This window comes from Hippocampus guttulatus, chromosome 8 (genome assembly GCF_054856545.1).
Source record: "Hippocampus guttulatus isolate MCC_2025c chromosome 8, RoL_Hgut_1.0, whole genome shotgun sequence".
NCBI lineage: Eukaryota > Metazoa > Chordata > Actinopteri > Syngnathiformes > Syngnathidae > Hippocampus > Hippocampus guttulatus.
This window is the reverse complement of record NC_141268.1, coordinates 21394850-21677670: the sequence shown is the minus strand read 5'-3', so window position 1 is coordinate 21677670 and position 282821 is coordinate 21394850. Positions and strand designations below refer to the sequence as shown.

The window sequence follows — 282821 nt, the reverse complement described above, 5'->3', positions numbered from 1 at the left end:
GGGCCAAAACGGCCCCCATTTTAAACATGCTGCGAGTAAAAGTGAACTGTTAAACCCTCCCATTAAATTGCGGGTCAAACTGACCCATTTTTACCACCCCAGTATGTTGTAGGTAAAGGTGACCTGTTTTAATGCTCCCATTATGTTGGGGACAAATCGACCCATTTTAAAGCAATTTTGACCTTTGTTTCAAACCATTTTGTTGTGGGTCAATGTGACCTGCATCATGTTTCACCATCACAGCAAACAAATACCAAAAATTTCAAGCGCATCTGAAAAAAAAAAAAAAAAAAAAAAAAGAATTCATCCATCCATCCATTTTCCAAACTGCTTATGCTCACAAAGGTCGCAGGCGTGCTTTGGCCTTTGCCAGCTGTCTTCGGGATACAGCCTCAACTGGTTGCCAGCCAATCGCAGAGCAAAAATAGATGAACAACCATTCGCGCTCACAATCACACCTATGGACAATCTGAGAGTGTTCCATTAACCTGTCATTCGTGTTTCTGCGATGTGGGAGGAAACCGGAGTACCCGGAGAAAACCCACGCAATCACGGTGAGAACATACAAACTCCACACAGAAAGGCCGGAGCCGGAATCAAACCCTGCACCTCCGCATTGTGAGGCCGACATGCTAACTAGTCCACCACCATGCCGCCAGAATTTATGCAAACGGGAAAAAATGTCAGGATAAAACTCATTTTTATGATGGTTTGGAATCTTTAAGCTGGTTGAAAACGGTGCAGGTCACATTGACCCTTGACCTTTTTCGATGCACTAAGAAACCGCTCATTCACATGTCTGTCAGTTGCACTCAACAGTCTCTCCATTTGAAAGTAGCAATTTGGTTCCAAAAAAAAAAAAGCCAAAGGCGTGTTAGCCAGCCATTAGCGTTGGCAGTATGAGCCTCTCCCCTCAGAACCTGTCCAACCCGAAGTGTCGGCATTGCTGTCTCAGCAGTTTGACTGCTTGTCTCGTGTTTGAGATCAGATAATGGGAGGAGGAAGTGGTGGTCGGGAAGACAACGACGTACGGTAGGTATCGGTGGAAGTGGTGGTCGGGGAGGCCTCTCTTTGATGACCGGTTGAGCTCAGCAAGTGAGCAAAGCCTCTTTGGATGCTCTCTTGATAAGTTCTCTGGGTGACTGAGTGAGTGGACCTATCGGCACTTGGCTGAGTGATCGCACACCAGCTGCACTCAACAAGTCAGCTATGCGAACCACGACAAGACCAATGGCCAATCAACTTGTACTAAGTAAAGATTTGATAGTGATAACATGCAAGTTGGGTGGATGTGGAGCCCATTTCTGCTTGCCTGAGAAGCGTTTCATAGAAATACGAATAGAGAGAGATGCGGTCGATATAGATCGAGCACTCGAGATAGAGAAAGAAGTGTAGATAGACATCGAGAGACTGACAGATTGAGATGTAAATAAAATTCACTGTAAACACAACATGCCACAGTAGTTCTTGGTCTCCCTTGACCTGCTGAAATTCGATTAAATTTATTGTTGTTTTGGAATAGAAATAGTCTTGGTTTTTCATCCATTCAAGTACATTAAAATAATATACCAAACATTTTGGACTCCAAATATTCTTCACTCTTTATCCTTTTTGAGAAATTATGTCCACAAAACTCCGGCACAGATCGAAGCTGCAAGAACCAAACCGCAAAGTAGCGATGGAGCACTCTCTTTCCGTTTTTTTATTTTTTTTTATTCCTCATGTATCCACTGAAAATAAAAATGAAATTAACCATTGTGCAACGTGCACCTGTTTACACCCCTCCCCCCCCCCCCCCCCCCGTCACACACCCACACCCCGTTCCTCGTCATTCATTTTTCCAAATTCCTGCAAGAAGGTGTGCGCTGTGGGAATGATTGGACTGTGACTCACCCAATAAAACGGAGAGTTGGAAAAAAAACAAAAAAAAAGCAGCGCGAGCAAGCGCAGACTTGTGGAGTTTTGCTGTGACCGCCGTCACATTTGCTCGTCATACAAAAGAATCTCGTCCTGCGTCTCTCTCTTATTGTGAAACCGAGTGATCCTCCTCGTTAGGGAGGCCGTAGCACGTGACACCGTTGGGTTGTTTGATTTTTTTTTTTTTCTCAATTTGCCATGAAGGCACTGCTGACAAGCCTGACTAAATGTCATATTGTTTGCTTGGAAGCAACACACGTCATGCATTCAGTTCTCTTTCAAAATGGAACTTTTCCACTCTGAGATATTCCTCCGATTCACTCGTTGGCCACACATGCGCTTATTAGCAGCACGACTGATAACTCGCTTGCATTTTTCGACCAGCGAAACCACTTTGTCACCGTTAACATGACTCGGACCGGGCGCCGGCTGCAGCGGCGCAGTGGCGTCTCCAAACAGAAATTCTGGAGTTATATTTGTGCTTCCTGTGCTTGCCGTTGTTCCAGCTGTGACTTTCTCCTCGGAGTCGTCCTGTCTGCCCCGCAACATGACTCACAGGTGAAACACCTGGCGTCTGCAATCGCTCGGCTCTTCCTTACCTATGGTAAGACTTTCAGCATCTGTTATGTCTGCTTGATATCTATCTTAATGTTCATGTGCGAGTAGGCGTTTTGTCCTCACTGGTTAAAAAAAAAAAAAATTATTTAGTTGTATTAAAATAAGTAAGGGCGGCCCGGTAGTCCAGTGGTTAGCACGTCGACTTCACAGTGCAGAGGTACCAGGTTCAATTCCAGCTCCGGCCTCCCTGTGTGGAGTTTGCATGTTCTACCCGGGCCTGCGTGGGTTTTCTCCGGGTACTCCGGTTTCCTCCCACATTCCAAAAACATGCATGGCAGGCTGATTGATCACTCTAAATTGTCCCGAGGTGTGAGTGAGGGTGTGCATGGTTGTTCGTCTCTGTGTGCCCTGCGATTGGCTGGCTACCGATTCGGGGTGTCCCCCGCCTACTGCCCGAAGACGGCTGGGATAGGCTCCAGCACCCCCGCGACCCTAGTGGGGATGATGCGGTTCGGAAGATGAATGAATGAATAAAATCAGTAAATACAGTGATATTCAAATTTCGAAATGATTTCATCTAGGCTTGATTCTTTTTAGTCCACAAAAATCTGGCATTTCAACTAGAGTGAGCTATCCCACGCCTGCATCCAGATACATCCCTCACCCGCCATCTGGCGTCAGCTTGAAAATGAAGGATCTTCACCCGACCTAACCTCTGAGTCATGGGTGGAGAGATTTGCTGCGGGCGTCGTTTTCATGTCAATTTGATATTCTGAAGCACTGGCCCGCTGACACATTTTGAAGAATGGGAAGACAGACAAATATTTACTTGGTGGCATTTTTTTTTTCATACTCGACTGGGTTGAAGGCACCCAAAATTTGTATACAATTAAAAAGTCACTTTTCCATAACGGGCGGCCCGGTAGTCCAGTGGTTAGCACGTCGGCTTCACGGTGCAGAGGTACCGGGTTCGATTCCAGCTCCGGCCTCCCTGTGTGGGGTTTGCATGTTCTCCCCGGGCCTGCGTGGGTTTTCTCCGGGTGCTCCGGTTTCCTCCCACATTCCAAAAACATGCATGGTAGGCTGATTGGACGCTCTAAATTGTCACTAGGTGTGTGTGTGGGCGTGGATGGTTGTTTGTCTCTGTGTGCCCTGCGATTGGCTGGCAACTGATTCAGGGTGTCCCCCGCCTACTGCCCGAAGACGGCTGGGATAGGCTCCAGCACCCCCCGCGACCCGAGTGAGGATCATGCGGTTCGGAAAATGGATGGATGGACTTTTCCATAACACGTCACCACGTTCATGTTCATCGTTTTAGTATTTTAAAAAAAGTAACAAAAAAAAAATCAACCTATTGATGAGTTTAATTCGTGTGTGCTTGTATGTTAGTCTGTTGTGAGCAAGTGCATTTACCGTGAATATTCAATTTCAAAACAGAATTTTAGCCATGCTAGCTTGCCCCGGATGTAAATATTTCCTAATTTATGTTGTAATTTAATGGGCTGGTTTTGTTTTTGTTTTTGTAAATCATTTCACCAGGGTGTGTAAACTTTAAGCAGTATTCCATGCCAGTAATGTAAAGTGATGGGCATTATGATTAAGATTCTCCTCCATTGTCTATATTTCATGACTTTTGCTGTTCATTCTATTTTCAAAAATGATTGAAAAAAAATCATCCAAACATTACATGTCACGCCACGGCGAAGCTCTACGGATAATGACGCTCTCCAATCCGAATGCCATCACTGACAACGTCACTGACGAGTCACATGAATGCCAGGGGGTATCAGTGTGGGCTGGGGTGGGGGGGGGAAAGGAGCTGTTGTGATTGTGGTGAGGAAGGTGCGAGGGGACGGGCTGCACTGTTGGGGGTTGGAGGGGGGGGGGGTTCTAAATGGGTTCGCAGCCTAATCCCAGAGGAAACTGTGGAAGAAATTAATCTAAATTACAAGAATGAGTCTGGAGTCTGGAGGGGCTCCAAAAGGAGGGGAAGCGGGGCATTTGTTTGAAGGGAGCTGAGGGGGCGGAGGGGGGGGGGGGGGTGGTGCTGGGGGTCATTTCTTTTCTCCAACAAATTAGTGGCCAAGTGAAGCACCGGACCCCCTCGGCTCTCGCTCTCCTCCTCTGCGCACAGACAACAGATGTTGTGGGTTCTCAGGGAATGCGCGTCTCTTTGCAGGCCTCCTCGCTGTGTGCGTCATCTTCCTGCCAGGATGCTGTCAAACGTGACATCATCGTCTGCCAGGCGGGCCCACCTCATCTCAGCATCCACAAGTACCTTATTTAAACTGGACAAAAAGGAAGACCTCCACCAGGCTGTTTTACATCCGAGGGCGTGGGGAGTGACTCCATCGGGACGCAAGCAGCCGAAATGATAGCAATCAAAACGGAAAGAATAATAACAGCAATTATAATAAAAACAACACGTCTATGTATCAAAAAAGTCAGTCGAATAAAGTAAAATAAGATATCCTGTCATGTAAATATGTCATCAACAAGTACCCAAGTTGGCCGCATCAAATAAAATTAGTCGACAATTATTTTTGATAATTGATCAATCTTTTAGACACCTTTTTATTAATGTAAAAATTTCAGCATTTCACATGCTCATGATTAAATAATTTTCAATCTATTTAATCGTCCATGAAAATTGACAGATTATTTTTGTGTTGACAACAAAATAAAACAATTCCCTTTATTTATTCTGACATGCTATATATATATATACTGTATATATATATATATATATATCAATGTCAACTGCGTTAGGAATAGAGATTATCGGGGAGGGGTGAGGGGGTTATTGATCTGTCTGCGTCTGACTCTTTCCTCATGGGGACCTCACACATGGTCCGTTCCCGACGACCACGGGAGCAAAACACCTGCCGCCAGGTTTGCTGCTTGCACCACATCCATGAATCCGCACACTGTCTGGAGTGCTGGCTCCACAAGCGAAAAATGCTTTTGTTGTTCTTTTCTTCCACACTCGGGGCTTTGCTTTCTCAAACAGAATTTGCTTGCCTTGTCGCAACAGCCTAATCCCATTCCTCTTGGTCATGGCACGCCACATCCATTTAGATATCTGGTCACTGCTTTAAATTGTAAACAATGTGCTCTGTCTCCTTTTAGGAAAGCCAGTGCTTCAGTTCTGTGATTAATTAGGCCATGATTATATAGGCATAAAAGCAATAAAATAAATCAAATCAAGCTTTCATGATGACAATTGGGTTATATAAGAAAAAGAATTATAATATAACAACAGCGAGCACAAGACTCCAAGCGCTCCAAGAGCTGCGGATCTTGGGTCACGCTCACCACCGTCTTCTGCAATCCCACACCACCGTTCACTTGTGTCGTATGTCACCACGCTGCAGACCTCGAAATCGGTCGTGTTGACTTGTGTCGGTAACAAAGGATTTACGGACACACTGCTGGTCATAAGATAGCAACTGCGCAAATGTGGGGTTCCAGTTGAACGAACTTTGTCGTCCACTTCTGCGGCTCTGACGATGCTGTTGTTGTTTGCGACACACTGGATGGTACGCAGCAACTTTTTTTTTTTTTAATTTAAGTATTTCCTTCTTTCGGCACAATCGGCTCACCGGGCCGAAATTAGATATCCAACCAAAATGTGTTTTATCAAGCACCAAGTGAGGCTCTTGAGAGTGCAGACTGAAACGTGGACATTGTTTTGACGGCGCTGGTCTTGTGTGTAGGCTGTGTAAGGCAGGGGTGCGGACCAAGTTTTTCGCAGGGGGAGGGGGGAGGAGGAATTTAAGAAAAAAAGATATTTGCGTGTCTGTGTGCGTGTTATTAATTTTATATATTTTGGTGTTCGTGCACCCTACGCCTCCTAATAGTTTTACGTTAGCAAAAAAGTACCTACAAAATAAAATAAAATAAAATAAAAAAGCAGGTCACCGGACCTCCGTCACCGGAAGTTGTTGACTGTCAACAGTCCGTAATTGCACCTTGCGCTCAGAGCTGGTTCGATATATCTATTTTTTCCCCCTTCTCATTCAGTTTTTTTCATCTGCAATTCACCGATGGCACTGGCAAAAAAAAAAAGAAGAAAAGAAGCGAATATGGAGTGCCAGGGGAAGCATTTTAAAAGGGTTCACGTGTGCTGCGAAAGTTTTATTCATTCATTTAACACGCTGCAAAAGAGCGTCCCGACCAGTGCCTCCCCGCGTCAAGTCTCCCACTAAGGTAGGCAGTGATTTACTTGTCACAAACTTGAATGTGATGACATCAATGTTGTGCCTCTTCTGAGAACCACACGCGGTTGTTTCCTCCATTGTTTCTGTTGCCTTTCATAAACATTGCTCACTTGGAAAACGTTGATTCTGTGTGTGGCTGCAAAGGCTTGGGTGCGGCTACTTGACTGACTGTGTCATAATTGAGGCGTTGGCGTGTAGGCAAAAAAATGTGGGCCCAAAACCAATGATTAGGAATAATCTAGAAAAGAGATTTATTGACAAGGACGCTCGTATAACAAAAAAATACGATGTTAACAAACATTTTAAAACGACAACAAAAAAAGCGGAAAGAAACACAATACTACAATACTGCAAAAGGAAACAAAAGGGTGAATGTGCTTGACAACAGCAACAGTGATTGAAGAGTGAAATAAGCCGGGGGACTTTGTTGACACGAGTAACTATTTGAGAGACATATGATGCAGGGAAAACTTGACAAAAACGACATATCATCAAAACAAAGTCAATAAACGATGACCAACCGGCTCCATTTCCTTAATGAAATGGAGTCAAACCTTGCTTCGAACCCGAAAACCGCGGTGGGTTGCAGTTTACTGTACGGAAAGACTTGATGAGAACGTACACAAATCAAGGGAGCAAGTGGAATAAAACTCAATGTAACCGAGTAAAAGTCGTGCTACGTCTAGAACAAAGTCACTGACGTAAAAGTAACGTGTACAAGTAAGTAAAAGTAAGTACAATTGATCCCAAAGGCCTGAATCGTGGAATGGGGTAAATGTAGTCTGCGCCCACCCACGTCTGGTTAGCTTTAGCGTCGGGGTTAGCATTAGACCTCGCTTGTGGATGGCTTCCAATCCTCCTGCTTTCGAGAGAGTTTTGACCTCCTACCTCCGGACACTAATATACGACACTTCCGAGTCACCGGGCTCGGGAGCATGCACCGTACATGTGTGTGTGTGTGTGTGTGTGTACCAGCGGCCATGGGTCTGCACGGTTCAACTAAAGGTAAAGCTCATTATCGTGGCTGTCAGTCGCTAAACAGCTGCACGCCGCCATTTCAGCTTTGGCCTCAGGTGCTTTGACTCCGGCTGCACAAATACCAGAGAGACGCAAGCATGTTGCTTTATTGCTGCGGTAGGCAAAAGCGGACCGTCTTGCTCGCTTTAAAGTTTTTCCCCGCGCGACACACCTCATTCAAATGATCAGGATGGTTATCGGGCTTTACACGGAGCCCGCTGATGATCTGAGCTTCGAAAACAAGCGGGAGTGTGAAGGATTGTGATATGATTTGGTCAAACCACCCCAAGGACTGAGAGCTACAGGAAACTTTTCATCCCAAGAATTCAGCTGAAATTAGCTTGTTTTGAGAGAGGGCAAGGGCTGGGGGTGGGGGGGGGCAGTCCTGTCTAATGTAAATGAGTGTACGATGTCGTCGTGGTAGCGACTCGGGACGGATTAAAGTTTCACTCCTCGCCGTCTGTCGATGGCTTGTAAGGGGCAGTTTTTCAGGCAGCCGAGCCGCTTTTGTCGTGGGAGGAGAAAATCAGTGTGTGTGGGTGCATCGGGGGCGCCATCACGTGCTTGAAATGAACATAGCTGTTGATTACGATCTAACGAGATTCAGAATGAACTTGCTGACAAATTAATGAGAGACAGGCCGCTGATGAATGATGAACGACTTTTTCAGTTGCTTGCTGTTATTGACTGTTCAAAGTGAAACATCTCAGTCGGCCAATGTGCATTTCAGAGGTCCGAAAGCAGCCAAATAAAAAGAGTGCGCCGGTGCCACAGCAAAAGAGAAAAATCTCAAGCGAAACACGCAAAGCCAAAGCCGCTTTGAATGGAGCTCTTTGACAGCAAATGCTTCCAGTATGGAGTGAATCATTGTGAAACCACATTCATTTCCTGCATGTGTTTATCCAGAGAGGAGGATGAGATACAAAGCTGGTCCAGACTTGTTTGCAGCGTGCAGCGCAGCTTTTGTGTGTGAGTGTGTGTGTGTGTGTGTGTGTGTGTGTGTGTGTGTGTGTGTGTGCGCGCAAGCGTTTATGCGTGTGCGTGCCTGAGTGGGGAAAGGGAGATGCACTCATCCCACTGTGGGAAAGGACACACTTAAGCAACTGGAAGTAACACTTTGCACCTCGGTGCTTTTATGATGGACACGGATAAAGGGCATCTGTGTTTATTTTCAGGAATTGTAATGCAATGCTGTGCAAAAAAAAACAAAACAAAAAAGTCCCAGGTTGTCAGTACAGTTGTTGTGTCATGGTGGTGTCTTCCCAGAAGAGTTGAGGGGTCAAAGACGGGATTCGACGGTTTTGGGTGAGGGTTAGCTTTACGGTGGAGGTCGGAGACTGGAGGGAAACGAGCAGGACTGCGACTGACTTGCCTACCCCGAGTTTAGGGTTACTTTAGGGCTCGGCTTCGGGTGATTGTTTGCCCATCGGGAATGAATGGGAATCGGAAGTAGACCCTATTGGCAGACTAATGTCCGACAGGTATGCTATTTTGTTGGAAAGTGCCACCAGAAGTTGGAAGTCTCAGTTTCAGTGACAGTTCATGGCGTTTTGGATGGGGCGTGTCTGGGGGTTGCCTTTTGAGATTCGACGCATTTTTTCCTGGGTGTGTTTCCCGTGGCCCCGATTCACGAACGATCACAAATGGAGGGCACCAAGTTGCGTAACGGATTGTGCACACTGCGCGCTTTGGCATGACTCCTTCTTGAGACTGGCTCCATCTGCTCCTTTAGTCGTTCAGAAGACCCAAAATGTCATTGCTGACTGGAGAGTATGTTGCAATCATTTTTGTTTCCGCAACGTCTGATGCCACTCCGCTTGCTTGTCTGCACCCGCCTTTCGGATGCGCTACTTAACTCATTCAGTACCAGCCAATTCTAGACCAAGTCTGAAAAGACGTTTAAAAACGTCTTTGGGAGCGAATGAGTTAAAGACGCAAAATCATCCATTGGAATTTTGTCTCACCCGTTTGCGTGAGCATTGATTGTGTTCCCATTTTCTGCATGCACAATGCATCTGTTCATCAGGCCCTCAATTTCGTGTCGTTAAAAATGACATTGGACACCAGGAGTGCCCAACGGCCAGCATAACGGCCCCTAGTAGGAACGAAAGAGAAAAATATAGTAGATACGAGAGTTTGTGAAAAGGAAATTAATGCCTACCTTTGGTGGGAGACCTGACGCAGAGGCATGGGACGCACTTTTGCAGGAACATCCCTGTCGTAGCTCACGTGTAACATTTTAAAATGCGTCTCCCGGCGCTCCAGATTCCCGTTCATTGTCGGCGAATTGCAGATGAAGCAAACTTTGAATGAAAATAATTTAAAAAATAAATAAATAAATAAATAAATATGATGCAGATCATGCGCCACCCGAGGTTAAAGGAGACCCGCTCTTTTACTTATGCGTCAATTGTTTAGTCTTTGTTTCTGGTACAATTATTTCGACTAATTGATTACAAACCCGGAGAGAAACTCAATTGATTCAAACTGCAGACAGAAATGTTGAATGAAGGAAGAACAAGGTGAAGAATTAATGTCCTCAGGCTGCGTTTGTGTACATTGGGCGCGTTGTTCCTCGAACCAGTCGGGCACATTTGAATAAAGCGCTCTGTGTTTGAACTCGTGATGCGTTTGCGGCTACGGCAAATCCAACCACGGCAAATATGAAGCTTCATGAAGCGTGAAGGTCCAAAACAAGCATCTTCTCTCTTTTTTTTTTTTTTTTTTTTTGTGACGGTGCCAGCGAAAACGCACCTGCCTTTCCGGCATTGAGTAAAAAAACCAAAAAAAAAACAAAAGTGGATGAGCGAGTTTAAATGAGCGTGACTTCCATGACGCAGGCAACCGTTGTGCTGATGCAACCACCACTGCGCAAAACTGGCACGTGAAGGCGAGAACAATACACACAAAAGGAGACACGCAAGGGAGAAGGAGCGTGAGCCGTGGCAGATGCGGGAGATGGGCCGGCGATAAAGCTCTTATCTCAGCATGTTTACAGTGCGCAACTGCTGCTCTTCGCGGCGTCCCGCGATGCGTCCGTTATGCTGGTCGTTGGGCACTCCTGGTGTCCAATGTCATTTTTAATGACACGAAATTGAGGGCCTGATGAACAGATGCATTGTGCATGCAAAAAATGGGAACATAATCAATGCTCACGCAAACGGGTGAGACAAAATTCCAATGGATGATTTTGCGTCTTTAACTCATTCGCTCCCAAAGACGTTTTTAAACGTCTTTTCAGACTTGGTCTAGAATTGTAATATGAATCGTAGATTTGAAAGCGTGTCCCTCCGCTCCATAAACAGGCGAGAAGTTTTCAGCCGGGTGTTTGACTTTCGTGGCAGTTTTGGACCACGTGCGCTCATCAAACACGATATCGGTTGCGAGACCGTGACAAAATAATCGGATGCGCGCAACTGTGAAGAAAATCACCTGGTTCGGGTCGACGAGATTCCAGACCTGAGCTCCGTTTCTTTTCTTTCCGGAGCTTGAATTTGATTCGTCTTGAGATTGAACTCGCTTCTTCCCAGGACCTCTCGGGCTAAATCTTTGTGACGATACGTCATTGAAACACTTGACGTGGTTTACAATTCTCACTTGGGGCAGCGAAATAGCTTCGACAAAGAAGAAAGGTCCGCTTGCCTCAGTTCGGACAACGGCTTGCCGCTTGCCTTCGGTTCTTTTTTATGGCTAATTTTGAACAGCCGTCACGTAAAAATGGTGTCAAGCGTCAACGGGCCAGATAAATTGTAAAAAAAAAAAAATGACGTCAGGGTCGTCTTTGGCTCATGGGCCTCAAATTTGACGCCCTGCGTGCTACGTGGTGCACGATGCCGACTTGGCACCTGTTTTGGGGTGTGGGAGTAACTGTGTGCGCTGTTGCTGGGATGAGACACTCGAGGTCAAGTAACTCGAGTGTCTTCGTATCGCACGTCTTGATCAGGTCTCAAAGCACCTTGCCACCTGGAATCATTCCTTTTGATTTCTGTCAAGGGTTTTGTAAACAAAATAGGTGCTGGGTACGGATGAACGTGTGTGTGTGTGTGTGTGTGTGTGTGGCGGTGGGGGGGGGTGAGGTTTTTTTTTTGCTCTTTTGCATGCATGAGCAAACATGAATACAAGACTGAATGTGTGATTACACCAGCGTGTGTAAGTGTACGCTTGAACATATGCTCGCATACTCGTGTGTGTGTGTGTGTGTGTGTGTGTGTGTGTGTGTGTGTGTTTGGTCCAAACAGTCAGCCAGCCGTTCGTCTCCAGCAGAGGAGGAAAAAAAATGCGCTGCTCGAAAATATCCGTCTTGTTCCGACACGTTTCATCATTTAGCGCTCTTGCGCCAACCGCCTCGCTTGGGTTTTCACGCCACTGGGGTGGGGGGGGGGGGAAACACTTGAAGAATCCCAAGAGTTTGGAATTAGGGGCCATTCATCTTTATTTACTCCTGTCAGGATCACTCTGAAAGCATTCCATGATATGGAATGTAAGGAGAGACGAGGTAAAGCGTTTTGGAGGCACAGTGGACCCTTGACTCTATTTACAGGTGAATTGAATGAAGTGAAATGTCAATTCATCTTTACAAACGACAATATGTTTTCGATCAAGACATTGAGCACGGTCATGTCCAAAGGCCAATGCGAAGATGAGTTCTTTGTAGAAGGCGTTTTCGCCGCATTGGCGGATTTCCCCATGTCTGCAGGTCACCGGCACCCGCGAGGTGCACCGCAGGCCTTCCGAAGGCCCTCGCGACGTTCTAATCGCCATCTGATTCCCATTTCCTGCGAGTCCCCTTGGAAGTTGTCGCCGAGGAAGGAAGTCGCGTCGGTTGGGCCTCTCTATTTGACGATACAAATCTGAAGGGAATTGAAATAATTGGTGCGACCGCCTTGGCCAATCAGGTGTAATCTCGGGATGAGCTTCGGGGCAGCACCGTCTCGTTTTTTTTTTTGGGTTGGTCTCATCACCGAGATCTCGGCTCACCTCCGTTTGATGCCGTGCGTTTGCTGCATGCAGGTCGGCCACTGCAGCTGATGGATCAAGATGCAAACTGCAAACAACAACAACAACAACAAATAATATAGATTTTTGTTGTTGTTGTGGTACGCAAGCCAGACCAGTATTTTGCAATTTAAAAAAAAAAGAACTTTTGACTCCAAAAAGTAAAGAAAAATAGTGGATTTAATATGTATGTTGTGCCCGGTTGTTCCTTGATGTGTCAATCGCTCTGCAGTTGCGACGGTCCTTTATTATTTTCTCTTTAATTCTGTCTTCCAGTATTTAAACTTGGATTACTCAGTGACACGTTGTCAGTGCGACGGGCTTTCGAGCCGAGTGTCTGCTCTCTTCCGTGTCTTCTGCATCCAGCCCTGCTCTCTGTAGTTACTTTGTATTTTCATCGCCAAAGACTTTTACTCGCGTGTCATGTCTGCTCCTGGGTCCTGATTCTGCTCCTCACGTGACAGTGTAGTTTTGTTCATTCCAAACACATTTGTTCTTTTTTTTTGTTGTCGTTTTGTTTCAAAATAAAATTAAAGCTAGGCTGTTACGCAGGCCAGGCAAGTCGTTGTTTGCTCCAGTTGCAACAGACATGACACATTAATGTATTCTGCGAGTCAACTTTATTGTGGCAAGTTTGATACGACTCAAGAAATGTTTTGTTAAGAAAAATAAATCGTCAAATTGCAGCACAATCAAAAATCGGCCTCCAATTTTGGACACTCCAACTTTTGTATTGTGTATCTCTTTTTTTGGTTTGCTTTAGCATGTCAACCAACCTGAACCCTGACCTGTTTTCTGACATATCTGACTGACAGCAAAGGCAAATTGTTTGTGGCGTGCTTGGGTTTGTGGGCTTGCGCGCGCATTCATCAGCACTTAGGAGTCTGCTTTATGACCATTCTTGGGATGCCGCACGTGGTGTCGTCATGTTGCGCTCGCGAGTCATCGAGTCAACGTATACGGCGAGGCAGCGTGAGAACCGCGCGAGGGTGAGCTGCTCCCGTCTTCTCATGCAGTATGAAGGTGAATTTTTATAGTCGCCTCCTGAAAGGCCGCAGAATGGACGAAGGATCCAAACTCTCTTTTCACAGGCAGGTCGTCTGCGCTGTGGCGCACGTACCAGCGGATCCTCATTTTCGTACTTCAAGGGACCGTTTCAACATTTCCAACCTATTCCCGGTAACGAAGACAACTTGATTGGGAAACAAAGAAAGGAGAGGATGAGTTTAAACGGGGGAAGCAAAACTCAACCACTGGGATCCTGTGGTTGCAAAAGTGCACACCCCCCACAACTGGCGTCATGCGTCTGTTCACTCGGCACACACCTGCCATCATTTAACGTCAACGCGATTTTCAATTTTAGGGTCATGATTGAATTGGTTTCTTGAGTTTTGTATTTAATTTTCTACAGCAGGGAGGCCTACCGGTCGGCCATTTTTGTTCGTTGAATGTTGTACAGTAAGTCTTATTTCAAAAGATGGGCGACATAAAAGCGCATCAGCAAGCTCCACGGAAGTTTGTTGCAAGAGGGCGACATCTCAAACAGGCAGGACAGCGGCCCTCGAGGACCCGAGTTGCCCACACCTGTCTTACGGTGTGAGCCTTTGCCCGCGGACAGCTTCCACAGCATCGCTGACTCTTTGGAGACTTTTTTTTTTTCTGTCCATCGTATGTTGAGGCTTTCATGTAGACAACGTGTGAGTGGGTGTGGGTCTCTCTCTTTCTCTCGCTCTCTTTTTGGGAGGAAGAGCAGAGGAGGAGGGCTTAGGGTTAGCATGTACACACATAAACATCCTCCGGGTAATGGGAGTCATCCTGGGAATATTTATCTTTGCTGGTAATGCAAAGAGGCAGCCAACCTCCAATCTGGCTCTTGGCTATTTTCCCTGAAATTTCCCAAATGGGAGGAGGGAGAGAGGTGGGGAAAGTGGAAGGAAGGAAGGAAGGAAGGATGGGAGAAAGGAAGGAGGAAGTGGCAAAGTCAAAAGATGATTCAGGACTCGTCTGGTCCATGACATCCTTAAGTGTGAGCGTATGTCTTGGTATAGGAAACTTCGGGATGTCTGTGTGTGCGTGCGTGCGCGTGTGTGTGTGTGTGTGTGTGTGTGTGTGGGCGTGCGTGCGCGTGTGTGTGTGTGCATCCAGGCAGGTCAGGAGCGGGCCTGAGGCGGGGCGATGAGTCGTGTTGGGGACCTTGTGTTTGGTGTGTCTGCGAGGCAAAGTGAGGTGGGGTGATGGAGATGTGTGTGTGTGTGTGTGTGTGTGTGTGTGTGGTTACGCCACCACACACACACAACACATGCACACACACTCCAGGCCACACAGCATCTCTTAGGGTGCGCTTGATTCGAAGTGAATGGCAGCGTGCCGCCTGGCTCCGTCGTGGCCAAATGACTTGTGACACTCCTCGCCTTGTACCTCTGACGTCTGAGGACACACACACACACACACACACACACATGCGCGCACACAAGCGAAGAAAGACGTGGCAAAGACAACCGATTTCACACATATTGAAAACCGTTGTCTCCATTTGGTGATTGAATGTTCCACTTAAGGTCCATGTACTCGGAAGCTCTTTGCCCTCTCGCGTAAGATTCCGTGCAATAGTAGAATGACTTTACTCTTAAGCTTTTTTTTTTTCCTCAATGAATGCTCAAAAAAGGCTTTATGGAAAGCCTTTTAATGTTTTCTAATGTTCCGCCGATATTCAGTGTAAGACGCAATGCACTTCTGCACTCGTAGAATGACTGGGGCGCACTAGTGGAACGACGTCTTAGCCGTCAAATTTGATTTCAATAAAGAAAAAACCGTCACGGACGAATTCGTCTGTAGTCCTCATGAGTAAGAACACTCTCATTGCCCGACCAGAAAAGATTTCTTACTACGGGTATCGTTCATGTTTTTAACCCTGACTAGCAAAGTTCCGTGCTGCAGTAGTAACATCCGCATCAAAACTACGCGTGGGTCACGCACCCCACTTGTGAGCACCAAAACGACGAATGGTTTTGCTTGATGACGAACGTCGTTGTCGTACGAGTATGCGTAAATTGCGCTACAAGTGAGGACAAGGAGCATTCTCGTACATGGACCGTAAAAATCGAAATCAAGGGTATTGGAAAAAAAAAATGCTTTTGTGTCTCCGTTTGCGCTTCCTGGCTGTTTTGCCTCCGCATCTCTGACCCGCACCAGCGAGGGCCCGAGGCGCGCGCGCACACGCAGCTCCATTCCCGTGTGCACGTTGCAACATATGCGCACGCCAGGACTATTTGCGACGACAGTCGGCGTGTCCATTTGGGCGGCTTCGGAACTCTGTCGCGTCGCATGAAGTCTTTGCCGTCCTTGCCGCAGGCTGGCGGCCGGCAAGATCTGCACTTGATTTGACCGGGGCCATGTTTTCGGAGACTCCTCGAGTGTTTGCGTCTCGGCTCTGGTGAAACGTTGAGAGAAAAGATGTGTCATCGAGGCGAAAATTCCAATACGAGTTTCTTATTTCATATGGAAGAAAATTTGACACTGAAAATGTATGTTCAATATGTCAGGAAAATTTGACTGTGGATGAGAATGGGAACATTTATAGAGGAATATTAGTGACACGCCGAAAAATGGGGGAAAAAATTGCAAAATAACCCCAATAAAGGTTTGTTGTTAGTTTGTTGGTGCTTTTGTCAACTTTGCTTTGATTCGATTGCATTTTGTTTCATTTGGTAACGAGTGTCACTTTTGTCCATACTGGTAAGATTTTTCAGTTTTAGCTGTCCTCGTGAGTCGTCCTTATTTTGACCAATCGGCTCCATCCAGCCACTCCTTTCTTGTCCAGTTGTGCCTCGTTGTCTCATCAGTGGGCTCGTATTTAGTTCTCTGTTTTGTCTCAGGTCCTTCTTGCTGTTGCTGTTGTTGTTAGTCACGTTAACCAAGTCATGTTATGCAGCCTGTCATTTTAAGTTCACTTACTGTTGTTTTTTTAAATTTTTTTATTAGACTTTCTTTCTTTGGTGATTCCATCGGCCTTGGTTGTTTTTCTTCAATGTTTTTTATTTGTATTTTTTTAAAACACTCCTGCTTCACTGCTTTTCGGTCCACCTTTTGCCCTCGTGACAAAACCACAACCAAAAGTCCCAAGTTTATGAAAAATGTTTTTCTATTACTCGTTTAATTTATGGGGGGAAAAGGTTTCATATCATGACAAAAAATGTAATTTCATGAAAGTATTTTTGTTTCAGAAAACAAAAGTTGCGAGAAAAAGATGAGGCACTTGTAACTTATAGCGGAGCATCCTCACTTCGCCCCGCACGTAGCCCGGCCGATTACACGAGAGGCCGTTATGTGTTGCATCTGAGGGCAAATTACATACTTGTCTCTTTCTGTGAGTATCACGGAGACAAGTGCTATACATGGCTGCTGCCCTTCCCTCTGGCCCGCTGCAACCCTCGTCTGCAAAACAACGCGCTGAGGCTGTCTTTGGAGAGGACCCAAAGACCAAAATCACATGTGGCAAAAACATCACGACTCTAAAATTCGGCAATGAAACCGGGATCGAGAGGATGGTCTCACACTCCGACGCATGAGGAAAAAAAAAGTCCTGGAAAAAAGCATTTCAGTAGTCTCTGAGACAGGAGGTGAACGTTTCTATTGTGTGTATCCGTGTATTTGAGGTGGGTGTGTGTGCGAGGAACAGAACAACAAACAAATAAATAAATTTAAAAAAAATCTACACGTACGCTCCAGTAGTTCCTGAGAACATTTCGGCAATGAGTGTGAAAGTGGTGTGTATGAAAGCGCCTCTTCGATACGGGGTATGAGATTTTCAGTTTGTGTGTGAGTGTGTATGAGTGACTTAGTCGTGGCTATGCGAGTGTTTCAAGTATGTGTGTGTGTGTGTGTGCGTGCGTGCTGTATGAGAGGCAGTCGTAAATCCCATTCCTGCCGGCCTCTCATACCAACACGTGGCCCTCGGAGCCACAAGGACATCATCAAAGTCCTCGTTATCCCTCCCGCCTCGAATTAACCAATTATAAGCGGAGTCCCCCTGGGGCGTGTTGGAGGCACCCCCAACCTTGATTTTGTTCGGGCTGGCGCACGTACCCAGGGCTTCAATTAGCTGCCTGGAAGAGCCTGATTGGCGAGCGGTGTTCATCTCTAGCCTCCGAGTAGGTGAGGACGATTTTAATTCAATTAGGATGGTTATCCAAATGTCCACTGGGGCCGCAAGCCACTTCGTCTCGCTGGCTCCTTCATGCAAGTTGGGAAGTTCCATACTCCAGGCAACAGGCACACAACATACTTGATGTCTACCAATATACCTAAAAGGAAAGTCAGTTGTCTTACTTTTCTTATTTTGGTCCAAGAAAGTTGATTTCAGGGTTTTAAATGAGCCCATTCCCCACATTTTGGGGGAAAATTGGCCTTCAAAGTCAGAAACGAACATCGCAATCATCTTTTTGTTGTCATGTTTCCCTCCTATACCCTCTTGTTGCAGGTCAGTGAGAATGAATTTTGTAAAGAATTAAAACTTTGTAAATGTTTGAACAAAAACACGCAAGCAAAAAATAAATGTGTAGGAAATTTACAAAATGAAACATTCGTTTTAGAGCGTAAAGATGAGAAATGCCCTAATCATATTGAAACTCATTCCAGTTTTTGAACACATTGTAAATATACAGTATTTAGCTTTTTAAACTGTTTAATCGAAAATTCTGTGAATTAGCTGCACGCTGTGAGACAAAACGATATTTTGGCATTACTGTATTAGGAGACCATCAGAATAATCCGATGAAATCACAAACGGGCCCTCGGAGCCGCAGTGTAGTTACTGGAAAGAACAAAGCCCCGTTGTCTAGCCGAGACCTCCTGCTTGCGTGCTCGTGTGCGATGCTGCAGAATGGAAGGAAAACGATCTTTTGTTGAGAAAGTGCCCTGGGTTGTGATGGATTAAAGATGAAAGATGTTTGTGTTTCTTGTTTACAGCCGTCGCCACACACACTCACACAAAAGCAGCAGCTTTGTGTTTTTGTTTTTCTTGGGTCCTGTTGCTAAGTGGATCAAACGTATAAACGAGTGGGATCCTTGTCATGATTCCTGGACATTTGGCCTGCCAGTGTAAAAGAGCCTCACGTAGCGACTATATTGCTTGACGTCAAACCGATCCATTGCGCAAGAAATATTGGGGACTGCTGCTGTACAAATAACCACCAATATTCATTTTCTCCAAAAAAATCACATTGTTTTAATTGTTCCAAAATGCACATAAAAAAATAATCTGTCCTACCCAAGTGAACCAAACAGTTCTGTTGGATGATTCATTCCGAATGACCCCCCCTCCCCCCATCTGTTAGTGATCTACTGGACCTCTATGAAGAGAAGGAAGGAGAGGGGTGTGATTCTTGAGGAGAGCCAAGGAAAGTTTTTTTTAAACTGCATCCTGGTACATCCTTACATCCTGCCTTAATGAGCCCCCCCCCCCCCCCACACACACACCCTCTATGTCTACCCATCTGTCCCCAGCGGGATTGGTCGCACGGGGCCCCCATGTTAGTGGAGAGGTATATGTACAATGTGCAACAATGTGCGTTCGTCAGTGCGACGATGGCTTCGTGAAACCGTCCCGCGTACTGGCAGACAAGCGTCCTTGTTGGGATTTTCCGTTGTCGTTTCTCACAGATTACTTCCCAGGAGGGCAGAGATGAAGGATGCATGGCTTAATCCAGCGCCACCTCCGATGACCCCTCTCTGGGGTGTCGTCTCATTAGCCTGAGCTGCAGTGGCTTGTTAACCCCACTAATCGAAATGGGAACGAGCATAAAAGAGCCCAAGAATTTATTGCCGGGTCTACACTTCAAAGAGGACAGTGTGTGTGTGTGTGTGTGTGTTTGTATGGTAGGAGGTGTGTTTGTGTTCATTTTCCTACAGGCAACATTCATTATAAGTAAGCGTATCGCGTTTCTCTCTGACTTGTCATACTATGTGGCAAGATGAACAAATTTTTGAACATGCCAGTCTTTCGTCGTCGTGGCGGTGACGCGCACTCGATGCCAGATTACCAATTGTCGAGTATGTCACATTACATGGGCTGCGACCCGTCGAGGGAACTCAAAATCAGCTACAAGATACGTTTTTCTGCGGCACCTCTGTCGGCTCAAAATCGGTTTCCATTTGCGTCTGCCCGGAATATTTTCCAAGCAGATTAGGGAGGAAAACGCACCTCTAACACACCACACACCACATGATAATCGCTCAGAATAATATGTAGAGTCTCAGGCCAAACTTGTACTGGAGTGAACCCACTGTCAGATTCCCACTAAAGTGGAGCTAATGTATATTTTACTGTGACGTGCTGTAACCTGCCTCACGCTGTGATCGTCCGCCAACACTGACACACTCCCATACAAAAAATGAGCTGTACCGTATTCACTCGTTCAATCAAGGAGTCAGTCACATGCCCGCTTTGACAGTTAATCCAGAGGTGCCACGCAGCTCTCTGCGCTTTGGATGGCTTACGCTAGCGAGACGGTTAGGATTAAACACTATTGAGTCTCACGGCAGCCCCATAGAATGAATGTACTCATTTTCGTTGGCTGGCTAACACTACCGCGACAGTTTGGATCAAACACAATTGAGTCTCATGGCAGCCCCATAGGATGAATGTACCACTCATTTTGGTCGGATGGCTAACGCTAGCGAGCCTGTTAGGATAAAACCAAATTGAGTCTCATCACAGCCACACTTCCTTCTTCTGGCCATTTATTTCCTTGCCGTCATTTTTTTCTTCCCATTTCAAAGGTCATCGTTTTTGGAAGAAAAATGCACGGAATGCAACTTTTTATTGTATTTTATTTTTTGGGGGGGGGATGGAGGAGATTCTGTCGACTTATCCTCGGCTGCATTTGTGCTGCGTTACCACGGTGCACTGTACTTTGTGCATTAATAACTAGATTGGTGCTTTCAAAAGCAGGAAACAAGTGGTGAAAAGCATATTCAAGCACATCCAGCGCCATGGTGTGAGAGCGTCTCCTTGATAAAACAAATGTAGTGACCGCTGACAATAGCAGCGCATTAAGGAAACTTACAGCAGTCATTCAGCACGGGCCCGTCTCCTCGGAATCTATTCAGCGGGGCCGGGAGTGGCAGTCAACACTTAGCAAACGGCGAAATCCCTGAGGTGTAGAAAGGTACTTTGTCAAGGCGAGCGTCTAATCCATTTATTCAATGCTACATGTTTATCTTTTGGATCCTTTGTGTCACTTACGCTGCGCTTGTTTGCTCGCCATCGTCGTCAGTGTCAGCACAAGCCTCATTTTAGATGGAAGTCAAACAAAGCGAGACGCTGTGGTTTGGTTAGCTCGGCCCGGGCAGGGATTTGGTTCATCCTGATTCACGGGCGCACACCACAACAGCTGCTCTGAAATCTGTTAATACCGAGCCCGTTCTCTATTGTCCCGCGCCTCGCCTTTAAGGTGCGAGGCAATTCACGTAGGATGATTATTATTTGTAGAGACGGCCCAACTTAGACACACAAACAGGCTGACTGACAGCAAATCGAGAATGAGAGCATTTGAAAGTGCACATGAACCTTGGAAAAAATGCATCGGTGGGCTGTTTTTGTGCATCATCGGAATTTCCTAAATACACAAAGCCGAACCTCGAGTCCAGTCATTCCTTGCTTCTTGTTATTGTCTGTCCTAAATGGAAACGACTCCTGACGTTGAGCATTTCATTTTAGGGTGTGATGAACTCAGATTACGGTCTGTAAAAGTGACTTTATCATTATTTTCATACAATGAGTTGAGTCTCTGCCGTCCTTGCCCACCGATCAAGTGTGGAACTAAACAACCGAGTATATCTTTTGTTATCTGCATCTGTCGAAAAATGTATCGGTGCGCAAGCCATTCTGACTTGGGTTAATTGACAAAACACCGCCAATAACGACGCAGAGCTGCCGTCTTAGCACACAATTAGCATTAGCACCGTTAGCTTGCGGCTTCCGGACTATGTTTGGGGATCATTTGCATTTTGCGTCAGGTCAGCTGCTCACACCATATGCACAGTTCACAGCGACACAAAGTTTGATTCAGCGGCTTGGTGATGAAGTGCTGCCCCTATGAGTGAAAATACTTATGAGGGACATGATTGTATTGTTTTTGTCAGCGCACACCTTTGTCTTCCCGCTCACCTGGTCGGAACACCTTAGGTCAGACCCTAGTCGTCGAAACGTCCTGACTCAGCATGGACCCCACAGTAGACGTGTGAGGTGATTCGTCTCCCCCCTCCCCCACCCCCGAAAACAGACTTAAATGCAGAGTGAAACGAATACTTCCAGTCTGCCTTACACACAATCGCCGTCTGTTCTGACTCAAGCTGAACTTTGAGTTAGTTTCGCTTCATCGCGAGCAAACGCCAGCACGTGGCCCCGCCCCTCTGGTTGGCCTCGTTTGCATAACGAGAACAGACAGGAAGCAATAACTGTCAAGTGGAGCAGCGGCAATGCGACTTGACAGCTGCAGAAAATGCAGCGCAAAAGGGACTATTTTCACACACTCCCAAGTTTGACATTTTATGTCATTAATTCAGAGTTCTCGACGCTGTGATTGTAATTGGATGATATTTAACCATCGGGTTAAACTGCAGGTCAAATCTATTTGTTTTATCCATCCATCCATCCATCCATTGTCTGAACTGCTTTATTTTGGCGTGGGTCGTGGGCGTCCCGGAGCCTATCCTGTCCGTCTCAGGGCAGCATGCGGGATACCCCGCCACACCGAACTGCTTGCCAGCCATTTGTGTTACAGTATATTTGTTTTACAGTTGCAAAAAGATGTACTTTCTCACGATGAAACTAAAGTTGTGGGTCAAATTAACCCTTTAAAAAAAAATTAAAGTAAATGTCGTAGTCGTATAATGAATGACTCAATTTGTTTATTCGCCTGTAAATTCCAATTGAAAAAATGCGATATAAACAACATATATACGGTATATGCTGTATTTATATATACTGTATATATATATATATATATATATATACTGTATATATATATATATATATATATATATATATATGCTGTGTTTATGTTGATAGGCGCCATCAAACAAACACACTAAATTAATGAGAGGAACAAATGGCCAAGTATACCGACCCAATAAATACCCTTTAATGCCTTTCCAGATCTTTCGCTCGTCTTTTATTTATTCATTTATTTTTGCCCAGATGAAATAAAATGAAAAAAATAAAAATACAATCTGTCATTGCACTTGTCACTTTGTGGCACGTCAAACAGCAGAGAATGTATTCAAGCCTCTGGGCAAGTGTGACCTTTTTAGGGGGAGCCCGGGCGCAGTTTCCCTCTAATTAAGCTGTCCTTTTTCATGCATACGCAAATTCATATACATACACGCCTGCACACACACACACACACACACACACCACGAGATGCCTTGCTCATTAGACAGATAGGGGGATCAACAGATTAATTTAATCTGCATAAATGCAAATGTCCCGTTTGGGCAACCCGAGCGCAATGTGACAGTGGTTTGCATTGAGGCTAACCCACAGGTTGTTTAAAAACACTCAATTAAAAAAAAATCAGAGGAATATAATATGGAGTATCACGCATGAGCACATTACAATTGGCCGTGTTCGTCGGAATCATGACTTTTTTCCCCCCTTTTTTCTTTTTTGTCTCCATTCAGCCGTACGCATGCTACGTATCAGGCAGGCGGCGCGCCTAATTGCTTTGAGACAATGACCACTTGATGACCTCATTAAGATGAACCATTTGGTCATTAGTAACCCAATTCTTGAGGATCCTACAAGGAATCCCGAGCGCGGATGGCGCCGACAAGTCTGTGACGGAGCGCGCGCGCGTGACAAAAGGCGTCTTCCTGCCCGCGGACCTCACGCAAATTCAAGCGTGAACAAGCTTTGCCTTATGAGATGCAAAACAACGAAACACATGCTTACTCTCAGTGGCCGCCCTCCACGTGGACGCTTCGATCCACCAAGGAACGCACTGATGGCTCACTTATCCTAGAATCTGTCAAACTGATGTGACCGGACGTCGTTTCGCTGTGGATGCGTTCGTCAACATATCATTCGAAATGTTAGGTGCAATAAAAGAAGAACAGGGGGCTCAATCATGCTGAAGAGCTTTTTTGTGAACCCAGGAGTGCACTTCATTATTTGGGGGTCCGAAGCAAATCCAGTCTTTGGGCTCTTCACTGCACTGGCAAGTTTTATTTTAATCTCAAGACGAGTGGCTCTATTTTCATAGACAGGGTACCTATGCCGTGGTGCAAAAGCCAGCAGATCCTGATTTTTGCATCGGTGACAAGAATGATTGAGGATGGGTGGGCGGAGCTCCAAGTGCCCACTTCCTGGCGCAGATGTGTTTGTGCTATGTCGAGACTTTAGTGCAGGGGTGCCCATGACCGGCCTTCCAGAGCCCCTATCTAGCCTGTTTTGTCTCCCTCCTCCAACACACCTGATTCAAATGATGGGCTGGGCATAAACAAGCTTTACACAAGCCTGATAATTATCCTGATCATCTGTGATTACTCCCACAGTGGCGCAGCCCCCCCCCCCCCCCCCCCCCCCCCCCTTCTCACAAATCGGCTGGCCTGCGCTCGGGTGGGATTTGTGCCGGTCACGCAAATAGAGCCCAAGGTCTTGAAAGGTGAAGCGCAACATTTTTACTTTGATATTAACATGAAGCAGCATAGTTGACCATTTTGACTGCTCCGAAAGTCACCGAGTACTCATCAAGTGTGACTCGATCGTTTGGCTCTCCACTTCATCTGGACTTCGTAGTCCTCGGCTCAAACTGATAACGGCGCCACCGCTCCTGGCAAAGTGCCGTGGCTGAACATGATTCAAATCTTTCCTAGTTACTACTAAAGCGGTTTTCCACCTGCACACATTGATTTTATATTCCCTCTTCCTAAATTATGTCTGCCCAATTAATCATTACAATTTTAAAATGGAAAAAAAGTACTTCCACAAAAAAAAAATTGGAAATCAATTAAAAAAATATATATACAGTATATTCAAACATTTTCGTGATGCAATTCTTCCTTTAAAACAGACATGGCTGCACACAGGAACGCAAAAGTGAATCGTTTCAGTCAACTGGACAGACTGTGGCCTTAAAAATACACAAATAGAATGCGTTTCCATGGAAACATTCACACAAGCGAACACAGTGTGCCTCGTAGCTGTGCACGCGCACGCACGAACACACACGACGTCAGAGAACTTCTGTGGCATTTCAAGAGTTCTGAATTATGAGTGTGATGGTGATACCTAAAAGGCCCTCAGTCACACATCAGCACCGGTGGGCACTGCAGCTTCCACGCCCTGCACGCCGTGTCCTGTTGTGCTGAGCCGGGCCATACGGACGGCCGTTTAACAAGTTCCCCTCCCGCTTTTTAGAGGCGCGCATAAACAAACACGACTCCCCCCCCCCTTCGCATCCGCCGCCAGCCTCCCTTTGAGCCAGCCGCAGTGTGAAAAGGTGGGCCGGGGCTTTGACAGTGGAGAGCGAGGGTGTGCGAGAGAGACAGCGAGAGAGAGAGAGAGAGAGAGAGATATTACAGTGCGGGGAGGAGTGAAGTATGTGTGCATATTTGTGTGAGAGTGTTGACACACTACAGGCTTGGCCTCTAGTAAATAGTCAGGATTTCTCACTGGATGAATGCAAGGGCCTCCCAGGAGAGTAGACGCACCGCACCGGGCCTGCAATCATTCGCCTCCTCGAGTCAAGGCGGGAGAATAAAAGGAGGCCGGCCGGGCTTTCCCCCTGTGTCGCCGCCACAAAAGAGGGCGTTCATGGGTGTGTGCTTCTCTGCTGGGGGGTCACAGTCGAATGAAAACGTTGTCATGGCCAGGATCTGATCAACAGTCAGCCCCCCCCCCCCCCCCCCCCCCCCCCCCCCACAGACTACACGAGCTTAAAAGCAAAACATTTTTTTGCCCAAACGTATTGGAACAGTAAGGCCAATTTCATTTTCATCGCTAGATATTTTAATTCGACATCAAAATAATGAATATGAGACATGATAACAACAAATCCGGCTATTTCTTTTCACATATTTATCAGGTCAGATGCGCAACAGCATGCACATTACGTGTAACCAGAGGTGATATTTTTAGGTGGACAAATATATTTGAAAAGAAAGTCTCTGTGAATAAAAATATGGCACCTTCTATGAAGTAATGACATGGAGCTATTCAGGAGATCGTGTTTTTTTTAGGAAAGCGGTGTCGGCTGAGCAAGCTAGCTAATCAGGCCCGTAAATCCATTTCAGGTATGTGTACTTTCCTTGAGTACAGGGGTTACAGATTCTTTTGTTTGTTTTTTTTTTTTTTGTCTCGGAGCACAGTGGCCCCTAATCTGAAATTTCAAGAACACGTGGTTCATCGACTTGCAAAAACACTGTAAATTTCCCCAGTGTGGGACAAATAAAGGATATCTTATCTTATCTTAAAGTTGATATTCACTCCACTCCTTTTCAGTACATCTCTGATAAATGGGCTAGAGTGTGGGACAGAAGTTTTCTTAGGAACAAAAATATTCAAATGCGGCAATTAAAAAAAAAAAATCTCAATTTACTGTTCGCGCAAACGCCGACTATCAATACAACAAATGATTTGCGCTGTCTCCATTTCGAGGCAACCTTGAGCACTAGAGTGGTTACTTTTTTGATGACTTGACTTCTCCCTTCATTTCAAACCAGATATCTATCAGCACGCCCCGTTTTGTTTTTCAGCCTGAGCAGATAATGACACAATGTTGAAAAGATGAAAATGGCAAGTGGTAAAGGCAACGATTGAGAGACCTTGATTGATTGAGATATTGAGGCCTAAACATCCCTTTTACCAACAAACTTAAAACACCCTGTCTCAAAGAGTGTGAACAACCTGTGTGCCCCGACCGGGTTTTATTTATTTATTTTTTAAGTTCCTTTCTTTTTCTACTTCACGTTAACCAAGACGGACGTGCCTGTGAGTTTCTTCCAGCTCGTCCAACTGTGAGCCACTGCATTTGGGAGCTACGGGCCTCTTTTAGCTCGCAGACAGTGCGGCTCGCTGGCACTCGGCTAAACTGGCTTGGCAGCCGGCGTGTGTGTAATGCCAAGCTGGAGGCCGTGTGCTGTGCCTGCACGCTTGAGACTTTTCTTCCCATGGGATCTCAGACTCTGATGAGTCCTGCTTATCGCCTGTTCGTTTGTAAAAAAAAAAAAATATATATATATATATAATTTTTTTTGGCACTCATCAGTGTGTGACTTGTGAAAAGTGCCCCAGTGAGGATTGTAAGTGAGCAGGACACCCGTCAAAGGTCCACCCGTGAGACCCAGTGACACCTGTCATCGCGGCTTATATTGAAGACCTGCTACATACCACCTCCAGCCTCGCCTCTGCCGCCATCATACCAGGGAGGAAGGGGGGAGGCAGATTAATAGATCCGCTCTCCTCTCTCCTCCCCACTGATAGCAAGGTTAGCGGGCACATTGTTGTGCAGAGAGGAGGGAGCGAGGGATGAGGGAACTTGGCCTGGTTTGTCCTTCAGATGATGCGTTTAAGGCCCCTTGGCTATGGTTTCCCACATGACTGTGTGCTTGGGACAAAGAAGCCGTGTGTGTCTGTGTGTGCGTGCGCACTGCGAGGATGCTCCACAACCCCTTCACTGTTTCGTCTTCACGTCCAGATCTCTTCTTAGGATGGTAGTCAACCAAATTCCTCTCTTTGTGTGGATTAATATAGGATCAAGAAATTGTGCAGGTCACATTTTATGTCACCGGACCCCCCCCCCCCCCCCCCCCCAAAAAAATACATCACAGGATAGATTTGGATAAAATACTAACATGCCGAGACACAGCAAGATTGCAACATGATAGTGCTAAGTCCGATCAAAAATAACACTGATCAACAGCTAATTTTAACCACATATAGCTTGATGTCTCCCTTAAATTATTTTTGACGCTGATTTTGTCTTTCCTTTTTTTTCTAGCACATCAGGTTTTTGAGCTTGTCGTTTTTTGTTTTTCAGTTTAACCAATACATTTTTTTTTGTAGTCCTGATTTTTATCATGCATTCTGTTTTCTAGCTAAAAAAACATCCACCTGTTGCTGAACCTAACCTTTGGTTCATAAATATTACTGAATACATGACTATATTACATACCATTTGCTTGCTGGGCAGTCAAGTATTAATTCTGCCATAATGCTACCATGCTAGCAGTTGTTATGCTAACAAATAGCTAGATCACCACCTGATTGGCAAAAGTGCAAAAGCAGATTGATCAAAATCTTCCAACTCGTCCGATATTCAAATAGTATTTAAGGAAAACAGTTCAAATACTAGCTTGCTTGGTATACTGTACATATCGCACAAAAAGCAACTTGGCTGGTTTAGACTGAAATTTAGACCATATGTATTTATACACAGTGTATGTATTCATTGATATAAGTAACGATACATTTATTTGTACCTGTCATATCATTTGTATTATTATGATATAGCAATACCAGTGAAAGTGGTAGGTGACATTCTAAAGCGCTTTGAGTGGCTAAACGTGTCCAAGAAGGCCCTACAACAGTACATACGTGAAGCCAGTTTAGCACTCCAACGTCAAAGATTGTTGCAGCAAATATTGAAACAAAATGCTCCGCCTTTTTAGTCTACGCCGCCAAAACGGTGCGGTCGAATGCTCTCGTCGGACCGCGGCAATTCTTCATATCTCAGCAACGCAGAGCGGATATTTGGTCTGTCGTGAGTCGCCGTGCATCAAGTAGCCGAGACAGAAAGAAGGGCGGGCGCAACGAGGCCTGTTTGCTTCAGAACGCATTTAACAACTTCCCCTGGAAATTGAAAGAGGAAATAGTTTGGGGCTGGATTGCAGTAAGGGGCGAATGAAGCCCATATGAGGACCAGATGAAGAGTGAGCGTAGCCAAGCCGGGCTGACGGTGGGAGAACGGGGGGGTGTGGGCGGGAAACTGTGGAGGGGGCCCAAGACATGCTTTGATGTCCGTCATTTACATGTCCCGGCAAGAACAACAGAACATGAAAACGCAGAGTGCGATCATTGTGTTTTGGTGTACAAGAGTGTGTTTATGAGGGCATTTAGCAAACTTTTTAACATGCACCCCCCCCCCACCCAACTTTAACTCTCAGCTCTGTTCCACACTAATGACTTCCATCCACTGTGTTTTCATTAAACTCTTTGCGTGTGTGTGTGTGTGTGTGTGTGTGTGTGTGTGTGTGCGCGCGTGCGTGTGCGTGTGCGTGTGTGTGTGTGTCTGCGTGCGCTTGTGCAAGGCCTGTACATACTGTAACAAAACAGTCACAATTTTCTGGGCAGATGTTGAAATTTGGGGTTTTGTTGGAATTTGTGTTATCATTTAATGATCATGAAATGTGACTGTCGGCTCATGTAGAACAAGTAGTGGGCAAAGGATGCAGCGTGCTTGTATGAAGATAAAACGGTATTGGACCAAGGTTGTACAAAATAACTTGATTTTTTTTTTTCAAAATGCCACAACTACAGAAACCTTCCCCCCAGTTATCCCAATTGATGGCTTTTATGAGGTCAAATAAAACACTTTTCACTTGTTAAGGCAGCACTTCATCCACTCGCCGTGTGTATGTGTTCCATGCACACATGACCAAAGACAACCCCACCATCCTCATTATTGTCATCCAACAAGCAATTAAGCGCATGCCGTTTAGCAGAAGCAAACTTCTTAAATCTGTGCAGCTCTGCTTACCTTTTTGACATTTGAATGGGGGTGTTGGCACCAATGAGGATCGTGCATGCTTCTGCATAATCGAGTTTCAAGGAGTTTAGCCGCTGCTTGAAAGTGACTCTGGATCTTCACTCAGCCCAGCCCGCAAGTCACGGGCAAAGAAACTTAAAATAGCCCCACTGTTAAATGAAAGTGAGACAGGAGTGCCAATCGACTCGGCTCGCTCACAGGCACATTTTCAGAAATATTTATCTGGTAATTTGTTGTAATTTTAATTAGTAGGTTTAGCAAAAAAAGAATTATATATATACAGTAGGGCGGCCCGGTAGTCCAGTGGTTAGCACGTCGACTTCACAGTGCAGAGGTACCGGGTTCAATTCCAGCTCCGGCCTCCCTGTGTGGAGTTTGCATGTTCTCCCCGGGCCTGCGTGGGTTTTCTCCGGGTACTCCGGTTTCCTCCCACATTCCAAAAACATGCGTGGCAGGCGGATTGAACGCTCTAAAATTGTCCCTAGGTGTGATTGTGAGCGTGGATGGTTGTTTGTCTCTGTGTGCCCTGCGATTGGCTGGCGACCGATTCAGGGTGTCCCCCGCCTACTGCCCGAAGACAGCTGGGATAGGCTCCGGCACCCCCCGCGACCCTAGTGAGGATCAAGCGGTTCAGGAAATGGATGGATGGATGGATATATACAGTAAAAACAAATATTGCATTTCCATCCAAGAAATCAAGTCCATAGCATTTCCCCTTTTCACTGTTGTGTGATGTTTAGCTTTTGTTCTAAAGTTCAACGGAGGTCCTGAAACATTTCCACCTTTGCAACCGTTACGGTCTTCAAACAGACTTCCTGCGGGTGTGTTCCTCGACGTGCGTACAGGTCTTCGTTTTACAATCAGTTATGCTGTCATGCATCTGCACCCACCCCCTCCCCTGACCCCCCCTCCCCCCCCACAACACCCTTCTGCTTTAGTAAGCGGCGGTAAAACAGGAAGACTGCTGGAAAACACGCCAGAAGGCTTTTACGATGAGCACGTGACTCCCGATGCATGCATCCCGATAAATGTTTGGGCTGTTCTCGGATCTGTGCGCTTTTGGCTCCTGGACCGGCATCTCGCGCTAGCTGGCGGTAGGGCTTGGATTCTTCGGGCGTCTCGTGCGCGGCCCGGCCTGGTGCCCTCGGATCATAGCATGACTAAGGCACGTGTTGTGACATTTGGTGGTATTTGCATATTCATTTTTGACATTAAGAATTCCTCTCCAGCGCCTCAGGTGTTCTCTGCGCTAAGGATCCAGTTCCTCACGTCCCCGCAAAGTGAACTTGACCCGACAGTGGAGCTGATAGTAGCTCTGAATGGCCCGTTTTTTTTTTTTCTCTGAGGAAAAAAAACAACAAAAAAAAAGAGAGTGGGAGGGAGCATTCAGGGCCGTCTAGCTCTGACTCACTCTGCCTTTAATCAGATCGGAAAAGCTGTGTTGTCATGCGATGCGGAGTCAAACACTTGCCCTCGGGTTGGCGCGCGGGTCAACTGCGGTGGACCCGGACAGAGTAAATCCTGCTACAGAGGCGCTTACTGATTTTGAACATCTTTAACCGAGTTTCGTAAAGCCTTTTGTAAATAATTTTTTTGAGTGATCCCTCACCTCACCAGGATGAAATTGTATATATCTGCGCGTTTATTGCGGAGGGATGTTTTTCAGAACCACCTGCAGTTGGTGAAAATCGTGACGTTGAAAGACACATACCCCCCCGCCCCCCCAAAAAAAAAGACAATCAATTTAAAATAATTTCACCCCTCCCACACATTTTAAACACATTTATGTATGTTTAAAGACATTTTTTTAAAACACACTGTAAATATGCAGATTTTGAACACAAACAAATTGCAAGCGAGTGTCCGGGTGGGAGTTGTGAGCTGTGGCCAACAGCAGCTCACTGGGGACTTTGCTGATTGTGATTGTGTTTAACTGTTGCTGAAAGTGCATTGTGTGTCTCTCCTTTAGTAAATAATTCTTCTGTGAAAACCCCAAACAAAGATTCTTTACAAAAAAAAATGCAATATAGCAGTGGCCTGAATGATGGACAGCAATAGAAGCAGGGAACGCTTTACAGTGAACCCCGCATATTTGTGGTTTCACATTTTCCGCCCATTTGCAGATTTTTGGGGGGGTTATTCACTACAGAACGCGCCTATTGTCTTTCAGTGCTAAAAAAAAATGTTGAGGATTTTTGCCAATTGAGGCAGGGCTTGGTCCGCTGTTTTCCTCGAAGCGTCACGCGAGTTACGTCAACAAAACAAAGCGGCAGGAAACCAACCGACCAGTGGCAGGTAAAATCAAATACGAGGGGAGCGGGTGAGCCAGACGGGAGGGGAGGGCGACAACGAGCGCGTCGGTGTCCGTGGGGCCTGTTTGCGAAGGCCTGGCCCGCAGCGTTGGCGCTGTCACTGGGAATTACAGCGAGCATGAGAGTGTAACCTGCCCTAACGCTGCTCCGCGCGGCCTCTGCGGCAGTGTGCATGAAGGAAGAATCGAAGCCTGCCTCTAGTCGCTGCTTGACACTTGACGTCCGACGTCTTGCTGACCACTTGACAGTTTTGGGATTGAAAATATTGAAGCGGTCTAACGTATACACTAAAGTCACTCTCTATCCTAGGACTCAGGGTAGTCACTCGGGGTAAATCTTTTAGAGACATCAGATGGTCTGGATTTTTTTTAATTTTTTTGAGTGTTTACACAGGCAAGCTAATTCAAGACTTTTTAAGACATTTTAAAATTCCATTTGAAATGAAATTCAAGAGCAACTTCGTAATGTTCCCATTGTCCCCTGTTATCCAAACGTGCTACCAAAAAACAAAACAAAACAAAAAAAACACATCATTGTTTTTTGGTTCACTGCCCCACCCCCCCAAAAAATAAAATAAATAAAAAGCGTAAGATTTTCCAATGTGTCTCTAAGGCAAAGCCTACAGAGGAAACCGATTAACCGGCATTTTGTTCTTTCGACTCATATCCCCCCCAACACAATATTGTGACCCAGTCTGGTGGTGCATTCTGTGCTACCTGCCGCTGTGAGAGTCAACCGCGGAAACATTACATTAAAAAACAAAAAACGTTTGACCACTAGAGGGCCCTTCAACAGAGGAGGGCCAAGCGCCAGTAACAAATTTTGTTTTGAATTGTCGAAATTCGACAACCACTAAATGTTGCGACTATGAAGAACACACAAATTTAAAGATGAAGAAAATGCAATCTTTCTTTCTTTTTTTTTTTTCTAAACCTGCGACTGCAACTTGACAAGCGAAAGTGCAAGAACACTGAGGACTGGCGCTGCCTGCCAGCGCCAATGTTTGCTTGTGCGCGCGTCAACTCAATCAGAGATGGCATACATCAAACATGACTTTTCTTGTCAGCAGCCTCGCTTTGATAATAACCACAACCGCGAATGCGAGCGCTTCGGCTTGTGGCTGCACGAATTGTTATCACGCAGAGCCCATGTCCAAAAGCGGCTGGCCCGCGATGCCAATTTGCCACGGGCTTCTTTGCGGGGGAAATGTCTCGAGAATTCCCAAAGGCGAGAGTGAGATTCGCATTTTCTCCCTCTTTCCTTCCTCCTTTACACTCGACAAAAATCCTTTTCAGGCCTCTCATGAAGACACCTTACACATAATGCAAACATCCCCCCCCCCCCCCCCCAATAATTGTTTATGGACACTTTGTTGGTACCCACTGAGAAGTGTATGTTAAAAACAACGGGTTCAAGTGAAAAACAAGATCAAAACAAAACAAAACAGTCCATTGCTGAAAATTCTCTTGACAGTAGAAAGAATTTGAGAGAAAGAGAGCCCCCAAGTGTTGATGAGTGGCAGCACATTCATCTTCAATGCACTTCTAAATACAATAATAATATCCATCCATCCATTTTCCGAACCGCTTGATCCTCACTAGGGTCGCGGGGGGTGCTGGAGCCTATCCCAGCCGTCTTCGGGCAGTAGGCGGGGACACCCTGAATCAGTTGCCAGCCAATCGCAGGGCACACAGAGACAAACAACCATTCACGCCCACACTCACACCTAGGGACAATTTAGAGCGTCCAATCAGCCTGCCATGCATGTCTCTGGAATGTGGGAGGAAACCGGAGCACCCGGGGAAAACCCACGCAGGCCCGGGGAGAACACGCAAACCCCACACAGGGAGGCCGGAGCTGGAATTGAACCCGGTACCTCTGCACTGTGAAGCCGACGTGCTAACCACTGGACTACCGGCCCGCCCACAATAATAATAAATCATAGAAATTAACACATTCAATTCAGTCATTAAAAATTCACAGTAAAGAACCTTGCTTGTAAACTAGACATGAATGAATATATTTGGGATGGACTTTTTTTTTTAATGTACATGACTGCACAATGTTTTGGTGGCCACCTCGACACACTCTTGAATGTTGACAGCATGTCTAAAAAAATGCTCATCATAAATATTAAGACCTCAATGTGTATTTTTTAAATGTAAATGTTACATGTAGATGCAAGTGGCATATAAAATGGATGGATCTAAAGATAAAAAAAAAACATTTTATATACTCTAGCAAAGTGAATTGTGGCCAAAATAATTTACTTTATAATGAAATATATTTGTTGATTTTTCTTGCGTAACTCTGACCAATAAGCAGCCTGTCTAATGACCAAACTACAAATTTCATACAGAATTTTTTTTGTACAGTACATATTTTATTTTCATGCATTTTAATTAAACACAAATATGTATACTGGAGATCTGTCTGTTTCATGCATACATGAATATGCATTTATGTAATTTATATACAACATTAGCCTCTGTTTTTCTCTGCGATGGCACCTTAAGAACTGTCCATCCATCCATGAAAAAAAAAATACAGCTTGTCCCGCTGCCCATAAACACGTTCATCCGTCTCGACCTTTTGATAAGTCTTGTCACTTGCCTGAATGGATTGAAATCAGGATAATCACAAAAACCACAATCATTGTCTCTTTACTCGGAATAACTGAAAGCAAGAACACAAAGCGCCGAGGCGACATAAATTTAACTTTGCAAATCCCTTCGCATCATATTGCGTAACCATTCACGTCATGGCAACGCTATAAAGGGCAGACATGAGAATGCGACCACAACTCCAAGCATGCAGGTGTGGAATTCCAGGCCCTACTTAGGGTTAAAAGGGTTCAGGAGAAGAGGTCGAAAGGTTCTGCAGGTACCCCCACAACCTTTCTGTCCTCTCTGTCTTCACTGTCACACACACAAACACGCACACAAGCATTGTTAACTTCTCTTTTGTCATGCACCCACGGCTGGGCAGGGCTCCAAAATGCAGACGACATGCCAGGTTAAGTGGCGGGTGTGGCGAGGTCACACAGATGAGCATCTCTTTTAATTACCCAGGACGTGCACCTATATTTCAGTTTACGTGCGAGCGTGTGTGAGGAAGGCGAAACGAGGGGGTAGGGGATCGCTTGAGACACAACGGCATTCCAAAAACAACCTGAGACTGGGACACTCAATGAATTGCGAATGTAACCCGCAAAGGACAATTTGTGCATTGAAATGTACCTATTTGGCGATTTTGTGCCTTTGACCCAGTGGGCCCCATGACAACTATGGAAAAAGGGCAAAGCGTGAACGCCTAAAGGGAGGTGCTCTCCGCTCCAACAAGCAGTAACTTAATGACTCTTCTGCTCACCTACTTTCTCTTTACTGGTGCTCGGAGGCAATCACGCGCCGTTTTGGAGCGGGACCGCATCAGCCTCCAGCTCTTCCCGTTTTGTCGTGTGCTTCAAATGCACCATTGGAAAGCTCCAGCGCAATTTTTGTGTTTTACAAATTGGAACAACGACATATGAGCTAGCTAGCCCGCTAGCTAAAGTGCCTGCTTGCTAGATAGGTAGCTAGAATGGTAGCTAGCTTGCTAGCTAGCTAGATATCATGAAGTATAAATACAATCCAGTTCGCCAGAGCAGTAGACATGTAACTAGTGCAAGAGGGTGGAATTGTGGTATCAGCAAATATACTGCATAACATCATGTTGGTGAATTAAATACGCTTAGCATGTATTAAGTCGCCAAAGAAACTCTTAACGAGCCTCGTGCGTGTGCACAATATGGACTAATACTGATTGTAAATGTGAAAACAGTCTGGAGGTGCAGCTAAAATAAAATATAAATCAATAATAATAGTCATTTCAAAAATGAATGTGTTCTGTCAGAGAGAGAAAAATAAATCTGATGGAGTTAGACAAAAAAAGGTTTCACAAAATTTGAATGTGCGTGATAAATACAATTTGGAAGTGCAATTTAAAAAATTGAATTCAATTTTAAAAAACAATTTTAATTTAGTTAAAAATATCACGGTGGTATGCCAAAAAAAGTGAAATTGCATTAGAATGTACAGTATACTATACATCAAAATAAAAGATTTTGAACCTATTGTATGAAAATGAAGAGAAATTTTAAATTGAAATAGAATTCAAAAAAGATTTAGTTCAGCGTGCAGTTGCTTTGTCATTTGTCATGCAATTGGAAGATTCAAAGTACAAACTAGACCGAAGGAAACACTCCTGCATCATATTAATCATTTCTGATGTTATCGTTTTAAACGAAAAGTCAGTTTGTGGGGGACTTTTGGCTTGGTTTATACCTCCTCCCCTACCCTTGTGATCGGCTAACGAATGCACTGTGGCCAGATGAAACCCCCTTTTCAGCCGTTGTTTACCATAAACACGGTGATAGGCATCACACAAGAGAGGGCCCTCGGGCAGGAGAGCCAAGGATGAACAAAGAACGAGGGAGGAAAAAACAACTTCATGCATCACTTCAATCAAAACGAAATGCTGTGTTGCGTGCAAAGGACACGTGTAACGCTACGTCTGAAAATCGAAATGCGGACGAAGCGTTATTCATGAACGCAAAAGGTCACATACACGACGACAATTTCAAACGCAAAAGCGAGCAGCTCAATTTTTGGTGAACAGCGTGGCTTAAATGATTTCTGGTTCAAGGTTAAAGCTGCTGATGTTTATTTGGGGTCTTGCAAGATAAGAAGCAATTGGAAAAAAAAATCATATGGGTTTGGGATTGACGATAGCTGCAGTAAAATCCACACATGTCCGCTTCTGAAATAAAAGCGTATTTTTTTTAAAACGCTATATCTTTTATTTTGGAGTTTTACTTTTTAGGGGGGTAGGCGGTGTGTAGCGCGAAAACAATTCAGTTTGACCTTTTTTTTTTCTTTTTTTTTTTGCTGGTTTGAACTCTTCGCATTTACACCGAGGATTATTGCATGACTACCACAGGGAAACATTTTGACAAGCTGACAGTTTAAAACGGCACAATTACTATCGGGCGGACTTGTATGTGGATCCCATCATTTGGACTCTTCTTATCTTCCCGAGTGAGTGGCAGCGGGCCCCGAGGCCAAGCAGCAGCGGCGCCAACGGCCGCAGGGGGAACGCCGAAGATGAAATCCACGCAGCTCCGTGAGCGCCTGTCAATGATTTGTCTGTAAATCTAATTTAAATTGGTGAAAAGGCAGCAAGATTCACATTGCGTATTTATATATGAAGTTCATGGGTTCACGCGACGTCTGACTTGGAAGCTTCAGGAGAGCGAGCCAAAAACCTTTGCACTGGAACCTATGCTTAAAAACGTCTTTATTAGTTTGTTGTATCACACCGTTGACAAACATTCAATCTGAAAAGTATTTTTGCCACAATTGAAGACTAATCGTGCCTATGATGTGGAAAATATTTGGAAAATGGACTTCTGAGTCAAGATTCAATGGTATGAATTTGCCCTAACTTGAAAAGTGACTCCAAAAATTCCCACCAGTTTCTAAAAAGTTCATTTGTGTGTGTCAGAGGGGTAGTGCCACCAATCAAAAGGGGACTTTGGTTTTGAGTCCTAGTCAGGTGCCTGTTGTGATCCCCGAGGTGTTACGACGGCCGCGATCGTCGCACCACATCCACTTTAATGTTACAAGAGAGAGAGAGAGAAAGAGAGAGTGTTGCAGCTGCCGACAGGACTGTCGGAAGCTCAGCCAGAGAATTTCCAGTGAAAACGAGGCACTGGTGGGGCTGGTGAAAAAGCCAGAGGGCGCGGGGGGTGGGGGGGGGGGGGGGTTGAGGGGGCAGAACAGGGCGGTTGGGATGATGAAAATGATCCCGGCCCTCAGGGGGCCCTGCTGTTGTTGCCGCGTCCTTCTACTGTGACTTCCCTTGCAGCAATTAAGCAGTCTGGCGTTCAGCGGCGAGGGGTTGCATTCTTCTTTCTTAAGGACAGAGACTCAGAGATTGCAACACGTCTCGACTCGACTTCTTCCCAATGCAAGAGGAAGCTTTTTCCAATCAGGCACAATTGCAAATCTTCCTAAGGCCATGATGATTGCATTAACATATGAGGATAATTTGTCTGCGTTTTTGTTGTTATGGGCTTCAGAAATGCAGGGAGGGAAATTCGTAGTTATAACTTTGCCTTTTTCCATGTATCGGAAATTACATTTTTAAAAATCTGTTCTATCTTGAAAATCTCCTTTTTTAAGTACATGTCCTACTCGCAGGGGGCACGATGGAGAACTGGTAAGCACGTCCAGGTGTCGGGCTCAATTGTGGCTCCGGGTACTCCGGTTTCCTCCCACATTCCAAGAACATGCATGGCAGGTGAATGGAACAGTCCAAATTGTCCCTCGGTGTGAGTGTGAGCGCGAATGGTCGTTCGTCTATGTGTGCCCTGCGATTGGCTGGCAACCAGTTGAGGGCATACCGCAAAGACGGCTGGGATAGGCTCCGGCATGCCCGCGACCCCTTGTCAAGATAAGCGGCTTAGAAAACGGATGGATGGATGTCCTACTCGCAAAATGATGGGATGTTCAGCTTTCAGGTGGCATTTTTGGGTGGACTACGTGCCTCCAAAGGTTTATATGAGTTAACATCCAAGTTTTTCATTTCAAGACTGACATCATCTTAAAACCTTGATGAACTCTACTGGTCACGTTTTAAGTAACACCGAATCACCCTCGCTTAGATATAAAAAGAAGTTACCCGCGGAAGTAATGTTTGTACAAAATAAACAATCAATAAAACTGATTTACTTCCTATTGCTTCAAATGAACAGCACAACAACACGTCGATAGTACAAACATGGCAATGTTTTTAATGAGTATAACGGATCCCTTTTCTTACTTAATGATACGCAAAAGGTTTCTTTCAACAAGTACTGCCGACAAAATGCCATTTCTGGTGGATTTGAGTTGTGAAACCGTCGTCGTGAACGAAGCCCCCCCCCCCCCCCCCCCCGTCCCCCCGCCACAAATCACGCCAGTAACACCTTTCTGTTGCCTTGACAAGGTCATTGCTTTGCCTGCGAGGCAGTAACGAGTAAGCAAGCCGCTGTCATCGGACAGAATGACGGCGCAGGTGAGAATGTGGTGGTTAGTTCATTGTTCATTTGTTTATGAGCAAAATATTGTAAATCTCGCAGAGCCTTGACAGAAGCTGTGCGAATAACAGTCGTCAACGTCCTTGCCGCGCATGCAAATGACACATCTGCTCGGAACAGGTGAAACGTGTGAACCGCTTCTGATAATTAGTGTGAATCTGTCACGGGGTGTCATGTTGTCGTTTGAAGTCTTAAGAAACTGAAAAGTATGAAACTATACTAAAGTAAACTCAAGTATCTTCGAGCTGTGAATAGATACCAGAGGACCGCTCTCCATCTTTAAAGGGGGCGAATTCTGCATCGTTCGGTTTGTAGACATTGTTTTTGTTGCTTTCACAAAGTATACGGTATGTATGAGCAAGCCATTCAAAACGGTCCGGATTTTGTCGTCACTGTGAGCCAGCATTGGCTTTGAGCAAGCACCATTCGTCTGCAGTCTGGACGCACGGGAGTGAGCCTCTCCTTTCTTCTTTGGTGGGACTTTCAGAGTGTTCAGAAGGTAAGGTTTGTCTACAGGTGGTAGGGTACAAAAAAAAAAAGCCAGCGATGGCTTTCCACAAGCGACATTTATTTGGCTGCACGTGCAGGGGGGGTCAACATCTCCTGCTGGGCGGGGAGGCTGAGTCTCCAGAGATCTCCAATAACACCAAAAAATAGCACTCGATATTTTTTGCTTGTCATTGTCCCTACATGGCCAGATTACGGATTATGGTAGCTGGCGGATTAGCGTTGGCTAAATTAACCAGCTGTGTCTTCCTTTTAGTGCCTTTCATGTGCAGTTTGGATGCAGAGGGGTAAACTTCTCCCGATTTGGTGGAGTGTGATTTGCCAGAGTTCTCCGATAACATCATACAAAGCAAATGTGGACCGGCATTGCACAGTGGAATAGTTTAAGGTTGATGATCATGCACACTGAGCGGTTCATTAATATGAATGTTTGTCACCAAGTGTATAGTCATAGATATGGGTGGGTCTCTCTGTAATTATTAAGGTCTGCTGGATGATGTTTAATTTAAAACAAAAAAAAAAAAAGAAGGCTTCTATTTTAAAATGACATATCAGTGCGGTGACACGATTAGCGAGGAGCTCTGTTGACGAGCGCTTTCCTGGGCGTCGATGTCCGTGAATCTGCCGGCGGATCACTGCGGGCCAGCTTTGAAATGTCACTCCGAGTTGAATCTGCCGCGTGATTCATTTCTACTCGTCGCTCCGCACTGCATGATATGGAGCGGGGAGAAATGTCAGAGGATGGATTTTTTTTTTTTTTCTTAGGACATGCCAGATTTTTGTCATCCGTCGTGTAGATATGATGCACATCAACAGACTTCCAGTAGAGGGGAATTTAAATGGAAATGTGAATGAGCAAAGAGATACTGAATGTGCACTTATGTTCCTGTGAGTCACAAAGGCTGCAAGATTAATTTTTTTTCCCCTGGCCATTATGTAAGCTCCCGATGTTGAATTTGTGAGTACATCACTCTCTCATGTAATATTGCTTGCTCATTTTGAAAGCCGTTCATGCCATTTAAGACGGACACGCTGACCATCGCCTCACGTCTCATTTTGCAAAGCTGCAATTGCTATGTGAATGCACACTTCAAACATCTTCCGCTTGGATGAGTTTTATCTAAAAGCGACTGGTGAATAAATGATGTATCAGCAGTATGAAAGGGGCTATTGGGAACAAGCTTAAAATTTGAGAAACTTTGGTTCAGATGTGAGCAAGCATCATGGAAGTTGACATGCTAAATTTGCTTTTACGGGCCACATAAAATTATGCGGCGAGCCAGATCTGCCCCCCGGGCCTTGACTTTGAAACCTGTGATATAGGTTCTGGAATGGATGGTGAACAGTTGGAAAACAACATTTAGTTAGGTGTGCCTCAGGGCTCCATCTTTGGTCCTCTGTCATTTAATAGGGACATATTGTAATTGTGTTGAGCGAAATGCATGGAGTTGATTTCACCATGTTAATTTTTACACACCCGAGTCAAATGGGAACACCGATGAAGCAACACTATGTTGACATCCGTTAAGGTCAATCAGAGTCCCAAGTATGTTAAAGTGCAATGACAACCATATGAATAAATGAGCCCTCGCTCAATTCGTTCGATCACTACGTCATGATGTCCTCATCTAGTTTTCCAGTTCTCTGGCCAACTGGTCTTCGCAAGTGCAACTTGATGGCTCTGGCTCTCAAGGGCACAACACGTGGCTAATTCAAATTAGCCACCCACTGGATAATTAGAGGGCAACGTTTCCAGACAGGCCTGTCTTTGGCTATCATTATTACATGTCAGTCTGCTATGTACATTGTCCGAAGGCCTTTTGGGTGCAGTGTGTGACTGCGCAGACGGTATCAGTGTCATTCTTCAAGTAAATTCAAATGACAAAATGAACATTTATTCTCATTAACACACATTGGTAATGCGACAGGGTCCAAGTCATACCACACCTTCCTGTCCGAACGTCACAATCACCAAATGATGCATGTTGTAGCTCCATACAATAGCAGAACACAGGCCAAACGAGTGGCTTTTAAAGGTTGAACACCATCTGTTGCAGGATGCACATGATGCTCCAACCTGACTCTGATATTATTGATTATCAATAGTCAGTATATTTGGATATGTTGAACTGAGCAGTGTGGGCAGAGTTTCATTTGTGGTTCTCAGGCTCCCATGGCAACACTTGATGTTTCACAGAGATGATCACAGTGGTTTCATGAAACACTCAATGCATTGGCTCGACAGTTACGTTCAGACTTTAAAACGCGTGGGAGTCAACGGAAGTTCATTCTTACTGCACATAATTAACTGTCCGAAACCTCTGAAAGTACAAAACAGTGAATAATTAAAACGGACTCAGTTATATATGGCACTTGTATATAAGAGTGAGTGTGTGTGTGTGTGTGTGTGTGTGTGTGTGTGTGTGTGTGTGTGTGTGTGTGTGTGTGCACTTGTTGGTTGACCCAGAGAAGTTGTTAGCGTTAATTAATACTAACAGGTTCCGATTTTTGGAACAGGAATGAGTTAATTAGAGGCGTGAAAAATTTGAGTGCAGCTGTCAGGTGGATGATGGCAATCTGTGACACACGTAATGCAGCTAATTCTTGGACATTTGAACGGTAAAAAGCAAATGTTGCTCATTAACGCAAAGTAGCCTCGGAGGTGCTCAGACTGGTTCCTGAAGTCGAGAGGTTACTTGTGTGTTTAAAATGTTGTGTTTCGTAATTACCTCAGTCAGGACCAGTGCCATGGCAACAATATTAAACCAGACGGAATGCACTTTAAAGGTTGGAAGATGAAAGTCAATTGACATGGTTAGGATAAGCATTATGAGTTACAGGTTAAGGGTGGGGTCAGTTTTGGTCAATTAGGATTAGGCTCACCGTCACAAATTTGGGTTAGGTTTGGAGATTAGGGTGGCGGGTCAAAGATGGGGTTTAGGGTTGCAGATTAGGTTCAGGTTCATGGATTTGGATAATGGGTTGGATTTGAGGCGTTAGGATTGGGAGATTTGGGGCTCCGGATCACCGCGTACTGGTTACGGGTTTCAAATCAGGTCGGAAGTAAGAATACAAATACAAGCAGCACCGTTACTTATTGTAATGATGAAAGAGAGCTCCTTTTTGCGAGTTGACAGCGTATCAAGTCTCAATCAGAAAAGAGGGTCACAAGTCACAACACTTGACTGGAGCCACCACATTTAGGATTTAACACTTGCTTGTCGTCTTCATTTTATGACAGAGTTCCCCCGGCTTTGCCTTGAGCTGCATGACAGGTCGTACCGTTTCCACTTGCAAATTGGATTTTCCACTGCTGTAAATCTGCAACCCCAGCCACCGGTATGCAGTGGCGGTTCTGGGGGGGGGGGGGCCAACGGGGGCCAGTGCCCCTGTAGCACCGATTCTGGCCCCCCCTGTGGCCCCCCCTCCGAGCGCAGATTACGCAGTCGTGCCGAGTCGCCGACGCGAAAGGTGGAACCAAAGTGCGTGATTTAACATTCTAGACGGACCCTTTAGTGCGCTGCGCCATTTAAAAATGAGCGGGAAAATGAGAAGCAGTCCGCAGAGAAGGAAATTACCACGACACGAGTGCTATTTGCGTGCGTGTGTGCGTGTGTTTGCGCGTGTTTGTGTGCGTGTGTGTGTGCGTGTGTGTGTGTGTGTGTGCGCGTGTTTGTGTGTGCGTGTGTGTGTGTGTGAGTGTGCGTGTGTGTGTGAGTGTGCGTGTGTGTGTGTGTGTGCGCGTGTGTGTGTGTGTGTGCGTGTGCGCGCGCGTGTGTGTAACTTTTTAGTCTCCCTTTTTATTTTAATTTTTATTTAACAGGATCAATATATAAGACATTGCCTTTTAAAATTTGGATAATTATATGCATGTAAAACATCTAGCTTCAGTGTATTTGCAATTTTTGTCCCCGGCAGGCCGGTACCATATCATCCCCTGGCTTGAATATTCTCAACAGACGTATTGTTACGCTTGCAGACATTTTAGCCCTCCTAATACTGTTTTTTTCTCATCACTGTAATGTTATGACAACAATTTCAAAGTCTGAAGAAATAAAAAGTCAAATAAGATTTCGAATCTGTCTTTTTAGCCCTGGGTTGAATGTGCCCCCCCCATCAAAATCCCTGGCCCCAGCCCGGCCCCCTCAGTGAAATTGATCCAGAACCGCCCCTGCCGGTATGAGATGAGTGCTAAGGCCACCTCATCGAATAACATTATCGCACAGGGAGCTCCAAAGATTCCGTTTGGATTCAAATATAATCAATTGGCATCTGTCAAGGTTTGCCCACTGTCATGCAAAACAATGAAGACGTTCCTATGTGCCAAAACAAGACCCCTGTGGTGACCGACATCAGATAATGTGGCTGCTGCGGCCTAAAGTGAGAACATGTGCGACACATCAATCGAGACTCGCGTTGGTCCAAGAGAATGAGATCTTGAAATCTTGTCACATATGTCACCAAAATCTAGCGATTGCTTGAGGACAAGATGGGAGAACTCCAGCATCTACATTTGTTTAATTGCCTGATTTGGCTCCTCTTCCGGTCTCCTGACATGATCACTACCACTTAGATCTATAACTTTTCACGCTATCTTTTCAGGCCCCGGGGCTCTCCTCCAGTTGCCGCTTTAGTATGAAAATGTGGCCTATGTGTCTCCAATAAATCTTCCTGAGTAACGACGCCCCAGCCAGGTGATTCATGAGCCGGCTGACGGCTCAAATTGCCGGTGTGAATCTCTGGCACAGCATGAGTCGTTCCCCCACCCGCCCTCTCTCTCTCTCTCTCTCCCTCTGCTCTGGCCTCGGGCGTGCAGGGCGGGGCTGGTGGGGAGGGTGGGCGGGGGGGTCAGAGCCAGTGTCGGAGTCAAAGGTTTAACCCTGTCACCTGCAGTCTGACCTGCTGCGCGATGACGAAACAAATTGCGTGTGCAGAGACCAGCTCTGGTCCTCACGTCTACAGTGAACGCCCGCCGATTCGCAGTCAACAAATTATTGGGCGGGAATGTACGGTATTTACATATGACATCATTGATACGAATTATTCAATCTAAGAAAAAGAAATGTCGAATTAAATAAATTTACCAATAAGGTCCTTTAGACTATTTATTGCTTTGGCCTGCCTAAGACCAGAATCTGAATAAAAAATGAAATTCAGATATAATAAAGCATTCATTATATTCATCCTGTAAGACACGCTTTAACAAACTTTTGTACGCATCAGCATGGCCACCGACCAAAGCCACTGTTTGGTGATGCGGGTTCTCCAAAACGGTCATAAAACGTTCCTCCCATAAACCTGCTTTTGGTTGGTCCGTGAAGGGCCTGAAATGCCAAACTGCAACTGTAACAGCTCTCACAAGGGGGGAGTTGTAAAATGATCCGAACAACGTCAAGTTAATTATAAGGTTTATGGTCTCCGGTAGAGGACGAGTAAACCAGAGGGAACCTAATAACAAAATTAGTTGATAACATTTGTGCCGAGCGTACCTGACAAAAATGTCACGTAAAAGCTTCAGTAAGTGGCTGTGACAAACAACAGCAATGGACAAAAATGCTGCGTAGCTTCCTGAAATTAATCAAAGCTTTGGTGGACACAAACGAAGGCTTGTTTTGTTAAATCTCCCATTTCCCCATCACGTTGTTCCAATTTGCGTTTGTCCCGAAGGACCCTGCGGTGCATACTACAAACACATTTCCACTCCATCCATTCAGCTTTTCTCCTCCAGTTTTCATTTGTATGCGTCTCTGTGCTCCCCTTTGACTGCGCGTCGACATCAAATGTAGTCCTAATGTTTGGGACCTCAACCACCCCCTTGAGGGGGTTCTTGTGGTCGGTATTCCCAGAGACTTGCTGGAACAAATGACAGACCGGAGCAGATGGGCACAGATCAGGCAATCAAGACAAAGATTTTATGGGGCTCAGCGTTGCCACCACAGTTGTGCAGCAGCCTGGACCGCAAGAGCGTCACACGAGAACTTGGGACGAAATTCAAACGGGACTCTAGATGACATTCAAACGAGGACGATTTTCCTGTCATTGTCATTATGAGATCATCCCTGTGTGCCAATGTCCGCATAACAACAAAAACAACAACAAACAACTGCCCTTAACAATAACAACTACGCTAGATGTGGTGTGAATACATTCAACTAAAATAATGCTTTTTGACTCATTACAGTGCATGACAAAGGGTTCTCGGTTTACGATACGATAGAGATCTATTCACTAACCTACGCTGATCAATAGTCATCATTACGGGAAACATTTGAATGAAAAAAGACTTCTAGGAAGTGTCGCTGGAGTGATGCATCTTTGTATGTATGGGTGGAGCTAACTTTAGCCTGGGTTGTTAGCGGAAGTCGAGGGCAGGTTTCGCCTCATGTACGTGTGCATTTGTTTGGGTAGTTTTGCATTTATTTTCCCAAAATGAAATCATCGCTCCATGTTCAACACATTTCAAACTCACATTTTTCCTCACAATTCCGTCTTTATCCTGCACATCACGTCACGATGAATGTGATTTTATCACTCATATATTGTATTTTACTGACAGTGTATGGATAGAAAAACATTTCCTCACAGAAAGAGGCTCAAGCTGGAGAGCACCGAGAGAAACGCTTGGAAGACAGTTGTCAGTTCATTTTAGCCACGCTAATGAAACGCAGTTGCTCTGCCTGACTTGACATCTGTTGCCGTCTGATGAGCCAACAGAAGATTGGAGTCGACCGACATGGGCATCATGGTGTGTCGTAAACAGGCCCAACCATCAAAGCATCACCACATCACGCAACCTCATAGTTCCGTTTGGTTGGGTTGACGCTGTGACTGACTGCAATGGCCTCCTGTGGACTCGGTACTTTGGGATCCGTCCGTGTCAGCCAAGCAAACACTGACGTGGGATACATTTTTCTTTCGTTGACATTTTTGCTACTGCTGTACATCTGATTTACATTCACAAAAAAGAACACACAAAAAAAGAGGATAAAAGCCTAGTTGAGCAATTGAATTGTATTTGGTGGGTACGCGCTCAATGCTGGGACTCCCGTGTGATGTTTATATGCGACTTGGAAATGACATGGATTTTTAATTCCCCTCTTTAAATAATTACTTTTTTCAGTGGTGTATAGTTTTCTACGGAGCCCCTAAGGTGAAAGAAAAGCAGCCCCCCCCCTCCTCCGCCCCAGCAGTTATGTATGTTTTTATATTTTTATTTTTGCCTTATTATATTTCAATGCACGTTTATGAACTTCCCAAATGACCAGGAACTACATAAACGCGCATTATGAAAAAGTGTTCCAGTGTAAAAATAAATTAAAAAATTTATAAAAATGTTGTTTTTTTTAATCCTTCCATGTCACTTTAAGCTCTCCATAGTTTATAGGTCTTATCAATGGTGGAATTGTCTCTGAAATTATTTAGCGTCACTTAATTATTTTTTAATCACAAATATTAGCATTGCAGCAGGGGTGTGTAGAATTTCTATATCTAATGTACAGTATGTACGTTTGCCAGACTGTTGCGGCAAAAGCTGGCGCATATTGTGAAAATAAAAGTAATTCTGAAAAAACGAGGACAAAAAGAGGACACCAAATTCCAATATAAATTCACTGGACCACCTGTTTAGTTTTTTACTTCCTCCTGACCACTTTTTGCGTTGATAAATTATACCATGAGCTACCAATGTTTTGTTTTGGCCCGTGCAGTACCGAAAATGCAGAAAGGCAGGAAGCTGGACGTAGTATAACACTAAGGATAGGCTATGCAGAGTGAACTTTCGACTGAGCTGCGCACACACACACACGCACACACACACACACACACACACACACACACACACACACACACACACACACACACACACACACACACACACACACACACACACACACACATATAGAACGTGATGGCTTCTCAGCCTCTTGACTGCGCTACACTTATTCTCAACAGCCTGCGGCCACGTTACATTCTCCAGGTGAGAAGCCCTTTTTTTGTGGGGGGGGGGGGGGGGGGCGGCAACTTTAATTACTGTCAAGCCCGAGAGTGGAGATGAAAGAAAGCAGGGAGTATGACTACATTCTGCAGTGGAACAAATGTAAAATGAATGTGAGTTTGATGGTGTCTCCCGTGTATGACTTTCTGGCCCGTAGGTGTTGTCATATAAACAATCATAACAGTGACTGTCAGGAGCTGTGATCCTGTGACCCAACATACTTAATACCTGTGCTATTAATGGCAGATGTGGATCAGGCAAGCCCGCGAATCGCAAAAAAACGTGAAACAATAAACGAAACTATGAATGATGCTTCGCTAAAATTTGACATTAGCGGTAGATGTAATAATCACTTAATTCTTTTAAAACGAATGTAGCTTTTTGAAAACTATAAAAAGGATTTATAATTTATCAAATAAAATGTAGTTAATTGCATTATTTGGTGACTTGGAGGAAGCACAAATGAATTTTAAAAAATCATAACAGCCATAAATCAGGTGCATTGTTCTTCCGTTTGCATTGCTTGAATTCATGGTCAATATTGACCTCTAGTGGCCATTTTATGTTCTCAAAAAGAATCTTCCAGCATGCAGTCATCGTAAAGAATACCGGTGAAACTTAGACGCACCGAATAGAAATAACTGTGACATCTTTTGGATTTACGTCATTTGTACATCCACTGCACTGTATTAGAATGTGTTCAACTAACATGGTTTGAATATGTTTGAGGAAGAGTAGAATATTGCGTCAGCTTACTAGCATCCGAAAGCTAAGTACCTTTTTTCAGCGTGGAAAATAAACATCGTAAAGTACTTTCATTCTCATATTTGACCGACCAAGGCACTGACTTAAAAAAAAACAATGTTGAGGGACTATGACTGAATCGACCACATGATGGCAGTATTGTTGCAGTTTATTTTGCTCCTCGTTGGCCTTGAGAGGAGGCGGTAGACGCACCAGCTCCGCACTAAGTCAACCCAAGCATGTTGTCAAGGTCCCAGCCAGGTCAGAGCTCCCCTCGAATTCTTTTTTTTTTTTTTTTTTTTTGTACTGACGAGCCACATGGTCATTTTCGACCAGCCGAATTGTTCCTTCAAACCAAGCAAGCGTCTTGCTTGCTGAAGAATTGAAGTAAGCTCTGTCGGCTTCTTGTGGTGTTGACATGGTAACATTTACTCCGGGCAGTCTTTCAAAAGATTTCTTTGGTCGGAGCTTCCGAGTATTTGTGTATACTGTTACCTTTTTTGGCCAATCAGATTTCAGCCTCTATATGCGACCGTGTGAGTCGAATATGCCCAGTGCCTTCATAATCAGTCGTGATGGCCGATAAAACTGTTTGCCAACTTTGTTACTCCTCGTACCACCTTAAAAAAAATGATAACTTTCCCAAAGAAACACAATCCTATATCCACTTATTCAATGCCAAGGACGTTTTGTTGGCTGACACTGAATTAAGAGTCATAAAAATGTCTCAAGGGTTCATGTCTAAATTGGACAGTAAGTCATCCATCAATGATTCAATGCTTTGAAGAAAAGATTATTTTGTCCTCCTCACATGAACCATAACAGTAGAAACACAAAGAAAAAAACCCAAGGCCTCAGTCGGCTGCTTGTTCTTTGTATTTGACAGCGGTGTGCAGTATATCATCCCTCCGAGGGGAAACTGTCAACTCCACGTTGCGACACGAAGCTGGCAAGAGAACAGGTGGTGCCGTCACACAGGTGGCACGTTTTGCCAGGGATTCCGCTAAATGTTCGATTTGACGTCCTCGTCTCAGGTTGACGGTGAGTGATGGTCCAAGCAAATTAAGTGGAAAGTGCTCAATGACTAATGCCAGATGGAGAAACTGAGGAGTGTGTAAGTCGTCGTCGTCTGGGCGTGCAGCTTCTTGATTTTCTAGTTTTGCAGAGCAAAACAGGTTGTGGGTTGAGTCAAATTGCATCTTGACACTCCCTTGGGAAGGAACTCAGGGGACGGATGGAAAGAGATTATTGTTGATTATATTTTTGAGTTGTACTGGCACCATTCCAATTCAAATTTAAGAATTACATCAAACCACCCGCATATTTTTGGGGGAACCCATCCTTTATTAATTGCTTGAAAAAAGGAGGCACTAAAATGCTCTGTTTGTTCTCAGGCCACAGCTATTTCTAATGGAGAATGTTTGCTTTGGCACCATCTGGTGGCATTTTGGTGCCAAGCAACTATGTAGAGCAGAGGAGGAGATCCATTCATTCATCTTGTCTAATAGAGAAGGAGTGCTTTACTGACATCTTGTGGTATTTTTAGGGGTCGGTGGAGGGGGGGTGATAATTACTTGCATATTTTTTTAATGCATTTCCTCATTCCCTGTCTCTTTTGAAAGGCCGCAGAACTGTTCTTTGTCAAGAAAAAGCCCTCTTGATTGCTGTGCCACACACATTAACATTTTTCTTTTTTGTTGGCCGCCAGTTAAACATTTGCATCCATTTCATTCAGTGGTGATTAATAAAATCTTTTGACATATCGGTCATCTAGCTCCTTTCTAAGAGCTGTCGAAGCTTGCTAATTCATATTTACACATATTTGCGGTGTCATGAGCAAAGTTTAACCTTCATGAATGGAAAATAATCATCTGTCATTCCGTCAAGCCTCGCTGGCATTTCTAATTCTATCATTCGATGGGGAATGAACTCCATTTAGTGATAGATTTAACAATCTCTGACAGCGCCGTTTCAAAAGCCTGCTGAGTGGAGAATATATTGGGAGCTTTTTACAACGCCTCCAACCATGTTTTGTGCTATTTTATGACCTTTTTTTTTTGTGGAGACATTTATTTCCGATACAACACTGCTAAATAGCTTCTTTTTCCCCCAGTTGTAACAGAAAGCTCTGCAGACCTCCGACTGGTGTGTCCGGCGAGAGCGATGTTCCCATATCCCGCAAACAAATCATCTGAGTGAAAAATAGCGTCCGTCAGTTCTCCGGTCTAGTGGCAAGCAAAGAACTGTTGTAGGCCATCGCTTATTCATGCGATCTCAACACCCGAGAGAGAGCTGCGCACGAATAGCACGTAAGCTGCTCCTTGAGTTGGCCTGTAAAGTAGGGCCCGGCAGACTAGGTCTTCCCTGCCTTTGCCCTGTGGCTATCAGCAGCCATACGGTAACGTGAAGCGCACGGGGATTAACTGTGGGATGCGGAATATTTTAAGAGCGGCCCATGGTGACAACAAATATTCCAAATAATCCAAAAAAGACAAGCTAGCAGACCTTTTCAAGGAGTTCAAATAGATTTGTCATGTGAGCCCATGGCACAAAATATAATTGAGGTTCATTTTGGTCTTTCAATCTCTAGTCCAGTCATTTTTAATCACCCCTAGCTCAACTTTATTTTGCAGATTTTTGTCACGCTTGAGCTAAAATTGAATCTACATGTGTAGTTTTGGAATCTGTTTGCTTTATTTTCCATTCAGCTCATATGTATTCCAAAACAAAACGGCTGATTTGCGTTTCGATGTCCTGCCACAGCGTTGCTTTCACCAATCTGTCGATGTAGCGTTTCTCTGTAATGGCGCACAGGGGTGGCCTTTGATGAATTGGTCGTCACTTTCTTCCATCTCGGTGGCCATGTTGCCAATATGCCTGCTATGAACTGTCAATCATGTGCATGATAAGCAAAACCGTTTGTGTGCTTTTGTCTTCCTTCGATACCTCGTCGTGATGGGAAAATGAAGGTTCATGAAGCACTTGTGGAATTTATTTACGGTACACCTCTAGATGGTGGTCTTGGTTTAACGATAAAGGCTAGCGCAACAGGAATGTATCTACTAGTTGTGCGATATGTTACCGTAGCTCGGCTAGCTTTAGCTCAAAAATGCTAATACTGAATTACAATAATTGAAGCTGAACAACCTAAGTGTGTGCTTATATGCTAGCCGCATCTTATTACTTGTATTTTATGGACCATGTTTTAAATTCAGAAAATCTTTGTTGTTGTTGTTGTGCAACACAAGTTTGTCCTGGCTGCTCAGTCCAATGTGGCTCAGTCAAACATCATGAAAAAATAACTGATTGTGGATGTATATAAATGGGCAGATATTAATTGTTGTTTATCCTCTATCCATCCATTTTGTGCTTTGTCCTCACAGACAACCATTCGCACTCACATTCACACCTAACATTCACGTTTGTGGAATGTGGGAGGAAGCCAGAGAAAACTCAACTCTACTTTATTTCTAGAGCGCTAAACACATGTTATCACAACGTGCTCTAGCCTGCATGAAGTCAAAATCAGACATGGCAACAAACACAGTTAGAAGAGTACATTAATAACCTCGGTAAAACACAAAAAAAATGCCGAGTGTCATGCTGAGTCGATTTTAACCCGGAACCTTTGATCACGAGTCAGACCAGATAACCACTCGTCAGCATGCTGCCCGTATGTTGTCATTGATTATATTATTTTTTTTCATTGATTTTGTCGGAGGAGTTCTCCCCCTGTGAAATCACTGAGAGGTTTCATGGTTCACCGTAGAGCTTCGGTGCACTTACTGGCAGGAGCACATTAAAATCCTTTTTTTTCCACGAAAACCACAGTCGGAAGAACAGAACTTACGAGAAACGATAAACTCCATTCACTGTGAAGCCTCTAAGTTGGTCAGCAGAGCGTAACACGAGGACAGTTGAGGAAGTAAACAAGCCAGCTATTGCTGTTGTGCTTTCTGCATTTGCACAGAGTGTGCCTATAGGAGCAGGTAATAGATGGGAGTGTTGCTCCATGGGGAGATACACATGCCTTGACTTGAATTTGCATATGCAGAGGAGGGGGGGGTAGTTGGTGGGGTGGGGGGGGGGGTGCAATAGCACCAAGCACAATGCAAACATCCACACATGACTTCAATTGTCTTGAGCCATAATTGCTGAAGCTTCAGTCAAGAATGTGAAAAAGATGCGCCGCGCTGTCAACCTCCTGCGGTGAAATATTGCATCTTTTTTTTTTTTTTTTGTACAGGATAGAAAGGCCTCTGGCTGGATGGAGGTGGAGGAGGAGGTGGACAAGTACCTCACTCAGGAGATTTGGGAGGTAAGGGCGAGCCACTCTTTCTGACAACACACCAGCGTGTAGGAGTTTTCCATCGACACCAGGAAAAATAATGAGCAGCAAAGAACCGGCGGAACAACGGCTAACAAGGGAAGGGGCCAACACGGGAGGTCGGTCAGACAATTTGAGCAGCCAGGAAGTTTCTTCTTTTTTTTCCCCCCCTACTACTGATAAACCTCCACTTATCTACGCCTGGCTCATGGGAAAGGCCCTTTAATTGTGGCGCTAAATGGAGCACTTCTGTAATTAGGACCATTTGTGATCGTGAAAGGTTGACCTTACTCTGACAAATACCTTCTTTAAATTAGTCTCTAGTCGTCTTCAAGAAATCTACAATGATTTTATTTCGTATGACCACTAGATGAAGTAAAATTCAGCACATTTTTTTTTCGGTGTGGAATACTGTATACATCTTTAAAAAAATGTAATTCATTCCATCCATGTTCTAATGTGCTTTTCCTCACGAGGGTCACGGGCATGCTGGCGCATATCCCAGTTGTCTTCGGCCAGTAGACGGGGGGGGACACCCTGAAACGGTTGCCAGCACATCGCAGGGCACACACAAACGAACAACTTTTCGCGCTCACAGTCACAATTTAAAATGTTCCATTAACCTGTCATGCATGGGAATGTGGGAGGAGACCAGAGTACCCGGAGAAAAGCCACGCAGCAAGGGGGGCAACATGCAAACTCCACACATCGAACCCTGCACCTCTACACTATGATGCCAAAGTGCTTACCAGCCGACTCCCGTGCCGCCTATAATTGTATCCACATCACTTTATTTTGTGCGACCACTCGACAAAATAAAAATGTAGCAAATGCAACATACCATTTTTTTCAGTGTAATTAACATTTAAAATTGTCAGCCAATGTCAGCCTTGACAATTTTCCAAGCACATCAGGGAGAAGAAAAAAAAGCACACCACAGGTTAACTCATCATTGGCCCTTTCTTGACTGTGCTTCTGGCATCTGGAATTTGGCAGCATTCAGTTGAATCTGACTCATAATCGGTCCATTTACTGATATTTGTGTTCATCATGTCCATGAGTGAGTGGTGCAATGTGACATATCATACTCATCCATCACCACCAATAATTTATCTACGGATGAGTTACAACGAGCCCCTCTTGTTACACATAAACAGCCAAGCTATTTTCAGGGGCTGTTGGATTTGTCATGTTTAGCACACGACTGCACTGTTTGTGATACACCTGTAAATCTAAAAAATAAAATAAAATATGTGGGCCAGGCAATGCCTTTCAGGAACTGCCTTCCCACTTGATGGATGGCCTTATACCCCAAATCGTACATACAGTAAATGTGCCCCCCCCCACCCCCTCCATGAATACTATTCAGCCTGCGCTCACTATGGAAACGGAACACAATCATCCACGTCAATATTCAGTAGCTCTCCACATCTCACTGCTGAGGTGCCGCTCCTCAAGTGGTGTTTAATTCCAAAGTCATCTCATGAGTCTTTGACATGATTGCCGGAGAAATTACCGCGGTGAAATATAATATGGCGCTCGGAGAGGACAAGGCGAATCGCATTTTAGCCCGTGTAGCTCACTGATTATAATTTTTATCTTTCCATAATTGACAAGCGGCAGTTAATTTAGCAGTAGCGAACAATTCTCATTCCGTTGCCGCGTGTTGATACAGTTGCGTGTGCAGTAATGAGACCGATGAAACACGCTTATGAAAAAAAAAAATTTGAGCAGAACCAAATCATGTAAATACCCACAAAGTGGCACCTTTAATTAAATAGAAGCTTTAAAGGGGACGTATTGTAGGAGGGGGTGGAGGGGGTACTTTTAATTGCTTGTATGTAAATAACTGGGTCTCTGGAGTGCCCGCCGACCATTCACGTGTGAAATTGCAGAACCAAGTAATCTTTTCTTTCTGAAAACGGCTTTCCGCGCCCTGCGACCGGCTGGTGACCAGTCAAGAGAGCAGCGCGCCTCAGTCTCTCGCTTCCTCCCTCATTGCAAAAACATCTGAGTTTCACTGAACACTCATTTGTACACGGGTGTGATTGTGAATGATTGTTTGTATTTGTGCTTTGAGGTGAGAATGACTTTTTTTTTTTTTTTTTGCTTTGACTTGCAAGCAAACATTTTCGACACAAGCATTGTATGCGGTTCGCGATTTCGACTTGTGAAAGCAGAAGCAGTTAGGCACACGGTGAACGATTCCCAGTTCGACTTTACCGACAAGCTAATCACAAAGCAATTCAAATGTGTTTCTATGAAAACAGCCAAATAACTTTGCCATAAAATCCATTAAGCTTAATGCTGTCAAACAATAGGAAACGCCATAGGCAGGCTAGCAAATGGCGTGGTGTCAAGTGCTGCCCCCATGAGTGGCAATCTGATCAATGCTATAAACGAATATCGATTGTCCTGTTGGCGGCACAGGGCGGGGTGAGCGGTGGCTCATTGACACGAGACAGGACCGCCTCCTCAAAACAGGCTGAGGTAAAGGCCAAAATGGGTGGCCCTTCATTCTTGAACGTTGGAGCATTTTGTTTGAAGCATGTCCTCGTCGTGTTCTGAAGACACGTGGGGAAGAGTTGTGAACTGTGAAGAAAAGGCATGCAGTTTGTCTCCTTTGAAACAATGAAAAGTAGCACAGCAAATAGTGATGACTTTGACATTGTGTTCTTGCATGTAGGGCACCGCCGCGCCTATCCTTCTCGCCGCGCACTAATTGATAACCTTGGCGTGTCCCGTCTTCTCAGCCGCTGACTGATGGGCGTAATCGTCGGGATCATTATTAGCGAGATCCCTAGCTCCCCCATACCAAACGCTATTCATCACATCAAGACTTAATTGGATTGCTAATTGAGGTGTAGAAACCCATGTAATTGCACTAAAAGGCACTTTCTGGTGAGTGGCAAAAGCGGCGGAGGATAACACTCAAGCTGTCAGGCGCCCCTGTGTGTCCGTGGCGTGGTCACACGCTGGAAACATGTCTGACCATGTGAAACGCAACCCTAGTATTGTGTTGGGCCGTGAGCTGTCTCTGATTGGTTGTAAATCCAATTAGAGGTACAGAATGCCCCCCCCCCCAAAAAAAAGTTAAGCCACTGAAACATTATATACACTTTGAATGAAAGGGTTATTTCACATACCACTAGGGGGAGCCTGAGTTCTCTGTACCACACTAGTTGTCCACCTGCATGATCATTTATAATGTAAAAAAGTCCCCAGGTCTTGCAATAACACACACACACACACACACACACACACACACACACACACACACACACACACACACACACAGACGTATTCAGTGAAGTCAGTGCATCGTCAACAAAACAGCTCATCTGTCTTGATTGACGGTGATTACTCAGCGGCTTGTGCACTGCGGTCCATGAGCGTGAAAGGCGGAAGCATGCAGCTCAAATAAATACGCCCGGCGACCCACGTAATGAGGCACAATGAGGCGCCATTTCGGGCCGATTCTGAAGGAACCTCAGCATAACGGGAAGGCGCGTAAATAGCTCGTCTCGTTTTGGACGAAGGGAAGCTCTTCGCCGCGTGCCCGTTTGCCTTTCATTTGCATTCAAGCGCTCTCTCTGTATGTTTCGGACACACTTTGGTGGGGTGCTTCTTGCATCTAGATTAGTCATACGAGATCAAATATGATCCGGCAAATAAAAACTAATTTGCGTTTGATGGAGCGGGACCAATATAACAATTATCATTCACAATCAGTCGAGTTCTGGCAATGAAAATGACCCGCATGAAAGGCTATGCGGACTGGAGACAATCGTGACAAAGAGAGTGATTTCAATTCTTCGCATTTGCATTGCATAATCTTGAAAAAGCTTCCGGGAAATCCGCATGACGGGCACAGCGGAAGAAATCATTTCCCTATGCCAGCAAAATACGATTGGGCCATTCTTTGGAGAAAATACCGAACCAGTCCAGTTGCACAAATGTCAACATCAGCTTCCATCTCCCATCCGGACAAAAATCTCATCATCAAATATTTGCCGGGACCGAGGGCTTTGTGTGTGAGTGTGTGTGTGTGTGTGTGTGTGTGTGTGTGTGTGTGTGCGTGCGTGCCACCTGTCACCCCATCACACATTGTCAGCATCACACTCGAGCGCGCAGAGCCAGCGACCTGTCAGGTGCGGGACATCAACACCTCATGGGGCAAAAATGTCAATGTGGGCCGACAAGTGCTCATCACCGCGCTGCGGATTGCGGGCAACATCCCCTGGGGGGCATCTGAGTTGTGTCAATGTGTCTACGTGTGTGTGGCTATTGTCAGCCACACACAAAGGACAATGCAGACTCAGATGCAGATTCCACCGGCCGTTTTTTATTTGATGAGTGATGAAGCAGAAGTGAGCTGGAGACGCACTGACCTTCTGAACTGAAGCCCCTGCTAAATCTCTTTCACTGATTTTCTGACGATGGTAAACCAATCCTGTAAGAACGGAGGCCCGCGCTTAATATCGGAGAGAGAAACTAACTCAAGTTGACCCCCCTGCCCCCCCAAGCGTGAATGCTGAAAGCACCTGATTGTACCTCACTCTATTTTCGCCTTTCAATTACTTCGACTGATTCAAACTATTCCAACTTTGTCATTTCCAAAGAAATTCACCCCTTGTGGGCTGTTATTGGTCCCATTCCAAATTAAAAGTTTTCCCTCAATTCGATATTTTTTCACCCCAAAATTGCCCTTTATTTCCAACGGGGACATCTGAGCCCACAATAAATTTGCATATTTCACATTTAAAAACCAAAACATTCAGCTCATTGGATTCATTTTGCCATTCAATCTGATATATTTCACCCACACAAAAACGTCCTCAACTTTTTACCCAAATATTCCCCACCCCATTTCTAATGACACGTCCAACCACAATACACACACAATGGGGGTGCTTGTCCTTTTCTTTCCTTGTTACCCCCCCCTCATGCACCTTCGCTACCAGTAATGCAACAGCACGCACACAATACCTCGTGGTGCCTTTACAAGGCTCCCAACTGATAATTAACGAGAGCTCCCTGAGCTTTTGATCCCATGTCCCCGCGTTCCGGATGTCTTCCTGGTCTTTGAAGGTGATTCTGACAGAAAAGCTGCTTTCAACTACCCAGAATCCTTTGCCCGGGCGCCTCGGCTTTGCTCGTGGCTTTTTTAGGGAAAAGAGCTGCCCTGGCAATGGTAGGAAATGGCGGGCAAGAGAGACTTCAAAGCGGGGGATCCTGCAGAGCATTAGCAGAATTTAAGCCACATTTCAAGTCACATGTACAGTATGTCGGTGCACATCATGTCCACATCGATCGGGAAAGAATCCGTAAGGCGACATCCAGTTGGGTCACGATCATTTAGCCTCCTCTCCAGATCGGGGAGGAGGGACAAGGACGAAAAGAGGAAACGGCAGTACAAAAACACAACGTATAGTTCGACAAAAGGAGTCTAAAGTTGAGTTTCAAACATTTCAACTGAGGTAGTCGTTCTAATTTGCAGGGGGGTAGGGCATTCCACAGCACTGGAGCCCAGACAGAAAACGCTCTGCGCACCAGCGTGTTGTGAAAGAAGAGTTCGGGGCGGAGCGTGCGGTGTCATGAAGTGAACGAAATAGGAAGGTGCTAAGCCGTCTAGTATTTTATAAGTAAGGAGCAAAACCTTGAAATCGCATCTCAAATGTTTTGGTATTGGCCTAATGTAAGGAGGGAATGACGACATCTGCCCATGCCGGGAGGCTGTTTCAAGTCAAGCTTCTAAATTTTGCGTTGAGCGTGTCGCCAGGACGTCCTCCGTGGCGATTTTGGATTCGGGTAAGTGCAAGTGCAAAGCTTGTCAAATTTCACATGTAAAATTAGTTATTGATGTGCAAAATCAATCTTGATGCACACCACTGTTTGCTGTGAGCTTTTTCAAAGTCATTTCCTCAGCATCCTACTTTGACACAGTTCCTGCCGTCTCTCCCTGACTTTGCTCTGCAAAGTTTTGTAGGAAACAGCAGTGTGGGCGTGACATTTGGATGATTAAAAAAAAACAAAAAACCCAAAACTGATGTTGTGATTAGAAATTCCGTATTGTACGTAGTGTTCATTAAACCACCAGCAAGTAGGCCTCCTCCCTGCTAGTTATAGACCCGCGATGGTTTGCCTTCCACCATCTTACCGCAGCGTCACAACACTGAGCTGTTCTGCAAATGGTGCAAATTCAGCTCGTCAGCTCGTAGCTCGTCAGCTAATGCGAACCAAAGCGCCCAAGTCCGAAAGGAGTGGGCGAGAGGCGACTCATGCCAAGTTGGCCAAATGCGTCACTCGGAGTCTTTAGCGTGAGCTCCATCTCCGCACAAGACAACCGAAAGCAGAGTTCGGCGAGTGACGCTTGTCTTTAATATGTTCAGGCATTCTTGGGAGTGAATTTGTACCGGCGTAATCACTTCATTAGTTCAATATAACAGCCGGATGAATAATTAACGGCGGATGTTTATTCATTCAGTCCTGCGATGCGCTTTGCCGCTTACAGCGGGCTGTCGTCCGCGATGCATAACAATGTCTTCTCGTGCGAGTGCGGCGGGGGGACGGCAGGCGAAACACGTCGGCATTGTGAAGATAGAGAATATTCCGTTTTTCAATCCATCCGGCTTGGCTTTCAATAGTTCTCTTTATCGTGCAAGTGCGACGCTTCCCCAGGTGCGCCGAGTGGCGCCGCGCAGGATAAAAGGCAATGGATGGGTCTTATTCATTTTTTTTTTCAAAGGCACTTTGCGAACAGAACAAAAAGTGCGGCATTTACAAATCATTATACCCGCAGGGAAATCGATGACATTGAAGCCGAAAGCGCACACCGCGTTGCGCGTCGGCGCCGTTCCAAAGAGCATGCTCGGCGTCTTCACATTTGGACTCAGCGGTTCAATGCAAAGCGGCGGCGGTGTGCTTTGTGTTTCCAGGCGTGAAGCGGGTTTAATCGCCACGCCAGCGGAACATTGTGTTTTTCTGCTGAGTTGAAATGTTCACGCCTCCATGACTTCTGTCACTTCACTCGTTTCAGACAATTTTTGTGACACGGTGTCACGTCCTTTTTGTGGACACGTGTGTCACTGTCCTTGATTTACAACGGCGTTCCACCGTTTTTTTTTTTTTGGTCTCTCGTCAATGAAGACCAAACATATGTGTCTCTCTTTTGGCAGTTTATCCACTCGAATAATTCATGGGATGATATGCTACCCCGACTTGCATAATGCATCCTTCCCGTCCCGCAATAAGTCATTTGTGGCAGTCACCATGGCAATAATGATGGCACATAATTAGGGTTTCATATCCCTCAGTTTCTTCCGTAATTGCACTCTCCCGAACAGAAATCTTCATTTGCATGTTTCTCAATAGAAGGGTAAATCATTAATCGCAGACAATGAGGATTAGGAATGTACTCAGCCCGAGTGTAATGTGGGAGCTAAAACTCAATAGGGGCCTCTCGGTTTGCCACAGTTGAGATATGTAGCGCACATGAGCTTGAAAAGATCGTGCAACCAAACAGACAGATTTCGCCAACCAAAGTCCCAGAGGGGAATACATTTATTTTCTGCATTTTTTTTTTTTTCTAGATCATTTTTCAAATTAAGTAAGCAGGGCTCTGTTGCTGTGATCGTGGCTGCGGTGTAAAGCGGGTGAAAGATTAATCAGGGAAAACTCTATTACCGAGTCTGGAATTAATGTGAGAGCAAGTCGCGGCATGATAAATGGATGTTTTAAACATGGAGTGGGGGGGACGAGGAGTAAAAAAAAATGCCAACAAGGCTTACGTGCTGTGACAAAACCAGTCTGCAAATCCCTCGGGAGTTGGTCCTTCTTCATTTATCTGCAGGCCCGCAGCAGAAAACTGCTGTGAAAGGCCGACGCCACTGCCTGGCCCCCGCCGAAAAATATTAAAAGGCATGATTCGATTGCTCAATTCCTTTCCCATCACATGCGAGCGCATCACAACCTACGTACGTGGGTCTTGCTGACAAGTTTGTCCCCGCGTAATGCTTTTGCTTTTCGTGAGTGGCCTTGGATGACCAAATGCGGAGTTCTGTGCAATGTCGTTTTATGTTCTCTTACTGGGCCTTTGACAGTTTGAGCAAGTTGTTACTTTGGTTGAGGTTTGTTTTGTCACAAGGATAAACCCGACGCAGACCGCGGATGCCAAGGTACCCGCACCCGCACTCGTGATCACATCACCCCCGTCCTGAAAAACCTCCACTGGCTCCCCGTTCCCCAGCGTATCCAATTTAAACTCCTCCTACTCACCTGAAAAGCCCTTCACAATCAGGCCCCCTCCGGAGAAAACCCACGCAGGCCCGGGGAGAACATGCAAACTCCACACAGGAAGGCCGGAGCTGGAATTGAACCTCTGCACTGTACAATCGACATGCTAACCACTCGACTACCGAGCCGCCAAATGTATTATTATTATGATGATAATTTTTGTTATTATTAATATTATTATCATCATTGAAGCTTCCGACGCCTGTGCCAGAATCTTCAAACATATGCCTTTGGGCTTCTTCAACAAATGGCTCTCCTACTTCCACTTCTGATATGAAATGGCCATTGCAGATGTAAGCTGTTCCCCCCCCCATAACATGCCCAGGATGAAATTTCAAGAATGCAGTCCTGCTTCCGAATGCATTGAGTGCGACTCTGGAGATTGTTCAAACAGATGAAATGGATGAAGGGAATACTAGGCGATTCACTTCTTCAGAATCTGAAAAAAATACAAAAAAAACAATCTAATAGAAATGATGAAACATTTGCTCTTTGTGAGTCTGGGGATGAAATGTGTGCAGGAGCAACTCTTGCGTGGCGAGTCGGGTGGAAAAAAAAAAAAAGAAAGAAAAAGTGAGTCGTGATTTACGCAGCGTTTTGCCCTGTTTGACGACGGGAAGCAAACAAGTTGAAGGGAAATTACATTTGTCCTTGAGACGTGTTTCTAACCATATTCACGCTCCGAGGAGTTGTTACGAAAGATATTGAATGGATGAAGGGAATTTCTTTTCACTTCAGTGGGCTGAGGTGAGTTTAAGATGCACGCTATCAGTTGCCAGCGGCGTCACTGACCAAATTCAACTCAAAGCTCAAGGCCCCAGCGTGCGATAGGCAAGTTGCTCCATGAAACGCAAATGAGTTGAAGTCTGAATTCTACCGAATTACCTGGTGAGTACCCTTGTCTGGAGATCTCTCGTAAGGCCAAACTTCAATCCAGGTCGGTTCAACTCAAGTTGACGTTGAACTGCACAGGTTGAGCCTCTGCAGGTTTCCTACTTGTCTGTATGTGCGACGAAAAACAAACAAAAAAAACCAAAGCAGATCGAGCGTGCTGTGCGGCTTTTCGAAAGGGTAACCATATCGCTCTGTCAAAAACAATCAAAGCCTCCGTCCGGGAAACCGGCATGACAATACCGCCGAAGTTTCTCCCTTTTTGCAGATGCAAATGGCATTTTGTCGCAGAAGAATGTTTGCAAAGGAATAAAGAAGTCGACGGCGTAGACATTGGTGAGAGAACCGATCCAAAGAGCTGAATCCCGCTTGTATTCCTGCGAGACCAAACGAAATAGCTTTCAAATGGAGAAAAGTGGGGGACTCGCAGTGCGAAGAACCCCAAAGTGTAAAGAAAGAATATTGCGACAAAATCCTCCCGTTAAACTCACCTTTGCCGATCCAAGTTTGTTTTCTTCACCGTTTGTGCACGTCAAAGTCTTCCAGAACGCTGGCTGTGACAGACAGTTGTGAAGCCGAGCGGCAAAAGAGGACCTTATTGATCATTCCTGTCGACGCCAGGTGAGCTGAAGAAATCCGATGAGCACTGGATGAGCGAGTCTTGACGGAGTGCCGCAGGTCAAGGTGAGGCAAGTTCAATTTTCGGTGTCAGAAGATACTTCCTCATGTGGCCTCGCATTAAAAAAAAGAAGAAAAAAAACATCCGCTGTTTTCCTAACAGTGGAATGAGTCACTTTCTACCCTAACCTGACAAAATCAAATGGAATCTATTTTTTTTTTCTTTCCAGTTTCTTTTGGGTTACATTTCTGCATTAGGGAGCGTGAGCTGTCCATTTCCTTCTGGCCCTCCTTGGACACAGGTTCTTTTATTTCTCTCTAAGGTGGAAGAAGACCCAACACCACGTCGTCTTTTCTGCAGTTATCGCAACGCAACACGAATCGATTCGGGCTCCTGAGAGTCTCAGATTTCGTCAGCAGGCGTAGAAGAAATGCCGTCATGAGTGTCTATATAGAGACAATATGACAATGAAAGGCGGGGAGTTACGCCTCCGTGCAAATCCCGGAAAACAAAGAAATGAACATGTCATCTGGCCCGGTGTAGTTGGAAAAAGTTGGGAGTGGTGAGGTGAGACCAGATCAGATGAGACGACCCCCTATTGTCTTCGGTCTGAGCTTTGATGTGATGGCAGGAACGCAGATGCTTGAGATAACAGTTCCTCTTTTGATGTCAAACATGTCCTCTGGAGGGGGCCCTAAAAGTGGTGGGGGTCGAGGGGCACTCAAGGCGATTGTAATCACAGTGAGCAGTAAATACCTCCAACAGCATTCTACATTCTTTTTTTTTCGTGTTTGAACAGAACCAACAACAGAGCGGGGCTAAATAAAATCACAGTAAGGAATAAATTCCTTAACAAAGTGTAGCCGTGATTTATTTTGGGACGTGTGAATCTGTCATCAGAGGTTTGTCGAGCTTGGAACGTACTGTTGCCTATAGCAACAATCTGACCAAGGAACATTTCTGATATGCGACCGAGTAAATACTGACGGACAGGCTGCCGTTTATCGGAATGCCCTTGTTACACTGCTGGGACTCAATGTGCTATTTAATTTTGTGCTTTTTTTATTTTTTCATTGCAGAGGTTGTCAAAGTCTGACAGGGAAGACATTTTTTCGCACCTCATCATAATCGACACTGAAAAAAAGTTTTGGTTGAGTTTACTCCATTTTATGTCATCAAATGGCTGCACAAAATGAAATTCATCTGGGTCCAGATGCATTTTTTAAGTAGTGGAGCGAAAAGGAATTGGCTATTCTTGAAGGTTTTAGCAAATTTTTGTTTTTCCGTTCACCTTTGGAGCTTAGCAACAGAGCCGCCTGCTGTCAGATTCGTCTATGTCCATTAACCCGAGTACAATCCGAAATTACCAGACCGTGGATTTATTTTTAAAGTCGGATACAAATTGGTGCAGTAGCACCAGCATGCTACTCTGCTTGCGTGTTTTCTCACCTGAAAGACTGCATGTCGATGTTCGATCCCAGTTCCGGCCTTCCTGTGTGGAGTTTGCATGTTTTCCCCGTGCCTGCGTGGGTTTTCTTCGGGTGCTTCGGTTTGCTCCCACATTCCAAAAACATGCATGTCAGGCTGATTGAACACTCTAAATTGCCCCGAGGTGTGAGTGTGAGCACGGATGGTTTGTCCGTCTGTGGGCGGGTGCGATTGGCTGGCAACCGGTTCAGGGTGTCCCTCGCCTACTGCCCCGCGAGCGCATGCCCCGCGGCCCTTGTGAGGATAAAGCGGTTCAGAAAATGGGTGGATGGACGGATGTGGATCCAGATGATTTTATTTCAAAATATCATCAATTACAGTGTTTTAATATTGCTGTGTGGTGACGGTGGTGAGGAATCATCCAGTGCCTTCTCTTTCTCTCTGAGAGGCCATCCATACGGCGTCAAAAGAGAAGTTTTCTATTCAAAAGGGTCTTTGTGTCCTCATTGGCGGAGAAATGCGTCTGGTGGTACAGAAGAGTAATTTCCTCTGAAGCGTCGATGGCGGGGAGAACAGAATAGCACTCGTTTTCCGTCTGCTCCCTCCCCCTTCCCTGATTATGTCAATTTGCTTCTCGCCACATGAATCTGCAGAGTGCCCTCCTCAGATTTAAGGACCCAATGGCCGGTGTGGGATAAATGTCGAGCTTTTACCCGATTGGGAAGGTTTTTTTTTTTTTTTTCTTCTTCTTGCAAATACCGTTGCAGCTGATCTTAACTGCTCGAGCCAAGTTTTAATGGCCCATAAAATGTAGTCACTAATTGATGCAGTGTAAAGGGCAGGAAGCACTGGCCGCGAAGGGGAACTTCTCCTTTATGCCATCATGTCTCCCGAGGAGGCTATTTTACAATATTAAATGTTGTGTCACACGGCCAGAGTAATGAATTACTGGTGCGATAAAAGGCGCCAGCTCACTGTATTTACCAAGTCATTATAATGACTCAATTTACTGGCAATTATGACACAAATCCTTCCGAAAGAGCCACGACTGCACTTTTTCTTTTCTTTTTTTTTCCAGTCCTTCTGGGGAAGAGCGAACGAATGGGATTCCAACATTCTTCAATAATCATTCGGTCATTTGTTTTTCTTTCTTCAGTGGCAGAGCGTTTACTGAGCGTCAATATGTGACAAAAGACAGCGGCAAAGTGTCATGGTGGATCTGTCTGTGACCAACAGGTGGCATCATACGGCTCCTCCCTCAGCGGCACACCCGGCACACCTGTTTGCCGTTATGTCATTGGTAAGTTTTCTGTTAAAAGTTGTGTTTGCGCTTACTGTCGTGGGTTTCTGTTTGACTACTTTGGTTTCTTATTGGTTTCTCAGTGTTTTATTCATGCGTTTTGTTCAGTCCACCCTGCCCCTGCCTCCTGCCTGCTTTTTGGGGTCCTTCACCACCTCGCTTCGTGACACAAGGTAACCAAGTTCAAAGGTTAACGCAGTACATGTCAATTTCATTTTTATTCAAGTTTGTTTTTTTTCTTTTATCTTGGCACTTCAAGTGCATTCCTTTTCAAGACAAGAGGCCTGAAGGAGTTGTGACCAAAGCAAAAATGACATATTTGACAGTTTCAGTAAGCCTCTATCAAATCTTTCAACACCGTCATTCTTTATCAGTGCAATGATCTAATTTAGGTTTGAATATCGACAAACTAGCTTCGGAAGGGGTAAAATGTGAAGTTGACCCCCCCCTCTGCCAGCCCCACTGTTTAGGTCAATTTTTCACATGCTAAAGCACAGTGCAAGGATCCTTTTCATTTTGACTATTGCCCGCAGGACACACGATGGCGGAAGGACCTTGACTATAAAGCTTCATGTTCATTTTCAGTGACTGTTCAGCCGTCCTTTTTAGTTCCGTATTTTCTTCAATAGCCCCATGAAAATTGGGCAAGATTAGTAGGTACAGTGAGTCCAGTGAACATTAGCGTAAATCCCCTCAATTTTTGTTGTTGTTTTTTTTTTTCCCCCCCAGAATGATAGCCTGGCACCAAGGCTCTCTACTCTGACATCCAGACGAGACTTCATACTGCATCAAACTCTAACCTTTGCCAAAATTGACTCCAACTGCATACTTTGTACTTTAGGACTTCACTGAAATATTGCAAGCGATCCAATAATGACAAGGTGTTTTTGTGCGCGTTTGTCCGAGCGACAACGTTGGCGGCCTTTGTAACCCTGAAAATCGAATCAAGGAAACTTTCAAGGCATCTCATCCACACTTTTGGAGGAGTCAGACATCTCAGTGTTACTGTGACATTGGATGGTGCATCATTTGAATTGATTCCTCAAATCGTTGTTTAATTTATATTTTTGCCTGTAAAACTTCTTGGCAAAACTGCCTTTCATGCATCAACTGGCAGGAGCGCTTCAGGTGAAAGGATGCTGGTTAATAAAAAGATAACGGAAATATTTTGTTCTGAGAAGACTTTGTCAAGCGGGTGCCACAGTCGAGCCAATATACATGGAAAAAAAAAAAAAGAAGTCTGGCGGGCTTTGGCAAACAGTAGATCACACCAGGCTGTCTTGAAGCCACGACACTGCGTTCGGGCGATGGCAGGTTAGTCCGATAACAAACGAGGTCTTGTGTAAATTCGTGTCAGCCGGAGAGAGATTTGACATTGGCGCTCGCTGTAGCTTCTAATAAATATTCTGATGTGAACAACGGCACAAGATTGAATGCCCATAAATCAATGGCATTGCTGTTTGTCCACAAGCCAGACGTGCCATAACGTCAATTGGTGATCTACCCAAAGGTGACTATAAGAAGAATAGGTTTTCTGTGTACAAACAAAGCACTAACACAACTCGGTTTATTCACCTCCTATCTTTCAAATCTCTTGTCCAATAACCACAGACATTCTATCAGGTTCTGCCCCCCCCCCCCCCCCCGCTCCCCATTTTACTGTTTCTACTTCTTGAGCATTTTAAAATTATTTTTAGACTGATAACACCCGGGTCTACTACTTCCTCTGTTGCTTCTTTTCAGTGACAGTTGATAGGTGTAAAAGGGCATGATTTCTGTTTTTGAACCATTCCCCCCCCTATTCCTCACCACAGTAACGTTCATAACTTCACGTCTCATAGCATTCAACTGCGGTCGGTGAGAGATTGCTAGTTCTGTTGTTAGCGACGCACGAATACAACATACGTGTCAGAACACGAGTGTTGCATATATGCCATGTACACGTTTCTTTGCCGTGTCAACAACGCATTCTTTAGGATACGAGCAGAAAGTATGCGGTGCAAAGACAACATTGCTGTTAGATTGTCATAACTGTTGAGCCAGTCTTCCTCAACAAAGAGAAAAATGTTTGATTGATTGCCTCTAAATTGATGTTGTGTCTGCGGTGCAAGTATTTTCAGCAATAGCTCCGCTAACCTTCTCTAAGCTCGGAGCAACAATAAAACACTTGTCGTGCAAGACACAAATAATGAGGTGGCCTCTGAAGCAGATATCTCAGACTTTGTGATTTGTTCAACGTTTTATTTCCAACGCTCACAATGTCTGGATCGTTTCTGCTGAGATAACACTTTTCTTAAGTCCTCTCAACTTGTAATGTTCAACGTGATCCCGTCATGATGTGTCATTAAGAAGGCAGCTGTGTCATTTGCTAAAACCCAAACTAGGGTGACCAGAATTCACAACTTAATATTCGGCCCCAATGATCTGCGCAAAAACACGGCTTCCTTTCCAAGTTTCTATATTGTGTGAAATACCGAGCCGTTAGCTGTACAAAACGATGCTTTACATCATGGCCTTGTCTGTGATTTTCTGCTGGGTGACATCGCTAGTTATCTGAGACAACCCTGTGTCATCATAGCAGCATGTTCAGAATAGAATAGCCTTCAGGCAATTTTTATAAAATGTCCTTGCTGGTGATCTGATCCCAATTGACCTTGTGCGATTGACTGAAAGGAGGGGAGTTCGGGTTAGGTTCGGGGTTAGTGTTGGGGTTTGGTTAGAGTTTGGGTTTGGATAGTGCTAGGGGTTTGGGTTAGGGGTTAGAAATTAGGGTTGGGGTTAGGGTTCGTGGTTAGGGTCTGTGGCTTGGTTAGGGGATAAGGATTAGGGGATAAAACTGGGGGTTTAGGGTTAGGGTAAGAGTTAGGGTTAGTGGTTAGTGGTTAGGGTTAGGCTCAGGTTAGGGGTTGTGGTTTGGGTTAGGTTATGGTCAGGGGTTAGTGATTGTGTTAGGTTAGGGTTGGAGGTTACTGTTATTGTTACTGTTAGGGTTAGGGGTTAGACAGCTGTCAGGGGTCAGGGTCAGGGTTTAGGGTTAGGGTTGGGTTAGGGGGTAGGTTTAGGGTTTGGTGTTGGGGTTCGATGTTATGCCAGTATGACGACAGTGCTCTCTTTGGTGGTCTGTTTGTGTTTGTTTCTCACGACTACGTCCTGTGATGAAAACGCAAATAAATTATGCACACATCGGTAATGGGAAGGCTCACCGATCAGTCTCAAAGCTCAGCCCAGTGACGGGTTGAGCACCAAAACAGAGGTGCAATAACTCTTTTCCTCATGAGACTTTATTGCTCGATTTTTATTGCATGTTTAAAGGGGGTGGGGGAGGGGGGGTTAAATTATTTTTTATAGTCAACGCAGGGCCTCTAATATGCGGTGCTGCTGAACTGGAGAGGTTTGGACTCTATTTTATTTCATCGTAATTCATATAAATGGGGCACACAAAATGGCAAGAACATTATGTTTGGCTAACTTTAAAGAAAAGCCGCAGGTTTTCGAGAGGAGAGGACAACTCTTATTTGTTGCGCCTTGCTTTTTTGATGGAACCTCTTTCCTCGGTGCTCGAAATGATGAGACGGCAAAGACGACTGAAAGGGAGCATCATCTTTTTTTTTTTCTTTCTTTCTTGGGCCACCGAGCCGCTGCATAAAATTGCTACTTTTTTGTGCACATTTTCCTCATGCAGCGTATTCCCAATATGGAGAGCAAAGTCAACGAGCAACAAATGGAGAGGAAGAGGAGAAAAGATCGGGTGCTGCAAAATGGCAGGTTGTGTTTCCATGCGGCTCAATCAAGATTTGCGGGTGTTTTTCTGTTGCCATACAAACCCAAAGATTACATCGCCTTTTTTGCTCCTCATTGCTGCACGCTGCTCATGAATAAAATGTCTCTTTACCATGAAAGAACATACCTCCTCCCCAGCCCAACCCCCAACCCACTAAAAAGAAACAAGCCAAATCCACACAGTCATGTGTCGTTAGGGCATTCCATTTTAGCTCTGACAAAACTTGGCATCTATTCCGTTGGACCACAGTGTGCATTCTAATGTTTGACCAGTCGGTGTACCAAAGTCCTTTCATCTTTTCCATGAACACACGGGGGATATTTTACATGCACCATCGTTCAAATATTTTAAGAAATCTCCTTGATTTTTAATAATCACATTAACAATGTCCAGACTCTATTTTTGGATCAATTAAATGAAATCATCTTTGAAAGAAACAGCGTGAATGTTTGAGTGGTCACACAGTATGCTCTCGTGCTTTAGCTACAACTTTTGTACATGGCCCTCAAGTTTTCAACGTTAGTCAGTGTCGCTGTTAGAGATACACCGCATAGTGGGCTCAGTTTCTAATCGGGATTCTTCGGGGATTCGAACCAAACTCCTTCCTCTCTCTGCTAAAATGGTTTACCGCATTATGAGTCAGAGGCTTCGGATATCTATCCCACATGGAGAGAAAAATGAACTTCCACTCTTATTCTGCTGTGTACAAAGACGAGCTGTCTGAGCTCTTTGATAAGTGCTGGATATTGTTCTCCCTTAGTAAAAGCCGAATTTACCACCAGGGACCTAAAGTACCTCGGCGTATGTGCACAGCGCTTTCCTTTTAGAGGGAAGACGGCGGAAGGTCAGCACATCTCCAGTCGAGGGGTTTGCTGCTGAAGATGTAAAACAAAGTGGAGCGAGGACGAAGAGTGGGAGAGTGTACATCTTCCGCCAGATGCATCCAAGAAAGACAACTCTGCATCCTTGTTTGTTCTCTGGGTCATGTTGGACCCTCATTTTTTTTTTCTGTCAATCCACCAAAACTTTCAGTTGACCCCGGTCTCATTTCCTCTCATCTTAATTGCCAGCTGGCTAGCTATGAGAAACATTGAAGGTTAGCGTTGTGTCACCCAAGTGGGAGGCCCCGTAGTCATCTCAAACTGCAAACTTTGCTACTCTGCTCTCATACACGTTTAAGGCCTACCCTTGATCTATAACGAGACGTAACAACCCACGTGGAACCGTAAGGTTTTATTCGTGCCAGATTTTATGGATGATTCAGCTGTCACTGTTTGCATGGATTAGCGCAAATAGTTTGTGAAAATACAGCTGGCAACATATTAGGAGCGGAATACACACGAAGGAATGGCCCAAAGTTATAATAATCAATGGAGGGTGAAAGGGCCATCATTAACGATACTGAATTGCAGATGAGAGTAGTAGGGGTTAGGGAAACAATATCGGCAAACAGAGCTATGACGTTGGTCTTGTCTACTATTGGTTAAAATGGTCATTTTTTGTGTGTGAAGGCAAAACAACTCTCAACTGACAGCTTCGGCTGTGGCTTCAGCCTTCATCTGGTGACGTGTCTTAAAAACTAATGCCAGCTGAGTACTGCTCGCGCGCTTCTATTTTGCCGAAGGTGGACGTATGTTCCTTGTGACGATTTATCACCGTTGATCATGATTGACCATGTTTCAAGATCACAGTCCGGTCGGTGGTCGAGTGGTTGTTTCCGAGCTCGGAGGTTGCGGATTCAATCCTGAGCATTTATGGCTATGTTGAAGCGTGTTTGGGTAAGTTAGCGAATCCCCCTCAACTCAGCTGTGCCTGGTCATTCGTAGATGAATGAGGAAACAACATTGAAACACTTTGAGTAAAAGTGGAAAGTGCAATGAAAATTTAAAAAATGCCCAATATGAGTAGAATGTAGATGGCAAAAAAAAAATGCTTCTAAATACACGAGTGTCAACAATGAGCAGCGACAAGGTGGAAGTAAACAAGTAATGCTGTAGTTTGTGTTTCGAGTTGTTTAATTTCCTTTGTCAACCAAAGGCAGTACATTTTCTGGACCGGTTTCATGGCGCAGGTGTTTTCTGAGCGAGTGTGACCAATTTTTCACACGTCCTCGGACGGAGTGACTAACGGGCGAGAGCAGGCGTACGGCGACAAGCCAAGCCCGGCAAGTGCAATTAGCGGAATCGAGAAGACAAGGCTGAGAGAGAGCAACACTCGTCGGGGGCTTGCCAGGGTCAGTGGTTCAATGACACGTTGGCTGTCAGAGGCCACGCAAGACTGCCACTTAAACGGCGCGCTCACATGACTATTCGGACAATTGCACACGATGGAGATTAGCATTGTGTGCCGTTTGGTCAGCGTGTGAGCGACAAAATGCCTTCCTTATTCCTTTCCAAAAAATGTAGCAATAATTATAGACTGCCACGCCGAGCCACAGGATTCAAAGCCACCAAATTGTTTTTGCATAGAACACAAGTCACTGTTCTATTCATGTTTGATTGACATACACGAGCGGAACGGCTGCAAGCGCGCAGAAGACCTGACAGATTGTTTTGCTGTTTTTGTGCTTTCACCGTGGTTAGTTTTTGTTTTCTTCAAAATTACCTGCTGGCGAGCTAGATTTTTTTTTGGGGGGGGGGGGGGGATAAAACTTAGGCTGTAAATAGCTTTCTAGCTTGTGGTTTGTGCAAAACAGCAGGAACTCTACAGCCGATCAACACTGCCGTGAGAGGCGGACTGCTTTGGTTGTTTGTCCACTGGACAGCGGTGAGCTTTTTCAAGAAATGAACCTGAAGTCTTGACTTTGGGGAATGTGTATTGTGCACCATGTTAAAATGTTGTTTGTTTATAACAATACCTGTGAATTCAACACAAGGGTCAAAGAGGATGTCTCCCACTTGCCTCAGCTTCACCCAAAGGCATCTTTTCCCCACCTCAAGGATTCAACACCTTTCAGAAGCCGGTCCGGTCCTTATGTTTCAGCTGACCTGAAATAATTGCGAGTTGTGTTCTTAAAATGAATATTATATCTGATGGTCCTCATAAGCATCTTGGCCACTAGGCCTGTCCCAGCTGACTTTTTGGTATTCCCTCATCTATACCCAGAGCTCTCCGGTGGACTGCGTCGGCTGGCAGGTTGCAGAGATCGATGGATTTTGCAGGTGCGAGACTCTTGGTCTGTCCTCACCTTGTCTGTTATTTCTCTCTCTCTCTCTCTCTCTCTCAGTGATGAAGTTGTGTTATAAAGCTTTGTGTCCTTCCTCACTCTGGCTGGGGCTCGGCATCCGGTGGTCGATATTTTCAGTGAGTGAAAATAATTTTGTTCAATAAATTTGACTAGGCCTGTTTTTGTGTCAGTGCCATAGGTAAGTGAGTGCAGGTTCATTTCCAGCCATTAAACTGCTTATTTATTGCATCCTGCGTGCCGCTAAAAACCTTTGAAAAGTAGCAGATGTGATGTTTTAAAAGGATTCATTTTATTTTTAGAATAAATACTCGTGCATGTCAGTTTTGGCATTGTGGGTTTCGTTCCACTTTAAAAAATATTGTAGAAAATAGAACTGCACTGAAAATGTACTGCACATGACAGATGAAAAAAAAATTCCACATCACTAAATGCATAAAAATGCAGAATTCTTAAAGATCAACTTGAAAGTCAAACACGACGCAACTGTACTCATTCACCTACCACGAGAGAGAGATCGCACCCCAATATAGTTGTCCGCATGTCCAGACTGAGAACGACAACATGCATGGCGGTCTTTCATTCTGCGTGGTATGCGCACACACAAAATACACGCACAAAACAGGACAAGGAAAAGGTCCCTATGAGTCAACAGTCCGGAGTCATGCAGGAGTTTAAACCCGAGGCAGCGTTCTCGATCTGAGGGATGTGATGCCCCCCTCCCCCCCCCCCCCCCCCCTGCCCCCTCCCTCTCATAACCTTAGTCCTCTTGCTCCCAGCCAAGTGTTGCTCAGCTGCTCCACCGCCCGCCCTCACCCTCTTCAGCAAAGCGATATTCTTTCAAGGCGGCCGCCGGCAAGGCCACTTAGCGTCTATTCAAGTCGACAGGAGAGCCGCCGGCCCCCAAGGCCGACGATCCGCGCGGACATCCGTTCGCGTGCAAAGACGCGAGACAACGAGAAACCGGGGAGTCTTGTTGTCACCCGCACCTTTTTTTTTTTTTGGGCATTTCTGTTCTCTTGGGGTTTCCTTTTTCAACGTTTTAAGGGGCGGCGATGTGTGAAGTGTTACGCTTGACAATCAAATCCGTTTTCTCGATCGCGGCCGACGAATTTGAATGCATGTTCAATCCGTTGAGCTTCCGCTATATTTGTGGATGTTGTATAAAAGAAACCTTTTAGTCGCATCTGACCGAACGCAAAGCAATTGATATTTCTTTAAAAATACAACCCAAAGGTTGACGTCATCAGCGATGGACGTGTGGACAAATAAAGGCTGGTTGGTGAACATTGGTCGACTCGATAGAAAGAAAACCTTTCCAACGCATTTCGCCAATCACGGATTCTTTTTCAAACGTAACTCCCGTGGTAAACGAGGGTTCACTGTATTATTTATTCTTCATGTTTATTCATCACAATTTCGATAACATATTTAAATTCATAAGTTGGTGTATTTGTATTGAATTTCCGAAAAAAATACAAGTAATAAAAATACAATTTGGACACTCATCATTTGAGAATATTTGAATAAACTGCCTTTCTGGCCAAAATTTGGAGTTGGAACATTTTTGTCAGCTACATTCGCCACATGCACAGATCTTTACACGAATGGACAAGTGTCATTAGGCAGCTTGACGACGAAGTGCTGCCTCCGCTGGTGAAAATATAATCATTGCTGTTTTGATTCCACGAGTAGGATCCGATCACCATTTGGTAAAATCTGTTCAGCAGACCTTTCAATGACCTTTCATTTGTGATTTGCTATTCCTGGGTTTGCCTGTTGACTTTATACATTTTTGTATTCGCTATTCACTGTGTTGTGCTCAACATGATTTGTCTTATTGCCGTCTTGTTCCATATTGGGGACAAGCAACTATGTTGGAGATAGGGGAGGAGCTTCATTTAGTCGGGGCATAGCCTTATTGGAGATGGGAGGGTTGGGGGGGGGGGGAGAATTAGTGGCATCTTGTAGCATCTATAGACAATTGGAAACCTATTAGGGTCGGTGTCACTTCGTCATGGATTTTCTCTTTGTGCAGCACAACCGCGTTAACAGCTGGCGTTCACTGAATACACATACTGACAACGAGGCCAAATTCACCGTTGCAACTCGATAAAAGGTCCGATGAACAGATTTCACCAAAGAGTGATCCCGAGCGATGTTTCCCCCTTTCCTCTTGTGCAATAGGAAAAGACGGATTGCCCTTGTAAGAACATGAACAACACCCGTGCTGATGTTTGGGGGGGTTTTTCTCCCTGTTTTGTGTGCATCTCGAACAGTTAAAAAAAAACAAAAAACAGTCGACATGTTAAAAATCTGTTTCTTAAGGAAAACGACAGTACACTGCGCACACACACACACACACACACACACACACACACACACACACACACACACAAACCAGAACACATTTGGTCCAGCAAATCAAGGTGGACACCTTTTATTCACGTTTCGTTTGCTTTAATTTCCAAGCCTCAGTGTCGGCCTGACCCAATGGCGGCATGTTAATTTTGAAAACGTGCACTTTGCAATTCTTTCAAGATAGCTTCATTAGCCAGGTTCAACGCAAAATATGCGTGGCACTGCCAACTCCATTTAGTAGTCAGTTCATCTTTTACTTTAATTAGAAATATATTCCGTGGGAGGTTAATTATAGGCTCATTCATTAAGATTGCTAATATTTTTTGTAATTCATCTTCACTGTTATTAAATGAGCGTATGAAAAGCCAGTAATTGGATTTCACCTTTTGGCTTTTTGACCCACCGACCGACAGTGGTTTGGTTTAGCGACAACAGACGCTTGCGAACAAAGTCCCATGAACGAGCAGTGGCGCTAATTGACAACACCGCCAGCTCCCGAAAATCTCATTATAGTATGAGAGACATCTTCGGGTTTTTGCAGAGGAATTTCACGGAAAAACAGCAATTGTAATCCTCCGCTTCTTTAACCCTTCTGAAAAGAATGAAAGTATTCTAATATCCTATCTTATAGGCGATTGCCTCCGTGTGACATTTCTTCTCATCAAGATGAGCCATGGGACTCATTAAAATGCATTAGCAGTCTTAATTGTCTGTAATTGAGCTGTGCCTGCAGGCGCCAATCCAGATTTTGGACCTAAAACTCATTTTACCATTTTGTTATGATCTCATGCTCAATTTCAATATGCTCATTAAAACCGATGTTGGGTTCTTAATTATGATGTCATGTTTATGTTTTTTTTTTTTTTTTCCATATTGGAGTCCAAGAACAGGTCTGGTGCAGCAATAAAAGGCAAAGAAAACTTGTGTTCAATGTCATGAGGGTATGAATTACAAATATTATAGGGTGGTATTTTTCTTATTGTTTTTTGAGGTGACACTGGAACAGATTCATGTCATTTCAATTCATTTCAATGGGGTAAGGTAATTTGAGATGCAAATTTTTTCCGTCCCAATTTCTGCCATATAAAAGCTTTGAGTAAGGAACTTAAAGAGATGAAATTGACCATTCCAAACTGGTACTTCAGCTGCGGGATAATCCGCATTTCGTGACTCGCACGCCGAGTCAGATTTACGGTGTCATTTTGCAGCCTTATAAAGCATCATTGTGGCGTTTCAATTCCCTGGGAGGTGTTAAGTAAGAGTGTTTTCATTATGGTTAAGTGTTTGGGGTTTACATGTCGCCTTGGGCTTCAATTATAACTGGCTTATACGCTGAGGACCAAAACTTGATGCATCTGAAATAAAAGTCAAGCATGCCTTCAACGACAGAAGTGCTTTCGGTTTGTTTTTAATGTCCTCAGTCGTATTTTTGTTTGTTTGTTTGTTTGTTTTATTTGAGCAATATGCTGTACCAGCTTCAGTCTACTCTGCACAGTCAGCCACTCCAGGCTCCTTTTTAGTGGATGCGCATGTGTCATGGTTCTTTCGAACGCAAATGATTGAAGACGGATAAGGAGGTATGAAGTGCCAACCAAAGTGGAGCTTTCTTGTATTTCTTGCCTTGAGAATAAAAGCTTAGAATGCACAGAAGGCATTTTATATGTCAGATGGCCTAACACGAGGCTAGTATAACCTAGTATAACAACTCAAAACCTGCCACAGTTTAATTTGAATTCATTCGAACAGCCTATTCACATAAACACGCCGATGTATTCAGGGCGTATGAAAGAAATTTGATTCAGCTCAGCTTCATCTGGTTCAAGCGAACTGCCGCCGCGCGCTTGCTTATGAACAAAATGCCCAGTGCGGGATGTCACCACTGTTGCTAGCAACGCTACAGATTGAATCTGTGCATTTTTGTACGTCTGGAGGCGCGGCGGAGTCTTGAGCACATGGTCTGAAAACATGTCTGGGTAACGGAGGCAAATCTCACTGTCTGCGAAGGCTGAAATGGTCGAATTGGCAAAGTCAACGATTTTGACAATCATCCATAATGGCAACAAACTCACGGCAGAGTTGGAGGGCAACTGATTGAAAGATGATCGTTAACGGCTTTGTGATGCGGCACATCCTGAACCGGAGAAGGGCCACGTTTCGTTTACTGACGGAATGCTTTCAGAGATGAGTTTGGAAGGCGACCGTTGTTGTTGTTTGTTTGTTTTTTTTTCTCGTGTCTTATAAAATCTTTTTTTTTCTTTATACACCCGTATATTTGTCATTGACACGTTTATACTGGTTCACGTGTTCACGTTTTTAAATCTATTCATATTCATACTGTATTCGACATCGTAGTTTAGCAGCCATTTTATTGGAAACGGTTCCAATGAACTCCCGTTATAACCTTTCCGGGAAACTGAGTGTATCTAAAACAGTGTTCTCACAGCTGAAAGACCAAAACAATCTCATCTGAAGGTAACGCTGATAACCGTCGCTTCCCCGCTTCTGCCTGGTTCATTGAAATTAGATGACTATCAGGATGGCAAATGAGAATGAATTGAGATATAGTCCCCAAACACGGAAACAGACTTCATCAGCCAGTGATGTATCTCCTTTTAAGAGGTGCTTCATGTAGCTGGGTGGACGCTTTTCGATGACCACGCCTATTATCTGTCGCTCCTCAAGGTTAAAGCCGCCACGGGAATTCGAATTATTAAAAAGGCCATTTCTGCATCAGGTTGTTTTTTCCTTTTTTTTTTGATCATATCCCAAGTGCTTATGGATGATCTGTGCCAACATGAGTGATGAGGGCTCTCCTCTTCTCTCGTGATTCAAAGCCGTGGCCCCGAGGTGACTTTCAATTCCTTCGCCAGATACGATCTTTGTCCGGCCTGCACATGGAGACGAGGCGGACAATGAAAATATGTGACCTCCAGTCAAGATCTGCTTGAATTGCTTGGACAGCTCATAAAGGCAAAGCCCTTTACCTCAAGTTATTCTGCTGATGTTGAGAAAAAAAAGGTAGCCCTGACAACACATGTATTCATCAAACATGTCGATTATTTCAAGGTATCTTGGGATTACACTCGCATACTTCAAAATGACCTTTCAGGAACATGACATCTCGAAACCTGCCGATTTGGAAGAAACTGGGATTTTGTCTGTCGAAATCCATCAATATCGACATTATATATTCTTTAATGGATATCTGATAACTCGAATGCGGTCAATGTTCCGATGTTCCTCGTTAGCAACCGGTTATCGATTCCAACTCATTTTCCTCCCTCTCATCTGGATTTTACAAAAATTTTTTTCCACCTGTGGCTCCAAACAGGATTTGCAACCGTTCAAAGGCGAATGGATGATGTAAACAGTTTCGCTCTGAACAATTTTTTGATAAGGACAAATTATATTATCGTTTAGACACGCAAAACAATCTGAGAATTGTGACGCCGGGAGTTCAATTCTGTTGTAAGCTGATGTCAAAGGTCGTTGAATGGAAAGCGTGCTACAACAAAGGCTGCAGAGTATGCAACTTTGAAGTTGGGCTCACCTAACACAAAAGCTTCAGGAACTCCACCGGGATGAATGTCATTGGCTTGACGAGGGTGTTCGTTATCAATTAGCTTTTGTTTTTCGGTCCACCTGCTTCCAGATCGCACAAGTCGGCTCCGGGGGTTGGAAGCCAGAGGTAATAGCCGCAACACCTAATTGGATTCCCTTTGCAAGTGGGCACGGGAGAAAATTAAATCAAGACTAATGAGCGCTGAACAACACAAAAGAGGAAGATAAATGGTTCAATGGCTGAGAGACAAGAGAAGATGGCGAACTTTCTGTCTTCCTAATTTTCTCTGCTCAACCAAGCGGGTACGCCGGAGAAAACGCGCTAATCAAACACATCGCTCTTCCGCGTGAAAGGTGCGTTCGTTACAGCATAAAACAAACACGATTCGGGGCACGTCCAGACTCGGTCATGACCAATAGCGTCTCGACACGGTGTTGGCACACCATTAGTAACCTTGCTGGTTTCGGTCGTCCCAATTTGGAAAAGGCGATGACTCTTTTCTGCTCGTTTCACATTTAAGACATCTATTGTTAAATGTCGATGTACGATCCCATCTAATTTGAACGTCTGTTACAGTTAAAGGACAGGGACCGAGCCCTGCCGCAAGCAGCGGCTGGCTACCAAAAAGCTCAAGCCAACAAACAGTGGCGTTCTTTGTTGCTTGATTGTGTTTGTTTTGTTATTGTGTGGTTGGCGTCTTATATGAAACTGCGACATTGCGCAATTTATTGGACAGACTTGTTTATGATCACACAGTGTAATTTGAGTGGCATTTTATTGAGTATTTTTTAAATCTTTTTATTTTTGACAATATCTGTAAATTTAGTTTCCTGCTCTTAATTGTGAATGCATACTTGATGGTTTTAAATGCTCCTGAAATTAAGTGCTGCCTGACGAGCCTATATTGTGTTAATGTACAGTATGTGACGTCACTGAAGGCCTAAGGTTGAAATGCACGGCCCGCCGCGGAGGTGGCTGACTAGCTTGGTCGATTAGCAACATTGCAAAACAAGCAGATTGCCCTTCCATACAGTGTTTATATATAAATTTGGCTTGGTTGAGATTGAATGACTGTCTGCGTATTGTGTTGTGTTGTATTATTTTGTTATTTTGACTTCAAGATGGCGCCGCGAGAGTGGCTGCCTTTGCAGCAGCTCTTATATTTTGTTCTTCTACTTCTTCCTTTCATAACTTTGCTGCTGTGAATTGGGAATTTCTCCATCGTGAGACGAATAAAGGTTTTGTTATCTGATCTTAATGATCCATCCATCCATCCATTTCCCGAACCGCTTGATCCTCACTAGGGTCGCGGGGGGTGCTGGAGCCTATCCCAGCCATTCCCGGGCAGTAGGCGGGGGACACCCCGAATCAGTTGCCAGCCAATCGCAGGGCACACAGAGACGAACAACCATCCACGCCCACAATTTTAGAGCGTCCAATCAGCCTGCCATGCATGTTTTTGGAATGTGGGAGGAAACCGGAGCACCCGGAGAAAACCCACGCAGGCCCGGGGAGAACATGCAAACTCCACACAGGGAGGCCGGAGCTGGAATCCAACCCGGTGCCTCTGCACTGTGAAGCCGACGTGCTAACCACTGGACTACCGGGCCGCCCTGATCTTAATGATGACAATCAAAAATGGGAATTGACCAACAGAGGCAAGTGGATATTTTGCAGTTACAGTACCGCTAATGGAAGCAAAGGGCCCGTCTTTCACCTCCTTTTTGAAGTGGACTTCATCCAGCAGCTTCAATCCTCCATTTGAATGGGAGGACACTTGATAATTTGCCATTTACCATGTCGAGGGGTGACGAAGAAAAATCCTGATTGCTTTGCGAGATTACTACGGACGCTCGATTGCCGGCCTGATTGGGACCTGAAGTGTCATGACGGGTGCTGTTGACTGAGCAAGTCCGCCTTTCCGCTGACATGATCAAGGCCATCAAGAGAGGGACGCAATTTCCCAGTCTTTCATTTCATGAGCTATGCATATCAATTTACCATTAATCAAATGATAAAGTTCCACCAAAGCTTCCCTGAAAACTATCCCTCTTTCCTTTTTCAACACCGGATGCCATCCCAGTGTTTAGCCCGGAATTGGAGCGATAATGAATTCTGTGTGCACCTTCAGGTGTTAACGCGTTGTAATTGATAGGACACAATCAAGCCCCCCCCCCCCCCCGCCCCGTTTCTGGAGTGCCGCTTATAGATGTGATCTCGTTCCCATATTTAAAACCTTTCCTTTCACTCTGACTGATCAATTACGCGAGAATGAATGAAGAAATAGCCCAAGTTCGCTTTGATAGAGATTGACAGACTCTGAAATCGTCCACGTTCCCCCACCTCCGCTCACGGTGGAGACTGTCTGCAATTGGCGAATTAGGGGGGGAAAAATGCTTTGGTTGCAAGCAAAGATGGAATGGTGTCCTTCATCCATTTCACGGCTGCAGAGCGCGACAGGTGGCGAGCGTATGGCATGATTAATTGCCGCTTTGTTCAACAAAGCAATTAAGTTGGAGGGGGAGTTCAGAACCACCAGCAAGGTCTGAAACTCTAATTAAAATGGCTGATTGAATGTCCGTGGAGGTTCCTGGCAGATTGTGATAAATGCACGCCGTGTGTTTCGATACTTTTAAGAGAGATTCCAAAAAGAGTCTGTCGGCACGGCGATGTCCCCCATCCGCTGCGTTCCGGGAAAGATTTTTCAATGGTCCGGAAATTATTTCTGATAATCTGCGTGTGTGTGTGTGTGTGTGTGTGTGTCCTTTTAATTTCTGAGAATATATCTGCATCTGCTTTCTGAGAACAAGATTTTCCACTGAATGAATCAATTTGTGATTAAATGACCAGTATTTCAGTTGCTTGTGTCACATTTTTTGTTTCGTGGTACACCAGGTATTTTTTTTTCTTCTCTTGGTTCAATAAAGGTTGGGGAAACATTGTCAGCCTCCCCCACCACCCTCCCTTTGAGGAGTTAGTCAAATTGCTGAGATTGTTTGAGTTTTCAGGATGGTGTAAATTCTGCAATGCCGTTTCTCTTATTTCCTCTTCTGATTTAACGGTGACTGCGGTGACTTAATGGATGGTCGAATTTTTAAAAGTTGCGCAAAGTGGTTCCTATGAATAAGAACAAGAGCACGTTGTGTTGAGCGGTCGTATCCGAAAATGCCGCCAGTGGAGCAGTAAGCTTCTACCGGTTTGAAATTTCTCAACTGATTATCAACAAACTTTCGCAGATCCTCCAGGACCAAAGCGAGAACTCTGTTCCTTTTATTTGACATGAACACACGATATTTTGGAGTTATGCTGCAAATTTCGACCAATTTTGCTCACTGCGCGTCAGTGATGACTGACGGATGAAGGCAAGTCCATTGCATACACGGTTTGACCTTCAGTTTGTTCAGATAGATCGAATAGAAAAGAACCCATGTGAGCATCAGAATAGGAATGTTAATGTCTGTGACAGGACACTGGGGGGGATTTGTCGAGTAAAGCAAAAACACAATACTTAAGACGAGGGGCGTTCATCCATAAACCTTCTCTCGTGTCCTATCCCAGATGACCTTTGGCAAGAGAAGTAGGGGGCAGCCTGGAGTGGTGTCCGAGCAACATCCATTCTTCTTTACCAATCACACCGTTGGGAAAAATGAAGCCAGCTGGGATGGAAACCGCAGCACCTGCAGAAAACAGGCAAGAATGAAAACATGCAAACGGCGCAGAGGACCAGAGGTGAGGTTCAAATCTCCGACCGTTTGGCTGTGAGTGCCAGCCACTACTTCAGGCGTGCTCCCTGTCCCGTGGCATCCGAGTTGGCAATCTTAATCTCATTAAACCCGCCAATTCGTATTTCATGCGCATGCTGCACCGATGTCATGGCTCCAAATGAGTATTTTGTGAGCACATTTTCTTCTTATTTTTCTAGCCACAGTTAATTATTTTCCCACGTCGCCCGTGGCCATGCGTCAAGATCCAACATACTCGGTCTTCAAAACTGAATCATAAATCATAAATGTATCATTGATTTTTAGCAGCAACAGCAAGGAATAGCCGAACCCCGACAGCGCTGTGATTGGTCGAGCTGCTTGTTGGGGCGTGGCTGACCAAAGAAGGGAAATGAGATCACAATAACAAGTAACCATTTATGTTTGCAAGTGGATAAAGTCATGTCTGATTCACCTAATCATCCTACTGGTCTCTATTTTACAAAAATAAAATAAAACAAAGCATGTCATCCTTAACCGATGGCGGCGCGTGACCTGCGTCGCCGGAAGTTGTTAGCGCTCAGCAGTCTGCAATTGCAGCTTGTGAGAAGAGCTGTTGTGCTCTATCTTTTATCGTTGTCATTATTCTCATTCAGAGTTTGTTTCGTGTCCAATTCAACCGAGGGCACGGGCAAAGAATGGGAATCTGGAGGGCCGAGAGAAGCATTTCAAAACGGTATACGCGAGCTATGGTAGTTAAAAGGCTGCGAAAGTGCATCGCATGCATCCGCGTCAGGCTGTCACTCATCATGGCATGCGTGTGCGTGCGTGCGTGCGTGCGTGCGTGGTAAAGGATCGATCGCGGGAGGTTGGTTGATCGAAAAGTACCGTATTGATCCGAATATAAGACGGAGTTTTTTTGCATTGAAATAAGACTTATATTCGGGGTCCAGACATTATACCCATTCACGACGCTAGATGGCACCAGATATCATTGAAGCGAATGCTGAACTTGACTCCCCTGGCCAAAGTGAACCCCTGTCACGAAGAATAAAAATAAAAATAGCGGAAGCACGAAGAAGTAAAATAAAAAATAGCGGTAAGAAAGAAAAGAAAATAATAGAAGAGATAACAGAAAATGGAGAAACGTAGCGACAATCTGGAGAAAAGTGGGTCGAAGAACGGCCAGGTTAACCGGCAGCTGAGGAGAAGTTATCATGTCATTTACATTTCAAAAACCAGAAGCCATTCATTTTCGAATGTGATTGCACTTTAGTTTACATATTTAGATATTCAGATATTAAGATTTGAATGAGGCAAAATAACATGCTTTTTATCTCAAATGTATTGTTAGAATCATTTGTTTTAGATGTACTGCAATTATTTTCCGTATAAAACTTAATTTGGTGTTCAAAAAGTATTTTCTTCAAACTTGAGTCTTGAAAAAGAGGGGTCGTCTTATAATCAGGGCCGTCTTATATTCGGGCCAATACGGTAGATCTTCGCTCAAAAAAGTCTGGCTCCACTTTTGTTCCTGGACATTATTGCAGAGCACAACAGCAGACAGACCTTGTTAGCTCCCCTTGCCAGAGGGTATTGATTCAATACTAACGTGTGAACCTACACCCCCTCCCCCAACCCCCTCCCTCCATCATTCTCTTCCATCTCATAGTGTGCAGAGCTACTTTGCCAGCACTTGAAACGCTCTTGAAAGTGATGAAGAACTTATGTAATGGAAAGCTTTTCATGACGGCTCCCAGGCTGCACATGCTAAAACGGACAAGGTCGTCTCATCTACGTGAATGTGGCAGATGAAAATGATGGAAGGAGATGGTCACCTATGATTTAGTCAGCTCTTTCAGGGTGGAGGAGAATAAAACGAGCAATTATTGGACTTATTATTAGCTTCTGCGATGATTCGCCCCTTAACACACTCTCTGGTAACTTCATTTAATTTTTCCCAAAGGGTAAAGACGGAGTTGCCTTATTTATGCTCGTAATTGCTCTTTCATGTTGACTGTTGAGTAGCTGTTGGAGGCGGAGATGAGAGGCTTAGCGAGGTTCCAAAACCTTTTGATTTTTCAAGTAAAGAAAATCAAAAACGAAGAACCCACAAAAGAAAATCTCCAGTGTAGCCTGCTGGGTGAACATTTACTCTCGCAAACTTTCATCGAGTCGATATGTTTCAGCGGAGGTCAACGCTCGTGGCCTCACGGCCATGACAACGTCAGCCCAAACTCGCCGATCGGTGAAAAGTCACCTTCGTTTCTGTTATTTCCGTGTTCGCCAACATTGCTCAAAATAAAAACGGGACCGTGCTCTCAACTTGTTGAGGAATGATTGTTTTTTTGTTTTTTTTTAATTGAACCCAACAACTACCATGCATTTGTAAAATGACCTCAGGAATTGTTAAGAAAAGCCTCAAAACATTCAACTCACACATGCCACTCAACAGAGCACGAAGCTCTTTAAACAGTCAAAATAAGTCACTTCAGTGCACTTCCTTTACACCAATTACGACATTTTTATCAGAGAGGGCTTGAACGGCATCAAGTGTCATCTTAAGGCATTGCAGAGAGAGCACAAAAAAATCCAAATGTTTGTTTGGTTTTTTTGGGAGGGGGCGGGGGTGAAATCTGAGGATAGGTACCGCAGGAATAAAATTAAAAGGGTTTTACCGTTCGCGTCAACGGTGTGAGATTACGTTTACGACTGACATCATTTCCGACACGGCACAAATTAATCATGGAGTTGCTTGCGAGATTCCAATCCACAACCGACAATGCCCCGACACGATTTGAAGCTCAGTTGCAATTCAGCCTGCGCGTTGTGCGTCCGCCTTGCCTGAGACGGATGCTTTTAACGCTCAACATGTACAACGAGATAATAAGAGTGCAGCGCGGCCGTCTTTCCATCCGAATGCCTCGCACTTGGTAACCTTCCACCGCTCTCCGCCCACACATCCTGCGGCCCGGAGCCACTGATTCAGACTTTGCCGTTTCATCAGTCACCATGTCCAACAGCAACATCAATGGCGGGGGAGGCAGAACTCGCACTGTCACAGGGAATATTGTGTAAAATAAGAGCAAGGGGAGAGGGCAGACATTCTGCCCTTAGTTCGTATCTGACGGGGAGATGCTTAAAATACAAAACGACTGCGGGCCAGAAGTAGAAAATGAGGGTTGGCGGAAAAGAAAAATGCTTGACAGAAGACAGAGGTTTGTTGTCAAAGGCATGAATTGCCTTCGCGGACGACAGCTGCCTCCTTTTCCTCCACTCCGCTTCGTCTTCGCCCCTCCCTCTTCTCCCGGCCTGCCGAGGGTTTAGCCCGAATCTGGCGTTAGTTCTGTGAGCGGCCGCACTTCAGACAAATGACTAAAGGGGAAGGTTGCGAGCTCAGCGGACGATGTGGGCCAGAGGAAGAGAATGAATGTGAGAGCCCAGTGTGAAAGTAACCCACGCAGGCCCGGGGAGAACATGCAAACTCCACACAGGAAGGCCGGAGCTGGAATTGAACCCGCTACCTCTGCACTGGGAGGTCCATGCACTAAGGATTTAAAAACATTAACACTTGGGGCTGAGCGAAATTCTGCTTCTTTCATTGGCGTGCAGCATAACAGCTGAATGCCGATTCACCGTGTTTGCATTCAACTCTGGGCACCACTAATTGACAGAGTGAAAAGTTTCGCGTTCAGTCTGGAGCTTTCGCGCCCACGTCGACGTGTCTTTGAGCAAGATACTTGAACACCCAAGTTGTTCCTGATGCCGCGTCCTCCTCGGGAGTTGAACGAGGACAAAGTGAAAGCCCATTTACAAAACGCACAGCGGCTATGAAACAAAGGCGCCTGTGAATTGAAACGTGTAGATACAGGCGCTCTCTGGCCCTATTGAGTCATATTATATGCGACGTACATTGTGAACAAGGAGTTCAGCCTCCAACTGCACTGCACTGTTGATAACAAGCAAGAACTGAAGGACACCGCCGCGGGTTGAGCCTCAATCAGCCTCACATCGGCATTATTTGTGTAATCAACAAGAGCCCCTACTTCACATCGACATATTACTTGGACGCTCTCTCGCCACCAGTTCCAACTATTCCGAATTTCATCTCACACACTCACACACACACACACACACACACACACACACACGTGTGCACAGTCACACCATACATGCGAGTGTGAGGATTGGTCTCAATCCCCTGTGGAAAATTGCAGCCTTCTCGACATCGGAGAAAAGTGCATTTCATGGTTAACTGTCTGCCAATCTCACACCTCTTTCCCCTTCACGCTGCGTTCAGGAGTGATTGATGGAAGTTATCTGTCCTGAGAGTTAGTCGCTCTTAACGCGGAGCGCCTGCGAGCCAAGGTCATTGATGATTCCCAGTTGTTTATATGTGCCCTGTGATTGGCTGACGACATCCCTCAGTTGGCTGAAATCGGCCGCACAATTTAGAATTAATACGGCCGCAAATTTGAGACCGGATGCTATTCATAAATAAGAAGCCTCTCTTTGTGTCTGTCTGGAGCTGCAGACGGCGTACAGAAACTGCTGCGCTGAAAACAAGCCATCAAAAGTTTTGTGAATGTAATTCTAATTAGCATATATCGCTCAAGGCGTGCTAATGACTTCTGACAAGCCCTGCCTGAATCTTTTGGCCTCGCTCCACACTGGAGCGGGAGGTAGACAAACATATGGTTTGCTTTTGTGTGGTAATTTGCATCTTGACTGTGAGGGCTGATCCACCGATCATCATCTCGCTCCATGGATCAGAGCACAGGTAAACAGGAAGCATACTGACACAAACCACCGTGATGCTCCCCGCTTACGATAGAAAGCCAGTGAGGGAGACGGGCTTTGACTACGCCCTCCCCCAATTCTGCATCCCTAACCCCTCCCCGAATTGCTCCGAGCGTGAATTAACATTTTCCATTCGGAGCAGAGAGTGACTCTGCTGAGGGCTCGGTGAACTCTCCTCAACTTGGCAAGCTCTGCAGGCTTCAACGCTGCCAATTTATATTTAGACGTACATACACAGCCCGAGGGAGACGGACAATGTGTTGCCCTTATTACCATCCGAACGGGCGAATTTTAGCACCTTGGCAGCTCATACGCATCAGTGTTCGAGAATAGGGAGAGGGGGGGAAATGCCATTGACTGTACATCAATGATGGCCCGACCTTTATTGAGCCCAGACCCATATTTTAAATTGGAAAACAGCAAAGAAAAATATCACAAATGGTACAGTATAAATGGAGGAAATTAGACCTGATCAGGTGGATTTGTATCAGCGGGTGTTTTTCATTTTTTTGATCTGTCGAATAATCGATCAATTGGATAAACCATTTGAAATTCCATGCCTATATTCAAAACCATGACTTGATTTCAAACCGACTTAAATTATGATTCATTCGGCTGGTTTAGTCTGTAACATGTCAAAAAATAGGCAAAAATGTTGGTCATTGTTTTCCAAAATAAAAGCAAATATTTTACTTTGATTCAGCAAAAAGATATTCAGTCCAGCAACAACCGGTCAAGAGCAAATTTTGATCAGAGATGACTTCATGTATCCTAAAATGTATTTTCGATGATGCTTTCAAAAATTGTTGTGGAGATACTTTCATTTTTTTGTTTTGAATTTTGACCTTTAAAAGGTAGTATGGATTTTCATCCTGACTTATAGCTTTCGTGTTTCAGAAAAAAACAAAAATCACCTATTGCTGAACCTAACACTTAATTCATAATTCTTAATATATTACTATTTCACATCTTGAATTATTTATATTATATTTGTATGATTACGAAAACCTAATTTGCGAGAGAAAAGTATCGGACAAATGAAGCTTCATGAAGCACTTTCGTTTTTGGCTCCCCTAGCTGGCACTCTCGGTTTAAAGATGCAATGAGAACCATAATCAATTTCCGCTGCACCAGCCTTTATCTTTCAACCTAGAGCACCATCTAGAGCAGGGAAAAAGATCATAGGTGCTTCATGAAGTTTCATTTTCCCATTTCTACTTGCATGTATTAAAAAAATTGAGGAAAAAAAAAGTGTTATCAAAAAGAATTATCGATTAATCAACACATCTCTATTTTTAAGTGACTAATATTTAAGGGCAGTGTTATGCGCAGAGTTTGAAACATTAGGTAATTATAAACATTTTCAGGGGAGTGTCAATTATTAGCGTTTTTTTTTGGCCACTATTTTCTGGGGATTACTGTATTAGAAAATACAAATGTCATCAAATGAAGCGACTGACAAGAGACTGTTTATCGCCTCAGTCTGGTTTCTTTCAAGAGAGAATGAATCACGCGATATGCGCATATATTGCGTTATTGATGAGGCTGAGGTCAAGTTGGCGTTGACCTTTATCTGCCGAGCACCTTGCATCCGTGCGTGGTTGCGTTCAACCCCTGCAGCCTCCTTGCACTAAACGCTTTAATGACACGCTCAATATCACAAACAATGTCATCAGGAGCAAAACAATGGCTGCCTCCCCCGTCATTGAAGCGCGAGATAATTGTTGCCTAATTTGCATGAGAAATGTCGAACTCTCCAGCAAAAGCGCTCTTGCTTTGTTTTTGTTTTTTTTTTGGTTTTCCCCTGTGAAACGTCGCTGACGGACAATTCAGCGCCATGAGTTGTACGACCTTCAAAAATATCAATCGGGATGTTATCTTGCGATCAGAGGCCAAAGGCAACGCAGGCGAGAAAGGACAGCATCTCTCCAGATGTCATCATTCACATCATCATTACCGAAGCGAGCGAATGCGGCCGAGTCTTTTCAAGGTTGACTGACTTTCAATAATGAGTCCAACAATCATCACAAGTTGCAATATTAACCTTTGGGATGCGTATTTTTCTTTGCCGCTGCGAAGCAATGCAACTGCAATCCATTATCGCTCATTAGGTCTGGGCTTTCTCGGGCCAACGTAGGTTTGATCAAATTACCCGTGAAAGAAAAGACAACGCGGCCACCAACCCCGCCCCGCCTTGAACTCTTTTCAATTTCATGAACTCAATGTAATTGATTCCGGACTGCCGCCCACCGGCTGGCGTCAATCCATCAACGCTGCGGCCTTTGCGGCATGTAATGCAGCGCCCCTATTTCCCCCCCCCCCCCCCCCTCTAAGCGAGGCGCAACCTGGCCCTGCGCCTCGTGTCCGATCCCCTTTCAAAGACAGATTATATTGACCTCCGCTGAACACACAAAAGGCAACAGCCGTCGGCTCTCGAGCAAACAAGGTGAAAAATCTACTGGGAGGCTTCTACTGCCAACTTGTAACATGTATGTGTGACTCCCCGCACCCCTTTGTCTTCACATTTGAGGTACTTTGGTATATTTAAATTGATTAGAGGAAATCGAAAGGTGCTGATGGTGTCGTTGGTCCACTCGCCTGACTTGTGTGCAGACAGTGTGGGATCCGTTTCCACTCAGTGATGGTGTGAATGTGGGTGTCTATGGTTGTTTGTCTCTATATGTGCCCTGTGACTGACTGGCGACCAGTTCAGGGCGTCGTCTGCTTTGCGCCCGAAGTCAGCTGGGACAGGCTCCAGCAATTATTTTCCAGGTTGATTTAATTTCGATGTCGAATTAATTTGGGATGAGCCCGATTCACTTTTTCAATGCGCTTGTTCAACTTTAGCGAATCAAATTCAACTAAAAAGTATTCAGAGCACGCTTCTGGTGGCACATATTACAGACCATAATGATGGGCCAACGGCTCAGACAGAGAGCTGAAGGAGCACTTTTGGTCACCCCTTGAAGCCACCTCAGCATTCTTGGCTTCCTTCTGCAGCTTTTTCTTTTTTTTTTTCTTTTTGCTAACTCACACGCTCCTTCGCCACGCCAGGCGTGTCAATCAGAGCTCAGAGAAAGAACACTCATCTCACTCATCCAGGGAGATTAGATTGTCATCAGAGGATGGAGGGACTTGCAAATTTCCTTTTCGGTGGCTGAGGGCCGGCGGTGTAGCCCGTCTCCTCCTCGGTGATTAAAGGAGGAGATCGAAGTGCGTTTGCGTCGCACGCCGAGAGGCTCATTACGATGCACTCGCATGTGGTTGCAAACAGCTTCGGCCAGGAGCTGTAATCCCCGATGTGCTTAACGAGGGGCCGACCGGATCCTTCTTGGGCGCAAGAGGGTCAGTCCAACTGGATGGCAGGCGGGCTGGAGGGCGGTGGGGGATTAGTGAAATACTTTTCTCCACTCGTGACGTCCCTCCTTCACCATGAGCAAAAAATTCTACAGCGGCGACGCTGTGGCCTCTGCACTAATGCCAGGGATGAACTTCCATCCATTTTCAACACCGCTTGCCCTTAACGGGGTTGCGAAGGGGGTGGGGGGGGGGGAGCCAGCTGACGACACCCTGAACGGCTCACCAGTCAGTCGCAGGTGACATGTAGAGATGAACAACCATTCACTCCCACACTCACACCGTCACCGAGTGGGAAGCCATCCCACGACGCCCGTGCACAAGTCAGGCGAACGGACCGCTGCACCATCAGCGACCGCAAGCGATTTTGAGTTTCGTGAAAGATGGTTGGATCGATTGTTTCTTAATGTGTGAAATTAACCATGTAGCAGCGCAAAGGAAGTTGATAACGATCCTTTGGATCGTTGGATCGCAAAATTGAATTTAAAAAAAATACGATGTCACTTGACGGCACACCCAAAAAAAAAACGACGTGTTGTACTGACGCGATTTTATATTGCCAAGCGGCTGTGCAAAACGAAATCATCTGGATCCACGGACAAAGTAGATGGATCGTCTACTTTGAAAAAGGTATCTGGATCAAGATGATTCAATTTTGTGCAACCACTCGATTAACTAAAATTGAGTAAATTCAACAATGTTTCTCGAGTGCCACACAGCACTGTGACTTAAATGATGATTCCTTTCAAACAAAACGACAGTCGATAGTGTTGAATGACGGCCGCGGCTTTTTTCGACAAGTTATCTAACTTGACATTTCCGAAGACCGAGCGAGCAGCAGCAAGCCTTAGAATTGGTTCGACCTGTTTCACCTTGAATGCCGAATGAGGTTTTCAAGGACGTAGGGCAACATTTGGCTGTGAATGAGGACGCGGCAACATCGCGACGACAACAACAATCAAAGCTGTCATGCCATTTACATCGTGGATGGCGAATTTCACCGACCCATTCATTTATTTATCGTTTTGAATTGGTTTGATTCTTTCTGTTACTCTGACTGATCTGAACTCTGGTGCCAATGACATCGTTGAGCAGAACCATGCGGGTCAACTGCAGTGGGCAGATGTGCCCTCAAGGTCCAGCTGTTATTTTTGTGGCAAACGTTCCATGACACTGAATTTGATGCAGCGTTCTGCACAGCTTTGTTTGTTTATGATTGCCTCCAAGGAGGTCAAGTATTTGTTCAAGGGTATCCTTTTGAGTCATCTGGTGAGAAGCCTTGAATCACAGACAAACAAAACCTTGCATGAACCTTGTGTTTATTATTATTATGATTTTGCTTCGGGTTTTTTGGGGCCTTGGCAAAAGTATTGAACTCAAGCATCCGAAACTTGTAAATGCTTGGAAATGGTTTCGGCCTTAATAGAGTTGGATGGTCTGCGAGTGTGCCCTGGTCACCTTCAGTGAAAGTTCCTTGGAATGCATTCCACTCGTCTGGTGTATTTGTCCAACTATCCATAGAACAATAGTCCCATCGCTGCAATTGAGAGAAACTCGATAAACCTTCTCTCAGGAGGACACCGCTGTTCCCTGAAATCCATTGGCCTGAACACTTTTTTTTCCCTCATTTTGTGGCTTTTTCAATTCATTTGCTTCATGCATTTTCATCCTCCAGCTTCTGGCCACTCCAAAGGAGCTGCCTCCTGGTTGCCGGGAGACCACGGCCATTATCACAATCATTCATCCTCCATCCTGGGCTCTCTGGGGACGCCGCTTGTTGTACACTGACATACTGCTTGTCCTCTCCCAGTCAAACAATTACTCAGCCCACAAATAGGGCCCGCGTCTTGCAACGAACCTTGGGAGGAAACTATTACTACTTGGTAGGCAATGGTGGCGTCCAAGTCTCAAACAAGAACAGTCAGTGGTCGTTAGGGTTCGGGGTGTTTCGGCTGTTTTGGTCGGCTTAGGGTTTCAAAGTAGGGTTTAGTTTCAAAGTGGGGTTTCAATGTAGGATTAGGATGTCAAAGTATGTGTAATGGGTTATCATATAATGTCACCTTTTACTTTCGTATTTTTTTGGGTGCAGTTCCCCCGAAGCATTCGCAATCTTGTGTCTGTGTGTGTGTGCGCGTGAGTGTGTGTGTGTGTGTGAGAGTGTGTGTCCTGGTGTTGTGGCTGTCATCTCGTGTTGCGCAGTCATATGGCGTGATGAGTGAAGAGCTTAGAAGAAAACCATTGTGAACACATTTTGTCTCTTGCGCCTTAAACAAGGACGGCAAGCATTACATCTTGATTTGGACTTGGCGAATGACAGCAGCCGTTGAACATTCAAGTGCTTTTCTTTTCATTTGTTTTTTTTTTCTTTTTCTTTCTCTGCATTAGCACTTCTGAGGTTTCCTCTTGATCGTACGGCCCCGTCGTGACGGCCTTCACATTTTCGCACTGAATAGATTCACAGACACAAATGGACAGGGTTTTTTTTTCAATTCGGGCTCTCGACATGCTGCACTTCTCTCAAGTGCCTTGAGATAAGTGTTATTGGAATTGAGCGCTATACCTAAAGCAATGAAACCAAAAATGAACTGACTTGAAATTGATTTGTATTCCTGAAAGAAATTAAGGTGTGTGATACTGAGCCAGTGACGCATGAATGTGTTTCTTTCCTCCAGCCGTGCATTTGTTGCATTTGTCAATCCCGAATGGAGACTTTAAGCAGTCTGGCGTGCTGTGACCAGAAAAACTTGCATCATCCGAAGATGACACCGCGACCAAATGGACCAAGCACATTGGCACAAGTAGATGACAGGTGAGTTGTGGGGGACGTCCTCACCTGTAAGCAGGCTAATCAGATGACGCTGGCCCACCTGGCGTCTCGCAGGCCACACGTGATCCCTAGACAAGAATGAAATGGCTCAGCATGATTTTTCCTCGCGCGCCGTGCGGGTTGCTTGACAGTTCGGTCGTCGAGATTGCTCCAGCGATGCGAAGCAATGTTTTGCGCGTGTGTGCGTGCGCGCGCGCGCATCAGATTACTCTTGATGTTTTGAAGGTTTTGCAGTAAGTCATCAAATTGCCGACACGCCGAAACACAGCAATAACATGCTGTCGAGCAGAAACTTCCTACCCGCTGACCTCTTCTGGGACTCATTTTGACAGTCGAACAGATTACTTTTCAAAAAGTGACCAGACTCGGCTCTGACCCGGCGCGCGCGCTGCCGGGGATGAGATGGACTCATCGGTGGCTGCGGCTGGTTCCACCTGGCGCGCGGCCACCGAGAGAGGAGAGAGACTGAGCCAAAGAGCCGTGTTCCAATAAATCACAATCCCATGCTGACTTTTATTCATCTATAAATGTCTTTCAGGGCAGAGAAGAATGGTGGCAGGACCACCGGAGGTTTCTTGTCGGGAAGGAAAAGAGCAAGCCACTTCAGCGTGCTGCAATGTTTTCCAACATGCTCAAAGCATTATTATTTATGCTGACTTGTGAGTCCAAATTCTAATGTGGAGCTGCTGCTTCGCCTAAAATGAGCCTAGCATCGGAAGATGAATGGAGATGAGGAAAGTGAGATGAGTCATTTAGCATGCGCTGCTGCACTTCATCCAATTCCAGGGCAAATCTAAGCAACTACTAAGCAGTACATAACGTATTGCTAGCTAAACTGTGATGTTAGCTTACCTGTCTTTGTGGGTTTTGCGGTGACGAATGAAGTTACACGTCATCGTTGTCTTCATTCTGTGAGGTAAAAAACATTTGTTTTGTCAAACAGTTTTGGCCAACGTCATCGACAAAATGATTTATTCATTCAAATTTATGATCTTTATAGCTGCTTGCCGGCGGCCCGGTAGTCCAGTGGTTAGCGCGTCGGCTTCACAGTGCAGAGGTACCGGGTTCGATTCCAGCTCCGGCCTCCCTGTGTGGAGTTTGCATGTTCTCCCCGGGCCTGCGTGGGTTTTCTCCGGGTGCTCCGGTTTCCTCCCACATTCCAAAAACATGCATGTCAGGCTGATTGGACGCTCTAAAATTGTCCCTAGGTGTGAGTGTGGGCGTGGATGGTTGTTCGTCTCTGTGTGCCCTGCGATTGGCTGGCAACTGATTCGGGGTGTCCCCCGCCTACTGCCCGGAGATGGCTGGGATAGGCTCCAGCACCCCCCGCGACCCTAGTGAGGATCAAGCGGTTCGGAAAATGGATGGATGAATAGCTGCTTGCACTTGTTGGCGTTTACGTAGTCTACACTACGAAGTGACCCTGACGGGTTGCCAGCTAGGTTGGTGCAAATTAAAGAAACATTTCTTTCTTTCTTAAAAAGGCAACTATGTACCGGATAACTTATCAAGCCATACAGTTCAAGTGAAAGTTACATAAGTCAAGTGTTTCCCAAGTTTTGGCAAGCAACTTGCGAGTCCCAAAAATGGCCACTCGAGTCTGACTCGTGTGAAGTCATACGACGCAAGTCCCCCCCATTTCCTACTAATGGCTGTTAGAAAGCCGCAGTTACTTGTTTACATTCAAACTTCCACTGGCAGCCAACCCAAGGTACGTCATGCCCACCGTGAGCAGAAGAAAACTAGTACAGTATCGCGGCGCGTCCATAATTTTTGTCATTAGGAAATGCTTGGTCCTGTGTGGCCGCCTCGTAGCTCAGATGACAAGTTCTGGTCCAACTTCCTCCACCACATTTACTGTAAGTTGCCCATGGCGTAACATAACAGTGGGTTGCCACCTTGGCTAGCGCTCCCCAAAAAAAACAAAAAATCTTTCAAAAGCACACATGTACTAAATGCAGATTTTCTACATATAAACAAAACTCCTTAAATCGGTGACTTAAATCTGACTCGAGTGAAGTCACGTGACTTGAGTCTGCCCCACCCCATCCCGCCATCTTTAATGGGCGAATTTCATCTGGGCTTTATCTTGCGTGACATCCGGCTGCCACTGCCAGTGCAACGCATCCATCTATCGCCGTGTGCCGTCAGGAAATCACTCTGCATTGAAACGCAACAGCTCATATGCACTTTACGAGTGTAGTAAACACGGTGAAGTATGTCTGGCGCGTAAGTGGTCAGTCGCCGAGCGTGCACCAAATACATCATTAAAACAGCTGTGGCATTTGAAATCAATGAAATGATGTGGAGGATATCCGCTAATAAACTGCTTTATGGTAATTAGTGGAACATTTCCAAAAAGCCTTCCCGACTCTTGAGTAGTTCACCGTGTCATTTAAAGTTTGTTCAAAATTTTACACTCAAAATTGGCATTTTTTATTTTATTTTATTATATTTCTTTTTTTACACACTCCACTCTTGACATAAAGACTAATGACCTGTTTGTCTTTGCCTCATAAGTGCACGGACAGAATTATTTCACACGCGCTCATAGGCCAACTCTAATAAAAATTAATGATGTACAAACACTGGTAATTAATCGGCAGCCGTATCGGCTCCTGCGCCGCCATCTTAGTCAGTGGTGGGGAAAAAAATCCCCCCGCCCCCTATTCACTCAGACTTCTCTTGGATGATGAGACTGCAATGACACAGCCATTATCTGAGAGGTAAAAAAAAAGCTGAAACGTAACCACGTGAGATGCTGGGACAGCCTTGCCAATGGCTATGTGTGCGTGAAACGATATCAACATTTATTTACCATGTGAAAACATATTACGGCACCGTTGATCTATTTCGTCATGGTTACTACCCAGTCAGCAAAAGCATCTGGCCCGGATTCGGCATGAAGCTGGCACAGCTGGCCTTGAGTCGGCACTGCCATAATGCATGTGGGCCGAACACGGCCCAGGAGTGGCAAAGGAGGCACTGGCTTGACTCTAGCAAACCAGATGAGGGCCAGTTGTGGAGTGAAGTATTTGGGCCAGAAATTAATTTACAATGGTCATTTTACGTTTTTTCGCCGGAAAAAAACGACCATGTCGAGTAATCCGTTTTTAGACAAAAAAAAAAGGCCATGCGTAAGGCGTTTTTAGCCGAAAAAAACGACCATGTATATAGTAAGGCGTTTTTAGCCGAAAAAACGACCATGTAGAGTAAGGTGTTTTTAGCCGAAAAAACAACCATGTATAGTCAGGCGTTTTTAGCCCAAAAAAACGACCATGTATAGTAAGGCGTTTTTGGACGAAATTTTTAGCCGAAAAAAACAACCATGTATAGTAAGGCGTTTTTAGCCGGAAAAACCGACCATGTATTGTAAAGCGTTTTTAGCCGAAAAAAACGACCATGTATAGGAAGGCGTTTTTGACCGAAGAAAACAACCATGTATATATAGTAAGGCATTTTTGGATGAAATTTTTAGCCGAAAAAAACCGACCATGTATAGTAAGGCGTTTTTGGCCGAAAAAAAACGACCATGTATAGTAAGGCGTTTGTAGCCGGAAAAAAAATGACCATATCTAGTAAGGCGTTTTTGGACGAAATTTTTAGCCGAAAAAACGACCATGTATAGTAAGGCGTTTTTAGCCGAAAAAAAACGACCATGTATATAGTAAGGCGTTTTTAGCCGAAAAAACGACCATGTATAGTAAGGCCTTTTTAACCCCCCAAAAAAACCCAGTGTTTGCAACAAGGTCACATCTTTCTCTAACCACCATTTGCAGCTTTATTGAAGAAACCTCAAAACAAACAAGCAGTTATGTGGTGGTGTTGCTCAGGGGTAGAGAAACCATGTCCCAAACTACCATATGGGTGTTCAATCCCCAGAGGTTGCAACCATATCCCTTCTTTCTTTGACCAACATGACAAGTAAGGCTAATTGAAGTCGTTTTTTGTATCGGAAGGCATTTTTAGCCAAAAAAAACGACCATGTATAGTAAGGCCTTTTTAACCCCCCAAAAAAACCGACCATGTATAGGAAGGCGTTTTGGGACGAAAAAAACAACCATGTGTAGTAAGGAGTTTTTGGACGAAATTTTTAGCCGAAAAAAACAACCATGTATAGTAAGGCGTTTTTAGCCGGGGAAAAAAAAACGACCATGTATAGTAAGGCATTTTTTGGACGAAAATTTTAGCCGAAAAAAACGACCATGTATAGTAAGGTGTTTTTAGCCGGAAAAAAACGACCATGTATAGTAAGGCATTTTTGGACGAAAAAAACGACCATGTATAGTAAGGCATTTTTGGACGAAAAAAGCGACCATGTATCGTAAGGCGTTTTTGACCGAAAAAAATGACCATGTATAGTAAGGCGTTTTTAACCAAAAAAAATAAATAACCATGTATAGGAAGGCGTTTTGGGACAAAAAGAACGACCATGTATAGAAAGGCATTTTTGGACGAAAAAAATGACCATGTAGAGTAAGGCATTTTTGGACGAAATTTTTAGCCGAAAAAAACGACCATGTATAGTAAGGCGTTTTTAGCAGAAAAAAACTACCATGTATAGTAAGGCCTTTTTGGATGAAAAAAATGACCATGTATAGTAAGGCATTTTTTGGATGAAAATTTTAGCCGAAAAAAACGACCATGTATAGTAAGGCGTTTTTAGCCGGAAAAAGACGACCATCCAAAAAGGCCTTACTTTACATGGTCATTTTTTTTCGGCTAAAACTGCCTTACTATACATGGTCGTTTTTTTCGGCTAAAGATTTTGTCCAAAAATGCCTTACTATACATGCAAGTCCTCTGTCTGATACGTGGCTGTTGCCGTTGTTATTTATCCTTTGTGAAATATTGAGAAAATGCCTGAAAAGCACAACATGCTGCATGTTTCTTTTCATACTGTTTAGCATGAGAGGGAACCTTGTCACACGCCTGTCATCAGCATATCAAGGCTAAACGTGGAATATTAAAGTCACGTGTGGCATATTAAGGTGACGGGAATCATATTAAAGTAATGTCAGGCACATTCTAACGACGTGTGGCATAACAATCCTAGACTGGTACCACAAAAACAATCACTCCCACACAATTCATGTTCAATCGAGTGTATTAAAGTTACGTGTGGCATGTCAGGCTCTGATGTTAAGGTTATGGTAGCTAAATGGCATAACTATCACAAACTTGTGTTGTCAAAACAATCACTCACGGGTGCTGTACATGTGGAGGATTAAATCTCGGTATGGCATATTAAAGTTACGCGTGCCATATTGCGGCCGTGTGAGTCACATTCAAGTTTATCAACAGGTGTCAGGATGTCATCATCGTTTTGTTGCATTGCTTTTAATTTTGGCTGGTTTTGTTAAGGTCGGTCCCGAAAGGAAAAAAAAAAACTAAAACGCTGCAGGTGGATGTTTTGACAAGTGATGTCAGTTCAGGTTGAAACTCGTCAAGTGTTAAACGGAGCCTCAAGGGTTGCTTGACCAGCTTTCCACGTCTTCTGCAGTTAAAAAAAAAACGTAGTCACTATCAACGGCGCGCACCATTGGTCAAAGCTCGTCATTCAACAGAATTTATTCCGGCAAAATTATTCCAGCCTGAGTTTGGGACTGAATGTATGCGTGACCTTCTCAATGCGCAAAAAACCCCCCAAACAAACAACATTTTACATTTAGATTACAAATGGATCCCAAAGGCATTTTGAGATATGTTTACCTTCTGCTACAGTCCATCACTGTGCATGCTGAACGAATGAGCAAGGGGCAAAATTATGCCGTACATTGCCATTTTTTTGAGGAATGCAACAAATAATGCCCAGCTGTATTTATGGACGTTGTTGAAATAATGCAAAGCCCTCATGAGTGCAGGTGCGTAACGATGTAACAAAATACATTTTTTTCCCCCCATTCCCGTGAGGAAATAATGTTCATGTTATGAGAATTTCATTAGCTGTATTGTGAAAGAAAATTCATCATATTTTAAGAACCCCTTCCCCACAGAATTATGGAAATGAAGTTGTAATTGATGGGAAAAGTCCAATTTTTATGAAAAAAAATTAAAGCTGTAACTTGACAGGACTAGAGTGATGACTACGTTTTCTTTTGAAATATCAACTATGAATGAGTGCAACCTGCTGTAAATATGAGCAAAAGTTGTTTTGTTAGCGTTCCGTGTCTGCCAGTGAGCCCAAAACAGAGTAAGAGGAGAAGTCATTATCAACACGGTTCAGGCTGAGTGACATGCTCCCTAATTAGAGCCGCAGCGGCGTTACCGGGCGGAGGGCAAAAACTGTCTCATTTTGACAATGATGGAAGATGAATGAGAAGCTTGTTTGCAGACAAAAATGTGAGCGAGCGAGGACGCAAGCGCTTCCTTTGCTTGCCTCCGGCACAAGCTGACTCAGTTTCTCCGCTCGGCGTTTGTGACGTCACCCCGACCGGAGGTCATGTGATGACATTGGCGCACACGCGCTCCGGATGGCCTACGCGAGCGGGCGTGTTTCCAATGCCGCCGGTGACATTTACTGAGTTAAAGGTTAATGTTAATCGCCGCTGTGTGGTAGAGATGCATCAAAGAACACGTGCGACCGAGCGGCACGCGTTCGGAAAACGGCGCACTCCGGACAGCAGTGGAATCGAAATAACATAAAATATTGAGCTTCTGCAAGATTTTTTAAGACCTGCCTTGTTTAAACAGTTTTTTTTTAAAGTATAAGTTGATTTTTCTTGGAAAAAATAGAGCATTGTAATTTTTCTTTCCAAAGTAAAGTATTGCTCTCACCCAGCCCCCCCAAAAATGCAACTTTCATTAAAAAATATGAAACATTACTCTTTTAAGATGAGCACAATTCATCCGACACGAACATTTGCTCAAAAACAAAAAATGGCTTTGCTCCTATAAGATTGACTTCCCCAACTCTCCCTCCCATATTGTCATTGACTTATTCTTGAAAAAAAAAATATATATATTTGTTTTAATTTTGGCGCAATAGTTTTATTCTTTAAAAGTGAAAATGATGAGAAAAAAAATGTTCTTGTTGCAAAATACATCTCATCTGATGATTTCTTTGGGGTCAACATTTTCTGGGCTTTACGTGAAGCAAAATGCGTCTTGTTGTCCTTTTACGTACATGAATGAACTTTTCAAGTAGGCGGCAACTGGGGCATTTCCTTCCAAGATGGGACAACATCCGCGCCCACCGATCACTTGATCTCTGCTCGATGACTCGGCACATCGTCGCACAACTGTCGTCGGGTGCTACTACTGCACAATCGTCCCCTTTCATTTCGGAAAAGTCTTTCCATACCGACATGCCGTCTCTTTGTTTCTCGTCATTGCTTGTTATTGCGATACTCGTGTAGCCTGTACTACCGGAGACAAATTCCTTGTGTGGTCTCCACACTTGGCCAATCAAGATGATTCTGATTCTGATCCTGCTCTCCAATAAAAGAAGATTGGATACATTTGGCCGTATGCTTGAAAGTGAAAGTACAGTGTATTTGCTATCGTTTCAGTTGGATGCACTCGCATCTTTTTAAAGCAAAGCTAATTTGGCGATTCAAATGGCTCTCTTGTTCTACTCCTACATTGAGCGTTGCGAGGACCACTTCTTTTGCTTTCTTTTTGTTTCGCTTTGAGTATAAACACGGGTTTCGGCGGCAGATGAGGAAGATGAAAGCGAGCTCACGCGCCTCGCCGTCCTCCGATGGCTGCGACAACTGCGCTAGCTTGACAGAAGGTGGCCTTTTGGGAAGGAGGGGGCGGGGGGTGGGGGTGGGGGGAGGGGTGATATGACAGAAGGCTCTTTGTTTGGCCGGGTATGTCAAATGGCTGCGATTGTTTCCATCCGGGGTTCATCTGTGAATCCCTCGCCGCTGACAACACACAAAAGTCGAGCAGCACAATCACTCGCAACTCAGGAGACATCATCGGCAAACAATCGCAAGAGAATGCAAAGAAGCATAATCATATGCATATGAATCCACATATGGGGGAATCAACTCAGAATTCGACAAGATTAAAGTCTTTTTTTTTTTTTTGGAATCAAAGAAAAGTCCGAGTGCACACAAACAGATGGAGTTTATCAACAAAAATTAAATATTTATTTAGATTTTTCTCTCTTTTTTTTCAGTTTTCCATACATTGAGGTTGACGTGAATTTTAGGTTGTCGGTATAAGGAGGGATGCGGCCAGTTCATTCGTTATACCTGTAAACCTCCTTCCCGGTAAAGTAAAAAATAACAATACAAACCAAGAGGAAACATGACGCAAAGTTAACTTCGGTTTTGTACACACACAAAACAAAAATGAGGAGATAAAATTGGCAATTCCATGAGACACGTTTTGTATCATTTGTGCCTTCAAGACTGTGGAAAAAAACCCGCACAATTTGCAGTGTCCTTCCTCAAAAAAAAAAGAAAAAAGAAAAGAAAAAATCACAACTGCAAGAAGCCACAGAATTGTTTTTCTTTTTGCTTTTTTACACACCACCCATCTCACATTTTGAATTGAGCAAAAGTGTTTATAGAAAAAAAAAATTGAAATATACTGCAGGGTCAAACTCACACAGCTGGTCCCTTTCTTTCTTATTTGTCCTTTTATTTCTGCCTTCCAGTGTCAGATTCCAGTGAAAATCTGTACGAATAAATAAATACAAAAGCAAATAAATACATAAATATCAACACCCCATTTAAAAAAACAACACACCATTTTTTGAAGGGTTGCCTTGGCCATCTGCAGCATCCAGTGTGGGAAAAAAAACCCCAACCAAACAAAGCTCCTGGAATCAAATGATGTCACCAATCTGAGGGTGAGCACTGAGTGAACAAAAATATAGGGACACCTGTTTATTTTATTTTTTTTTAAGTCAGTCAGCTGGTCAAAGTAAAGTTGAAGTACTCGATTGTGGCGCTCTAGCGTTGGACTGTTTTTCACCATGACAGTCTTGCTGTTTTCTGGCTCACCCCCCGTCCTACTTTTTCCAGGAAGCGCCTTTGTTGGAACCAGTCGTTATCCGACGCAACCGGACATGCAGTTAGCTAGCTATCTTTGCCCAATTCCCAAAAATGCATCTTCCCTTCACATGCTCCATTGGCGTGATTGCTTTAGAGCGCCTCGTTGTTGGCCATGAGTGCGCACATAACAGATGGATGAGAAAGAGAGCGGAGAAAAAAGGCCAACATGGCTGCCAGCCTGCGGAGCACTGGCCTGGCCGCTTTAGAGCGCTTTGTTGTGGCGACGTGGAAAAATACAATCTGGTGGGATATTCCAGTCACACAAGGCTTTGGGCGGATGTATTTTCATGGCTCACCAACGTAATTATGTGTAGGTATCCGAAAGTTGCAAGAAGAATAGCATCGGGAGTAGTCGGGGTAGTGGTGTATGGCCATTTGGTAGTTGTCGTTGGTCATCGTCTTCGTCACACCTTCATCTCCGCCACAGGCCTCAACGGTCTTATTGCACCGAGCTTCCATTCATCTTCTCGTCTCTCTGTCCTTATCATCTGATCGTCATCATTTTGGACTCCCCAACCTTGATTCCTCGCCGTCTCGTCACCTCACTTTGGGATTGGCCGCACGTCTCTGTCAACAGGTCGCGTTGCTCCTTTTTCCTCGGGGAACACCGCACACGGCGAAAAGTGGGGCCAAAGCAACCCAACGTGTCGAATGTCCCCAATCTGAATACAGAGCGGCTCAAACGCCCTTCCGAGCAGTCGAAATCAGTCCGAACGCACCACGCACGGCGGCAGGAATATTTCATTTGATTATCTTTGGAGCCATCACGCCAATCAGAGCGAAATGGGGTCCAAAATCCTGCTTTGCGAAGCAGGCTTAAGACTCCATATTTTCCAGAGATGCGAGTCTGAGTTTGAATTGTTTATTTGTGCATGACGATTGAGTTGCGATGGGAACCGCTTCTCTTGTCCAAAGTCGGCTCACCTGTGACGCTGCTGATGAGAAACCGATATGAAAAAACGGATTTTGGGCTCCAGTCCCACCCCGAATTGATGAAACGGTTGATGAAAATGTACGTCCCGATACTTTTGCCCACACGCACAGACGTTCCTGCGCTCTCATTCAACGATTTACATTTGCTGCTGCTTTCGCCTTCACTTTGACAATTCCGTGACGTTGCCGTCCCCTTTCTCTCACGGCTGTCACACTCAATTTCCAAGTAAAGTCTCTCAAAAAAGCCAAAACCGGGTCGGGGAAACCAAGAGAGACGAGGAGGTCTTTTTGCCGTCTGTGCGTTAGGAGAACACAGGACAAAGAAAGAGGAGATATATAGAAGCAGTCTCTCTGCGGGACGGGACGCGCTGCTAGGACCCGTCCTCGTCGGGCTTTCCCGGCGCGTAGTAGCCCGCCAGCTGGCGGAATCGCGGCCCCCAGTCACTGAGGTACGAGAAATCCTGCTCGGACGTGGTGGACAGTGTGTGGATGGAGCTGAGCGACAGCGCGGGCGAGCTCGTGCCCTCGAAGGCGTACGTCTGGAACGAGTCATACGGCGGCACCGACAGATCGGCGTCGGCCTGCTCCACCTTTTTGCGGATGTAACCTTTGAAGAGTGAGAAGTCGGCGGCCGAGGCGTGCTCGGCCGCCCCGCCCGCTAAGCGGCTCGCCTGCAACCACTGCGGCAGCGTGCGGACATCCGGGACCGATTCGGCGGCGGCGGCGGCGGCGGCGCTCTTGGCCTCGGGGAAGTCGTAGAGGTTCCTGAGGGCGCTCATGTCGTACGCCTGCGTGTCCTGCTCGCCGCCGCCCTCGTCGTTGTACTTGATGACGTTGTCCCGCATGTCCTCCTCGTCCTCGGCCATCCGCTGGCCTTTCCGGTGGCGTTTGAGGGTCAGGATGAGCAAGACGAGGACTGGAGGGGCAAGGGGGGGGGGGGGGGGGGGTAGAAAGAGTTACGTGACACTTAGTGGAAGGACGGTCAAAAATACATCGTTAGCCTCAAGTACGGAGGTTTGAATCATCAAACATGAAACCTTGAAGGGGACTCGTTATGGAAAAGCGACGCTTCGCATAGCAGGGGCGGGCAAGCTTTTCTGTTCAGGGGCCACATTTGATGGTTAAAAAGACAAGACGGGCTGTGTCATTCGTAGAGGATGCCTACACAAAAGATGCGTCATGATCCCGTTGTCCGTTTGCTGTTTCCTCTGCCGGCTGGGTCGAGTGGATGCGCGTATTCCATTTATCTCGCTCCGTTGTTCTTTAGAAACTTTGGATTTGTTTTTCAAATGCCTTTGATCCGTCTGACTTGCGCAGTTCAGGTTCGGCTCCTTTTGAGGCGCTCGCCAGATTTAGTCGTTTGACTTGCACACTCAAGATTTGATCCTTATTTTTACTTTAGCATCCATAAATGATGATGTTTACCCTTCCTAACTATAAACTCCTCTCCTCTCTCTTGCCTCTTGGCTTGAACAAAGGTAAAAGTGACGGTTAACATTCACTTATCCTGCTCCTGCCGGACATAATATGAAACCAATAATCCATCCATCCGTTTTTAAATCCGCTTCTCCTCATGAGGGTCGCGGGTGTGCTGAAGCCCATCCCAGCCGTCTCCAGGCAGTTGGCGGGGGGGCGCCCCAAACTGGTTGCCGGCCAGTCACAGGACACTCGAAGGAACATCTGCACCGCAAAGTGCACTCGGCGTTGTCCTTATAGACTTTGCTACATCAAAAAAAAAACCTGCCCGGTGCATGATGGATTTTCCACTGAGCGCCGCCATTGAAACTTTGATTTGCGAAGGCACAGCAGGAGGCTAAGGGGGAGGGTGAGGGGCATTTTTGTGTATTGTCAGGTTTTCCCATTTGAAATGCATGAGGATTGATTGTGCAGCCTCGCCCCCCCTGCTTTAAATGACTCAAAAGGAGGGAGGCATGAGCTTGATATCAATACTCATTCAAGCCTGAAGAACGTCAAATTGTGAGGATGCATCGGCGCTTTAAATGAGAGGCAAGAGCACAAAGATTACTCGTAATTACAATGAAAATAAAATGAAAAACCATGACAAGTCCAATGTGCACTTTAGAAAATAGAAATTAATGGGGGGGGGCCAAAAAAAAGCGAAATAGTTGATAGCCGTCAAGCTCCACGTTAGAGAACAGCAAATTGTGCAAAAAAGGACTGAAACATTTCACAGTTGGACGCGTGTTGGGATGCGTTTTAGGCTCGTACTGAAATTTCACCTGAAAGCCAAACATCCCGAACTCTTGGTGCGTACTGTACACTGGATATGTGTTGACACTTCAAATGTTAGAGCACAGCAAAGGCTGGCTTCCCTGCCATTTTTTCTCGTTCCTTCAATGTGACATTCAAAAGACCATGACTCTATAAATATCCGTTTTGTTTGGTAAGACATGTTGTTTATCTTTCGCTTGCTGTTTTAAGACGCTACAATTCATCTGTTGGAGTCGAATGGCGTCCGGCTGCGTCCCGTCTCTAGAAGAGAACAATTATAGGACGGCAGCAGAAAAGAGATCATTACCCGGCAGTGTTCGGGAATCAATTCCTGAAATGCAGGCGGATATGAAACGGCCACAAATGACATGGTGGGTTCAGCCCCCCCCCCCCTCCCCCCGACGGAGGAACGCGCGGCGTTTGATACGGCGACCCCGCCAACAACGAGCATTAACACAAAGACAAACGGCACCCATGCGCACGGCGCGGCCCTCGCATCGGCTGTGTCCGGGGAATTTGCATGCCGGCGTTGTTAGATGGTAGCCTTGGAAGTTCAAATCCTTCCATCATTTGCCTTCTGTCCCCAGAGGGTGGCTGCCAATCAGCTTACAAAATACTGCACGACACTACAACCGAAAAAGAAGCACGATAATAACTTATTTTATACTATACTATATATATAGCCTATCCCATCCCAGCCATCTTCGGGCAGGAGGCGGGGGACACCCTGAACCGGTTGCCAGCCAATCGCAGGGCACACAGACAAAAAAAAACATCCGCGCTCACACTCATACCTAGGGACAATTTAGAGTGTTCAATCAGCCTGCCGTGCATGTTTTTAATACGTGGGAGGAAACCGGAGTACCCACGCAGGCCCGGCGAGAACATGCAAACTCCACACAGGGAGGCCGGAGCTGGAATTGAACCCGTGACCTCTGTGAGGTGACCTCTGTGAGGTCGATCCATCCATCCATTCTTCCATCCATTTTCCGATCCGCTTATCCTAACAAGGGTCGCTGGGGGTGCTGAACCAATCTCCCCCCTGCACCCCCCCCCCCCCCCCCAAGAGATCATTTTGGTGATTTCTTGGGGTCCCTCAAAGATGAACTTGTCCTCAGGATTTTGGGGGCCCTCCGGAGCTTGTTTGACTGAACCACACGACATCATGATGCGGCCACGACAGAGAAATAGCCAATGCTTCGAAAAATCTGCTCTTTTGATTCTTTTGCTTTTTTATGTGTCCATTCAGGGATGATTTTGAGCATTATCTGGGCTCCTAAAAAAGAACAAATTGTCCCAGAAATTTTGTGCGATTTCCACGATATTTCCTACTCTTTGGAATACAATCATCTCGGCCATTTTTGTGCGATTTCCACGATATTTCCTACTCTTTGGAATACAATCATCTCAGCCATTTCTGATAATGGTCACCATTAGTATAAAAGGTGTAAAAAGTCACTTTCATGCTCCCTTAAAGAGCCTTATGAGACGAAAGGGAGCCTGACTGAACTCGGAACGTGGACGCCGCGCACCATTTCTCGCTGATAACATCCAATCACTCGCCTCTCACATTGTATGCTGGGCTCCACTGGGAAGGCCGCGTCTAGGACAATTGTGTTTATTGTTCTCCGACGTGAATGGGCCGAATTAATTGCCACGGGGTTCGGGGAGGAGGCGGCGGGGATGGACGGTCGCGTGGTAAATTGAGCCGCGCACCTCCGCGCATACTAACACGGGCGCAATGCGTTCAATCCTAATGAGGCGAGTGTCAGCAGGGGGGGAGCTCTCTCAACTCCATCGTACGTGCAGATGCTTGTTGTGCAAATAGACCGGGCGCGGAAGATTTAACCTTGTGACAAACCCGCGCCCAGAGCACGCCGGCCCCGCTGCCTATTAGCCGCACAGACACTACTGAATATATATATTGGCTATTGAAAAGGCAGTTATCTTGGGGAATACCAAAGTAACCCATTACAGTCATGTATTACATTAATGCAGTAACAAAGTCATATCACGAGTTCTTTCTGATACTTTGGGAATATTATTGGAGCGATTGGCTCCAGTAATGCATCACATTATCAGGCCCACGAGACAAAATTAGATTGTGGAGTGAACCATTCGGCAGCAGGGGAATTTCTTTCTTGTGTTCGGTGGTCAGATCAGAGTTTAATCTGTATTCCAAAGGATTTATTTATTACTTTCTCACCACCACACTTTTGCAATACATTCCCTACTTTTTCTCTTTCTATGTATCCTTAGCTCAATTATTAATTGTACTTCAATCTATTAAAAAATAATAATAATGGCATACTGATAATTGGAACATATATTTGCAATATAAACGTGTCTTTCCTACGTGTGTAAATTAATTTTTGTATGTTGATCATTTTATACCTGGTGTACAGTCTGGGATTATTTATTTATTGGACATAAATCAGATCAAATATTTAGATTTAAAAAAAAAAACTACATCTTGCTCTCAATGAAAATGTGAATCGGGGGGGGGGGGGGGGGGGGTCGTGATGTCCCACCATAAAGTCGAATCATTAAACATTGTACTCCAAAGGGCAGAGCTAACTTTCCAAGCTATGGTTGCAAATTTCGCATTTCCCTTTGGAAATGTTGAAAGCATTAATAATCAATCATCCATAAAAAAATGAATTTAAAAAGTAATAAGTAACGTATTATCCTACAGAATGCATTCCGTTCAAATGCCAGAAAGTAGTAACATTACATTTTAAAAGTAAGTTGGGTGATTGTGTGACTCCAGTATCCTTTAACTGAAAACATTCCAGTTTTGCATCGTTCAGTCAAAGCCCTGAAACCTGATCAAACAATTGAAAACCGAAATGAATCTGTATTGTATCGTCTTATTTTGCAAACTGAATTTCTTTCCCAAATCCCCCCCGTCTTAACTTCGCCAGGAAATTTTCCACCCGGTTGCAAAGCGAGTCGGAACGGCACGGGCCTCGCGCACTCCTGCGCGCAGCGCCACGCATCCCTCCCAAGCCGATGTCTCGATAAGCACTCCTGACAAGAATGATAATTTGCCCCGGGGCTGCGCTGTGCTCGTCCGAGCCGGAAGTTCATCGCCAGCAGATGGGGAGTTAATTGCACTGGAGGCACACAGATGCCGCGGCGTCGGCGGCGTGGATTCATCACGCCGGGCCTTTCAATGAACGGATGGAGGAAGGGATTGTTTGTCAAGTAATTAGGAGGGAATTTGCTTTCATTTTGGGCCAACAATTGATGTAACAGAGAGGCGGTCCCACCTGAGGAGAGCGGTGATGCCCGCTTTAACTGCTGCTGTTTGCGTGTGTCGACGAGGTACATGCTGCAATCGTGCGCGCGAACTCGCAGAGTAATTCATCCGTCCATTTTCCATTGAGCGTGTCCTCATTAGGTTCTTTGGTAACAGGGAGCCGATCGCAGTTGATTTTGGGCGAGAGACTGGTCAGATAGCAGTCACGTAGATAATATAAAATCTATTTCCCCCATTGAAACCATTTCAAATGTCATTCATCTGTTCCAGCCCTTCCCAAAACACCACAATGTGATGAACCCCCCCCCCCCCCCGCCCCCTCCCCCGGATATTGCCCTGACGTATTGTAAATTACTAATCGTTGCTGTCGATGTCCAAATATTGTCAAATTCATTTATATACTGTAGACAAAAGTGATATAAATGGTTGTTCCCCGCTTCATCTGTTAATTTTTACGCATCATTTAAAGTGGTAAAAATAGCTTCACAACAAATACATTGGCACTCTTAAAAGCAACTTATGTCAGAGAAGAGTTGCAAAAACGCTGTCTACTTCCCGGTTCTGCAGACACCATGTCGTTTGATCTTCACCTCTACTTTACTTTTCGACAATAACGAGTGAAAATAGCACTGGGGTCAAAAGTCAAGCACACACACACATACGCACACACTGCGGTACATTCATTTGCATGTACCTTTAAGGGGCGTGGCCTCACAAGTGATGTTTACAATATGGAGTTTTGAATGTTTGCGTCTTGCTCCATGCTTCCAGCTTGCCCAGTGTTTTCATTTTGTATTTGTGTCGCTGAATGTTTGCTCGCTCATCACTTGAATTTTGGCTTGCAATAAAATGCCCCCCCCCCCACCCCCCCGACTGAGGCTGCTCGAAAGTGCTTTGCTGAGACACTTCACTCCATTTCCTACCAATCAGTCAGCCTGCATGGCATTAGAACGGCGACAAAGAACCACTCCCTCCTTGAAACGGATAAGAGTCTCCTTACGGAAGATGCATAGCAAAGCAAAAGGGCAACAACAAAAAAATTGCTCATATGTTTACATCCATTACGGTAATGTGAATATCCAACACGCTGATTGAGTGAGTGTGCTTCTTCTATTTACGCAGTTATGTTTAGTTCCAGATTACCCCAATAGATATGAAATTTTACTCCCCCAGTTCATTGTGGATTGTTCATGTTTTTGACCACACACTTGCACACTAAAGCTGAATTCCCTCTTTCGGGATTTTAATCAGTATATAAAAAATAAAAAATAAATAAAAAATTATTGCATCATTTAATTTCTAAAAAAGACAAACTTTTTTGATGTTGAGCTTTTGTGCGTGATACCATTTTGATTGTGGTTTCACTGCATACAATAAACTGCTTCATTTTCCCTCGTTAACCTTTGATTGTGAACAAAATACATCTTTTTAAAAATTGCATAATGTTAGTTCAGGAGTGCCTAATAAAGTATCCGGTGAATGTAATCCCCTGTATATGTTATCCGCTGTTGCTAAAATGGTAAGGTGCCAGGAAAGAGTCCAAAAGCGTTTTGAAAATAGCAGAAACTCCTCGAGGGGGCTCGTCTCAAAGTGCTCCATTTGTGCATCTGCTTTTTGTATCAAGCCTCCCAAGGCTTGCCATGCTTTTCATTTTTGTGTCTTTGAGCTCATGTGACTGACGGCAAACAACACAAACAGAGTTGCCTTTAATAGCCAGCAGAGGATGCATCTGCCCCGCGTTTGTGGATGCTTTTAAGAAGGGGATGAATAAGTGATGCTCTGCTCCCGAGAAGATGTTCCGCTTAATGGAGGCAAATTCAGAACAAGTCTCATTAGGACGAGCTCTTTTACAAGACACGGATAGCGGTGTGAGTCACGCTCGCAAAGCAGCGGTGTGTCGCGTCATCCATCATTTAGGTGGCGTCTTGCGCTCGCTACTGGTATGAAGACTGTTTATGAAAAGTTCACACAAGACAACGCCGAATCTCACCGATCTCCGCACCTAACACGAGCTTGGACGAGCATATATGTAAAGTCTTGTCAAGTGGGTTTATCCTTACACTCAATCTCAATAAGAAGCAAAGCGGGAAGTCCCAAATGCCATTGACATTGTACTGTTCCTTCTAATTCGTCCGTCTTGGCCACCAGGAGGCAGTACAATAGCTACGCCATACTTGTAAATACACAAAGAAGACAATCTCTTCAAAGCAAAGATACAGTTGTATGAGTTGATTTTTGGATCAAGAGTATACGCCGGTGCTTGAAGGGTTATACCCGGGGGTGCGCGTAAGTAGCGCTTTTCGTGCTTTTATTTTGAAAGTGTAAAGAGTTGACACTTCACTAAACACATCCCGCTTGTGTTATGAAAGAAAAAAGTAGCACTTTCAAAGCATATTTATTATTTATTGGTATCTAAGCATTTCGAAGCTTTTGCAGCAGCGAGAAATATCACAACGCTTGAATTTCTGTCCTTGTGGGAGAGTCTGCTGCTGCATATTGCAACGCAGCAAAGAGTCAATGGGGGAAATTAGGGGGGAAAAAAACAACAACAAACCAAAAACACTCGCTCGGCCTTGAAAAACCGAGAAGACGCAAACAGCGCTTCGTCATAAATTCACGCGAAGACATTTTCCAAGCTGCGTCTCGTGAGCTGAGGACACACGTGCCGATAAACGGAACAAATTTGGGCGGGTACCCAATCAAAGGCGGCAGAGGCTCAATTAGTGGATATCTCAGCGAGATTATCCGATGTTTGTTTAAAGCTTGGCGCGCACATATCAATAATCGGGACGAATTGGAGAATGTTTGCCCCCGTTTGATCAAACTCAGTAAAAGCACGATTATTGGATGGATAATCTTTGAGATGACGTTGAAAGATTATCATGTGGCGTGGTGCGTTCAGGGGCATGCATGCATGTAGACAATCATGTCAAATTCAAACACCCCCCCCCCCCTCCCCTACCCCATTCTGATTAAAATCAGCAAAATCCCGATTATCGGTTGTCTCGAAGAGATTATCCCGTCCGATTGTCCCATCGTGTGGAATGCGTGAAAAGTGCTCGGCTCGGTATCAGGAAAAACCGTCGAAACGACCGTACATGGTTGAACATTTACGACCGCAAATCCTCCGCGGTTGTGTTTTCTTTCATCAAACGTTTGTGATGATCGTGACTGCAATAAAAATCAGTTGACACCAACTATGTTTTTTTTTTTTTTCCCCCCACATCGTGTGTGGGGACTCAGTTAAGAAATGTGAGTAGACGGCATTAGTGCAGCCCCCCTGATCGAGTCATCGAGTCCACTGCCCCTGGTGGCTTGTTGACCTGACGGGCGCTCCCGGGCCCATCCTCATGAAATGTGCTTACGCATCCATCAGCCACCCATTTATCCTCCGATACAAGCCATATATTCACGAGTTACCTCTGCCCGCTTACCTATGAGGATGAGCATGCACACCAGCAGTGCTATAAGTGCCCCCGGGCTGAGCGCCGCGCTCATGACGTAGGCTGTGGCGTTGCAGGACTGGATGGTTCCCGCTGTGAAAGAAAGAAGGAGAACCCCCCCAAAATATTACATCGAGGCAAAGGCATGAGTCACTTCAGTGGACACTGATAAAAGTCATCCAGAGCGGAAGAGTCAAGTTTGCAGTAGATGACGGCTTTGACCCTCCTGTGTGGCCCCTCGCCTTGCGTTTTGGGGCTTCGAGCAGCTAAGCAAAGAGCAAAACAACACGGGCGACCTTTCAGCGCGGCTAACGCTGATGGTGATGCTGATTGCCGCTAATGGTGCTCACCTGTATCACAGCCGCAGATGTGAATGGTCAGGGTGCCCGTGGAGCTGAGCGAAGGGGGGCCGCTGTCACCCACCAGGATGGGCAGGAAGTAGACGTTCTGCTCGTGGCGGTTGAAGCCCGAGCGCTGCGTGCGGACGCCGGCGGTGGTGTCTGGGTTGGGTGAGAGGGAAACTGTGTCAACGTAACGTGCCTGCCGCGAGTTTCCGAAGACACTTGAGAGTACAGCAGCCAAAGCAAATAAGAGACCCTTTTCGGAGTTGGGCAAGAGTTGCTATGACAACCACAGTGACGCTCTTTGAATCTCCTGTTGAATGGAAATTCAAGATTTGCAACATTTATCCTGTGTGGTCCCCCCCTCCCCCCACACCCGCCCCCTCATAAACGAACATGAACGCACGGGGAGAAAATGAGCAGAACCAACAGAAATGAAAGATCAGGGCTTCGTGTAAGAAGCCCGTCCTGCAGACGGAGATGGATGGACGAGAAATCATGCGGAGGCTTTGACAAATCGAGTCGGAGCAGCTTGGTGGGCACACTTGCATAGGAGATATCGAGCAATCCGTCTTCCAGAACGTACATCAGCATTATCCATGCCGCACCGGTGTTCCTCTGGCATGCGACTAAGACAATCACTCTTTTAGCGCTTGTGTGCAGGAACGTGACACCCCTGAACTTGTGCTTTGGACTTTGGCACAGCGACATTTGTAAAGGCTCTTCCCAAAAAGACCTGAACATAGAGGATTTCGCACACCGTTAGGACAATTATTGATGCTATTTTTTTCATCCATCCATCCATTTTCTAATCCGTTTATGGTCACTAAGGTGGCGGGCTTGCCAGAGCCTACTCCAGCTGACTTTGGCCACTAGGCGGGGGACACCCTGAACCCGTTGCCCGCCAATTGCAGGGCACACGTTGATGAACAACCATTCACGCTCACACTCACACGCACGGAAATTTTTGAGTGTTCCATGAACCTGACATGCATGTTTTGGAATGTGGGAGGGTACCGGAATACCCGGAGAAAGCCCACACAGGCACGGGAAGAACATGCAAACTCTTCACAGGAAGGGTGGAATCCAGGAAATCAAACCCTGGACCTTTGCAATGAGGCGGACGTGCTAACCACCGTGCTGCCCTATTGAAACGATATCTTGAGTCAGTTTATGTTCTATTACGAATCAAAGTCAAATTCAATCCAGTCTGTTTTGAAGTGTGGAACGAGAGAAATAAGGCAAGAGAACTGATGACAAAAAAGTGCTCACGCAGAACAGGTTCACAATTTGGAACACTAAAACTTTTAAATGATTTAATTTCATCAAACCGAGTGCTGAAAATCACTCGCGTTGCCGTAAGCGTCGTGGCGAGAATCAGCGGAAATTGGTGGAGCTGATGCTCGCTTTTCCTGACGACCACTGACAGCATTAAGAGTGTTCATCAGCGCGACGGTGTTGGTGATCGGTGGGTTGGGGGCGGGGGGGAGGGTCCACTCTCTTTTCTTCTCTTCTATTCTGTTCATCATGGCGTGTGCGGAGGCTCGCAGACGGCATGACGAAGAGAAGATACGACAGATTGAAAGTGACAGGTTGACAAATGTGTCTACCGGAGGAGGCACGGGAGAAGCCAATAACAAGAACGGGTGGGAGGATTACAAAGTCTGCGTGTGTGTGTGTGTGTGGTTCCCCCCTCCACCCCACCCAACCACACACACACACACTTATACAAGGTTCACTGTAGCATGGGTGTTTTTGATTACCTTCCGTGGCCTACCGCATATAGAATGCAAACAAAGACGTGCGCTGGGTCGGCGCAGCCGGCGACCTTTGCATATACTTAATCAGACACATACACACCGCGTCACGCTAGCGCAGCGGAAATCACACATGCTGATGGATGTGTGCATGAACGTATGCGTGCGTGCGTGCATACACAGCTGGAGGAAGCTTGAGGGATGCATCTTCCTGCCCATTTGTGCGTGCGCGCAGGTTCACGCTCAGGCTGCAGCGGGCCTCGCTCGCTACCTCAGCCAGCGCGGTGACATTTCTCCATAGCTCAGGCTGCTCCCGTGACATTTTCCCGGTGTCACATCAATCTTGATTTAGCCGCGTGTCACGTTGGCTTAAGTCCGCGCCTTTAATCGAGAATCTGCCCACGTGGTTTTTTTTTTTTTCTTTCTTGTTTTCCGAGAGGGGACAAGGCGAACCAGGCAAAAGGATGTGCGGCACAGCGATAAACGTCGCCTCGTCTGAAGTTGGCGAAAAGTCAATCACCGGATATTATGCTCCGGGTGTTTATTGAGTCGAGCTGTCAGTCATCCTTGTTACGGGAATAGTTGTTGTCATCTGGGCCGCGCTTTGCTAACTTTTACACGCAACAACATGGAGAACTGGGACATTATGACTCCAAGAAGAACAACAAATGGACACGTGTTATGTAAAATGGCGTGTAGACAAATAGTTGGGCCTATAGTGTAAAACTGAAGAATAGAGCCGCGCCTAGTAGCAGGCAAACTGCCTATTGTGTTCGTGTTGGTTGATGCATTTCCTAACGCCGCCAATCAAAATAACGAGAATGTACAACTCATCAAAAATAAAAATGGTGGCAGACGCATTTTAGAGTCATCTCGATTGAAGCCAATCACAAGCCCATCCATATTTATATCATCACAGGCTTTTTGCACCCCCCCCCCCCGTTCACTTGCTGCTTTGATTGGGCTTGGAAAAGAGCGTGAAATATGCAAATGATAGAAAACAGTCCAAGAGAGATTATGTCACAAAAGTCAAGCATATTGTGATGTACCGGTCGCAAATGACCCCGTCGCAACTGAGCGGCGAAAGTTTGCGAAGATCTGTGCACCTCGCAATTTTTTTTTTTTTTTCCAGCAGAGTTCGTTCAAGGTCGCAAAGACGGCGTCAGAAACTGTTTGCAAGCATTAAAAACTTTGGGAAGGTCTGGCGAACGTCTTTGCAGATTTATGCGACATTTCAACGGACCCTGACCAAAAAAAACAAAACAAAACATGTAAACGCACTTGCAAGTGAGATACGTGCTTCAGTAATTAGCCGTTTTGCGGCTTTTGCTTCACGCACTCACCTTTGATGTCCCACAGGTCAAAGTGTCGATTGCCGGAGGCTTCCGGGGCTAACGTGAAGTAGAAGTGATGCCCAGTCTGAGGCTCGTCTTTGTCCACCACACTGATGGTGTGAATTATCTACGGAGAGGACATGCGGAAGATGAAACGGTGTGTGAGAAAGGTCAGAGCCACACAATGGTTGGATCCGCATGGAGTGAACAGAGCCAGCACATTTTCCGAAACAACTTGAATGAAGCTTGAATGGATTTTGGAGTCCAAAGGTTTTCGGTCAAAGTGCCACCGAGGAGGTCTGAAGTCAGTCACGTATTTCTGAGGGAATCCGTCTAATAAAACTTGATACGGCCTAAACTCTTATAACGCCTCACTAAATAGGTTCCCGGAACATAAAGCGACGGCCATTTAAACTCGGGCTGCCGTATTCACTTGAGAGAGAAGCAAAATGCAACTGGGAGAGAGAAAATGAAAGGCACAAAACCCGGTTGGGGTGTCGTCCGGCAATCTTCTATAAGAAAAGTGATCCCCGTTCAAAGATAAAACTCTACTGCGATCCAATTTGGAGAGCTCTGCGTGGACCGAATGAGGTGAGATACAATTTGCGGGGAGCTGAACAGACATCAAAACATCCCCGGACAGGCTGGCCGACAATTCATCCTTCTTCTCTGCGGACGTCATCCGATCCTCTGCAGGGCTCGCATTCAATAGTCGGCCACAAAGTCCTCGCTGCAATGTCTTCCATGTGCCAAAATGAAGAAACAACGCGACGCAAGTGTATACACACGCACACACACACACACACAAAAATAACAACCTCAAAACAAGCCTGTATATCATTTTCAAACTATTTCCTAACTACAAAATTGATTAAAATGAGAACAATCATTTACAAGAACGGACACACACACACACACACACACACACACACTGACAGACATGCAAAGCCACAGGTGTGAAACTCCGGTCGTGGAGTGTCCTCATGCTGCATGTTTTCGATATCTCCCCCCTCCAACACACCTGATGCAAATGATCGTCTGTCGGCAAGCTCTGAGAAGCCTGATATTGATCTTGATCACTTGAATCAGGCGTGTTGGGAGCGGGAAACGTCAAAAACATGCACAACAGTGGCCCTCAAGGACTGGACTTTGTTAAGCACGCGTTGCTTACAATCCGGGCGCCATTTGGAAATCTCGCCACGTTTGCAAGCCAACACCTCGTTCGTCACCATTCACATTTCTCACCAGGGTTGAAGAAGCATTTGATGATTATACTCTGTTTATGGTATCGCGGAGAACTTATTTTCACATTTGCGCAGCCCATGGTCAAACATTCGGGCGAGCGTGTCGGCTGTGACCGGACGCACAAAAAAAAAAAAAAAGTCTGAGATTGAAAATAGGGTTGGTTCGGGGAAAGTCAAGGAAAATAGGATTGCAATTCAACCAAAGTGAAGGACGATCGCTGTCGAGCCATCCCCGGATGCTCTGCGCTCGGCCATCGGCATCATGTTTGATGTTCGATTTATTGATTGATTTTTTTTTTCCCCCTCCACCCATCTGAATGTGCCAAGTTGGTTGATTTCTGAAATACACTGTCTGAGGTTTCATTAAGCCGCAGCCTTTCCCAGTAGACCGAACGGATTGGCATTTAACCAGAGGGCGAGTGCGATTGATGATTTAATGGCAACTGATCCGGCGCCAGCTGCGTTAAAACCAGCTTTGCGGACCGCTGCACGGCCTGGCACACTTCTCTTGTGAAGACGTTTGGAAAACAGTTTAATAAACGTGAAAGTCCCACACTGCAAGCCAATTTTTTTTTTGTTTGTTTTTTGTGTGATCTCTCACGCACAAACAAACAAACTCCAGCACTCCTCTGTGATCCATACAAGCTCAAAAGTCTCTGCCAAAACAGATCTCATCTTCTCATCATTCTCCAAAGCCCTTTTAGGTCGGTGCCGATGCTCAAGTCAAAAAGTGGGCGGGGGGGGGGGGCAGCGGGGGTAGGCATCATAAGCAGAGGACTAATGTCTGAAGCAATGTATGACGTGAGCCTTGATCGTCAGAGTCCTCAGCAGGGGCGCTCCTCTTAAGGCGCCGTCTGCGGGTGAAGCCCAACTTGCTGCGAGGAAAACCACCACTGTTCTGAGCACGGTTGCATCGAAAGTTTTAATGAGCTGCATACATTTCCCTGCAGTGTTTCAATAAAACATGATGAGAAAACTCTACACTGAAACAACTTTTTTTTTTTTAATTGACTCAATTTTATTTCATCAAGTGAGTAAAATCATTTGGACCCTGTGACATTTTTTTTTTTTTGCAGCTTATGCATCTACTTAAAAGACGTACCTGCATCCAAATGAATTGATTTTGCGCAACCGCTTGACGAAAGAAAATTCCTATCTATAGATGACACGGTTGGTTCGATGAGTCTTTGCGGCCGGTGCGCCGCAAGCTACGGGAAGGGGAGCCCAAACGCGGGTTGTGCGTGGGAGTTTATCGAGCAGCTCGCTTAGCTCCCTCAAGCACAATCGCCTAATTAGATTTCCATCCGCCGCTCCCCTTTCATGACCCTCTTAAATCTCCTCATTTGGTTGGAGAGCAAGAGGGGGAGACTTTCCCAAAAGTCCAGCCCGCCTGCTCGGGACCCGTCTGACCTTTCAAGGTTACGAGAAGAAGGGAAGGCGTGTCCATATCTTGAGAGCCACGGAAGGTAGCTAATAAATAAAAAGCAAGCCATCAAATGATTAAGGGGACATTCATTTCTGAAGGCTTTTGTCAATATGATCTCGAGTGGCGGGATTAAAAAAAATGAACCGTTCCAAAGTCAAGTCAAAATTTATACAAAATTTAATCGCAAAAAGTCTCAAAGGCAACATGATAAGCTACGCTAAGAAGAGCGGCTGAAGTTGTTTGTTGTTGTTTTTATGTTTCCTTAATGGAGCTAAATCTGTACTTTTGCTTTTTTTCCTTTTTTTTTTAAGAGAATCTGCATACGTTTGCCATCTCCGTGTTCTCTCATTTAAATGGATGTGTTGTCCTGAAACATCTTTAAAAAAGTAATATTCCTCCTATTCTTGTATTGGATTTCTGTACCTCATCCACCATCTGGCTAGTGTGCATACAATATACAGTATGCTTTCGTAATATCATTAGAATGCACTTTGCACTTTGGATTCATATTGGTTTTACCAAGAGGAGCTTAGCTAATAAGACCAGCATTGATTTTAAAGTGTTTTGGACACCCAGAGCGCCAAAGGAGCTGCGGTCAAAATGAACATTTAATAAGGAGCAAGAATTTCAAGGTCGGCACTCTGTCAGGTTGTCATTTTCAGTGGATTGATTGGAATGATTCTCTTCAAATCGAAAACATTTTATCACTTGTTCTTCTATCATGATCGAATTCCAATTCATATTTAAAGGAGACAAATACATTTTCAAATTTCTCCTGAATTTCACAGACCAACTTGCATGCCTGCGTGACAAATACTGTATATGTGTCGGTTGTTTGGGCCATGGCAGATATTGCCTTAATTCACTTCTTTAAATAGATATGAGGTGAAAAAACAGGACACAAAGTGTCTCCAGGTTCTGGATTTTTGAGCGCGTTTGTTTCACTCTATCCATGCGATGTCCGATGCGCTCAATTTGCCGATTGAGTTTCTCATGTCTGCACCGACGCGATGAGCGCATTTCAGATAATTCTAACATTTAGCTGATTTTTTTTGTTTGTTTGTTTTTTTTTTTGACACAGAGCAGACTGTTGGATGCTGGAGACACTGCGGTCAAACCGCGGCGATCTGTCGGCTGTGAGACGGCACAACTGAGCTGACGCATTTGACGTGACCTCGGGTCACCCTTAGTGTTCGGCTTGCCACGCGGGCCACTTTTCTGCACACGTTGCCCGCTGTATGATAGATGTCCCTCCGCATCCTTTCAGGGAAATACCGAGAGGTGGGCGAGGGATGGCGAGGATCGTGCACCTCCTTGAGATTTGAACCTCCAACCTCTGATGTGAGGCAAACGTGCTAGCCACAGAAATGAGGGTTCAAAACGTTTCATGCATGTTAAACAGATACATAAAAATTCTGCTAAGGCTAATTTATTTTGTTTGCTTGGGTTAGAGTTTGGGGTTAGGGCAAAGTGGGGGCAGCGCCCCCCACTGGATCTGGCAGATAGAGCTAGTTGAATAAAGCTTGTCGCGGGTGACAGCTGTCAGCCCGTTTGTAAGGCGCATTCAAAGCGAAATTACTTTTTGGCATAAAGCTCAAAGTGCACTGGGCAGAAAAGCAGAAAAAAGTTGGGAGAGAGACAGAGAGAGAGGGAGAGAGAAACTTTTGCAGTACTGTAGTTCAAGGGCTTGCCATGCCTTTAGCTTGAAAAATGTTACTGCTCAGATGCAGAGAATGTGAAAAATGATGTTGTAGCATTGGGAGAAAAAATGTATCCTTGACATTCATCAAATGAATAGGAAAACAACATACTAGCAACAGACAATAAACGCCCATGAGTCTGAAATTTGGTTCTTGAAGAGCAATTTGAAGAAAAAAAAAAAGAGTCAAGGCACTTGGACTTTTCGTGTTAGTCGAAGATATTCATCTTTAATCCCCAAAGCTTTTTCAGTTCTAAATTTTCTGATGTGGGGTCACCCTATTTATGACTCTGGTGGGTGGGCCCCCTGGGGGACCGTCCTGCAGAGCAGCTGGTCAGTCAAAACAAGTCTTCCCTTGGAATGAGAACATCTTTGCGAGAAAGAGATGTCAGGCACGTCGAACAATTTGCTGATATCCCGCCACCCAGGACCGTCTTTTACACTGACATATTTTCAACTTTTGGAATCCAGCGCCCTTCAATGTAACCTTTGCCAATGAACCTGACCCGGATGACTGAGAACCTACTCCGCCGATACTCACTCGACCGGCTCTGACTCCCAAAGTCTTGCGAGAACATTGACAAAAAGCCCGCCGAATATCAGCGTCAAAGACCGCACACAATGCAGACGCAGACTAGCGATGGAGTCGCGCTATGTGCCGCACTCCAGGAGACGGTCTCGGCCCATTTGCAGTGACAACATGGATGCCAGGAGCAGCCTTCTGTGGAAAAGTTTGGAAACTCGTCGCGGGCAATTTGACAGTTGATTTGGTTTGCGTTGATGTGAAATACAGCAGGTGTTGTGTGGGCTCTAATACATTCTGCCAGCGTCTCGGGCCTCAGACGCTCGGCACTCAGCAAAAGCTGCGTGGACGCTTTCAAACGTGGATGTATTCAGTTATTTTTGCTTTTCGCAGTAGCCAGATGGAATGGAGAGGAGCGAACATTCTCGGGGTGCCGTCAGGCGAGGAGGAGATGCTCACCACATTGATTTGACTTTTACTGGAAGCGAAGGAACTATTTTCTTCATTTATGAAGACATTCAATCAGGTGTTGGCCTTCGAGATTCCAAAAGAATGATGGCAGATTGTTATACTTGTTACACACACAAACACACACACTCTTGGTGATCACAACACCGGGATGCGAAAAATGCTCACGCCCTGCTTTCTCATCTTCCCATCGGGAGCATCTGAAGTTTGAAATTGCTCCAGAATTCCCCCCCCAAAAAAAAGATTAGAAGGCCAAAGGACACGAAATCAATTTTAAAAACCACTCTGACTTTTCTTTTACTTCTCATGTGTGTGTCAGCAATGATTTTCAGGTTAATCAGCTCCGAACATATTCATTCATCACTTTTGAGTTCAGTTATACAGTTCAAGGCTGCTCCTTCGGTTGATGAATCGGTTCCAATTGATCTTATCTTGGTTTGTGTCATGTTACGAGGCGGTGGTGGACCCCAAAAAGCAGGCAGGAGGGAGGAGCAGGTTGTACTTGACGAATTGTATTGATAAAAACACAGAAAACTAAATCCAAAACAAAGTCCAAAATATCAAACAAAAATCATGACTGAAGCTGAAACCTAACAGTGACCGAAACGTGACTGAAACAAACATGACAGGAACAAACACACAAACAATGACCCGACCCTGAGTGGCTAACGACATAATGACAAATAGGTGTACAGCTGCAGGAGGAGCCCTACAGTGCCACCTGTTGGTCACAAACCAAAACATGACAGTTTGTCGTGTTCGGAAAAAACTGACGCTCCTACACTGGGCCTGTGTGGTCTTGGTACAGACGGCTGCATGACAATGTCTCGAAATAAGTTTCAGACAGATTTCCGCTAGTCTATCGCTAACCTATGCTAACGCAGTGCTACATGGGGAAAAAACCCAAACACTTTTAATCCATGTATATAAAACAATCCGATGAAAATCAGCAAGAAGGGTGTCAAAGGGGAAATCAAGTCCAACTTGATCTTTCCAAAAGTATGTTTTGCGGCTCCACTCGTCGAAACACGCTATTCTGATCAATATTGTTTTTTGTGAAATATGTATTCAGCGGAAAAATCCGCCCGCTCTCAGGGGGCTGCCATTTTGCCTTGTACTGACGCTCGCAATCGACTGAAAATGACATCACCATTCCAACTACCATACGTGAGTCTGGAATTTGAAATCAGCAATTAATTTGAACGGAATTGCAGCATTTTGCCGTCCCCGCATACCCTTTTGTCAACTTCCTCTGCTCTGAACGCCTGCGAGCTCAGCCGACGCAACCTATCCCTCGCCCTTGAATCATACGGCATTTCAGTCGGACCACCGTAACTTTTGAAAATAACTGGGAGGGGGGGGGAAAGGATTGTTGTCCCTCAGGCTGCCTCCCGTGAATTCCTCAGAGACTGAAAATGAGTGCTGGAAAGCCTTTGGCCAAAGGCAAATACATTTTCATTCAATCCCAGCAGCAGCAGCAGTCACACCCATCTCCACAACACCATAAAAAGGAAGAACAGACAGGTAAAAATTGATGCGAATAACCTTTCATATGCACCCCCCACCACCTTTCCATCTCCCCTCACGGGTGCCTCCGGTTGCCACGTAGGCATTTCCGTGTATTCACACGGAGAGCTTGCAAAATACGATTTTGGTGCAGGACGTCTAATCAACTCGGTGTGATTAGGAGCTGAAGGTTAATGCGGGCTTCCTCCAGGGGGGGGAGGGAAGGAGGTGGAAGGGGACAAAAAAGTGGCGGGTGGCGGCGGGAGTTGGGAAATGTAAGCGTTTAAAGCCCCACGGATCAAGAGGAGGACAGACCCGAGCCTCATTACACATGTAAATACGCCATCCAGCATGGAGGCGGCGCTGATTTTTTTCAGCCGTGTTTTTTAATTACCCCTTTGTTTGAAACATGTCATTGGGTCCAAGTTAGCCCAGGGCATTTCAACTGCGTGTGCGTGCATGTGTGTGTGGAGCATAAAACACCCGAATAACCCCTTGAATTTTTAATGTTTTATCAGCAAAAAGAGCAAGAAGCCATCAACGTGGAAATGGTCTCACCTGGGCCTGTGACTTTTCACATTGTTTCATGCCCCAAAATAAATTCCTTTTTCTTTCTTTTCTTTTTTTTTTTTTTTGTAGCTCACTCTTCTTGCTCTGCTTGGTGCATTCAACTACTAAAACTCCATGACTTACAACTACCATCATAGCCTGTCTTATGCCTAGTCTTGGGATTTTCTGGGCTAACCTGTGACCTCGGGGATCATATTTTCCAAAGCCTGTGTTGATGTAACTCATTTCTTTACAGATTGGGAAATATATGTGCCTTTGACCAAAGTTGTGGTTACCTGTATGTTGGGAAATTGATGCTAGTTTGCCGTGAGCGTGTCGATGGGATTTTCCAGTGACATTAGCATTAGCAACCGGTGATATTTTGAAAACGAAACATGCAGAATCACAAACTGTCACACGCTTGCTGCACAAGCGACACCTTCGCAATGACGGGCACAAAGAAAGACTCGAAGAGTCACAGAAAAGCATAGAAGGAGACATTTTTGAAAATGAATTGCTGTGGCAGAAATGAATCAAAAACCTGCTTTGATTTTTAACGCCGTGCTGCCGGGAGCGTAGATCTAAAATGAATGGAAAATGTACCTGTCCCGCCTTGGCATCTTCGCATATGGAGGCTTCGTACGGTGTGGCCAGCTCAGGGGGATTGTCGTTCACATCCAAAATCCGAATGCTCACAGACGAATGCGACGCCATGGTGTGGTTATCTACACGGAAAAAGAGAAAGAGCAGCGGTCCGTTGAGGCCTGTGAGCCTTGCATGGCTAACATCTCTGTTGACCTTTCACTTGGATCAACGCGGCTATCTGCAGAGGGTTGTTTGATTTCGCGAGTTAGTCAGCGACTGTGTGGAGCCGCGGCACTTTGGCCGGTACACGCTGTCAAAACGCTGACATTGACAAAGGAGTGAAGAGATGCCAGCGTGGTAATTTAGAGCACGGGGCCCGCAGCAGACAAAAATGCAGTTCATATCAAACACAGTGAAAGTAGGGAAGCCCCTTTTGCACTTCAGGTGGCGTCAATCACTACCATCCATCCATCCATAATGCCGCTTATCCTGATCAGGGCCGCGAGGCGGGGGGAGGGGGGGGGGGAGGGGTACCGGAGCCTATCCCAGCTGACTTTGGGGCGAAAGGCGGACCACACCCTGAACTGGGTTGCCAGTTAGTCACAGGCCACAACCATTCACAAACAAACATTCATCCACACTGTCACCAACTGGCGACCGATCTCACGCTGGCCACGCACAAGTCAGGCAAGTGTACCACCACACCACCAGTGAGTACAGGCACTGGTAAGAAAATAAGTCAAAGCATTCCAGATTTAGTGCTAAAAGCTGCTTTGCTTTGTAAAGAAAGCAGAAGGAAGAACACACATACGGAATCCGACAAGACTCGGCTTTGTGGCTCGCTTCTGAAGGATTTTTAATGTAACAACTGGAACCCGGATGCAGTGTTGGGAGGAATGCAGTTTGACTCACTGTGTTGTTTTCAAGTTAAAACAAGATTGAGAGTGCAGGCTTCATTTTGCCTTTGAGATTTTATTCCAATCTGTTTTACTCTGTTTATCATCATGTGAATTTTCTTTTCTTGTTAATTATCATAAAATGGACACCAATTCTTCCAATGTTCGCATCCAGGGCTCCACTAATATGCCGGGTTTATGTGGAACACGTAGTGACTGAGGCGTTTGTTTTATTCATTAGGACATTTAAGCTCGATCACACAGGAGCAAGAACGCATGCACTCGGGCGGCACTCTTAATGGGCTAAAATGTCAACGTGGGAGGTGTGAGCATGACATAATTAGCACAATCAAAAGCTACTTCAAATTACTTTGACATCTCCTTGTGTCTTCATTTGTCCAATGTCCTCACAAAACATGTACAGGAGGGGCCTGAGTGAGGACGCCAAGTCTCTCTCTCTCTCTCTGTCGCTCTTTCTAAAGAAAACACACACACACAGACACACACTAGATGTGTGTGTCTGTGTGTTTGTGTGCGTGTGTTTGTGTTAGAGACAATTTAAGGTTGAAGATGGAAAGAAAATGAGAGAACATTAAGCTAAATGAGAGGCACCTTCAAGTGTTGGCTTGATATCCTGCTTGGTTAGAGAACATTTTTAGTGAATAAATCAGAAGTCACCACTCAGTGCACGTAACTGTGATGAGTACCAAATCAGCCCTTGCAGGAAAAAGTCACTCACTGCATTGACGCAAGCGTTTTAATTTTTTGCATTCTTGTTGCATTTTGCAACAAATTCAATGCAAAAATTTGCATTGAATTTGTTGCAAAATTCAATGCATTCAAAAATTGCATTCACTCATGACAAAAGCCTCTTTCTTGAGGTGAATTTGAGACATTGTAAAAAGAAGCAAACAAAAAACAAGCAAACAAAATGAGTCACTAAACAGACTGACAACTTAATTAATTAGCACTCAATCCCCTACCTACCTACCACCCTAAGCTAATGAGCTAACTACAAAACTAGCAAGCTATATCTCTGGCTACCAGAAGAACTAATTTGCTAATGGGCGAGCAAGCCGGCTAACAAGCTAACTAAATAACTAACTGGCTATCCCGCAAAGCGACTACAAAGCAAACTGGCTAAGGTGCTATCTAACCTACCTAGCTAACCAATGCATTTCCAATCTCACCAACTAATTCATAACCCATCCACCGGCGAGCCTGCTAACTACCTCCCTCTCTGCTTAACTAACAAAACAACCTCTCGCCTTGTCATTTCCACACTTGATGTTGCAAATAATGGTCAGCTTTCAAGATGATGCAGTCCGGTTCTACACGATAGTTCCGAACTACAATAATAACAACAAAATTAATAGCGCAGTGATATAAATGGAGCAATCATATTTTGGCGGGAAATGCAAAAATATGCGAGCCAGCGGCTAAGCGAAAAAATATAACAGACAAGGTATAGACATGGTACGGCGCTCTGGTGCAGTCTCCGCACATGCGGTATCCGGTCCAGTAGTGTCACAGCAGCTGATGAGAACGCTGGCTGCCGCTAATAGTATAATCCTCACATCAATATAGCTTTTTTTGTTTTTTTAATGGGCCCGTATTGTGGCAGAGCGGGAACGAGAACAGAAAGGCGGGAAGAGCTCCGCCAGGCAAAAGATATCGTTTCTGTTCTGCTAATTTTGTCTCCTCATTCTGTCCCTGTCCCCGCTGAGGCCCAAAGAAAAGCAGCAATCATCCCATGTTACACATTAAACATTTCAATTTCCAGAATTGAAAACGGATGAAACAATGTAAGCATTTCCCACACTCCTGCAGCCCAAGCTGCCTGCCTGTCTGTGACGGTGGGAGGAGGGGGGACAACGATCGAGTGAGACGGATTTATTCATGTGGACCAAGTGGTGCTGTTCTAAATGTGTCTGTTGATGGACAAGAAGAAGAAAAGGATTGTGTTGGGTAGATTGTTGCATCTTTTGTGGCACTCGCCAGCTGTTGTGCACGCGTTCCTGGGATTCAGTGTGCTGCACAGTGGCACTAAATTATTCCGACACAACTTTGGAAAAAGGCAAATACATTTTTGAGAGTACATGCGCGTCTCGGAAGGCTGCTCTAGCGTCTGGTCTCTCATGTCTTCAAGGTATCTCCAAGTTTTTTTTTTTTTTAATCAACTTGGATATATGATAGGATGATATATTACATGACAGAAATATCAAATATATCACAAAAGATATATACTGTCTACTGACATATTGATGATCATATCTCAGATGCGGATTGAATATAAACACAATAAGGAGCCCGGAGTTCCAAGTAAGCATGGTGAAGCTGCATTCAGCTGTTATGCCGCACTCAAATGCAATACCCTGCTAACAGAAGTGAAGTCAGCCCTTGAGTGTAAATGTTTTTGAATCCAATTTAAAACCTTTGCCATCATGCGATGGCAATACAAGGCACATTTTTAGGTAGGCATTAAGTACGCCTGTTTTTTCACGAGTCGCAGCTCGGCTGTGTCCAAATACGTTTACCCATATACAGTACAGGGGATCCGCCATTATTATTAATGAAATTACGCTCCTACGGGGCCAAAGTCGAAACATGCCATTCTCTACCATAATAAAACAACATTTAAAGCCACAAATGTCTGAGAGTTTGACAGTTTAGGTTAAAATGAGCCGTTACGGTTTTAAAGGAGTGCAAAAAATAATTCTGTCCATGGCAGATAAATAACGCACACAAATCGAATAATGAAACAACATGAGATGCAATTTTGTTCTCTAAATGTCTAAACAAAAAGCAAGCGGAAAGCAAAACCACTCTTTTCCGTGGCAATATTCAGACAAGAACCAGGAGGGGAAATCGTTTTGCCGCTATCAAGATTGAGCAGCAGGGAATAAGAACGTATCTCCTGACATCATCTTGCTGCCCCTCATGTTTGTGGGCCCTGAGGTGTTTTCAAGGTGTGTTTTGCCAAACTAAATCAGGAAGATGCCTGATGCAGAATCTTGCTCTCGACTGATAGGCAAGACCTCGGGGGATTTAATTCCATTGTCACTAAACGCCGTGACGGGTACGATGCCATGAGGACATTGTGGTTTATCATTACCTACATTTCTTCTAGATTCGACAATGGAAAGAATAAAAATGTCAGTCACTACATTCTGTAAAATACTATCAATGTAGAGCCTCCATTTGTCACATGGAAGCCAGAAGTGTCATCATTCTGTTTTTGTTTAGATTCGATTTGGTTTTGTTTCATAGTTGAATGTCATGGTTCTGTTCCATTTGTGACCAACAGGTGGCATTGGAGGGCTTCTCCTCCGCACCTGTTGGTCATCGTGTCATTGGCTTTCTCTGATGCACGCACTCCCACGCCGACCACTCAGCGTCAGAACGTCGTGTTGCTGTCACGTTGTTTTGCTGTTACTTTGACTTTTGAACATTTCAGGACTTAGATGTGCTTTCGATTTTGTTTTTTCCGCCGTACCTCTGCAAGTGTTTTTGTTAATACATGATGTTCAGTACATCGTGCACCTCTTGCCTCCCTGCTTTTGGCTTCTTCTCATCATGCCCCACATTATAAAAAGTAGCTTTTTTTTTTTTTTACCTCTAGAAGGGGATTCTTTTGACCAAAACTGCCGATTTTCACCAAAGAACTCCCACTGTATGCGCATCCAACACAGTCTTTAAGGCATGACATTGCATGATGGCAATCTACCATTGTGCAGAAACACACACTTGTCACATTCTGTAACTGATCCATACACGCCTCAGTTGGATTGGTCACGTCTCAGTTTTGACGTCTGTGTCGAGAGTACTTTTCTTTTCCCCTTTCCAGACATCTCGATTAGGTACTAACGTGTTGTCTGAGTGGAAGAGTACAACAAGATTGAGTCCTTGCTGGCATTTCGAGGAGCGTCGCAGCAGAGAATTGTCCATTTCATCCCGCGACTGTGACCCCTTGATTGAATGAGTCACGGAGACAAGTCACGACGCTTTACGGCACGCAGGCAACCTTTGTAGCAGAAGCACTCTTGCTGATTTCTTTCCTTGCACTTAATTCCGGGATATCCAGTATTTCATGAAAAAAAGGGAGGTTTTCTTTATTTGGCATTTTTTCAAGAAGTATTCCAACTGAGGCGTCAATAAAGAGGAGAGGGTTTTTTTTTTTTGAGGGGGTGGGGGCAGCATGGCCATTGAAGGCAGTGTCTTGTTGGTTTTACGGAGATTCACAACTTTTCGCAATGTTAAGAAATGAGCTTCAAAACATCTTCATTTGGCCTAAAAGAGACGTACGATTCATTTTCTTGAAACACCTGGGTCCATCTACTAAGTGCGGTGGCAAAGGGAGACATCAGCGTGTTAAAAAATCTTTAAAAAAAAAAGAGCCAACAAGTTTTTTCACGTGACAGTTCGACAGTTTGCATTTAAAACAGCCACATAACTTTGCCCTTAAGTCCGCTATAGCTTAATGCTAACACATAACGGGAATAATAATAATAATAATGCAATAGACAGTCTAATAAATAGCATTAATATGGTGGCATCGCAAGGTACAGATATTTTGAACACAAACGGTTGGGCATTAAATGTAGACAGAGACTAGAACAAGACTCTTTTGCATGTATTCTTTATCCTCTGTGAATATTGACGAATAATTCTGTAGCTTACAGAGTCACTGAAAGCAGAAATAAAAATCTTTCTTTGCACTCGTGTTTTATGTGCCCCCACTAGTCCAAACACATTCTGCTTCATTTTGTGTTTGTGGACTAAGAATGCGGAAGATGAATCCACCCGTTTTAAGACATCCAAGGAGGCTGACATTTCGGCAGCACCGCCACCTGCTGTCCACGACAACTGACGTCAAGGTGCCCGCAGGCTCTCCTTGCAAACGTCACGTGATGAAATCCAAAAAAGCAGGTGAGCCATTTCAAGGCTACATTTTGTTTGTTATTTATTCGATTCTACTGCGTTTTGATCAAACACACATGTGCGCGTGCGCGCGCGCGCACACACACACACACACACACACACACACACACACACACACACTCACACACGCACTTTTGGTGCCTGGGTGACAGCTATTTCATGTTGAGCAGTATCATGTTTGATGTTATAAAAATCAAACCGTGCATATTTATTTGCTAGACAATTTATGCGGCAGTGAATCTGCTTTTCCCTTCAACAGTGCAAGAGATAAAGACTTTCCAACCGCACCTGTATCTCTCCTTCTATCCCCAGGGGGAGCCAACCTGTCTGGGTAAGAAGAAAAGAAAAGGAAAAAAAAAAGCATTTCGAGCTATGTGATATCATGCTTGCTATCAGAAAATTATATGTCAGTCTAACTTGGCTGGATGTGTTAGTGAAAGTGCAAAATAAGGGTTAGGCGAGGAGAACTTTTAATTGGATGAATGTGAAAATGGGCAGCGTGCGAACAATTTGCACGAGGCTGGAGGGGGAACGAGCACTGCGCCGAAGCGGTTGTGTGCCCGTTGACATTTAGTGTGCATCTTGCACTTTTGTCGTCCGGGGTTAATCCTGGGGCGCAGACGGCCGAGCGCTGGTCGCAAAGCTCTTGTCACTTGTCCAATCGAGGCGATACAATAGTTCAAAGGTTGCGAGAGGACGTGCTGTGTAATTAAAGGTCTTGCCGCGTGACTCCGGCTTTAACAATCTCCTCAGACGAGTTGACCTCGTGGCATCCGCAGTCTTGAAAGAAACACATTATTCTCCATGCCTTGGATGCAAATAGTTGCAAAATGTGTCATCTCACTTGGGCTAATTTACAGAAACCGTCCCAACGCAAAGTTTCTCGAACTGGAATTTGGCAGCGAGTCCGACCAAAGATTCAGATCTGCTTTCGGGCTATGGCCAGACAACACGGTCCGAAACGCGACGTCAAAGCCAACAAGTAAACAGAACCGCAGTTTGGACGGACACAGAGATGAGCTTTTGATTAGCGGCACGCACTTGATTGCTCAGTGGAATTGTCGTCACGGTGGGGATGTATTTGCTATTGCCGATGAAGTACTGCCATCGCAAAGGAAAATACAATCCATGCAGTTTTGTGGAGCTTCTGCGTGCTTCGCATTTGGCAGCCGAATCAGTCAACTTCAGGGCTCGAAGTGCACTCCCGCTAGCTCCGCCCATATTCGTCATGGATTTTAAAAAAAAGCATAATCCATCTGCGCCATTTTCCCACCTGAATGTGGAGCTAACTTTCATGAGACAGGGTTGCCCTCTCAAGCCAGACAAAAGCTACAATGTGTCAAGCGAACTATGATTTTCCATCCATCCATTTTCTGATGCGCTTTATCCTCACAAGGGTCGCGGTCTACGTTCCAACCCTCATCTATGGTCACGAGCTATGGGTCGTGACCGAAAGAACGAGATCCCGGATACAAGCGGCCGAAATGAGTTTTCTCCGCAGGGTGTCCGGGCTCTCCCTTAGAGATAAGGTGAGAAGCTCGGTCATCCGGGAGGGGCTCAGAGTCGAGCCGCTTCTCCTCCACATCGAGAGGAGCCAGATGAGGTGGCTTGGGCATCTGATTCGGATGCCTCCTGAACGCCTCCCTGGTGAGGTGTTCCGGGCATGTCCCACCGGGAGGAGACCCCGAGGAAGACCCAGGACACGCTGGAGTGACTATGTCACCCAGCTGGCCTGGGAACGCCTCGGGATCCCCCGGGGAGAGCTGGAAGAAGTAGCTAGGGAGAGGGAAGTCTGGGCTTCCCTGCTAAAGCTGTTGCCCCCGCGACCCGGCCCCGGATAAGCGGTAGAGGATGGATGGATGGATGGATGGGTCGCGGGGTATGCTGGAGCCGATCCCAGCTGTCTTCGGGCAGCAGGCGGGGGACACCCTCAACCAGTTGCCAGCCAATCGCCACGAACTATATAATTGGTGAACCCTATTTTGAATGCATTCTACTGTATCTTTCCTGAAATAGGGAAAAACAAATCAAGACAGACGAAATGTTGCATCGCTGATAATTGTGTAAGCTCGCAGAACAAGGCGAAGAAATTCTGAAATGGTTTACCGTCGACCTCAATACCCTCCTCCAACATTGATACGCGATACACAGGAGCCTCATGCGTCTCTCATCAGCCACCCGGCAGTTTACCCCGTTAGAAAATGAGATCTAAAAATGTCCGTGGCAATCACAGCATGAATACAAATGTAAAAAGTTGCATCCAGCAGTAATAACGACGTTGACACGGGAAGATGACATTCAAGACACTTTCGGAAAGGTTGCCAAACATAAATGCAATCACACTCCTAGTACGGTCGCAATTTATGCATAATAGGATGCAATTGTATTTATTTATTTTTTTAACGTGCCAAAGGAAGCATACCTGCTTCCACGGCCTTGACGGTGATATTGTGCCAGCCGGCTGTCTCGCGGTCCAAAACCTTGTCCAGCATGATGGCGCCCGAGTCAGGATCAATGTGGAAGATCATGTCTTGGTCCGTACTGTGCTCGATGGAGAACCTGCAGCAGAGAAATACAACGTCCAGTCGATGAGTGTGGGAAAAAAAAGCCCCAACAGACCTGGATCAGTTTTATTTTTCACCTTTTTTTTTTTTTCTTCATTGTCATTGTCTAATCCCATTTTGAATAAATCGACCGACGATGTGGGCGCGGCTAAAATAAGTAGAAAAACAAGTACCGGTAAGCAGTTTGGTTGGAGAGGTTTGGCGGGAAAAAAGGCTCCACGGCCGCGAGTGCAATTTTCTTGGCATCGGTTGAAATCGTTCGACTGAGAATAGGCAGTCTTCTGCTGGTTACTCTCAGCAAAGCGAGCATGAAAAGTAAACGCTGAGGCAAAAATTGAATGATGCCGACGTGAGCCACGACACCGCTGGTAACTTTTCTTGCTGTTGACATTTTCTTGTCTTGCCCCAAGAGTGAAAATAGAGGTTTTGTGGATTGCCGTGTAGAAGCAAATATCTTTCCTTTCCACAAATCTTTTGTTCCTTTGGATGACAGTGTCTTTCTTTTAATCCACTGAGCTGCAAGAGAAAAAAACCTGACCGGCAAGCGCCCACCCCACCCCACTTCCCCACAATCCATAAACAAGGACTTATGTTCTTAAAATTTGACAGCAATCTCTTTTTCCATACTTGTTGTCAATTCGAGATCTTCTGACAGGCGCAGCTGTCTGCCAGCTGTTTGATTTACCTGCTGGAATCTTTGCGATGATTTGAGCTGCAGCCATTTGAAGCTTGTGGCAAAGCACCCAGGAAGCACTGCTATAAATTCTGCCACTGTGTGTTTCTCTAACCCCCCCCCCCCAACCCCACCCGACCCCCCTTAACTCAAACCCCTTACTCAGGCTGTGTTAATATGCAGGCTTAAAGTGTGTATGTGTGTGTGTGTGTGCTAACGAAAGCGCCAGAGGCCGCGAGCTTGCCAACTTAGCCCCGTTGGTGGCTTTTGGCCAGTTTCCCCGTCCTCCCATCCACTTAATCACCCATTCCTTTTCTATCGCCCGCACATGTACACACAGACATGCAAGGCACACACGCCTGCGGGCCTCCTGTGAACGACAACCCTGCCAGTGTGTTGTACTTTATTACACGTGGAACCTGGGCGCCTCATGCATTTTTAATGGAGGTAATTTGCACAGGCCCCGTGAGTGTCAGTGTTACACTCTGTCAGCGACACTGTCTTAGCCCTTATCTACTCCCCCCCCCAGCCCCCCGCTCCCCCTCCCTCCCGCGCCTGCAATTGCTCTTCCGAGGATGCCTAAACCCAAGGCCTTGGTACAGGAGATTACGCAGCGATACTGTCTCTTATCACGCACCGCGATCACAGTGGAAGAAAAAAAAGAGAGACAGACGATGAAGCGCCACCCATTGTGCGGTTTGAGATGGAATCGTCCGCCTGTGTATACTGCCCTGCCGGTGAATGATGAGCTTTTTTAAGATCATTTTTCATGATGTAAATTTGGTACCGGTAAAAAAATGTACTGACAATGGTGAGGACAGAAAACGCTGTTGCTTTTTGCCCTCCTGTCGTCATATTCAGCAGTGGGGAGCCACTTTGCATTGCATCCTGACGCCGGCGCTGACCTCTTGCGTTTTATTTCCTGCATACACTGATGCACCGAAAGTACATTTATTCAAGCTTACCTAGCCCAAATAAATCACACTCCGTTACGGGCTTTAAAAGACCCCAAATTGCTTTACATCCTGACAAGACAACCCAAGTTCACCAATATTTCCCAAACTTGAGCAACCATGTGTCTCGTCGCCGGGAACCAATTATCAAATGCATTCTGTAGGAATCTTTGACTGGCTGGCGACCAGTTCACGGTGTACGCCGCCTACATGGTCGAAGATGGCTGGCATCGGCTCCAGCGAGCCCGCGACCCTTGTGAGGATAAAGTGGTTCAGAGAATAGATGATGAAATCGAAATGAAGTGACGTTTCATTGAAAACGGCATGGGGAGGAGTGGTCTAAAGTTTGAAGGACAGTTCAGGCAGCCAATGGCAATCCATCCATCCATCCAAATCACGAATTTCCATACCTGACCGGTTTATTCTTCGCATCCGGGTCTCGGGCAGTGACGACGCCAACGAGCGCTCCCACTCTGGTGTCCTCCTGCACCTCCATGACGGTGCCATCGGCAGGTTGAAAGAGCGGGGGCTCGTCCACGTCCGACACGCTGACACGGACAATGGTCTGGTCCCGGAAGGAGCCCAGGTCCACGAAGCGAGGGTCGGCGTGCTTATTCACGGCCTCCACCACGACATTGTGTGTGCGCTTACTCTCAAAGTCCAATGGCTGGGGAAGGAAAAGAGGGGGAACAAAAACAAAACAAGTGTGGTTTGTCTCACTTCTGGCTGTCAGACACCCTCATTAAGAAGTTATTGAGCCAAAACACTGGCAACCTAATTCACCCTGCTGTCACTTTTATTAAACAAAAACAGCAACAAAGAAGTCAGATAATTGTGCACATTCCCCACAAAGGATATTGGATCACGCCTCGACAGAGCGAAAACAACATCATCAACATTTTCTGCGGAAAAAAACCAAATGCATGTTGTGTGACAATGGAACTTTCTAAACTCAAACAACTTCAACCCCCCCCGCCCCCCTCACCAGCATTTACATACACCTCAAATTCGACAAGCAAAAATTATCCAAGGGTTGAGCACATGCAAAATGGCCAGTCTGAAAAATTCACCTCCAGTATTTTCTGCGTTCTGAGTTGGGGAGCATCGTTTAAACTTCCAAACCATTTTGTGGTTTCCAATTGGCACGCACCTTCTTGATGGAGACGACAGCCTCTTGGGTCATGGCGTCGGTGGTCACCTTGAAGAGCTCGCCTCCTTCCTGGATCAGGTAGCTCATGTCCGTGTTCTCCCCCATGTCCGCGTCCGTGGCGATGACCCGTCCCACCGGCGTGCCGATGGCGGCGCCTTCTGACACCATGAACTGGTACATCTCTAGCGGATGGGACAAAAAGAGGAACGTATTACGACCAGACAGAATAAACGTCATGTTACAAATTTCATAAAAGCAAACAAAACAAAAGGGCTCATAAGAGGGCGAATCATGAGAAACACTGAATTCCTTTCGCGGCATTCGACTTCCATTTCCCCCACCCCTTTTTTTTTTTAGCGCAATGGACTAAATTCCGAGTCTATGAGAGCAGGGAAATCATTACTCTTGCGAGGTTGATCCCTCCGACTGCGCAAACACAATTTAGCAAGATGTAGAGGTTATGAATACAGAAATAAGAAAAGATGTATGAGGCATATCAAGTTCAATTTGGGCCAGAATGATTCTGCTCCTCGAGCTGTAAAAGAAGTAGAAAATCAAAAAAAAAAAAATACATAAAAAGAATCAGTTGCGTGTTAGCAGTCGCAGTTTCCTGTTATATTTCATGGTGGACTTCTGGCGTACAAAAAACGGGTCCCTTTTTTGTTCAGGGACTACATCGTGACCCACATTGGAGCTGCCATCCGCTATCGGGTTGATGAGCTACTTCGAGGAGCATTTGTTTCGGGCTGAAGGGACATTTCATTTGACTGCAGAAGCTAAATTAAAATAAAGCAGCCTAGAGCGGCCACCTCGTTGAGAAAACTCGTCAAGAGAACACTCTGCTATTTCATTTCTTTGGCCACTACTCAACCTTTGCGATTACAAATCAACGGCATTAGAGCATAAAATGTCCACTTTTGGAGACCTGAAAATGCAGTCGGACTGGGATCCGAAAGTCATGATACTCATTTTCAATCAGAGATGCAAGCAAACCTTTCGAGAGGATTTTGTTGCACTGATTATGAATCTGAGCTCAATTTTTTTTTTCTCGCACTTCAGGTTTCCATCATAGTATTGAAATATATTTATGAATTAAGGGTTAGGTTGAGCAGCAGTTTTTTTTTCGATGAAATGTCTTAACTAGAAAAGCTTTGAGGTCAAACATAAAAACTAACAAAAAAAAGAAAGGAAAATATCTCAAAAACCTGATGTACAAGGGAAAAAAAGTAAAGACATTTTTTGAATCTGCATCAAAAATATGTTTCGGGATGCCGAAAGCTATCTCTGATGATTTGCTGTAGACCGATGTGAGTGATTTCCATTTTTGAGACAACTTCAGTTCAGTTGGAACATAATGATCTTCTTTCATAACCGCTTGTCCAAGCCAGAAAACTTGCAATCGCAAAGCAGATTGGTTGCTTCATAATATGACCCTTATTCATTAAAAGGAAAAAAACAACAAAAAAATGTTTTTTCTGGTAACAGCGCTCAAAAACATTGTGCAGATGAACCTTGTCATTTATTCCAATACTTCAAATTTTCACAGTGAGATTATTTTGGACTTCACTGTCTTTTTTTTTTTTTCTTCTTCAAACTCAGTCAGCAGGAGAATGTATCGGACACTCACTCTGCGGGAAGCGTGGCGGGTTGTCATTAACGTCGGTGATCACTATGGTCACTGTGGTGGAGCCGGAGAGACCGCCCATTTGCCCTGCCATGTCGGTCGCCTTGACGACCAGCTCGTAACGATCCTGGGTCTCGCGGTCCAGATCTGCCACGGCTGTCATTATGATCCCTAATGATCGGCGGATGGGCGGCGTGAAGAAAAAAAAAAACAGAAGGGAAAGAAAAAGAAATTGGGGGAAAGTTAGAGACAATGGAAAGCGACAATTTATCAGGCAAGCAAGCACATTGCCCTTCTTTGGAAGAAAGGAGAGCTTCTCTTCTCTGGCCCTGCAGCATGAGAGTCCAGCTGCTTTACTTTGCACTAGTAATCTAATTCCTGTCCTCGACAGGGGATGATCCACATCAGAATCTATTGATGCATTTGCCCGCTTCGGTGTGCTGGCTCGCTCCCCGAGGACCACTGCGCTGTGTTGGGAATATGACTCAATGATTCAAGTCACAGTTAGCCCTTGACCGCGTCCTATGAGCAGCCAACATGCAGTAAATGCAGCCATGCAGTTAAGGAGATGACATGCGCCCACAACCGCCCCCCCCCCCATCCCACCAATTCATCAAATGCCAGAGGGGATGCCTCGAAATCCAGACGGAATCGAAGTTGAAGCCCTGATCAACATAATGTTGGAGAGGCTTCATGTAGATCAGGCTTTTATTCATGGAAGCAGTCAGTTTAGCGTGTGTGATCCACATCCCAATGCGTGCTGTGCCGCTGAAATATTCTCCCAATTTTACCGGTTGTGACCGCGCACACCAACTGTGAAATAAAGCCCCAGTATGCATAATATTAATTTGATATAGAAGACACAGAAGACATTGTAATCTCCCCCCCCCCCGCTCAGTAGACAAAGGAAATGTGAGTCTGATTGCGGCTTTGAAAACCACCAACCCGACATTTTCGGCTTGAATACTGTTGAAAGTACTACGGAAGCAAGAGGTGTCCAACATGCGGCTCGCGAGACATTTGAGGTTCTTCGGCTGCCTCGGTGTGGCTCGCGGATCATCGAGTCAATCAACTACGGCGGCATAAGAGTATGTCCTCGTAAGAAGGCACACACTCTTTTCAACTCATGGCGGAGAAGTGGTTTTTTTTTAAATAAAAATACTGACTACTAGCTTAGGGGACATTCAGATTTCTACTTAGGTCAATGCCGTTGGAATGCAACTCTGTCTTAAAACAAGAACATGCGGATGTCTGTCCTGGCAAATGTCCATACAGTCAGTATAGGACATTTATTTCCAATCTGTGCTTCTCATTTTTTTTCTAAATGCAATACCGATGGGGGGTGCGGTGGAGGCGGGCGTCTAAGATGGGACCGTCTCCACAGTAACCGTTGCTACTTCACAGCGCGTCTGTAAGGCGTGAGCTGCCAAGCTCCCGTGATGCTTTGAAATGGCTTGTTCAAGGCTCCGGGGCAAGAAATCAATGATATTCAACTTGTTTGCTCAAATGAATGAAAGTCATTGAGTGAAACTTTATAGGGTGGCTTGTTTGGCTCAATTGCTTTTAGGTTTTTAAGCCACAAAAAGTGATTGGCTGAGGGAATTGTGGCCTCTCATTGTGAGATGGTTTCAGGTAAAGTAAGAAAAAAAAATACACGGGGTCGTTACTTACCTGTGTGCCTGCCCACGGTGAAGAACTTTTCTCCATCAGGCACGCTGTAGACCACTCTGGCACTGCTGCCGTAAGACGGGTCGTCGGCGTCTGACGCTGTGATCTTGAGAACAGAGGTGCCTGTTGAGACAAATCAACCATTTCAAGTTTCGTCTTGGACAGAATGTTTGCTCAAAGTTTATGAATAGACTCTGCGTGTTAATGTGATTTTTAAAGGCGATAAGGCTCAGAAGAAGCCTGTTTCGTCATCACTACGCAGAAACATTTGCTGATGATTAAAATAATCGTTTGCCGCGATGATGCGCCCAATTGTCTTGGCTCTCTCATTAGCACACGCGCAGCTCTTCGGAATGAAAGAGAACATAAAGTCAATATTATCATCAGCATAAAGTCAAGATGCACCAGAAGGTCTCAGCATAACCATTAAAGACGATTACTGGCACTTAGACGACGACTGACGACATCCAAACAGCCACGCGGCTCTGGAAGCGTTTTGCAAGTCCAGCTTGTCCCATCAGGAGGCGCCGCGCAAATCACTGGTCATTTGGGGAACTTGCAGCAGCCTGTTACCGTTATACTACCGGTGCTTTAAAAAAATAAAAATAAATAAAATGAACAGTGAGATCATTTCAAGTTATTGACATGCCGTCACGTAAAATCATTTAGTCACGTTTCACGAAAGCTCAGCCTGAGGGCCCACAACATTGCAAGGCTCTTCAACAGAGATTGAGTAACAACAGCGCTTCATAATGCACATTTTCATTTTGTGAATAAATCCCTCAAAACACGACGATAAGGCTCCTCAAGGACAAACGAGTCGGCCATTGTCTTTGTCACTGCGGGTAATTACTGACAGCTGGTGGTGTCCACCAAAGGTCACCGCTGTAGCCTTTCTCGGAGCACTGTCACGCCACAGTTCAGCCGCTGAATGACTTTATGCTAATGGTGCTAATTAGCACCGAGTGTCAGAGCGCTGTTCACTTCCTGTCATCGTCTCGAGCTCCGAGGGGGGAACTAGATAGTCATGGTGGTAGTGGTTGGAAGGATGCAGAGCAGCTGTGATCAATTGCATCTCTTTTACAATGGGTAATTAACTTACGAGTCCAATTATTTGCAAACAAGCTCGTAACGCAAGTCAATCGTGCATCCAAGTCATTTTGCCCCATTGAAATGAATTATAATATCATTAATCCGTTCCGTTATTGTTTATAATAAGGGGGAAAAAATCACAGAATTGTAAAATATAAATATAAAAACATAATAAAAACAAAAAATTAATTCTCTCTCTCTCTCTTACTCTCTCTCTCTCTCTACTTGCGAGTGCTTTCATGATTGAAGGTTATGATCAACAGCTGAAAGTACACCGTCGACTGTCGATATGCACTCAAAAGTTTTGCAATTTAGCTTTGCATGTCTCTCTTGTATACCAGCTCCTCAATGAGGCTGATCTGGGTGAAAGTGGGAGTTTTTCAAAGTAGAATCTCTGTAATTTGTTGAAAATGCTTGCTTCTCAGCAAATTGGATGACTTCATGTTCAACTTCATAGATCCTTGAGATTTTTTTCACGCTTCTTGCTATGAAAGACCCAATGAGTCATGGGCTAATTGTTCTGAACTTTTCCTATTATGATATATTTTTGAGGAGGGCCGGAGGTCGTATTTGAAATCTTTTTTTTTTTTAGCTTGATGCTCATTCTTGCAAAAAAAACAGTCACTTCAGTTCACTCGCGTTGAGGCCCACACTTCAAAAGCTCCATAAAACATGATAGGCAGATACCAATAAGAATAGCTTTGCAGGGCTTTCCATCAGATCGACTGCAAGTTTTTCCCGATGCATTTCCGTGACAAATAAGCCAGAAGGTAAATTGTGCTTTGTTTCCGTTATCGCCTGACATTTTCCCAGTTCGCTCAAATCCCCGCATGTTAACCACAATGGAAGGAGATAAAGATTGACTGAAGCCCAGTCAAGGCAAGTAAGTGAGATACCTGTCTTATCGTAGGGAATACATTAGACTGAAGAGAGCCTTATTTATTTATTTATTTGGAGGGGGGGGGGGGGGGTTACAGACAAGGGGTTTGTTAATTCTGCCCACCTGCTTGGCCCAACTGCAGTGAGTCCAATAAAAGTATTTCCATCCCCTGGATTCGTCTCTTATCTTAATTTTCCCCAGGTAACAATGATGGTCCGGCCTACTGGCCGCGTACACTGTCAGATGGCTTGGAAGAACTATATAAATGCAAATGATTCTTTATTGCGTTTATATTAAAACACAGAAGTCAGGCAGCAGGTTTGGGACTTGGGTTCTGATTGAAGTTGGACGTTTTACATATTTGGAGTGTCATGCTCGGCAGATTCTATTGCTGACATGGAAGGAATCCAATCATCTTATGCACTCTTCTCGAGTCAGCGTGTAATGCAGATAGCTGAACACGATATTTACTGATAGCAGCTCATGGTTTTAGTCATCTTTTTTCTCCTCCGTTGAATTCTACGTGTTGGTTCGTATTAGCTTTTCAAACTAATTTGGTGATGAGAAGCCAATCATGTAAGAACACATATACCAAAAAAGCCCCATTCAGATTTCAAATAAAATAAACATCTCCCTTCAAGCTTCTCAAGGCTAGCCTCCTTCACTCTGAACTCATCCTTTGCAGATGGCAGCATTTGGGGATTTTTTTCGGAAAAATCCTACACCCCGGAAAGTAGGTCAACTGTTGTTCGAACTGCCTATTCGTGTTTTTCTGGTCACAAAAACGGACCCCCCGGAATTAAATTGCTCCATTGAAACATGAAAATAATGATATTAACATGCAATACCACCCAGTTATACTGATAGAACAAGGGATTAATCCTCTTCTTGCACAAGACTGTTTTTACGATGAGTGGCAGCTTTCTCTGTATCTGACAAAATTCTTGAGAGCTCCGCCAATACTTGAGTTGCATTATTTCAGTTACAGTTCAAGTGCATCTTTCAAAGGGGACGGCGAAAGATTAATAGAAGGCAATATTTCCAAGAAAAACATCCCGGTTACTACACTGAATTCGGATCCGTTTCATTTGACACCATAAGGCACGACGAGAATAAAAATCAGGCAAATAGAAGAGTTGTTACTGGGGAGGGTGTGTGACTTGACATGGAATGACCCAGTATGAACATTTTTGTGCTTTGTTAGTTCCTAGCAAGCACTTGGTTTTACGCCCGACTTGGCTGTAGCGGTAACAACAGCGCAGGCCATCAGCGGCGGCTCCACCACACCTTTCCAGCCCCGCGAGAGCGATGGTTCAATTAGCGAGGGAGCGCGCTGCGAAAGCGTGCGAGACGCGGGACTGACAGCCATTTAAGAGGTGGCCTCGTAAAAGAGATTTGTGCCCACCTTAGTCTGTCGCCGCACCGGCGAGGGGGTCGAACGGCCTCTGCGACGAGCCGCTTGCCGCCGTGTCGAGCGCGGGACTACTGACTGCTCCCTGTCTTGCATTATGGATCATTTAGTCAAGTCATAAAAACTGAGGTGTTTTCACATGAAAAGTTATTTCATCACCGCTGCCGCCGTGATTCATTCCTCCCCCGTCCACACAAATGCCTCGAGAGAGAGCGAGAGCGAGACAGGATGAGGAATAAAGGAAGGGAAAAAAGCTGGCGTGTCATAAAAGCCAATGGGTTGCTTACATTGATCCTTTTTGAGATCTCGACGAGGATTGAGGGAGATGTTTCACCCCTCCTGACGGAGGTTGTAAATCCCATTTTGGTTAGCCTTTGAACTCATGACTTATAATAGATCATATCAGTGTATTATAGTCTGTTTGGCTGACAATATTTTGCAGTACTGAGATCAATCCATTGTCTGGTGTAATAGGAAACACCCTGTCAAAGTAGCAAATCAAACGTATTTGCCATTTTTACACAATTTAAATACCGTAAAATCCCGTGTATAATACGCATCCGTGTATAATACGGCCCCTCAAAAAAGGTTTTTTTTCTCCTCTCTACCCATGGATTAATAAGAGTACCCTGATTTGTTGGTAGCCATTATTATCATCCGGTCTCATTTGTGCAAGTGTATGATTTTAATGCCCCCACAACACAGTCTCCCTGTACGCCATAAAACATGACGGTTCAAAGCAGCCCTCTCTTTCACTGTTCAGTCTGTAGAAACAGATAAGTGATGGTGTAATGAACTGTTTTGCATTTTATTGTTGAGCGCTGCTGCTGAGGTGTTGTAATGAGCATGCCAAGCTAACTCGTGCAACATAGGAGCTTGTTGTTTTTCAACAATCTTTATTGAACAAGTTAAATTACAAATCACAGAAAAAGAAGCGAACACGTTATTTATAAATGCATACATACGAGCTCGTAAACGTACCACTCGTTTGCAAAGTGGCGTCACAACCAGAGTCGTGATTTCGGTGGCTAAAAAAACACACTCTGTTCGTTAAAAAGTGATCAGCGGGGACGGCGACTGTGTCAGGCTGTCAGCATCTAGTGTGCACTCAGTGTGCAGAGTCATTCACCTCGAATTAACTGCCTTTGAAAAGTAATCCGACAGCTCTTGCAAATGATGCTAGCCGCTAACTTGGTCGCCGCTGAACGCTGGCAACAGGCGCGGTAGAATGAAGTGACAGTGAATTTAAGTCTTTCAATTAGCACCCTTAATCAGCGATTGAACGTTATTTCAGGACGCTGTTGTGTCAATAAAGTCAGTAGTAGGTTGCAACAGTTTCTGATGGCAACGCTGCATAATGAGCCAAGTCACCCGTTATGCAGCAACACCCTGCCGGCAGCAACTTCAAAATGAACACTAGTCTATGCATTGATGTCTGTATATTACTTGGTGAATAGCATTAACTATTGTTCCTGCTGTGTTTAGTTACTGTCTAGACACTGGTAAATGTATAAAACAAGTGAAAAATGTTTGTTTTATAATAATACCTGTGGAAAGTACGACCACCCGATTTGGGCTAATTTTTTGTGGGGAAAAAAATGTGTCTTATGAATGGGATTTTACAGTAGGCCGCATGGGGAGCCTCGTGGTTAGCACATCCGCATCACAGTTCTGAGGTTGGAGGTTCGAACCCTGACTCGGGCCTGTTTGTGTTGAGTGTACATGTTTGCCAGAATCCATGTTCATTATTTGACAAACTCCTACGTGGGAAACTCTCCCAAATGAGCCTCAATAAGAAGCAGAGGTACTAGATAAACTCTTTTGGCGAGGCCATCCAATGTGTCCGCAGCATTTGGTGTCACTATTTGACAGTCCCTCTGACTATCACCATGAAAATGTGAGTCCAAGTGCCTGTCCATCACATTAACTTGGAATCAGAATGCTTTTCATATGAGTTCACTTTCACTCAAGATGACTCCAATTCAAATTTAATCCCAGAAACAAACCCAGAAAACGGTAATTATTATTATTTATTTTTTTAAATCTATTAACGGGGTGCCGAAATCCAGCACCTCACTTTTGTATTCTGTGCCACAGTGCAGAGTAATGCACAATGAATTCCAGTCCACACTAATTAGCATGATTGCACAAAAAAAAATCACATTACTTATTTGGTCACAGTAAATCACACGTTCTGCAATAACGTGAGGCCACGTGCGGATCAGCTACAATCGATTGCGGTACAGCAGCAGGGGGTTGAGCGCGCACCGATTCGGACGCCGCCGGTCGTCTGCGTAAGGGCGCTTGGCAGCGACTAACGATTGTAAATCACTGGTCCCCCGACCTGTCGCATCCATTGTTAGCATGACAGACTGGAGCCATCCTAATGTCGACTGCAGCACTTTGCCCGGGGTTATCTCACTGTGGCAGAGCAACAGAGGCGCGATCAGCCCTTTATTTCTCACATGACATCCAAAAACTGTGAATGCACAATAACGCTCAAACATTTAGAATATATGAAGAAGCAGCTTGGGTTGATGGCACTGCGAATTTGCTCCAATGGTAGAAAGCTGAGAAAGACAATCATCATTGTGTTTCATCAGACAGGGTGTTCTCAGCTGTCTTGTTCTGGAAATCCACTCCAAAATCAACCTTGGTGGTTCGGGGCATGTAACAAGAGGTTTACGTACGAAAACAGGCTGTTACGTATGATCCGTTACCAGGGACGTGCGGTCAGGGGAGGCAGGTGAGGCAGAGCCTCACCTCTGAATGCGCATTGCATTGCGCAATCATCACAAACTGGGTTGATACATGCAACTGGGTCGTGCTGCTTGCCGTATATTTGCATGTCGCAAATATAATGTTTAGCCAATTGAATAAGCGACCCTTTGTGCTTTATTTATTTGTAAATGTGACACTAAAGGAGTCAGTGCCTCACCAACCATGAACCTCACCGCACGCCACTGTCGGTTACTGATGTCTTTGTCTTTGGACTTGGTGAAGTAGCACGATCCCAACTTCTTTAAGTAACCTTAAGCAATTGTGTATTTGGCAGCTTTATTCCAAGTACCGGTACTTAAAGATTCGGCTCTTGCAAGTCCAGCCTTTGTAACTGCTCCACTTCCTTGGATATTCATGACAAGGTAGGCAGCTTCGGGATTAGGTTTTTAGAGAGTGTCGGGAAAGGATTAGAGCAGGGGTGGACAATTCTGGTCCATGAGAACCAATATCCAGTGTTCCGACACACCCGATTCAAACGACCAGCTCATCTGCAAGCTCTGCAGAAGCTGGATAATGATCCATATCATTTGAATCAGGTGTGTTGGACTAGGGAGACATATAATGCATCCAGGATACCAGTCCCCGGGAATGGCTGGATTATAGGATGATGTTAGATCACCTCCAATGTCTTGCCCTGCCACAAATTCACCCTTGTACTTTGCATTGCAATCATGTTAAACTTTCATGAAAACAACCTTTAGTGCATCCTGCACTAAGCAGTGCCCTGGTGCGCATTCATGTCCCTGCTGGACGTGGAGGTGAAAAGCTCAAACGTTCCAATGCTTAAAATGTACACAAAGCCGTAACTAAGCAGCCTTCAGGAAATGTGGCAATATAGCTGTTTGGCAATACTTAAAGCTCCGGGTTTTAAACCCTCGAGAGGCCTCACTCAAGCTGCATAAATATTTGAACATTTACTATTGATGGGGAACATCACATGGGGGGGAAAGAGCGAGCTTCTGTTCAAATATTAATGATGCTTTCCAAAACATAAACATTAAGACGGAATTCCAATGTAAGCCACCTGCTGCAAAGCACCGTGGCAAAGCTGCTGTTGATACAGAGATGTAACTGTCTCTCTCTTTAGAGAGCATGACTCATAAAAAAGCATCCTGTTAGAGGCGACAGAAAGCACTTTACGCCAACACGGATGTCTCATTTCACTGTATAAAGACTACATTTATCCAGTCTCAAGGCAAGGAATGGAAAAAACAATTGGTCTCTCTGCAAAAAAGCTGCAGGAAGCCACAGGAAAGTGAACCATGTTGACAAAGCAACAGGACAGGACCAGGAACTAATAGGACCATGAGCGAAATCGTGAATGCAAACTTCTTTTTTGTTTGTTTTACATTCTGAGGCTGGATTTGCGCTTAACAACGAGAACAAGTCTTTCTTTACGAGACAGATTAAACATACCCTGTCACTGAGTGACTATCTGAACAAACAGCTTAAATAAACAATTGCGGTAAAGCAAAGATATCATCGAGGCATGGAAGACGTAGAGAATCCGAAAAGTCCACACAGGAAGTTTCGGGGCCGAGATTCAAACCCTGCACCTCAGAACTGCTAGGCAGGCTTCAAAACACTAAAACCATGCTGCATAGGCTATGCTTAAGTTTAAATCTCAAAAACATACACGCAACCTTATTTAAAGACCCTTTATAGCCAGTTGGCGAAAATATGAACGTGAGTTTTTCTGTATGGCTAGAAAAGCTAGCTAGCTAAAGACAGAGACAGACAGCTAGCTAAACAGAGAGACAGACAAACAGACAGATAGCTAGGTAGTTAGCAAGACAGACAGACAGACAGACAGACAGACAGACAGATTATTGACCCATCAGGAAAAACAAAACCTCTAAATCTAAAAATATCACCAAACTCAAACAACGTTCCAGTCACTTCGCTGGCAGAACCAAAACATTTGGTGAATGGCTCCCCTCCCTAATCTACCTTGTTTTTTAATGTTTCTCTGAGGACACAGCCACTGCCACCCACTCCTGCGGCATGACTTTCTCAACACCCCCGCCCAATCCGTTTTTTTGTTTTCTTTTTTGTCCTATCATAAAGACATGCCCGCTTCTCAGCAACATTCAATCAAGCATGAACTGCAAATTTGATTTAGGACTGCAATTTCATTAGCCGCATATTTTTCAACAAAACATCACCCGTCCCGGGCGCTCACACTTCATCAACATTGTCGCCACTCCTATTTTATCTGCCCTCTCCTTTTTTGGACTCAACCAACCTTGAAAAACAAACAGACGATGTACACAAGTGCTCATTTGGTTTGAAGGCAAAAGGAGGCTGGGAAGTCAATGAAGCCAGAGGCTGCAAATCTCTGGCAAAGCACAAACGAGAAGTAAAAAAAAAAAAGAATTTGCCTCAGGTCGCGACTGATTATTTCCTAAATTATACTGCCTGCTATTTTCCAGAGTGATTTGCTCCACATTACTAGCTCCCCATCAAAAAAACAACTAAAGTCTCTCCATAATTTATACATCCTACTCACAAAAGCTTTCACAACTGAATGGTTTTCAACTTGAAAAGCATATGCCGTATATAATCTGGCGCATCCAAACTGCAGAAAAGATGAACTTTGAAGATGTTATTTTCAGTAAATTACGGTTCTTACAAGATTTCTACCACCTGCTTGAATTCAATTGTTCTAAGCGTCACAACGTGACCCAGATTGACATCATGTCTCGAGACTCCTGCAAGAATTGGCCACAGCTACATGTCTGATCTGTTCTGCTTAAACAGCAGAAAATCCCATTTCACGGTATGAGGGTAGACAATTTTAAAAAGATTGATATGCTGTATGTGTTGCATGCTTTATTGCTGGTAAGAAAATCAGATACCTTTTTTTGGCACTCCAATAAAAAAATTACTTGAGCAAAATGTAACGACATCACAGTACAATTTCTTAGACGTCATTGAAAATGCCATTATTGAGCCCACATTTACATATCTTTAAACAATTAATGGTGTGTTGAGAAATAAATTCATGTAGTCCACTTAAAAAAATACCTGGATCGAGATGATATTATTTCTTTTATATATACATATATATATATATATATATTAAAGTGGATGTATAATCTACCTAAATAATTGCCTGATGATTATTTTTACATAGTCTGTATATTTTCCCATTGAGGGCACGGCTATTCACTATTCAAGGGTGTGGCCAATATTTCACACCTTTTACCGTTTGCTGCAAGATGCCTTGCTATTAAAATGATAACTTTGTGTGACTATTTTTGTTGGATAATAGCTGCAAACAGATTGTGTTCAACATCTGACGCTTCACCGTAATCTTACTGGTATTTCACTGCTGGTATTTGTGAAGGAAGAAGCTCGCAACAGATGATGGGGGAAGAGAAGAAAAACAGCGCTTTGGTTTTGAACAGCGGTGCATGCAGAAAAAAAAAAAGTTTGCATCACACTGCAGAAGCAGAAATAGATTCCAAGCGTAATTTAGGACAACACAGACATTTCTTTCGTGTGATGTGTTTCTGTGGTGGGAAATGTCAGTACAAACACGGTACAGTGGTGCTTTGAGATACAAGCCATTCCATAACTAAAAAAAACAAAAAACATTTTTTGTAATGTGCTTCTAATGAGAAAAATAGCACTCTATATTACATAGATAATAAATATTCTCACAGACAGATGAATGAATATTCTGTTCAATGAGTCGTCACAACTGTGCTCTCAACTTATCGCCTTGAAGCCACTTTTTTTTAAAAAGACAAACTATTGCTTTTTGTGATGTGAGTTGAGTCATCTGCTTTTATACAACGCTCATACCTTAAATTTGGGTTTGCAAGACAAAGGGTTAGAAATCAGAATCTTATCTTGAAAAACTCAGGTCAGGTCTCAATCGTATCTCAAGGCATCACTGTACCGTGTTCATCTACTTGATGACGTAGCGCAAACAAAAAAAGCCAAGTCGAGTCTACTTGTAGTTAACTGGGGTTGCGATACAGCAGTAATAGCGATCGTAAACGCCTCCCTCTTTCCCGTTTGATTGCTGGTGGTGCGCCATAACTGACAGCGCGCCAGTGGGGATGCGCCATGCTGTTACGCGTTAGCTCACCTTCCCCCCGACTGACTGAGGGTTTACGTCCGTATAACGCGTGCGGAGCATTTGTTCCCATTTCCATCCTCCCAACAGGACAAAGTGAGACGCCAACTGGTATAAATAAGTAAATAAATAACTAAATAAATAAATCAACCATTCACCCTGGGAGACTGAAAATTACAGAGGAATGGAGACGGAAAGGGTCTCTGGTGGGGGTTTTTTTTCTTCTTTTTTCTTTGCACGGTGGTATTGTTGGAATGAATGGCTGTTTCTCAGCAGGCAACATTTTGCTCTTATTTTGATGATACTTTGATTCGTTGTTCCGGACCTTTATGTTAGGAATAGCAAAAAAAACAAAAAAAAAACATTCATTTTCTGCACAGTACAAATATGTCATGCGCTGGCCAGCTTCTCCGGTCTTTTCCATGGTTACCTTTTGTCCAATGTCCTTTCAGCTATGTGTTAATTATGACAGCACCTGCTTGTAAAGTAAAAATGTGCATGTAACTGGTGTGTCTTTTCATGAAAAGCATTGCTCATTGTCGTAGTGAGCAGCTGCATCCTTTGCTGCAGTTCCTTTCATTTGCCAAGGGAAAAAACTCAAAACATATTTATTGAGTGAATGCTTTTAATTTTTTTTGTCATTGTGGGCCACGTGCAAGCGATCGTTGCCCTTGTGGGGCCGGTTATGATGGTGAAAGCATCACCAAGGAAGTAATGGTATGTCACAAATCATGTTTCTGTTTGTATGGTTCAAAGTTCACGGCTCAGGAAGCTGTGTTTGCACCCCCCCGTTATTGTTATGATTATTATTATTATGAACATATTGGTGGCCATGACATCTGCTCGCTAGGAATTGATTTGCGCAACTTGTTTATGGACTCGGTGCGGGACTAGGGCACAGGGCAGATAGACTTACTGTATATCATCATACATAATCATACATCCATCCATCCATCCATTTTCCGAACCGCTTAATCCTCACTAGGGTCGCGGGGGGTGCTGGAGCCTATCCCAGCTGTCTTCGGGCAGTAGGCGGGGGACACCCTGAATCGGTTGCCAGCCAATCGCAGGGCACACATAGACAAACAACCATCCACGCTCACATTCACACCTAGGGACAATTTAGAGCGTTCAATCAGCCTGCCATGCATGTTTTTGGAATGTGGGAGGAAACCGGAGTACCCGGAGAAAACCCACGCAGGCCCGGGGAGAACATGCAAACTCCACACAGGGAGGCCGGAGCTGGAATTGAACCCGGTACCTCTGCACTGTGAAGTCGACGTGCTAACCACTGGACTACCGGACCGCCCCATAATCATACATTTAATTATTTTTTTTGAGGGGGGTAGGGCACTTGAAGTCCTAAGGTTTGAATTGGACTTGAGAGGCTCCACGGTGCCGTATCTCGCCGAGGTCTTACCTATAGGAGACAGTTCGGCCACGCTGCCGATGTACGGCCCCTCCAAGAACTTGGGCTCGCTGTCGTTGATGTCTTGGACCTTAATGACAAACTCCGACTCTGGTTCCAGCGGGTCGTTACTGAGCCTATCGCGGGCCTGCGCCCGCAGCGTGTAGAAGGCCTTCTCCTCGCGGTCCAGCCTCTCCGTGGCGTGGATGTCGCCCGTCAGCTCGTCGATGATGAAGATGGTGCCCGCCCCTTCTCCGGAGATGGTGTACTTGATGTTACCCTCGCCTTCGTCGGAGTCGGTGTGAATCTGGAAGCCAATGAAGGAATACGATTGAGAAGTGTTCAAAGAGCTTCTGCACCTGCACATTCTCAGTTCGCAATTCAAAAATTAATTGTCTTGCTTTTTTTTTTTTCCCCTGTGGAGGAGCCCCTCTTTAGCTGTTGTCTAAAAGCCTATTCACATGTTTTATGGTCGTTCTAGAATGCCCTCGAGCGCCACAAGGATCCACCAAATCCCTGACTAATTTCGGTTGAAGTACCACAAACGAAACAAAGAGCAGTAACAGTAATGGAGTTGTTCAAAGTGCCAAATCTGGAGCAAACAAACAGAAAAAAATGTCACCCAAGTCGTACTAATGAAAAACCTTGAACCGTATCAAGATCAAGCTTGATCTCTATTTCAATTCAAAGGCTCAAAGTGAGAGCAAGTTTCTCCGGCCCAATTCTTGTCATCTTGGCCTCGTTATCGCAATCAAACTCTAATGTCATCCACCGGCTCGGTTCACCTGTCATCATTTAGAATGTGACAAAAGACTGCGCTCCTGGTGGTAATTCACACCTTTTCTGCAAAGGACAGCTCTCCCAAACGAGATGTTCAAAGTCATTCCGGCAATTGTTAAAGGTAGACGAAACGAAAGAGTCCTTATAAATCAGACCAATAGTTTCCCCCTAATGTGATTGGATGTTCAGACGCTCTCCAGGCAGCAACAGCCGGACGCTGTGCGGTTCCTAAATTTAACTTAATAAGAACCTCTCGCACTTGCTATGCAATTTTGTAACGTGAACCGCATGAAGGTAATATTGTGAATGAGAGGCCGCCGTTTGACCCGCGAGATGAAGATAGCGGGATGGAAAGTAACAGTGGGTAAAGATGTGAAGCGTCTGGATCTCGCAGCATTCCCAAAGGAAATCACATGGAGGGGAACGTGCGTGAAATGGCGTCACCTCGCTTTAATTCAATTGCACAAAGGCCGGCACCGTGCACGCGTGCAACTTTCTCCCACCTACATACAAGTACTGCCAAACCACATACACACACACACACACACACGCAAACTTACAAATGTAGCAAAATGTTACTCTCCAATATGAAGGTCAAAGCCAAGAAATAGTTTCGTGGACATAAAATGAAGTTGCGCTGACAGGTCTTCATCCAGCTTCTTTCTTTCTTTTTTTTTTTTTTTTGACACCCACCAAAAAAGTAGAAAAACAACTCAATCACCCATCTTTCTGCAATATGAAGGCCAACCAACAATAAGAGGGTGAAAAAGTGTCCGAACCCACAAAAAGAAATCCACCATTTGCCCATCAAACTGTTGCAGGTGGTTTCTTCTTCCTCGCCAAACAAGAGCTTTTCTTCCAAGTGTGTTCCACTTTTACAAAGGCATCAAAATGCCCACGGACAGCCTTGTGCCCACGCAGCTGCAAAAAACAAAACAAAAAAAGATGCAGGGCAGCTGTGCAATGCTGCAAATTATTCGTAATTATTTTTCACTTTTGAAATGACTCGATAATTTAAAACTACTTGAGCCTGAAATACATATCAGACATTAATTGGATTTCTGGCCATTTGAATCCTTTTTATGGACAGCGTGTTTACAAGACACAACCTTTTTTTTTTTTTTTTTGAAAAATAACATCAAGAAAACATATTTTCATGTAAGATATTTCAAGTAATTTCATTTTTTGCAGCTAACCTGACCCCCGGATTCCTGGGGACACCAAAATATCCATGAATCCAATCCACCCCTTTTGCAATGGGATTTCAATTTTGGAAACTGGGTTTTAATTTTGCTTTCTTTCCTTTTAATTTTTCCACCAGACGGCGCTAGCTTTTTTGTTTCACAGCGAGCATTTTAAACCTTTTACCATTTGCTGCAAGAGTGCATATATATATAAGGCATATGATATCTAAGTGTACTTGCAGAGATGGACTGTTCCTTCCCAGAGACGGAACAGTCCGTCCATCTGGGAAAAGCATATTTTTTTCATATTTTCAGTTTCGTGTTTCTTTTGGAATAATATTACACACTATCTGATCGGTCCTGATTTGCATGTTTAAAATCCTCATCGGCAAAAAAAAAAAAAAAAAAAAAAAAAAAAACTGTGATGGGCTGACAGCAGTTCAGGATGTCCCGCGACCCTTTTGAGGATAAATCTGATCAGAAAATGGATGGAGGGATTGATGGAAAATAATTTGGAATTACTCGGCTCAATAAATAATTATCCTTTTCGGCACATGAACTAATTTATGCCTTGAGATTCGGCCCCCAATGTGAATGACTATGACACCCCTGCAAGTTGAAACCCGTAATGAAACAAACCGTATGCATTTGCGAGTGTGACTTTAACAAGTTTTTGTGATTCGTCTCGGTTTTCAGTTCAACTTCATGCGCGGAATATAAAAGGGAGACGCCCATGGCTTTCCTGTGGGGCACTGCAGGGAAGCTGCTAATTCCCTGTCAGTTTCCTCTTTGGCAACCAGCCACGCAGGCAGCCTGCTCAATTATGCTCCCCCCCCCCCCCCCCCAGAAAAAAAAACACGCAAAAATTGCTCAACACAGAACGCAAAACAAATATTTTAAAAGCATATGTGCGATGCCCAGATTTGATGTTGCGTGTTTCTGCATTTGTTGCTGTGGATGCTTGGATGTGGATGCTTGTTGCACTCCAATGGCAACACAAAAAGATATTCGATGGAGGATGGCCAGGATTTAGGGTTGTTTTTAATCCTCAATTCCCGGAGTAATCGATGAAATAATTGATTAAAAAGAACAGTTGTGACAGCCCTAATAAATATAGTAAAATAAAACCTATACTGAAACAACTTAAAATATATTGCACATAAAAATAATAATCATATGCAGATTTGCACCTCATCAGACACCCTCAAGATTGACCCAAAGACAGACTGCAAAAAGTCAATACCAACTCACAATGTTTGCCCCACATTTCCACAGGCACATTCTGGAAAGTTTCCCCAAAAGACGGAGAGCTGCACCACCTGCTTTACACGTGTTTCTATTCAAATTTGCATCCCCGTTGTTGCACCACTACTTACTTTGCCCACGCTTGAAGCTACTTCAGAATAATTGAAATTATATTTGCAGGAATTCCGAGCGAGCGGAGGCGGTCGGGGCTTGAGCTCTTCTGCCTACTTGGTTTACGGAGAGCGTCAAAGAGGCAACAAATTGGCTGTCTCATATTTAAGTCTGTGTCATGAGGAGGAGGAGGAGGAGGAGGCCCTGCCACATTTGGCTGCGGCTTGTCAGTCCCTCAGATCTCCGCCGCTTCAAAGTGTTAACAAAGTGACTATCAAACGCAGCAGAGGTGGAAGCCGCTGCATGGGAGCCAAGCGGCGAGGAGAGGTGACAATAAATAATAGCAAAGTGAGCGCAAGGGTTAAATAAATAAATAAATACATAGATCAAATTGGTTGGATGTGGGAAGGACGTAGACTTAAAATGTTTCGACGTTGAAGTGAAGAACATCCGAAGGTGCAAGTGACCCGAATATTTTCCACCCAATCAACTCGATGGCGTGGCACATTGCTAATTGAGCAGACTGGCGGCGTCTCTAACACGCTGCCGCATTTTTATTTTTTTTTTTTTGTATTTTATCTTTTAATATTCTGTGTCAACCGGACACATAACAGGAATTGTGATGTATTACAAATGACAGGCAAGAAAGGACCCGTTACACGTAGCTAAGGGCAAATCAGACACATTTTTGTTTGACCTAGCATGTTATATGCTAGCTAATGCTACCGCTAAGCCTCATGCGATGTATTTGTGATGAATAACTGAATTACTCAATACAAGCATCAATGGAACATGGGTTGACAATTAGTATATGCTAGATGCAGGGGGTTGATGCTTGACTTGTTATTGTGCCACGGTTATGTCGTTCTGAACAACAGTTCATAAATCAATCCAAACAGGATTTTTCAACATTTCAAGTGCTTTGCTGCTATCTTGTGGTATCAATAGGCAACTATAAAACCCATTTCAGAGGGTATCAATGTTTGCCATTGACTGCGGGGCTTGGCCCCTATCACCAAAAATGAGTGGGTCACTTTGATCCGTACCAGAAGAACAAAAAAAACAACAAAAAAAAAAAGAACATATTCCACTCCAGCAGCATTGTAAACTGTGTAAAATACACAAAATCCAACACGTGTCAAGGCGGTCAAACATTTCACACAAAGTCCACAGTTGATCTCTGTTGACGATACATTCTCATTTGGAGTAAATGCCACCACAGAAAGCCAGTATACTAAAAGAAAACGCATCGTAAATTAGCCATTGCGCGCTGAACTGAGGTCTCTGGTTGAGATAGACTAATATGCGATGATGAGACGTGACAATTCTATGGTGTGGGCGTTTTTTTTTTCTCCAATCTGCTCAGGAAACGGCCATGGTAGATGTCAAATGCATTGAACATTCACAATCGCCATTCATGTCTACTTTCTGAAGACTCATTTTTCTTCCTTTACAGCCCTTCAAGAGCAGCTGTATTTCACTCATTTCAATGCTCGTGTCCCCTGCTTGCACTAAAATAGCACATTTGGAAAAAAAAGCAATATAATGACTCTCGGATCGTTCACCCCCGAAAGGATTCATTATCTAAATGTACTGATCCAAGCTGCCAGTTTAATGTGACGTGAGTCGCCTTTTTATTGGTAAATCAGATTTCATTAGCGGAGTAGCCGGGGTGTCAGACAGAGCGAGCTTGGCAAGACTGCTGACTTGGCTGAAGTAATATTAATGGAGACAAAAAAAAAAAAACCCACATTAAAAACATCTCGCAACTATCCAGTCGAGAGGCAATCAGCTGAGGCCTAATCCTCCACAACACTCAAAATGTTGATTGGCGACATCCAGCTGACGACGTACGTTTTCATGAGAGGCGGTGGTATGAGTCAAATATAGGCCGTATGTGTTCATAGAGGAGACAGATGATGTGATCATTGGCTTGCATGTGTCAATCTTAGTGTCGCAAAAGTCCAAATAATTTTGTCCTGACACAGTTGTCATCATGCTTCAGTCCTTCGAACATATTTCTCCTCTGGCTTGTCATAAGGAGATCACATGCATTTGTCTACGGGTCTCAGGGAACAGCATTTCTATTTAATACATCGGACACACTGAACAGTACAGCAGATGGAAAGGCATGCAGTGTATCAACACAAATTACTGGGAGTAAACACATTTTTAAAGTGCTAATTGTTGCGTGGATTAAAAAATTGTTTTTGCAGAATTACATGTCCGTCCATCCATTATGAGATCCGCTTATCCTAACAGATTTTTAAAAATGTAATTAATTTGTATGCAAATTTGTCTGTTTTTGGACAAATGGAAAACTTCCATTTTTTTCTAATGTCTCGTTAGCCATCAATTCCCATTTCCGACCGACTTTGTTCCATTTTTTCAAAATCACCCTGCAAAATTTCCCATGGCAGCTTTTGTTTGTTTCCCGATGCAGGATGCAAAATTGTTTTGCCTTTGAAAGGCTAGCATTTCAAGTTCTAGTAAGCATTCGGCACAATTATTAAACTGGCTTGAGAAATTCATGCCGTGCATTTGTCAATTCTCGAACGGCTGTCGAAATTGACAGCTGTCTAAATTCAGCTTCACTACTACTGTATGAGGGAATCCGTGGAGCGGATGCATACCATCGCCTCTCATCCGTGGAGCCAAAACTTTGTAGGCAAACACAGTGCAGCTCAGGGGTGGCCAAACTTTTTTGGTTGAGGGCCGCATCCAGAAAAATGGAAACATGAGAGGGCCACTTAAAAATTCTTCAACTTTTTGAAACACGTGGGTCAAGAAGGCAATTCTACGTTTGCAGTGTCTTGTTCATTTCATCGGCTTTCTGTTAAAGGTGTGAAGAAAAATGATTTTTGGGGGTGGCCAACAGCCCTTGATCTCACAGAACAGATCCAACTCTGCACTTGACAGCAGCCGAATCCCATCTCCACATTCAGAACCAAAACATGAACAAACTGTCGGAAATTGACCATTTTTCACTTCCAGTACTTCATCAATCAGCCATAGAGCACAAAGTGGAAGGAAATAGAGGGTGGCTTTGGAGCAGCAGTGTCAAGGCATTGCAGTGTTAATTAAGATGAAGTAATATTTGTTGTTCTTTGGAGAAGATAAAGAATATATGCCTGTGAGTATGGCTGTATTATCTGTCCAAATGTGTAGCTCCAGCATTTGCATTCAAATATTTGATGCTAAAACGAGGTAGGGTGCCAAATGATGTATTTGGGGCGGGGGCGGGAGGGGGGGGGGTACCATAAGACCCCTAGTGTTTAGCTTATCACATTTATCACACAAAAGCGCCTCAAAATGTGTGTGACAAAACAAAACGTCTTACCTTTCCAACATAGAGGGGGTCCGTGCCGGTGTACTCCTCCACCACAAAGAACTGATTCCACACCCATCCTCGCTTCACTCGCTCCACGGATGAGGCTCCTTGCTCGCCCCTGCTGGAAGCGCTAGTCCTTGCGGCATCACACCAGCAGCTCAAAAAACCCGATGCTGCCAACAACGTCCAGGCCCGTACAGGCCAGAGATGAGCCATGTCGAATGATAGGAAACACAAGAAAACTAAAAGAAAAGTCCAGCAGGGGTCCACATGTAATTTAAAAAACAACAACAACAAAAGAGAGGGAGAACGCCCACGTTGCAACGAGGTGAATATCAATCCATTGGATCAAAGATGGTCAGTTAAATGCTGGATGATGGTTAACAGGCCATTTTAGATTCCTGCCAAGACGTATACTCTCATCCAATCATGTGAAATGCCTTTAAAATGTCCACCTTCTGCCTTCCATGCGCTTTCAATGCATGCTGTCCAAAAAGTACACTTCCTGTCAAATAAAGCGCTCGGTAATCAAACGTCTCTCGTCTGGTCCATCTGCGACTCCAAGAAAGGACAAACCTGTGAGACAGAAAACACAACGGATTAGCGTGCTTCTCCAGTTACTGTCAGACTGGTATTGCCAACTATGTTGACGTCAGGGGAGGAGCTTCATTCGGTCAGGCCATCGTTTTGTCTAATTACAAGAAAAAAATACTAATAATTATTTGCTGGCATTTTGTGGCATCTAGAGGCAATTGGAAACGTTTTCTGGGTGCACGTCAATTACTTGCAGAGTTTTACTATTCGCGTCATAGGATACTGTTGAAACAGTGTCGCGTAACAATGGAGCCCAAGGACAACAAAATGCCTGATACAAATCAAAATGGGTGACCTTCTGTTCAATTTCAGACATTTGGCTGTATCAAATTTTAGGGCTCCTCACCTGAATCCAATAAAATCAGACACACTTAGTCTCCGGTGTCATTTGCCGCTCGGAACAACGAGCTTAGAGCCAGAGGTCACTATTCCACTCTTTGTGCGTCGCCTTTTTGTCGGACCGACAGAGCGAGCCTCCGACCTCCGACAGCTGATTATTTGCTTGAGGAAGCACTAATTGGATGCAAGTATTAATCAATTAATTCAATCCAATGAGGCAACAAGCGCCTAATACCTCAGACAAACACTGGAGCGCTCCAGGATGAGGATTGGTGGGGGTTGGGGGGGGGGGGTGTTCTTTGTGGTTCAGCAGACCCAAGGCGGTAAGCAACGGAAATAGGCAGGAAGAAAGCAAACATGAAAGTCTCAAAGCGGAAATGAGGGGTTGCCGTGTTACGTGAGGCCTGGGTGTGATTAATGGCTTTCAAAAGAAATATATATTTTTTTTAATCTCAAACTAAACTTGAAGTTTTCTTTGGTCTCACAATCCCAAGAGAAGATGACGGCAAGAAGAAACTGCGATGGGGCGGCAGACGGCTTAACCTATTGTACAGTATTTGTGTCCTGTCGAGGGGACGTCTATAATCACACTCTCTTCTTGCCTGCGCCCTGCAGCTTCCGGAATTAATTCCTTCTCAGGCTGTTGGTGGAGGCAATGTCCGTGTTATTGGAAAGCAACTGTGCGGCAGTGTCAAATCCCCTGAAGCAAACAACCACGGGAGCAAGTCAACCGGCCGCGCTTCTCTTTGCTCACCTGCTCCAGACGATGTGTCCAAAACGTTCATTCACTTCGGTAGGATTTGCACGGTCCGGCCATTATGCGGAAAGCAAATGAATACACAACATGCATTCTTGGGTGTCAGGATGGCTCCCTTCTCCCTGCTCGCTTTGATATTGGACTTCAACGGCTTGATTTACGTATCCTGGAAAGTGGAAGGATGTACGAGAAGTTGGATTTTTCCGTGGTTATCGGGTGCAATTGCAACATGCAGTTAGCTAGCTAGCATTTCCGTCCATCCGTCCATCCATCTTTCCATTTTCAACGCCTCTTATCTTGAAGAGGTTCGCAGGGATTGCTGGAGCCTATGCCAGCTGACTTCGGTCGCCAGTCAGTCACCGGAGACATATAGAGACCAACAACCATACACACCCACATTCACACCGTCACTGAGCGGGAACCGATCCCATGCCGCCCGCACACAAGTTAGGCGCGCGTACCACGACACCATCAGCGACAGCGAGCAACGCCCACACTGAAAATGCATTTTCCCTTTGAAGAGTCCACTGGTGTGGCCGTTTCAGAGCATTTCATTGTTGCCCTCGAGTGTGCGCACATTACGCGGGTACGGTAACCGTAGAATGGATTCGCGTTGACACCCAGAGTGTTGACAGGGGCTTCTGGCTGACGTGTTTGCTTTACCGCATGCCGGTGTCGTGCCATGAAAGAGCCCCACGACGACATGAAAGGATATATTTCAGCCGCTGGAGGCTTTGGGCAGAATTATTTACGCAGCTCCAACAGTAGTTACGTGTAGGCAAAATAAAGATGCGAAACAAAGTAGCTCCGTTGGCAAACATTGCTGTAGACGTACGCTAAGAAGCGACAGCATGCAGACAATGTGCATTCTCTCTCCTGTTTCCAGTGTCCTGCCCAGCTGGATCTTGGCTGTGACAGCAGCGGAGGCGGGAGAATGTGACCCGTGTTGCTCCCTTACCACGGCATTGCCGAGAGCCACGCCACACTGCAGAGATGGCAGACTATCATGGTCCCCCCCCCCCCACCCCCTCCTCATCATCATCATCATCCTCCTCCACCGAGGCGGAACAGCATTCCTCCGTAGTGTCGGGGCCAACCCCCATTGATATGTTAACGAGGAACGTCCAATATGCATGACTCCTTTCACTCCGCCGCTCCGCTTAAATTGATCCCAAATACTTCGTTTCAAGTTTCCAATTAGAAATGATCCAGTCGTCAAGTGGAAACTTCAAAGCCATACAACACGCGCCGTCGTGTTGATCCCGTGCTGCCTCCGAGGCAAACGGCGTCAGGAGGACGAAATGAATTCATTCTGCCGATCTGCTGCTTTTTTTTTTTTAACAGTAGATGACTTAACAGGGGCGGCAGGCAGTTTCAATGTGTTTAATTAGAGAGCATTTGTATCAAAGATGTTCTCGCCGGCACTAGCGCCCCATAAGTTAGTTGATTTGCAAAGCGAAACATTTGTTGAACCACTGAACGCTCGCTATCTGAAAACAAAACTCACCCAATGGCTCTCTCTCTCTTCTTCTGTTCTGCTTCCCCAATTAGGGAATATCATTTGGTGTGTCCACATTTACTCATAATTAGGCCTGGAAATAGGAAACGCTAATGAGGAAGCGAGAGACGTATGCTAACATGTTCTGGTTTTCGTTCAAATTTGGCTACCGCCATGCCAGTTTGTCGCCAGCCCACACCGGCTAATTAGCAGCGTGTCAATTAGCACCCTTTTCCTTTGTCACCGCGGACAGCAAATTGTAGGCTTGATGATGCAAACATGCCCGCCATACTTGTCGACCTCGCTTTTCCACTATCACTTACTCCGATCCGAGGCATATTGGCATGCGTCGCGCAGCCATTCGTGACCTATTAGGAGCGTTGGGTTGATTGGAGAGCATGCGCGGAAAGTCTCATCAGCAGGCATAACCAGAGCGGGCCCTTTGACAGCTGGCAGAAGTCACACGACAGCCAGGCAAGACTGATGACTGCAGGCTGAGAGGCAGGAGACCAATGGTCACCCCCCCCCCCCCCTGACCCCCCGGCTTCCCTGTACCCACTTCGAGCCCGTAACGATTGCAATTTGCGGTCAGCCATGCCTTTTTTTAATGGCCTGCAACGTATACTTCAATAAAAAATTGGCATGGTCGGTGTGATAAGCACAATTTCTACAGCGGTTGAGGAAAGCAATGTTCCCTCTAAGCTGCGTGCATGACCACTTATGCACTGTTCTGACTCTCTCGATACACACAATGACGCTCGTACACACCGCATTACATTTCTATACTCATTCCTTCATTTCCACATTAGTTTAAACCTACAAACAGGACACCACACCATTCCCACTTTCCTTTTGGAAAGCATACACTGTATTGACAGCGATACACTAACCACTGACGCAGACGACACGCGGCCTGCTCCATTCCAACATGTTGTGTAGTTTACAAGCCCCTTAAATGAGGCTCTTTCGTACCTTTCAGGGGTCAAGAGACTCGAAATTTTTGTATTTTAATAAATGACATGTTTTCCATTATTTATGAGTGGGCAATGTGGGACCATCTCGTTCCAGATTTTATTGAGACTTAAAATCACCTGTATGCCGAAATTTTATTTGTGTCAAATTGTATTTGTGTCAAAATGTTCTTTTCAGTAATTTGTTCTGTTTTGATGTATGGGTGGTTTGAATTCTTTTGGTTACGTATCGACATCATGTAACTTTTTTTTTTTTTTTTTTTTATCTCACCGTTGCTCACCGTGGCCCAAGGGATGTTCAGAGAGTTTGTGTGAATGCTCACACGCATAGGGAATTTGATGGAGCATTGGTGGCAAGGCAGGAAAAGTGAAGGAAAGGGAATTGGTTCTTGTTTGGCACGTTTTCACTTCCATGTTTTCGATCAATCACATTTCATTCGCTAAGCCGCAGAATCACGATTGTTTCTGTGTCAAAGTCAGCTTTGTTCAGGTTGCGCTTGTATTCGCTCCGAATGTGGAGATCTGCTGCTTAGAAGAGAGATGGATATATTCTGCAATTTGTCTTCATCACCGCCATCTAGTGGAGGAGCAATTATTTGTTCCGGCTTGTCACTATATGTTATTGACATGGAAAAATGAACAAAAACAAATTTATAGGCGGAAAAAAAAGTTTTGTAAAGCATTAAAGCAACAGAGACTTTGCACTGACAGACTGACTGACTGACACACAAACACACACACACAAGCACAGACACATTCAAGCAGGCAAGTACCACTCTTTTAATATTCCAAACATTTCCTTGGCCCTGTGCCTTTGTCTCGCTCTGCGCCTCTCACCCACTTCTAAAAACATATTCTTTGCAGCCTTAGCGCTCTCGCCTTTTTCTCTGCGTTGCATTGTCTTTCTTTTCTCTCTTCTTTTTCTTCTTCTGTCACCTTGCCTCGCCACCTTTTCATATCGTACGGTATTTTCCACCAACCAGCATGACAGTGTGGCTGAGTTCAAAGAAGATTAAGTTCAGGACCCTTTCAATTTCGTATTCAAGTAATTTTAATCAATTTCTTTTCATCTGGTGATGTGGTGGGGTTATTTTTTCAGTTCTCACTTGACTAACATCGAGGTCACAACATTTTGTCAAAATAAACCAAAGTGCAAGAATTATATAATACATTTTAAAAAATCAAGCTTCGATGAAATTAACTTGCTTTGAGAGTGGCAGTCCTGTCCCGAGCCACTGAGCCACTGAGGCACTGCTCAGCTGCGCCCCTCTCTGCTGCAGGGCCAATGTCGAGAAGGGCTTTCATTTTCAGTGCTTGCAACGAGGTAAGCGGCTACTACTTGCGAAACCATGGATGTTATTTTCACTCGTGGGTGCAGTACTTCGAGCAGGCAAATTGCAGTGGCCTATTTATTCCATTTGTGTGGCACTTGCCATGGACATATCGCCAAACACAAAACTGAGATCCCAATTAGGCAAAATTCAAAATGGCTCACAGACACTTTTAGTGAGTGATGTTGAAATGAAGCTTCATGAGGCACTATATTTTTTACTCCTCTCAATAGTTCTCTCGGAGTAAAATTGAAGGCGAGTGCAATGGAAGGTTATTGATGTCCACTGCATCTTTAAACCAAGAGTGTCATCGAGCAGAGTCAAAAATGATCACGAGTGCTTCATGAAGCTTCATTTGTCACCATTAAGATAAGATAAGAAAACCTTTATTAGTCTCGCAATGGAGAAATTCCCAATTCACAGCAGCAAAGTTATGAAAGGAAGAAGTTGAACAACAAAATATAGGAGCTGCTGGAAAGGCAGCCACTCTCGCGGCGCCATTTTGAAGTCAAAATAACAAAAATAACACAACACAACACACACAGACAGTCGTGCAATCTTCACCAATTTTCTGCATACACTTTGTTCTCTGAAGCGGTTATAGATGAAAGAGAGGATCAAAGTGTCAGTCACTATTTGCATGAGACGGTTGTAGGCCGTGAATAAAAATCTAATGATCCTATTCTGCTGTAGGCCAAACTGAACCCTAAACACATCCAAATTTGGAAAAGGCTCTCTTAACCTTCACCACTAACCCAGACTGAATTTAGCTCCTTTCAGACATTATCAAGGTCTTAAAACAGTCGATATGTATCATTTCGGGCAGACTTCTTTGGCGCCAAGTACCTCTTTCCTATTGCCCAAGGAATTGGCAGCATCATCGGGCATTACAGAACAAACACAGAAACTGTGAAAAGTGGATTTGTGAACAACGTACCGCAGGTAGGGGTTCACTCTGCAGAATTTTCAGCACAGCATATCCACCAAAAATTTTTTTTTGTTAACTTCTTGTGTGGTTTCCGAATAAAGAGTGTGGAGGGCGCTTCGTCTCAGTACACACTGGTTGCAAAGCTGTGTGCAGCGTAAACCTCCCTTTCCCTGTGTACATATTTACCCCGGCGACTTTGAAATTTAGGATCAGGCTCTGTCACGAGGCGTTGATCCGGCACATTCACACGCAGTGCTAAATGGGAAGGTGAACTAAAACCGCCTCCAAAGTGCTCTTGAACTGTTTATTCCTCAGAATATATTAAAAGGATTAGCCCGTGTACGTAACGTGATTACGAACAAAGCGTTGGGAAGGCGAACAGGCAGAAAGTCAACACACACGCAGATAGACACTCGTTCCCAGGCGAGCGAAAAGGTGAGGGATAAACTCAAATTATCAGGCGGATTAAGAGATTACTTCAAAATTGTTTGGGGTGTCTTTTTTTTTAAGTGCAGTCAAAATAAATAAATAAGAACAACATACTTTGCAGGGAGAGCAACTGGACAGCGTCGTTGTTACTGGAAGCAGCTAATGTATCGAGCAAAAAAAAAATCTCCGATTTCACCATAGAACAGTTTAGTGTTATTTTCTGTTGAACGAGTCATGAATATTCGAAAAAAAACAGAAAAAAACTGAATTCCATTGGCAATAAGGTACACTGAAAAAAAAGACTTGATTTTCGGTTGCACGTGATTAACATGTGTAACACAGATCAATTTATTTTTAAGGAAAACCTGGGAAAATGACATATTACCACATTCTAATCATGGGTAACCGATTGGCATGTTCAAAATAAGTCAATCCAAGGGATCTTGTTTTTTCATTGTAGGAATGTTTGTATAGTGGTAAGGAGGTCATTTAAAAAAAACAGTACCTCATAAGAGGTCTCTTGTATCCCCGCAACATTTGAGAACCCGTGATATACAGTCCAATGCATTCTTGGAGTTTGCAAGTAAAGCTTTCTGATGTCTTTCCAATGCTCAACGCCGTCGACAGCAGTTTTCAGGCGGAAGCTGCAAACACCAACGCATCCTGAGGATCGCGCTAAACCGTATGGCATCCGAATGTTTAAAACGCAAATATCCATTCAGTCCCCCTTGATGCTATAACATGAATAGATCAATAAATAAATACATAAACACCTTCCAGATATGCTCCGACTCGTTGACATCCTGACAGACTTCCAACCAGATCACTTGACGTTTAAAACTTTCTCGCGTCCGTGTTCAACCGGGGGGTGGCCTCAGATGGTCCCGGGAGGATGCCGATACTGAGGGCACGGCCGGTGCCGATTGTTGACAGACACCGGCGCTCCTCATCTACCCGAGCTGTATGGACAGCTGTCAGCAACATTGGACATCATCCATCACACACTCGCACGCATGCTTTTCAAGCAGAGATGCACAGAGGAGGAAGAGGCTTTTGGCAGTTTTTCTTTCTTTCTTTTTTTTTTTTTTGCTCTCTCTCAAACCACCTGGTCATCTCTGCATCTGCCACCTCCCACCTTGTCTGAAGCTGTGAATCCGATTTGGTAATATTGCAGCCGGCAGCCTAGTGGAGCGATTTGGTGCAGCACGAGTGGACGTCCCTCTAATATTCAGGGAGCAGAAAAATGTTGGTGGCGCAAAAACAGCAGCGCTGGGTCATCCGTCCGTCTCCCGTGAGAGCGGGAAGTCAGGATGGGGTTAGAAATCAGTGCCAGTCCCTCTCTATCCTCGGGCGTAGGTGGCCTAATATGACTGCATTGTTCTTCAGTGTCAACGGCGTGTATCAAAGCAGCTCACGTGTGTGTGAGTGTGTACGTGCGTGCGTTCGAGTGCATTGTGAAAGCTGCAGCATAAGAATATCTTTGATATTTTCCGAAGAGGAAGGCATGCAAGCCACGAGCCATACTTGGCGGCCATCGGCAGATTCTGCACGAGTGCCGTTATACCTGCTGGCTGTCTGAGGGGTAAGGAAAGAAAATTGTGGCGAGATGCAGTGCTGGATACGCTGCAATTAGCGTAATCACAAGGGCGACTTTAGCACGGCAATGACAATATGTCACCTCCCATTAGAGGCCGTAAGCAAACGCGGGAGCCTAATGCCAAGCTGCGCCCGTTCCCCCGCACGGCTCCCGGTGTCAATGCGCATCTCGCTCCCCTCAGTCACGCTCGGCCGCGTGCCATTGACCGGCCAATACCGCACAGGGCGCGGGACGCAGAATACCAAGTCCAGTGGAGAGCGAGCGAAAGAGAGGGAGAGCGAGCCAGAGAATGGCAAGCTCCGATTGCTGCTGAGCTGGATGGGATTCTTGGCAGGCAAACAGAAAAAGGATTGTGGCTCCCTGTCAAACTGCGGGGATGGGGAGTGATTCAGATGGATGAAATGGGTCGAATGTTTCTGCAGAGGTGCTCCGGGTGGAGCGTTGTACAAGAGGAATTGAAATGGCGGTCTTGGGGTGTGTGGGAACGTGAGACGCAAACTCGGCTTAAGGGACGGTGCAGCGTTGTATGTTGATGACAGAGCATTTGAGTCAGTGGTGAGTTCCTGTCGCCACATGGACCCTGCTCTGTCATTCAAGCATCGTCGCGGGCTGCGACTGGCATATGTCGATTATTGTCATCAACCCAAAGGACACGCGTGATTGAGCCCAACGCGCTCGGCCGAGGGGAATTTTGAAAGCGACGGGGCCAAGTGATATTTGAAAACTTCTTTGCAATATCAAAAGAGTCTCCTTGAAGGCCAACAATTATTTTAGTTTTACGTCGCAAGGAATTCTTTTTTTTTGCAAATACTTGCAAATAAAAACAACCATCCTTTTCTTCACGAGGGTCGCGGGCATGCTGGAGCCAATACCGGCTGTCTTCGGTCAGTAGGCGAGGGAGACGCTCAACTGGTTGCCGGCCAATCGCAGGGCACACGTAGACAAAACAACTGCAGTATTCGCGCTCACGATCGCACCAAGGGACAATTTGGGGTGATCGCTTAACCAACCACGCCTGCGTTTTGAATGTGTAAGGAAACTGGAGCGCCCGGAGAAAACCCACGCAGGCACGGGGAGAATATGCAACACATTAAGGCCAGAGCCCGGAATCGAACCCAGGGCCTCCCCACTGTGAGGCGGACATGCTAACCGGTCGATCGCCGTGCCGCCCAAATAAAAACCAATTTCTTGTACACTGAAAAGAGCTCATATTGTCCCTCGTATCGTTCCCCCTGCAACATAACAATAAGTACAAAAAATAACTCAGCAAACAACTAGCTTGCTTTTCGTGCTAACATTGATGCCGTGAATGTCAATAATTTATATACAAGTACTGTATGTCCAATTTTAATGACTATTTTAGCCCTCCAAAACATAAATGGCGTTTTTTTTTTTTTTTTACGATGAGACAGCCAACATGCATTAAGTTTGACTTTGCTGCTGTATCGACACTTGTCAGCGACAGACGTGTCGCGATGGAAGAGTATTTATGTCTTCGTCACTCCTCCGTGAGCCAAGTGACTGTGACAAATTGGGATGGGAAATGACAAAAGAGCCGCTTTAATAAGCACGGCGGAAGGGCTTGGACTGTGGTGTCGGGTTCGCTCCGATGAACAGACTGCGCGGACTCCTCCTGGGCCCGGCTTTGATGGCAGCTTTCATCCATCGGACGGGCAGATTCTGCCAATGTCAGATGGAGCTGGGTGGCTTTCTTGTTATCAAACTCTCACCCTTTGCGCCTGCGTGTGTGTGTGTGTGTGTATCCAAGAAATGTATAATCAGAGTTCACATCAATAAGACACGGCGAGCTTGTGTAAATGTGGTCTTGGTGCAGAAGCTCAGCCTATGAAGTTTCGCATACATTTACTCTTGTGATGGTAATCACGTGCGAGGCGCTGATTTATTTTTTATTTCTTTTCCCTCCCTAATGAAAGCGGCCCCAACTTTGTGTGTGGGTCTGCAACTTTTAATGCATGTGTGCAGAAAACATGGAAGAAGATGAAATGTGCAATGTTTGTCTTTTGTATCAGCGGGGACCAGCTTGTGAATGCGATGCTGATGAAATCGGCCTTTCTAAATATTACAAAATAGGGCAGAGTAAAATGTTTTTTAATATTATTATGAAAATGCCAAAAATGACAAGAGACGCACATGAGTGAAGTGCTTGACAAATGTATTACAGTGCCTGTCATAAATCGGGGAAGAGAGCATCCGGTCTTGTGAAGAATTTCACTGAGGTTTGAGCATTTTCAATGGGGAGGAGGAATTTCAAAGTGAATTCATCTTTTCATACCCAAATTTGAATTAAATGAGTAAACCGGTACCTAAGTGACAAAACAAACATAAAAAGTCTTCTGTGGAACAAGGAAGAGACTCGGTTATGTTTTGCAGTGAGTATCTGCAATCTGTGCAGGAGACAATGAAGCATTACTCATTCTTCACAGAGGATAATATAATATACGGCATATAAATAATATATGCCTGTGAGTAAATTGTCTGTTTTGATGTGTTACTCCACCTTTTGTTTTCAAATACCTGTTGCCTAAAGGCTTGTAACACCATCAAACCAAACCTATGCTATTCGTTAGCCCGTCTACGGTGTTTCCCATTCGGTTACTGTAGGTGATTGCTAAATACACAGAGTGTAATTTTCTTTATCTGACATTTACTCTATTTGGACTTTAAATCTCAACTGATCATGGCCAAAAACAGCCCGAAGTTTATTTTATTTGTTTTTAACAGTCTGCCAAACTGCTGCTTTTTGGGAATTCTCTGCCGAAAAATAGTGTTGGTAGGTCAAATTTTTGCTCTCAAGTCAAAGCAAAAAAAAAAAAAAAAAAGAACAACTTGTCATCCAAACAACTTGTAGAGTAAGTCGGGTGACTCGTATCTTGAGGCATTACTGTAGTTCGTACTGTTGACGCGCCAAAATAAAAGTGTGAATTTCCCGTTAGAATTTCATCTTCCTTCTGTCAGTTTTGAGTTATTTTTGGATGTTTTTTCCACCTCCAGCACCCCAATCAATCGGCTCGCTTCTCCTTTTTTGTCTGCTTTTGCCGCCATTGCTTGACTGACTTGATTCAGTGCCATCCGGTGCGTTCAGCCGTAAGATTCCCATTAGACCTGAGAAAGGAGCGGCCCTGACTCCATGTATCTCCTCAACCTCATCAACATTGTGATGGTTAGATTGTGTGCTTGCCAAATTGCGCGTGAAGACCTCCCTCCAACACATCTTTGTCCGTGGTTAAACTGTTGACCGGGCGTCCTTCATCTTTGCGTCACATCACCGGAGTTGACGCAAACGTTCAAGCCAGTCGGGATGCCACAAGAGGCACCATGTCGGGAGTGCACAATAGGGAATGATGTGCACGTTTTCACGTTAAGTGAAGCCAGCGTTTTATTTGTGGAAAGGTCAAGCCGACAAGCCTGGAGACAGGTTGCATAAGTGTGGTAATTATTATGTCGCTACTCGGGAATTAGAGGGAGCTTCATGTCAAATGTCAACACCCTACACGCAGGGGCTGTGTGAGTACTTGGGAAATGTCAGCGTTGTGGAGGAAGGGAGCAACTATTGGAAAGTAATTCTTTTCTCAATTGTCATCGCTGCCCTTGAAGAGTGAAGGGTTCGCTTGTTGCCAAGTTCATAACAAAGTGTGCTACACTTCTTGACGCTGACAGCACAAAGGTCAATCCTAATGACGTGTTTGGTTAGCATCCAGAACGAGGCTTGTTTAGGAGTGTCCACGGACCAGATCTTACCGCACCTTTTAGCATCGATACTAACGTAGCCCGCCATGGTGGTAATTGTTGTTGTTTGACATATCCCTCGGGGAAAGAATCATACTATGCCAATCGCAGGAGACACATCGAAAAAAAACAATTCATGCTCACATGTACACCACCGGACAATTTAAAGTCTTCAAATAACCTAACATATTTGTGGGGCGCAATTGGAGTCACCCAAAACGCACAAAATCAATTTAAATTCGTGGGGGGGGGATAACATGTTCTCGAATGAAATAGAATGAATATCGAAAACATTATACAGGTCAATTACAAAACGAACACCAACTATAGTTAGAGCAAAAACATAATTCGTCTTAGTCTTTGTTAATTAATTTAATACATAAACATTTGGGGTTTGAATCTAAACATATTCATTTGGGGTATTACAGCACGGCCATTAGCCGGGAGAAGGAAGGTCTCAACTATCTATCGAGCTCGCTAGGCTAGCTAGCTAGCTAGCTGTGGATCTATCTACCGGTAGCTATCTATCTACCCATCCATCCATTCATCCAATTTGATTTTTGATTTCAGAGGTAAAAGCAAGTGGCTGATAGTGTGACGAAGCCTCTTTGGCAACTTGGCAAACAAAGGAGGGAAAGCAAGACCACCTCGTTGTCATTTTAGACATTAGCGTTGTGATGCATCAAACTTGAGATGCGGTATTACGCGCTGCACTTATTGTTTTCGAAAAGTCAGGAGACTGAAATACAATAAGTGTATTTGATTTGTGAATGCTTGTTTAAAACATATATTTGGACTTTGTAAGGTTTTGTTGAATTATGACTACAAACTATTTTTTTAATATGGCACACAAGAGATACATAATTAAAACTAAAACTAAATACTTATAAAAACTAAACTAAGACAAGCAAGGCATTTTGCAAATCAATTGCAACGGGCTGAATTTCAAACACAACAAAATTCAAAACAAAATCAAAATTAACTGCAATGAAAATTCCAAAAGTATGATAACCTAACATGCATGTTTTACGCATCTTAAAATCTTCTTTTAAAAAATGCAAGTGTACAACTTTACAGTGGTGACAGTTTGATTTCCATTTTTTTCCTTTCGGAACACTGCTCCTCAATCTTAACAGCAGTCTGCAGCCTGAAGTGGGAAGTTCAACTGTTTTGCAACGAAAAGCGATTCAATTAGTGCTGTTTTTGTTTTTTTAGATGCCTTTAGTTGTCTAAAGGGTAAATGGATATCTTGAATACGCTTTTTTTTCCCCTCAATTAGTAAGATTCAGAAAGACAATTTACTTCTGCATAGTTGGTAAGTAGAATAGGTTTGAGGCTTTTTGCACATATTGATGAACCCGTTTGTTTTCTGTTAGGGAGACGGCCATGATTAACACGGAAAGTTTCTCACCGGAGCTCGTAATTCGCATTAGCGTGACGACTTTCCAAAGAAAGTTTGTTTCGCACATAACTTTTCTTTGACCAAAGTCAATGAAAATGGGGCAACCAAAAAGTGTTTGCTGCTGGGAGGAATTGTTACGGATTTCTTCTGTCATGTGCAGGTGAGCCCCCCCCCCTCCCCCAAAATAAAGCACGGCCCCTTCGCTGAGTGGAAGCACTTCTACAAACGCAACACAGAAAATACTGCTTACCGTACATCCCTTTTATGTCATAAATACTTGCAAAATACTTCAAATGTATCTTAGTGAAACGACCCTTTCCCGTAGGGGTAATTGAAATCATACGCGTAATAGAATGAACATCGAGCGCACATCAACCGATGACACCCACTTGCCTGTCTCTTGCCACGCACTCCAGTTGGGAAGAAAGTCTCTTTCATTTCCGTCTAATTAAACACGCTTCAGGTAGCTGAGGTCCGAGGTCATGAGAAGCCCTCGGCAGGGCGTTCGGATTTGGCCATTAGAATGGAAACGTCAATATTTCTGCGCGCGTGAACTGAGTTTGAACTGTGCTCAGTGAAGCATTGACTGATGATGAGAAAAAAAAATGTACCGGCGTGGCGTGACCTGAGTTAAAAAAAAACCCACAACAACAAAAAACTATGAAGTGTGGTAGAAAATTTCCAGGACTGGTTTCATATAAGCGCGTCGATCTCACAGTGCAAAGGTCGCGGGTTCGATCCCAGCTCCGGCCTTCCTGTGTGGAGTTTGCATGTTCTCCCCGTGCCCGTGTGGGATTTCTCCGGGTACTCCGGTTTCCTCCCACATTCCAAAAACATGCTAGCAGGCTGATTGAACACTCAAAATTGTCCCGAGGTGTAAGTGTGAGCGTGGATGGTTATTCGTCTCTATGCGCCCTGTGATTGGCTGGCACCTGGTTCAGGTTGTCCCCAGCCTACTGCCCGAAGATGGCTGGGATAGGCTGCAGCATCCCCCGCGACCCTTGTGAGGATTAAGCGGATCAGAAAATGGATGGATGTTTTCAGAAAAGAACAATTTTCTCTCAAGGGTTCCTGGAAGGATTCTTCCTGGACCCTCAAGCTCTGTGATCACAATGCACCTTCAACCTTAAGCTTGTAAGACAGGACAAAAGCTTTCCACAAGGTGCTAAATCAGGTGATTATTATTATTTATATTTTTTACACATCTGCAATTTTAAGTTCTAAACCGAACAAAAGAAAGCAGTAGCTGTCCTATAGGAGGAGTGCTCATGATTTGAAGTCAATCGTACCTTTGCAATCGACACCGCGGCTCCCCTGCCGAGCTCCCCGCGCAAACTATCAACATGCCGTTGGGAGGAGTGTTTTCCAAGCGTTACGAACCCCGCCATGAAGTGAGGGGCCAATTATGAAGTCCATCACGAGTCCATAAGAATCCCAGCATGTGCACTTTTGATTGCATTTAGGTTGGATGCGGAAGAAAAATAAAATATTTTGAACAATGCTCTCACTGACTGCTTGTGTGTGTCTGGAAAAGGAACTGGATGGGCTTGCTGGTTTCCTTCCTTCTAAGATCCACTCGAGGCGTGGACCCCGCTCAGCAACTCTTCGAAAGATGAGCCAAACGCCAAAGAGATCCGATTAGGACGAGCGGAACGTAATTGCCAAAGCCGGATAGAACGCCAATTGACACATGCGCTCGCCCACTTTGAGGACGAACATCGTTTCGTGTACGAGTGCGCACGATAAGTGGAGAAGTGTTTGAATTACACTGAAGTGCACTAGTCGGATTTAAATGGTCCCGCAACTCGACAAAATGAGCACCGTTTCGACACTAATATGCACAAAAAAAAACAAACAAACAAACAAAGCAAAAAACAGTGTTTCTAATCGAGCCTTCCAAAAAGCTGAGAGGTTCAATTCTGCAGCGAGGCGTTTCAAAACGTCCACTTCATTATATCATACGGGGAGAAAAATCTTACGGTTACGCTTCCATTAGCCAAGCGCGCGTGCCGTTATTTTGGGCTGCTTTGCATTCTAAATTATCGGACAACAAGACAGCTCAAGAAAGATAAAGGCCCGTGAGACAATCCGAGATGGTGTATCCGTTCAGCGTTTAACTCTAATCACAAACTCCATTTAGCGTAGTTTGCGGCTGTAATGGTCAGAGCTGGGTATAAATCTCAATCGTTAATTAAATGCCCCACGACGACGCCAACGGAGACGTTCGAATAAATGCTTGTTCACTCAAACTCTGCTCTCATTTCGCAATGTATACTCTTTATTTTTTTGACTCTCAAGGACAAACTCTTCAACCTGAAACGAGGGTCAATCCCACCCCACCCTCCACTCCCCCTGCGCTTATGTCATGAGCATCCTTCTGACAAAAATGTGTTCCTTTCTTGTAAAGTCTGGCAAAGTTTCGAATTTTGACAAAAGGACATCGTATTCATGGCGCAAGGCCAGATTTGCCGTATTTCAGGCGGTCAACATATCACAGCGTTGTGTCCATGTTCCTTTCTCAGACACACTTTGGAAAGTCGCTTTACTTTTGTGCCACAGTGAAGTTAGAATCCAACCGAGCATGAATGGACTTGGATTCATGATTGCTTAGTGGACTCCCATCAAAGATCAAAAGGGTCTACGGGGGATATTTTTTTTTCCAATGTCCTCAGATTGCCATCGAGTTTTATCTACCTCGTGCCTTTTCAAAATCAACCTCAAAGCCATTCCCATGCAGAGCAGGTCAATGTTCATGCGTCTCACACGTTACAGAAAAAGAATCGAGTACATTTCGGTCAACTAGGTCAACTTTTTTGTCAAGGGCACTTTTGAACAAAGCTTCTTCAACTATTGAATATCTGACGCGACGTCAAAGCAACAAACTGTTGACCGTCAATGACATTTGACAGAAGCTGAGGAACGAGACTTGGATGTCGGTCGTCACCGTTGGAGGGCGAATAATTCCCAACCTTTTTCATTTTTAATTGGCGGCATCGGAAGAGCGCTTCGAATCTCGCTGCATCAAAATGAGCAAATTCCTCAGTCGATGCTGCTTTGGGCCACTCTGGGGAGCCGACTGCACACCCCAAGTGCGACTTGGCACCCTGAAAGACTGAGCTTAAAGTAGCACCGTTAAACGTGGTGGTAATTACTCCACATTTAAATGAAGTTGACGAAACAGGAACTGCCCAAACTGGCCGGCAAAGACATTGCCGGGTGTGACCAGCAATCGTCAGCGTGAAGGGCTAATCAGGATTGAAATAAGGGCAGGCTCTCGCACAACGCCAGAGCGACGACAATTACAATGTACGTCCGTGTCACCTTTCAGACTCCTTGAATTTTTTTTCGTAATTACGCTGAGTATTCCACCCCCACGGCCCCCCACTCCCTCCCACTTCTGCGTCATTAGAGAATTCACCGGGCGCTGATTGATGCCAACCAGGAGACAGAAGGACAGTGACAATGAAGCGTCTGAGGGTAACGCGCTACGATCAAGAGATTAACTGTCTTTGGTGCGTCCAGACCAACAAGTCCGACGGCCAAATGACTTGAGATGACGGCTCGTGACGGGCGACCCACTCTCCGCTCGCAAACTTCAAGGCGCGTGCTTCGGAATTACGAATGCGAGTGGGTTATCTTCCCTCGCCAGACGCTCCTTTCATTGTGGGGGAATGTCTTTACTTTGCCGCTCGGCCCATTGTTTTTGGTGAGTAATGTAAACAGAACGGAGCGGGACGACGACGAGATGAATGGAGACGCGCCCCCGCACTACGAACAGTCGCGCAAAACCATCGCCTTTGAAATAATTAATAAGCAGGCCGTCTGTCTGCTGTGTCCCATTAGCAGACAAAAAAAAAGACATCGCGGGCAATCAAGCGAGCTCATATGCAGAGGATGCGTCAGGAGGCAAAAATGACTATTTTAGTTGATCACCGTTGCTCATCCCCGACATAAAAAGCTTCATTGTCTCAAAAGCCACAGAGACTTCCGCTGTTTTCGCCAATTTGGAGACGGCGGTTTAAGTCCAACGCCCTTTGGAAATTGTTCGCCGCGTCTGCCTTTCTCATCTCCTCTCTGGCTGGAAGACTTCCTTTGTTTCAGCCCTCTCTCGACTTTCAACCGCTTCCGCAAACTACTCGGCGTGATGGTTATTCCCAAGTCATTATCTTATTTGTGCGTCTCCGCTCAGCTGTGACTCCTCAAGGTATTCCTCTCTGTTCCCCATTAGTTTGACTGCAGCCAAGCTTCTGCTGCCAATCACGCGGCATTGCCAAAGGAGAGAAGGGGGGGGGGGGGGTAAAGAGACAAGATAAGGAGAGATGAAGTGGAAGTGGCGGGCAAGGAGGACAACTCAGACAGAGAAACACGAAATAGTGTAGCTGTAAGACAGACAGCGTTCGGAGATGAAAGAAGTGATACAGGGTGACTTGGAGATAAAGAGAGAGCTTTAGGGGCTGATAGGGGGCTGTGTGAGAGTCCAAATTAGGGGTCAGGTACTTCACTTGCCAGCTGCCATGGAAACAACTCCTAAAGCAAAAAATAAATAAATAAAACACGATCCCTTTCCCTTTTCTATATCTGTGGAGAAGATTCAGGTTCAAAGAGTCCGGAAAACCCGATGACAAAGAATATCTAAATGTTGATTGGGCTTAGGGTGTAAAGAAAACAACCACCCCCCCTCCCCAAAAAAAAAACCTGTGGAATGCAGGGGTGTCAAACTCATTTTTGTCACAGGCCACATTGTAGTTCAGTTTCCCTTGGAGGGCCGTTATGAATCGAATTGAATTTTGTGAAATCATATAAATGTTTCAGTGCCTCCACATATTACAGACACAGCAAACAACAAATAGGGGGATGACTAGTTTTGACATCAGAAGTCAAGAATAATGGATTATTCAAACATTGTAATTATTACATTATATATGACAACTTGAAATTTTGATTCAGACTTTAGCAAGCACTGTGGAAGCTGACATGCTTGAATTGCTTTCGCCGGCCACATAAAATGGCGTGATGGGCCAAATCTGGCCCCCGGGCCTTGGCTTTGACACCAGTGCCTTAGAGCATACAGACAGACTAATCTTGAGACCTGTGCGGGTTGGCCGTTTGTACGAGAAATGCAAAAAGCACCCTTCTGGCTTTTTGGTGTTTATAAAACACTCTGGCAATGATTTTTTTATTCTTTGATTCTGATTCGGAATCTGACGGGATGCGTGTTTTTTTTTTGGTTTTTTGGGGGGTGGGAGGTGGGGGGTAAAATAACAGACAGAAGGAGCTAAACCGACATTGAGGACATGAATTACGACTGAACACAAGCGCAAAACATGAGTTCCCCTTCATGTACCAAGAAACAAAACAAAACTGCTCGTTGGGATTCACCGAACCTGTGAGACTTCTTCGCTCCTGCAGGCTTCATAGAATTGTTGCAGAAGCCAACTCCGTGAATCTCTGCCCTCGCCGCCAACAGGATGACTATATTTAGGCAACAGATTAATACGTTGAGGGCTGAGGATTTGACAAGTCATGACCTACATAAACACAGCGCGAGGTCCTCTTTTGGGGAAAGCATCGCCGTTCCAAAAGGAAATGTCTCGAGAAGGTTATCGCAGTCAAGACCGGACCACAACTTTTTTCGCTCGCTCGGAAATAATGTTTCATTTGTACATTGTACGTGTTCAGCACCACTACTAAAAGCATCTGGACTAAGCGTCTCCTAAAAATAAGCAACCCACCAGGTATGCAACACCAAAGATGAGACTTGTCCTTAGGGTGTGCCATCTTTGAATGAACAAAAATGGACACACAACTATTGTGTAGAGTGGCCCGCTCTTTTCTTATTCCAGGTTCATCAATGAAAGATTTTTTTTTGTCTCCGTTTCCGCTTCAGTCTTTCTCATCAAGCTGCGGCTGAACGGTTAGAAGAGTGCGGCAAATGACTGGATGGTATAGCCGCGCGTTGCCGGAAATGGAAAGAAATGGACTGCAGCATCTATCTAATCTAATGCTGGTTAAAAAAAACAACCCAAAAACAGATTGTTACTATACATGAAATTCAGGATTTTTCACAAATATATTAAGGAAGTCGGTCCAAAATGAACGCCTCTTCTAATGTCAAAAGTCATCTGGGATGATCAGCTCACTGGTGACCCTGAACAAGGAGTTAGAACGCAATGTTTGCAAAGTCGCAAGGAACCCCTGTCAAATTGACATTTACAAATTTAACCATTATTTTTTTGGGGGGGGGGGCATCTGCCGTAATTTAAAAACCAATTTGCTTGCTTTGGTGTCATTTTTGTGGCATCTTGTTGAAGTGAGTTGAGGAGCTTCATTTAGACAAAAACACTTTTTTTGCCACCATGTGGCATTTACAAGCAATGATCAACTTTTAAAAAATATTTTTTGCTATTTTTGCTGAGTCTATTTCTGTACTTTCTGGAAGCCTGAGTCGAGACCAGAAATTAGGATCTTTCTTCACACATTATCCATCCTTTCATGACATTTGGGTTCCATCTATTTGACATCACCCGAACAGCAATAATAAAAATACAGCATTGCCTCTATCATAGAAATATCTATTTCCATTTCAACAGCATTTGAAATTCTCGAAATAAAGATATTCACGGCCACGTCTCTCGATGCGACACAGGGGGTGCATTCCGAACTGCTCTGCCTGCTTCTTCTTGTTTGCTCATCTACTTGAAGATTGGTAAACACCAGCCACGTCTGTGCATGGCCAATCAGCCGCCCCTGGGGCGCCCCCGCTACGCTCTGCCCCGTTCTCCCAGATTATTCATGGTTCAAGGTCGGGTACGTAACCATAAAGTCGAGGCAGTAATAAGCACACTGGAAAATTTTCCCAAATTAATTGTCTCACACTCCCCTCTCTAAAGGGGAGTGTGAGACTCTAAAGGGGAGTGTGAGTCGGCGGTAAGAGATTAAATAAAAAGGGGAAGGATGGAGGCCTAGAAAACAGTAATGCAATCTGTTCAGGTGAAATGTGACACGTCTTGACATTAAGAATAGAATAAAACACACACAAAGTTTGTGTACACTGAAGCTGTTACCAGGTCAAATTTGAACCGTGTCTACTGAAATGGGTTTCAGATTTACCAGTGTGTATGCGTGCGTGTGTGTGTGGGTGTGTGTGTGTGTGTGTGTGTGTGTGCGTGAGAGAGAGAGATTTCTGGAGTGGCAGAGTCTTGGACACCGGTTTTGCGATGATACATGATGAGCAGCAAAGTTGCATGATGTGGTGATGTCTCAAAATAAATGCGCAGAAGCTGTCACACAGATGAGAAAGCAAGCGAGACACAGCTCGCTGCCGTAAAGGCATTAAAAATTCAGCACAGCAGACAGATATTATGCTTTACAACAATATTTCAAATTTCACATGTTCCCGTGTAAAACTTGCCGGTAACAACTTCCACAGGCGCTGCACACCGCCGGGTCCATTTTGAATGGAGTGAATGAGGGCGAGTCTTGTCTTTCTGTACATTCCCATTTTTGTCTTTTATTGTAGACTACATCCTTTTCGGCAGCAAACTGTGTTCTTTGACTGACACCGCGCAGAGGAAGAAAGTGGTTATGAAGAAAGACGGGGCTCACTCTCATTCAGTGCATTTAACTACACAGCTCACAAAAAGTTTGACGAGCATCACTTATCTCATCTCCAGGTACATATGAAAAATGTAAATATGGTTCAGTATTGTTGTGTACATTATATACGGTATTTCCATGACTTGAAAGCGCGCGGCTCTGTCTGGCTCGCTTAAAACCAGCAAATGAGCGTGTCTAGTTGAGTTCCTTGCTGCTTCGTGGAGAAAAAGATCCGCGTCTGACGGCCAATCAGACGACAGTGATGTCATGGGCCCTCCTCGGCCTGCGTTCGAGAACCAGGTTGGAAATGGTTCTGTGAAACGGTTCCATTGTAACTGCACAGCCTGGGACAAAACTGACCTGAAACTTTGGGGACATGAAAAATGAACCGTACGTAAGGGTCAATAGCGGGACCTCACCAGCACACCGCAAACACTTTTAGCCTGTTCGCCACTGTGCCGCACATCAGAATCCGGCAATCAATCTTGTTGAAGACTTAACGAGAGCATTAGCGGAGAGGACACACTCAGTCAGTGTCCTCCAAGTTTGCCATGTCCTGTTGCCAAAACAGAGTATTAGGCCTCATCTGATCCCATTTCGCAGAAACGCACGGCAGAGATGCTAACAGTGGGGGCAAAGTCTCAAGAAAAAATATTTTAAACACAACGGGATGAAGGAGTCTTGTGGAGAGTCTGTGTAGGAGACTCTTAGTCTTGTGGGGCCTCGGTTGTATTCCCGTGAATGGAAACAGAGTTGATATCCTATTCGGGCAAAGTTGTTAGCAGCTTCCGGAAATTGAAAATCTCCTCTCGGGTTTCAAGGGTGCTTTTGTTTTCTTTTTGCAATAAGCAGTAAAACAGGCTGCTCGCCCAGGGAAAAGGCTTATTTTTGGTTTTATTCAAATGAGAGTAGTATTTGTTTAATGGCTTACTGTTCCGAGGGTAAGAAAAATCAAATGAAAGTCGTTTGAAATAAAAAGATGTCTCAATTGGTTGCAAACAATCATCTTGAGCCAGAGCCAGTCGGACCCTTGAGGTGTCCCGTGCAAATCACTGGAGACTGGGTGCAGATCTCACAAATATTGGATTTCATCTAATAATAACGTCAGCAAAGCGATTATCTGCAAACTATCTGCGTCACTGAATCGCCTCCGAATAGAGGCTTCAAATATGTATTAGCCCTTTCTAGACATACACAGGACACATTTTTATACACACGGAGGGGGAAATAAGGATGGAGCAGGTATTTATTCACTTGTGAATTCCGGTCACAAGTCACGAAAGCAAAATAGTCTCTGAGGGTTCGGTTTATTGTGAAGTCTTTGGAGACTGTCCAAATCATCTTTCATACTTCTCAAGAAAGCTGTGTCATGTGAAAATACCGGCACATGGAATGGATTTCTCAAAACAATGACCAAGTATATAAAATGAGGCTTCAAAGACGTGAAAAAAATCTTGCCACTCCCTCTATTTTCATGCGCCGAGGGCATGTCCGTTAATGCCCTGAAACCAGCAGGTGGTCACAGGGCTTTTGCACTCTGCAACAACAAGGCACTCTAAAGCACTCACAACAGTGCAATGTTCATTGTGTGTTTCGGCGCAGCTGTTTTTGGTTAGCAGTCGAGTTAAAACGGTCTCAGCAGTTAATTTTTCAACGTCTCTCTGTAAATGCGTCTGTGAATTGAGATGCATTTACACCCGCTGTTTTACCAGTATGTGTTTGCATGTAGCCATCGAGAGAACGAGTAGGGTTTCCTTTACTTGTGAGTCCAAATTCCATACACGAGTATGTGTGAGTACGCAAGAGTAATATTGTTTCATCTCTCCTGTCTCCTTTGCTGATGTTTTATTCTACAGTTAAAGTGGGACTTATTGCATTTCTCTGGCGGATAATTGCCTTCCTCTTGCTTTCTGATGTATGCGAAGCTGCACAAATAACGCGCAACAAGGTTTGTATGTTTTGCTCTGTTAAAAAGATCTCTGGCGGTACAGAGTGAAGCCTCCATCATGTTCAGTCCTGCCAACAAGTAGACAGGATAAAGAAGCACGAAGGAAAAAAATGCTGAATAAAACATGGGACACGTTCGAGACTAGTAAGCACGTCAACCTCACAGGGCAGAGGTCGTGGATTCGAGTCGGCCTTCCTGTGTGGAGTTTGCATGTCGTCCCCATGCCTGCGTGGGTTTTCCCCGGGTACGCCGGTTTCCTCCCACATTCCAAACACATGCATAGCAGGTTAATGGAACACTCCAAATTGTCCCTAGCTGTGATTGTGAGTGCGATGTGTGCACTACGACTGGCCGACGACAAGTTCAAGGTGTCCCCGGCCCACTGCCCGAAGACGGCTCGGAAAGGCTCCAGCGCGCCCCGCGACTCTCATGAGAATAAGCGATCAGAATAATGGATGCACGGATGTTGATGGTAACACAGTGTCTATTCACTCCGTTTATTTATGCAAACTTCCCCCCTAAGTGGCTTTATTCCCACTACCAAAACAATTATTTTATCCAGTCGGAATGAATACATGACATGACAACACGTTGTCTATAGTGCAAAATGTACCTCTTAGCTGTGTCTAAAATGTATGCAGGTAATTTGAAAGAAAAAAAAAAATTCTTCCAGCCCCATCAAAATATTAGCAATGAAGTGTCGAAACGCGATGTTGCTCCTTCAGAGTCCAGCCTGTCATTTCATTTCAAGGCTACACATTGATCAGAGAGCCACTGGAGGCTCCAGTGGTATAACGACAAAATGGATCACATTCACGCAAAAATAATAATCGCACACATGCGCGAGCACATTTTATATGTCCACAAGCACACGCACCCAGACAAAGCTGGAAGGCCGAGGCAACGGGAGAAAAACAAACATTCCCAGCTGTTAGCCATATAATGACACCCCATTGAGTTACACTGACAGTAATGGCCCTCCAAGCAGCAGTGGGATGGATATTATGGCGCGACATAATATGCAATCACCGCGGGAATGTTGTACAATCACACAGTCACACCGTGGAAGAAGAGGCTCGAGCATTGGTGACACACAGAAAAGACTCGAGGGAGGAAGAAAATCTTTTTCGAAAATGCATTTGTAATTGGGTACTTAGACCTGCAGTTGAAAAAGCGTCTCAATACATTCGGTGGAATTTCACGAGGTGTTGCGTTGGAATGATTCCACATGTCTCATCTGGATCAAATCTTCATCAAACCAGCCATTCAGGAAAATTAAATTTTTTTCCCGAAAATTCCCAATGGCCCCGCCCCTGCCTTGGGGCTTTGTCCAACCATCCATCCATCCAACTCGAGCGGGTCGGGTCGTGGGGGCAAAAGCTTTAGCAGGGAATCCCAAACTTCCCTGTCCCCAGCCACTTCTTCCAGCTCTTCCTGGGGGAGCCCAAGGCATTCCTTGGCCAGCCGCGAGGCATAGTCTCTCCAGCGTGGCCTGGGTCGTCCCCGGGGGCCGTCTGCCGGTGGGGCGTGCCGGGAACACCTCACCAGGGAGTCTAGGAGGCATCCTAATCAGATGCCCGGGCCGCCTCATCTGGCTCCTCTCGACGTGGAGGAGAAGTGGCTTGACTCTGAGCGCCGAGACAATTTTTTTTTAACTTCCTAAATTGTTGTTTGATTTGTTCCCAAAGAAAAAAAAATAATCTTGCCACAAAATTCCATCTTGGAGAGGGGCTTTCGGCTTTCACGTTTGTGCACCCTCTGAAGTCATAGTGGTGGCGTTCTTCCTTCTCATGACACAAAAAAGCGACTTGAGGATGGTCATTAGGACGCCAACCAAAAACTTCTATGAGGGTAGGGTGTTTGTTTCATAAGAAATGAAACAACCCCCCCCCACACACACACACACCTGCTGAAGCAAGACTAATTGGCCCCTGCTTGGATGACACACGGTACATGGCGATCTTAACACCACCACTGACTTTGATTGCCACGAGGGTTATAAATCTCTCTCTCTGTCTTTATGGTGCACACCGCATGAGTTTATTGCCAACACAGTTGGACATCAGTCGGTGTCGAGCACAACAACGTCAAAGCAGCATTCTGAAGATCAACACAGTGGATGATGTGAATAAGTGATGGTGCCACATGCACAACCAAACACAAGCACTTGTTTATCTGGCTACACGCCACTTGGTAAGACATAGGCTCAAATATCTGCAGGGGAACACAAACACGGGAGAGGTGACGGAAAGATGGCAGATGTGGTTTCAAGGGAGTGGAGGGACGGGAGGGGGATGAGAGCAAGAAGCCGTGACAAAGCAGCATTTTGCTGTACAACGGCAACAACAAAAAAGGTCATTTTCATCTGGTACAACAATCGTCATTTTGAGATGATGATAAATGTGTATACGTCTCTCATCCACATACTCGCTCAAACAAACGTTTACTTTGATCCATAACATTTTACTGTTATGACCCCATTGACCCGACCTTCAAAAACAAGCACACGGGGCAAAAGAAATAAATAAAACATCAAAAGGGGGCTTTGGGTATCAGGGAAAAAGAGATATGTGTCCAGTAAACCAGAGATGACCCAAGCCACGCCCCCCCGCCCCCACATCCCTGCTCTCTTTCACACCTAACCATTAAAAAAAGATGCTTGACGAATATACATGTTGATAGCAATAAACCGTTGGAATCCAGTTTACCAATAAAAACGTTCACAGCAGTGACTGAATGAATCATGCCGACTGAGTCATGTTTCGGGCCCTGATATTCACGTCCACTATTTACCACACAAGTATGAGCAATCAATTACCCTCGACACAAATGTACATTTCTGTTCTTCAAAGGTGACCAATCTGCTGCACACATAGAAGCTGGTCAACACGTTCAGGAGGTTTATTGGCACATTAAAAGCAACGGCAGAGATCGAGATGGAGCTGGCTTGGAAACATTGTAAGACTCGCTGCGCGCAGCAACTACAGTACAGAACGGTCCGGCTGATGAAGATTGATGAGCGCAAATCGAACAGATGCTCGATTGCGCATGACAGACAAACACAAGTGCCCTCTTACACTTAAACATCCATCTATCCATCCATCCATTTTCTGAACCGCTTAATCCTACACTTAAACATAGAAGCTCAATTCCACTTATGGGACTTGATGTTGGCTCAGGTTCCCTGGGAGGGGAAAAAAATAATCAAGGTGGTTGCATGTCCTCTCTTGTTATCCGTAAATTAGCAGCAGTGTGCAAAATATATACGACATAATGCGTTGAGGCCACATGGCGATGGCCAAGGAAAATCAGTTTGCCGGTGGTGTTGAGCAAGTTAAAGGTGAGGCTCGTTAGTTTGTAAGAGTTGCCTTTGTTTGTTTTTCATCAAACTGGCACACTAAACGAGTCGATAGAAAGTGTTTGGAAAAGGGCAGGCTCTTCCTAATCAAAGCAATTTGACTGAATGATCACATCTGTCACATCCATTACGGATCGACAAAACATCACATCGAGTTGACATAGAGACGTGCATTAACTCCGGCCTGCTGCGGTAATATCTATTAGTGAATGCCAAGAGTTTTCTTCTTGCAAGAGTGGAGAAATTGCAAGGAGTAGCTCGCAAAGCAGCTCCAGTCACCATGCGATCCGCCTCATGTTTAACCCGATACAAGCGTTCAGGACCCCAGTATGACGGAACGAATCCACCAGCACAGCTACTGTAGAGTCGTAGAGAGCGTAGAGAGCGATCAACTGCAGCGCCTTTCGACAGATACAAATTCATTTTCGCGGTCACTGGAGCAACTGTCAGAAAGCAAGGACCCCATGTACAGTGCTTGGGTTGTCTCACAAATCTTGTATGTCCTTTAGATTCGTTAGGCTTTTAGAAACTGGAGATAGAAATGAACCAGAATTGTATTGTAGAGACCTCTTTTAGTAGTGGGTTACCATGCTACTTGAGTTTGGCTAAAATCTATTCATGCTGAAGAATTCAGGAGAAAACAGTTCTTGAGTGAGTTATCAATCCACCACGCACGACCAGTCATACCGGGAAGAAAATATAACAAAAGGTCACACACTGAGGAAAAATGATGAGATGAAGGGCATTTTTCATTAGTCTGGAGACAAACGGGGGCGGTGGATGAAGCAGTACGAGACACAAAGGCAGCAAAATGGACGACGGCTTGGAAAAGAATCAGCTGCGGCTTGGGTTTAGCGATTATTGGAGTAGGCAGCACAGGACTCTCATTCTCCTCATTCCTGACCACGCATCAAGCAGAGGATCTTGTTTGGCTTGCTCAATTAAATGCCCACCCGCACATAATTAACAACGGTTTTGTCCACAGATCAATAAAGAGCCTGTTCATTAAAAGTCCCTTTGCTTCCTCGCCTCAACTGCATCTGAGGAGGTGGCAAATCCTGGCAGTCTTCATTTCGGGTTTTCGACTGGGGCTGGGGTTTTTTTCTCTCTCTCTCTCTCTTAGCTAGTGTAAGATAGAGACAGAAGTCAAAGGAACTGGAAGCTCAGAGGATTTAGAAAAAGCCTTAGAAAAGGAGTGAATAGACCCGTGGAGTCGTGGAAGCGTGTGCGACTAACATGAGCTTGGCTGTTCATCTTCAACGATACGCCGCGTGAATAATGCTTAAATGATTCGACATCGGCACAGCACATTCATTGCTTTCTGGGGCAGCACGTTGAAATAGTGATGCGCACATCTGCCACACATTTCTAAGGTGCATGGTTTGAATCTTGGATGCTAGTCTTCCCACATGCATCGTCCCATGCTTGCAAAGGTTTTCGGTCCTTCCCTCCGCATTCATGACATCATCGCTTAGCTCACGGTTTGTTTTACTTCCAGCTGTGTTGATTGCGGGAATTGCCCCAGTTTTAAGGTTCAACCTCCCCGGCCAATCCACTTTGGTACTGGCCAAGGTTCACCGGGCAGTTGTCTGACAAATGACGATGACAGACAAACAGCTGCTGAACGGTCTGTCGTCGGCCAGGCCGGCACCTTGGTTCTTGGCGCCTCTTTCCCAGATACGCTTGGGATATTCGTTGATTTTTGCATGATGCAGGCCCTTTTCATTCTTTTTAATGGGGAAAACACATTAGACATTGCAGAGTACGAATAACATTCATAAACCGAGGCACCACCACAGCAGGGACGTGCGGTCAGGGGAGGCAGGTGAGGCAGAGCCTCACCTCTGAATCCGCATTGCATTGCGCAATCATCACAAACTGGGTTGATACATGCAACTGGCTCGTGCTGCTTGCTGTATATCTGCATGTCGCAAATATAATGTTTAGCCAATTGAATAAGCGACCCTTTGTGCTTTATATATTTGTAAATGTGACACTAAAGGAGTCAGTGCCTCACCAACCATGAACCTCACCGCACGCCACTGCACCACAGATAATACTTTTCAGGCAAATGATGGGAAACTGGTACGGAAAACTTGATGGCCTGTGTCTCTGGTTTCCAAGCACTGCTCAAGAAAATGGATAAATAAAAATGCGCATCACATTTAGGAAACGGACAGCAACACGCGATCTTCAATTATAGGCCAAAATTGTTTGCCGTGTTTCACAGCGCAAAGGCGACACAACAGCACGTGTTACCACTTCCCAAGGATCAGATCGATCCAGACAGCAGTTGCTGGTTTCAACATGGAGTGCCTGGGTGCCAACCACCTGCCACCGCTCACACGCCAAGCGATTACAGCGCCGCTTGCTTCAATCTCGGTGCGACGCACTTGAGCGGCAAAGAAGTATCACGCTCTCCCATCTGCCGTGCGAGCGCAGCTTCTTCGCGAGATACACTTTGAAGGCGCCACTGTCTCCAAGCCAGGCGTGTCGCTTTTATTATTTTGATTGGGTTTGGAGGAGTATCCATCACCATGTTCCGTGCACTCTACAATATTTCTCACAAGACAAGTTGGCTCGTTCATATCTGCAGCGGTAACTGGGTTACGGTTGAATACTGTTACAGGGCAGCCATTGAATAACCTTGGAAGACAAACACACATGTACTGAAAATTGTTTGCTCTTCCTTTGATGGACTGGTGATCTATCCAGAGTGTATATTGCCTCTTTATATGATCCCAGATCGGGTTTTTTTCTCACCATTTTTAACGGCTGACTTGTTGTAAGGCTGGTCAGACAGTGAACTTCGAGTAAGAATTACATATTCATGGGCTCCACACATTTGCCATTAAATTAGCAACCTGCCATTAAAAACTACGAAACACGCTGATATTTGAAAACGATCTACGACGTTGGTCTCCGTTATCTCTTACATCCTGTTTTGATAGCTCAGTTTTGAGGATATTTTGGGGCGGGGGGGGGGGGGTGTAAATAATGATTTTGGTGAAGATGGAATATTCTATTTCGTTAGAAGGAACGGGAAGCAGTCGAAATCATCATGATAGATTGAGCAGGCTCCAAAAAATAACTGCTCCAAACTGAAGGAAACTTGCCTGTGTTTCCCTAGGTACCGGTAAGTCTACCCGCATAAGAATAGAGTACTGTCTGCCTCACTGAGCATTTAAGATGACGTTTATGCGATCAACAAAACCAAATAAAATATTTATTAGCCGTGTCTGAAAGTATTTGGAGAGAAACAGAAACTTGCCAATGACAATACTAGGCGTTCGGAATATGAGGCTTCGTGAAGCACTTTATATTATATATTTTTATATTTTATATTAGATATTTTTTTAATCCTCCAGATGGTGCACTTGGTTTAAAGATGAAGGCCAGCGCAATGGAATTTGATCAAATTTACACTGCATCTTTAAACTAAGAGTGCCATCTTGCAGAGCCAAAAAGTGCTTCATGAAGCAACCCACCCCTAACCCAAATTCACACTACGCATGACTAATCCAACCCTTGCTTGCACAAATTATAACCTTTATCAAGATTTTTAAGGATATATATAAATGGATAAATTCAGTTTTGGAGTAAAAGACAAAACTACATGAAGACACTGGACTCCAGTTGGGCATCTTTGCAACATAAACGTCATTCCTCTCCATACTGGACTCGCGATGACACAAAGGGATTGAAAACAGCGGATTATAGACATACTTGATACAGATGGACACAGATCAAGAAAAGCCATACGTTCTTCAAAGATTAAATCCATGACCAAAACTAATCGCGATTTCTCTGGCCGATGGCTGAACTTACCAGCATGTGTGATTCAAATCTGCATCACGCCAAGCAACCACTAGAAAACAACTGACTATATGAGGTAAAAAAAAAGAGGAAGTCACAGGCATTACGACCCCCCCCCCCACCCAAATTATTCATCCATATTTGTTAGGAAGCGAAACACTTTTTTGGGGAGAGTCGGGGTGGGGGGGGGGCAATTTAGAATCATAGCATCCTTGGTCAGCCTTGGTACATGAAAGAATCACTAAACAAGTACTGTTAGTTTGCAATGTGCTATTTCATTTAAATTTCAAAACATCCATACATCTCTTTTCTAATCCGTTTATCCTCACGAGGGTCACACTCACACGAGGGACAAATTTGAGTGTCCCATTAACCTGCCACGCGTGTTAAAAAACATTTGGGGTGGTGGAGGGGTGGGGGGGATTAGGTAATGTTGGTCATAATGGTGGCAGCAAAGTATTTTGTGGCACTTGGTGTAAAAACAATTGAGAACCATTGTGCGGAACACATCCAGTAAGGTCTCTGATGAATGAGGCATGATGCTTCCCAATCCTGCATCCCCCCCCCCCCCCCCCCAAGATCCTTGCGCTGAGGTCTGTGCCAACAGCCTGCCGGATTATGGGACAAATGGAGGCACGTGACAGCACAAACATGAAGAAAATGTAGACAAACTCTCAGGAAGGTCGTAAACAGATGTGTGACAAATGGCGTCTGAGTAAAGGCTACTTAGTTACGAGACCACTAATTGCCAAAATGGATTTAATGCACTCCCCTGGTTGCCAGAATGTCGTTTTGCTCATGTTTGATCATTAGCGAGACTTCATCAGGCATACCTGCACAATTTCGGCCGTCTGGCGGTGTTTTGTGGAAGCAATATTTGGGATGCGATGATTACAGAGTGTCAGCAATGTTGTGGCCGTGCATTGTGTTGAAAAGATTGGCATCACTTTTCGTATTTTCTCTATCCGGTGGAATGTACGGAGGGTTCACCAAAAGAATACTATAAAATAGTCAAAATATGAATTACAAAATTTCGATGTGGACATATGTCCATCCACCCATCCATCCATTTTCTAATCCGCTTCTCCTCACGGGGGTAGCGGGTGTGCCAGAGCCTATCCCAGCTGTGTTCGGGGGCAGCAGTCGGGGGACAACCTGAACTGGTTGCCAGCCAATCGCAGGGCACACATGTACAAACGACCATTCGCGCTCACAATCACACTGAGGGACAATTTGGAGTGCCCGATCAACCTGTCATGCATGTTTTTGGAACATGGGCGAAAACTCGAATACCCGGAGAAAACCCACACAGGCACAGGTGGAACATGCAAACTCCACACAGGAATTGGGCCCTGCACCCTCTGCATTGCGAGGCCGATGTGCAAACCAGCCGACCGCCGTTCCGCCGGGGGAAGATATCCGAGTGTGAAATGTAAGGTTTCATAAATAGTTCCCACCCAGCACCTCCCTCATGGGTGACTGACATGACATTTTCAGTGAGTTCATGCAGCAGGATGGCATTATTAATGCCAAGAATAATTCTGAATTAATTGCCTTACTTCATGAAATCATGGCATTCAATAATTTTAAAGGTCAAGAAATCGGAGCAGAAATAAATGACTGTTAACTACGTTCAATTACATTTTAAAAAATGAAATGAAATGATTATTCCACACGGAAATTGATGCACCCATTCCTGATTATTCTTTGTGGGTCGACTGAGGCAAGAAAGAATGATGAGTCGATGAGTTGTGGAAAAAATGGCCGTTTCGTCACGCCTGTGTCACATTGTTTTGGAATTTTACCCATCCCACTTAAAAGACTTTAGCCAAGGTTTTGTTTTCATGAGCCGCCGTAAAAACAAAGTAGAACACCAATTAAAACTTGGAATGATTCAGATCATGAAATATGTTGTTCAATGCATTCCGTATGATGGTTCAGTAAGATGAAAAGTCACGTCATGTGCATCCTGGCTATTCCTTTAATTCGACACCCGCGCTCTCATATGGACACACAGGAAATACTGACACAGTTTTGCTTAAGCCTGTGCATTAAACCCAAAAAAAAACTGGACTGAACTGTGAGTATTTGAGATTTGCAAAAGCCTCTCAAAAGCCCCCAAAACAAGACATGACGGGGTCATTTTTTTTTCATTATTTCAACTTAATCCAAATCTTTCATCACAGTCCTCCAAAGAGTGTTGACACAAGCAACATTTTAATATGAGCTTACTTTCGTAATAAAAGGGCCTTTAAAAATGTACTCATTCGTCACATAAATGCTTTACGATTTATTGGATGGTGAGAGCTTTACATGGTATGATTTAATTAGATCATATTGACCGCATTTATAGGACAAGCTAAGCTCGAACTTTTTTTTTCTTTTTCAATATAAAAAGATGACAGGAGGCCAATAGCAAAATGGGCCGTTGACTAAAAGCAGTGATGTAAAAAGAGACAAGCATGCAACGTAGCGATGACCATCTGCACGGTGAGGAGCGACACAAAGGTCAGCGACGGTCTTTATTGCTCAAGTTTTTTATCATTAATGTGTGTGTGTGTGTGTGTGTGGCAAAGGTTGCTTTTGATCAGCGCTGGAGGATTTAAAACAAGTAATTCCTCATTCTGGCTGCGTACCACTGACATGCTTGTGACCGGTGTCTCCCTTCACCAACCACAGAAGCCGTTTGGGAGATTGTGCAAGCCGACCGTCGTTCGTGTTTCACATTATCCAAAATGTTGGTTTTTAGAGCAACGAGCAAAACCTCAAACTATTTCCATACGTTTCTCATGAATCACCTGCCGTATAGCTATTCATTAATTGCATCACACTAATCATATAGCTTGGTGTATCCGACTGCATCGTACCATATCATATACAGTACAGTAGCCCAAAGTATCGTATTGTGTTCCTGAATATCGTATCGTGCTGAGCCTCAGTTAATCCCTCGATCACCTTCCAAAGGGCAATATAAATAGGGCTGTGTTTTATCATCAAGAATCATATTACATAACCAGCGGCGTAGCGGTAAGCACATTTCTCCCATCAGACATGGCGGAAATGTACGCGAGGCTAGCTAAACGGAGTCCCCATTCTAACATTGGTTAGCAAGTTAAAAGAAGAAGTAGTAGACAGAAAATAACAGGAAGAAATTGACAAAACAACAACAACAACAAGAATAATAAACATATCATTGAATGAAGACATCTGTGACCGTCTTAACCATAACGTAACATTCGTGTTTTTGTAAAAAACACCATTTTTGATTTCCCCCAGCAAATGCTGTACAATAAATTATACATGATTGGATTCGGAGGATGTTATTGGGGTCGGGCAGCGTCATGCTATATCGTATCGGTAATTCACCGCTTGGAATAAAACCACTTCACAAGCTACGACTACCAGTACAACCATACTGTATGTATATACGTATTGTACATACAGTACGGTAGTTTAAATAAACACAATATGTACATCAAAAGAGAAAAAACAAACACGAGACATTATAAATATTAAATAACAATAGTTTGAACAAATGGTTGCTGGTACAGAATCTTGAGTTAGAGCAGTCCTGCTCATTAAAAGAAATAAATATCCGGCAGATGATTATTGTTGTGGTTCAATGAGGTCTCATACGCTCATCAGGATGAGAGGCGCTGTATCACCTTCATCAAGTGCAGAGGTTATTGCCGTAACAAGTTCAGTGGGCACCACTAATCCCTGCAAGACTCCTCTATTTTGATTTGAGCTGAATGAGCGACAACACACACACACACACACACACACACACACAATACGTAAACAAATATATCAAATTATAGCTTGCGGTACATTCAATTATATCACACAGCAGATGGCGTGAACAGAATCAAACACGCATAATCTCAATGATTGGATCTGCCGCAGGTTTGATATTAACCTTGATATATAAGGACGCGGCACAGGACTTATTAAGACTCGGGGAGACCTGAGCTGATGACTCGGTGCTTTTTGGATGTGCAATAATCCGCAGATTTGGAGGTAAACAAACAGGCGCAACCGCGCTCACACACTCAGGAAAAGACGCTCAAATGCTAAAAGTCTGCCATTGCTAATGTGGGACTTTATCGTGGATGTTATTGTTTTTTGGGGGTTTTTTTAAATTTATTTCAGGTATCGTATGGTGTCCTCGAGTGTTGCATCGTGCTGTATTGTCACTAGAGTATAGACTTTATCATCTGGTTATATCATTACATATCGTAACGTATTGTGTCGTATCGAACTGCACTACATCCATCATAACATAATGTAACATATAGTATTCCATGAACTGCCAAGCCTTACACAATATTGAAGCATTTTCTTGAATGTACCGTAAATTTGTGTTCAGTATATCATGACATAACGCATGATATCTCTTTATATCATATCGCACGTAGTGGGTCATAACTAATCGTACAATATTGAATCATCACCGACAGAATCAATCTACCATTTCAGATTGCGCTGTTCTGTACACGTGTGAATAATATCACAATGTATCGTGTGATATCAAATATATTATGCGGTATCACAGCAAAACGTATCGTGCCTCATTGTACACTGCCGCATAACTGCATCGCAGTACTGCAATGTGCATTTTGTTCCGTACCGCATCTCTAGCGTATCATATAAGGTTGGGCCGAATTGCATCACACCAAATCATATTGCGCCCAGCGTAGCGTATCGGGTTGTTCTTGGTTTCTTGACATTTGAAAAAGAAAGAACCGTCAACATTTGGTAAGTCAAATAAAGTCAAGACTTTGAACTTTGTCCCCGGCTGTCTGAGAACATCTTGTAACAGATGTAATTTCAAATGCTTAATGCACTTGCTTGGGCCGAGGAAAAATAAATCCCGTCAAGTTCAAAGGTGTTTGGTCAAGATATGTGAGCGGTAGAGCGTTAACAAGAAACACGGTGGTCCAAGGTCAAAGCTTGTGTCCTACAGCAGCTTGTATTGCCCCCCCCCCCCATTACAACTCTCCAGAAGATGGATGGGATTATCCTATCTCGGCGGGTACACACATGACATCGGAACACAGTCGGACAAAATCAGCAGTGCGCCGGTCAAGCAGAACTTCCCGGCCGGTGGGATTACACAAATAAAAGACTCACCCTCCCTCCGTGCCCGATGACCTGGGCGCCACGCTATAAGAAAGGACTCTCAGGTCCGCAGCCAACGGCCTCGCTTCTGCAATGTCAGAAAGAGACCCCGGAGGGGAGCTGATTGTTTTTCCTGCTTTTTAAATTAATACATTCCCCTGTTAGCTTTCTAATGGAGGAGTTAGTGGGCGCGCGGGGAGGAGAAAGGCACACTTTGGCAATTTGCTAATGGAACATGAAGGGAGAAATGGCCCGTATGAAAGAGGTGGCGGCGGCGGCGGCGGCGGCGGTGGTGGTTGATCTGCGTGCAGAGGGCCAAACTGAGCTGTGGAAGTTAAGAGCTGAAGTGCTTTGAAAAATACACTACAATCATTAACTGTCTTCATCTTGGGAGTGAGGAAGAGGAGGTCCCGTGTTAGCCTCGGAGATCCTTCAAGAGCCTGCAATCTTCATTTAATTACTCGCTCCACATCCGCAGGACTCCTGGTCCTCGCCTAACTCTTGCAATGTCAGGAAGTGCAATGTGGGCTATTTAGCACAGGTAATTGCCATCCCACCGTAACCTCATCGAGTCAACTTTAACCTGATGTTAATGGAAGTTCTGGGGGGATAAAAAAAACCCCCAAAAAAACCTTTTCGTTGCTCTGAATCCGGATTACAAAGCAAAGACTCTGTCAGCAAGACGAATCTTGAGGATTTAGTCCGCTTAATTCACTGGAACATTATTTACAATCTCGCTTGTCGGGAATGCAGGTCACGTAAATGGAAGCAGGGCAGATGTGGGGACTTGGCACGCACCGACGTAAAGAACTCACCCTCTTTGGCTTGCGCAGTTGATGTTGGAGCACTGACATTTATTCATCAGATGCCCCCCCACCCCTTGTGAGAAATTTCTGTCTGCCCATTAAACTCGTCATCTATTACTCGCGCTACGTTTACCAGTCAAACTGTGGGGATCGAGTGGGAGACTACACAAAACAAAGCACTCCATTACATTCCAGCGGGGCTATTTTTCAACCCGTCTCCATCCCGATCACAAACGTGCAATTGCTTGCTGTCACTTGTGTCACAAAAACCTTGGACAGCGAGCCGCATGCGGTTTCACTCAATCCGAAGACGGATACGATCTGATCACGATTAGCATCCTGCATGGGTGAAATGACATCACGCTGAGAAAATAAATAGATAAATAAACAAATATATCCATACATATACATGTATTAGTACCCTCGGTTGTCTGTTATATATATGTGATGATTTTATTGCATGCGACCACTTGACAAATTCCAGTTGAGTAACTGGAATTTGTCAAGTGGTCGCATGCATTAAAATCGTCACGTTTTAAGTGGACTACACAGCTATTTAAAAAAATGATGATGTCATTTTTGTGCCACCGCTTTGAATGGTGCGTTGAATTTACTTAATTGAATTTTGTCAAGTGGTAACACTTGAAGAAATTCCATTGAATCATTTTTCAGTGTCCAACAAGCTTTGTTAAAAAATATATATTCATTAATAAACAAACAAACAAACACCATCCTGATGATGTACTCCAAATACGAATCCTTTATTCAGACCAAAATATATATATATTTTTAACAGGTTTCTAAAAATGTATCTTACAAGTCAAATTGCACAACGTCGTGCTAAAGCCCCTCAATATCGGACTGCCCTCAAAGGCCTCACAGGCCTTCTTGAACATATTTCCATGCCCTCTATTCTCCGGCGTCCCGTTTCAGCTCTGAATGAGACAGCATTTGATCGTAAGGGCTCATGCGCGAGTAAACATCCGCACAACAAAGGCTTCAGTGCACGTATGGCGGCAACCCCCTCCCCACACCGCCGTTAAAGAGCACTTAAGGTGTTATCACACGGGTGGTTAGCCGTCTAATAGCACGCCGTGTGGTCTCGCTCAGGTTTTGATGTTCCGTCGGACGTCGCGGGTCAATAAAAATCTATCGCAGGCGGCAGTTGGTCAATGGTGATGACCATACAAAGGAAGAAGAATGTTTCCTGTTCATTTTAAGATATGGATTCTTGAGGAGTCATTGGTGTCAAGGGCCACATTTTGTCACTATGCTTGGGGGGGGGGGGTGCACGAGTGACACAGTTATGAGAGCAATAAACTCAAATTTCATACAATTTTGCATCAACTCTGACAAATTGAGAACATCTCCGACCGAGCATGAAAGAAGACCGGCCAAATTTGAAAGCTAGTTTCCGAATTGGAGGAAAAGTTGCTGGAGATGAAAGCAAGAAACGTACATGTGCATCTTGGTGGCTGAAAATCAGCATTGCTTTTTGTGGACATTAATCATCAAAACATTATTCAACCATGCATCCAATTTCTAATATGCTTCTCCTCACGAGGGTCACGGGTGTGCTGCAGCCTACCCCAGCCGTCTTCGGGCAGTCGGCATGGGACACCCTCAACTTGTCGCCAGCCAATCGCAGGGCACACAGACGACCAACCATTCGCGCTCACAATCACACCTCGGAACAATTTAGAGCATTCAATTAGCATGCCATGCCTGTTTTTAATACGTGGGAGGCAACCGGAGAACCCGGAGAAAACCCGTGCAGGCACGGGGACAATATGCAAACTCCACACAGGAAGGCCGCAGCCCGGAATCCAATCCACGACCTGCGCACCGTGAGGCAGACATGCTAACCAGTTGACCACCACAATATAATATACTTTGTAGAATATATTATCGTGGTTCGTATATTTCGTTTCATGGGACTTTATGCGACACAATTATCTCCGCCGTCACACATTGCAAATGCAATGTCATGAGTATGCATGATGGCTTGTATTTGTCAGATACAAAAGAGTCACTTTTAATTAGCCCGGGAAGGAAACCTGACACAAATGACGGCGAGAGAGTCTGCACAATTGTCAAATTCTGTCAGTAAGGCACATCTAAAAAGAGGAAATATCGTTCATATCTTTCATCTTTATCACCCCCGGGTACTTCTTTTGTTGAATTAATCATTCGGGAGCCTCTGGAGAACATCGCAAGGCGTCTCTGCTGTTCTTCCAAAAGCTGGGGCTCGAAGGGAGTTTTAGAGCAATTCCCAGTGGGCAGGGCTGCTTCTTTATTGAAACACTTTACGGATGGAAGCGGAGGGGGCAAAAGTACTCACACTGTGTTCTTAAGTCGAAGTACAGAGCCCAGTGTGGAAGATCGGATTTAGAACTGCGGATTCACTTTTGATCAAAGTAAAATACAAAAGTGCAGAAATGAATAAAAATAGTCCTGTAGATCTTTTTTTTTTTTACATATTTGTGTTACTCTACCACAGTGGTCACCAACCTTTTTTGAGGCTAAGCGCTCCTTCTTTGGAAGTGATGATTACGAAGGTTGACACAGTTTGATGCACACTTGCAACCTCACAAATTTGCTCAAATTGCCCATAATCATAGCATTAGTAGGGCCTGACCAATTTATTCAGCCAGCATCAACTATTTTAGAACACCGGTCGTTGAAAACCTGTAAAAATAAATAAATCAGCCAGATTTTTTAAATGTATTCACTCTTTTACACGTTAAAACATTAGAACATCAGAAAACGATGAAGACAATGTTCAGCCTCTCCATCCTACCAACCCTTCTGATTTTTGCCATTTGTCTTCCCTGTGTTCCTCCATTACATTCCAGTCTGGTGCAGTTCCGCCACAAAAAAAAGACAAAATGCAACCAACAGTTAGGACTGCGGGGAGAAAATTATTGATACCGCCCTACCCACTCTCAAGGACTTGCACACCGCAAGAACCAGAACAAAAGGGCATGGAAAAATCCTGCTGGACCCCCGACACCCTGTTCACCACCTCTTCCAGCTACCCCCTTCAGGTAAGCGCTATCACACGCACCAAAAGCAGCAGGCGTTCAAACAGCTTCCTCCCTCTCGCCATGAACTCCCTGAACAGTGACTCAAATCTATCGTGGCTCTTTTTGCACACCCCCGGCGGACGGTATTAGCGCACTGATCATTGTATCTCCAGCTCTCTACATACTCAAACAATTGTCGTGGATCAATATTCCACAGCACCAAACACTTGAAGATCGCTTCAGGATTGTTTGCATAATTGCACACCCAAAGTTGGACTACAATTACTGCTACTGGTCACTTCAAAAATGGTGGAAAGATTTTCTGCACCTGCTCGATGACTCTGCACATTGTCGCACAGCTATCATTGGGTGTTACTGCCGCACAATGGAAAACTTACATTACGGAAAGTCTTTCCATATTTCTACGTTATACTATACCACCGCAGACAAATTCAAAGTGTGTTCTACAACTCGACCAATAAAGATGATTCTGAAGTTCAACAAATACTAAAGGACCGGACTGTGAAAGAGTCAAATATTCTTCCTGCAATTCACATCTTTATTGTAATAAGTATTAAGGGAGGAAAAAGAAATTGGGGATTTTAATCATGATGTACCTTTTTATTTTAAATTCGTCGGACGATTAAAAAAAAGTCCAATAGGTTTGTCATTAGATGTGGAGATGTAAAGAGACAGAAACTGACCTTTATTTTGAAAAGAGTTACAAGTGAACAGGACCAATTTGGCAGAGTGGCCCAGATATGAAACGTAAAGAGAAACAAAAATGCTACAATGTATAATCAAGTGAGGAAAAATGTCCTTCAGTTCAGTAACAAAGTATTTCATGGTCAGTGGATGTATGGCAGCCCAAAGGCTGTTTTTGTACGTGAACTTCATGTCTCACGGCGGCGAGTGGATAAGGTCTGCACAGATAGGATATGCAACATACAAGTACTCGCACAAGAATCCCCCCCCCCCTCCCATTCGCCAGCAACCCGTGTATGTTGTGGGTATTAAGAGCTCAGTGGCGGCCACCCCGCTTTAAAAGTCTTTTCCTGAGGTAGGGCTTCACAAGGCGGCTGCAGAGGAGGATAAACGCGCCGCAATCCCGCAGGCCAAGCGCCTCCTCAGCTCTTCTCAGCTCTCGCTTTGCGCCCCACCACCTCCGGCGCTCTCTCTTATCCCCCCCACACCCTTTTCTTTCCATTCCTCATTATTCACCACCCCCGCCCCCCACACCACCATCACCCTCACCGTCCCTCAGCATCACATGCTTTCTGTCCTATCCGTCCCCTCCTTCCCTCTGGCCGTCTGTATAATTCTGCTTTTCTGTGCCTTCTTATCCCGCTCCCCTCCTACTTCATGTCCATCCCTTAGTCCTCACATCTTCGTTTTTTTCCCCTTTTTTAATATTCTTCAGTGATGAACAAGGCTCTCGGCCGATCTTCTCAAGGCTCAAGTGGCTGGAAATGACAGCGATAGGCATAGTCGCACCACTTGGGCAGAGTGAGACACATACTGAGAAAGTGAGAGTCAGAGGTCCGTTATGTAACTGGTGATTTGACTATTCAGAAAATGATGTGGGGTGGGGGAGACAAAAAAACAAAACACCAGCGGACAGAGGGCGGGAATAGCAGCCTGCGAAGAACACATTTTATTGCGCTGTGCTTGTAGTTTGTGCGTCTCCCATCTTCAAAGTACAAAACCTGAAAGATCGACGACTGATTCCCACCAGGTGGTGGACACTAATGTGCCGCAAAATTGCAATTCGTTGCTCCAAACGTGATTTTTTTTAGGTCGCTCAATGATGCCGGCAACATTTTGTGACAGGCAGAACATTGGCATTCTTTTCCACTATATGGCAGAAGGTACAAGTAACCCTCGCGTCCACCCGTTACCATTCATACAACGGAAGAAAAGCTTTGTGATGAACTAAACAAGCTCACATTTCACCCCAACTACATTTGTTTGTTGTAAGATTGATGCGAATTGTCTTCCAATCTCTCATACAGATTTTTTTTCGATTGCCCCGCCCCTAGGTCCTGGCGCGCATCAGTCCCCTCGATACCTCGATCCCCTCGATTAAAACCCAGACTTAAATCACATTTTTATGACTTGGCGTTCAACAAAGCTTGAGTCTCTGACTTGTTGAGATTCCGAACTTGTTTTGACGCCTAAATTGTGTTTTAGCTGTGGTGGAAATTGAGATGAGACCACGATACATTTGGTGAGATTTGAAATCTTGAGTTCTGTCAGAATTCATCTAATTCACACAACACCGCCCGCACAGTGAGGTTCTCTGCCCTTGATTGGGCATCAGCAGCGTGAGTCCTGCCGCTAGACCACACAAAGCCACTTTCAGGTCCATGCCTAGCAGCGCTGCAGTGTTAGCAGAGATTAGCATTAGCCTACGATTCCAATACAAAGGTACTTGAAGTGTTGCCTTCATGAGGGAAAATCTCTTTGCGCAGGTTTTGTTTTTGTTTTGAAAAGCCGTCTGCGGCGCCGTGGTCAAGCTGCATGGTGTCGTCACATGTCCTTGCGGCGCCCTGTTAGCATTTTAGCAACATATTTTTCCGGCCTTTGCAAGAGAACGAACCTCCCCCACAAAAGCCAGCGGGGTGTGACAGTTCGACCCTACCTGTGGCTAAGTTCTTTTAGAATCGACAGGTTAACTTCTGTTCACATTTGCCGGAGAAGGCAGATTGTTGAAATGCCTGAACGGGAATGATGGTGGCAGTCTGACAGAATCAGTGGCGGAATTTGTTTTGCATTCCAAGCAAATCCTCTAGAACTTCTTGAGATGCCAGAACACACAAAGCGCCTGATTCTGATTTGTCAGTAAATGGATTGAAAATATTACCATCTCCAGATGAGATGCTAATTCTGTGAATAGGCACATTATTTACTGTCAATCCCGGGAGGAATGCATGCAATTTCCAAACTGCACAAGTCAATGGATTGCATTGACACGAGGTCTATAAATAAAAAGAGTGACTTCATCGACGGTGTTCACAAAAGGGGGAAACATGCTCGCGGTTGCAAAACAGCTTAAAATATCCAAATCTGCTCATTACTGGAGCAAAGATGCTTTATGTCATTCATGAAACAAAACAATTGAGCCGTGGGGAAAGTCAAGACTAAAAACGGAAAGGAGCGGAACGTTTCAGCCCGTGGCGTTTCGCTTTGTTCGTTTGTTTTGTTTCGTTGGTTCCTGAGACGGGCGAGGCGTTAAAATGAGGTGATGGCAATAAAACGAGCAAAACATCCTGCCATTTAGGCAGGCAGAGTGACAGATGCCTATGGAGACAGAATGAAAGGCAGATCGGGGAGGGGGCAAAGAGGCCTGAATCCAAATTAAGCTGATCAGAGCTCACTGTGACTTAATCTAGTTATGTGGATAAAGGATTTCCCTGTGGCTAAAAACACTGCAAGTTATGACTCAGTGCATGCGTGTGTGTGTGTGTGTGTGTGTGTGTGTGTGTGTGTGCTTCTGTTTCTCCGTATACACTGTCGTGATCTGCTCATCTTAAAATGAGCCTCGAAAGTAAAAAAAAAAACAAAGTTTTTCCACTTTTTCAACGGATCAGAAATAGATACTTTGCAAAATTCAGCCAAAAACGACTCGTTGGACCCTTTGGTTATGGTATCGAGTCTCGCGGAGTTGCAGCACAAATATGTCAATTATAAAAGGACTGGTGCCTAGAGATACAAGTGGCTCGCGTTCCACACCGAGTTTTAGCTTGCCGTCAACACACTCGGCAACAAGCACCACTTTGGCAAATCAATAATAATCATAATCACCATCATCATCATCATATTTAAAACGTTGCTTTTGCCACAATCAGTTGAAGCTTCGCGTATTTAAGTGTTGTTATTTCTTTTATTTTTTCACGTGTTTGGAAAAAGAAGGGTCTGAAAATGGCAGGCATTGAATGAGGTATAATAAAGCCAATTTAGCGTCACGCTAACAAATAATGCAAAATAGCATGGACGGGCATATGAATTGCGCTTGTGTCGCAGTGGATAATTGAACACAAATGGGAGTGCGACACACGTAGACAGACAACGTGCCACAACTCACAGGCATATATGTGTTATCCTTTGTGAAAAATAACGATCCCTTCTGAATGTGTGTCGCTTTTGTCGGTGTTACACTGCCCCCAGGTGGCCAAGGCACAAACGTCAGAAGAATAATGAGAGTGCCTGTGTTATCACCGTGTCAAAAGCATGATAAAATGTCTGTTGGGAAAGTAGTCAAATGTTTTAGTTTTTTTCCCGCATCATTTGACATGGTGGCGTCGTTGCAGTTTGGTGATGTACAACTAATGTTGTAAGATGAGTTTGAAATGAAATGAAATGTTATAAGGAATCATAGTTGGGCTATGTTTAGAATTGAAACAATTCAGACATATTATACACAACTACAGTAGAATATGTTCGAAACATAATTTTTGCTCGGTTAACCAGTGAGGATCAAGTTTCAATAACGTCGCGTTACGTCCCTCCCGTCCACACCAAGCACCAAATACGCCACAATAGAATGTTTCAGGGCCACATCAGTTTTCCTTCCCCTCCCACAGCCTCCGCAGATGCCGTGATGCGGAGGCGGTGCTGCGCAGTCCAAAAGTGAGTGCGGTTTGGATTGAGGTTTATTCTTTTTTTGTTTGTTTGTTTATTTTTTCGACTAAATCAAGCGACGCTGAGAACTTCAGACTCACGGAGGGTTGCTTAAGCGTCTGAACAACACTTCAAACGGCAATTGCACGGCAAAAACAACTACGCGTGTCAAGGAGCTACCTTTTGAGTCATGTCGCTAGCCTCGTCGACAAAAAAGACATGAAGGCTAAACGATTCCGGAGATAATTGTCAGCCACCAATTCATCATTCCCTCCCGACGCATTTGACGCAATTCGTTTCAAAGAAAAAAAAGACTGCGCACGTTACAGTACTCGCGGCCCCATCAAACAGAATGCAGACACGGTGCGGCGATGAAGCCCAGAGATGTCAGTTTGGAAACGCTCCAGCTTCAAAACAACAAGTGCTTTTCATCACATTCCTTCTGAGCTCCAAAAATCCACGCAATAAAAAAAGCATGATTGAATTCAGAGAAAACAAGGGCACAGGGGGCTCATTCTATGCCGGCACAGAAGCAACATCAATGAAACGGGAACTGCGTGCAGGACGTGCGAGAAGGTGACTGAAAAATTTGCATCATTGCCCCGGATGACAGGAACGTAATCATCGGTGCCACGGAAGTTGAAGTGATGCGTCTCGGCTGGGAGGCCAACATCTTGGGATGTCCAGGAGGAGCTCACGTTAGCCTGGGTTGTTACAGGGGTGTCCAAACCTTTTCGTTTGAGGGCCCCAGCCAGAAAAATGAAAGGGACGCTTTTAAATCCTTCAGCTTTTTGAAACATGCTCAAGTCAAGTCAAGAGAGCAAATATTGATGGTTAGTATTTTCGAGTTCATTCCGTCAGCTTTCTGTTCAAGGTCTTGGGGTGGCCAAGAGCCGTCTCTCTCACAGAGTAGATTGCGTTTGGGCGTGTTGCAAGAGGGCTTTTGGAACGGATGATTTTAGGGGTGTTCACACGGCACACATTTGCTCCGGCGCTGCACCGATGTATTTTGTTGCGATATATTTTGCACCGCAGCAAATTGTGTGGAGCGTTCACACGTACAAGGCCGCTGAGCGTGTCTGCACCGGCACAGCGTCGGCGCAGCCCCACTTGCGTTCACACGGCAGTTTCTGCAGCGGAGCAAAACGACAGAAAACAAATGAGCTGTCGTGTTGGTTCTTTTTAAAACGTCTACACAACTCAAGCGACTACTGGACAGGCACGTCCTTCTCCTTCTCGGTCTCCGTGCCTTCTGCTCGAGAGTGACCGCCCCCGAAAACGTAAATCAACGATGACTTCAATGACACTCAGAAAAGCAAACACGTAATGCGCCAAACAGAAAATCAAGAGAGGAAATCACAAAATAAATGATATGGGGGGCGGGGGGTTGTGAACACACAACAAAGGAACAAACTACACAAACAACTCCGAGACAGTCCAGTCTCCTACAAAAGGAAAGATGTTACCAGCCAAGTCTTGTGTCGTTATTAAACAAACACATGACGGAGGTCCGACAGAGCGCGAAAGCAACGCATTCTTGCCGTACGTTTGCTCTGGAGCAAATGTAACCCAGTTGCGTTCACACATGCAAATTTACACCGGTGCTGCTTCGCAAACAAGCATTTGCTCCGGAGCAAATTTTTAAACCACCCCCCTGAGGTGGATCAAATTTGGTCCGGTGTAAGCTGTTTTCCGGGGCTACGCCGGAGCTAATTTGCACGTGTGAACGCTGTACTGGGGCAGCCCCGGCGTAGCACCGGACCAAATCTTGCCGTGTGAACACCCCTTTTGTCACCTGAAACAAACTACTTTTGTATGTTGACACGAGGCTGGCAATTATGGAATCGATTATTATTTGGAGTGAAAAATCCGTCTGAAGCAGAGGCTCTTTCGCGGCATCTCAATGCAAATGGTATCGAGCATTGACGGCAACTTGAGCTGCAAGACGTCGTGCAGATCATGAGTCATACATTTGCACTTGTCATTTGAAAGAAATTCGTTCGTTTCCTTATTCTGCTCGTTTTTGCTTTTGTCCAGACTTCATGTCACAGTTGGCATTTCCATCTCGTTCAACAAAAGATAAATGTGCCTCACCAAGGCGAGCAACTCTATGGTTACAGAGGCACATTTTTGGTTTTTAAACCCCCCCAAAAAAGACTAATTGTCCATTAAGAGTTGCTCATTAACTTTGCAGCTGAGAATGAGTGAAGAAGCACCTGCGTACCTGTATTCGATCTTTTTGTCTCACAAATGTTCAACTGAGTTTCTCTCTGCCAAAAAGCCACTTTTTTAAAAGCAAACGCAGACCTTTCCTCAAGATTTTTTCTTTTCAATTTGCTTTTCCTCAGACCGGAGTCTCAGTGGGATAAATGAAAGGATATTTAAAAATAAAATAAAAGAAATAAATCACGGCCGTTTGCCCCATCGCACGTCTTTTGCCGTCTCGCCTAACACCTGAATATGAACGGTTCATTATGCGTACCGGCGCGTCCTCTTTCCCCACAATGTCCTACATTCTAGGAAAGTAATACGCATGAAAGGCGAGGAATAGATGTATCGAGCCCTCGGCACTAAAACGGCCTTTCAATTAAGCAACCGGCGTTTACTGACAGAAATTAATTAGAGGGAAGCAGAAATCATTTTCCACGGGAATCGTTGCTTTCACTTCTCGGAGTAATTCAGGCTCTCCAAAGAGAGTCATTCACAATTTATTTTCCATTGTCAACAAATGCCAGAATCCAGACAAGCGGCTGACGTTGGCATGGAAGGTTCAGACGAAGATTGTCGCAAGCTTCGAAGGATCGAGTGTGAGGCTGCTTGGCACAGTCAAGTGAGCCGCAAGAGCTGACATCACTGTGAATTAAACAAACAATAGTGATCGCCAGGTGCCACCAGATTCCGACGTCGTACTTTTGACTTCGAAGGCGATTGTTTGTTGTCACACTGATGAGTCATACCGACATTGCTTATTTGACAAAACTTCCAACGAGGAGCCCGTTTTTATCATGCACATCTGCAGCAGAGGCGCTCTTCGGTTTGCAACAATCCTGATGTTTTTTTTGTTGAGAGGGTGGGGGGGTGCTTGTTTTATAAAATGGCCTACAAGAATTTTTCATACAAATATTTACAGAATTATGGCAATTGCATTAGCATTAGCGTAGGTCAGTGACAGACAAGAGTACAGTATATGCTGACTTGTATTGAGAGTAATTCCTGCCTTCGTCACATCCCGGCTGGATTACTGTTATGCACTTGGAATCAGCTAATCCTCCATGAAGCATCTCCAGTTGGTCCAAAATGCTGCTGCTCGCCTCTTGACAGGTATTCGTAAGAGGGAGCACATCACTCCTACTCTGACATCCCCATACCTGTCAACCTCGGCTGATAGCTGCCCTTGTAAATTATTACAATTCCCCTTACAAAGCAACAAAAACCCATACAACGGCTTACAGCGCATGCGATTGAGGATTACTTTTGCTGGTTTGCCGTGACAATAGTAGCGATCGACGACGGCATTGTCGTTGGCTACCAGCAGGTCAGACGATCTGGATTTGAGCCAAAATGGTCTTTGTGGCTCATTTTAGAGTTCTTTTTAAGATCCAATTGTTTTCAAATCTTGAAATGGCCTCTCCCCACCTTACTGAGCTCCTCCGCACCTGCCTGGTTCCCCGGGTCACCAGACACCATTAAAGGTACCAAGGACTAAACGGAGGCTCAGTGAATTTGTTTGGACTGAAGTACAATAATCTTGGAATAATCATGCGTGTAGTGTACTTTCAGAAGGGCAAATTGTTGCTTGATGGTGGCACAGAACACAACAATGGTTCAAGTCGTTGGTCAATGATGCAGGAGGGGGAAAGGTGTCCTTTTGAAAGCTTTTGGGTAAAAAAAAAAACCCAGAAGCCACCTATAAAAAGTGCTTCCCCTTTGTTCGCCTGAACGTCTCCCGCTGTCCATCTTTCCCGGCGAAAATTGAAGACAGACGAGCAACGTCAGCCGCAAGCTGCTTTGTGAACATGTCGGACTGACAATGGGAGGGGAAGTAGAGAGGGCGGCTCAAACCACTTGGCCATCCTAACGTCCTTTCTATCGACCGTATTGATTTCCCATTCTGCCGGCAAGCCTTGAAGCAGGAGGAGCGCTCGGCGATGGTCAGCAAAGTCCGTTTAAATAGTTACAGAGCACAACAGCAAATGCCCTGCAGCCTTCAAACACAGGCGCGCACACAGAAAAAACACGGCTAAAATTGGAGCCTCACGCAGCGGTGACACAGAAGTTTGGCAGCATTGAAAGCGCTCTATTCCTTCCTTCCTATCTCCATGACGCCGCGACCCCATTTTGTCCGCTAACTTGCAAATCTCCCTCACTTTGATGAGGAACAGCTGCTCATTAGCTACCTAGCATCATGGCCATCATTCCAGCTCCTATCGGTGGCAATTTTACAATTGGGTCAGCAGGCCCCATCATGTGTCTGTCAGAAACGTTTATTTCGCACGGCCAATCAGCAAAGACTAATCGTGGCACATTTGGAAACATCATTGTAGGGAAAGTCGTTTTATTTGGAAAATTGAGAGCACCAACCAAAATGGACTCTTCTGGTCGTGAAACTAGTTTTCGGGTGTTGTCCATGCGACAGAGATTCTGTGGTGCTTGTTTTTCATATTTCTTGTCATTTTCTTTTTCCAAAACAAAAACATCTCTAAACCATTTCTTTATAAGGGTAGAGCATGAGCAAAAACAACGACCCAAAATTGGCTAATCTGAAAAGTGCTGTTTAGAGAAGATGATAAGTGAACAATAGGTCTTGTTAAAGCAAAAGCAAAACAAAAATAGTTGCTTCAATCATGTGAGAATGGAGAGAGTCACACAACTTCGGGACGAGCACAAAAACAGCATTGTTCTCCAGTCAAGGTCTCCCGCATCTGTCAGAGAACATTGAGTGCAAATGACTTGATTATTGGCATGATGGCAAGTGGCAGCGGATCAAAACAGCAGCTGCGTGTACACGGCGTTTCCGGTCCCAAAATGCAGCCGCCAGTTGGCAGCCGCCCACGACTTCATCTTCTTAGCCTGGAAATGAATTTCAGGCAAAAAAGGTTCCCTCTCCTTTCGACGCGAGTTTGGAGGCCTTGCGGTTGGTGCTCAATGCTCGCGAAGGACACACTTTCCAAAAAGCCTTCCAAGTGTTAAATGAGTGCTGCAAATGACCAAATGTTAAATATTAAAAAAAAAAAAAATGCTGGGATGCTTGTTGATGGCTCGTAATTGGCACAAGCACTTCTTTGCTCTGCTTGAGTGAGGATGAGCTCTTGCTTTACAAGCGCTTTAATGGGATTTTACGACTCGGGACCAACTACAAACAAATATATTTTACGAAGTCATCACAAAAGATATACCAGACGCATTTTCTTTTCATGACACCGCCAAATTGGAGCAGTTATTCAACTGAACAAATGCCATAAAATAACACGGCGTTACTGGGGTATGAAACTTCCACTTCTTCTTGGCTCTTCTCTATTCGGGGATGGGTGTTTTGGAAGATCACGTTTTATGGACTCCTGACTCCAAGGTTGCCTATTTCGCCAAACTTGGGACTGGCACTGAGAGGGGCTGGCCAGACTCCACGTCCACCCCAGAGGCTACCGTGGAGTTTAAAAGCAAGGAAAAGCAAAGGAATCAAATGGATCAAAATCCCATAAGTGCAACAAAAACGGCACAATTAAATTATAAGTATCTGAGCATCTGCTGTTTACAATGAAGCTCAGATCCGATGGCGGTGATGTCGGCCAAATGTATACGTTAAGATCGACCGTGCCGTAGTCCATTTATGAACCAGGACTCGAGTTGGAATGACTGTAAATATTTGCATGAATTTTTTTTTCTAAGACAAACATAAAGCACTCATGAAAATGACAAAGTTATGCTGGTAACTGAGCCAGCCTCCTTGCGGCTCATGTCGACGTATTCTTACGCAGCCGGGTTCATTGCACGTCCAAATGTCCTATGTCAATGCCGCCGTAAACGCATTGACAGCAAGCACCGCGATTACGCGGCTGCCTAACCTCACCCTTGCCAATGCTCGCACATAAACTTATTTAATACTTTGCATTTTGGCCTTTTTTCCTGTCAGGCTCAGTTACCAGCATAACTTTGTCATTTTCATGAGTGCTTTATGTTTGTCTTAGAAAAAAAAAAAGACAAACATAAACCTCAGTCGATTTTTCAGGCAGACGTACTTTACGTGAGTACTTTTCACGTTTACTCCCTCCAACTGTTGCATATTTTTGAAAGTTTCAACTTCTTTTTTTGTCAAGATGGGTTTATTTGGTTTTTTTAAGCCTGTGCGGATGTAAATTTAAAAAAAAATGGAAATAGAGAAAGATCTTGCTTAATTTATGCTCACCTTGAAGTGGTTACTTTTTGAAGAACGCATCACGTTACATAGCACGCCGTACATTCATGTTTCGGCACGCCATTCAAAAAAGCTTCAGTGCAGATTTTACTTCAACATGGTGACGCAATAATGATAAAAAAACAAAAACATTTTAAAAATCCTTGGAAGAGGAGACTGTCATCTTTAGAAATATGGTCGTATGTTGTGCAATACGCCGTTTGTAGTGTAACAGTGAAATATGGCCCCGTCCCTGGAGAGGTGACCCGCTAATGTAATGTACTCCCCTCCCCTTTAACCTCGCTGTAAGCTTTTCTCACCTGTCAGATTACTCTTGGGATGTTGATTCGGAGTGCGCGCGCGCTGTCCTGTGCATTCGCTTGTGCATTTTTCACGGATTTTGGGTGGAATGAAGCTCAGTGTCGCCGCAAGAAATACAAAGTGACGCCCTTGGAAACGGTGCTTCGTTCGTGGAGCAATTTATTACTTTTACTGAATTCCGGAAGAGTACAGGCTCGTTTTCTCGATCCGGGTGCAGTGCTCTACATAATGGACGAGATGAGCACCCAGCGTACAGTAAGGTCGCTCGAAATCAAAAACAATTGGAAGAAGACAGAAACATTACGCAACACATTCGACTAAAACTTGAATCGGGGGGGTGGAAGGCTTAATGGGCATGATGATGACCTTGCCCGTGGGCTAGGAGAGCTATCTAGTTTGCCAGGATAGCCGCTGATAACAAAATGGGTCTAATTATGCCTGAACATGATACCTTTCCATTGAGTTAGCACTTCATTCCCATGTCTCATTATTTTTAATACTGCCAGCAACCGTCGGCCTCAAGCCTGCCACTCACGCACGGCAACTTCGGTCGGGGGAAAAAAATTGGAGCATCATTTTTAGGACAAACTAACGAAACTCAGTCATTCAAATATGTTTAAATCTAAAATTGTTCTTCATTTTCCACCAATTTTGGGTCATCGTTTGCATATTTTACTTGTTGCTGCGTGCTTTAAATGGGTTAAAAACACAATGTAAACATTGAGAGGAAAAAAAGTTAAATCCAAAAGTACAAACTGGAATCTGAATATAAAAGGATGACTTGAATTAATGTTGAGCTTAACATGGGCTGAAAAACAGCATTTTTAACTCACCGCTTCATGCTTTGAGTGGCTAAAAAGGAGCAAAGCCATCTGGTGCAATTTTGTATAAAATTGAAATTGCAAGTTTGTTTGTTTGTTTGTTTGTTTGTTTATTGAACATAAAACATATATACAGTAATAATTTGACAGAAAATAAGGTAGATAAAAAAGGTAGTCCTAATGTGTTTATTTTTAAGCCTAATGCAGAAATAAAAGTGGCATTCAGCTCTAAAATGGAAACAAAAATGACCTCTTTTAATAATCACAAATTGGTGCAGTCGAATCATGTGACCTCATCACCCTACTAATTCATTTCACAATCACGAATGGAAAAAAAAAACATCATCTCTGAACATTGTGGCCCAAAAAAATGTCTCCAAAAGCCTGCACACGATTTAATAAGAGAAGGACAGATAAGCAGCGAGGCCACTTTTTAATCAAGTGGCAATGCTCCGCGTTTCAAGTGAGAAGCTCGCAAAGCCGCTTGGAACTTTGACGTGTTTTCAGGAAGGCCGCCAGCACAGCCGAGAGTTTTGTTTTGCTGTTTTGAAAGCTAATTAGCTAAATGTAGCCGCGCCGGTCCCTCGACTGTGTCACGCGTCGGGAAACTATTTTATCATTTCGGTCATTATTTCTGTTCAAAGGCTTGGAAGTAAACGCGCAGTCTTTTCACGTCAGTCGGTGTCAGTGGTGTCACAAAAAAAAAAAAAAGCACCAGAAGACACGGCGTTGAAGGTCGTACCGATGTCAACAAGACAAAAAGAAACCCTGCGCCACTTTTGTGGCCACATGTCAAAAGCAATTAAGGAGAAGAGTATCAAATGGCAAAAACACTCCACGGTTTGGGCGCAAATTAACCGCAGAAGGATCAAGTTTCGATTTGGACTCATAAGCAGGCGCAATTGTGTGTTTTGATTTGTTTTAGAGCAACTCCATCATGAACGTGGTGGACGGTTCCACTGATATGTTCTGCTAAAATTTACAATCCAATATATAATGACCCGATTTTTTTTCTTCTCTCAAGTGGCACAATTGGGACATGCCTCTTGACTCACGTCAGCACAAAGAGGGGGGGAAAAAAATGCAATCAGGTATGTTCTGGCTGGCCTCTTTCAAGACGAGCGTGATCGGATATATCCCTTCACCGGCGCTAAACCCCGTCAGAATTAAATGTAGCCCCAGTTAAACCCCTTCAAGATTTTATTCACTGTTCCATCCATCCATTCATTTTCTGAGCCGCTTCTCCTCACAAAATTTAAACTACAGCAAAAATGTAGACATTTACAGTAAGTCTGGACGAAATGTGTGATACATTCGAGGCATGTCCATCATTGGATAAGCAAAACCATTGACGACTGCGGCCACTGGAATAATGTGGTCATTATCTTGATTTAAATTTAAAAAAAGGGGGCGGGGGTGGGGGAAGGGGCAAGTAAACCGTCTGTAATGAATAATATTTGCATGATATTGGACATGTATTATCCCAGAAGTGTTATTCATTTCCATATTGTCACGAGCCGGTGCTGACCCTCGTGGGGGGTGCAATTTGGACACATGTGCAAAAAGGCGGGATGAATCTGCACATTTATTATCGATGCGATGCAATTGGCTGGCAACGAGCACTGCGGACGAATGGAGGTACGGATGACTACCTGGTACCCTGTCAAGCGCCACCCCATCCAACTCAAGAGCAACCCTGCCCTCCCTCCCCGACACGCCGCATTTCAAGCTCGGTTGCCGAACGGTTGCCTTATCCCGCCACGCCGCCTGGCGAGGCGTGAAGCCACGTAATTTACTCACTAGGAGGCCTCCCGTGACAGCACTCTGGCTTCGAGTAGCTATTAATGTCCTTTCTCGCTCGCTGCTTTGTCACGTGCGTTAATCTGGGGCTCAGAAATAATGGATGGGAAGCGGTAGAGGGAGAAGACTACAACAAGAGGCCAACGAAAACGAGACTATCTGTGTCAATATGATTATTTTATGCTCGTTATACATAATAATCGAGCTTTGACGAGTCGACATCCAAACAACGATTGCTGCTTGGACTCAAATTTATCTGGAAGCGGGCGTAAGCTTACTTCACTGCGATGGTGTCTCGACTTTGGGTATCATTTGTTCTCATGACAACGCTTGTAGCACAAAACACCCACTTCTCAAATCATCTTTCTTCACTCAAGTGAATAAAAATGCAGTTGCGGCCCTTGTCGTCCTTCAGGTGAGCATCCCTTCGACAAACAGAGGGCAGTAAAATGCAGACCATGGCAGAGGGGAAAACACAAAGCAGAGGCACAGAACCCGATTTAGTTTGAGCTGCAATAATAGCAATAGTGGACCTTTCTCACAGAGGATAAAGAATATATGCCGTGAGTAATGCGATGGTGTCTGTCTACCTATGTTGCTTCACCGTTTGTTTTCAAAAGCCCATTGCTTTTACGTCTATGAGAACAGTGCGTTCGCCTGTCCATGGCAGTTCCCATCATGTGTTAGCCTCATGATTGCTGACCTTTAGGCCGAGTTATGTGGTTTTAAATGCGGATGTAATTTTGTTTGTTTTCAAAAGGGTTTCGTGCCACTCGTACTGTGTTCAGAAGCTCCGTTCAATCCTTCCCGGATGCGGTCGCAAGGAAAGCAAACTGCTTCTGGTTCAATGAAGAAATTAATTAAAAGTGGATTAAGATCTACATAATTGACACACTGATTTGCCAAGAGCGTATTAACATTTATGGATTTCATTATAACTCTTAATATTCTGGAATCAGTTTAAAAATAATTTGGCCGTAAAAGTTATGCATTCGTAGAACATTGATTTGCTTTCTAATGTAAATAATCCTGACTAAATATTGTCTTTATTATTTATTCTGCTACGGTCTTGGAAAATATTGTGCATATTGTGCTTGACTTTGCCATCCTTTAAAAGGGAAAATATTGAAACAATTTTAATTTTTTTGAATTTTCAATTAGTTCTAAATAATGCACACAAATATTTTGCAATAAAATCACAAATAATAAAACCAATATTCAAGAGCAGCCTGTTTTCTTGAATATTGCGTGTGCATCATCTCTCTGGAGTCGCCCGGAGTTTTAGTTTCACTCAATTCAAAACTCCTCCGTTGCGGCATTTCTTGAGATTTATACAATTAGCCAATAAATATCCACAAAGGTGTCGCTTAATGACTCGAACCAGCATTCAAAGGATATTTTATCCCGAGGGTAATTACTTGCTAAATGTTGTTGTTAAAACCCGAGAAGAATATTTGCCCAACAAAGAACGACTGTGGTTTATTTGGCGCGATTAGAAGTCCTCACGGTGACTGCGAGTTGTCCCTCGTCGTGGCCGTTTAGTGCTTGGCTTGGCTACAATGTCACCTTCTGAGTGACAAAGCCAGCAGCATAGCAATGACACAGACGAAAGGATGCCACGATTTTTCTAACCGTCGCCTCGCTGGTGTCACACAGACACCAGCTTCCTTTTAACTGTGTTATTAGCGGAGGTGGGAGGAGGTCGCACATGTCAAAGTCGCCAGTAAGGCACAAACAAGTCTTTAACCTTGAAATTGCAAGCAAGTCCCGAGTGAGTTGGTCAAAAACCAAGCAAGTCAAGTCGAGCGCCCGCTAAATTTCAAACAAGCTGAGTCAAGTCTTTACCTTGGTTAAAGCAAGCACATCACATTCATTTTCGTGGTCTTCTGAATCAAACGCACAGCCAACATGAAGCAGAAATCATGTTTGGCCAGCGACCGTTAGCTAAAACTGTGACGGTAACCTAGTTTACTTGTCTTCATGGGTTTTATAGTGACTGACAAAGTTAGCTGTCGTAGTTGCGACGTCTCTTATCCTCCAGTTGCAAATCTTGTTTGCTTCCATTCTCGTTTTGCTCAATTTTTATCGCAAGTATAATCCTTGAATTCAAATGTTTGTGATGACAGGAGCTAGCCTTCCTAGTCCGTGTTTAGTGAAATGGCCTCTGCGCTCCGTTTCATAGCATAATGCCAGTTTGCCACATTTGCAAGAGAGCAAAAGTGTTTCTTTCAAAAACAAAACAAATATTGAAAAGGCAGACTTTTTTTTTTTTTTTGTCAATTCATGTTACCCGAAGTCTCGTCAGCCCACATCCAAACTATGGCGACTTAAGTCTGGCAAGAGCTCATCCTGCGTTGCTCTGACAATGAAAAATAGAGCGGCGGGACGCACCACCAGAAAACCTCCAAAAAAGTAAAACATTCTCACATCATGGAACAGGAAGCCGGTGCGTGTCAAATGTGTTTGGACTGCGCCGTCTCGGGTACTCTTGCACGTATTTGTAGTCAGCAGGCAGACCCCTGTTCCTCAGTCGCAGGAAGCACCATTTATGACTCTGTGGTTATCGTTACGCTCCTGCCCGCACCAAAGAAAGTCCCAAAACAAGCAAGAAGAAGAAACAAGAAGCAAGAAGCCCTGTGCAGACTTCCAAGCAGGTTTCACTGGCCTGAAGTTGGGGGTCATTCTCCCCTCTTTTTCAAGCTCATCGTTACCCCCGCGGGACTCCTTTCTGATCTGACTTTCAACCTCGCCGCCGCCCTACACCAAACGCAGGCACGTCCCTGGAGGCATTCAACTTACTGGTCCTGTTTGATTCTGGCAGGTCGTGTGTCGGTGCTGGCTACAAGACCACAGGGAACCATGAATAATGGATCCGTAGCAGGCCCGGGTCCTCCTCCTTGGACTCCCAGCTGCCTCCCACCTCCACCTCCACCTCCGCTCACTGCAACTGTGAGCGGAATAATCAATGCCACTTTAACAACTAATATTCATAAAGGGCCAGTCTGGCAGGAGACAATTAACAGGAGATGTGAAAGAAGGCCAAAGGAAGGGGAAGGTGTGTGTGGGTTGGGTTTAAGACGACGTACAGTACTTGATGGCCTTCGGTTTGTATTCATTAATGCAAAGAGAGATAGATGGCAAAGATGAGCTCCGAAGCTACATGTAGCGTTTTGAATTCAGATTGGCGGTACTTTGACCCACACGGTTGGCTTTTATGCACATTCAAATGTGGACTTAATGAGTACAACGGCCGTTGAAAGCACACTGACAACACTTGTGGGCCATGAATAAAAAAATAAAAATAAAATAAAAAAAATGAAATGGACAACAGTACGTACGGTAGGCTGGTAACTTTTTTTTTTTTTTTTTTGAATGGTGGGACTCTCAGAGTCGTGCCTCTAGATGATCCCTTTTTGGCGAAAATCGAACATTGTCATTTCCACCAAACACAAAATCGCAAGGGAGCGTGGGAACGTTCTCACTGTTGGTCAAGTGTTGAGCTTATTTGCTTATCCATCATTTCTCCCCTACTACTTTGGACAAGCCTTGGACGGACTTCACTTGCGACTTGTGTAAGATCCTTCCTATTAATCTGTTGGTGCGCTTTTATCAAAAACAGCAGGTCACCGCGTCTGTGACCGAAGCTTCACGGAGGTCATGATCCCGGTGACTGGCAGAGACCCAAACGAAGCTCCACAGCCACCGGTTACTTTTCGCTTCGCTCGCAGTGGGCGAGCAAACTCAAAAGACGGTGACAAGCAAACGCGGCCTTGTCAGTCAAAGTGACGAAGCTGCACTCCTCCGCACCTTTCAGACAGCAGAAAGACTCAGGTGAACATAAGCGGTGTACGCACGCACACAATGGCAAGTGTGAAGAATCCATTAGTGACACGTTGCGTAATGTCAGACAACGAAGGGGGAGAATGTGAAGCTTGTCCAATTGAACAAAAATCCCTGGTGAGACGAGGCGCTTTGAAGTCCAAATAACGGTTGGATTCATTAGGGGTGTACAGATCCTTCCAAGGACAGATCAATATTCATGTTCTTATGAGCGATACCTGTGGCATGAGATGGTTTCTTGACTCGATTCTACTCAACTGTATTTCTGGAGTACTTGAAAACAACCCCCGTCGTATACTAAGTGCTGTACATGGAGCAAAAATAATCCGCACAACCACAAACAATCAAACTATAAATTGAGAACAGAGAGAGAAGAAAGCAGAAAAAGAGTAAAACTAAATATCAAGTCTCATGCGGAGTCAAAAGCCAAATAAAAATGAGTTTTAAAATGAATTTTAAATATAGGCAGCTAAGGGGGCTTGCCGAACGTTCCAAAGAGAGCGCGCCGGCAACTGAGCCTCCGCTAAATTCTTGGTACCTCTCATAGTGTCTGGTCTGCAGACTTGAGGAATCGGGTGAGGCAGGGGGCTGTCTGCCTCACCAGGTATACATGTATTGTTATGTAGCATGTAAGCCACACTTACATTTGTAAATTCATCATCTATATTTTTAACTGTCTTTGCTGAAGACGCGAAGAATGCAACACTAGTTTAACGTAATAAGCAAACATCGAGCTATTTGGTCGTGTGGCTTACAAAAAAAAAAAAGTAGCAGACGAAGAAGAAGAAGGAAAAGGGGGAAAAAGTGTAAAGATGTCGAAACTCGAAGAAAATGCCGTGGGGAGACGCAAAGATTTTGGCACTGTCGGAATCAACTTTTGACAGACAGGGTGAAAATGTCAGCTGCCAAATCCAATATGTGTCGTTGTCGAATACCCCAAATGGGCTGTGGCACCACAGCGTGCCAGAAAAGGGAAAACAAAGCGAAGAATCTCTGCAGCTCTTTGAGTGAATATGAAATGGAGTGATCTCGCAAACTGGTTTTGCATTTGGATTCGAAAAAAATCAGGATGGCAATCTCTCTTTTAGTGGGCAAGGCGAGCAAACAAGATGGGCATGCAATAGGCTACCCGAAATCATCTTTCCACCTCTATGTAGTTAAAAGTGTCTTCAAGGTGTCCCTGGAATGAATCGGCAACATGATTTGGGGACGAATTTCAGATACGCCGACAGGATGTCATTCTGGCACTTAAAAACATGAAAAAAAAATATAGATGAAATATGTGGTAGAAAGATGATTTGGTTATCGCATCATTTCTCCAGCTTCTTAAATCTCTCAGGTTGCCTTGCTGAGGTCGAGAAATTGGCAGTCGTAAGATTTCTGGGCACGGGGAAGATAAGGCGTCAAGGGGAACGAAGGCCGGCCAGTTTGTTTTCGATGCCAAATGTCCCTATCAATACGAGCTAAAGAAGTGGCGAGCTTTTATCAGTTCCATTGCAGGCTTCGGTGGGCCCCCGCACCTCCGACCTTGGGCAGCAAATTAGCAAAGGTGCTGTGAGTTATAAACCAAGAATCCTCCGATGGAGCTGCAATAATAACCCGAGAAAAAACGAGGGTGCTTTGTACTTAAGTAGAACAATTGAGTTTGTTGTTAGTTATTACTATCCCAAAATTTTATTGTTGTTATTTTCTTGACCGAGGGCAACCTAGCGTTGGCGTCTGGCTTTGACGCGATTGAACAGACCTGTTCCTCTCCTAACTTTGATGATGTTATCAACTGAGTAGAGTGCAGAAAAGTCAAAGGTATCCAAATCTTTGTTTTTTCGAAATGAGAGTTTGGATGGCTACTACTTAACTCTGCCCCCTGATAGAGTCCATTTACCGCTGACAGGCGCTCTCGAAAAGCGATGGGTTCTTTTTTGACAACAGGAATGGATTTTGCTCAGCAATTTAAAGATAGATTGCAGGTCTCGCCGGCTTTTCAAGAGATGATGGACGACGTGCCATCTGATATCATTATTGTTATTATCATAAGGCTTGGTTGGTCCCACTTGGAAATGTTGATCGCCACCCCCTGGGTTTTATTACCAAGGATATGCTTTTTGTCATTTGGCCCCATGTACAAAATCATGTATTAAATAAATAAAATGTGCCAAGCCGCCTGATGAGAGCGATATCCTGCCGACTGCGTAGGAGTGTCCTCAACTCCCTCGCATTGCGAGAGAGTCTTTCGATGGAGATCTTCAAACACACGATGGCTCCACGTGCACGCACGCACGCACACACCCCGTGCACATTTATTATTCAATCTTTATGATAATGACTTTTCCGTGTTTACTATCCCAACCTCCGACACACCCTGTCACAAAACGCTTGTAAAAGTGAAAAGGCGTTTCTTCTTTTGTTTGTTTCTTTTTACACGGCACATTCTGAACATCAGATTGTGGCTTAAGCGACCACGGAGTGCAACTGAGCCAGCCGCAAACCTTGTGTGCTCAGCACGAAGACCTCCGCCAAGCACGGAAACGTGTCACTATGACGGACTTTGGTTTACAGCTGAGCTGAATTACACACGCATTTCGGTACTTGAGCAATTGATGCCATGGCAACAACTACAACAACAACAACCAAAAAAGGTTTCAGTAATTGTGCCTAAAATTGTGCTGCAAGGATTTTACAGTATATGTTCACCATGGCAAGCCCATCCCAAAATGTTGACCGTTGAGTCTTCTCCCTTCAATCCCAACATTTAAAACATGACACGTTTGTCATTCAAGCCGAGAAATTCTAAAAGCTTCCGCCGGAATCAAACAATCTATCGGGTCCCAATTATCCTCTTCCATGACCAATAAATTAGGAAGTTTGTTGCGCATACACAGATGGACAAACCAACCGCTAACAAAGGCATATCCCCACGTTACGGCTGTTCAACATGTGTATTCAAGGATATTTGTGTGTGTGTGTGTGTGTTTTTATTTATTTGAGACACGATGGAACCACTAACCTTGGCGCGGTATTTATTTAACACAAAAAGAATGGTACGTCCCCATTGTCAAATTGTAACACCCCCCCCCCCCTGCCGCAAAATCAGAAGAGGTACAGTCCCCTCATTGAACTGGAAATTCGCAAACAGCAGATCACAAAATGTCTCTTTTGTTTTTGTTTGAAGTTATGTTTTGTTTTATATTGGGACTCACTTGGGATAGTTGGTCAACGTGCAATTTGGCTAAAATGGCTGCTTCAAAACTAAATTTCTGCCTTGCCATTGAATTTGTACATTATGTCTCCTTCAGACTTTTATGTTTCCCGTCATGAGAGACGTTTGACGTTGATTGGTTTTGGGCACGATTGAGTTTTGGGCGCTCACGTTCAGGGATCCCCCCCCCCCCCACCCCCTCCTCCTCAAAAGGGCTAATCATCTGTCCGAGGAACAAGAATGACTCTATGAGCAGCAATTCTTTCACGCTGAATAAGCAAGAACAATACTAACAATAAAACGGATGACAAGATAAACCGAAGAAGCCCCTGCCGGTGATTCATATCTTCGACAGACGTATCTGTAGGTTTTGCTCAGAGCCAAGCGGGACACCGTCGCAATCCCCCGGCTCACACGTACTGATACGTCTCGCGGGTATTATCTTACAAAGCCCATTAAGCTACAGAAACAAAGAGGAGAGAGAGAGAAATAGAGGCTCCTAACTGTACTAACAGACACACAAGCAGAGAAACAAGTTTAATCTGAGTAAAGATATGCATTATCGGTATAAATCCCAGCATGTCCCGGATTACTGATATGTGCGCAGGCAGCTGTGCGCCATTAAAAATTGCAATGACAAGCTCTTGCCATACATTTTGCGAGGAACTTCATGCAATAAATGAAGCCCTGGCCACACCAATAAAAACACAAAGTAATGATGCTATTGTTTTTTGTTTTTTTTTCCCTTTTGCACACTTGCCCAAAGCCAGATTCGAAACACCCCAGTTCACCCGCGACACAAACAAGCGCTCGAGAAAATGAATGGATGGATGGATGGATGAATGGTTGGATAAAAATCAGCTCTTCCAGGCTCCAGCAACTGTGCGACCCTAATGAGGCTAAGCGATAGGAAAGGGAAAGTATTTGAAATGATGACAACTTGAAATCCTTATTCAAGACAATTTGTTAAAAAGTAGTTTCTCCCAACATTTAAAAGTGGTTGGGTAAAAACTGTCAAGTTTTACTGAAAAAAAATGTATTTGTATTGAGTAAAACCAGATTATATTTAGTTCAGGACCCCTTCGAATGATTGTGTTGCTTCACCCGATCAATGGGAGAAACCAAGTGAAATATGTTCTTTGCAATCATGAGTTTCATCTGCCCCGGCTCGTCGGAACACGGCATTCTGGAAATGACTTCAACCGTGCCAAAGGGCTCAGGGAAGGACCGGGTGGGTCACGTGACGTTCGCAAACTGAGCCCCAAGGCATCAGTGATGCCATTTTCAGCCCACAGCAAGTAGCAAAATGGCCGTCCCTGAGATGAATAAAAATGAGTCAATTTTGCTGCCGAGGAATTCATATTCCACGACCACCATATTCATCAGAATGCCTTTTTTAGACGAATGGGGCCGCAGAGAACACATTATTGGAAAGAAAGTGTTTGACTTGACTTCCCCTTTAAAAAAATGACTTTCCATGAAGTTAAAAATGTTGGGTTACAAAAATGAATATTAAGTGTGACAGATGAGTCGTTTTTTTAAAATGTATCCAGTGTTTCATTTATTTATTTATTTTTTCAGCGCGACCGCGACAAGAATGCGCAGACGCGAAGAGGCGTGCGAAGCTCGCAAGACGTCTGGGGTGAACAATTATTTTTGTGCCCGCCTAAAAAGGTTGTTGGCATGGTGTTCGATGGCCCCACTGTCAAAAGCGGATAGATACCAAACAGCCAATACATATTCCACGCTTTGGGAAATAAGGTCATGCAGGGCAATTCCATGCCCCGGAGTGATCTGCTGGAAAATGGCTGATGATGGCGCAGTCTTGAAGCTCAAGCACAATCTGCTGTCAAGAGGCTATCAGCTCGGAAACTCATTTTTTTTGTCCTCTTATATTGAGCTGCTTAATATGTTTTGAAAAAAAATGGCACCCACTTGCCTTCGGTGGTGCGTTCACGCTGCTTATCAAGTCTGCCTTTCCTAAGTGCGAGGTCTGCAATCTACGCTGCAAAGGCAGCCTTTGCGCGATTCAAAGCGAAATCCAACACACTCGTGCGTGTCACGCCGCAGACGATGGGACGCCAATGTTGTCCGTGCCTTCCCTCAAAAAGCATTTTAGAGCTGATACATACTTCAGCGTGGCCTTAAGTTCGTGCTCATATCCACTTTGATTCCGACCTTATAAAAATACATACAAGGAAAAAAAAAAAAAAGTCAAACATTTTGAATGTTAAAACGTTTTTTTTCTTGATGGATTTGGGCTTTTTTCTTTCTGACTGTACAGATATGTTTGCCTCTACTATTTATTACACAGCGTTTATTATTCTTTTTCATCGGGAAGAAAAATACTATGATGATAAGAACTACCAGATACACGCTAACCAGTCGACCACTGGGCCGCTCTGTCTCTCTCTCTCTCCCTCTATATATATATATATAGAGCTTAGTGGCATAGTTGCCCAGGTAACAAAACCTAACTTCAGCAGAGTCAATTTTGACTGAGAACCAACACAGACACAAAGAAAGAAACATTCTGACCATGCATTCCAGCATTCTGAATTTTTGTAATGTTGCAGCAATTTTCAAGTAACTGTGCGACCTTAAATTCACTTCACATGAACAATTTTAAGTCTCGTTAAAAGACTAAACGGACTCTCCGGGATCTGGGGGGGGTTTTGGCTACGAATACATTGAATAAATTCCCAAAGTTATGCCATAATCCCAAGCAAGACTAATCTTCTATCCTTCTACTCTTTGAGAATGTGAGGAATAAAACTGGCATTTGTAAAGATACACTGCTTCCTCGCGAGCCGATGAGGATTACGCCGATGTCTCGTGTCATCTAACGACTTTTTTCACACCCTCTTGGGTACGTGTCTGGAGCTCATTATTATTATTATTGAATTGTTGTTCTATTGCTAAAGATTATGATTTTTTTTTTTTTTTTTTTTTTTTTTGGAGCTACGGCTCCTGATGAGCAGCCATTTGTCTGTTTGGGAGCCGAGGGCATTGTGATGCGGCGCCCACAGCATACTGGATGGATGCAATCGCTCAAAGAGCGGACTGACTGACCTTTGTATCTATCACCTGGCATGACGACGACCACTGAGGTGGTCAATATGTGTTTGAATGCATGCGATGCATCACATCTGACCTGCAAATGTTGACCTGATCGATCAAATGTAGCTAAAGAGTGACTTGAATGTGATAACTTACGTTGCATCGTTTTATTTTAATGATTGATTGGTGCTTCTTAACCCTCGGGCTGTATGCAGACCATTTGTGTCCACCTTTTTTTTATTTTTTTTAATTCCTTCGAGAACGGGTGTTGCATTACTTCAGTTCACCTCTAGATGGCACTAAATTGTACGGGTGCCGAGACAACGTGTTGATTTATTCGCATCGCCGCCGTAGCTCTGCTCTCTTGCTGTTGGCCAAACAAACTTCTGCTGTTCTCCTTCAAATGTAAGATGTGTAGAAAGTCAGATTGAGTCTTCAAGGCTATTTTGGCAGGCCGCAACCTTGATCACCTTTTATGGTCAGCCGGGATGGGCTCCAGCAACTCCCCCCCCCCCCCCCCCCTCCATCCCCTGAGACCCTCTTCAGGATAAGCAGTGTTGAAAATGGATGGAAATGGAGAGCTTGATTATACAATGCCATTTTCCCACAGGGGTTCATCAATTTCAAGAGTACGGTAACAAAAACAAACAAACAAACAAACAAACAAAAAAAACGCTGCCGGAGAGAGCGAAAAATAATAAAAGAGACAAGCACTCGTCGTCAGTTGCTAGGCTGCGTTGTGGAGCACCTAAAGAAAAGCTTCATTTAGGACAGGCATAGAAAGTGCCTTGTCTCAAGCATGCTGGAGAGACGGTACACACGCCAGTACAACAATACGACCGACTTTGACGCGTTGCCAGTAAGAAACGGTAAGCGTCTACCGTGGAAAACTGCTTCTTCGAACCCATCATATCCATCCATCCATGATCTTATCCGCTTATGCTCGCAATTGTCCGCGTGCGTGCTGGACCCCCTCAACTGCAAATGTACCGTTTTGTTTGTGGTTTAATTGGTGCAAAGGTACGGCTGGATTTGCACTCGGCATCAAGTGACACGATATGGAAAAATCTTTTGCATCAAGGCAGTCAACGATCATACCCACTCATATTGTTTTCCCAAGAATTTGACCATAAAGTCGCTGTCCCACTTGAATCCATCTCAGTCTGCTAGCAAAAAAAGCAAGCTTTGGAGTTTCACCACCTCCAATGAACCAGAGCCCTAATTGCTTGGCTTTATGGGAAGTACGGATTCCGAAGAGAGCGAAAGTGCAGCCGGGGAATGGGGCCATTTTACAGCGCCTGTTTGTACGCACGTCTAAAATTTCTAGATCTTCGATCTTTTCTATTAAGGCCGTCCGAGTGCGGGTTGTGGATGTCCGTGACAGCGACGGAGCCCCATCGTAAATCTCATTTCAGGGACACTCTTTTCCAACGAGCCTCTTCAAACGGCAAAATGTCACCTCGTGCCGCCGGTAGATAAACAGACGAGGGGGAGGGAGGGAAATCTCCGGCTTCTCTGTCAAATTGAGTGCAACTCATATTCATGAGCACTAAAGCTCCCATTGGCAAGCAGCGATCGCATTTACTAGCGTAGAGCACAGAGGCTTTGCTTATTAGAGTCACGCCGGCTCGCTTGCACAGACGCGTGCGGAACATCTGATAAGAGCCAAGACACTGATATCATAATCACCTTCTTCTCACCTTGCTTTAATCCCTTAATTTCAATCTCCTGCACACGGAAAATCCCCTTTCGACCGACAGCGGCGAATGTGTGTTCTGTTGCGTCTTTAGGCAACAACACGTCAAGATTTGGACCGCCACATATCGTTGGCACCCCCGCTATTTTTTTGGAGATCCTTTCTTCTGACTTCATCTCAAACATGAGTTCATCTCACCACGCCGTGCCGCAACCTGAAAGGCAGCAATGAGGAGGATTACCGAATGAGATGCCGTGTGATTAACAGCAAAACAAAGAGGCAGAGAAGGTCCCCTAACCTTACTGAAGACCGCAGGAATATTCGTAAATCTCACAGGGCGCAGAGAGTCCCTAAAATATCCCCCACCATGACGTTAAAGGTCGACTCAAAGATGCTATCGTTACTTTGGTGACAAAGCTTCACCGGCCAGGGCATTTCTAGTGCGATGTTTGGGGCTAGCATCAAGAATTAGCATTCCCACTTGTGTGCGGTGGCTTGCAAATACACTGCCGCACATTCAAATCATTTCCAATTATTGAACTGCTGATTTAGTTAGTGCGGCTCGCATCTGACCGCGCGTGTGACACTTTCACTTTCTTCATCTTGTTGGGCGTTACATATTCATCCGACATCAGCTGCCGACTACATTATTCATGAGTGAAAAATTCATGCGCAATTAAAAAGTTTGTGCCCTCTGCATTTCCAAATACATTGTCCGAGATGTTATTCAAACAAATAGGTCAGTGGATTTGCACTGCTGGGCTAATGTCAGATAGTTTGCTGGTCAGTCAGTGAGTTAGCGAGCCAAAAATAGCAAGACAGCGCTTCGTATGCAACACTCTGTGTGTCTGTGGAGCAGAAACATCAGCCAAATTGTGCGGTCAACTTCACGAGCATTCAAGTTGGCTGTTGCTCGAAAGGGGCTCGGTATCTTTGTCCTGCCTCACTCATCATGTCATCGGTGGAAAACACAGTGTGGGGTTTTTATAGCAGGTACTGTAGGTCATGTTTAATTTCACACTTGATGAGTTGACAAGCGCTCCAGAGAATCAGCTATTTGCATATCGGTCATTAAATGGTGCATTTTCCATAATATGTCGCCTATAAATGACCATTAATATGTGTAGGGAGCACAGAGTGGGGGGTCGGGGGGGGGGGGGGGGGAGTAATCTTGACTGTTGCTTAAAAAAAAAAAAAAAAATGGATGACCTGCCCCACCTTGGCAGCCTTCACACCTTCCGAGTTGGCAGCGATGCAGAAACGCGGCGCACCACAACATGAGCTCTCCGGCAAAGTTAGGGCGGACCTCCTCCCGGGAGGACGAGGAGACTCTGTGAACCATGACGTCCGGGTGAACAAGTGGCTGTTTACAAAGCAGCTGGTCTTCCATGTCCAGCGAGGAGAGGTTTAAAACCAAGTCATGCGCAGCCAAGCCCACCGGGCAGCAGAGGCCAAAGATGGCCCGCTCATTCCCAGAGATGAAGCGACACTTCCCGCCTCAAAGAAATGCACATCCGCGGAAATGCAGACAAAGGAAGTAAGTGACAACGGCGCGTTAAATGAGCGACAGTGGCAATCAATAACATCCAACGTGCTCTTCCGAGTACTTATTCAACAGCGCGCGCACATTAAAATGATCCAAGTATGATTCAGGGCCACACAACTCCACCAGTTTTATCCTGTCCCATCCTAACAGGTGCTTATGTTGTCTCTCTCACAACTTTGTGAAGTTCCAAAGCCACTTTCAAGTGACAGCCAGAGTCTGGCCACGGGAGCACTTCCTATGATGCAGCAACAACCACATTCCCCCACGAATTATGTACTACAATAATGAATCTTTTGTCGACGATCTATGCCAGCGACGTATCGTGACGGACGGAAGACAGAAGCTCTGCATCCGCCCATTACCATCCGCAAAACAGATGTTGAAAGGTCTCTTTTGCAAAGGAGTTCTGAAGAAATCCGATATTCGGTCTTGAAAAACTCGGTTCAGTGAAATTGCCCTTGGATGATTGAATGGACGGCTCGGATTGCGTGTGTTGTGAACTCTGCGCTGAGGCTTGAAGCCTGATACCAGCGAGCGCTTAGCAACAGATTTCGCAGCATCACGCGTGGGACAGATGGACTCGGCAGCTGTCTCATCCTTGTCGCTGCCGCGTCTTGTTGTTCTTTTTTGTTGTTGTTGGCATACAGTAGTTGGGATTACGCAACGGTGTCACTCACATGCTGTTCAACTGTGCACCGGGGCGGTCTTAAAGCCGCTTTGAAAATGCTAATGTATCATCATGTCATTAGCATTATATCAAAGCGCGATTGCAGCGTCAGCGATGAATACGAGACATATGGCGGGAAATTGCTGTCTTTCATTTGCACGTGCATCTCAAAGCGTGTGACCTTTGACCCGGGCATGAGGCGAACACAAAGGTGCCTCATTTAAGCGTTTGGAAGTTTCTAAATGTGCAGATATAATACGGTATGTAGCATATAACTGATGGAGCAGCATCAACTGTCTCTGCGCTATTTCAAAATAAAAAATAAAAAACAAAAATCTTTTTGGGTTAGCTAGTTAGACCATCTCATTTAAGTTGAAATACTAATCAGCATTCTTTGCAGAGCATAAAGAATATATGCTTGTGAGTATTGTTATACACTCTTTCTGCATGTGTTGTTACTGCTTAGGTTAAAATATACACTTTTTAAAGTTTCGTAATTACCACATTCATGCTAGCTCCAAGAGTTCACGTATGGTATTTTGCATTAGCATTTAGTCAGCAGACTTTTTATAAGGTAAAGTTATGTGGTGTGGTTCAATACCAGTGCAACTTTCTTAGTTTCACCTTTGGATTTAAAGTAAACTTCAAGTGAGTGGGCAATAAAGAGTTTGTAGCAAGAATTTGGCATCTGCTAAACTGCTGCTTGTTGTTACGTCGCCTGCCGCCATTGCTCGACCTCATGACTGTTGGTTTTGTTTGGAACTCATTTTTGTTGGCAATTAATGACAAAAATAGATAATAAAATTGATATGCTATGCCACGTATCACACAAAACTCAAAAGTTAGATCACTTGTTCGTCGAAGTACCACCGTAATTGCGTTGATGACGTCTTTTAGCATTTCTAGCCTAGCGTCGGCTGAATTCCGTGTGAATATTTCTTAGTTGGCGTCTTCCTTCGGCTGTTTCTCCGCCCGTCTCGTTTGAGTTTTATTTTGTATGATTCCTCGCTTTCAGTTGCCTCCGCCTTTTGTCTTTGTTGTTTTTCGTTAGTCGTGCCAAATTCGATTCCTTACATTCGATGCTATTATGTGAGTAGGAATGGCCGATGTGATTGACTACGAACCAGTCCAACCCGCACTCCGCCTCTCACCCTAAACCACACTCGTCGATAGGCGCCAGCTCACCCCCATGACCCTAATGAGGACGAGCACTATTGAAAAACCTGATGGATGGACTCCCCTACAAACACCCCCCCTCCTCCCCCCGCTGTCTAAGCCAGTTCCGATTATACAGAGTGGCATAAAAGCGTCTTAAGAATCACCTGCCACTTGACTCTTGGAATCGATGATGGGGCATCAACTGTGGCGCCGGTGGGAAGCCTTCGCTCTCCATCTTCCACCCCCTCACAAGCGATTCCATCCCAGGGTCGCATAGTTAACAGGGCTGACGCAGTGGGTGCCCTGAGGGAGGGAGTTGGGGGGGTGCGGGGGAGGGGCTCATAAAGTGACTGAGGGCTGACCATCCCTAACCGCCGACAAGCCATGTGAAGACTGCGCGTGAGTACTCGAAGCTCCCCCGAGCGTGAACCGCCCAAGCGCCAGTCTGACGGATCAATTAGCAAGCTTAATCGGCGGGGTGGTTGGTTGGGGGGGTGGGGGGGGGGGCTTGCGGTGTGCCACCCGGTTCAGCGCTGTATCCGCCCTCTTTATTGCCGCGCCACTGTCGTCTGTCAGTGGCCCCCTGGCTCTAATGACGCACTATCGCGCCACCGCCTTTCCTTTAACGCGGCATTGATGTTGCAGCTTGGTAAACGGTAATCAATGTCTTCACAACTGTGGGCTGCTCTAAATGATTTTTTTCCCTCCCTCTGTTTTCTCTTTCAGGAGAGCCGCATCTGCCTGTATTACTGGCAAGGACATAAATCTGTCGACTCTCTGTGAGCAGACTTGCAAAGTACATTGAATTAAACTTGTGGACAAGTAGCTTAATACTATCGTAAGTGCTGTAGGAAAGTGAGATTCCTGTTGCGTGGGCCTTTGATTTATGGGCATGAGAGATACTGCCTTCCTTGGAATTGGCAGCATCTTAAAGGATTTTTATTGTTATTATTTTTTTGTGACATAAATTACAATCGGCCCTTTCTGCCACCTGGGTTACTGCTCCATGGCATCCCCATCATGTACACGCTGCTTAAACCATGTGTCTGATAAAACACAATTCGGCTCGGAAGTGCATTTATTTCGGTAAACTGAGATGCCGCTTTTATGCAGACATTTTACAAGAATATCAGAAAAGGGCCACGTCTATAAGACCGGCAAGCTAGGAGCCTATCAGACCAGAAACCTGACAATGCGATCAAACAACCAACGTAATATTTCCACTTACTAGTACTGCCGTACTCATGTAATTGAGTTCCCTCATCCCAGGCAAAGTCACCTTCATTATTTCAGAGAAAAATCACAATCAGAGCACAACGTGGGTATTTGAGCTCGACTTCGACTTGGGACAGGAGCCACTAACATGGATATAATGTTTTAAAAATAACATTCTAACACCATCGTTTGCCTTCATTTTAAGGGGATTGTGGTTTTTGTTACTTTTTTTTTTGTACGTCTTTGCTGAGACTAACTTGCCAAGAAACCATTGAAACAAGGTTCAATAAAAGGTCACGGTCTTCCACCCCTGACGGATTCCCACACCTAATTGCAGAGTTAGAGCCATCGATCACCTCCATATGGGGACATTTCTCTCACTTTTTTTCCCTGTAGAGCACTTGGCTCATCTTAAGTACAGAGCACACACACACACAATACTGTAGAGGGCACATTTGACACCCCCCCCCCCCTTGAAAAGTGCATGCACCCCGATGGAGTACTTGAACATTTGTAACCTTTGCCAAGATCACAAGTCGTAACAGTCAAAAGAAGCAAGTCACCCACTGGAATGAGTGGCCTCCAGTGTGTGCATGTCATCAGCGCGGCGAGGAGCCACTCCATGCCAAAGGTGGAAAATAAAAAGAGAAGCAGCCACGGCTGCGGCATAAAATACTTGCCGTGCTAATCAAACGTGACATTAGCGGCGCATTAACTTGCAACATGCGACTAATGACGTTCGCTCATGTGCGCGCTGCAGCGCAGCAACGTGACAGCTTTGCTTTCCTGTTCCTTTTCCGCCACGGCGATTTTTTTGGTTTGTTTGTTGTTGTTGATGAAAAAGCAGCCAGTGGCACGGGAAGGCGCGGACTTTTCCCAGTCTGTCGCCGTTTGCTGCGCGGGCATTTGGCCGCCGTGGTCGGAGGAGCGCTCGGCGGAGAGCGTCCAAGTTGCCCGAGCAAAACGCATCCGTGTTGGGCTGCATCAAGTGGCTGCAAAGCGCACTTGACTTCCTCGCGGTGTGCGAGGGAGACGCGGAAGACGCTTGCTGATGTTCATATTTGCCATCCATTGACCTCGCGAGTCTCACTTGGCGACATCTCAACGCACGCGAGCTGCGGCGAAGCCCGAGTGGCAACAAGTGACGAACATGTTCCGCGCGCCCTCGGCACGCAAACGCGCGCGGCAGATCGTCCCGACGCACGTGCTTGCTTACCTTTGCGTCCGACTCGGAACCAGGCTGTGCGTGCCACCTCTTCTGTGAGGGGGGTGGGGGGGGGGGGCGAATGTATACGATATCCCGTGTGCTGGCGGGCTTCAGAGTCGCCCGCGTGCGTCCCCCTCCTGTCTTCGCATCCACGCACGCCGCGCGTCTGGGGCAGGACGAGGCAAGCCTCTCTCGGCCCGGCGAGATTTGAGAGAAAAGCCCCTGGTGGTGATGGAGGGAGATGCACAACAAGGAGGGAGAGAGAGACGGAGAGGGAGGGAGGGAGGGAGGGAGAAAGAGAATCATGCGTTGGTCATCATTCCTGATTATACTGTGCATCGATTTTTTTTTCTTTTACACTTGCAGTGTGTCCCAACGTTTTCCACTCGAAATTTGCCCCAGCACCCAACCAAAGTGCTACAAAATATTGGAAAATTGAATGACCTCATCTCATACTGATGTACTGCGTGGTTCATACCCTTTAAGGCAAGTTCGATTCGCAATGAAATTCAAGACCAACTTCCCAATCTGCTCCTTGGAGTGCCGACTCGAAGCACATCGGTGCTCTGTTGCTTCCACTGTCGTGATTGTGCGATGTAACCACGAGAGTCGTGATGTATTTTTTTTAAAAGAGAATACTTTTTTTTAAAAATTATTTACTATCATAAAAGCCTGCCGTGTTAATGTGTTGAGATTTTTGAAAGATTCATTTAAGACCATTTTAATGCGAATCAAGGCCTCGCTTTTAGAAAATTTGATTCAAAAGCTTTTTAACTCCACTCAGATCAAGTGTATTTCTAGAGCGATTTAAAACAACCACAGCTATATGCAAAGTGCGGTACACGGAGCAAACATAATTCATCCAGCAACAAAAAAAATAAAACAATACATTAAAACTCATTCACTCCCAAAGACGTTTTTAAACGTCTTTTCGGACTTGGTCCAGAATTGGCTGGTACTGAATGAGTTAAAAGACAGTAGAAAGGACAAAAAACGTTCAACTAAAAATCCAGTCTCATGCTCAAGCATCCGCTTAGTTCTCGGTACCTCCAATAGTGTTTGGTCCGCAGACCTGGTGCGTCGGGGCGGAGGAGCTCAGAGAGGTAAGATGGGGCGAGCCCATCGAAAGGTTTGGAAACAAATCAGAGAATCTTCAAAAGAACTCTAAGATATACCGGGAGCCAGAGTAGGATTGATGCGCTCCCTCTGACGAGTCCCAGCCAAGAGGCGAGCAGCAGCATTTTGGACCAACTGGAGACGCTTTACGGAGGATCGGCTGACTCTAAAGTAAAGTGCATTCCAGTCATCCAGCCGAGGTGTGACGAAGGCATGAATGACTGTTTGGCTTAAATCAAGCCAGCTGCCTAAAATGAAAGAAGCTGGAGTTCACAACGGCACCAATTTGCCATGTGTAATCCGGTCCCGTTTATTTCAACACAAAGCTGAGATACTCCTGGGAAGACATGACTGATTGTTGCATGAATGGCAACAGGTGGATGCATTGTACCTTCTGTCATCTAATTGAAGCAAACTTGTTGCTGCCATAGAAAGATGAACAAAGATGTTTTTGGAATCAGTCAAGAATAATTTCTGGAAAAATGACGTGGAACGGGTCTATTTCCTGTGACGCATTGCACGATAATTACTGGAGCATTTGCGGTTAGATGATGAAACAGCTCCAATGTAATTATTTTAATTGTGTACAATTAAGCATTCTCAGTTTTTTTTCTCATTCTCAGAGATTGTGCAATGCATTATTTTTTGGCGCCATCGCTCAACTGTCATTTGGTTTATTTAATAAAGAAACATGTTACTTATAGTTTTTTTGTTCGTTTGTTTGTTTTTACTTTTCTTCAAGACAGCCATATTTGAAAGTGGCACGGACAAGTGCGCGACGAATACCACAACGGCGGTTCAGAAAACCACATACGAGCAAACTGGACCGTGCATTATTGAAGCTTTCCACATGATTCCTTTTTTTTTTTTTTTCTTTTGAGTGTGGGTGGGAGAAGGTGAGAGTGGTGAGTGCGCTTGCTGCTTTGAAGTGGATGCACTGCTCATCACAATGTGTGTGTGTGTGTGTGTGTGTGTGTGCGCGCGCGTGTGTGTGCGGAACGACAATCTATTGGAAGGCGAGAGCGACACAAAAGGCAGAGTAGTTTGTGCCCAGCCATCACAAACATCTCTCTGGTACTTCAGTCAGAGGGTTGAAAGCTGAAAAAAAAAAGTGATGCAGCAATAGAACCTTCAAAGGCGAGGATGGAGTTTTGGGTTTTGTCTACATCCATCCATCCATCTATTTTCAGTATCGCTTATCAAGTTCAAGGTCATCGGGTGCTGGCGCTCGCAAAGATTTGCAATATGATCTTTAATTAAAAATGTCGATGGACAGTCTTGCAGAGTATCAAACTAATAAGCCGAGAGCGACCTGATGTTGTGATGTTTGCTGAAGTCACCGTTTTACATTTGGCGTCGCCCAAGCCGGAAGATGCGTTTTCAAGCAAGCTGCTCACATGAATTCAAAAGCCCAGAAAACTGGCACGGTTGCATTTTTCACTCATTTTATCCCAAGTTTTGGTTGCGTTAGCATGATTAAACATCCAGTCTTCATTGACTCGAACCGGACTTCATTTCATATTATTTTAGGATGTCCGCAGAAGGGGGTTGGAATTTGGGATACTTTCCGTGGCTTAAAATGTTTTGCCAAAGCCGCTTTCAGGTGAGACCAGCCAACAGTGATCAAAAAAGAAATAATCAAACCGAGCCAAACTGTCCCAGCCACTTTCTGAAGTATTTTTGGTCTTGCAGCATCAGTGCGTTCATGTCGGGCACATGGAGAGGGAAAAGCTCTTCTGGTAGCACGAGAGTCTCGTATCCTGGAGCTGGATCACAGTCCCGCAGCAGGGGATGCAAAGTGCCGCGACTTGATAATCTCCACTGATGTGGCGGTTTCTTCTTTCAAGGCGCTCGCGATCGCCTTCAAAGACGAGATGTCAGTTGGAACAATATTCAGAGTCCCTGCCACTGCACATCTATTCATTCATTACAACATTCTGGATCGAAAACTAGTCGGGTCTCCTGGCGAGAGGAGATCAGAGGATCTTTTGAAGCTGTTGAGATGAAAAAAAACACACAAAAAAAACCGCACAACATTTAATGTGAGATGTGAAGTTAAAAGTTCAAAAGATCAAAAAAAACATTGTTCGATTGTCGGATCAAAAATTGTCACAAAACCAACACGAGTCATTCGTACTTCCATTTTGTCCACCGATTATATCCATCATGGGTTTTTTTTCCCAGCTCTTTTCCACCAATCCGTCTTTTCGACAAATACCCCCTTCACAAAGCATTTCCAATCAATCCGCAATCCATCGTGCCGCCCACACGCTCGCACCTGCCAATCTGTCCGTCTTTGTCGACCAAAAAAAACGACACGAAAGATCAAACTCAATTACAAAACCGAGCGACGTCATTTTCAGAATCCGCAGCTGGGCCTTTAACTCATTCAATGCCAGCCGTATTCAGAACCTTCTTTATCCTATCATGTGAATTAAAAAAAAAAAAATCAAGTCATAAAGACGTACTTCGCAGGGAACCAAACTGAAATCGTGAGCAAAAGACGGTGATCTGAATTATGCATGAAATTGGTGAAATCGTTCCACCCCCGATAAATATATCAATTGATCAACACATCCATCCATACTGAAAAAAAAAATTGTGGAATTTACTTGAACTATATGGTGCTTACCCAAAAGAGACTCGTCTGTATCCGGATACATTTCTATTGGTAGATGTATAGCTTACTTTAAAAAATAATAAAGAAAGAAATAGATGCATCAGGGTGATTTGATTTATATAATTTCATAGAAATCATCCATCCATCCATCCATTTTCTGATCCGCTTTATCCTCACAAGGGTTGCCGGGGGGGCTGAAGGCTATCCCACCTGCCTTTGGGCAGTAGGCAGGGGATACCCTGAACCGGATGCCAGCCAATCGCAGGGCACACAGAGACGAACAACCATCCACGCCCACACTCACACCTAGGGACAATTTAGAGTGTCCAATCAGCCTGCCATGCATGTTTTTGGAATGAGGGAGGAAACCGGAGTACCCGGAGAAAACCCACGCAGGCCCGGGGAGAACATGCAAACTCCACACAGGAAGGCCGGAGCTGGAATCGAACCCGGTGCCTCTGCACTGTGAAGCCGACGTGCTAACCACTGGACTACCGGGCCGCCCTCATAGAAATCAAATTCAATAAATTCAACAAATACTTGTTTTTTTTTTGTTTGTTTTTTAGTGCATGAATCATCCATCAATGGATCAGATTCACCAGTCCATCCCCCAGCACGTGCATGCATCCTTCTTGTCCTTCAACGCATCTCGCTCGCACACTAATGCACACTTCATCTCCGGTCGCACATTTTTACCGCCAGTCTCTTATTGATCTTCCGAAAAAGGTTTTCGAGGCTCCGCATTAGAACGCGTAAAGTGCTGTCAGATCAAAGGCCCACCATGAGACCGGGGTCCAAATTTAAAGACCCTTTCTGCCAACCAGCCTATCAAGAAGTTAATGTGTTCAAGAGCGCAGCTAGAAATTTTTTCGGTGGGGGTGGCCAAGTGTGACAAAACACCTCGCCGAGAGAAGTCCAGATGCGGCCGTGACTGTGCGTGCGCGTGCGTCATTCTTTATCATACCAGCCACAGCCGGGGTTTCAGGAAATCACACCTCTCCAGAACGATGCTGGTCAACACACTTCATCATCAAGCAGGAGCAAGTCCAAGTGAAAAGCGACGAAATGCTGAGATGATTTGATGAGATAACTACATTTTACATTCTTTTCTTTTGTACATTTTACATTCTTTTCTTTTGTGCGCTATTTCCTGATTCATGAGCTAACAGCCATTCAGAGTGATCACACGCGGTCGACGCCATTTTGCCAAACTGCCGTCAATGGCTCATTCGTTCAAATCATATCTAAAGAGCACAATCACACAAAAATCTCAATTTTTCACAATTCAAAACGTTGCTTTTTACTTCTGTAAATTATTCATTTTGATTTATTTTGTCTGGACAATATGGTTTTTTTTTTTTTTTTTTAAATTCAAGGCGGATTCATTTAATATTTGCATACTATTTCGATACGCAGTTGACATTATAAACTTGTGGCAGAGGATCAAGAGAGTCTAAGAACCAAGCATCCATGTGAAAATGGCAGAAGACTCTCACACATCAAAAATTTCCCCCAAGTGTGGGGGTACCTAGAGAGTGACGGCGGAGGGGACCATGGCCACCCCCACCCACCATGAAGCTCTGCCCCTGGGCATGCTAAAAAAAAAATAATAATAAAATAATAATAATAATAATAATATAAATAAGGCTTGTTAGCCTTGAGGTGATCATGACTAGCTTGTTTTATACATATTTATCGTGTATCTGTTTGTGACTCAGACACATTTCTTAATATACACGAAAAAAATTTATGATTTACAGTATATTCATTTCTTCTAATCTCTTTTCATCCATTATTTTATGTAGCTTTTTTCCAACTTATGTATTTTTTTTTTTACAGTGCTGCAGTGTTTCCTTATTGGTTGTCAAGTTGTGAAATGTACAGCTGTGCAAAATGCAAGGGTTTTTTTTTTTTGTTTGTTTGTTTTTTTTGCATACTTGTCAGCTCACCATTCGATAGCAAAAAGCCACGACTTTTTGGCCTCAATATGCAAAAGGTTGCTGAATCACTGCTGTTTTCGGACCGCACCAGAAGAGCTCATCCAGCGCATTAGTTTGACCCTGAATGATGGTTTTCTATTCATGCAAGTAATTTAAATAGAACCAGCCAATGCTCAAAAATAGTACTGACATTCCTTTCAGCAAGTGAAGGAATAATAATAATAATACTAATAGATTTTATTTATAAGCGCCTTTCAAGACACCCAAGGACACTTTACAATAACAAAAAACACAAAATAATACGGGTTGAGCAGCGGCAGCCAAAACGCGCCAGCGTTCACTCAACCCAAAAGTCAGAAACGTGAAACAATTGGCAACAGTATTAAGTATTAAGTATTGAGGGAGTTTTTAGCCCCGCCCCACTTTCAATAGTGCTGCAGCATTTGAGGTCGATCCCTTCTGACCTCACACTTGATGCCACGCGGCCACTTGCACCTCAGATTGGATGCCAGGTCACAACAAAATTGGGATTGACAAGCACGCTGGCGCTCTCCACCTTGACGCACCTCAGACGGCAATCAGTCATTCCCGAGTTTGCTGCCGCGCAGCTCTCTGACAGAAGCGGGGAAAGCATGATGGATTGATGAAGGGGAGATGGAGCGCTTTTTATTAAAAATATGGTAGCGCACTGACTCGACCGATATACTGCAGACATGTCAGCAGCGGCACCTTGGCAACGCTTGGGACTTTCCTCCTGAGGGGTGGATGGAATTACTTTCATTTGTAGTCCAGTTCTTGTAATGAGGGGGGTGGTAACAAGAAAATGCTTACAATATCTCTGTTATTTATTTCAAAGGAGAATTTGAAAATTTGGGACAGATTTTAGGTATATGGGACGGTTTACCCCCACTGGCCCATGCACTCTTTTTTTTCGTTTTAAGTCGACTATATCTACTTTTAAAAAAAAAATCTTTTATCGATCTAATATCGATGATTCTATTGTGTGCAGCCATAAAATTAAGTCAATTCAACACTGCATTTTTTTTTTCAGTGCATGAACTTTTGTTGCATGAAAAACTGACCAGGTCACATTTCTGCGATGTTTATGGGGACTATGACTACAAGCTACAGCGTAGCGGTGTGCAATGCCAAGATTCAACCAATCGACGTCAAAGTTCAGAATCGATTTTCATGAGTCGATTTCAAAAGGCAAACAGAAGCTACCACTTCCCTCCAGCAGAAGGCAGCGCGGAGTCAATTGGTTGTGGCGAGTCAGCGGCCTCCAAGTGCTCAGCAGAGTCACATGACGTCATCTGAATGAGCCAAGAAGGACTGACTTTTATCTGGCTGCATTGATGGAAGACCTTAATTCAAATTATATACTGTTTATGGTTTATATTGCTAAGAATTATTTTTAAATGTTATAAGAAAATCATTGTATTGATTGAGGAAAAATACCAAAAACCGTAATATTGAATCGCAAATCGCAGTACAGTATAATCAATAATCGTGTGACGATTAGATTTAGATCACAAGTTTTGAGATTTTCCAATCGAATCGGGAGGTAATTGAATCGTCCCACCCGGACTATAAGAATACGTGTGAAGAATACCCGCAGGAAGATCAAAAACGTGCATCGCATATTTGATTTCTTACTTTTGAAAATGGATTTTATGCTTCGGGGAGTGACCAGCTCCTATTTTGGACGTAAAAAAAAAAAAAAAAAAAAACTGGCCTAAAAGTTACATTTGCATGAAATCATATACGAGAGGGAGGGGGGATGTAAAGCGATGGCGAGGCGCTTTTCACATCTCACCGACGACTCGTCACGCTCCAGTATTATACAGCAATTACAGACAAGGCTCACCTCTATGGACTTCGTTTGTTCACTGTAATTCTCCCAACGTAGTGATTAATTTGATTTTCGCAGGCTTTAAGCTGCAGGCTCGGCTCCATGACACATTTGAGAAAAAGAAAATGGACTTCAAAGGAGTCAAAGTGATGCCAGTGGCCTCTTTTTCATTAATTTTTTCTTGGGCGGAGTGGGGGGGGGGGGGGATCAGCATGAAATTCACGTCCAACAAAACGATAAGCACTTGATAAACACTTTTGCACAAATACAAACACATGTGGCAAGTGTGGCTTTAAGTGCACGCTGATTCCGTACGGAGTCATTTTAAGCCAAGTGTGTTATTAAAGTTGTTTGTCGCGCTATTAACCCTCAAGCCCCACACACACACACACACAGACACACACTAAAACTGGCATGTTATGGCAGTAATGTCAGTAATGTTGATAAAGGTGATTCGCAATCTGCTGACTGGGCGAGATGGGGAACAGATCAATGGGGAATGTATGTCGTGGAAGTAAATGCAGTCGTTAAACTTTCCATGTCTGGGATCAGGCTGACCAACAATTGCATCCCTTGTTATCAGAGGAAACGTGATTACGAATACTGTAGTTGTACTTTTTTTTTTTTGCGCCCAAAGCGGAAATTGCGTCATCATATATATTTACTGTATGTCTTTACGCATGTCTCGCAATTATCTTCAAACATGCAAAATGTATTTAGGAACACATTTCTGAATTTTTTTGATAGGGTCCTTAAGTAAAAGGGTTAAATCTGTACTTTAGAGAAGCATTGCCCGCCGCCCCCACCCCCCACCAGTATTTGTACAGAGTGAGTGCCTCTGCCACTTCTGCTGGTTTCAGGGTTCATTTTTGCATGACTCGACAGCGGTGGCTCAGTGAAGCTGCACATCGGAGTGCTCCGACTTCCACCTTCGGCGAGAGCGTGGCGTAGCATTCTTATCAACTCCCCGCCCTCATTGGCGATAAATTGGAAGCGGTGGAGAAGACGTCGGTGGACTGGATGGCGCGGATCGCAGTGGCAGCCTCGACTTTATCAAGGCAAGCCGAGTGTTCTTGGGGCCACGGCAACAAGGTTATTACGACGGAAACAAAAGTTGAAAAAGCTTTTCGTCAAAAAGAATAAAAAAGAAAATCATCTCCGTTACTTTAGCGCAGTGGTGGGCAAACCTTTTGGCTCGGGGGCCGCATTGACTTTTAAAATTTGACAGAAGGGCCAGGTCAGCACGAGCTATGGTACATTAAAAATAAACTGCATTTGTTGACAGTCCATATCAAACATCAACAGAACAAAAGCATGAAACTACGGTATTAATATACTTTTTTTAAATGACAAAAGTGTTGTTGATGACCTATTTTAGCCTGTGCATCGCTGCAGATGGGTTGTGATCAGACCAGCAGAAGTAGAGCGATACAGAGGTACTAGGTGGTCGAAAAGATTGCCCCACCCCCCCCCCCCCGTGTTCTGCAACTTCAAGTCAATGCGCCACCTGGCGGTGAAATGCCTGTCATTACAAGTCCAATTGAAATGAATGCAATCATTCACATCGAACCTTAATTGTGGACCAACCTTCGGCGGGCCGGATTAAAAAGACCACCGGGCCGGATTCGGCCCGCGGGCCGTAGTTTGCCCACCACTGCTTTAGCGCATGAATCTTTGGAGTCGATTTTAAACGCACTTAAGAAGTTGTCATCTTCGCAAACAAGCGACGGAAAGTGAGATGCTTTATTTGAAAGAAATCAATGCGACTCTGGTGAGAAGCAAGATGACACACTGTTGCACTTGAAAGCTTGTGGACTGCTATGCAGTACTTGTATTTCATTGGTGGATGGTTGTTTTTAAAATGTCTTGAAAATATTTTACAACAAAATACCTTTGACGTGGTGTGTGCTAATCTTGCTCACAAGAAATAATTTTTTTAAAAAAATCAAACTAAGCCCCATACTAAAACTAATAAAAGGTAAGCTAAAACGAATCCTTTTTGGGGGGTAAACAAAGTCATAAAAAGGAACAAACCACCCCACCCCCAAAAAAAACAAAAGAAATCCTGAATTCCTGAATCAATATCTCTACAATCCACTGCGACTGTTTGACTTTGCAATTAGTGCATGCGGCTTCTTTGAAATTTGAAATCTTTTCAAAGGCCGATATTTGATACAACTTAGCGTAATGGTCACTCGCAGCACACGCTGCATGTGCCTGAGAGAGATCACAGGCCTTTTTTTCATGTTCTTTCACATCTCTGTGTTTGATTAGTACTTTCTCGGCTCAAGTCTTGAGGGCTGCGGCGGCCACATCAAGACCAGCTTGATCAAACGCGCAGAAATGGACTCCGCTACACGCGCCTGCCTGATAATGTCTTAAGTACTACACACAAGTATTAATGTTATGCTAAAAAAAAACAACAACAAAGTCGTTTAGCCAATGCGCACGTGTATTTGGATTCTCTTCCGTAGCCTATAAGAAACGCTGCAATGTAAAAGACAGCGAGTCTTGATTAACGCCGGGCAGATTTCAGCCGATGCATCGAGAAAAAAAAAAAAAAAAAAAAAAAAGTGATGAAAATTCAGCAGCTTGTCAGCCTCCAAGCGTTATGAATTCCCCCTTCAGCCAGACTTATATTCTTAAAGAAAATGAATTCCGCTGACTGATTTGCTTGTGTTCTCGCCTCATCGTACGCCACAGCCGCAATCGCTCGGCTGGAACTGGGAGAGGCAAAACTATCGATTGAGGGCTCGTCACTGGGTGGCGAAAAGATCCATTTGAAGGCGTTTAGCAACTTCGCTATGACGACAACCCGATCGTTGAATAGTAGCTTTGAATCGGCGGTTTGGTTTTTTTTTGTTGTTGTTGTTGTTAATCTATCCATTCGATAGATTACACTGCAGTAAAGTCAATACCGTCGATGTTTGTATTGGTCATATCCTTAAAATAGATTTTTAAAAGTTTGCATGTTCTCCACGGGCCTGCGTGGGTTTTCTCCGGTTTCCTCCCAAATTCCAAAAGCATGCATGGCAGGCTGATTGAACACTCCACATTGTCCCTAGGTGTGAGTGTGAGCGCGGAAAGTTGTTTGTCTGTGCGTGCCCTGCAATTGGCTGGCAACCGTTTCAGGGTGTCCACCGCCTACTGACCGAAGACGGCTGGGATAGGCCAGCACCCCCCGCCACCCTCGTCAGAATAAGTGACTCAGATAATAGATGGATGGATGGTTGGCTTTTCCCTCATTTTGAATTCAAACAATTTATTTATTCGACCTTTATTTGATGGATGTGCACAAAGCAGCTTTCGGAGGGAAATGGAAAAAAAAAATCGATCGACACATCCGCATTTTGACGTGCGTACGTTTTTCAACAGTTTACTCATTTAGTTGGCGTCTTCTAAGGCTCTCAGTCCTCTTTGATTTACACTAAATACAATCCCCTTCGGAAGTTTTGGAACAGTCATGAATATAACTGCACGTTTTGACGTTTCCTATTGTTGTGGACTAAAAAAAACGGTGACGAATCTTAGTGGGTGGAGGCAAAAGGGCACGAAAGCATTTTTCGAGCTTTTGTGTTGAACTATGAACGTGACATTTCACTGCACTTTGCTCTTTGTAGCGCAACAACATGACGCCCGGATGTTTGGAGCTGGACTGGCATCGCGCTGTATTTCACTCCCAAGAAGATGGAGGTGATAATTTAATAGCCAGCGCAGGTGCTCTGTCATTCACCCCGCTGGCCACACACTTGGCCACTCTGAAAAGAAAAAAAAAACGGCCTCCCGCGACTACGCATCAAGTGAACAAAAGCAATGCTTTGACCGAAGGTGCAATTATTATTGGGCTCTTGAATATAGAGTAACAATCATTTTCTTGGAATACTAAAAATGGCAGCGGTGGTGAGAAGAGAACGGAAAACAGGAGGGTGGCAGGATTGTTTCGATGAATGTCAACCAGGCCAGACACAGCACAAGCACACATTATGAATGTTCTGTAAAGCGCCGTGTTACAGCTGCAGCTGTTGTTAAAGCGCCGTCTAACATATGGGTGGATGTATTTACATATGTGTTATCTGGTCAGAGTGGCAATCAGCAGCTGAGGGGGACACACTTGCTCTGAACTTCGCAATCGTTGTGTACTCAATGGCATAATAAATCGAAGTGGCGTCGGCGAGTCATGAACCTGCACCTGACGACATAATCACTTCACCAACTTGTCGCACATGTTTCTGTCCGGGAAGCAAAAGTAGTCACACTCTGTACAATTTTTTATTTTTTTTTAATGTCATATTTGCTGAAATAATCGTCATGACTTGAGGAAAAGTACACGATAATTACTGGAGGATTTATGAAAAAAAAAAAAAAGACATCGGTCGTCCCTGGACCTAACTTGGACCCCTAATGGGATATACAAGAAACCACCGCGCCCGTTTAAAAACAACCAATCAGAGAAACTCAGGGCGTGCAAACAGCCGCTGCCGTGCATTAATTTCAAATGTAGGAAGTAAAAGAAGAAAAAAAAATCTCAAGTACCGATACCTGAAAAAAATCAAAGGAAGTCCAATAAAGAATCATCTACTGTGCATTACACTTCCAACCGCTGCGAATGTATTTTTATTTTCTGAACGCAATGCTGTGGGCCGTTGTTGGATCTCTGGCTTCATGTAGGCTATTTTTCTGAAGGCAAACCGTTGGACTTGAGCACAGGAGGATAACAATGATGTTTATTAAAGCCGACAAAAACGCAACAATCAATAACCGCATGCAAATAAAGCACAAGCAAAAAGCTGTGGCGCGGGGGGGAAAAAAATAGCTGACAAAGCAATGAAGGGGGTTAGGGGATGTGGGGGGGTCACAAGACGTGCGCGAGAATTAAATCCCAAAATATGAGCCAGGTGGCAGGCAGAGAGCCAATTGCCCGGCGATACGGCAGGAGGAACTTACAGGGGAGGGTTCATGAAACACAGGTGAGATGAGAAACCGGCCAGCAGAAGAGAAGACGTTGAGGAAATGTGATTAGCGAGACAAAAGAAAAAAAAATAAAGACATCGGCGTGGTCCTAACAGCCGTGCGGCGAGCACAAACTCGATTGAGCGCAACTTCGCCTCAAACACCAACGGTGACATGATTGCAATTCAAAAGAAATTTTGCGAATCCGATTCCATTTTCAAAACTGTATTTCTTCTCTATTATCTCGTGATTTCTCACTGGGGGAGTGAGGGGGAATGAAAAACATCGAAACGTGTTTGTGTGATTAAAAAGATGCAAGGGCCGCCCACCCGCCCGCCAACTTGCATGGGAAAAAGACCGTAAATGAGAGCATCGTATAGCATCCGGGAGAGAAGGAAAGAATCCGAAAAGTTGACGCCTGTCCTGAAATTGCGAGAAGTCCTCTCTGCAGCCAGAAACTGGAGCCACGCACGCACGCAATCACTTGTGGGGTCATCGTGGAATTGATTCTGATTCATTTATTCATATTTATGATGAAAAATAGTGGAACTGCATTTCATGTGACCCCCCCCCCCCCCCCGAAAGCGTCTGGGGACATCTGGGGACGGTTCTGATATGCACTCATCATCTGTCAAGTGACATTTGGGTGAAATAGAGAAGAGTAAGCAACTTGCTTCTTCAAGCGAGCACGAGAGCAACGCTATTTTTATTCATTCAAGCAATCATTTGAGTACCTCACAAGAGAGCCGATTAGAGCAATTGAACCATTTGGGGTTTTAACTGCAACTGGTACAACAACTTGAAAGAGTGAGACTGAGAACATTCAAAGGAGTCTTTCATTCCGCCAGGTATGCATTTTTCTTCATTGGATGGGTTTCCCACTTGGGAAAAACTTTGGCCTGGAACTTTTGCAGCGCTCCTTTTGCATTCAAGCCAGCCCAGCCCCAAAATAGAACATTAGACCCATTTTTTTGCAAAATACTTGCGAGAAAGCTTTTTCGAAGGCACGCCTCCTCCAGAGGGAGACGGGGAGCCTCCCGTGAGCCGTCTGAAGGAGGTGAGCATCAGAGCGGCCTCGCCCGCCTCACGCTCCCGCAAGACGCCCGCTTCTCAACACTTGGCATTTTCTTTCTCCTCATCGCTCTTTTGTCATTCTTGGCGCCACGTGAAGCCAAAATCCTGACTGGGAACGAATCGATAAGCAGAATCATCGGGTTAGCTATGAACAGATTGCTCGGAATGTAATTCCTGCTGTAACCTTGTTCCCTTTTTATGTACACTGTGTGCAGTTCCCAACTTGATTCCACTTCAGCCAGCATGAAAGGATGAACTCAAAGCATCCATTTTGGCCAACTGTTTGTTTTTTAAAATAATCAGGAAAAACAAAACGGAGACTATTTTACTCAAGTTTTCATTTCCCAGAGTTCAGCAGTCGGCGTGTTTGTCGAGGCGAGGCGGACACGAGTAATCCTTTTGCTTTCGTATTTGCAGCGCTTTCCAAGTCCTGCGTGCACGTATGACGCATTGACGACATTCTCGCGGGGACGTCGAGTGTGTTTACTCCCCAAAGTCTCGCCTGCCCTCAGCTCAAATATTGAGATTGCGATTGTCAAACGCGTTGCTTTGCAATGGGACTAATTGCTTTCTCGTTTGAATTTCCTTTGCCTGTACGTGTGGAGCTCGCCTCCCGAGTACAAGCGTCCCCGCATTATCAGTATTCCCCCTCGACCGAGCCATGTCAAAAGAGTCACTCCACTCCCTCTTTCTTTTCTCGTTTAACGGCCCCATCTTGTGTGTACCCCGTAGGCAGCTATTAATGAGAACGTCTTATTAAAGCTTAATGGCTGGATGGATTGATGCCAATAAGAATCGGGCTCAGCCAATCATCAGCACAGAGAATCCCTAATCCACGCTCTGTGGAAGGGGGGAGGGGGGGGGGGCACTCCCCCACCGCACTCCCTTGCCAGAAGCGATTCCTCTGTGATCTTCCATCTGAAGACCGGCGCTTGGAGAAAGGGCAATTTTGAGTCAAATGGAGTGTTTGGCTGTGGCCGAGATATCGTTGTCAAGTTTACCTTTGCGTATTTGCATTTCACCGTTTGGCCAACCATACGAGGAAAGACGCGAAAGGTCACACGGATGCTTTCGTTGGGTCCGAGTTGGCCAAATTAATGTTTGGTCTGCTGGTGGAGAAAAGAGGAAGCGATGTGCAGAGTTGCGAACCAAAAAGTTCAAGGCCGTGGCCGGAAATACAGTGGAAGTGCACAGCTATCAATCTCGGAATGCGCTCGGTTCCTCGATTTACGCAAAACAGAATCTTCAAAAGAACCACTGCTGGATACAAAGTGTCCATGGAGCAAAAATAAGTCATACAACAAAAAATTAAGAACAAAGACAATAGAAAGCACAAAAGCAGTACAACTAAAAATCAAGCGTTAGCTGAGTCAAATCAAATTAATGATGAACAGATTTGCCCTGTGTATGAATGGTATTGCACAAATAAACTTGCTTTGCCAAGAACTAACAATCAAAAGATGTTATGCTCTTTACCTGTCTGACTTGAAACATTGCCTGCACGACACAGTCAAACAAGACAAAAGCATGCACTTTGCATGTACCCGTGTCTTGTGACGCCGTCTATCCATCATCGGGTTGTATATTCGTAGTGATGAATGTTTACCAGCAGCCACCGCCCCCCCGATTTTTTTCTTTTAATGTCAGCTTGGCTGACTGAGCTGAAGGTTTGCGCCAAAAGGTCCCAACACAGCTATATAACAACATTAAATCTGCTCTCGTATCCGTGGTTGTGCACCCGAGTCACTTTGATATGCAGCAATCTGGCCTGCTCTGACCGCTCACGCTGACTGGCATCTTCCAAGGTGGCTTTGCGTTTGAGCGCAAATGTGTAATTTCGTGACATCTGTTAAAAAGCATTTCCTCAAATCCATCCAACATCCATTTTCTATTCTGTTTATCTTCATGAAGCTGATCGGTGAGCTGGAGGTTATCCCCGCTGACTTGAACGAAAGGTCGGAGACTCTCTGGACAGATTGCCAGTCAATCGCCGTGCACACGCAAACATCCACACCTGAAGCTGCGATTCCAACCTCAAATGCCAGAAATGCGAGCCGGCCGTGCTCACCACAAACCCACCTTGCTGCTATTTCCCTCGATATCGGATGACATCTTTTGGGATTTTAGAGTGGAAAGGAAGCAAGAGCTTGGCGAGCATCTGCTGGATGACAAGCAAGTGCGGGTCTGGTGGGGTAGTGGGGGGGGGGGGGGGGGTTTACCTTGTGGCAGAAGCGCAGACCATGATTCATTTGTGACCTTTCTATGTGTCTCACATCAAAACAAATGAACAACAGAGGCAGAGAGGGGAAAAAAATAATAAAAAACAATGTCACATTACGTTTGTTTATGTGGCAGTTTGTTCAAAAGAAAACATTAAAGATACGCTCCGTCGCGATCGTCACGCCGATATTGCGTTGTCTTCTCTACGGCTAACTGCAAACACGAAATTTAACATACTCCCAAAGTCATGCCGCTCTGGCAGCGTCAATTAAAAACCTTCGTGCCTAAATTCTCAGAATGAAATTACATTTGAACGTCGTAAGAACGTACCGCGAAGCAAATCACGAATCTGTCCGTTGGAACCATTTCCAATAAAATGGCCACCAACGACATTTCCCAGGAAGTGGAATCTGTGTGTTCAAAGTGTATCATTCCCGGAAATGCCAGCTACTCCTGAAAGTTTTGTTGAATGGCCTCACCACTACCGAACGTGAGGCGCCTCGTTTTGGAAGAACCATTTTGAATTAATTTTGTCGTGTCTGCGGTCATTTTTCTTGTTCAGAGTTGGGAAATATCATTCGGAGCGGCACCATTCGGTAGATTACTTTGCCGTAAGCGCCTAAGTACAGACATGAAACAGCAAAGTAGAGATAAGACCGCTCCAACGAAATGGCACTCAAAGCTCCAGCCAGCATCCGAGAGGACGGCAGCCATGCGGCGACCACTTTGCCTGCGTCTCACCGGTTGAGGAGATTCCACAACAACAACAAAAGTGTCTCGCTGCTCTCACCGCCGACATCAACACCCAAACCTAATTAAATTTTTTTTAAAATGTCAATAAATAAATAAGGACTGTCTGCCATCCACAATATGTTCTCAGGCAGTGACTCAGCAATAAGAAAGCGTCCATATGCTCCGGTGACAGCCGTGCAGTCGGAGTGGGCGTCTGCGATCAGACCGTAGCCAACCGGGAGAACGTCAAAGCGCGACAGCTTCCGTGAGGCACAATAGGCTCTTTGGTTGGTTACATCTTTGGCTGAGATTGATTAAATCCCATAGCCGAGAGAACCGAGAGAAACTGTCACGACAAAGGGCTCGTGCTCAGTTGTGGTTGATGCTGTCAGAGGTTGATTTTGTCTGAGCGCCATATCATGCAAGTGCTGCAGTGTAATACCGTTACCGTTACCAATCCCAGACGATATAGTCATGATAAATATATTTCCAAAAAAAAAAGATTCCAGAGAAGAATCCTGTTATGACTTAGCTCAAACGTCTGCGATCAGATGAGTCCGGTTCGACGTTTACGCAGCCAGTCGCCACGTCTGGCCTTTCATGTGCTATTCAAGGTCTCACCGAACACACTGGGAGAAACGAGCAGCGCAAAGAGCTCGAAAACAAGCACTTCGCTCGACTCTCACAGCGTGATGGCCTCCCTCTGAGTGGACCGCCGGCTGAACTGTCACGAGGTTATCAATGCTTCAGAACGATTGAAAGAAGCGGTCAAGTGCGGCCCGAGCATGCATTTGTGCACAGTGGCAGAGCTAGACTTTTATCCTCCAGGGTTGGAGGGGGTCAAGGGGTGGCCAAGGCGACCTCAGGGGGTCCGCAAAAGTAAAACTTGCCAAGGCGTTATCAATAATGAACATCCATTTTCGAATCCGCTCACCCTCACAAGGGCCGCGGTGTGCTGGAGCCTGTCCCAGCTGTCTTCAGTATGGGATCCACCCCCCCCCCCCCCTCGCCCTAAGCTCCACCAGTGTTAGTACATTTAAAACTCACCAGCCACAACATTAGGTACACTTTCACAATATGAGATGTTTCATGATACAGCGGTAGCTCTATTTACGAACATCTCATCATACGAAATTTTCAAGTTACGAAACGCCTCAACAGGAAAATATTGTCTCTTGTTATGAAAGAAATTTCAAGATACGAAAGGTAAAAATACAGGATGGGCTGCTACTGGGGGTTCAGAATTTCCTGAACGCTACATACTTGTTGCTGTTGCTGAGCATCATCCTGGCATCCCATTGGCTAAGAGGGACCTCTACCAAGTGTTTCTATGTTTGTAGATAGACGAATAGATCGATATGCGTCTATGCAGCGTCCTCGTCATTCGCCCCTCGGGCCACGAGGCGTTCCGATAGTTTGATGTAAATGTGAATCACCCAGAAAAAGTGTTGACCGGTCGGGCTCACTATGCTAATGTTTTACTATGCTCGGACATTTTCGAAGGATTGTTAAAAGCCGACAAAAGCAAACGTCCTCGGATGAGTTCTTGACAAAACGCCAGACAAAAACCACTTCGGAGAGACAACATGAACTAAAGAGGGCAAAAAACAATGAGGACGCAGTTACAAGTTGAATGACGATGATTTTTATTCTTTGCAAATTTCCCCAGTGTGGGACAAATAAAGGTTTTCTAATCTACTCTCATGTTTGTTTTTTACATTACTGTATACACAACTCTCATTTATTCTGCAATCATCTAATTGTAGCATGTGTTTGTTCCATCTTTTGTTGCATTTTTATGCTTTATAAAACATTTATGTCTGAATTTTGGGGGGGTTGGAACGGATTAGGGCATTTACATGGTGAATGCGTCTCTACTTACATATTAATTTCATAAGTAGAGGTAACACTGTTATGCCACTGAACAAAGAGCTGCTTTTTGTTTCAGCAATGATGGCAATATTGTCCATTCTATTCAATTTGTTTTTTGTTTTGTTTTTTTTCTACGAGAAGAGGCTGCGAGCAAAGTGAATGCATCGCCGCTGGCTGAGAAGGCGAGGAATCGCGCAGGATGTCAGGGCATTGACCCCGCTCGCTGTTACGGGAAGGAAAGCCGAGGGACTATTAAGCCATTACATCGAGGGCCAAACGGTAGCCGGACGATAAGATCTGCCAGCCGCGGGAATTGCAAGTTTTAATGTGAAACCAGCACATTCTCCCGGCCTTGCTTCAACCTGGACGTCACCTTTGACCGTCACGTCAAATGGGTCACATGACAAACCCACGGTGACAAATTGCAAGGACGCTTTCATCAGAAACGGAAGGAAGGTTTGTCGAAGACGGGAGGTCCGAAAGAAAGCGGGCGGGGGGAGGGGTTCAGGAACGGGTGAGGCCATGCTGCTGTCTCGTGCAAAAGCACGGCTCTTTTATCTAGGTCTCAATTATTCAAGAAGAAAGCAGCCTCCCCCCGTCCCCGGGAGAAGACGGCAGATATTGGACTCTACATTACCTTTCGACAAGGGAATCATCGGGACGGCAGTACATTCCACCTGAGAGCCCGTTGCGGGGCCCGGCGCCGGCTGCACCCCTAACGACATCATCCATTTCACGGGGCCTCTTGGAACACGATCATGGTGATTTACAATTTATTCGCATCTGCTGTTGAGTTGAATTCCTTCGCAGCCCCTTCAGGGCGGCGTGATCCACTTTGTCTGGGCGAGCGTCGACGCACTACACGAGCATATTGGAACGGCATCTAAGGCTGTGTCCATATGTGCACGGCTATTTTTAAATCTTTTCATTTGCCTCCCCCCTCCTTTCTGCAGCAAAAGAAATCTCTCGTCGGAACAATTGTGCGTTAAATAATTGATTAAATATGTTGAGATGAGTGCGTTCGAGCAACAGGTGGTCACCAAAGGCTCGTTTCAGCCAATCAGAAGATGGAAGAAACGCATGTTAATCAATATTCAGTGATTGGACACGAACTAGCCCAGGTAAAAAATCTTTTTAATATGGCTAATTTGTTGTCGTTAAAAAGGTTTCTATTTTAATTCTAATAAATTGCCAAACATTCCTTTTGTGACACGAGCAAATATCTGCTTTTACTTTGGAGAAGAATGATCAAAATGTTTGCCGATTTTCTGACAGGTTACGGACCAAACCAGCAACTGAATCAAACTGGATTTATGTCCGTGTATTTTCTGCACCGTCGATTTGATCGAGTGTCCTGTTTTTGGCGGAAGGGGTGGAAATGAGCACGTTGTTTTGTTTTGTTTTTCATCCATCGATGAATCAACAAAATAATTAATCGATTATTAAAAGAATTGCTGCTTGCGGCCCTAGCGGAACATAAGTGAGGTAATGAGCATTGAAACAATTTCAAATATGGATATTCACACTTTGGTGGGAGCCATTCATAAAAGTCACGCCGGATAATGAAGCAAAGGTAAACAAAAAAAAAAAGTCACAAAAATGATTATGGAATGTAAAACCATAATATGAACCAGTATTTATGGCCCCCCATCGTACATAAACAGATACAGAGCACGTCAGGAAGTGTAACAAACCGCCGACGTAAATTCAAATAGCAGCAGATGGCCAATTTCCTGAGACACTTCTCCTGTAGGCAATTGCAATAGACTGGACATTAAATCATATTATATGAGCTCTGGCTTCTGTCGAGATTATATACATCATCTTGTCGCTGGCATCTGTTTGACTCACCTTGATTGACCTTTCCCTGCACGCCTGACACAACTCGCGAACGTGCTTAATAAATCCCGGCATCCCTCGTACACGCGATACACAACGACGCACATTCCACATGCGGTCGCCGGGCCGGCAGACATCTTCTGGTTCATCTCGCCTTGCCGGAATGTACGACGCTCGGAGGAAGGATGAGCGAGGGGTGACCAACGGCGGTGCGGAATCAATTCAAGTTTTGCCGCAATTGCTAACGTGAACGCCGATGCCTGGGGTACGCGCACAGCGGGATTGCCTCCATATACGGATGGCTTATCACGGCGGCGTGGTATTTATGGAGAGACGGTTCGGGTTCAATTCACTTTAAAAAGAGCGGAATGTTCATCTCCTGTTTCCCTTCCAGGATTTCAAACTTTGTGTTCTTTGTGATGGTTTTCTAGGATTTGCAAATGGAGACAACTGAGCTGGACTAGTGTTTAATGTGTTTGTTAACCATCCATCCATTTTCTAATCAGTTTATCCTTACGAGGGTCACGGGGCGTGCCGGAGCCTACCCCAGCTGTCTTCGCGCAGTAGGCGGGGCAACACCCTGAACTTGTTCCCAGCCAATCGCAGGGCACACATCGACCAACCACCGTTTGCGCTCACAATCGCATTTAGGGACAATTACCCGGAGAAAACCCACACAAGAAGAACATGCAAACTCTACATAGCAAGGTCGGAACCAGGAAATTGAACCCTGGACCTTTGCATGGTGAGCCGGATGTGATAACCAGTCGACCACCGTGCTGCCCTGTCCGTTAACCGGCTCTTCCTAATTTTTTTCCAGATTGAGGTCTAAAGGTGTAGCTGATTTACGTGACAGTGCCCCACATAGATTTTTCAGGTGCACATAAGTGTATTAGCCATTGCATAATTTATTCAAAACAATCGGGACATATTTTGCGAGTCTAGTTATACACAAGTCCTTATGTGTGCATGTGTTCTTATGTCGCAAGAGCATCTTTGTAGTTCATTGCATGTTTCGCCCACCATCAAGTCGAAGGGGGGTGTCATCATGTCAGCTCACGTCAAATGGCACAAAATCCAAAGAAGCCCCTTTTTCTCCTTCCCCTCACTTTTTGGCCGAGCTTACACAGCCTTTGCTTCGTCTGGCTCTCTCTCGCCATCCCTCTTCAAAGCAGCGCCATCAGTGTCACAAGCGAAGCCCGTAGACTTTCTCCGACATTTGCCCCCGCGGAGGAAGCGAGTCGCCCCCATATAAAACGTTAGCGACCAAGGCAAACCACCGCCCTCGGTCATAAAAATGATGTCCAGCGTTAATGACTTGATGTTTTTGATGTTTTTTTGGGGGTTTTTTTGGGTACTGCAGGTACACGACCAAGGGCCAGTTTCTTAGAATATGCTTTTGAAGACACAGCAGCTATAAAAAGATGGCGCACCTCGGTTCACATTCCAAGTTTTGTGTTATAAAAATGAGGCAAAATTTTAAACTTTTTCCAACATCAATTTGAGCTCCCTCCAGCACAAATGAGTTGAGAAAAAAAACAACAAAAATATTTTATATGTATAGATAGATAGATAGAGATATACAGTATAGATATATGTATCTATACACAAGGGTCGCGGGGCGTGCTGGAGCTTATCCCAGCCGTCTTCGAGCAGTAGGCGGGGGACACCCTGAACCGGTTGCCAGCCAATATTTATGTAGGTGTGTGTGTGTGTGTGTTTTTTAACAGTATATAGCAATCATTTAATAATTGATACTTTTTTTTAATCGCGCTTCGATCTTGGAAGGGGCTTGATCATCCTTTTTTGCTGGAGCCCCGAGGGTGTCGAGAAGTGCTCCTGCATGCACGTTGCCGGAAATACAATTATTTGCTGTGATATGAATATGGCTGACTCGAAAAAAAACCTTTGTTTTGGGGTTTGTTTTTTTAGCCTATACAAACAAAATTCATTTGAATTGAAATCAGTCCAAAGGCCACAAAATTAGCCAGCCAGCACCTTTTTAAAGGTCATTAATCAAGTTTTGGCACCCAAGTCGCTGTTTTGTTTCCCCTACTCAGCATTGTCATCAGCAGCATCTACAGGTGGCTACAACACCATATGCATACACACACACACACACACACACAAAAAATACCCATCCATATCCCACACGCCATATACACACACACTCAATATACTGAGAGAAATGCAGTCTTTTTTTAAAAAGGAACATGGGCTCCATTGACTGCACGATCTGTTGTTCGTTGGCAAGAAGAGCTTAAAGGCTGCTGAAAACAGATATGAAAAAAGAGAAATAAATAACAGTTGCCTTTTTCGTTATGATTATGGGTCCAGCTATCTGATCGTGAGACTAAGAGTGTGCCATTTTGCTACATTTCCGGCTTAAAATATTCAGATTAAAATAAAAAATGTGAAGATTCAACATCAAGCGGGTCACAATTGCGGCATGTCAACAATACAAATATTGTAACTTTTTTTTTGGGGGGGGGGGGGGGACCCTGAATTCACCCAGTAACAGTGACTAATGATCCATAACGTAACTTCTCATCAAATCAGACCATCATCAAAGACAACGGGAAGGTGTGGCGGAATGCGCAGTTGAGTGGAAGAGAAAGACGTCGACAAAATTTGCAAATTTCCTCCTTGGGCGAAATTCTGTGGCGCTCCAAACGATTTGAAAAGGGCCAGGTAATGAGTGTACATCAAGTTGATGTGCTTTAAAGAACACATTTGTACATGTTGCTGTGTGGCTGCCCCCTTTTATTTTTCCAGATCATTTGCTTTTATAATATAACTGGCTCCTTTGTAGTGGGTTCTATTTTGTGGTTTACGCAACTTAACCCAAGGGAATATGAAGGGAAAACGTGTCTCAACAAAATCGTTTTCTAAGCCGTAACCTCTCGCACTTGACGTAGATCACATCCCAAAAGAAATCGGAATCGCTCATCTTCCAAATGTGGATGATGCAAACTAATGATGGGAAAATGAGCCTTTCAAATTTGTTTCTGAACCAGCTGTTGGATTTTTTTTTTTTTTGGGCTACTCGAGACGGCGCTGTTGGTTGAAATTAAGAGGTTTATGAAATTGCAAGTCAGTGTGCTTTCAGTCCAATGTTGAACAGAGAGTGCCATCAAGAGGAGTCAAAAAAATCCAACTGGCTCATGAAGCAAATTTGAAGCTTCATTTATTTAGTGAGTAAACTGAAGTATACTCAACATCAAAAACTACAAAAAAAAGCAATCAGAATAATCAATAGGTCTAAATATATAGAACCCACAAATCCAATATTCATCAAATTAAACACAATGAAATTCTACGACTTGGTTGACTTCAAGATTACCCAATTAATGTACAAAGTACATAACAATCTCCTCTGCCAAAATATCCAGCAGCTTTTTGAAATTAGAGAGAGCTGTTATCATCTAAGGGGTACAAATCAATACAAAAAATCCAGAACAAGAACAAACATCAAACAAAGGTGTGTATCAGTAATAGGTGTCAACCTGTGGAACAAGCTTGAAACGGACCTGAAAATGAGCAAATCGTTGGAGGAGTTCAAAAACCAATTCAAAGGATTAGTACAAAAAAACTACATGAATCAGAATTAAAAAGATAAATTTGATATACTTATAAAATATAGTAAGACAACCGTTTGTTCTTGTTTTGGATTTGATCAATTTATCAATTGTATTCAAGAAATGAAAATTATAATGAATATCAGAAAATTGAAATACAAAAGGAGAAAGAATAACTATATATATACAAACCAAAAGGTGTATAAATAGAATAGTATAGTATACATAGGGCGGCCCGGTAGTCCAGTGGTTAGCACGTCGGCTTCACAGTGCAGAGGTACCGGGTTCGATTCCAGCTCCGGCCTCCCTGTGTGGAGTTTGCATGTTCTCCCCGGGCCTGCGTGGGTTTTCTCCGGGTGCTCCGGTTTCCTCCCACATTCCAAAAACATGCATGGCAGGCTGATTGGATGCTCTAAATTGTCCCTAGGTGTGAGTGTGGGCGTGGATGGTTGTTCGTCTCTGTGTGCCCTGCGATTGGCTGGCAACTGATTCAGGGTGTCCCCCGCCTACTGCCCGGAGACGGCTGGGATAGGCTCCAGCACCCCCCGCAACCCTAGTGAGGATCAAGCGGTTCGGAAAATGGATGGATGGATAGTATACATAAGGGTAAAAGCATTTGATGATATGTAGATTTTTCTTTTCTTCTTTGTTTTGAAAAATGATCAAATCAAATTGCTACAAAATAAGGGGTAGGACTAGATAAGTTACTTACTTCTTCCTACTCCCTTGAGCATACAACCGTGATGATGTGTGTTTTCTTCTTTTATCTACTTTCTAATTTTCCTTACATAATTTTTGTTTGACTTTTGTCAACCTGTTATTGTGTATACTATATATGCTCAATAAACAATAAAAAAATTTTTTTTTAAAAAGTGCGCCTCCACCTATTCACCGGACAGCAATCAAAAAGGCTATCCTTCCAAACACCCTTCACAAAGTAGCAGAATTAAATATGTCGGTCAGCAGCCTCTGTTTTCGTGTGACCAAGACTGAGCATGAAGCCTGCGAGGTCGTGAAAATGTGAGTCGACGGCGCCGTATCGATTAAAGCTCACAGTCATAACAACTGTATGAAATTTTCTCTTGACAAAAGATCTGTAGGAAGAGCAGATGAAGACGATCAATAAACAGCGACGTCGAACACGAGATGCGTGCGCGCCGGCCGGCCGTCCGTTCGAAAAAGAAACCCAAGACGGAGATTTCCGCCGTACATACGTTCACCCTGGGCTACAATTTCCGTGCATGAATATATGCCGTCTCTCTGCGTAGAATGTCACGGTTGCATAATAGACGATGATGGCGCGGCTACTGTATAAGGACAAAGCTCCGTCTTCGGAAGGCTTCAATGACTTTTTGTCGGCAACGGGAGTGTTGCGTTTGCCAGAGGCGAGTCTGATAAACATGCGCGGCGTCATGGGGAAGGAAAGGTCAGACAGCCGGCCCGAATAACATCTCATTTCCATTTTCTACAAGTCCAAGTTGCTCGGCGAGTGGATTCCTTTGTGCTCGCAGATGAAATCCTGTCCGGTCTGCTCAAGGACGCAGGTGGAGGGTTTTAAAAAAAAAAATCTTTTTTGTCATCGACAGCCCCAATTGTCATCTTTTACCGTCATGTCACAACCTCGTTGCCTTGAATGAAATGTGGTTCTTTTCTCCGCTGAAATGTTTTCAAACTTTTCAAAGCGAGGAAATTGTGGAGAAACCTCAGATGAGCAGAGCACAATGAAAGGGATTTGTGCTTTGACAGCAATTTATTTCAATAGAGGAGCTCTGCGGATCGTGCCTTGGGTTTGTTTGGGCCGGGCAACCTTTCGTTGGAGTATTACACTCAAAAAAATAAAATTAAATAAAATCAATGGCTTCCACCAGAAAGTTTGGTCTCGAGAAGAGTGCACGGAACAAAAACTCGACCGCTCATTTTTGTTCAACCATACTGTTGCAGTCCCGTGTAAAAGGAATGGAACGGCACGCTCCATTTCTTTGTTTTTGTTACGCACTGAAGTCATTTGGCTTTCAAATCGAAAGATGAATATGGAACAAAAAGTCCACACACAATTCCAGGACTTCATCGGGGTGTGGGGGGGGGGACGCGCGCGGTACGTTTTGTTCATCAGGTGACCTGTTCCAGGTTGTAGAGCACCAGAAGACTATCCAGTTCAACCTCATGAGTAAATTGTCTGTCCGCTTCAAATCCCTTCCCTGCAACCTTCGATCATCCTCACTCTGAAGAACGGAACTGTCGTATCTCGGCATTGCTACAAAAAAAAAAAACGGTGAACCAGAGCCTGTAAAATGCCAATTGATTTCACTGGAAGTGGAATCCTCTCCGTTCCAGGGGACATTGCGGAGCAGGGTCCCAAGAGAGGGACGGCTACAGACGACGTAATCCAACACAGCCTCACGAAAGCCTCTCATCAAAGTCACCGGGGGGGCGGGGGGGGTCTTGTTATAGTCACCCCGTGAGCACACTTGTCCTGGGGGAAAGTCCCTCTGCCAATCTAGAGGCCGTTGGATCCACTGGGAGGGTTCTAAGGTTGGACCATCCCGTGAGCCAGATTTCTCTTATCGAGCTAAAGGCTGAAACTTTGCTCTGATCCTGTCATGCCACTTTTGTCCAGAGGGGGATTAGTCAGATTGGCTTCAAGTCACTTTCTCACAGTAACCCTTCAGCAAACTCGATGTCATCTCTTCTCGTGTATTTGGTGTCCAAAGCAAGAACCGCCGTGCTTTCAAAACATAAACGGTCAAAGGGGGCTGAGAAGAATAGTTCAATCGATTCTAATCACCAGTCTAACCGACTTTGTCTTCAACCTTTCTTCCTCAAACCTTAAGTCCCTGTCAAATCAAAATCAATGTCAAATTTTCATTTGTCAAATGCTCAATTAATTTTGAATGACAACAAAACGAATGCGAAGTTGAACTCATTATGTTCTGTTTATCAATACGGCAACAGTCAGCAGCTGTTTCCAGTGTTTTGCTCATTTCCAAGATCGTTTTTGGGCCACTTGAGCAACCCCCCTCCCCCCCCAACAAAACAGTTGAGCCAATGTCTTTTTTTTTTCCTGATTCACATACACACACATACTGTACTCACACACACACACACACACACACAGGCTCGAGGGAGACCTGCATGGCCACTCCAAAGTGATTTTTACACAGTGACCGTGCCACACGCCGGCACGCATGCGAGGCGGCTGCCGGCCCTCGCCGTGTGTAGCCATGCCAGTCGACACACACCAGGCAGGCTGCTTCCTGCCTGATAGTCTGACGGCTTCACTGGGCCCGACCTTCCTCTTCTTCACCCCAACCTACAGAGCAGAACGCTGCATGCACTATCTGCCGTGGGGATGGCAAAATATATATATATATAAATGAATAAAAATTTAGTTCAAGGATTAAAAAATAAATAAATAAATAAATACATCCAGTATTGACATGTTTGTTGTTTGCACGCATCGATTGCTTAGTTTGGGGGGCTGATGCTAATTGTTGTTCTTCTTTTTAATGTCATCAAATTTTTTTTCAAGCAAGGAGAGAGCAAAACTAAAACAGCATCCTGTTTTTTTGGGGGGGTGGGGGGTGTTGTTGATTTCATTCAATGGACTTTCCTCTCTACCAGACAACAAAATTACAGACCGCCACAGAGACAGAAGGCCTGCATTTGAACAAAATATGGCAGCTGACACCTTCCAAATCCGGCAGGGGACCTTGTTGCTTTTAGTGTCATTTTTTTTCCAGAAGCCATCATTCCAGTCCACATAGCCAGGCGAGGTTTAACAGTGAGCGGAATAAATGTAATGGCTTGTTTTGTGCAGCCTGCCTTCTGTTGCTTCTCGCCGCCATCATATCCACTGATGTTTGTGACATGACCCAAATGTGCCATTGCCTAATGCGTTTGATATGTACGATATAGACGGAGCTATCAGGACATTCTACTACATCAACAAGGGTTGAAAACAGAATAAAATAAAATAATAGGGAGGCCAGACTTCCATTCTCATGAAATGGGTCTGTGAGAATTTTCTGAACATTCCCGATTGATGTTCACTGTACAGTATATATGATTGTGAACGCAGTGGCACCTTAAGATGCGTCCTTCCGCGACCACCTTCAAAACTGAAACCACTCATATCTTCAGGAATAATCCACTCTAAAATATCGTTTGGTTAATGGCACTTTTTTTTTTTTCAGTTCAACGGACAATGTGTTGCTCCTCTTGGTGTGTGTGCGCCTTGGCCACCTGGTTGCAGAATAATCCAGACAGAGACACACAGGAAGAAGAGTTTCACCGCTAACTCAGTAAGCTGCACTAAAATTAGTCATTTTTTGCAAAGGATAAATAATATTCGTCTGGGGAGGGAGGGAGGTAGGTAGGTAGGTAGGTAGGTAGATATGCATACCTGTGTATACACACACACACACACACACACACACACACACACACACACACCTGGTGTCTGTCTACGTGTGTTGCTGCACTGTTTGTGTTCGAATATCCATCGCTGAAGGGTTTAAAATCCTGCCAACCAATGCCTGTCTTTGGCATTTTGCAATGTTTGCTTGAATTAAGCTACATTGACTTTATTCGGGCCAAGCTATCTGGTTGTTTTAAATACACAACTTGTAGTTCTCTTTGTTTTATGTTTGACAGTAAACTCATGTTTTAGCAATGGGGGGCTTGCAAGCTACGTACAATACTGCCAAAAGCACAGCCACGGCGTCCACTAGCCAGAGGCTAAGCTACTTAAGTCAAATATTCGTCTGTATCGGTAGCTATTCACACAATCGTCGTCTTTTTGATTCGTTTCGACAGTCACCATTTACCCCCGTACACCTTGCGCACTCCTAAAATGCCACAGAGTATGTTCGGCTCCATTTGGCACATTTGAACCTGCATTGGGGGAGTGCGGTGGGTTCATTAGCACGCCTCAAGGGGATCCGGGAGCCGGCGTAACGGGCAACAAGGACTGAGGTGAATATTAGGACAGATTAAGGTCAGGAAGCGATGCTTTCTACCGAGCGCAAAATTCCCACACAGTAAGAATCCACTTGAAAGACAAGCAGGTGCGTCTGTTGCCCGAGGCTGCTACTGAAGTGCAGTCGTTTTCTGGCGTGATCGCGCAGGTTTCAGTGAGACGTCATTTTGCAAACTTTGCCCCCGGTAAACACCACACACAATGCAGATGGTGGATTTACGACGCAGTCGAAAGATGCCTCAACACCGAAGCTTTTCCTCGTCTTAGAAATGGGGGAGGAAAAAAATGAGCTCATGCGGGCGGACAAGTGTACACACCCTCCTCTAAATGGACATGTGTCGCCAACCGAACAATGTGCGGCAAGAGTCATATGACCTAGAACTGGAGGTCCCTCCAAAATGGATGAAAAGAAAAGGCCCAAAAGCGGTCAGCTGGCTGCCAAGAGGTCAGCGGCAACAACGCGGTTTTGAGAGCGTCGTCGCGGTGGCGTCGGAAGGTGCTTCCAATATGAAAGGGGCTGGCAGAGTGATTTCAGAGTGCTATTTTGCTGGCCTTGTGTGAACCCCATTGGAAAAAACGGAAGGAGCGATAATGAATGCGGCTTTGGGACAAAGTACTGAGACATTGTTAAATACAACTCTTTGCCACAATGGCAAATACCTGTTGGCAAAGTGTGGTTTATTTTTCCATCTCAACCAGCAAGAAAAGTTTTCCCCGTTACTTCCTGCTGGGCTCCTTCCCAAATTCGGGCAAGCTCGCACCAGGTGCACCGTCGTCCTCGCGCGCTGCACCGAAGCAGCGAAAAAGCAAACACGACGGAAGGTGAACCTCTGGCAACAGTTGCGGGGTTGACCGTGTGGATCTTCAAAGTTTAGATATCATTTGTTCACATAACCGGCTGTGGAATTTCAGATGACGGCAGAGGCATGAGGTGAACTTTCGACCCCCTTCGGGCTGTCTGTGAACGTGAGATGATAAAGAATATTTGGTCACGTTTGTCAAATCTGCTTTGTCTGCACCACAGGCCACAAATACGATTGGTGATGCTGCGTGTGAGTGCAGTTTGAGTGACTTGTGCGCTTGTCAGATTTGCTTTTCACTAAGAACGCTCTGCTTGTCTCGATGAATTTTTGCGGCGGATCTTGGCACCTTCACAGATCATTTGATGCTATAAAACAAAGAATGAGAGCGCTTAAATCATTAATGGCGCAGCCGCGCTTGCCTGCGACTTTTGCAATGCTTCAGATAGCGAGGTGTGAATAGCGAAGCAAGGTGCGTGTCCTACATGGACTTATGCAGGATGTAAAAAAACGAAAGGAATAAATAAAATAAAAATAAAACCGCACTGGGTTCCTCCGCACCGCACTCACTTTTCATGATTTGCAAAAGGGCCTTCATCTGTTCCTGGACGACTCCATGTCAGCCGAAGTTTAAGAGTCCCAAAAGCGGGTTGCAGCCAGACGCAAGCAACAGGGACAAATGTCACAGTTTAGTCTGATCACTGGCAGATCTGGAACATTTTTATTTCAGTTTTTTTTTTTTTGCCTTCTGTGCTGCTGCTTCTCCCACTCACTCTCTCTTTTTCTCTCTGGCTGCTACTTTGCCTGTTTGCTGCTGCATTATTTAGGCTGCGGAGACTGGAGATTTATATGTGGTAGACAGCAGATATTAGCCTTAGTCTCCCGAAGACCAGATGGCCAATCAATATTTCTCAAGCCATTAATGGTGAGTGAAGGAGGAAGATCTGTTATTTAAAAATGAGGCAGCAATACGATTGCATATAAAATTGGCAGACAGGAGAGTGGAGCACTCACGGTCATATTTTTTCGGCTTTTATCTCACCCCCACTAGCCACACAGTGCTCCGGACCGCCTCTACCCACCGCCATATTTTATTTTATTTATTTATTTTTTTTATCCTTTGGCTGCCTCCCGCGTATAATCGGCCTCGTCTGCGGCAGATAAATTTTAGCCCCTCAGCGTTTGGGGCCCCGAGAACCCCAACAGACTAAAATGGAACCCTAAAAAACACGACATGCGCAAGGCAAGCAACCGCCTGAGGCATGATTGGCGCTTGGTAGTTTGGAGTGTTTTGGGATTCCCTTGCCTCTGTCGAAGAGCGAGAAACCAATCCACCAAGACTATTTTTTTTTTTTTTATATGGGACGAAAGAGCTACAATGGTTAAGGGAGCAGGGGAATTGGCAATATGATGGGCCAGACAATGTGAACGCGGGCCAACGATCTATTTCGAAACGTGGCAGCGGCGGCGCGGGGCGAGATTTGTGATGTTTTCATTTTCTTTGGTGTTCTTCACGTTGCATTTCGATTTCGGATGGCCTGCCATAACGCGCGAATGTCGGTAAATCCCATTTCCTCATCATAATGTGAGGAAGTACAAATGTATCAGCCTGCATCTCCATCTGCTAGAAACGACGCTGTAGTTTACGTGCAAATATTTCAGGCGTGAAGGCAACAAGAAATACTGTACTTGTTTTCATTTTAATAATCTGTGTGACTTGCATGCACGGTGCGGATCATGGGCGAGCAAAGTATGATCCATACATCCACAATGCGCTGCCCGTTCCATTTTCGAATCCAGCTCACCGCAAGGACCATATTTTATTGTGTCCCCATCAATGAATGTCCCGGATAAAATGATATTCATATGCTGGATTTATAAATTGTTAAGATGTATATTCGCAAGCTGCTTAGGACTTCTTGCTCCGTAGCTACTTAGTGTTAATGTACGTTTTCGAACGCACCTTTCTTGGCCCCAACGTGTAAGGCCTTGAAATCAGACAAATACCGCCCATGCAACTCTTGAAACCATTCTGCATCCTTTTCCCAGCTACGCACGAACGCCTCATGGCACCTCTGCTTTCGCCGCGTTCTACGTCGCAGATGGAGTGGCAAAACACTGCCAACTTGACGGAGGCGAACACAAAGCGTGCAGCTGTTGAACTGCAGCTATTCATTCAACGGGAAAAAGGTCAAGGCAACCAAAAGGACAACTTTGCAGCGTGCAGGTCGACAATGAAAAAAAACACTTCTTTCCAACGTCCTCTTCAAAAGAACACCGTCGTGTGGTCTTGGTACCGACAAGCTGCTTCATTTACAAACATTCATACATACCTTGACTCACAAGTGGCATGATTGATATGATGTATGTATATATATATATATATATATATACTGTATATGAGCTTGTGCTTCTTACTGGCCGCTCAGCAGAATAAAACCATCCAGTGCACAACAAGTAGCGCTGATCTCCAATCCAAAGCGATGCAAGGCCACCATCTATCTGGTCAACATTGCAGCGGTTTACCAACCCGAATTTCACACACAAGCTGGGCGTCGGTGTACGTATTTGATGAATATACATCAGTGGCATTAGCCAGTTGGCTTCCCGTGGATGAATATAAACGTCCACGGCAGTGAATGAATGAATTGCGGCAGGGCGTCTATTGGAGAAGAGGAAAATGGCTGATTATGTGTATAATATCATCCAGGCCTTTATGAGACTTTTTCTTTGACAAGATGTACAACAAATGGTCTGCGATTGGCTGGCAACCGAATAGGTCTTGAAATCAGCATGATCCAAAGAGTCAGACTGATGAATAGAGGATTAAAAAATATAATGAAACAGTGCCGGATCACTGTTGCCAAGCGACATATCCACACCAGCCCGAGCCATAACCCATTCCCCTGGCTGCCATTGACAAGTGCAGAATAATTTACATTTTAACTGTTCCTGAAAGACACAGAACCCATTTGGAGGCCTGCATGAAGAGCTGCATGCAGTTTTTAGGCTGTTCCAGAAGGGGTTTTATTCGGCGCGCTTGGCTGCATGCTCCAGATAGCACCCGTCAGGATAGTTCAGCATGTAACAAAAAAAAAAACTGAATGGTAATTAATGAAACCAAACATGATATCACAGCACGCGGTCATAAAAATGAAACATGATCTTGCCGGAAACAGAAGAGTTGTTGTCGAGTACATTCAAATTGGATTCAAACGTCTGCGACACAAATCGCATTTTGTAATTTGAGTCCTCAAACAATCAACATTCTAAAGTCTCCTGTGATCCCCCAGGTGGAAGGAAGTGCAAACAAAAAGAAGTCCCTTGTTCCTCCAAGCCGTCAGCTTTTGATGAAGTTGTGTTTTTTCGGACCTGCTTTTCTCGACGTGCTCTCTTCGTCCCTTGTCAAAGAATGAAGCCAGAGTCAATCCTTTCTACTTTGCACGGCTCTCAGGCGGCTTGAAAGACGATTGAGTGCATGTCTCGACAATGCCGCCGGAGATACAGAGATTACTCCAAAAGCAGCGTGTGGCCGGGATGAAAGCAACCCAAAAAAAAAAAAAGTCTCGCAATTGTTTTTTGGGTCCCCCCCCAATAAGCAGGGCAACTGGCTGTTTGTGGTCAAGAGCTGCGAAAAGTATCAGTATCAGCTCTTTGAAAAATCAGAAATGACTACACAGGTTGGCCTGCATTTTTTTGAGGGGGGCAGGGTTGACATTTTGGGCTTTGTGGAAATGTTCATAGGACCCGCTACACATTCTTACCCACTGTGGGGAATGTGAAGAAGAATATCAAATATTAGACGATGTGCACGTCATCATTTCAAGTGTACATAGAACTCAGTTTCTGGTGCAAAGTCAATCAAGTTTCGTCTAACACGAGACGGTTGTGCCGTTTTTCAATGACATTTGGGAGTGTGACATCACAGTCCACTGTGTGTGGGGGGATGAAATTCAAAAGCGTTCAAAAGCTTTTACGGTTTATTTGGTTGGTTTTGCTACCAAGCTCCGCATGTCCCTTGGCTTGGTTTCTCCGTCTATTCCGAGACAAGTAAATTCAAGGCCCATTTTAACAGGGCTTTAAGTTGCCTTTGATATTTGTGCGTTGTATTTACTGCCGGGATTCAAGTTAAATGTGAGGCTCCCAGCCAACTAAGCACCTCTGCAAAGTTGCGCAGCGTAAATCAGCCAGCTTCACCCAAGGACGCGTCACCCTATCAGCGGCAAATTAAAAGTTGTTGCCTCTGTTTTCAGACGGACGTCGATATATTTTCTGCTGCTCTTCATGACAGCGGCGGGCGAGATGCCAACATGGCCCAGTTTCCCCGAGCAGCGCAAGGCTGAATAGAGATGAGCGAGGGAAAATATATCATCTCAAACGGCGGTTGTACACGATTATGGTATCGAAGCCGATACACCTTGACGTATGAGGCAATTGGGGACACAGGCTGTCGGTACAACACCCTCTGTCCACACGTCCTCATCTTTCAAGGATTTAGAGCCGGTCACATCTAATCTCAACACCTCAATTTCCTTGCGCGTTACTTTGATAAGAACTCCAAATGTCCTCAGAGGTGCAGCATAACATCTGCAGTGGAGATCCGCAACGAGGAAAGGCGCTTATTTCTCAGGGAGAGCCAGCTGGGACGTGGACACCGGATGAATGTAAAAAAGGTAGAAAAACAGTCTCTCTGTCTAGTCAGCAGAGAGTTAGCACAGCGCTATGGATGGCTGTGTCAATACAAGTGACTCTTTGTTTTATCGCCACAGTAGCTCGCCATCCATCCGTGGCGCACAGGTTATTGACTTAACATTATGCACATTTGATGTTTGCCCTTGACCACCATTCCGACTCAAAGCATATTTGGCCAGCACTCCGACTACTAATTTTATACTTTAAAAAATAAAATAAAATAAAAACCCGGACAGCTAACAAATCTAAAACCAAATCTTTGCTACCATCTGCAACAATGTCTTGACACATAAGCTGATACATGGACAGCAAAAGAAAGAAAATGTCTTCAACCGCATCATTATAAATGTTAATACGTTTTAAATTGAAAAGCATACTTGGTCTTAGGCACCAAAATGTTAAACCACAGAAAAGGTCAGCTACCCTGACGAATAACTTCAACCTAAAATCAAGACACCCCGGTCCGAAATCCAGATGTTACGTATCCAGCAACACTGGGTGCCAGAACAGCCCATTAACATCTGACAGTATGTCATCCTTACACACCGAACAACCTGTCGACAGGCTCCCCCTACAGCTGTGCACGTCAGCGTCATGTCATGCCTCCCAGATGGCGGCGAGCGATTGCCGCGCAGTTGAGCGGGTTCACGATTCAGTCCCCTCACGTATCACGTAGCTCCTCATTGGAAGAAGCTCGGACCAACTGTGCCCGAACTGGAGCGCGTACAGTCGGTGAATATACCACAAACTATGATCTCAAAATATTGTTTAAAACGTATCTTACCATATTAACCCGAAAAGGGGAAGTCAAGTCAAAAATGTTGTCAATCATGTGTTCCATGTACAATTTTTGGAAAAAAAACTATTAAAACTAGCAAACCTGTTCGAAAAAAAAAAAGAATTCAAACTGACTGCATTTTCAAAAATGAATAAATTTGCATGCATGCATGCGACTTCTCCGGAGGTAGACACACACACACACACACACACACACACACACACACACACACACACACACACACACACACACACACACACACACACACAGGCACACGCAGGATGTGTTGCACTTTTAAGCATTTGTGAATAAATACAACTAAGCTTGAAAAAAGCGTTTGATGTCGAGTCCAAAGAGAACCTGGCGGTTTGTCACAATGTCAAGGCTTGTAATAACGAGTGTGCGGGAAGAATTCCACGGATTTAGAAATGTTATTTGGCACCAAACCCTCACGTGAACGCAGGGAATCCACCCTTCAACTGCATTCGCCCTCCCTAAAGGGCCTTTCATGAACCCGCGGAGCTGCAGCAAACGTTCCAGATGGAGCCCAATCCACTCGGTGCGCTGATAAGACCGAGAGCCTCTGGAGAGGATAAATGACGGGGCTCGAGAGATGGAGATGTTGAAAGAAAAAGAAAGACCGAAAGAAAGAAAGGAAAAGAAGACCGAAAGAAAAAAGACGCACGAGGAGGGAACTCCAAGACGTCGGTCATCACTGGCTTCTGGTCAAACTTTTCTGGGAGTGTTTAAAAATGCGCAGATTAGGCCTCAGTGCTCTAAAAATGTAAATCATCTGGTAGGGAGATCAAACGGCTTTAGTTCGTTTAGCCCTGCGGTCCATTTTGCTTCCAATCAGAATAGAAATTGCCAAAGTTCTCCCTGGCTAAACCCGGGGAGGATCAGAAGTGGACTTGTGCCCAGGCCAGGAGCTCCAAACTTTCTTCTTCGCATCCCCAGATAAAGCGTATCCTCAGCTCGTGCGGAAATCTGCCGAGAGTTGACACAGTCAAAGATACCAAACCTGTCTCGACTCAGTTATCTTATTTTCTCTTTCAAACTCTTTCTCCGCGGCGGCGTCACTCGCTAATTTCAGAATTGAATACCGTTACGGAAGTGTGCTTTGACGTGGGCTTGAACTGAAAGGCGTCCTTCACTCTTACTTCGAAACAAGACATTTCCAAAGCCTCCGCTTCTATGACGGAAAAGAACGACAAACATTTGTTGCTGTTTTTTTGACACCTGACGGACTGGCGCTGTTGTGCGCTTTTTCAAATAATGTCCTTTCGTCCAAAAAAATGGATGTCAATTAAAAAAGGTGTTGTATTTTTTTTTTTTTTTACCGCTTTATCAAATAATGCAAACAAAAAATATTAACCGATTATACAATGATTAAATGAACGTAATAAGTTAGACTTGCATCTATGTCAATGAACATCTAAATATGAGCTCCTGCCAGCCAAAGAGGGAGTAGCCCCCACACCCCACCGCCACCCCCCCCCCCACCCTCAATGCATCACAACTGGAGGCCATTCAACATTTTTTTTTTTTTTTTTGGTTGCTTCTGCTTGTCTCTTTTCAACAAAAACAATGCCGCTATTGCAGGTATCAAAGCTTTCATCAGCCTCAAATATTTAACATTTCCTCACAATTAATTAACTTTGAGCAAGTTCCCTCTAGGGTTGCGGCTTTGATCACCAAGGTTGTCTTTGTATGTCATTGCGGAGACAAAAAAAAAGAGAAACCACACAGAAAGTAAAGTTTTGATGAAGTGTTGGGAGCACGCCGGAATTGAAATGCAAGCGGGATAAACATACAAACATGGCTGGATTTGTGGCTTTCAAGTTGTCTCATGCCTTCAAGCACGTCCATGTATAAATCAGGCGGGCACCTCGGCCAACGAAAGCTGGCGCCGGGCCCGAATGGGGGCGAGTCCTGCTGAAAAACGGATGTTTGCGAGGGCCTCTTCAATTTCAGCGTTCACTTTGGGGGCCGCCGTTTACTCTGAGTTACGTCTTCACGCTCGGCTGCTTTTCTAACAAAGACCCCGGAGCTGTTCATATCGACAGGGGCTGTATTGTTGATTCCAAAGGGATTCTTTGGTCAATAATTTGATGTACTGCATCGGCACAGTGCGAAGACTGCGGATGGCTCCGAATGGTCGTTAATAAAGTGCTAAAATGACTGAAAGTGCTAAAATGACGAATAGCGAAAGCACCAGAGGCGTCGAGGAGAACATCGAAAAGCGGCGCGGAGGCAAATCTCTCACCTCCATTATCAGAGCACGCTTAGGAAGGAAGGAAGCTGTCAGACGATCCTTGAGCACCTCAACTCATGAGAACGTATGACCGCCTCCCCTTGTCGTTTATGTAAACAATGGCAAAGAATACCGTCAAAGATGATTTTTGCTCCACAGCACACCTGAAGACTTTTGGTTGCAGAGTGGATCTGACCGCTCAAAAAAATCAATTGCGCAAGAAAGCGCCTCCGTTTCATATCATCAACGTCTTATAAATAAACATCATTAACTCTAAACCATTTTAGACTCATTTTACGAGCGCTGCCAACAAACGGAACAGACGCATCGGCGCAGAGACAAACAAAGCAAACAAATTCCCGACTGGAACACGCTGGCGGCACATTATCTTTCACGTTGCCAAGCACAAGGGAGCATGTGGATTTGGTCAACCGTTTCTCTTACAGAAACGTAACTGGAATTTTAGGAGTAAAGTGCATTCAAGTGTTCCTAAATCTCTTAATAAGAACGGTCCGATTGAAGGGAAGGCAGCACTGTGCCGACACGGTTCGCATGTACGCATCACGGTCGGGAGGTTAGGGGTTCAAATCCGTCATTCACCCTGGTGTCCAAGCTTGGCGCAAATTCATAAAAGGTATGTACAGTATATTCTTTATCCTCTGTGAAAAATGACTCGTATGACTGTATCTTATTGAGTGTGCTTAAGCGCCTTCCCTTTTGTCCACTCCGGAGTCTATAGCAAGAGCGCCCCATAAAGGTGAAACTTCCTATTGCACGCTTTGAGTCATTTCAGCAGCCCACTGGCTGTAATGCGTCTACTACGCCAACAGCCGAGCGTCCACATTAGATTTGATTAACTGGTGAAAAATACTTTGGGAAAACAGTACAGTATTCGATTTTAAATTACTGTAACGCATGCGCCTTTCAAAGTCGACTGCAAGATGGGCAGTGCGCATGTCACCAGCCGTCGGCCATTAGCGCAAAGTTCGTATCCACTACGCAAATGAATTTCTCATTTCGGGGATGGACTATTTTACAAATGGATGTCGACGGACTATGCCGTTAGTTCTGACTGAGAGACTGTCTGACTATTATACTGCCCCCTGTTGTCCAAGGCGCACACACCAGAAGGAGCACGGGGGCTCGAACAGATTAATAGCATTTCCATGGATTTTAATAGGGAAAGATGATTTGAGATAGAAGTTGGGTTTTTTTCGTTATGAGCATGGTCACTAAAAAAAAAAAACTGAAATGGAACTCGTACGTGAAGGCACACTATTTTATTTGTCTTGGTAATAGAACTGTAGCTCAATGTTTTGTTTTGTTCACCAAGAAATGCTCATTGGTCTCATTAGTGCTTGGTTGCTGCATCGAAGTACAGTAAATAATACTTACGCCATCCTTTGATTTCTACACTGCAGAATTATTCTGTGTTGAAGGCCCATGGAGTGGATTTATCTAGATAATAATAATGTCCCGCTCTACCTTGAAAAGTGGCCCGTGTACATATATTGGTGTCGTAAAATGCAAATAGGCTGCCACTGCAAGTCACTGCTCTCGTTTATTTACATTTCCAAATCTCAGCGGTAAAATATTGACTTTCCTTGTGGCATTGCAACTTAGCACATTAGCCAAAGGAGGGCGGAAAAAAAAGGAAATCAGCCTTATGAAAATTCACGACGGCCCACCCCTCAGAGGCGTCAATAATGAATGATCCTTCCTTTCCCAGCCTCACTCGTAGGTCAAGGGTTGATGTATGGGAGCCCGGCGGGGACAAATAGGACACATTAGCGAGGGTTGGCTCTGTGCAAATGGGAACTGAGTGATGGCCCTGAATGTTGACATCCTGTGACATATCCAAATACATCGACACGTCAGTCATTATTGACTGCAGAGCAGTAAATTCTTTCTCGCACGCACGCACACACACACAAACAAAATAAAAAACACCCAAGATAGTCACCACCTTTGGGCAAGCAGATTTATTTATTTTTTTGTGAAATCACTAATCAACCCGTGTTATATCGACTTACCCCTAAACAGCACCTTCGTTGCATAACAAAGAGCAATTAATCCAACTTGAACGCTTTCCCGTAGAGTGTCCCTATGCAATTAATTGGATTGCGGCTAAAGCAGGTTGCACACTGCTAGAGCCATGGATGCAATACGTACATTTGTTTGCACTTCAAATCCCAAAGAAGCAAGGGGGACGTTTTGAGTGGTCTTGTGGATATGAGTGCTCGGTAGCTAAATGACACCAAGGATGTTCAATGTTCAAAGGGGGAGTTGGTACATCGAGTTAGCGGGAGCTTGATTGAAACTATGGTGCTCCAGTATATCCACAAAAGCAAGGGCTTGGACAGAGTTCTAGACAAAACAACTGTGAACTGGGGAGCTGTTCCTCAGAGGGGGCGTGGCCACGGGGAGTTGAGAGGATTCGCAACCCACCCGGAATGAGCAACGTTTCTGGCCAGCAGGTAAGTGCTTTTCCGGATATCTAATTGATCGTACAGTACGTTCCAACAAATAAAACTCCGACCAGAATGAGTCATGCTACTGACCTAGAAGCAGCGGCAAACGTTTGTTTACAGAGCATGTCAGGGAGGGGGCGTGGCTTCGGACTCCTGAGGGGCGGGGTGATTAATGAAGCTTCATTCAGATGTTGATAACAGTTTCAAAACTGCTAAGACCGCTTTTAGTTCCTTTTCAAGAAGGTATATTTGATCTCCTCATCGCAGAGTTACTGCGACCACGAAGAAACCCAATCATCATGTCGGGAGTTATTATTGTTTCGTATTTTATGGGGGGTCGTCAAACTTCACTCACCGTGCTCCAATCACACGCAATGACGCACACAAATGTTTTGCAATTCAGTGGTGCCCATCTGCCGAATAATCACGGTTCAAATTTGGTAGGAGATGTACAATATGTTTGAAGGGCCCGCACTAAAAGGGGAGCTTCAAAAAAAAAAGGCAGACTTCCTGTGTCTTTCGAACAAGGGGTTTTTGAGGACCTTTTTTTTCCCACTAATGATACTCGTGCCTACAGAATTTCATGTTGCGAAGTGACCTGGCTTCAGCGGCTGAATAAAAAAAAAAAAAGATAAATGAAAAAATATATATTATATCATATACATAATAAAAAGGTCCTGGAATGGCTGGAATGTTGAATTCCAAAGTGTTTCGGTGTGTACGGTATGTTAAAAAAAGATTCCCTCACAAGTAAAACATGGGCATTTGTACACCCCGTGCTGCTTTTATCCGTTAAGTGGATCATGTCCTGATTCCACATCAACAAAATGCGATCTCCTGTAAACTCCAACCCACAAAAGGCCACTGCCCTCAGAATGGCAAAGCAGCTCCAAAGTGCATCATAAATCCAGAGACAAAAGGCAAAACTGAGTGGACAATTTAGCGCAAGTTGCTTTTAAAAGGTCTCGCGGCCCACACGCTATCATTCAGGGCAGTGACACGGGCCAAAATTGCGCTCATCTAGCATCACCCACTCCACAAGTTCACATGTACTCAAACACGAGGATAAAAACAAGGACAGAGCTTGAAAAAACAAAATAATAATAATAATAATAATAATAATAAAGCGAGTGGGTCAAGATTTAGCGATCGAATTCTAGTATGTCAACAAAGCGGGTGTTCCGGGTGGTTAGGCACACGTGTAGACTAACTTTCCCAACCTTGGGGAAACAGCTGCAGGGAATGTATTGTGGCTTTGGGAATCGGGCAGGGATGAATGGAGGGAAAACATGGACATGTTTTATTGAGAAATATTTCACAATACATATTGCATCTGGTACTGAGAGCGGTCATCGAGGGTCTCAATTCAGCAGGTCTGCAAGCCCTGAGAAGCTTGATAACGGTCCTGATCACTTGAATCAGTTGTGTTGGAGGAGGGAGAAATCTAAATTATTTTAATTACAGGATAGGGGCCCTGAAGACCGGAGTTGGACACCGCCGACCTTGTTTTTGTTCAAGGTGATTCAATGTCATCCGCTGTCATCCTGCTTTTTACGCCTACAAACCGCAATGGCTGGAGTTTCATTGAATGTACATCTTTGGGCATGATTATTGACGTACATTGTGAGAGTTCCGTTTATTTGCTTGGTAAAAACGGAATTTGTTTTCTGTGAATACAGGCTACACCGTTACACAGTTGGACAATATTTGTGTGGATTCCAATGCTCGTTCTCTCTCTCTCTCTCTTTCTCACGCTCTCATTAAATTATATGTGCTTAAAGGTGGCGTGCTTAAGTGTGTTTAAATAACCTAAAACAAAAGTAAAATATATAACTAAATAAAATCAACTGCCATAAACGTAACCAGCGTGACCGGAGGATGGTGGCCATTGGAAATTTCAGGTGAACCCCGAACGGCCGGTCCATTCCAGTTTGAAATTGGGTGTGTATCAGGGCTGCTTTACATTCTTGATCACTTGCCTGCTCCTGTGCCCGACCAACATCAAGTCAACAGTAGATTGACAACAATCGCCAATGCGCCATCACAGGCTGTATTACGCCCCTTCCTCCTTCAGTCTTTAACATCTCATTAAACAACGCCACGATGTGACTCGGGGACGTCAGGCTACTCAATTACGCAATGCAAAGCGCGGCGAATAATTTAAGTTACAATCAGTGTCGCGTCATCTTGCAGGCAGTCGTAAATTAGAAGCTGATTGCAGAGTTCACGCCCGTCGTGACGCCGCGTAATTATTGTCAAGGAGTTATGTTGAAGTTGGGCTTGCGCCGTATCTGCAAATTAGACCCCAAAAAAAAAAAAATTAAAATGGCTGATAAGTATCAAGGCATTGAGATGCACGGTTTGATCTCATGTTTAATTGCATTGCCAGTTTGCACTCCTTCTAACGCCGAATTAGGTAAGAACCCGTGTTTGTAACTTTAGTGGATGTTCAAAAAAATGAACCCAAAGATTATCTATTTGAAGAAAAAAAAGTCTTCCAAAGAAATCTGCATTCAATGAATGTCATGTTTTATAAACAGCTGAGAGAGGAACAAGCTCTTGCTGGGTTGACACAAGGGCACTACTGTGCTTTAGTGTTGCCATGTTAGAGAACAAAGTATTGTTTTTGCCTTTGTACAGGAAGTACAAACCTTGCACTTCTTGTACAAGGTTTGTGTACCACTGGTATACAACAATAGTTCAACATTTGGGGTCAGACAAAACATGCAAACACAAAACTAATTGGGGAAATCAATAAGTTAAAAAAGTTAGTCGACAGATTGTAAAAGCTTTCAGGTCACAAGCTGTGCTTGAGCGCATGACAGTACAAGCAATGATCTTGAATTTAGACAGGTTATCTCATCCTAGCATTATATAAACATTGAATGCATAAAAGCGAATAACTAACAAGAATGACCAACAGCTGAAAGTCCCCCCCACCCCCACCCCCCACCAGTAAATTCTGTTCAATAAATGTTTAGAGAATTGGAATGAGGATTGGCCATTTTGGAGTGAACTTTGGCTGTTGCAGACAACCCCCCCCCCCCCATGCTCCATCAGAACCCCCCCCCCCCCACCAGTGTTTCACTTATGAACTTTTTAGGCAGAAATCATCAAAAACATCTTGATTTTTGCATTTTTAAGTTTAACTCACCAACATCACACTTGCTGTCACTTCCACGTGGTGTCCCTCATTGTACCTTCCCCACTTCCTGTTTCTTGCACTTCCTGGCCCGCCATTTCAGCAGTCAGTCCTTAAAGGTGCAGTGATAGTTAAAAATGATATCTTGCTCGCAAAAATCAGTAGTGCGCATGAATGACTTGTGGGTCAACTGCCACTATTTTTGCTTTTTGAGCTGAGTAAAACTAACCTGAGCCCAAACAACACAGCGCACGTGGGTAGGGGAGCTTTTCAATGAGCCTTTCTTCATTTGCGTCACTCGGCCGACATGGCAGCCTTTCCCCGCGGCAGCGGCTGAAGACTCGAATCAAAGCGAGGCGGCAGCGGCGATCTCCGTCACCTCCCCGGAGATGCCGCCCGCCTCTGCAAGTGTAGGGAGAAGCTTTGCTCATTGACATCGCCCACCGTGGTAAAGAGCTTCAAATGGGCGGAATTACAGGATCAATAGAGTGATTAGCAGAGGCCTTGTAGCTGCAGTCTGTTATTGGCAATCCTTTGTAGTTTGTACGATCCGACGAGACCCAAGAGACAAGGAGGTGTTGCGCCTTCTTTTGTGTGGGAGATACTCTGCGGATAGATGCATAGATAAGGGAGGGGTCAGCAACATTTTGAAAAGTGAGACTAACTTCTTGTAAAGGGCTAAAAAAAAAAAAAACAATTGGCTCAAGTTCTTGTTATTATTCATTTAATCATCAATTGGAATCCATTTCATAATAATAATTTTTTTTTGCCCGGATTCATTTGTTTCAATTGGGAAGGAAGTGATATAATATGAGTGCTCTGAGTTCAGAGCGTGTTTACAGAATGAGAAAACCTCATATCTCAAGGCACCACAACATAGAGTAGTCAAACCACTTTTGACGATGCGCCTGCATCTGCAAGCGTGGTCCACTAATTGAATGACATTACAGGAGCAAACTGGCGGGCGGCCCTCGGGGCGAGAGGCACCATCGATGTTGCCAGTATCTTCGCCCTCCTAATCTCTGTCGCCTGGGCCAGCTCTGCTATCGATAATAGATCTTGGGGGATTAGGGGCTCCCTTCTGGAGACACTTCCCTCTCGTCACTGAAGACCAGCGGTGCGCCAGTCATGCGGAACTGGGGCCAAGCCAGCCAGAGCGGAACATTAGAAGAGGCGACAACGTGGATCAGGAGTGGGACACAAAGATGGGGTTAAAAAAAAAGGGGGGGGGGGGCAAAAGATGGTGCAGAGTCAGGACACGCGGGAAGCAGGTAGGGGATGGGAGGAGAGGAAGGACGGAAGAGACATGAAGCGAGAGGAGGATAAGCACCCGGGCAGCTGGTGGAAAGCCAAGAGCCCATGTAATTTCTGATTTCTCTAATCCTTTTGGCATTTATACTTTTAGCTGACAGATAATGAAAATGAAAAATGAAATGAAAAAGTTCCACTCACCGAACGCTGGCCATGGGATTCAATTTTTTCTTTTTTGTCTCTTTTGTAACACCTCGTTGGGCCCGTGCACTGAGCCAGCAGAACTCTATAAATATGAGAACTTCAGGTACTAGATTCTAGTGTGAGACAGATGGGTGTGGATGGATGGATAACTGGCTAACTAGTTAGCTAATTAGCTAGCTACCTAGATAGATAGATGGATAGATAGATATGTAAGCTTTTGTTAAATTGTTAATTATTATCATGTTATGTTTGAGCATTATATTCTTTTATGTTAAGGTTATCTAAATTATATTCCTTTTAATAATTGCTTGAACATGTTTATGTTGATAGCGTCTGATTGGCTGAAGCAAAGCAGGAAGTGCTTTGAGTAGCCGGAAAAAGGTGTGTTGTCGTTCCTTCGGGAGTTGCGGAGCAGACGTTAAAAAAATAAAATAAAAGCTGCGTTCAAACGAAGTCCATCTCTCCCTTTTTTTTTTTTCTTTTTTTTTTGCCCATTCCTTACGTAGAGCCATCCATTCAAAACCTACGAAGCCCTCAACTTACAGATAGATATGTCGATAGATAGATCGATCGAGCCCACCAGAATTTCGAATACAAATACAATACTCCGTCGTGCCCGTATCACAACTCTACTCATGTGCGCAGTCAGCAGGTCCTCCGTCGCTCTCGGCAATGCACCCGCCCCTCGTTTTACCTAAAGCCGTGCTGCCCAGGGCTGGACTAATGCGTGCACTTAACCTTGGGCAAGCAGATGGTAAAAGCAGGAGAGACACGCACATGTAATATTGTTATTATTATTATTATTATTGAATGAAGTTCTGGTCTGAACCCCCCTTTCAGTGATGGGCATCTTCCTAAAGAAGGAAGGAAACTCTAGTTAACTGCGTTTGCAACCTGAGCTACAGCTCAGGTTCCAAATACACGATCCTCAACTGCATTGTCACCAAAGAAGTTGATCTAGAAAAAGTAGTATTTCATGGTCATGAGTTAGTTCATTGTCAGTTTTAGGTTCATAATAGACAGGGATTTGGCACCATCCTGTGGTGTTTTAGGGCACAGCAAAACAGTGAATGGGTGAGCTTTTTAGCAAATAATGAAAGATAGGTTACATAAAAAAGAGGGAAAAAAAACCCCAAAACAAATCTAATCGTTGAATTTACGAATCACAAAGGGGAACACTGAACTCAAGATGACCAACAGAGCACAGCACTTGCAATAACCATGCCTGCTGCCCCTTTGTCACATCTCAGCTGGATTACTTGAATGCACTTAACTTTAGAGTCAGCCAATCCTCCATGAAGTGTCTCCAGTTGGTCCGCTCGCCTCTTAACTGCTACTCTGGCATCCCTTCACTGGCTCCCGATTCATTTTAGAGCTCTTTTTAAGATTATTTTATTGTTTTCAAATCTTGAAGTGGCCTCGGCCCACCTTACCTCTTCTGAGCTCCTCTGCCCCGACGCGCCTGCCCGGTGCCTCAGGTCCACGGACCAGACACTATTAGCTGTAACCGAGAACTAAGCGGAGGCTCAGAGCTGATCGATTCTTTTCCGTTACCAGTCCCTCTCTTCGGAACGACCTCCCGCCGAACGTTCAGCAGCAAGGATTTACAACTGCACATGTTGAAATGGTTTACGATTGTCAGGCCTGACAGTTTTCTGAGCAGATCAGAGGGGGAAAACTCCTCTTAACACACCCCTCACAACAGGATCATCACTCAGGATCGTTTTTTTATGAGAGACATTCAAGAATTGAGCTATTGCTGCTTTGGAGCAGAAATGGGGGAATCAGGCTCAAAATTGCACCGATTATCAGTGAGTGTTAAGCCCGGTTTAGTTCGTTCTGTAGTTTTCACAATTTCACTAGCACGATGACACAAGGGGGGGGGGGGGGGGGGTCCAAGAAAGAACCGATTAAAATGTTGGTACACATCCATACAAAGCTCTGACTAAAAGAACCATTTGGGGGTTCACAATGTTTCCATAACATTCTATAACAAACCCCCCTTTGTTTCGAGTCGCCCCCAAATAACATCATAATAAAATGGTGGATGATTCCCATGAGAAGACATTATTACACCATGGATAAGATGCGGCGAAATAAAGATTACATGAATGATCAAATGAAGGGCAATTATCTAGCCATCGGATATCATCCGTCCTGGTATCGTATGCCAGTCATTTTAATTAAGGCTGCTGAAACTCTCAGCTCAAACTGGCATCGCCTCCCCGTGGCCAAGGGATTGATGACTTCTGCAGCGCCCAAATAAAACAACACAACAAAACAAATGGCCGACACAGGCCCGGACAGAGGGTTTCATTGGTCCGTACTTGCACACATTCGGCTGTTTGGCACGGCGGAATGTTTGTTTTTAGCAACTGCCACAGTCCATTTGGTCTTTGATGGAGGGATGCCGTAACACATTTTTATAATAATCATACATGGATGCTAATGGGAATAAACCACCTTTGTCAAAGCATCCAGCCATGGGGAGAGTAAAGTAGATTAGCCTGGAGTGTTCTTTCCCCCTTTGCTGGCCGCATTTCACTCTGAGCCAAAGCTGGTTGCTTATTACGCATAAAGACGCATATGGTGTCGTATTAAAAAAAAAAAAAAAAATTGTGAGGCGGGCACAGAGGGTGGGGTGGTAAATCCAGAGTTATGACGCCGGAGCAGCATTTGGCGGCCCGCACGAGCAAAACAACTTAATGTCAGTCGCTAATCTAGTTGCAGGTGTTCATGGGAGCAAAATAACATTTTGCACAAGTTTATTTAAATGAGCTGAGAGTCAAGAGCGCAAAATATGATGACATGGGTGGGAATGGGTGATGTGCTGAAACTGGAAGACATCCATGTCAACCTGTGAAAAATAGCATGTGTGCGCGCGGGTGTGGCACAACGTAGCTTGGTGCAGCTCCAGCAACAATACACATTTAGGCCATCCGAAAATGATCAACGAGAGCGTCCACCTCGAAGGATATTGCCATTTTTCCACGGATGCTCCCTCCGCGCTCTCAGGCTGCCACTTAAAACCTATAAATATTGAAAAGAGTGACACCCCCTTTAACGTTTGCTAAATTTGAGCACTTGTCCTGTGACAGCCAATTGCACCACTCCTTCTGTAAATACTATACCACCATTTTTGCATTTAGGCTGCTTTTTATGACAGGAGCACATCCATCATGAGGTAAAGTGGAAAAAAAAAGAAGGAAAAATAGAACTCGGTGAGGGGACGCAGTTATTTCAGCATTGTTTATTTGGCTTTGCTATATCGTATGCCATTTATTAGCAACATCATGTAAATGCAGCCGCACTACGTCTACTATCATCAGTGTAGAGCATATAGAAATCTGGATGGTCCTTTTTTTTTTTTTGAACAACTGAACCTTTTGGAGATGCTCCTTTTGTGTGTGTGTGTGTGTGGGGGGGTGATTTGGTCTGGGATTTTCCAATATTCACCAAAGTGATTGACATTTTTTGGTTTCTTTTTATTTGCTTTATGGTGAACATGCAGCGGGTAATATTGACCCATGAACATTTCTGGTGTAGGCAATAAACAATCACAAGAGTGGGGTTGAAGTGGAGACAACAGTACAACATTCAAAGTGAGCCATTTTAGTCACACACAAGTAAATACAAAACAAAAATTATTTGCAGAAAAAAAAGATTTTTTTTCTCCTGTTTCTTCTTCTTGCACGGGGTCATGTTAGCAGGGGAGTTGCTAGCGTTAGCCACCAACTCATTAACAGACGGCTTGTCAGATGGCCCTGCCATAGAAAGCAGGGTAGTGAACCTCTTGAGATGATACGGAAAAAGATCTGCATCACCATTGGCAGGATTGCAAAGTTAATCGCTGATGAGCGCGACACGGCTCGCTGCACAACAGGTTGTAGCAATAAAGACTGATTTGCGATATAGCCATTTAAAACATAAGCATACAGACATAAAACATCGCTAAGTGACAATGAGATGGCTTATAGGAAAGTAGTCATTTGAAACAAAAGTGGGAAACAAACAAACATGGAATAAGCACTGCAAAGGCCTCTGAAATCCCCCCCAAACAAATTCCATCCTTTATCTCAGCCGCTAATCCTGACAAGGGTCCCGGGGTATGCTGGAGCAGATCCTAGCTAGGGGGGTACATGCTCAACTGGTTGCCAGCCAATTACGGGGCACACCAAGAAAAACATTCACACTCACAGTCACACCTCGGACAATTTCGTTTTCCATTCACCTACCGTGCATGTTTTTGTAATGTGTTAGGACACCGGAATACCCGAAGAAAAGCCAGAGAACTTGCAATCTCCATACGAAAGACGGAGCCGGAATTGAACTGTGCACCTCTGTGAGGCGAACACGGAGGGGGGGGGGGGGGGGCTCCATTGTCCTCCCACATTCCAAAAACATGCACCGTAGGGTTAATTGTTTACTAAATTGTGATGGTGAGCGCGAATGGTTGTTCGTCAATGTGTGCCCTGCGATTGGCTCAGTCCCTTTCTGAACCTATTTCCAAATTCTTGGTATCATGTATATTCAGGCTAACGTGGCCATTTCAACAAAACCTGGCATTGTGACAGACTCTGTCATTTTGACGAGGAGGAGGCTTAGTCTAGGTTGAGATTTCCGAAGTTAAGGAGGTTGTTGGCTTCGGACCAAGCAGGGTGTTGCGCTCCGTCCATCGCTGTGGCGACCGAGTTGCCGCTGGCCAGTCTGTGGCCGCCGCCGCCAATGGTGGCGTCGCAATCGGTGCAGCGTCGAGCCTCCATAGCCCCGCCGCACTCGGTGATGACGTAGACGTGGCCGTTGGGGCACTGATACCAGTGTCCAGAGCGTACGTTCATGGCCGAAACTATCATCTTCCGCTCCTCGTCGCTGATCCCTAAACTGGTAACGGGCACCTTTCGCTTCATCGCCTTCAAGGCCTCGTTCCCTCTTTGTTCGTCTTGCTCGGTGAATTGGCCGTGCTTTCCCAACGCCTCCTTCACAATTTTCTGGGTCTCAACATCAATATCGTGACTTTTCCCGAGTTTCGCCGCCTGGCTCAAAAGGGCGATGAATTCCACCCAGAGCGTGAGCCTCTGCAATTCCCTTTGCAAATCAAAGATCTGCTGCTCAGTAAATTTCTGGTGAAAGTTATTTACCCACAATTGGAAAGTGTCTATCGTCATCCTGAACCTGTTGAATTCGATGGATGACTCGTCTTTTACGACCGCCAGGAGTTTCTGAATTCTTGTCAGGAAGTTCAGCTTGTTTTCCAGGACCCAGATATCATTCGACGTGATGTGTTTGCTTGTCAGGATACGTTTCATATGCATGTGTTGCTCTTCGCCAAGCACACCTTGGCTAAAAAGTCTCTCTACCAGAATGTTGATCTCCGCAGTGTGATTTTTCATCTCAACTTGATTGTCGCGTATCTTTTCCTTCACCATCTCTATCGCTGCCAGACTTCTGTTGATGTGAGATCCATAACGTAGGTTCTTGCGGATCGGAGTTCGACACTTGGGACATTCCTTCAGCTTGATGGCCACCCGCCCTTCTCCGTTCGCCTGCTGCTCGTCATCCATCGCCATGTACGTGTCCATGGACACGAGTTCGACGAGGTGGCCGCAGTCTTCCAGCTGGATGAAGCGAGCCTCGGGCTCATCCTCCATGCCAAAGAAAATTTCTGTGACTTCGTCTTCGTGACAGATGCGACATTTGCTCGGACACGTGTCCCCGCACAGGCCGATGCAAGGGTGGCCGCATCTCAGGGTCAGGGCACAGGGCTGGGTACACGGCGGCCGATCGCACGGCTCATGGCACAACTTGCCGCAGCTTTGGTGAGGGCACTGACAAGCGCAAGGCTCACGGCAAGGGACGCAGGGCTCGCCGCAGGTCTTCATGCACTTGCTGTGGACGCAGCGGTTCTCACAGGGTTTCTGACAGGGCGGGCAGTCGCGGGTGCAGGGAATGGCGCACTTGTGGGAACATATGAGAAGACGGTCGCACTGATGAAAACAGGGGGCGTGGAAGCGTCCGTTGAAACACTGGCCGCACGTTCCGCGACAGGCGTGTCCGCATTTCAGCTGCTGCTCACATGGGGTCGCGCACGTCGGCTCATCTTCACACGTTTGGTAGGAGCAAGCGGCCAGCTGGCTGTGGCCGCATCGTAGGCGGAAGGTGACGTTGACCGCGCACTTGCTGCTGCTGCATGGCAGCCCGCACCACGTGGCACAGCGATGGCCACACTGCAGTGTACTCTGGCAAGGCATCTTGCACGTGAAAGTGTCTGGGTCCTGGTGACAGGGAACCATCTGTGTGTGCTGACACTTGGGGATGATCTTTTCAACCGTGACTGAACATTCTTCGGGACATTCTGCATGGCAGACAAGTGGGCACTTGTGTCCCAAATGGCATATAATTCTCATACAGTCCTTGACGCACTTGTACTTTTCGTGCTCCTGGTCGTAGGGGTGGCAGACACTTGTGCACACGTGGCCGCAGTCCAAACGGTACTCACAGGGTTGGAAGCAGCCTCCCTCGGGGGCCTGCAGGAAATCGTCGGCGCAAGCGGCTTGGACCTGCCGTCCCGGGTGATTCTGACAGCACAAAGTCAAGGCTTCCCCGATCTGACCGTTCTCTCTCAAGGTACTGAAGATGTCGCTCCACAGCTTTACCTGGCCCAGCATCTCACTGTTGCCAATGAAGTAGAGACCTTTCTTGGCTCGAGACAAGGCCACGCAAACGCGATTGGAAATATTCAAAAAGCCGACTTTCGACTGCACGTTGCTGCGCACTAAAGACAACAGGACAATGTCATTCTCTTCTCCTTGGTACTTGTCCACGACACAGACTCTGACGCCTGAAAATTGGCTGGCCGGCATGAGCTGGCGCAGGCATTGGAGCTGGGCCGTGTAGGTTGTCAGGATGGTAATCTGATTTGGTGTGTACTCCTGAAGAAGAAGATAACGACACAGAGCAACGACAAACATGGCCTCGTGTAGGTTTTGATGGCTTTTGCCCTCCTTGAACTGTTTTTCAAGTTGGTTGTGCGCCACGAAGAACACGTTGGTTTTCAGACCCTGTAACAGAGATTTTAAATGCAAATAGTTATTTGGAGCTCACCAAAGGACAGTCACTTTTGAAAATACAGTACAGTGGTACCTCTACTTACGAACGTCTCTTCATACACAATTTTCAAGGTACAAAATTCCTCAACAGGAAATATTTCCTCGTTATGAAAGACATTTCAAGATAGGAAAGGTAAAAAGACAGTATGGGCCGCTATTCGCCGCTCAGAGTTTCCTGAACGCAACATACTTATAGCTGCTTTGTCATTGGCTATAACCTAGCATCTTCCTGCCATCCCATTGGCTAAGAGGGAGGGAGAGTGAGTAAAGCACGTCGATCCAACACAAACCTTAATGTTGTCAAAGTTCAACACAGAGGGATGATTTTCCAGCTCTTTGTAAATGTGTGGCGTCAGAAGGCGGGCGATTTCTGGCCTCATGCGATGCTAAAAAGTCAGCAGGGGACAAATGAGCTTTCGGTTGAAATACAATCGGGCTACACTGCAGAGCACTCCGTAAAAATTAGTTCCAACCTGTTGCTGAAGTCTGACAAAAGGAAGTCCCATATTGACCAGCCTCTCGAACATGGACACCCCCATTTTGAAGTTCCTCTCCAGATCATATTCTGTGGAACTGGGGCGTAGCTGTGGAAATATCGAGAACATGTTCAGTATTTTTGGAGGACATTTTCGGGGCAGCACGGTGGCCTTGTTCTGAGCATGGTTGTCTCAAGAGTTCTGAGGTTCTGAGGTTCTGGCTTCAAATCTTGAGTTGGGCCTCTAACGTTCCAAAAACACGCATGCCATATTGAAGCCTGTAACTTCTGTGATTGACAGGCAACTATGTCATGGGTGTGCCCCCCTTCTCCCACCAAAATATGCTGTTCAAGGCTCCAGGTCACCTGATGCAGAAGAGACGACTGGATTTACAGGTTGTAGATTGCTTCCATTAGGAGCAAGCGTTTCATGGGCAAAATTTCACTCAGTTCATTGACCTTTCCCTCTCTCTTTCTCTCTCTTTTTGGGGGGGGGGGGCATTGGCTTTTCAGTGATTCATTAACGATAGGGCTTTTCTATCTCACTACTTGAAATTGAATCAACATTGCCATCTTCTGGTTTCTGCACTCAATTACTGCCTCACTCGATTACTGCGCACTCTGACTTGAAAAATGAAAAACTGAAAAAAAAATGTAGGAATGACATGAAAACAAGAAAGAATGGACAGTGATTTTAATGCATGCAATCAATGTCCTTTTTTTTTTTAAAGACCTTGCCAAACCGAATAGTGTATTTATTTAAAATCATCAAGCCTTGACATGTGCAAGGCTTTGGCGCACTCTTGTGGCATCTTCGAGCATTGTAAACGAATAGAATGCAAAAAAAAAGAAAAAAGTAAATTGGCGAATAGGCAGAGGTTCACTGGATCGATTCGCTGTGACGCCTCTTACCTGCTGGTGGTCTCCAATGAGAATGAGGTGCTGACATGCTTGACTGAGTGCGGTGATGATGTGAGCCTCCAGAACCTCCGCCGCCTCTTCGACAATCACCAACCGCGGGCGCACCTCCTGAAGGACCTTGCGGTACTTGGCCGCACCTGTTGTTGTCATACCGATGACCTGAGGGCAGCAGTCAGGAACAATTTGAAATGATTGGCTCAAAGTGGTCAATGTGCTCCCTCTTATGAGTACCAGTCAAGAGGCGAGCGGCAGCATTTTGGACCAACTGGAGACGCTTGATGGAGGATTGGCTGACTCCAAAATCAAGTGCATTACAGTAACCCAGCCGGGATGTGACGAAGGCAGGAATTACTGTTTCAAAGTAGCATAGTAGCACCAAATGCTCAACCAAAAATGAGGTCAAAGTTGTCACTGTAAGCCACATTATGTACAGTTCTAACATTAACACCAATGTTAAAGTGAAGTGGTAAACAACGGTAAAGATTCAATTAAAATGTAGCCCACAAACAACAGTTGAAAAAGATAAGATTAAAAATTCCAAGGTTAAATGCAGATTTATTCTACTTAAAAGTTAAATAAAACTGTATGGTGCTTAATACGTGGACGTACTTGATGGAAACCTTTTTATTTTCTTCATATAAAAGTTTGAATTTAAAAAAGGAGTGTTTACTATTAGAATTTTGCAGTTGCGTAAGTGACTCAAAAGTGATGAAACATTCTTAGTTATTGCACATTACATGTTGGGAAGTAACCTGCTTCATTCTACGTGTGAGAGACAACGATTGCTAACTTTCTCGCGTGTACCTTGGCCCTCTTGAGAATATGGAGAGTCTCATCGCGTTTGATTTCAGCATATCGGTCCGCCGCCCGCTGGTATTCCTCTTCGTAGATTTGCGCTTCGTTACGGATGTCAGCTCTGTAGCGTACCATCCACAACCTGCAGGCGCACAGAAAGTCTATTTGTGAACAAGCACCACCCACATCGTCATGCACAAGATATACCTGGCTGGAAACCGTCATCCTGGGTGAGCTGGGAGGATGTCGGACACATAAATATGCAGCCATTTGTAAATGGTCAGAAACAACTAATCAGTGCAGTTCTACACTGACAGCCACCATGGCAAGTGAGCACGGGTAGGAAAACTGACCGATAGAGTCTCCATCGGTCTGCCATGCTGAGGGCCAAAACATCCAGGATTCTTTTTTCCTCTGCTTCGCTCATAGCAGTCTTGTTGGCCAGCTCTTTCACGACTTTGCGCTTCATCTTCTTCTTCTGTTCCCGTTGAAACTGAAAAAAAAGAGGGTGAAGGCGAGACACAAATTGAAACCTTTTTATTGTTGGTTATCACAGGCTTTAAAGTAGTGATGGGAAAATGGAGCTCAAAATGCTTCATGAACCAGTTGTTTATTGAGCTGCCTCACTGTTAAACATAGGGCTGAAAGCACAATGATTTGCCGTTTCTTAAACCTCTTTCTTTAAAACAACAGTGCCATCTACAGCAGTCAAAAAATACAACAACTGGTTCATGAAGCAAATATGAAGCTTCATTTGCTCATCACTACTTTAAAGCGTTTGGAAGAGAGAGCTTACCATCCATTCTTCCTCAGTCTCCTCTGGTTTTTTTGGGTCCTGATCCATGCCCATCGCCAGTATAGATTTCTGTATTCTATTGAGGCCCGCTGCCTCCCTGAGACGTTCCGTCTTGTCGTTCCTGCCACGTTCAGTTGTCATGTCTTCCTCAATAATGCGTTCGGCCTGGATCAGATCGGCCTCCTCTGCGACTTCAATGAGGTCCTCCTGCTGCAACTCTATTACAACCTCATCTGCAACATTAAAGATGGATTTGTAAATGAATTTGAGCCCATTCGGGATGTTACAAATCAATGTATCGGCATAACGTCCTGGGACGCGATGGCGTCTAATATGAGATACACAATACAATACCCTAAACATCAAGTGAGTTTTATTGCTTTGTATCATATTTGGAATAAAACATAACGTTTTGTCCATTTCACTTAGAGTGGCAGAGATCCTTTCATATTGTAATTGGAGTGAAATATATCATTTTTGAGGGAATTGTGTTCTCATTAAATTGAGCCGTATAGGATTGCATTGTATTGTAAATGCAGTGAATTGCATCTTGTTAGTTGATAAAACATATCACACTTATAAAAGTCAACACTAAAGATACATTGTATCACTCCTGGGCCATAAATAATGATTTTAAAAATAATGTTTTGTCCATTTCACTTAGAGTGGCAGAGATCTGATAAATATACAGTATACTTTTGATCTACTTTGTAGGTATGATCCAGGCCTGATTCAGATTTGAGGAAATCCACTTCCAAGCGTTTCTTTCTGCTATCTCCAGTAGACTGTCACCCATCACCGACAAGATGCTCTGTCATTGCTGGAGTGAGGCGAAAACCTCTTGTCACTCACCTTCATCCGTGTTTGTGTCCTCTGTTTCCATCTCCAGAATGCATTCGGGACCCAAACCTAACCACTCCACGATCAAACTGGACTTGCTGTTCCATATCCCAAGATTCTGCATTAACATTCATTTTTTATTCAGCAAGTTTGTTCATTTGCACGCACGTGCACACACACACGCACACGCACACGCACACACACACACGCACACACACACACACACACACACACACACGCAGTGATAAGTCATACACATGTACTGTACTTACTCAACTTTCTCAGCGATAAAGTTCGAAGTATATGTGTGAATATCATATCGTCCCAGCAACATTAACACGAATAGCCGATGTACCAAGCATTTCATGCAAAAATGGCATCTGCCACAATGCGACGGTATTGTGCAAAGTAATTTATCGAGCAAGAACAACAAATAAAATCACTTTTATATTCACTGTTATTTACTATTGGGGCCCCTTTGATGGTCATGGGGTCCCCGGTGCTATAGTTTGTTTATGCCTCGGACAGTTTAAGTTTACATTGTATTGTGCAATACACACATCTATGTGCTTTTACAATACACTCACACGTGGTTGGTGTAGTCTTTGCCAGTGCTTTTCATCCATGAACTTTTCGAGGATATTCTCACGCAGGATACCGGTTAGAGAACAGTGAAGTGCGTGCTTGGAGTTTTTTATCCCAGTCTCCAAGTCACGCAATTCTGAGTGTATCTGATCAACACAAAAGGCATGAATCAACATCAGACTTTTAGATTCATACTTATTAAATCAACTTGATTTCAACGCATAGTAAAAAAAATAACTAAATAAAAACTAGCCTTCAACTTGAGCAGTGAGCTACAGTATGTCAGTTGCCAGCGTGTCCGTAATACAACACAAGATATCAAGGTTATGAGCCACACACAAAAAGAAATTGTTGTCACGCCACACAAGAAGGCATGCTCAAATCCCACCACGGTTGCTTTTTCTGTTTTCGTTTTGTATTTACACACTAGAAAGATTTTTTAACAATTGTTATCAAGACTTTAT

General features: G+C 44.8%; 2 protein-coding genes and 2 long non-coding RNA genes across 7 annotated transcripts in view; 2 read left to right on the top strand and 2 right to left on the bottom strand.

Annotated features, from left to right (window-relative positions):
• The first annotated feature begins 922 nt into the window (after positions 1-922).
• On the top strand, positions 923-5033 carry LOC147201834 (uncharacterized). Its single transcript, XR_015101668.1, has 3 exons — positions 923-1032; positions 2424-2521; positions 4655-5033. It is a non-coding gene; the product is annotated as an uncharacterized LOC147201834 (long non-coding RNA).
• Positions 5034-6458: 1425 nt separating this feature from the next.
• Positions 6459-66599, top strand: LOC147201833 (uncharacterized). 3 transcript variants are annotated; one of them, XR_015101623.1, is made up of 5 exons: positions 6459-6684; positions 52396-52467; positions 64946-65009; positions 65118-65182; positions 65739-66599. It is a non-coding gene; the product is annotated as an uncharacterized LOC147201833 (long non-coding RNA). The 3 variants fall into 3 exon arrangements; XR_015101625.1 differs by lacking the exons at positions 6459-6684; positions 52396-52467 and adding an exon at positions 59133-62346; XR_015101624.1 differs by lacking the exons at positions 6459-6684; positions 52396-52467 and adding an exon at positions 59133-62346 and having other exon boundaries at positions 64866-65009.
• Positions 66600-100653: 34054 nt separating this feature from the next.
• cdh22 (cadherin 22) lies at positions 100654-269427 on the bottom strand. 2 transcript variants are annotated; one of them, XM_086118059.1, is made up of 15 exons: positions 269397-269427; positions 226486-226698; positions 191119-191194; positions 155684-156250; positions 149036-149330; positions 137368-137487; positions 135700-135867; positions 134073-134254; positions 133333-133589; positions 131155-131291; positions 122914-123035; positions 114905-115022; positions 111814-111963; positions 111455-111556; positions 100654-103442 (listed from the first exon to the last, which is right to left on the bottom strand). In XM_086118059.1, exons 4-15 carry the CDS (start codon positions 155888-155890, stop codon positions 102898-102900), a joined length of 2403 nt encoding a protein of 800 aa, XP_085974185.1. In that variant the 5' UTR covers positions 155891-156250; positions 191119-191194; positions 226486-226698; positions 269397-269427; the 3' UTR covers positions 100654-102897. The 2 variants fall into 2 exon arrangements, with proteins under 2 accessions (XP_085974185.1, XP_085974184.1); XM_086118058.1 differs by lacking the exon at positions 191119-191194.
• Positions 269428-274303: 4876 nt separating this feature from the next.
• Positions 274304-282821, bottom strand: part of znfx1 (zinc finger, NFX1-type containing 1) — a 15351-nt gene continuing 6833 nt past the window's right edge. The window contains exons 11-19 of the mRNA XM_086117108.1: positions 282360-282503; positions 281785-281890; positions 280933-281165; positions 280490-280629; positions 280146-280278; positions 279333-279500; positions 278419-278529; positions 278236-278331; positions 274304-277897 (exon numbers count right to left, since the gene is read on the bottom strand). Coding sequence (XP_085973234.1) covers positions 275441-277897; positions 278236-278331; positions 278419-278529; positions 279333-279500; positions 280146-280278; positions 280490-280629; positions 280933-281165; positions 281785-281890; positions 282360-282503 — 3588 coding nt within the window. The 3' untranslated portion in view covers positions 274304-275440. The remainder of the gene's footprint in view (positions 277898-278235; positions 278332-278418; positions 278530-279332; positions 279501-280145; positions 280279-280489; positions 280630-280932; positions 281166-281784; positions 281891-282359; positions 282504-282821) is intronic.

Coding starts and splice junctions, on each gene's coding strand:
- cdh22 (XM_086118059.1), bottom strand. CDS start 155,890: ATGGCTCATCTCTGGCCTGTACGGGCCTGGACGTTGTTGGCAGCATCG. Junction 123,036..131,154: donor CGTCAAGGCCGTGGAAGCAG/GTATGCTTCCTT, acceptor TTTTCCGTGTAG/ATAACCACACCATGGCGTCG. Junction 111,964..114,904: donor TGACCTGTGGGACATCAAAG/GTGAGTGCGTGA, acceptor CACCCAACCCAG/ACACCACCGCCGGCGTCCGC.